At 41.8% G+C, this 288,358-nt stretch overlaps 3 protein-coding genes, 2 long non-coding RNA genes, 1 other non-coding gene and 1 pseudogene across 19 annotated transcripts; 3 read left to right on the plus strand and 4 right to left on the minus strand.

Annotated features, from left to right (window-relative positions):
- Positions 1 to 4,979: 4,979 nt before the first annotated feature.
- On the minus strand, positions 4,980 to 34,437 carry LOC144579783 (uncharacterized). Its single transcript, XR_013528173.1, has 3 exons — positions 34,134 to 34,437; positions 31,315 to 31,417; positions 4,980 to 5,104 (listed from the first exon to the last, which is right to left on the minus strand). It is a non-coding gene; the product is annotated as an uncharacterized LOC144579783 (long non-coding RNA).
- LOC144579784 (uncharacterized) lies at positions 14,935 to 29,410 on the plus strand. Its single transcript, XR_013528174.1, has 2 exons — positions 14,935 to 15,127; positions 26,217 to 29,410. It is a non-coding gene; the product is annotated as an uncharacterized LOC144579784 (long non-coding RNA).
- Positions 34,438 to 38,761: 4,324 nt separating the features above from the next.
- Positions 38,762 to 88,823, minus strand: ATP6V1C1 (ATPase H+ transporting V1 subunit C1). 2 transcript variants are annotated; one of them, XM_002759317.6, is made up of 13 exons: positions 88,659 to 88,823; positions 69,787 to 69,957; positions 68,375 to 68,442; positions 61,817 to 61,902; positions 59,300 to 59,394; positions 57,732 to 57,823; positions 56,583 to 56,681; positions 54,646 to 54,714; positions 48,498 to 48,590; positions 48,316 to 48,409; positions 46,764 to 46,861; positions 44,727 to 44,853; positions 38,762 to 43,083 (listed from the first exon to the last, which is right to left on the minus strand). In XM_002759317.6, exons 2-13 carry the CDS (start codon positions 69,916 to 69,918, stop codon positions 42,988 to 42,990), a joined length of 1,149 nt encoding a protein of 382 aa, XP_002759363.1. In that variant the 5' UTR covers positions 69,919 to 69,957; positions 88,659 to 88,823; the 3' UTR covers positions 38,762 to 42,987. The 2 variants fall into 2 exon arrangements, with proteins under 2 accessions (XP_002759363.1, XP_054102324.1); XM_054246349.2 differs by lacking the exon at positions 54,646 to 54,714.
- Positions 88,824 to 114,156: 25,333 nt separating this feature from the next.
- On the minus strand, positions 114,157 to 225,509 carry LOC118148341 (uncharacterized). 6 transcript variants are annotated; one of them, XR_013528175.1, is made up of 8 exons: positions 222,169 to 225,509; positions 196,758 to 222,040; positions 196,190 to 196,291; positions 194,939 to 195,031; positions 172,371 to 172,451; positions 171,476 to 171,573; positions 168,542 to 168,673; positions 114,157 to 128,877 (listed from the first exon to the last, which is right to left on the minus strand). XR_013528175.1 is itself a non-coding variant. In XM_078353428.1 (6 exons), the coding sequence occupies exons 1-6, from the start codon at positions 175,592 to 175,594 to the stop codon at positions 127,567 to 127,569; spliced, it is 597 nt and encodes a 198-aa protein (XP_078209554.1). In that variant the 5' UTR covers positions 175,595 to 185,748; the 3' UTR covers positions 114,157 to 127,566. The 6 variants fall into 6 exon arrangements, 1 of the variants encoding a protein (XP_078209554.1); XR_013528176.1 differs by having other exon boundaries at positions 114,157 to 127,656; positions 128,269 to 128,877; positions 196,758 to 225,509; XR_013528177.1 differs by lacking the exon at positions 168,542 to 168,673 and adding an exon at positions 146,637 to 146,691 and having other exon boundaries at positions 114,157 to 128,311; positions 196,758 to 225,509.
- Positions 147,277 to 150,473, plus strand: LOC100391173 (mitotic spindle assembly checkpoint protein MAD1 pseudogene; annotated as a pseudogene).
- On the minus strand, positions 219,446 to 219,552 carry LOC118148656 (U6 spliceosomal RNA). Its single transcript, XR_004735576.1, has one exon. It is a non-coding gene; the product is annotated as a U6 spliceosomal RNA (small nuclear RNA).
- A 19,133-nt stretch (positions 225,510 to 244,642) lies between the features above and the next one.
- AZIN1 (antizyme inhibitor 1) lies at positions 244,643 to 282,878 on the plus strand. Of its 8 annotated transcripts, none has more exon segments than NM_001291456.1 (13): positions 244,643 to 245,021; positions 250,418 to 250,555; positions 259,335 to 259,480; positions 265,797 to 265,993; positions 269,057 to 269,230; positions 270,108 to 270,280; positions 273,430 to 273,564; positions 274,975 to 275,056; positions 275,456 to 275,530; positions 276,629 to 276,791; positions 279,322 to 279,437; positions 279,761 to 279,975; positions 280,502 to 282,878. In NM_001291456.1, coding segments are annotated over 10 exon segments (1,347 nt in total). In that variant the 5' UTR covers positions 244,643 to 245,021; positions 250,418 to 250,555; positions 259,335 to 259,480; positions 265,797 to 265,891; the 3' UTR covers positions 280,614 to 282,878.
- The last annotated feature ends 5,480 nt before the right edge of the window (positions 282,879 to 288,358 follow it).

The following is a 288,358-nucleotide window of genomic DNA, read 5'->3' on the forward strand; positions in this document are numbered from 1 at the left end:
ACTGATAAGTCTACAGTAATCTATTGTGCAATTGTTTACCCAGTAGGTTGTGTTTCTATTGTCTTTGGTACCATGTAATTTGTGACTCTCACGACAGTGTAGCCAGTTAGGCCTAGGGTGGCAGGACTTCAGTGCTGCTGAATCATGTATTACTCCACACCTCATTGAAAAGTGATTCATAAACTTTCCAAAACTGTTCAACAGAGAGAGGGTAAGTTGTGCTCTGCCAACAAAGGATTCTGTTGTTGGGTGCCTATCAGCATATTAAAAGCTCAGAGAAAACCAGCAATGCAGAAACTAGAGCAATTTTATTCTCAGAAGATGGTTCTCTTCTGCACATCCATTCATTAACATCTTCTGAAAGAGTTTTCCCTCAACAGAAGTTTGGGGAAGCATTGGGATAAAGTACAGAGGTCCTGAATCCTTCCGGAATTTCTCTGACTCTGACATCAGGATGCAAGCACAGACCTACCACTATCTGCCAGGAACACCACCTATGGGGCTGGTTAACTGTGTTATCCTTTAAGCCTCAGCTCAGATGTCACCTCTTCTGGGAAGCCGTCTCTGATCTGTCCGCCTATAGAAGGGTAAGTGCTCCCATGATACATTGTGTGCACCTCTATTCGTATGAGTGAACTAGGATAGGACCTCCCCTTTGCTAGAGGGTGGCTCCATCTCTAGCATTCCATGCAGGGCCTGACATGCTGTGGACATTCAACACAATATTTGAAGGCAATGAATGGATGAATGCATGCATCATCATACACAGATGAATGCTTGCCTCTGGCACCCCGCCCGCCTCTAAACCCTTTCCCTTCTGGGTGTCTGTTCCATGTTTTCACTCCTTTTCTTCCCTTCCTTACTTCCTGCCTTTCTTTCTTCTTCCCTCTCTCTTTTTTCTTCTTTCTTTTCTTTTCCTCGCCTATCCCCCGATGTCATTAAAACTTTCCAATAGGAAGACATCCTATAAAATCATCCTTAGTAAATGCAGATGGCCAATATGACATAGCATGTCCATCCACCAATGCCACCACCAGTGAGTACTTTAAAAAAGCAAAAAACCAACAAACAGAACATAGTCTTAAACCCAAAGGAATGAAACAATAATATTGGGGTTCAGCATCAGCTAGATCCATATGGCCTTGCTGGTACTGTCTGCTCACCCATCATGCTTCTCTGCTTCTGGAGGACAGGGCAATGGGTGTGTCAGGGGCAGAAGAGATGCAGTTACCCAGCAGAAAAGCAGTGAATACGGGAGCACTGCATGTGGTAGGGATTAGTGGTTGAGTGATCGGGGCTCTAGAGTCCCACTGTCTGGATTGAATTATCAGACTGATTGTTATGTGACATTGGACACATCACTTAACTTCTCTCAGGGTGGATAAAAATGCTTATCTCTGGGATAATCAGAATTAAATAAGGTAATCCCTGCAAAGCATTTAGCATAGTAAGTCACTCATCATCAATACCTGCCAAACAGTAAATATTGCATCCATTAGCCATTGCTACATAACAAATCAGCCCAGAACTTAGTGGCTTCTAACCACTGTTTATTATAACAAATAAAAAAAATTATTATTTATTATTACCTCATGAGGCTAGGAGTTCTCTGCCTCATGCAGTTACAGTCAGATGGTAACTAGGGCTAGAATCCTCTGAAGGGTCCCTGGTGTGTCTGCACCTAGGATGGGAAGCCTCAAATAGCTGGTGGCTGGACCTTCCAGGTTCCTCCAGCAACCCTCTCTATCTCTATGACATTTTGCAAGGAAGACTATCCGGCACAAAGGCAGACGCAATGTCACCTTTGATACTCAGGCATCAGAAGTCTCAGATATGGCTTCCTTCGCGCCCTACCAGGGAAGGCAGTCACAAAAGCCCATCCAGTTTCAAGGGGAGAGGACATAGATTCTCCCTCTTTATGGAGATGTGGCAAGGTTTCAAAAGAATATGTAGGGAAGAAAAGATTGCTAAGACCATTTTTGGAAAATACGATTGGACACGGTATTATTATAGTTACCACTTACTGAGCCACATGCCTTGTGACTGGTTTGTATTATCTTGAAGTATCTTAAAGCACTGGATTGGTTGGTTAAATTACAGATTAGGAGGGTATTTCAGAGCATGGAAATATACATAAGGCATGCAATCTTGATGTCACAGAAAATAAAATCCTTTCTTTTCTACAGAAAGAAGTGCGGGTAGTTGTTGATTATCAAATATACAAGAGTTACACATAACCCCTAATTCAAATTACATGCAATTACTCAAAGCAACATTTAGCAAATTGTATTTCAACTGACCACTTGAGAAAATTAAACTAATTTATCTGTAACCAGCTACAAATAATTTGCTGTATTTCTAACAAATAGCATCTGTGAAACTCGAGGGGTTTTTCTGTTTGTTCTGTTTTGTTTTCACTCCTGAGCTCCTTTAACCTTCCCAGTGGCCCAGATAAGAAGGCGTCAGAGGAAGAAGGAGCATCCAAGCACCCATGTTTCTACATGTGAACAGAGGAGGTGGCTATGTCTACCACATGAAAACCATGGGTTAGGTACTACATCTGAGACTTCCTCCATTTCTCACATTCCACAAAGACCTTTCTAAGAAGTGTGCTCATCTAAGCCAAGGAAGCAGGTTATATGGGAGGGAAATACTAGCTCACATATTAGGAGACTAGTTTATCTCACCAAAACCCATGACCACTTATTGCTACCTATCAGAATGCAGTCCCTAGGGATATGAGTGATGGAATGGAAGGGGCCTAGGATTGGCAGAGAGGCATGGAGCCTGGGACATTGCATAATTGTGGTGGGTATCTGGACATCAAGGCTCTGAAAGCAGTTATCTTGGCTCCAAGAACAAACTTTGTTCTTCACAATTTTTTCCACTGCCAGCTCTACATATGGTAATCAGGGATCTATATCAGTCAATAAAAAGGGATGTAGATCAGTTGGGGCGAGTGAGGAAAATAAAAACCCCAGGAGTTGTATTAACAGAAAATTTAAAACAAGAATTAGAGGACTGAAAATTTCAAAAGAAAAACTGAGATTACGTAGAGATAGTAAATGCAGGAAGCGGCTATCATCCCTAAGGTGGAGGGAACAAAGAAAGGAGTTTGAATTTACCAGAAATTAAACACTTAAAAGACAAACCTGTACAAATGGCACAACCGACCTCTAAGAAGAAGGTCTGCCCAGCAGGTGCCTGTACCTGTAGAGGGAGAGTGTTGGAACAAACTGGAGACCAGACCACTTACAACTGTCAGGGGAGAGGCGACAAGAGAAATGCTAATGGAATGGGAAGCAAAGAGAAAGAAGTCCCCTCTCTGTCCTTCAGTCTTCCAGTCTCCCTCTATTGCCCAAGTGGCAGAACCTAACAAGGAACTAGCTGGCAAAAAAGAAATGCAGTTTGCAGAATATCCACCCAGCATCACAGAGCAGAGAATAGAAGGGTGTTGGAGTGGAGGGACAAGAGATTAATAATGGCTCAAGGTGTGTTTCAGGGTGTGTAGGCGCTGGCTCTCAGAGCCCCTTGCAGAGAATAGAAGGGTATTGGAGTGGAGGGACAAGAGATTAATAAATGGCTCAAGGTGTGTTTCAGGGTGTGTAGGCGCTGGCTCTCAGAGCCCCTTGCAGAGAATAGAAGGGTGTTGAAGTTGGTGTGGAGGGACAAGAGATTAATAAATGGTTCAAGGTGTGTTTCAGGGTGTGTAGGCGCTGGCTCTCAGAGCCCCTTGCAGCGTAATGTCACTACTCTTCAGGTGAGCAACTCAGTTGACAACCCACCTGGTTTCCTCTGTACTTTGGTAGACAGTAAACGTGGGGCTACACTTTGCTAAGTGAAAGTAGCCACCTTCAGATAGGATAAATTTTACTAGACTATCTTTAAAGTCAATTACTTTTCCCTCTTTTCATCTCCATTTTGCTATTAAACCCATTAATGACTTAATTTATTTCAAGTATGTATTTTTTCAAGGCGATAATTGTCATTTGGTTCTTTTCATTCTATTTCTCTGCTGAGATTTCCTCTTTTGTAAGTCATCACAGCATATTTTGTGTCATTTAGCTGAATTGTAATAACTGCCTTGAAAGTTATTTTAAACTTTTATGGGTCTGCTCATTCCAACATCTGGGTCATAATCTGAATCAACCTCACTACCTTTTTTTCTTGAGAATGTGGCACATTTTCCTATTTCTTAGTGTGTTGCGTTATTTAGGATGATATCATGGACATCGTGAGTGCTGGGCTGTGCAGAGTCTGGATTCTGCTATGTTCCTCCAGTGAAGGTTGATTTTCTTCTAACAAGGAATTAACTCGTTGGCTGCAAACTCTGCCTCTTAGGGTGCAGCTCAAATCTCAGTTCGGTTCTCTTGCCCTTCAACAGTTGCTTGAAATCTGCATTATGTATGCATGATTTAATGGTCAGTCAGAGAGCTGGCCAAAATATACAGAAATAGGGGTTCTCTGGCACTTTCCATTTCTGGATTTCCCTCCTTCACTTTCCAGGAGTTGTGGTTGCCCTGAATGTTATCATCTGATTCTTTAGGCCAGAAGGATTGTAGCTTTTCAATTGGCATTTTAGCTATGTGCTATGTGGTACAATGAGGCCTGCCTTTAGCTGAGAAGCCATCAAAACAAAAAACTCACCCCATGCTATTTCCATCTTCCAAGTACTGATTGTCCAGAGTTTATAGGTACAATCTGTGGGAGGCTTGGTCTAATGAGAGCTTATTTTGCCAGTATCAGAAGCAGAACTACAAATAGCCATGCTTAGCCTAGACTCTTTTAGACATTTATCTCCCTGATGCCCTTCTTACTCGGTATTTGCTGGTTTTTGCCCTCATCTTACTATTATAAGATGCCTTGAATCCTCTCCAAATGCAAACAGTATACACGTAATTAATAAACAAATGGATAGGTTGTTAAAAAATTAAACCCTGCTGCTTTGGGGAGAAAACTACACATAAAGTAATTTCTTGTTCTAGGCCAGTAGTTGCATGATTTGGTCTCAGACAGGCAGACTAACTTGGTCGATGCAGAGAACGGTGGCTCATGGTGAAGGGTTGTCACTTCGATTTCAATTCCAGGCAAGAAAGTGCCAACTCTGTGAATAAAGGAAAAAATGGGCTTGTATTGGCTGAGGTAGCACTCTATCCCATCCTCTTCTGCTCATTCCCCTTAGGGACGTTTGCCATTCTGCCAGGTCCTAACAGGACTATAGATCACTGTGCACCAGCCTCCCACTACAGAGATGGCCACGTCACTCAAGCTGGCCAATAAGAGCTACCTATCTCTTGGCCAAAGAGGTTGGTTCAGGGGTGAAATTGTTTCTGAGGTTTAATAGCTCTGTGGACTCTGCCGAAACAAGCCTCCCTTTGACTGTGTTTGCTGAGCTGGGAAGAAGGGAACACGGGAGTCAGAGAGGACCAAGAGACATCTTGCACACCCTAAGAGGAAAGTTCGTTTAAATTAAGGGAAACATAATTAGCAGAGGCGAGACACAGAGAGGCAGCCCTATATTCAGCCATCTCTGAAAGCAAATTCACCCTTAGACTTCCCAGTTATATGAACCAATGTGTTCCTTTTCAGCTCAAGCTAGTTTAAATTGGGTTCCTTTTACTCTTAACCAAAGAAGTTCTGACAAATGCCAACAGCAGTATATATAAGACACAAGCATGAGAATTTGTGGTACTCAGAATACATCAGATTCTTTGGAAACTATACAGCTGTTCTAATAATATTTTATGACTTAATGCATTCCTATTCATTTCAAAGTGACTACAAATTTGTATGATACCTTAATCATAATCTCTTCCAATCATCTCAATTCACCAACCTCATCATGGTAAAGCACAATTTAAGAAGTAGTCTCATTTCCTTCTTTGAAGGCAAATAGAATTTCTTAAGTGGAGACTTGCATTTTTATTGCTAAATCAGGATTCAATCTAAATAAAATTAATGAAGGAGAACAATGGCTTCTAATACTCCATATTTGACAACTGTTTAAAACATTTCCCTTAATTGAATATTCACTGGGCTACACAGTAAGGAGAGTGGGCTCTGTTGATCCTTTTATTTCCGGGAAAGAAGTTTCCAAGGTTAACACTTACCTAACCACAACTTCCTTGTTGAGAGAGTAATATTCAGTAATGTACAAACAGAAAAAGTCTTGACTCTTTCTGAGCTCTACCTCTTTGAGCAACTTCTCTCAAATTGCTTTTCCCTGCCCCTGGATGAATTCTCAGAAAGGTCCCAAAGCTTTTCCAGTCATCCCATTTGTTAATGAATGATCTTCTTTTTCAGATACTGGAAAGTCCAGAATAGGGCAGAATGAGGCCCCATAAAACTATGGGATAATTCAATCTATTATGAGATATTTTGGTCGACTACCAAAGCTATAATCCCACATCCACTTCAAAACTCAGAACCAGTTCGGGCTCAAAAACTCAACATACAGAAGAAGCCTGAGGACTTCTCTCCATTTCCTCACCTTGCTCAAATACTCCACTGGCACCTCCAAATTTGGAGATGTGGATACAGAGCAGAAAGCTCCAGTGCAGTTTTTGATGAATGCAGGTTTTTCTGGAATCAGTGCCCTGGGCATGGCACACCCACATGCTCATTCTCTCCCATGTGGTCTCCTGTTTCCTTGGAGGTCCCCAGTGATGCTCCTCAAGCTATGTCATGTACGACTCCCCCAGCCCCTGGCTTCCGAGGTCCACTCCTCTCTGAGTCACTCTGCTGGGATCACCTTGCCTTGCAGATGGTCTTTTGGGGCAGAGTCCCATTCAAGGTAACACAGTACCTGCTCTTTTCTGTGGGGTCCTCATCTAGCCGTGGGAAGCACCTCCTGTGCCCTGTGGCTGTGAGTGCAGCTCACTGCATGCCCCCTCTCCTCATCCTGCCACCATAGGCCGCTCTAATGAGGCTCGCCCTTTAGGGTTTGAAATGTGGCTCAAGTATGAGTCTCTTTGTTTCTCCAACACCCAAGTGCACCTGTCAAGCTCTCTATGGGGTGTTTCGAAGCCTCAAAATCTTGTGAAGCTTGTTATGGGGGTGGGGGTGGGGACACAAAGGGGGCACAGAGAGATGTTTCTGCCTCATCTCTCCAACAGCTCTCATTCTAAAGAACTCCCCTCTGCCTGTACTCTGCTCTGTCCCCCAAACCTCTTCTTGTGTAGTCACCAAGTAGGTAAGGACCTCAAGGTCTCAAAATGGATTTTATAATCTCTTAGTGTGTCTTGCATAGATAAGCAGCTATTTTTCTTTCCCTTTGGGGTCTCTGCTGAAACTGTGGAGTAATAGAAGTCGCATCTAACATCTTGGTGGAAATGATTCACAATAAGCATCCAAACAGGTTCCCCTGCTCACACCCTGAGAGATGGATGGGCCAAATGTGATCATCCTCCCATGTGACACAGGAGCAAAGCGGCAATACAAGTTACCTGACTAGAAATGAATAGATGGGAAGGCTGAACCCATCCCTCTTGGCTCAATCTGAATGTTCTTTCTGTGGCCAAAGGCCAGTGTGCAGCTTGGAGTATCCCATGGTGGCCATTGAGGGGCAGTGACAGGTATGCTGGCCACAGCAGCCCAGCCAGAGGGGTCATGGAGGCCCTCCCATCTTCTCACTCAGCGCCGCCAGCCACACCAGCCTTCCAATCTTTCTTCACACGCACCAAGCCCTTTCTCATGCCAGCGTTTATGATTAGCATCCTAAGACCACAAACTGGGCACTTCAAACAGAAATCGATCCTCCTAGTTCTGGAGGTATCTGAAACCAACATGTCAGCAGGGTTGGTTACTGCTGAGGGAGAATCTGCTCCATGCCTCTCTCCAGCATCTGGTGACAACAGACAATGCTGGGTGTCCCTTAGCTTGTGGCTGCATCGCTCCAGTCTCTGCTGTCACTCTCACGTGGTGATTTTATCTCTGTGTGTCTTTCTCCCCTTTTTAGGAGGACACCAGCTGTATTGGGTTAAAAGCCTACCTTACTCCAGTATTAAATAAATTCATCTGCAACAATCTTGTTTTTAAATAAGGTCTTATTCTGCAGGGAGTCAGGGGGTTCGAATTTCAACTTATCTTTTGGGGAAGACACATTTCAAATCTTCTCTACTAGCTATTTTGAAATGCATAATACATTGTTGTTAACTATAGTCACCTACTGTGCTTTCAAACATTAGAACATATTCCTCCTATCTCACTGCGTGTTTGTACCTATTCACCAATCCTTCTTCATCCCCCTTCCTTCCCAGCCTCTAGTAACTGTGTTATCTATTTCAAAACACTGGATTACAATTCAGGCCCATGGCCCCCTGCCCAAGCCCTTGTTGTGGGTGGGAAGCCCAGTCACCCCTCAGTGGATGGCATGATGCCCACAGGAGTGATGGGTCACATGACAAAGAGAGAAGCGGGTTTAATCTCCACATCTGATAAACACTGACAAGAGTTAGGTGATTTTCCTACACACGACACTCTCTTGTTCTAAGAAAGGATTTGCCTTAACTAAATACAGGGCCTGACAGCTTTTTCTCTCAAATGAATCAATAGGGAGGAGCTGAAGTGACTTTTAGTTTTTAAAGAAATGAAATATTTAAAGAGAGAGTTTTCTATTTTTCCCCCAGGAGAAGAGAGCCCTTAATATTCCCATCACCGATGACACATGTGAATCACAGCCCTTTCTTTCCTATAAAAGCATCATGATTCATCACAAACCCCGCCAGCTGTGGGCTGCATGTGATTCTCCTGACAGTGCTGGCTTTCCCGGGAGAAGAACTCTGGGAACACACCACTCCCGGCTGCGGGTTATTATGACCAGCTCTCTGCCCACATCTTTTCAGAGGTTGGGGATGGGCTAGGGGTAACCCTTGTGAGTCATGCAGAGGGCTGCAGAAGGGTCACTCTCCTGCCATCTGTGAACCAGGTCACCCTGGCTGAGAAAGCAAACTGCGTTTTGTTTTTTTTAATTTCAAATATTGTGCATAGAACAAAAATGTACAATTGTTTGTTGAATAAGCTTTACAGAAGTATAACTTACATACAATCAACTATGCCCATTGCTGTGGACTAAATATTTGTGTTCTCTGCCAAATATGCATGTTGAAACCTAAGCCCCAGTGTGATGGGATTAGGAGGTGGGGCCTTTGGGAGTTCATTAGATCATGAAGGTGGAGCTTTCATGAATGGAATTAATGCCCTTATAAAAAAGAACCCAGAGAGCTCCCCCATCTATTCCACCATGGGAGGACTTAACAAGAAGTTAAGAGGGCCCTCACCAGAACTCGATCGTGCTGCCGCCCTGATCTTGGACTTTCAGGCACCAGAACTGTGAGAAGTAAATTTCTGTTGTTAACAAGTCACCCAATTTGTGATATTTTGGGAGAGCAGCCTGAACAGACTAACACCCAATTTATGTGCACATTTTGAGTTTGCGCAGATGATACATGTGGGCATCCTCCACCCTAACCAAGAGATAGAACATTTCTGCCATCCCATAAAGTTTTCTTGTGCCCATTTGCAGTCAGTCTCTCTCAGTCCCACCCTGGCCAACAACTGAGCTGCTTCCCCTCACTATAGCTTTGTTCGCCTGTTATAGAATATTACATAAAGGTGCACATGTATAGTCTTTCACATACATGGACTCCCATAGTCTCTTACATACATTTCACATAAACGTGTGCAGTCTTTTGTGTCTGGCCTTTTTTAAGCTCAGCATACTTTTAAAATTCACTGATGTTATTGCATATATGTAGAGCTAGTTTATTTGAGTGGCTGAGTCGTATTCCATGGTATGCATACGCCACAACTGGTTTAGCCACTTGCCTGTTGATAGGTGTTTGGGTTGATTCCAGGTTGGGGCTATCGTGACTAGAACTGCTGTGAATATTAATTAACAGGTCTTTCTGTGGACATATGCTCCCTTCTGTCTTGCACACATATTATACTTAGAAGTGGATCAAATATGATGATACAGAGGAGGAGCAGGGATTTCAGGGAAAGGTGAATATCCAGGTGATAGAAAAGAAAACTATAATGTAATAGAGTGGAAATCCATGTGGCATGGGTTCCTGGAGGGTAGGTGATCAGGCAGCAGGCGCAGAGTGCCTTGCAGTACAGGGATTTAACAATTCCTTGCTCTTCTCCAGATTACGTGAGCTTGGACAAGCCCTTTACCTTCTGGGACCACCACAAAATGAAAATAATAATATCTGATTCTTCACCAAGCTTTAAGATCATCTACTGGGAAATGTTTTGGTCCTTTACTTTAGCCAAGCTGACATATGATGTCAAATACGTTGTAGCCAAGGTGACATACATCGTACTTACAAATGTGGATTGAGTCCGGAAGACCATGCACAGAACAGACATATGTCAAGATCTGTTGGGGAAATATAACCAAAAACAAAATCTTCTCTCAACCCAGAAATCCTCTCCATAAAAGTAATAGAAAACAGAGACACTGAAATTATTGACTAAGCATGAAACCAGAATGTGGTGCACATTGCAGGCAATCTGCTGAGAGATTGCAAAGACAGAAAGAAATCTCGTCCCTTTGTAGAGTCGAAGAGGTATAATCCACACATACAAGTTTTCAACATCAGCAGTAACTAGTCGTCAAGTCAGAGGACTTGACAGAACTATTTGCCACACGTATTCATTCTAACCTTACCTGGTCATTGGAGTGACCATCTGTGTTAGTTAATTGGCTTTACTCAGAGGAAGAACGAATGTCCCTTACCTTTATGAGAGAAAGTGGTTTGCAACTTGGAGCGAGGTGCCCACTGAGGTTAGGCCCCTTGCTTCCCTTGGAAACTGGGACATAGGGATACTACCTCCCTTAATGCTTATATTGCAAAGAGATGGCCTCCTGGTCCTTGAGAAAGACATTCCTAGGTCATAAAGCGGAGAATGCCAATCTAGTCTTCAAAAGGATTTATATACATTTCAAAAAGAGAAGAAAGTATTTACAATGACAAGCTTTCTAAAGTAAATGCTTCAAGAAAAAGGAGGGGAGAGAAGTCTCTTATTTTTAACAGTGAGACTTAAGCCTCTTATTTTTTTAATTTGTGTTTGTCCTTACAGTACACGAGGAATGTTTCTTAAGATGATGCACACAAAATAAATCATGTCTGGTTCCAGTTTTCAATCTGGAGCCTTAGGCTCTGGGACGAGCATAGGTGAGGATGAAATTGAAGGCTCCAACCCCACCTCCCTCCCCGGCAACCTCTGTCCCACAATGGATGCCACTCAGCATTTCTTTTCCTTTCCGATCCAGTCCTTTCTCTCTCCTACTCATTTTTATTCACCAGGAGGCGGCTCCTAGGAAACCACTCTTGTGTCTCCCGCACTGCTAGCTCCAGGGCTTTGATTTTTGTTAGGGTCACTGCACTCCTTCAGAAGCCCTAGCAACTGACCCTTAACTGACCCTTTCCCTCTGGAGGTCCCCTGGGTTTGGGAAGGACACAACACTCTCCACTGCGGTAGGCATTGTTTTGATTCCAGGAGCCAGCCCCCCCACTGGTCACTTATTAGATCCAAACCAGGCCATAACCTGCACCCTCTTTCCTGGGCTCATTCCCTTATCGTTCTGTCTGAAAAAAAGGCATCTGTAAGCTCCCCGGTCCAATTACTGCACTTCCTTTCTAAAATGCTACCCATTTCTAAATATTTTTAACTGAAATTGGGTGGCTTCCCTTTCTAATTAATTCAAGTGGCCTCTTCCTTGATGGTGGTGGCTATAACTATAAGCACTTAACTCCTAGAGGACTGTTTAAAATTTGAGGATGTGCAAGGTTGACTTTTTAAAAATCACCCTTTGTTTACCTGGATTTGGTGTCTGGGGAAGAGACAGCAAATTGCACAATAAATGTCGTATTTTACCCTGTTGCTCAGAGAACTGCATGTGTTGGCTCCATTCATTTCAGCCCTGTGGAGAGTTGGGGCTGGTGAGTGTGTGTGTGGTGATGTGTGACACTGTAGGAGGAGGGAGAGGATGATACTGTCATTATTTAAAATCACTTCCACCCACTGGGCTGAGTCACTGGAACGTCACTGCATGGAGTTTTGCATCAGTCCCCAAAATATACCTCTATGAAGCTTTCTGCTCTCTCTAGCGTACCTTTTCCCTCATCAGACCCTCCTTAAAAGGAAGGCTGCGTACATCTTCTGTATTGAGTGCCTAGGTTCTTTGCCTGCATCGGCCTGATCACAGTGATGCAGCACATTTGTGCAACACTCGATGTGGCCAACCTGAGCTCTGAGAGGAGCAGTGTGAGCACCCCCACATTACATGCAAATAAAACCCCTGAACATTCTAGGAGGCTAGGGATTTGGCCCAAGCTAAGGAGAGAAGCCTGGGCTAGAATCCAGTTCCTGCCTCCTGGCCTCATCCTGAAGCGACAGGAGAGGAAAAAGGACTTTGGGTCTAAAAACATAGACCTCTGGGAAAATGCCCCAGCAGTAGACAAAAACCCACTTTGGCTGAAAAGATTCTACATTCCATTCAATTTCAGATTTCAGAACAAATCAAACCATTTCCTTTTTTTCCCCCTTGTATTTCAGATCATGATACATATTCTCTCTCTGCTCCTCAAAATCCAAAACAAGAGTCTTCCTATAAGGGCTTGGCTGGTTTCCAGAAAACTTATAACTGTGCATAAGGAAAAGGGTGACTTTCCAGGTGTTAGGCAGTATGGCCTGGCCACTGGTTCTAAGAACACAGCTTTGGGGCCAGGCAGGGTCGAGGAAGGTGACTTTGGGCAGGCGACTGTGATGCTGCATCTAGTTTCTTATAGTTGTTACCATCACAGCATTGTTACAACAATTAAATGAGATGAGGACTGTATTAGCTCGGAGCCTGCCACTCAGCAAACCCTCTAGAAATGTGGGTGATAGCAATATTATGAACTTTTAATAATTATCATGCCACATATCTGGTAGATACCGGATACTGTAAGTAATTACTTTGGTCTCACTTTTTAGACAGCTTCTATAACGGCAGTCTTAAGATTTTCTTTGTAAAAGAATTTTAAGCATGTATCTTAAATTCAATGTCTAATCACGCTACCAAAACAAATCGGTAATGGAAACGGTTGCTTTACATTTATCATGTGGGTGACTGGAGCCCCCTGCTGGCAGGGAAGCCATACTACCTGTTTGCGGGAGGTTTGGTTTTGTTGTTTTGTTTTTTAAATCCAATTTCCAGATAAATGCTTGAGCGCCTTCTAGGAAGAGTCCTGGTGAGGTTCGGGGGGATTGATTAACCCATCAGGTCATAACCCAACAGGTCTCACACCACCAAGGACATGAGAAAATCTGCCCACTCCATAGTTACAGGGCATTCCCTCTAACAGCAGGGTAAGTTGGGATTTCCTGACACTTTTTGAGTATTCTAGAGTCCCCCTTCCCAAATAAGAACCTCTAACCTCCTCACAAAGAGATTGGAATCCTCTTACTGCCCTCTGTACAAAATGTATCCGAGGGTTCTTTGCTATGTGGAAAGAACCAGAACAACCATGGCAGGCATGTCACTGTCCCTCTCCTGCCCTGCTCTGAGGAGGGTGGGGCCTGCAAGCCTCCCCCAGCTCCTACCCTTCCCAGGTAAGTGCTAACTTCAGGCTGCAGAGGGATCTAGTCATGTGGTATTGGCAAGGGTTGTAGCAGAGATGTGCCATCTGCCAAAAGGTGGCCTGCATAGGATTCAGCTCAGCAACCCCACTGCTGATGAGCCACTCAGATGAAAAGCCTGGGTCCACCTGTCAGATCATTGGGACCAGTAATCCTCACAGCATAACAATAAACAGACATTTACATTGCACTTACTCGGTGCCAGATATGGTTGTAAGCACATTACATTGATTAACTCTTGAGTTCTGTCCTCAGGCCCCAGAATAGACAGCATCTGAACTCCTTCCAGATGCTGGGGTGAGGAAGCATGCCAAGTAAGAGGAGGTCGGAAGAGAGAGCTTTCTCTGTTCTGGAACATCTGCAGGCTTCAAGCCCTCCCCATCTCCTCGGAGATGTTTCTGCCTCGCCACAATTAAGCTTTTCTGCTACTTCCAAACTCAGGCATCTGCAAAATATTTTTTCCTGCACTGACTGGGATCCCTTCCCAACGTCTTCATCAGACCACCTGGTGGCCCTGGGGTCGCACTTCCCTTCTCTGAGCCTCACTGCTTTTTAGATCATCGTCGCCATCTCTAACCAGAGCTGCCTTCCTAACCTTTGGCCCCAGTAGGACATAAATATCCTCAATCCACAAGGAAAATATCAAAATGGACCTTGGGGCTGGAGGATGAACCATCTTTTGAGTCTTTTCAATGCTGCTAAAGAAAAAAGCCCATGAGCTCCTTAGCATGGAGCTAAAAGGTTACAATATTTTCTTTTCTCTGCGTCTCCTACTGCTCACAAGGACCCCACACCACAGGCGCTCAGTGGGTGTCTACTGAGGAATGACTGACATGATCATCCCACCCGGCACACTCGGATGTCCCCTAGAGAACACCAAGGTTTGGTATGTAGTTGATGAGTAGCTGGTGGGCATTTCCAGCTAGAACACGGTACAAATAATTAAGCAGATGTTAACTGAGCACAGAGATTGTGAAAAACAAAAACGTTGACATGGGGGGATTATTCATTCCTTTGCCCATCTGCCAAGAACACTTGGAGTGACAGGTATGGATGATAAAGGCAGAAACAGGCTGTCCTTCAGAATCGCTGTTTATTCAAAGATTTTATACCAGGTCAAAATTTCAGAGGCACTGCAGATGGGGTCAATAGCAGACAACAGGAGAAGAAATGCGGTTCTATCTGTTGTTGCCATCCAAGCTGCAGAATTCCCCAGCATGGCCTCCTCCCAGCCCTCAACCCCCTTCGGCAGCCAGAGGCCCCTGCTGCACCGTCATACCACCCAGGGGAAAGACCCAGTGTGACAAAAGGCAAAGGGAGAGATGAACCAATGTAGGGAGCAGAAGGGTTTCCTGCTAAATCTGTTCCTCCACAAGAGAAGAAGAAAAATTACCCACAGCGACATCCACATAGATAACAGACATGCCCTATCAACACAGAGCAAAGAGAAGGGGCTACAGAAGCCAAACAAAGTGGTACACTTTTTAAAGGATTGATGGTAAGTGCATACTTTTGATGACATATTATTTTACCAAGATTTTAAAATGCAAACTTTGGTTTCCTTTTATTTGCAACAGCAAATATATACACATATGGCACATATTCAATGTCACTGTTGCCTCTGGAAGGAGAAATATCATGAACAGAAGTGTGCCAGAGGGAAGGGGAGTGGTGGCTGCAACCCCAGCATTTTGGAAGCCTGAGGCAGGAGGATTGCTTGAGCCAGGAGTTCAAGACCGGACTGGGAAGGAAGGAAGGAAGGAAGGAAGGAAGGAAGGAAGGAAGGAAGGAAGGAAGGAAGGAAGGAAGGAAGGAAGGAAGGAAGGAAGGAAGGATAGGCAGAAGGAGAGAGGGAGGGGGAGGGAGGGAAAGAAAGAAAGAAAAAGAGGGAAGGAAGGGAAGGGGAGGGGAGGGGAGGGGAAGGGAGGGGAAGGGAAGGGTTCGAGATCAGCCTGGTTCAACGTGGCGAAACCCCGTCTCTACTAAAAATACAAAAATTAGCTGGGCATGGTGGCAGGTGTCTTTAATCCCAGCTACTTAGGAAGCTGAGGCAGGAGACTCTCTTGAACCCAGGAGGTGGAGGTTCCAGTGAGCCAAGATTGCCCCACTGCACTCCAGCCTGGGCAACAGAGTGAGACTCCATCTCAAATATATATATATATTTATATAATAAAATAAAAATAAATAAAATGGCTAGAGTTTGAAACTGGATACTAGGATTAAAATATTGTTCCTCAACACTGTTTTCTTTCTGTTTTCTTCTCCTTCTCCTTCTTCTTCTTGTTCCTCCTCCTCCTCTTCCTCTTCTTCTATCTGCCACATCCTCTGTCACCACCACCATGACCTTCCCCCACCCCACCCCTCCTCCTCTACAACAGTATACACATCCTCTGGGCTTTCTTGCCATTTAAGCATGTAGAATATTTTGTAAATTGAAAGATGCTATTGTAAGAAACAAAACAAAAAACAAGGTGTCTATTGGGCGGGCGCGGTGGCTCACACCTGTAATCCCAGCAGTTTGGGAGGCTAAGGTGGGGAGATCACCTGAGGTCAGGAATTCAAGACCAGCTTGGCCAACATGGTGAAACCCTGTCTCTACTAAAAATACAAAAATTAGCTGGGCACGGTGGCAGGTGCCTGTAATCCCAGCGACTTGGGAGCTGAGGCAGGAGAATTACTTGAACCTGGAGGCAGAGGTTCCAATGAGCCAAGATTGCCCCACTGCACTCCAGCCTGGGCGACAGAGTGAGACTCCATCTCAAAAAAAAAAAAAAAAATCCTCAAAAGAAGAGTCTATTTTTAGTTCCAAAAGTGTAGGCCCTGAGAAAATTCAGAGCACAGAAAAATTATGAGTATGGGTCAGATTTCTACACCCCCAGAAAATAGAGATTTCTTGGGCTGTTGGAGGTAAGGACTAGGAGGGCAGCAGGGATGAAGGGAGAAAGGGAGAGGTTAATGGAATCCAAGACAAGGGAACCTTATTCCTGAAAGAGCCGTGGGTTCAGGAGCTGACTCAGCAGCCTCACCCTCCATCCTACTAGGCACCGAACACCACCAGAGCAAAGAGCTTTCTGAAGGTCATTCCCACTGACTTCTTGTTACAACGCTTTTGGCTGCAAGTAACACATCTGTCTAAAGACAGCTTAACAGAGACAATTATCTCATAAGGAGTCTTCAGAAAGAGGTCTGAAGGTGGGTTTGGCAGCTTACTGTCATCAAGAACCCAGGCTCTATCTCCCGCTATCTCAGAGGGATGACTTTCTCTTAGGCCGTCATCTCATGGATGCAAGTGGCTGCCACAGCTCCAAGCGTCATGCCCTCGTGTAACTGCATCCATAGACAGAACCACAGAAGGAGGAAGCAGTGCTATTTTTGTGCATCTTTACATTCAGCAAGGAGGAAAATCTTTCCTGGAAACTCTCAACTGACTTCCCCTTATATCTCATTGGTTAGGACTGGGTCACATGTGCCCTCCCCTATCTGTAATAGAGCCTAGGAATATCTGGCATATTCTATCTCTACACGGGGAAGTGAGTGCTACCCACAGGGATGAATGGAAAAGGAATGTGAAACTACTCTGTTTTGGAGAAAACAATCAATATATGCCACGACCCTTCTGATAGGTTGTCTGTCATCCACTAGCCATCCTCCAAGAGTGGCACCTGCCTGTGCCCAAGACTTGGACCCTTTCTGACTTACTTTGGATGTTGCAGGACATGCACAAAGCCTCTTTGAGGAGAAGAGATCCCTAGAACCTCTCGGGGTGATGGCACAGGGAAACAGCTCACACTTGTGTTTGAATAGGGCCAGCTGGAGGATTTGCTCTGGATTCAACTCTTTGCTATCCCTCAAGCCAAGACAGTGGGGCACTCTGCAGCTCCCAACATACAAGCAGACAATCGTAGTAGGATATCAAAGGCCCTACTTCAGGCCCTCTCACCAGGATGATCACTAGCAAAATACCATGTGAAGTGTGAATTCAGAACTAAAGGTTTTTTCCATCACAAGTCTACAGAGAATAGCCCAAGGAATAATGTAGACTGGAAATAGAACTTGATTCTGAGAATGCTGGTGGGTGGGATTTAGTTCAGTAGTAAATAAGGCAAGGCTGGTTGTTGCTTTTCTATTTAAGACTTGCTGTTTCTTAGAGCTAAGTCAGCAGACACACTGCTTCTATAGATAAATATAGATTTAAATAACAGAATCATCTATATATGGTTCCATTTCCTTCTCTATGAGAAGGAAATAGCCTGAACACTTGTTTTAAAATTAAGAGCGGGTAATCAGGCACACTAAATACGAATGTGCTAGATACGTGAAAACAGATTACAAAAAAGGACATTTTAAAAAATCACAACTACGCTATATACACACACACACACACACACACACACTACATGTATACACACATACTACATACATACATAATGCAATGCATTAAAAAAATAACATAATTGTGTGGGTTTATGGATTATTTGAATTGTTAACTAAATTAATTCGGCTTTAGCCATATTGAAGCCAGAGTATCTCAGTGCCTCCTTCACTCCCTGACGCTGAGGCTTCTCCAGCCCTGATTAAGAGCCCTGCACCACAGCACATGTTTCCATGGCTAATGTGGTCCAGCTCCAAGGGAAGATGGGTAAGGTGAGGTGACTGGACCCAGGGAAAGAAGAAGAGAAGACACAGTTACGTTTCCATGTTTAAACTTATGTGGTGTGTTCAGCTCAGAAACTTCTCTTATTAAACATATTCCATGTGATTAATACAATTCACTAGGTTTACATGAATATGTATAACTGATCATTGCACAACAAAGACAAAATATGCCTTATCTTAGACAACATGACTTCAGAAAATCCCTCATCTAGATAATGACTTCTAAGGGTGAGCGGGTGGGAGGGGCATGGATGACGGAAAGGTACTTAGTGGGTACAACGTGCATTATTTGGGAAATGGATACCCTAACAACCCTGACTTGACCACCACACAATTTATGCATGTAACAAAATTGCATTTGTAATCCATATACTTATACAAATAATAAAATAAAATGAAGTCATGCATAAATAAAAATAAAGGATCTGGTTGGAAGTAAGTTTAAATATAAAAGTAAATTTTATTATTATTATTATTATTATTAATATTATTTGGGACAGAGTCTCACCGTGTTGCCCAGGCTGGAGTGCAGAGGTGTGATCTCGGCTCACTGCAACCTCCACCTCCTGGGTTCAAGCAATTCTCATGCCTCAGCTTCCCAAGTAGCTGGGATTACAGGTGTGAGCCGCCATTCCCGGCTAATTTTTTCTATTTTTAATAGAGATGGGGTTTCACTGTGTTGGCCAGGCTGACCTCAAACTCCTGGCTTTAAGTGACTCACCCTCCTGGACCTCCCAAAATGCTGGGATAACAGGCATGAGCCCCCAGATCAAGGAGTAATTTCAACTTTCTAGTCTTAGTATTTAAGAAATAGATTTTGTAAGGCTACAGCTGCCATAGAAAGTGATGAATCTGATGGATCTGGGCCACGTGAATTGAAAACCTTCTGGAAACAATTTAACATGCTAGGTGCCATTAAGAACATTTGTGATTCATGGAAGGAGTTCAAAATACCAGTGCCAGGTGTGGTGGCTCACCCCTGTAATCCCAGCACTTTGGGAGACTGAGGCAGGGGGATCACTTGAGCTCAGGAGTTCAAGACCAACCTAGCCAACATGGTGAAATCCTGTCTTTACAAAAAATACAAAAATTAACTGGACATGATGGCGTGCACCTGTAGTTCCAGCTACTTGTGGGGATGAGGTAGGAGGATGGTTTGAGCCTGGGAGGTGGAGGTTGCAATGAGCTGAAATCACACTCTTGTACTCCAGTCTGGGTGACAGAGTAAGACTCCATCTCAAAACAAAACAAAAAAAATCAAAAATCAACATTAACAGGAGTTCGAAAGAAATTGATTCTAACCCTCATGGATGACTTTAACAGGTTCAAGACTTCAGTGGAGGAAGTAACTATAGATGTGGGAGAAACTGCAAGAGAACTAGCATTAGATAGAAGTGGAGCCTGAAGATGTGGCTGAATTGCTGCAATCTCGTAACAAAACGTGAATCAATGAGGAGTTCCTTCTTACGGTTGAGTAAAAAAAGTGGTTTCTTATGATGGAATCTACTCCTGGTGAAGATGCTGTGAACAGTGTGGAGATGACAACAAAGGATTTAGGATATTAGATAACTTAGTTGATAAAGCAGCGGCAGAGTTCGAAAGTTCCACTACTGAGAATTCCCGGTGCTTTCTTGCTACTTCTTGGCCTCTTTCCACTACCATGAAAGCCTCTAAATTGTGAAGACTGTAATATGACTGCCATTAATGAAATATATAACCCAACTGAGGAGAGAGAATTGCATGTTTTATATGCATCAAGGTAATTGGAGTAACTCAGAGAATTCTTGATAAATTAAGGAAGTATTGTGAAAAGAAAGCTAAATTAATACCTACAAATAAAATTGTAAAATAAATCTTGGCTTAGGTTGAATTGACTGTCACCTGAAAATAGTGGGAATCAGTGAACAAATCCTCCCATAACTGCTCCTATTGATAAAACATCGTGGAAATGTGCTGCGACATAAGTGTTGTGAGGAACAATATCTAGCACTAAGTCAGCTGATTCCATTTCTATGAGGCCTTTGACTGTAAATAAAAAGATAAACCCAAAGGTCATAATATAGGTGGAGATCATTTAATATTACCTCTGCATGGGGTTGTCAGTCACCTGAACCCTAACTCCTGTGGGAATAGCAGTGATTATAGTGGCTGGCGTAAAATATGCTTGAGTGCCAATGTCTATCCCTATTGTAAATATACGATGAACCCATATGATAAAGCCTAGAACACTAATTAATATCATGGCTCACACCATTCCTATATAACCAAATGGTTCTTTTCCCCCAGGATTATAGGTTATAGTATGTGAGATTATTTCAAAGCCAGGGAAGGTAAGAATATACACTTCCAGGTGGCAAAAAAAAAAAGGAAAATAATAAATAAAACATTGATATAAAATAAGATCTCCTCTTGCAGCTAGATTTTTTTAAAAGCAATATTAGGGTTTTAGTCTTTTAGAATATGGTGGGAGAGAAATGACAATACAGCTGTGATTAGCACTGATTAGACAAATAGTGGTGTCTGAGACCGGGACACAACTGGTGGCTTCATGTTAATAATTGTTGTGATAAATCCATAGCTTCCAAGCTTAGTTGATGAGACACCAGCTAGGTGTAATGAGAAAATGGCAAGCTCTACAGAGGCTCCTGCATGCCAGACTTTAGCCTAAAGTTGGCTAATCCTGTGCCAGCACTGGTTTCTACTTCTGAGGAAGCAAGCAGGAGTAGAAATGATGGTGGGAGAAATCAGAAACATACTTATTCAGGGAGATGCCACATCAGGGTCTCTGATTAATAAGGGGACTAATCAGTTGCCAAATCCTCTCATTAAAATAGGCATAAGTATTAAAATGATTATTATGGATATGAGAGCTGATCAAAATGTAAGCATGGAAGTGTAGAAGTTCTTCTATCATAGGTGTTATTGCATCTTGAAAACCTAATTGGAATGGGTATGCCATAAAGATATAGTGCCGGCCGGGCACAGTGGCTCATGCCTGTAATCCCAACACTTTGGGAGGCCAACGGGGGTGGATCACGAGGTCAGGAGATTGAGACCATCCTGGCCAACATGGTGAAACCCTGTCTCTACTAAAATAGAAAAAACAAACAAACAAAAAAAGTAGCCGGGCATGCTGGTGTGCACCTGTAGTCTCAGCTACTCCGGAGGCTGAGGAAGGGGAATCGCTTGAACTTGGGAGGCGGAGGTTGCAGTGAGCTGAGATGACACCACTGCACTCCAGCCTAGCAACAGAGCAAGACTCCGTCTCAAAAAAAAAAAAAAAAAAAAAGATATAGTGCCAACGACATTATAAATTTAATTGTCACTTAGCCAGGTGCAGTGGCTCACACCTGTAATCCCAGCAGTTTGTGAGACTGTGGCGGGTGAATCGTCTGAAATCAGGAGTTCAAGACCATCCTGGCCAACATGGTGAAAACCTGTCTCAACTAAAAATACAAAAATTATCCAGGTGTAGTCATGGCATGCACCTGTAATCCCAGCTACTTGGGAGGCTGAGGCAGGAGACTTGCTTGAGCCCAAGAGGAGGAGGTTGCAGTGAGCCAGGATTGCACCATTGCACTACAGCCTGGGCAGCAGAGAAACTCTGTCTCTAAATAAATAAATAAATAAATAAATAAATAAATAAATAAATAAATAAATAAATTTGATTGCCATTTAATAGGACTCCTTGTTGATCTAATTCTGCTCAGATTACAAGATTTAGGGCAATCCTTACTATTCTGGCTCAAGCACCAAATAGAAAATACAGTGTCCCTATGTTTGTTGCTTGTTGAGAATGATCAAAGGTTAATGAGCATAGGTAGAGGATTAAGTACTGGAGTAAGCACTGACTGTAAATCTAAACACAGAGTTTGAACCCTCTTTTGACCCAGTCTTGAGGTGAATGTTCACACTGAATTGCCAATTCAAAGGAGCAGCTTCAGTTCTGCTGGGTCTTCTGCCTTTTTTCCCTTGACAGGCCAACAAGAGAAGTAGATGGAAGCCAGTTGACTAGGGTGTTTTCACTGTTAACTAAGTTTTTGTGGGGTTGGATCTCACCAATCTAGTAAGGATTTCACTTAATTAACGTGGTTTTCTTTTTGCATTCAATTGATGTAAAAGTCTTGGGATCCTTATGTTTCAAGAATTAAGTATAGGGTTGGTACTTGCTTAGGGCTTTGACGGCTCTTAGTCTATCTAACCCTAACTGCCAGTTAGATGTTGAGAATACTGGTGAAAGTGGGAGGGAAAGAGTTGACAGTAAAACAAGTGATGGGAGAAAGAAGGCTTGTTTTATACATACATATTTTAATTTTTCTGTTAAGACAGGGTCTTACTCTGTCACCCAGGCTGGAGTGCAGTGGCATAATCATGGCTCACCGAAACCTGGATCTCCCGGGATCAAGTGATCCTCCTGCCACAACCTCCTGAGTAGCTGGGATTACAGGCGCATGCCATCATGCCCAGCTAGTTTTTCGGTTTTTGTTTGTTTGTTTTTCAGTAGAGGCAAGGTCTCGCTATGTTGCCCAAGCTGTTTTGTATTTTTCAATTGTCATTTTGTTTTTATGTTGTTCGTTGTTGGAAATATAGTTTTAATGATAAAGGATAATCATACATAAAAATATAAGTTGAGTAACGCTATAATAGCTATGAGGGGGGGCAAGAAAAAAGAAAATAGTTAATGAATGTTGGCATAATAACATTCTTGAATGTTCATTCATTTGGGTAGAAATCCTGTAAGCAGGGGTAGGCCTCCTAAGTTAAAAGATATATATATATGATAGAGAGAGTTACAAGGGTTGCAGAAGTTATTAATAGTAGTTTATTTCATGTGTGCAATAGTGATAGTGTTGTGGTATTTATGTTTAAACTAAATATTATGAATATGATAACCATTAGAATGATAGAACTAGGAAGGTTTATGATTACTGTGGGGATTATAAATAAGGATAGTTATTACTCAGCTTATCTGTGCACTTGATGAATAGGCTAAGAGTGTTCATAGTTGCAATTGATTAAATTCTCCTCATCCTTCTATTAGAATAGATAATATGGCAATTATTTGTATTGTATTTAGATTAATTGATGATGATACTGAAAATATAATTGAACTTGGTCTCATTTTTGTCATGTTAAAGATTATGCTTGATATTGGTGAAATTCTTTGTGTTACTTCTGAGACTCAGAAATGGAATGGGGAGAGTTCAAATTTTATTATTAGTGCTATGGTAACTACTAGGGATGCTGTTTGGTTGGGAATTGTTATGACGGTTAATTGCCCAGAATACAATATGTTAATGATGCTGACTGCCATTAGGGACATAGATACGGTTGCTTGTGTTAAGAAATATTGGGTAGCTGCTTTTGTGGATCATGGATTTGCTTTTTTCATTAAAATGGGAATAATGGCTAATATGTTTATTTCTAATCCCACTTAGATTATTAATCAATATGAGCTAAATATTGTGGTTGGTTTCCTATGAGGAGAGTAAACAGAATGGCAGGAAAAATAAGGGATTAATTAGTATGGAAAGATTATAAACCAAAGCTTTTAGGGATATGAGCCTGGTAGCTTATTTAGCTGACCTTACTGTAGAATATGGTATATTAGGTAGCACAGAGGTTTTTTGAATTTTTTTTTTCTTTTTGATATGGAGTCTCACTCTGTGTCCCAGGCTGGAGTTCAGTGGCTCAATCTTGGCTCACTGCAACCTCCGCCTCCCGGGTTCAAGCAATTCTCCTGCCTCAGCCTCCCTAGTGGCTGGGATTACAGGTATGGGCTACCACACCCAGCTAATTTTTATATTTTTAGTAGAGATGGGTTTCACCATGTTGGCCAGGCTGGTCTTGAACTCCTGACTTCAGGTGATCCACCTGCCTTGGCCTCCCAAAGTGCTGGGATTACAGGCATGAGCCACCATGCCCAGCCGATTTTTGAATTCTTAAGAGTAAGGTTTTTTTACTCTTTTAATTTACTCTTAAGAGTAAATTCCTATCATTCTGGAAATAAGAGGATTTAAATCTCTATCATTTACTCTCTTAAAGGAGCCATTCTATCAGACATATTTCTTATGTGTGGTGGAATATGCAGTGGTAAAACAGGTACTGAGATGTGTCACATGCATAAGGCTAGTTTGAGTGGTTAGAAATTTTTCACAGAAGGTACATGAGTTCATCATACTGGAATCATGGGTATAATGCTCAAAGTCAAGAACTCTAAGATAATAGAAGGGTGTTCATGATGAGGTTGAGTATGTGAATTTCTGGTATGTGAATGGAGTTCTTCTAGGTGATGGATAGTGGTTAGGGCATTTATTATAATGATGTTGGTATACTCTGCTATATATATTTAAAATAGGACAAATGGGCCTGCAGCAGATTGAATGTTAAAGCTTCACACAAGTTCCAACACTTTGTGTCAAGTTGAAAGAGGCTCCATTAGTTTTTGCTACTGCTGAAAAAATCATATTATGGCTAAGGATCATGATGGAAAAATTAGTCATATGTGTTCTCAGGTATGAAAGTTGGCAATGTAAATGATCTGCTTATTAAGAGAACTAATAAGAAGATGATGGCTGGGATAACTTCATATAAATTTGTTTGTGTGATTTCTCATAGGGTACCAATTAATGCATATTTTAAAACTCATGCTCATCCTGATTGAAGGATGGAATACATAAGTAGGCTTCATGTGGTTAAAATGAATGATGTCCTTATATTCATGTTAATTAGTCGGTACCATAAGGTTAGTAGAATTCACATAGTAAGTGCAAGGGCCAGGGCCAGGGTTGGTGCAATGGCTTATGATAGTGTAGAAGATGTTAGTGGTCATAATGGTTCTTTAGTGAATAGTTTTATGGCATTAGTGAAGAGGCGATGTGGCCATAGGGGCATACAATATTAGGTCTTTTATGAAGCTGCATATAACCAAATACTTTTTATTCAGCTGTGAGCAATACTATTGCAAGAGGGGGTGGGGGGGCGAGTAATAAGTAGATTAACTATAAACATGCTATTAAGGGGGTTAAGCTGATTGTAAAGTTTTAAGTTTTATGTAATAACTGGGCTCTGCCATCTTAATAATTCTTGTTCTCAGCAAGGCATTTAATAGTATATTAGGTTGAGATTATATACCATCAGATTGAGGAAGCTTTTTGAAATGGGCTATATTTCTCTTATTCTCTTGTACTAGGAGAAATACTGAATAGGTAGAAATGGATCTGGATTGCTCCAGTCTGAACTCAGACCATATATAGGACTTTAATTATTGAACAAACAAACCATTAATAGTAGTTACACCATTGGAATTTCCAACAACGAGGTTGCAAACCCTGTTGTCGATATGAACTCTAAAATAGGATTGCACTGTTATCCCTCGGGTAACTTGTTCCACTGATCAAATTGCTTAAGTTAATAAGCGATTATGTTAGTCTAGGTTTTAATCACTTGGAGATTGTATTGTGCTCTGAGGTCACCTAAACCAAAATTTTTAGTCTGGTAGATTAGGTGTTATTCCTTTGAATAGTTAGTTAGCTTAAAGTTGTTTTATGTGGACTAACTCATTTAAGTTCCATAGGGTCTTCTTGTTTTATTTTAATATCTCTGCCTTTTTTGCAGGGACAGGAAGGTCAATTTCACTAATTGGAGTAAGGGACACTTGAATGCTCTTATGGCCCTTCATACAAGTCCCTATTTAGGGAACAAATGATTATGCTACCTTTGCACAGTCATGATAGTGCAGCTGCTAAACATGTGTCACCAGGCAGGTGACATACTAGTCTGATACTAGTTGTATGAGAGGTAATGTTTTCGGTAAATAGGCAGGGTTTGTATTTGCTGAGCTCCTTTTAGTTTGTTTAATCTTTCCTTAAGCAGTGCAGCAGTAGTACATGCCTCTGCTGGATTAACGATTGGTCTTTTTTGTTTTTTAGAGACAAGGTCTCACTCTGTCACCCAGAATGGAGTGCAAGTGAGGTGATCATGGTTCACTGCAACCGCCAACTCCTGGGCCCAAGGGATCCTCCTACAGTTTCCCAAGTAGCAAGGACTGCAGGCACATGCCACCACACCTGGAGAATTGGTTTATTTTTTGTAAAGATGGGGTCTGGAACTCCTGGCCTAAGCAATCCTCCCACCTTGGACTCCTAAAACATTGGAATTATAGGTGTGAGCCACTGAACTCTGCAATATTTGTTTAAATGAACAGTTGATTGATTGAATTTATTGAGTTGGTAACTATCAGCTAATATTAGGAATGCTATTTTATCTGGTATAAGCTTATGCAAGGATAAATTTTTTTCTTGTTACTTATATTAACAGAATCGCCTCTATTTATACATAGATTAATCCAGTAAAATATTAGGAGTTTATAAATAGTTGGAATTAAGATATGGATTGTTGAGCTTGAATACTTCCGTAATCAGTGGCTGCTTTTAAGCCCACTATGAGAATGTAATAATTTACATTCTACACAAGGTTTTTTCCTGTTTCTAAAGAGTTGTACCTCTTTAGATGAACACTTGATATTGCGAGTAGATATTTCTTTAGGTAAATTTAAGGTTGAACTGAAATGCAGCTCTTACCACGCTCGATTGACATTTTACCTCTAATCAAGGATCTTCTCACTATTTCACCGCGTGGAGTTTGTTCTTATTACTGTCCATGAGTAGTTCATCTGGTTTCAGGGTTTTTAGCTAAAGTTCTCTTTGTAAAATTGATCTAGCTAATTCATTATGCAAAAGACATAAATGTAAGCTTTGTTTTTTTGCAGTTTATTCTTTCGTCTTTCTCTTACAGTACTTTTTCTATAGCATCTAAATAAATTCCTATCTCCTGTCCTCCCTATTGTAAATTAATGTTTTGGTTAAAATGTGTATGTAGTTGTTAAATTTTGTTAGTTTTGGCTCAAAGTGGTCGGATTGATATGAAATCTTCAAGGTGTAAGCCAGGTGCCTTGAGTTAAACTTCACTTTGTTTTGTCCAAGCACACTTTCCAGTATCCTTTGTTCTGACATCTCTTATAGATGGTGTTAATTATAAACTTGGGTTTATTGAAGTATTTGAGGAAGGTAATGGGCTGGCTATGTGTGCTTCACAGCCTTACTCAATTAAGCTCTCTATTCTCAATTTACTACTGGATCCTCCTTTGGCCTGTGGTTTCATAAGGCTCCTCATGGGTTGGGTGTACTTTAATTAGAAAATGTAAGTCATTTCTTCCCATCTCATAAGCTACACGTTGACCTAATGTGTCATGTAAGTACATGCGCTTATTTTATGACCCTTTTAGGGTTTGCTGAAGACGACAGTATATAGGCTGAATTGACAAGAAATGGTGAAGTGAGGTTTATCATTGTTTATTATGAGCCAGGCTCCTCCCGGGGATGGAAGGCACCATCCCACCAAGTCCTTTGAGTTTTAAGCTGCTGCTGCTAATACTCTGGTGAATAACTTTATTTAGGTTTATGGCTGAACATAGCAGGGTATCTAATCCCAGTTTAGGTCTTAGCTATTGTGTATTCAGAACTTATTAAAGTCATTTTTCTAGTTTCTTTGTATTTTAGCTGTGGCTTTTTGCAGCTTAGTTTAAATTTAGCCCTATTTGTGTATATCTGAAACACAAACGTGCTTCTCAGATTTTATTACTTTGGGTTTACGACCGTGGTGACTGACACAAAATTACCAACCCTAAGGAAAATTAGCATAGTTTAGTCAAACTTTCCGTTTATTGCTTTTTATCCTTGCTGTTTCCTGCAGGGCTGTGGCTGAGCAAGTTGTTATGTGCTACCAGTCAGTGTGCTTGATGCCTGCTCCTTTTGCTCTTTTGTTGATTACACATACAGTGCAGATTCTTGCACATGGAATCTTACTAAGAATTAATAGAAGGGCCAGAACCAAACCTGTGGGTTTATGGAGTTACATAAACTCATCTAGGCATTTTCAGTGCCTTCCTTTAGTGGATTGAGCTATATCTAGAAAACTCTCTCTTGGGGAAAAACTGCTGATTTTAAGTGCTATGTTAGTACTGGGGTCTCTCTTGGTAATCTTAGTAAGAAAAAAACTTTTAGACTAGAAAGCCTAATTTTTCATTTATGTTTGGATTTTTGAAAAATGCTTAAATTAGGAGTTGGGCTAACACTAGATGAACTTTAAATTAAATTTGATAGCAGGTGAGTACGTATGGAGCCTTAGCTAGCAGTCAATAGATACAAGATTTCTTATTGGGGCAAGGTTGGCAAGAATAAAAGACTTATCCAGATACTATAATAGCTTAAGGAGGGGGTTTGCAAAGTTAATCATACATGGCAGGAAGAACTGTGTGTATGTGTCTGTGTCTGTATCTTATTTTTATTATGCCCATTGAGTATGAATCAATTAGCACCATATGGTTTCTATATGAGTAAAGAATATTCCATTTAAGCTCAGCTACAATCAAATTGACTGTGTCAAGGCCTTGATGGCCATGTTGGATCACAGTACCCTCCAAAATTAAAAAATACCAAGTGCAGGACACCACAGTTAGTTGTGATCATGTGCTAGTTAGTCATTAGTCATCAAGATGTCTTTTTGGGGGGGGGGGAGAGAGTCTGGCTCTGTCACCCAGGCTGGAGTACAGTGGCACGTCAGCTCACTGCAACCTCTGCCTCCTAGGTTCAAGCAATTTTCTTGCCTCAGCCTCCCAAGTAGCTGGGACTACAGGTGTGTGCCACCAGGCTGAGCTGATTTTTTGTATTTTTAGTAGAGACAGGGTTTCACCGTGTTAGCCAGGATGGTCTGCATCTCCTGACCTCGTGATCTGCTCACCTTGGCCTCCCAAACTGTTGGGATTACAGGCATGAGCCACTGTGCCTGGCCAAGGTGTCTTATTTAGATGGTTTCATATCTATGCCACTGAAGTAAGAACCAGATGCCAGGTATAGTTTCAAGTCTAGAAGCCCCCAGGTTTTATGGGCCTAAAGCAAGAAGGACATTTCCAGAGCAGGTTGCTGGTTTCTCAAAGCTTGGTAGCAAAGAAATTTTATTGGAGGTGATAAGCATGTTGTTGAGGATTGATTTGACTTAATGTGCCATGTATAATCAATGATATGATATCCTATGTAAAATAAAGGAATTAATGTATTGGACAATATCTATGTGTTGAATCTATTTTGTGTAATCTTACAATATAACATGCTGTGCACTGTAATTAGTGCAATGTACATGTGTATATGCATGGGGAAATGGACCTTAATGCACAATAAAACATTTATGTGCAATGTACAATCAAGCATGAAGCAATAGTACATATTAGCAGGGCAAGGCATGTAATGCAGGTGGAGGGCCTCTTTGGAGATAAAAAGAATAAAGAATGCGGAGGGAAAGGAAAAGATAGGTAATCCCTCAAATAAGAGGGACACAGGGGTCAAATAAAAGGTTTGTCTCTTTTTTTCTTTCTTTCTTTCTTTTTTTTTGGAGACATGGTCTGGTTCTGTTGCCCAGGCTGGAATGCAGTGATGTGATCCCAGCTTACTGCAGCCTCAACCTCGTGGGCTCAAGCCATCCTCCTATCTCAGCCTCTGAGGAGCTGGACTACAGTTATGCACCACTATGCCTAGCTATTTTTTTGGTCTTTTTAAAGAGATGGGGATCTCATTATGTTGCTCAGACTGATCTTGAACTCCTGGGCTCAAGCAATCCTCCCACCTCAGCCTCCCAAAGTACTAAGATTATAGGCATGAGCCATCATGCCTGGTGGGAGAGGTTTTTTTTAAAATGAAAGAAACAGAACTGTGTTTATATAATGAAAATAAAAAGGAGGGAAATAGAAAAGAGAAGAAAATTATAGGAGCAAACAAAGTGCCAAAGGCCTGTGTGCAGGGGTACAGGTGCTGCGTGCAGGGGTACAGGTGCTGGGTAGAAGATTGGAGCAGAGCGTGGCATGCAGAAGGGGCAGGGCATGCCGGCTGGAAAAGGACACACCCTCCCAGCGTGAGGAGGACCCACATGGGGAAGTCTGGGCTGTTTAGCATGTGGCACAGTGCCTAGCACCTAGCATACAACACCCAGCACCCAGCAGGCTCCCACAACTACCAAGACCAGCTGCTTCGAATTAAATCTGTCTTACCATAAAGCAGCTGTGTGACCTTAGCAAGGTAACCAACCTCTCCTAGCTGGGAAGAGCAGACTGTGAAGGGGTTGGAGTTTTGGGAAGGAACCCTGTGAAAAGGGGAAAAGATTTGGAACAATTCTTGTGAGGAATGGGAGGTGGATGACCAGAGACCAGTAAAAAGAATGCGCACAAAATGTGGCAAAAATGGCATCAGAGCAGTATCAATGTAAAAAATAATGCCACAGTTAGGAATTGAGATTCCAGGCCTTTTTCTTTTTCTTTGGGTTTAATTTGTTTATATATCAAACAACAAATAACCCTGAAGCCAGAATTGGAGCCTGTTGTAACTGAGAAAGCAAGAGCTGCCTGAGATGTTCATTTTATGCATCAAGTTAACAGGGCCTTAGGGTGCCCAGCTGGTCAGACAAACATTTTTCTGGGTGTTTATGTGAGGGTGTATTAGACCGTTTTCACACTGCTGATAAAGACATACCCAAGACTAAGCAATTTACAAAAGAAAGAGGTTTAATGAACTCACAGTTTCACATGGCTGGGGAGGCCTCACGATCATCGTGGAAGGTGAAAGGTACATCTCACACAGTAGCAGACAAGAAGAACGAGAGCCAAGTGAAAGGGGTTCCCCTCATAAAGCCATCAAACCTCGTGAGACTTATTCGCTACCACAAGACAGTATGGGGGAACCGCCCTCATGATTCAATTATCTCCCACTGGGTCCCTCCCACAACATGAAGGAATTATGGGACCTACAATTCAAGGTGAGATTTGGATGGCATCACAGCCAAACCATACCAGTGTTTTACATGAGATTCACATTTCATTTAGCTGTCGTGAGTAAAGCAGACACAATGTGGGTGAGCGTCACCCAATCAGCTGAGGCCTGAATAGAACGAAAGACTAACCCTGGTAAGACTGAACTCTCCTACCTGATGCCTTCGCACTGGGACATCGGCTCTTCTGGGTTCTGTAGCAGCTTCCAGCCTTCAGACTTAAACGGGGACATCTGCTGTTGGAAACAGATGCTCCGTGCTGCAAAGAAAAATTAGCAGTAAGACAAAGGATCGCTCAGCAAGGCAATTTTTACTTCCTGCAGGAAGGGGACTCTCACTAGCCATCTTGCCACAAGAGTACAATGAACAAAGGAAAAGCAGACAGATTTATTCCTTACCCACTTGGGGTTGTCCTTACTGCTGTGTCTGAGCTCCATTAGTTGGAGCCAGATCTCACAATTTAAAATAAAACACGATTGGCTAACAACTTAAAACTTTTTTAAACAAGTAAAAAACAGGAAGTCCAAATAAGGGAAGGGCACAGGCTGCGGGAGGGACATGCCTGTGAGCATGTCCGGCACAAATATTTTGGTTAAAGTACAAGGACATAGAATGTACTGCATGCCTGTAAGCATATTTAACAGATACATAGGATAGGGCTTAACAAAGAGTTGTTAACAGAAAGCAGGAAGGATTTATTTCTTTACAAAAAAGAAAACTTTGAAGAGGAACTTTTATACTTCCCACGTCTGCTTAGCAGATTGCGGACTTGCCAGCCTCTGTAATCTTGTGAACAAGTTTCTTATAATAAACCTCTTCATATACTGACTCGTTTCTTTAGAGAACTCAGAACTCTGAACTCCTGTCTTTAGAGAACTAATACACTGCCTCACTGCATGACTTTATCATTTATTTTCCTCAACCTCATACATTATTTGAAATAGCTGCTTAGCTACATTAAGTTTTGGGCAAGTGGGCTTTCTTTAAAACTACAGGAAAAAAACGGCAGGTTAATTGGAAAGGAGTCCTAAAATGAAGCAAGGAAAGGGCAAGAAAGAATAAAAACAGAATTCCCAAGGTTGAAGAGGAACCAAAATGTTAAAAGAAAGATTTTGACCAACCAAAATTAAGAAGCAAAGAACAGGGGGAAACTAGGAAAAGAAAACAAAGGCAAAAAAAAATTCAATGGATAAACAATGACAGCCTGGGCAACATAGTCTCTACACACACAAAAAAATTTTTTTGAGATGGAGTTTCACTCTTGTTGCCCAGGCTGGAGTGCAGTGGCATGATCTCAGCTCACCACAATCTCCACCTCCCAGGTTCAAGTGATTCTCCTGCCCCAGCCTCCCTACAGGGACTATGGGTGCCTGGCTAATTTACAAAAAGCTTTTTAAAATAGCTGAGTGTGACTGTGGTCCCACCTACTCAGGAGGCTGAGGCAGGAGGGCTGTTTGTGCCTGAAAGGTTGAGGCTGTAGTGAGCCATGATGGCACCACTGCACTACATCCTGGGTGACAGAGCAAAACCCGATCTCAGAAAAAAAAAGGGGGGGGGGAGATTAAAAAACTGAGGGATCTAATAAATGTTACTGTCTCCTTGCAGCTGTAATGTGGGATTTATCGAGTGTTCAGAAGCTGCTGAGCAGGGACAACATTGTGTACCACAATGTAGCTGAAGAGTTAACTTTCTTAGGAGGAACTGAAGCTGTGTGTCTGGCTGTGAAGATAAGAGCCATCCAAAACATTTATTTTAGAAAAGAAAGACTGACTCAAGGGCAAGCAGCCAATTAAAATCTGGAAAGCTGTGACTATGGAAAATTTTACATTTCCTTTCAGCGTAAGTACCTAACGGCACAGGCCCCCATTCCAGAACTAACACTAACACTTCTCAAGCAACCAATTCATGTATTCCCATGTTCACGTCTCTCTAAAGTTGCTATATTTCCCCTGGAAGATGAAAGGAATCCGATATAGCTACCCAAACAAATACCTTAAATGACTTAAGAGGCAGGGACAGAGAGAAGTTAGAGCAGCGACATTTCATATGATAGACATACAACGGGGTGGAGATCATCACCTCTTGTCTCTCAGCAAGACTATAACAGTTTTCAAACCGCAAAAAGACAACCCTCCCCTCTAAGAAAAGTGGAAGTGAGAAATATGACATATTGGAAAAAGGAAAAGGAAACCAGAATGGCCCCCACCTCCTCATGCAAAAAACAAAAAAACCCCCAGAAAACCCTGTTGTCACATGTTGGCTATTATCAAAAGACTAATGTGTGACTCATTTGCAGCTGTGGATCAGCCAGTTATGTGTCAAATATTATTTAAAATGCCAATTTGATAAACAGGTAATTGTGAAGAAATCAAGGCAGTTGCAAAAGAATTTAATAAATTTTACAAATTACTAAATTCTGCCTGGATCTTCACAGACATTTGCAGGAAAGCATTCAGTATATTTGCAAAACACTTTTAAAGTGTGAGAAGCTGCAAAGAACTGCCGCGTGCAGAGTCCGGTACAGTCCTGAGTTGAGTACATTCTCCGTGAATTCATCCGTCGGGTTCTGAGCCAGAACCCCGCGCCTGCTATGAACGTGCCAAGCACGACGTAAGAAATTGGGGTTACAGACACACAAGTATAACCACTGCCTGGGTGATCCTTGAAACAGGCAAATGATTCTCTAAAATGGGTTCTCTTTGGTATAAGAAAAACGTCTGAGTTCTTTACCACATTCTGGAAGACCCGGCCTTAGGCGCATTTGCTGCACATCCACGCCCCTCACTCGCTCAGCTGTTGCCATGCTGACCCTCTATTAGCCAACCTCTCTGAGCCAGTTCCTTCCCCTAGGTATTCCCGTGGCTGGCATCTTCTGGCGTACAACTAGACACTCCTCTGAAGCAGCTCTTCCTACCCATTCCCAGCCCAGATCAGTTCTCAACGGCCTCACAGGTGCAGAGGACGAAAAGCCTTACCTTGTTCACCATGTTTATTGCCTATTGTCCACCAGCAGGTAAGCTCCGTGCAGACAGGGTCCCTTGTCTCATTTGGTTGCTCCTGCCCCAGCTTCCAGGTATTCAAAAATTACTAAGTATTCACTAAGTGAATGAGAATTCTACCTTCCGTAAATGGTTGGTGAATGGATAAAAGAACTATGGGCACTTTTACCTAAGCCAGTTGTCAGTGACAGGTACTGAAACAACAGAAAGATATCATCAGACCAGCAGAGTTTCAGGCGGCCAGCCAGCTCTCTTTTCTTCGGGAACTGCTGACATGAGTGACTGCTAATGTGATAACCAGTGAGATGAGCTACTCCGGGACAGATTTGCAACCCAGCCCCCAAGTGGAGGAGGCGACTGCAGACGGCTGCGGCCAAGGCCAGCTGAGGTGCTGAGTGGACGAACGAAAACAACAGAAAAGGCAAACGGACGGCATCGACATCAAGAGCACTGGACGGAGTGAAGCCCCAAAGGGCAAACTCCTTACCACTAGTAAAAGGGAATCCAAATTAACTTTTAAAAACTATATCGATATAAACATACAAGCAAAGCATTAGGAGAATTTGTAGGAAATTTGAGCTAATTCCTAGTAGGTTTTTTAAATTGAGAAATCATACACCATAAAATTCACCTCCTGAAGTACACGTCAGTGGTTTTTTAGTGTATTCATAGAGTTGTGTGATTGTCAGCACTGTCTTACCTCCAGAACATGATCGCCCCTAAAGAAACCCTGTATCCATTAGCAGTCACCACCAAACCCCTTCCCATCCTGCTTCCTGCCAACCACGAATCTTCTTTCTATACCAATTTATTTGCCTATGCCTGACATTTCCTGTAAGTGAAATCACATGTGACCTTTTGTGTCTGGCGTCTTGCACTTGGCACAACATTTTCTAGGTTCATCCATGTTTGTGGCATGGGTCAATACTTCATTTCTTTTTATGGCTGAATAATATTCCATTGTGTGAATAAACCAGATTTTGTTTATACACTCATGCATCAGTTGACGGGCACTTGGGTTGTTTCCAATTTTGGCTACTATGAATAATGCTGTTATGAACTTTCACGTACAGGTTTTTGTGTGAACATACGGTTTCCTGGGTTGTCCTGGCTTTACATGTAGAAGTGAACTTGCTGGTCATGTGATGCCAGCAGGCTTTAAATGGGGAATCTGCCTTCTACACAGATGCAGTTAAAGGGGAACTAATTTCAACTCACATATGATATGAGGCAATAGGCAAAAAAGAAACACAAATCACAGAGCATGGAAAAGGGTAATAGTAACAATAAGAACAGCAGTTAACATGTTGAGCCCCTCCTCTGTGCCATGTACCTTGCTAGAAATGTGGACCTGCAATTTAATCCTCATTCTCACAATAGTCCTATAGTGTTATCCTAATTTTCCGTCTTCTACAGAAGGAATTATTCAGACCCTGGGATACTAGGCTGCCCACGATTACACCCTGAGAGAGCACAGATGTGAAGCTGGCCCATGTGGCCCGCCTGGAGGAGGTAGAAAAGGAGACTACCGGAGCATCCCTAAGGACCATCTATGATCTAAATTCCTCCTCCAAAGAGGCCCCCATCAAATCAACCAACAGTTAACGATATTCTCCTTTCAGAGAACAATTCTAATGGGGAAAAAATCCAGTTGAACACAGACTTTATCCTGAGGGCAACTGAGCAGCTCTCCAGAATTTGTGAGCAGTGACTTGCCAGCCCTCTGGCCCCACAGCCAGGGCGAAGGTGACCAGAGACTGGGAACAAGTGGCCAGTTAGGAGGTTGTCAGAATAGACTAGGAAATAAATATGGCTAGTGGGCAAGGCAAAGGAAGAGCCAGGAGTGCAGGATGGGGAGGGGGAATTCCAGAAAGCTTCACAAGCCTGAAGGCAGAGGGTGGCCAAGTGACAGAAGGAGGTAAAAAGCCATGTCACATGTCACTGATGGAAAACAAGCCTCTGACAGAGGGCTCTCCCTTTCCCATTTGCCTCTTTTTGGGGGCAACTGTGAGTTGCTGGACTTCTCAAACAAGGCCTCAACGCTTCAACGTCTCATGAACCTCTTAAACACAGTCAATAGAGACAAATCATGTCATTCAAAAGCACGTGGTGAGCATCTCCCTGAGGTCTCCCTGTAGAGTCTGGAATAGTGAATGCACTGCACACAATGGATGCTAAGTGAGCACTGATTGACAGAAGAAATTATATTCCCATTAGAACCACACAGCTGTTTTCAATTCTGCTGATTCAATACTTCCCATCAGAAACAGCTTTTGGTCTTTCAGTACGACAACCGGTTTACTCTCACACACATCAATGCACAAAGTACAGGTAGTTCTTTTGTGACCAAAGAGAATGCTGTCCTGGGTAGCAATCTGAGGCACATCAACAATGATTCCAAGAGCAATCCTTTCCTCTCTTTCTCCAGCTTGTGGGGATGTTAAAATCTGGCAAAGTAAACAGAAGCAAGGCTGGCTCTTCCCATCATAGAAACAAACAACAAATCCAAAGGATATGGAATATATTAGAAACTCAAGGTCAAAAAGGCTCATTGGCCAGGTGTGACCAACTAGACCTGTATGCCCAGTGCAGTAACCACCAGCAACATGTAGCTATTTAAGTTAAATAAGATTGGTCAGGTGTGGTGGGTTTTGCCTGTAATCCTAGCACTTTGGGAGGCTGAGGAGGGCCAATCACTCGAGCCTATGAACTCGAGAACAGCCTGGGCAACATGGTGAGGAGTCTCTACCAAAAAAAAAAAAAAAAAAAGGTAGCCGGATATGTGACGTGTGCCTGTGGTCCCACCTACTGGGGAGGCAGAGGAAGGAGGATGGCTTGAGCCCAGAAGGCAGCCTGGGCAACAATGCCAGACCCTGCCTCAGAAAATAAAATTAAGATATAAAAAACGTCTTCAGTCACACGAGCCACAGTTCAAGTGATCTTCAGTCACATGTGACTAGGGGCTAACCACATTGGGTAGCACAGGTATAGAATGTCCATCATCACAGGAAATTCTTTTGGACAGTGCTCAGGCAGACCAACTAAGTGGTCAAACATGAAAAAAAGATGAGTCTATTCTTTAACTCACTGATTGATACCATAGGTTGACTTTCCTGGACAGATACCCTTAAATCAGTATGTTTTCAGACTGTGGATTTCACAGATCAGTAAAATCCTCTTCCTAACTTGGGGCTGCTGGGTTTGTGTTCTGTCCAGTAAAACTGCCACCAGATCACCAGGCTGCATGACCCGTCAAGGCAGGCAGACACTGTGCCCATCTGACTGCTTGCATTAAGTCCCCAGTGAGTAACACAATGCCTGGCTCACAGCACAGACTCAGTAACTGTCTGAAGAATACGTGATTATATATGCACACACACATGCACACACATACATATATCCTTACCTTTTTCATTTGATCTTCAGTGAAAACTATCACTGGCTGGCACTGGCCAGCAGAAAGGTGTGTGAGTTTTATGCACACATACAGAGGCTAGATTGTTACAAAATAAATGAGTTATCTGACATTTTTTGAGAACTTTATATTAATAAACGCTTGTAACAAAATATACCAAACCAGAATGCAGTGGAGCGTAGGCTTCTCTAAACTGACTACATGTCAGAACCCAAAATGCGGGGCAGAGAAACTACCTGTTTGCTTTTCAATAGCAGGAGTGCCCTCTTGTGGCAAAATATGGTACCTGGGTAGTCACAATTTCTATTTTAAAAACAAGTGTCTTTACGCTGCTAACAACGCATAAAACCTGTACTGATCTATAAAGCACTCTAAGAAACAGCCCAAATATGTATCTAAACAGTTTATACAAAATAGGACAAATTTGTCACAGGACTATGTGGTGAGGTCATCCACATACCTAGGAAATAACAAAATACATAAAAGCTGCTCTTGGGATTTGATATGCTAAATACTTCACCTTCTGGTTGAAAAACAAACGACTTTCAAGTTCAAGGTGGCATCATACAGTTTATTCCTTCCTTTGCCCAGCACCAACAATAACCTTTGCCGCTTCCAACTCCTTTTTTCACTTTCATCTTAGCCCCTTCCTTGCGGGGAGGGGGCTTCCTCACAGAAACCATTCTTTCCAAGTCTGTTTTGGTTATTCCTTTTTACACTTCACAAGCAGTGATAAATCATGTCCAGAATGAGTTTTCAATTAGAAGATGAAAGTGTGACCTTGACCATTTTAGAGTTTTTGCGAATTTCAGCTTGATATTCTATAGCTTTTCAAGGGCAAAAGACATCTTTATTGATCAATTTCTGCTGAGACAGAACTCTCCAGTTCTACTGATTTAACAATGTGGAATATTTCCTCAAGTGACAGTAGGAAAAGCCAATTTATTCATGATGATTCTAGTAAGTGTGGTCTCTGTAAACAGAGAAGAATCACTATTTGAATGAGACCTCAAGATGCTTACAAATTCTAAATCAACACCCCAATCTGAGGGTACAGAAGAAGAATCTTTAAAAGGTAGCATCAGACTATAATTGACTAACCCCTAGCCTCTGATTCTCCTGGGTATTTGTTTAAAATGCAGGCGATTCCTCAGATCTATTTAAGACTTTAAACCACATCTCCATGGAGTTTAGTAATGAGCATTTTTATTAAATTCCCCAAGTACAAGCCCCAGTGTACATAATAACCAATTTCAGTTTTGAGCAACTGCCAGGGAAGGAATGTCCCCCTTTGTGTTTGCTGATTGCCTTCTGGTTTGTTTTAAAGCTTTTTCTTCTTGCGTTATCTTGACCATTCCTGGTGTGAAGGATGTTGTCTTGTTTCTCCTCAGTTTCATCTTCCGCAGCAGCAACAAGGCCAGGAGGCAGTCTCTCACTGTTCATGCTTCCATGGCTTTACTCTTCTGCCTTTTTCTCTCACAAGCCATCAGCTCAGATCAAAAAATACTCTAAGGGTAAATCCGTTGGTGAATAAAATGGTTCCAACGTGCCGTAATCCTTTTTTAGAAAGCAAGAATTACCTGCATATATGAATCTAAAGCATCAATTGTTATCTATGCTAGAAAAATAAAGACCATGTTTAAGACTACAATATTGAAATGGGTGAACATCAATTTAGAGACAAGTACTAAATTAGGAAAGCTTTTGCTAGGTTTCCTCTAGAACAAAATACCATTTATAGACCTTCTAGGACAAATCATCTTTTATTGATGTTAACAGAGGAAGATAATCACATTTTTTATAAAGGCAGGCAAGGTTTTCATTGTAAGCTGTTTTATAGTATTTGTATGTGGTTTTTAAATGTGCATAAGCTACTTTGATTTCTTCTTAAAATAAAGGACAGTTGAGAATGAAGGAGAAAAACCTCATATCTAGACCAATGTCTTTTATTTTATTTCCAACATTTGGGACTATTTAAGTTTGAAGTAAGAGCAAACAAAGGTTCACATTTGCTGTGTATTTGTGTACAAGGCATTACTTTAAGGGTACTACTGGATATGTACTCATTCAAAAAGCTGGACTATGTTCCACAAAGATTTTCTGCTGAAGAACAACTTCAGCAGGGTAGTGAGAGGTAGAAAACTCTCCTAGGTTGAATAACTGGGGCTACTGACATTAGCATGCAAACAACTAGACACATTATCTAACCCATCGTAGATGAAGCGTTCTGGACTCCTGGATTCCTACTAAATATAATAGCAACACAGGCCAGGCGCAATGGCTCACGCTTGTTTGTAATTCCAGCACTTTGGGAGGCTGAGGCGGGAGGATCCCTTGAGTTCAGGAGTTCGAGACCAGCCCAGGCAACATATTGAGACCTCATCTGTGCTAAAATTCAAAAGAATTGGCCAGGCATGGTAGCGCACACCTGTAGGCCCAGCTGCTTGGGGGGCTGAGGTGGGGGAATTGCTTGAGCCTGGGAAGTCGAGGCCGAGGCTGCAGTAAGCCCTGATCGTGCCACTGCACTCCACCCTGGGTGACAGAGCGAGACCTTGTCTCAAAAACAAAAACAAAACAAAACAAAAAACAACAGCAACACAAGTTAACATCTGATTCTCCATATCTAGTATCTTTCCTATGCCATTGTCCATCTCGGACTCAGGTTAAGAAATGTGTCTGGCTCATTCACACAATGGTGAGTGTAGGTAGGGAAGCATGACACCCGGAAGTCAGAAACCTTAGGTTCAAATTCTGACTGGCCCAAAACTTGTGACTCAACAAAGAATTCACTTCTTTGACCTTAAGTCTCCATACATTAAAATGGGGACCGCCAGTCCTCCCACCATAACCACACAGGGAGGGGCCGAGAGGATGATGTAGCTGTAAATGGTCCCTGACAGATGCTCAGTAAATGTTTAATGAGTCTGTTATCTGAGCACTATCCTCGAGGAGAACCAGCAGAGTCCTCGGGAAGGCAAGTGGCCTGGGACAGTCCCTTCCCAGGAATGGTGACCGTCACCAACAATATCAATAATCCAGCACAGACTGGAGCTCGGTGACACAAACTGCTCTAATGTTACATTAGACACAATGAATTCCTTCTAACCTTCAGACTCTACAATGATGTGGACCTGGAATTTCCCAAATTAAACACAGTGAAAAGGAACTACATGTGTTCCACAAGAGCTAAGTACCTGCACCAGCCTCTGACCAGGCACCACTCACAGCACTTTCTGGCACGTGGAATCACACTGACTCACCTCAACGTCCCTAATGAGGTGGGCACTCTAATCATGCCCATTTGAGAGGAGGGACTGGAAATCGGAGATCACTCTGCCCAGGACCACACAGCTCATCAGCAGCAGAGCCAGGGCCTGGCCTAGGAACACAAGCTCAGCCACTCTGCTATAATTTCCCTGGTGGAAATCACAGTGAAAGCCCCGTAGTTTCAAACATATGCTGGGATTTTAAACCTTCTGCAGTCTCTACCTATTCTCATGAGAACAACAGTAAAGTCTAAAACCTTAAAAGTCAGTGTGTGGCTGAGCTTCAGGTTAGTGACAAGCTTTTCTTAAAAGTCAATTTATTGTCAAAACATACCTCCCTATGATAGAGAGAGTAGCCCCATGTTACAGATACTAAGACTCAACGCACAAAAAGACGAGAAACCAGAATGTTCTGGTATCAAAATTTTTCACAGCTTCCTCTTGTCCAAGGAAAAACTGAAGATAAATCCACATTCCAAACATGTCTTTAGTTCAGAATTCTGACAGATGACTTGGCAGTGAGTGTCAAAAACTTAAATGTACATAACCTATGACCCTACAAATTCCACTTCTGGGATCTTACAGAAATACTAACACAAGTATATAAAGAAATCTGTGCAAGGATCCTGACTGCAGCAGTGTTCGTTAAGAGCAAAACCTAAAAACAAGCAGACTATCACTCGGCTGATGGCACACACTCGATGGAATACCATGCAGCTGGTTAAAAGAATGAGGTAGCTCTAGCTTCACTGACATAAAAGATTATCTTAAGGATACTATTAAGCAAAAAAAAAGCAAGTGACAGGATGTGTGTAGCATAATCCTATTTTATTAAAAATAAATTCTCTGTGTGTATATGTGTGAGACAGAGAGAGAGAGAGAGATGTAAAGACAGAAAAGGACCTAGAAAAATATATAAACTTCCCTTGGGAGGTGGAAACTGAGGGAGAGGATCTCTCATGTTCTACATTGCAGACATCTGTATTTGTTTGAAGTTATTTATGAAATAATATTAAATGTTGAAATAAAAAATTCCGGAGGCTAATTTTCTAAAGGGAATAGCATAGCTTAGAGATGCCCCTAAATTGAAATGTAAACTTCTTTTTCCCATTTGTAAACCTGTGAGTGCACAGTAAGGGAAGAGCATTGCCACAAAATCCTCTTTTAAAAGCTCTGTCAGGACACTAAGTCATCCATTTCTGACACTAAAGGCCAACAATGTCTCTATTTTCAGACTACGTCATAAATGATATAAATGCCAAAATTATAGATCTTAAGAAGAAAACATGTAAAATATGGATTTAGACAAAACAAATGACTAAAGCTGGATAGTTCTGCTAGACTTTATCCAAAACTGGCCCAACTTCTTAATTACGTGAGAGAACTAAAAGTCTAGTGTTCAAATGTAAATACCCATCGTATACTGAAAAATAATCTTCAAATTTGTGTTCTGACCCGAATTTGGCTCAATGAAATCATACGAAAGTCAGACAACACAAATGGTTACACCTCAGCATATAACAAAATCCTGGAAGCAGCATAGCAAGTTAGCTATGACCTCATTGATTAAACGCTCAAACTGAACTGTAATCGGAAGTTACACACACCACAATACACCTTTGCACAGGTAATTTTATTCTCTCCTGTGGGTGTTGACAGTGCTCACTGATTGAAATTTGAAACATTCAGAAAGCCCATACCTGCATATTGTCACATATTCTTTACATCACGATTCAATAACTATTCAACAGTTATGTCTACTAAACACAGTGAACAAAACAGTATAAATGTTTACACCATTCCCTTGTAAACAAGGCTTTTGTGCACAATAGTAACAAATGGAATTAATGCATACCATGATATCAATAAGGAAAAGAGCTTCTCTTTAAATAAACTATTCTGTTTATAAATAAACTCTGATTTTTTTAGTACACATTTACAGACCTGATCAATAAGAAGAAACAATATATATATATTTTTTTCCTTTAAAAAGAAAACAAGATACAGACCACTCTGTGGGAGAATTCACCTAGGAAAGGGGGTAGGAAGCAAGCAAAGGATTCTAGAGCTAAAAGTACGACCATACTGCAACTTATTTCTGTTAGCACACACCAACACGAGGACAGGACTGTCTGGGAGGAGGCCATTTTTACTTGAATTCCAGCAAGTTACAATCAATCTTGTAGTACACATAGGGGTAGTATTCTTGCTGACTCAGGTTTAAACCTGGAATATCCATAGGAGCCTATGGAAAAATAGACAATTATTCAATTATGTATTTACACAACTCAAAAAAAGAAGGCAAGTATTAACATTTACCTTTTTATTGAACACCTACTCTGGGCTAAATGTATGCACTTAAGGCTAATTTATCTGAGTTAGACATTATTATTCCCATTTTGCAAATGAGAAAACAATCTCCAAAAGACTGACTTGTCCTAGGAAACACAGAGAGTGAGTGGTAAAGCCGGGTTCAAGCATTCCGACTTCAAAGCCTGCATATGTATTCAGGATGATCCCACCAACCTTTTTCATGTATACTGTAAAAACTTACTTTTTAAATCTTGGGCCTAGAATACCGAGTTTATGGAATACAAAGTTTACAAAATGTGGAGTAAAAATAAAGCAAGCATGATTTAAAAGCAACACTTATTCTATAATCTCAGAACTTTTGGGAGGCCAAGGCCTTAAGCTCAGGATGAGTCTGGGCAACATAGTAAGACCCTATCTCTACAAAAAATAAAAATAAAAACATTAACCAGGCGTGGTGGTGAGTACCTATAGTCCCAACTACTTGGGAGGATGAGGTGGGAGGATCACTTGCGCACAAAGGTTGAGGCTGCAGTGAGCCATAATCATGCCACTGCCTTCTAGCTTGAGCAGCAGAGCAAGACCTGATCTCAAAACAAAAAACAGGCAAGGATATAACACTTACTCTATATGCATGTTCCAAGAACTTACTGGTAGAACATTTGTGTATCAAATAGTTAGAACTCTTATTTATCCACAATTCCACAAAAGCGTAGCAAGTCATTTCCTACATTTCCTTCTATCAAGATAAACTGTTTAATGCCTATGTGAGATACTACCATCCACCCTTAACTTTTTAAAGAGAAAAAAAGTCAGCAAGATATTTGAAACCAAAAATATAAAATAAAAGTCCACTACAATTTTAAACAGCAACAACAACAAAAATGCAAGTAACTCAGTTTATATCTCCTTTTGTTTAAAGGTAACACTTTTGTTTAAAAGAAGATATAAACACACACACACACACGTATATATATATATATATATTTTTTTTTTTTTTTTTTTGGTCTGTCTTTTTTTTTCTTTTTTGAGATGGGGTCTTGCTATGTCACCCAGGTTAGTCTTGAAGGCCTGGGCTCAAGCGATCCTCCCGCCTCAGCCTCCTGAGTAGCTGGGACTACAGGCATGTGCCACCACACCCAGCAATACCATTTTAGAAAAATGATACCTACCTTGAAAATACTCATCTATTGACGCTCTCGCTTCTACCAAATAAAATTAAAATGTTTATTTTCTGCCTCTCTGTAATTTATAGTTTTTGTAAATAACTAGTATCCACTGGTTTCTGTTATTTCTGCAGCTATAAACATCTGATACACAGCAAGATAATTATCAGCTTGTAGAAATGCCAAGTAAACACAGCTATAATTAACATAAAACAGGTAAACAATGTAAATTACTATGTTTATATAACAAGTTGAGAACCTCAAAGTAATAAAAAATGATTAAGTATCATATTTACTTTCCCTTTTCTGTCTATCTTCTTTCAATCATTTTTTTCTGAAATTCATTTTAATTCTTATTCTACTGGGCTAATGATATATACTTAATATAAACACTTGATAATATAATACTTACATCAATAATAGCTGCTGCACTGCTGTCTAGATGTTTATATAATTCATGTAATACTTCTCTCAGTTTCTTCATAGTTTTCTTATTGGGCTGAAGGAGCATTGCTTGGAAGTTCACTGGCAAGCCGTACCTTACAAAAGAGCAGAAATAACAGTATGCCACAGAAGCAAACATGTAAAGAGATTTTCTTATCAAAGCAAATATTCTCATACTCTTTAATCATGGTTCACAGGGAGAGAGTATCTCACTTTACTTTTACAAGTTCAACTAATATATATAGAAACTTTAATATACATGTTAATTAAAAAATGTTAATATAAATAGAAACGCAAACCTTTGGTCCTCACGGTCCGCTAGAAATCTCTCTTAAAAATGAGCCGATTACTAGGAATTACTTCAATCACCATTCAATTTTTAAGGTAATATATGAATAGTCTCAGGATATAATTACAGTAAGGTTAGTAAATACTTTTAAGGTAATATATGAATGGTCTCAGGATATACTCACAGTAAGGTTAGTAAATACTTTTAAGGTAATATATGAATAGCCTCAGGATATACTCACAGTAAGGATAGTAAATACTTTTAAGGTAATATATGAATGACCTCAGGATATACTTACAGTAAGGTTAGTAAATACTTTTAAGGTAATATATGACTGGCCTCAGGATATAATCACAGTAAGGTTAGTAAATACTTTTAAGGTAATATATGACTGGCCTCAGGATATAATCACAGTAAGGTTAGTAAATACTTTTAAGGTAATATATGAATGGCCTCAGGGTATACTCACAGTAAGGTTAGTAAATACTTTTAAGGTAATATATGAATAGCCTCAGGATATACTCACAGTAAGGTTAGTAAATACTTTTAAGGTAATATATGAATGACCTCAGGATATACTCACAGTAAGGTTAGTAAATACTTTTAAGGTAATATATGAATGGCCTCAGGATATACTCACAGTAAGGTTAGTAAATACTTTTAAGGTAATATATGAATGGCCTCAGGATACACTCACAGTAAGGTTAGTAAATACTTTTAAGGTAATATATGAATGGCCTCAGGATATACTCACAGTAAGGTTAGTAAATACTTTTAAGGTAATATATGAATGGCCTCAGGATATACTCACAGTAAGGTTAGTAAATACTTTTAAGGTAATATATGAATGGCCTCAGGATATACTCACAGTAAGGTTAGTAAATACTTTTAAGGTAATATATGAATGGCCTCAGGATATACTCACAGTAAGGTTAGTAAATACTTTTAAGGTAATATATGAATAGCCTCAGGATATACTCACAGTAAGGTTAGTAAATACTTTTAAGGTAATATATGAATGGCCTCAGGATATACTCACAGTAAGGTTAGTAAATACTTTTAAGGTAATATATGAATGGCCTCAGGATATACTCACAGTAAGGTTAGTAAATACTTTTAAGGTAATATATGAATAGCCTCAGGATATACTCACAGTAAGGTTAGTAAATACTTTTATGGTAACAGCATGAGCTTACCCACATCTACTTTGAAAATTTGAAGAAACATAAAAATAGTGAGCATAGTTATATGTAAGTTTTGGGTTTTTAAAAACTATTTCTAATATGAGCAACACACACAGGACCAGAATATGATTTTTTAAGGATCTCAATATCAAAATATTTAATATCAAAATATTAAAATAGTTTAGGTTAATACAAAATGATTTCAATAAGTCATTAGTATACTATGTATCCAGTGACAAGTAAAAACATCTGAAAGATCTTTCTTTTAAACAAATACTGGCTAATATTTAATCTACTTTTAAGTAACTACACAAGAGATTAATGCTGAGGATACGGCAGCATTCATCTCTTTTTCTAAACCTGCTGTTAAAGAACAAGACTAATATGCATTTCATAAGCTGTGTGATACTGACAACCTCTGACTCATGATTGGCCCTTTGGTTTCTCCAAACCAATTTCCTATTGCTGGATTGTGTAATGTAAGGAATCTACAAACTCTTAAGTTCCAAGTTTGGCAATTAACTTTCTTTACCTTAAAACAGACTCAACAAAAACCCGTAATGCTTTCACGTGAATCCATGCAATAAACGCTTCACTAAAATTCACTTTCAGCCACCGTACAAGTGGTCCCTATAAAAAGAGAAAAAAATTACCACAAATTTAGTCTTAGAAATAGAAATTAGATAGACCAAATATTTTTTTTAAAGTGACTATCTATTAGGAATCTACAGAAGAATTAAGTCACATAATTCACTTTCTACATGTCTATTATTCTCATTATCTCAGATACTTCACCTTAAATTAGATTATAAGGTTAGTCACTAGTGGCTGATCTCAACAGACACTAAAATGCACTGAACCAATTCACTAGCACAGAAAAAGGCATATATTTTAATCAAAGTAGTTTAAACTGGTACAAAATATAAAAATGCCTTAGGTTTGAACACAAAATATAAAGATCTGAATTACATTTAATACATTTAAAATGAAATTCAACTTACAACTTCTTAGTTACAAAGATAAACAGTTACGTAGGCAAGTCGTTTAACAGCCCTACCTCTTAGTTTTCCCATCTGTAAAAAAAGGGAGTTGGTCTGGATATCTAAAACCTCTTTACATTCTAATTATGTGGTATAAGTTCTTTTTAAACCTCAGATATTTTGCAGGATTAAACGGATTTCAAATGCCTCCTCTTTCCATACTTAAAAGACAGACATGATCAACTCTGTTACCACTTACTTGGATAACATTATGAGGCTCATTAGGGTGTAGCAACCAATTAATCTAAGCAACAAGGATAGCCAAACAAAGTGAAAATCTGTGGTCAAACCATCTATTATTTAAAAGGATTTTAGATTTTCCCTAAAAAGCTGGTTATTCTGGACATTACTTGGTTAGAATTAATTTCCTCCTAGTTGATATACGATATGACTTAAAAAGTACTTGGTACTAATTTTCAATATCTCCCCTTTATTTCCTCTCATATTATTAAGAGAAACACACTTTTACTCATTCTATTTCCCTTTCCCAACAAGCGTTCAGTCTTCACAGTAACCCCACGCTTGAAGATGGCAAGTTAACACCATCGTTCGTTTTCAGAATTCCACTCATTTCCCATTACAGCTAGAATACACCAATTCTCCAACAGTTTCAAATAAACTGCTTCAGTAAGAGATTGAGGCATGAAAAAAATCTGCCTCAACAAAGTGAAAATTCTTACTGAAAAGAACTTTGTTACCTAACTAAAATCGCCCTTCACATACAAGGACATTAACCAGAATACTGCATTTAAAATTAGGTGGAGCAATTTATTTTTTAGTATGCGTTTTAAGATAACTATTCTATCTATTTAAGACAGACCTAGAAGAAGTTTAAGTCTGTCTTAAATAGAAAGAATAATTATCTTTAGAATAGTTAAGCTTTAGAAGAAATTCATTTAAATCAATTTAATCAATTTAAAAAAAAAAACTAAAATCAAATGTCTTAAAACCAAAGCAGAGTTTTACTTTCTTTTAAATCAAAGGAAAGCAATATCACTTTTTCTTCTGCTTAATCGGATAATAGTAAATATTAAAAACACATACAAATTGTTTTTTCTTATCAGTAGAAAGCCTGGTCATTTCTTCTTTATCTGCCTTCATCTCCTCTTCATTATACTGGAAGTCACGAACAATGAATCTAAATTTGGGGAAAAAAAACAAAATTGTTCACGTTGTAAACAGCTGATGTAACAAAGTAAATAAACAAAAAATAATAATCATCTTACTTGTTTTCCCTGGCTTTGTGTCTGAAGTCATCAACTGCCTTCCTAAACAAGGTGACATTACACAGGTAACTATCTTGGTCCTCCGAGAGAACACTATGAGAAAAAAAAGTCCACTTAAAGATTTATACATATTGCTGTCTTTCATATTAAGGGCAAAATTCAGAAACAGGTGGAAGAGAAAAGTGGGGTATAATGCCCTTCCCAATTCACCTCAATGCTTTTCTATCTGGATTGCCTCAAACACTGAGGATACTGAACGTTTATGATATATTTTGCTTAAGCTACCTTAACAGTCTAATTACATTTATTTCTTACTAACCAACAAAATTAGACATTAACTCCAGTAGAGCATCCAAATGGTAAGAATCACACTTTTCAATCACTATCAGCGCCAGGCTGGTGTGTTTCCAATGTCTCCTTGGTAAGTGCGCTCTTCTTTTCTGGAAGCCTAATTAATTCTTCCTTTCTCCAGGCCATCTCAGCCCCACTGAGGCCCAGCCTAGCCTCTCTGCATTACCAGTACCTCAAACCTTGGATCTTTCCTTTGCTCACATGATACCTCTCAATCGAAAACTGACAGGCTGGATGTGGTGGCTCATGCCTATAATCCCAACACTTTAGGAGGCTGAGGCGGGTGATTGCTTGAGCTCAGGACTTTGAGACTGGACTGGGAAATGTGGCAAGACCCTGTCTGTATGAAAAATACAAAAACTACCTGGGCATGAAGGTATCTGCCTGTAGTCCTAGCTACTCGGGAGGCTGATGTGGGAGGATCACTAGAGCTGGGGAGGTTGAGATTGTGCCACTATACTCCAGCCTGGGTGACAGAGTAAGACCCTGTCGAAAAAAAAAAAAGACAAACACAACTGTCTAAATAATGTCTGAATAAATGTATTTGTGTGCACCTCATGGCTCCATTTTAGGCTTTTTCTAAAAGCCCAGTGAGGTCAGAACTTCTATTCAGTCACAGCTCCATGGACATCACTGGAAAGACCTTTCCAGACACAACTGCCAGGAGATTTTAATAGTCATATAAATCTGTAATACCTTGGGGGAAAGTCCACTGTTTGCAAGGTGAATGGTACAGCTTGTGTATAGTGTGGTCCAAATGAGGCTTTGAGGATTCACCTATAGTGCCTCCTGTATAGAAGCCGAGGCTGCACAGCAACTGCGCCACAGTGATAACCTTGGGGCAGCGGGATGTTACCGAGAGGAGCCTCTTCCCCTTTCTATCTTTCACTCATTGGAGGTCTTCTAATATTTAGTTAGTGCTTTTTAAGCAGCTTTACAGAAATATAATTATTATACAAAAAACTGTACTCATTTAATGCCTATAATCCAAAGCGTGGACATACGCATGAAAACATCACCACAATCTAGGCAATAAACATGCCCATCACTACCAGAAGTGTCCTGTGCCCTGTTGTTGGTTGTTTTCTTTGTTTTTTAGCGTTTAGTTTTTATTTACAATGTGTTAATTCTGAAATCAGAAAAAATAAGTTTTACAAAACAGAGGAATGCTTGTGGAATTTAAAGATACTATATTAAAATTTTATAAAAAGCATGTGTAGTTTTTCCTGATGCCTAAGAATTTACTTGGTTAGCCAAGTAAATTCAGGAGGCAACTACAGTGTTTAATCACAGAATGGCTTTAAGTACTGAATCGACCCCACTCCTGGTCAGCCAGCCAGCTGGGCCACCTCCCTAGTGTATGATCAGCACGCACCTCTGGGGGCACTGATCTCTGTAATCGCTGACATGCAGAGAAAACTCACCTACTCTGGATTTAGAACACTGAAACCTCCTGTTAAATTGTGTCTTCTCAAAACATTTACCCTTAGTTCTTGCTCCTGGTGCCCATCAAACCAAATGAAGGGCAGCTACCAAGTGGACAGAGTTTGATCAAAAAAAACTTTTAAGGATCTTCTGCTTTTTCAAGATTTACTCAGGGATGTGTGAACTGCCTGAGATCAAAACAAATCCAAATCTAACTTGACAAGCTATTTCAGAGCCACAAATAATGTTATACCATTATATTAACCTTTTAAACTTATCCAATACTTGACTGTTTTGAAAAACCTTCCAAAAGCATTTGGTGCTTGACATGGCCCTGTGTTGATGAGCAGGTTACCTATTAAGCAGGTTCCTACCTATTGTGCAGATATCTGGGACATAGCAAATTCCTATGGCTTACCCAAAATCCTGATGGTGACAAAGGCCAAGATAAAACTTCCATCTTATCTTATAACTAAATCCTACTATGCCACATTGTTAAGAAAAAATAAATGCCACTTGCTTTCCCTCTTTCCCCTATGGAAAGGTATTTCTTAAAGCTGTATAAAAAATAAATCACAAGTCATTACTGTAATAGACTTTTAATCATTCAATATGTACTGAGGCTCTGTAATGCAAGCACTTGCTAGATATTAGTATAAAACTAAGACAGCATTTCCCAGTCTAAGGAATGGGTTTAGTAAAGGAAACAGACGCAAACAGGTAACTGCGGAACAGAGTTGTAAGTGCTGTAACAGAAAATATATGTGATACACTGGGGAATTAGAAACTTTATCTGAAGGGATTCAAAGGAGTTTCACCAAAGAGGTGATACCAGGTGGAAGTCTGAAAGAAAGGCAAAAAAGAGAAGGATGTTCCAGACAGAACCCCACAGGCAAATAAATACAGAAATGGAATAGCATGGTGCATTTGAGGAATTGCCAAAAATAAGTACAGATGGGCTGGCCATGGTGGTTCACACCTGTAATCCCAGCACTTTGGGAGGCTGAGGTGGGCAGATCACTTGAGGTCTGGAGTTCAAGACCAGCTTGGCCAACATAGTGAAACTCCGTCTCTACTAAAAATACAAAAATTAGCCGAGTGTGGTGGCACATGGCTGTAATCCCAGCTACCTGGAAGGCTGAGGGGACTCACTTGAACCCAGAGGTTATGGTAAATGGAGATCACTCCTCTGCACTCCAGCCTGGAGGGGGAGAGAGAGAGAGAGAGTGTGTGTGTGTGTTTGTGTGTCTGTGTGTGTCTGTGTGCATGTTGAGGGGAGGGACAAGCTGCGTTTTAGACAGGGAAGTAACAGATCTGTAAGTTACAAAGATGAAAACAGCAGCAATGTGGAAGACTGATGAGAGGTGAAAATACCGGAGAAAAGGAGACTGCTAAGGTCAACTACCATGGTCCGGGCAAGGGACAAGGGAGTCAGAGCTGGAACAGTGGCAATAGGTCTGGTGGGAGTGGGAAGAGTAGATTTAACCATATAAAATTGTGGATATTTGACCACAGGCTGATGTTGAATATTTTACAAACAGTTATATTTTGTGAATTTTTACATTCTTTCAGGTTTAAGGACAGTTAGAAGGATAGATTGAAAAATATTAGACTGAATATTACAGTGAATATTTTTCAATTTATTCTACCTCAAAATTCCGCTTTCATCTTCAGTGCTCCCAAGAATAATCACTCAAGTTATCATTCCAAAAAGTAATGTATTACTACTACCTATAATTAATTAACTTAATTGTGTAAAACACGTAGAACAATGACTAACTCATAGTAACCACTCAAAAATGTTGATCGCGATAAGCCAAAAATTCAGCATCAAGTCACTGAGATCTTTCTAAACAGCAGACAAAATTTCAGGCTCGCTCAAAAAGGCCTATCTGCCCCTACATGAACTGCACATACTCTTCATAGCGCTATGTGGGCTAGTGCCATGTTCTCTCTAACTAAATTTAAACAGGTAAGTCTTTGAGTCAGTGATTCCAAATGTACTTTGAACTGAGAAATAGGGAGAACAGATGTTTTCACTGAGCAAGGAAAGGCTAGGAGTTCTCAGAAGGTTAGTGTGCACTTACAAGTCATTTGCAAACAAGTCTTCACTGCATTAAACTGCTCCCTACCTGAAATCTTCCCCATAAACTACTAAAGTGACCATCCAAACATGTACATTTCTGATGGAATATTTAAGTCCTCCTATCAGAGTAAATCTGAGCTTACTTAATAAGCCTACACACCATCCCCCTGGACATCTGGCTTGGCACATGTCCACCTCTGGAGGACATTCTGTATGCACCGGGTCTTCACTCTCCTCCTCCACCTGCCTCCTAGACACAGAGTCAACCTCTATGGCTTTAATGCCCTACAGATCTGTCAGTATCAACAGCCTAAGTGAAAAACTAATATCAAGACACAACTGTAGTCTTCAGTTTACCATGTGAAGAGCTGGTATGAATGAAAGGTATTCCCTCAAATGAAAAAAAAAATTCATGATGAGCACAAGTTTGTTGTTTAGTTCTCAAACGATCAAAATTTGTGAAAATACAGTAACATCATCTTGAATTTTGAATATTCCATTAAGCCTTAAAATAACTTCATAATATATAGAAGGAAGGTGCTATGCTCATTTACTGACAAAGAAAATGAGGCCCAGAGAAGTTAAAAGACTTACCCCAGGTCACACAGCAAGTTGGTAGCAGAACTGAGGCAGGAGAATAGAGTCTGGAGGCAGGGAACCTAAGGCTGTTTCACCCCGACTTCCTAGAACTAAATTGAAAGGAAAACCCTAACTTTCCATGCCTAAGTAACAAAAGGACCAGAACTCCCTTTGACCTTTCCTACATGGCAGATGGGAAATTGGCTGTATGTAACAAATTAGACTGATTGCCAAATGAGTTTTCATTTTCACAGAAGTATAACTTAGTAACTTCACCCTGGCCTCTGATTGGTTTGCACAGGAGTGTGACCTTTGTAACTTCACTTCAGCCTCTGGTTGGCTGCTTTCTGCAACCAATCAGACTGACTGTTGGCTACCACTTCATTTACATGAGGTGAGCATGCAGTGGCCAATGGGAAACTTGTAGGAGTTATTTGGACCCAAGAAGATTCTGTATCTGGGCCCTTGAGCTCGGGTCCGCTCCCACACTGTGGAGTGTACTTTCTTTCATTTTCAGTAAATCTCTGCTTTCGTTCTTTTGTTGCTCCATTTTTTCTTTGCTTTGCTGGGCATTTTGTTCAATTCTTTGTTCAAAACACCAAAAACCTAGACAACCTGCAGTCACAACCCTACCAGTGACAGACTCTGCCAGTAATAGAACCAGCAATAGAACTCAGATCCCTGGGTCCAGAACTCTTTCCATTATACTAAGCTACCTCCCATATGACACAATGACTCTGAAAAAGAAAATATTTCATGTGCCTGACCTTACTAATTCCACTTCTTTATTGCCTCCTATATCTTCCACACTGCTGCCTCCCCTTGAAGCGTGTGTGTGTGTGTGTGTGTGTGTGTGTGTGTGTGTGTGTGTGTATGAGAATCATTTGGGGTAGAGATACATTGTATTTATATTTTCTCAAAGAACACCTGGTGTCACAATGGCAGAAGAAAAAAATGACATGGAATAGTATTAAAAGGGTACAGGATCTGGAACTAAAAGATTTGAGTTCTACCCCTAACTCTGCCACTGGACACTTTACACAGCCATATGCCTCAGGCAACTAAGTAAGCAACTATTTTGATTTCTTCTATTAGAACAAGAATGATAACTGCCCATACTCCACACTTCTTCACAGACTTGTTTTAAATTTCAAATTAGATAATGCATGTTAAATCCATAAATTTACAAAGTGCTTAATAAAACAGGGGTTTTCTGTTTGTTTGTTTTCATAAAAGGAACATACAGATTAGGTAAAATCTAAGCTCAAAGTGATGGTGAACATTTGGAGTTCAACATGGCAGTCCAGAAACCATTCTGATACACTTCCTTTGGCAAGTAAAATGAGGTATTATAGACACATAGTAGGTATGCAAAAGTGAATAAAGCATTTTCAAAAGGCAGCACAGTGTGGCAGAAAAAGTACTACACCAGAGACCTAGGTTCTAGTTCTAGCCCTGCCACGAATGACACGTGTGACTCTGGGTAAACTATTAATACCTCACTGGCCTCAGAATTCTAAGTCTATAAACAGGAGGTTTGTGCCAAGGCTCTTCTAGGTCTAAAATTATTGCAACTAGAGTTCACAGAACTCACTCATGAGGTTAATTTATCCCAAAGGCAAGACAGCAAACGTATTTCCTAAGCCAATATCCAAACTCTAAAAGGAATCGTAGGCAACAAATGGTTTTACAAAGACTACTACTTACTTGCTAGACCTTGGAACTACCATTTCGGCTAGAGTTTCATACTGCTTAATCCAGTCATTGTGGTTTAACCTGCAGAAAAGGTACAGTACACATTGAAAGAGAAAAACGAGACCTACTTCCTGCCATATCCAGGAAGAGAAAAAACTTATGAGATAAATAGGAAATCTGGCTATAGTAAGTATACTTCAACTCCATTTAACAAAAAAAATTCAGGTTTTCTACTGAGAATGATTTTCAAATACACCGAGTAATGCAGGAAATCGGATGTCACCACCCAACATCCAGTAACTATTGCAAAAGAGGCACATCCTAGAACTAGGTTTGGAAAGGAAGTAAAGCAGTGTATAGATTCTAAATTATTTCAGACTACATAGTTTGTGTGTATTGTGCCTCATTTTTTTAAAAAGGTCATGCTGAAATTAATATCATTCATGCTCAGCGGCCATTAGGAAGGACTGAATAAAACTACATTTACGGAAAGCACAGAGTACCATGAGGTAGTAAGTGACAGTAAACCACGTTGCCACAAAGCACTCTGCAACAACCTTCTCTAGAGGCCACTGGCTTCCCAGGATGTGGGGAGAGAGAACTATGTTTGAGAATGAAAACAAAGAATTACAGTGTTTATAGGCCAAGGCAGAAAATAATTCATCATGTAAAGTATCCTAAGTCCTATGTTTCAATTACAAGGTACAGTAAACTATTAAAATTTCTGGTTTTGCACCCAAGTTTCAAATAAAGGTTGAATGAGTCAAATATTTTATCTGGGCAAATGTTATTTTCCTACAAAAGCACGGATACATAGGATTTTGTTATTAACAATCGTGTCTCAGTGTAGCAGAGGAGAGTTCTGAAACTGAAACAGAAAATAAAACTTCTGGAGTGAAACTCTTAGATTTAAGGCCTTCCCCATGTGCAAAGAAAAATTCAAAAGCCAGCATACTGCCATAAAGAGGAAAATGCAGAAGTCAGATAATATTGTAGCCACTGTAAACTCCATGGAGGCATCATTTTCTAGTATTCCCAATCTCTGAACCAGATAAAAATGCAGAGCACAGCAAGGAAGTCTTCATGTAATGATACTCTGAAAAAGACCCAAATCCCTCACCTGAATTTGGATCCCCCAAACATTCCCAGGTAGCAAGACTTCAGTGTGTTAAGTCTAAAGTGAAACCATTAATGGTGCTATACAGATGCACACAGAGTCCAGGTCTTCCTACAGGTACCCAAAGATTTCATTTCACTTCATTCAAGACTAACTATGATCAAATATTAAATAACACAGAAGGCCTAATCCTAAGGAGATTTAAAAGGTTATCTAGTCCAGGGGTTAGCAAACTATGGCCACAGCCAAGCCTGTTTTGTAAATAAAGTGTTATTGAAACAGCCACATCCATTCATTTACATATCATCTATGGCTACTCAGCTATAACCACAAAGTTGACACAGTGGAGCAGTTGTGACAGAGAGCACATCATTTGCAAAGCCTACAATACTTACTATCTAACCCTTTATAGAAAAAAAATTGCTAATCTCTGATCTAATCTATTCTTTGCTTCTTATACGGCTTAATTCATCCTAACCAGTCATAAAGATTTTTTTTCAGAAAAAAATGCAAGACCTTCCTATTTTGAGAAATCTAAAATCTGCATTTTTGAAACAATCGATAATTTACCATTACTTAATGTTTGAATGAGCCAACTCTACCAAGCTACTAAATTTGATTTGGAAACTCAATTTATAATTGAAGTCTCCATTGCCAAGTTATGATCTAATTTCTACTTCATGTGCCACATGAGCAAATGTTGATTGACAGAATGAATGGCAAGGTTATATTCTTTTTACACTTGGATTTTATGGACAACTTCAAATTACAATACTAGATGCTAACATTTTTCTTGTATTTTAACAAGTAAAACCTTTTGTAATAGACTTACTTGGGCACTACTACCAGTAACGTGACAAGATACTCTGAATCAAGAACAAAGTCATCCTTCTTCACAATTTCTGCTAGACTTCTAGTTAGCAAACTTCCTCTGAGGAATTAAAAAAAATCATTAGGCTGATAATTATGTGCTTCTGTAACACAAAGAAACAGCAGGCTAATAATATTCACATATACTATACATTTATCAAGAGAGGGATTAGTCTTAACATTTTTACTTTGTAAGAAGTCATCATTAAGCTGAATACACCCTACCCTTGCAACCAAAGAAATATCTTTTATCAAAATCTGCCTCTAGTGTTTGGTGTTTTCTTTAATTATTATAACTCACCTCTTCTCTTGGGTACATATATAGTATCTTGACTAAAAAAGTGCTATCTACTCATTAGATATCAGTTAAAGTCTATTCCATCATATAATTATGAAATTACGTCATCTAAGCACAACACCTGTTCTTCCCTCTCCTTGTGCATCATTTGATACCAGGCAATTCTGGCAGCTAACCCAATAATTAACTCTTTCAAATCAGTCTTCATTTGTCTTCCAGTAATCGCTTTCCTATAATAAATACGTCTTGCCCTGTTTGTATCACTGATAGTATCCAACCAGCTTTCCCTCTAGGACATGAAGGCACAGCTTGAATACTTCCATGGTTAAAGTAGCACTTGTAGTAGTCATAGTACAAGGGGATCAACCAAAACAATTCAGTCCTATTTTTAAAAATGAGTGAAAAACCTTAACTGAGAAAACAGATGAGAGAATAATTATTACATCATAAAAGGATTCTTCTGTAGTTAAGCAATAGGTAATTGCTATACAGTTATATTATGATTTCATTTAAAACAATTAATTTTAGACTATTTTTCAGTGAAATAGCAAATGGATTAAGGGACAAGCCAGGACCCAGTTCACAAGTATTATCTGTAAAGCAAGTACAATAAATCAGCCTCACATCTATTTTGACTAGTCTGAATTCTATAAACTTATCTTAGTGAATTTTTCTCCATGAAGTGAAAGAAACACCAATTTGATTACAGAAACAACATAAACTGAAACTAACTAAATCCCCACAGTATCTCCTTCAGTGCATGCCAGTGTGTTTCCCCAGTTCTTACTATTCAAATATACTTGATATGCTTACGCATTCTTTCTTTCCAAATTCTGAAGATTTCCTTTCAGGTTATTGTATGCAGATGCTCGAGATTTCAGGTCATTATCAATCTGAGTTACTCCCTTTGAAAAAGAAAAACAGACAAAAATTTCCCAAATCTGCCCCTACTAATACTATCAATGTAGCTAAACTTTAACTTCTACAAAAAAAACCACAAGTTTCTAGTTTCTAGTGTAAGAATATTCTATATTTTAAAAGCATGACTTTAGAAGGTGATGTACAAACAGCCTACTTCATTTTTAATATGTAATTTCCATATGAATATTTTCTACCAAAAGTAATGTTTTAGTCTACATGTATTTTAATTATTATTACTTCTTAAACCATGGAAATGGAACCTAGGCTACTGGTTTTGGAGACTACTAATTCCAAGGCTACAATTCATAAGACTGAAGGGTATTTTCCAAAATATATTACATAAAGAGTTTTGACTGCTGCAAACATCACTATTACACAGAGTATTTTTCTACAAAACTAAAATTATGGTTGAATTTATTCATGTTTCAAAAGCTGTCTTTTTCATAAGAAGACTAAAACTACTAACTACTTAGGAGAAACTGTGAAGTAAACAACATTTGAAGAACTGAGTTTAACATAGCTCTAGCATTATTAGCTGTGTAGCACGAGGGCAAGTCCCTTCACCTCTCTAAGCCTGCTCCCCTGTCTACAACAGCATCAGGAAGCGGACGATCAAATCCTTAAGGATCAGAAAATAAGGCTCAGTCATGGTAAGAACACCACTTTATATTATCAAATAATACTTTCTTAAACTATAGTCATAAAATTATATGATGACTTTAGTTAAAATCTTTCATAGTCTATTTATTTACATTTAACTATATAGCATAGTGCACAACTAAAGTTACTGGGAGCCAAGGAAAGTTTGTCCAATAATTTAAACCACACTTCTTGCCCCAGCCAGGTCAATAAGAATGCTGGCAAACAATTAACAGGTCCTTGTCTATCTGTCTCATTATAGTTCCTGTTAAGACTTTTATTCCACAAACAGATCTTGGGGGGAAAAAACAGACCTTTACATTTCCTCTCAAGTTCAAGGATTTCTCAATATAAAAGGAGCTCTTAACTCGGTGAGTTCATGCATCAGCTTCAAGGTCCAGAGAATCCACAGAGTTTAATGTTTGAACAAGTACTATGTGTACATAAAAATACTTCAGTGACTACTATTACCTACCTGAATGACTAAGAAATCTTAGTAGACTCTAATTTCCTGTTCTACACAATCTCAGGTACCCTTAAAATTTGTATAAATAATAATTACAGAATTTTCACACTTTCTTAAACATTGTTATGTAATATTTAATTGTATAACTAAGTATATAACTTAGATAATCTACACACAGAAGCATTATACTTTTTAACATATTTTAATGTCTAAAGTTGTAGTAAGAATATCTTCTATCTGTGACATATAATTAAGTTGCCTTATCAAAACCTACAAAGTATTTCATAGCAAAATTATAAAATAAGCAAAGCCACTAAAAATCAATGTGTCCTACTTGTCTCAAGTATCATCTTACCTTGGCAATTATTTCAGAAATATTTTTCAGGGACTGCTTGATTGGATATTTGGCCATGTCCCACTGGAACCTTGTTATATAAGTAACCAAGTCCACTAAAATAAAGGAATTAATTAATTACTGAAGAGAAGCCATAGAATTGTTCAGTTTTTTTACACAGCAGTATATTTTAATACCGAAATTGGCATTGAGGAAATAAGCAAAGCTGTTATTTCTGAAGAATCCTGATTAAATATGAACTATACTAAGTAACAGGGATTAATCAAAATTTTACCTTGTAATCTCTTCGTACCCAAAATTTAATACATATTAAGATGCTCCTTCTAATTTGATTACTTTAAAAATGAACTATGTACATATTCCTAATATGCGTCATATGAAGGAGAGAGACACAAAGATTAAGAAACTACTTCAAATTGTCTCCTCAATAAGCAGAATTTGACAAAAGTATGTTCTTTCTTTGATAACTTACCCAAACAAACCGAAAATAAACTTGTCTGTTAAAATCATGTGATGATTGTTTCCAGGAGTCCACACTTTAGTAATTTTCAAAACACGGACCCTTTCATTTTCAAGTGGAAAGAATAAAACATGTAAAGCTAAAGAAATACTCAACAACTTATTCCTTGGAGGTTTAGTAATCAAAGTGACTTCACCTCTAGCAGGATCAAGGTCAGTGAAACAAAATGTTAAGTATGGCAGTGCTAACTGACAAAAGTAATTCATATAAAAATATCTTTCTCTTCTCAATACCTCCTTACATAATACAAGTGAGTCAACAACACAGATGGTATTTCCAAAAGCAACTCTAGAGGCACTGCCCCTCTTGGTCAACCACCACTCCACCTACTAGACTGACTGACCCATTTCATGAAATACACAGAAGATCAGTAAAGGCACCATAAATCTGTTGTTTCTCAAAACACAAATCAATAGACACAGTAAACAATCAGATCAGAATTACTTGATAATAAAGAACAGGAATAAGTTACCATATTTTTAACTGATTAAATATTTATTGAACAGCTATTATTTGCAAGAAAAAAATGAGATTTCAGTAACACTGTATTTAAAATACAGTGACCTTATCGGAGCAGATGATCCCATAGAGAATGAAAGGAAAGGCTCCCAGAGGTTTATTAAGGAATGGAGGAAAAGAAAGGGTTATTTCTTTCTTTTTTAAAAAAAAAAAAAAAGAGAGAGATAGGGTCTTGCTCTGTCACCCATGCTGGAGTGAAGTGGTACAATCATAGCTCATTGCAGCCTTGAACTCCTGCGCTCAAGCAATCCTCCCTCCTCAGCCTCCTGACCAGCTGAGACTATAGGCATATACCACCACAACCAGCTAATTGTTTTTTCTTTCTTTCTGTTTGTTTGTTTGGGTTTTTTAGAGACAGGATCTTCCTATGTTGCCTAGGCTTGTCCTGAACTCCTGCACTCAAGCGATCCTCCTGCCACAGCCTCCCAGTGTGTTGGGATTACAGGCATAAGCCACCATGCCTAGCTCATTATTTCCTATTATAATGACATATCACTAAAGATGGGCTTAATTTTAAATGAAGCAAAATGCTAAAATGACATTTCATAAGAAAACAAGAAGTGCAAGTACAAATGACAACAATGGGGTCAGAACCATCTTTATAAAGTCATTACTACATAGAGCAAACGGTATGTAAATACTGACTTCTAGCTACAGAGAAGTCAGTAGGCTATTTTCTGGGTATTAAGTAAAGAATGCCAAAATGAAATTTGGGTGGACAGGGGCACTATTCTGCAATAAAATTAATAATTTCTATTCTAAGGCTTTCACAGCTATACACTATTAAATACAAAAACCTATATAAGACAGCAGGTATTCAACTGGAACAATGCTGAGATATACAACTTGGAAACTTACTTGTAAATGTGTGAACAAACAGATCCTGGAAAGAACTAAGGCAAATCTTTACAATAGTGCTCCTGCAGGAGACTTGCCATCATCTCATAAGCTATATTATAGATTATGTAAGACTGTCTTCTACAAGATCATGCTTCAGGGGACAGCATGTACCTGGAAGTATCACCAAATTCAGTAATAATAATTGTATTTTAATGGCTTTCTATTGTATTTAGTGTCCTCTTCTATAGACTTTTTTTTTTCTGAGACAGAGTCTTGTTCTGTTACCCAGGCTGGAGTCCAGTGGCACGATCTTGGCCCACTGCAACCTCCGCCTCCTGGGTTCAAGTAATTCTCTTGCCTCGGCCTCCCGAGCAGCTGGAACTACAGGCACCCGCCACTGTGCCCGGTTAATTTCTGTGTTTTTTTTTTAGTAGAGACAGGGTTTCATCATCTTGGCCAGGTTGGTCTCAAACTCCTGGCCTCGTGATCTGCCCGCCTCAGCCTCCCAAAGTGCTGGGATGACAGGCGTGAGGCACCGCACCTGGCCTCTACAGACTTTTGACAATCGTTTTTGTTTCTGTAGCTTAGTCATTCGCTTTATATGAGTTATAATAATTAAATCATGAACATTAGCTTACCTCCATTAGCCAACAGATTCTCTTGAACTTTGTCTTTACTGTCTTCTAATACATCAGCCATGTATTGAGCCACTTTCTTAACCACTCTGGAGAAGAAAAAAATCAACAACCATTTTCAGAATAAAGATCTAAACTCCATTGTAGATGATGAACATATTATATAAAGACATGAATTTGACTATATATGTTCCCATTATGCCTATCCATATAATATATGATAAATGGATCTTATCTTTTAATGTTTTAAGGATAAAATGGACCAAGAGTTTGTTACATGCAAAAATCAACTGAGTAACTGTAGGGTTTTAAGGAGACTACATGCAACATGTCTACTAGTCTAGTAAGAAAGTCGTGGGAAGCTGGTGAGAAACAGTCTGTAAATAGCCATATATTTATATGCCAAGAAACTAGACAATGCAAGGACTGAGAACAAAAGAGGAGGCCGGGAACTAGCATTCACAGTGCTCCTATGACATCGAGACAATGCTCTTCCTTAGGAAGAAAGGGATCTGACAGGCAAAAGAACATAAGCAGTAAGTCATGATGAAAAATTAGGTCCCACATTATAAATTCATTAACTGTTTATTGAGCATCTACTATCTAAAAGGAGCTATGCTACAGAGGAAGCCATGCCAAAACTATTAGGTTCGTGCAAAAGTAATTGCGGTTCTGGCATTACTTCCCAAAAAAGGGGGGGGAAGGGGGGGCAAAAACTGCAAATACTTTTGCACCAACCTAAACCAAGGTACCTACATACGACCTTGTCAATTCTTTCATTTATAAGAAAGAAACTGAAGTATAAAAGAATTAGTGACTTATCCAAAGTCACAAGACCAGTTAATGGCAGAGCCATGACTACCAGAAACACATTGTCTTGACTTTGGAATTCAGCATCCTTTTCCTCATTCCACGTCTGCCTCCATGTCTGCCTCTAGGTCCTGGGTGGGCTTCAAAATCATAGAAGACAAAATCGCTACCTTCATACATTGCTTAAAATCTCTCTGGAAAGATTTAAAATATATATAAATTACTAAATAGAAAGCAATCTGAAGTCAGTGCCAGCTGAGATTGCCAGATTGCAGAGAGAGAGAAGGAAAAGAGATCACTTGCAGCTACTGTAATCAAGAAAGCCCAAGGGCTCATGAGCAGGTGATGAAGGACAGAAATGGGTTTAAAAGAATGATTACATGGGAAGAAAGCATATTCTTGCCATGGGGCATAGTGTGAGTCAAGACAAGAGGTGGCTAAGTAGTAGGCATCCAGAGATGCTTATCCACCCTCCAGAGGTGGATAAGCAGTGAGGAGTCCAGCCTGATGGGAACAGCAGGCTGAGAAGCAGGGGAGCTTAGGCTAGGAAAGTGGGATGCCAGATTGCAGATGCATAGCCTCTGATGCCACACTCTAGACAGGGACCTAACACAGTCAAAACAGGCTTCAGGACAAGTATTCTGATGACTACATATGCTCAATGGCTAGAAGGGGAAACTGGAAGACAAATTAAGAAATTCCTATAACTTTTTCTTTTCTTTTTTTTTTTTTTTTTTTGACATGGAGTTTCGCTCTTGTTACCCAGGCTGGAGTGCAATGGCGCGATCTCGGCTCACCGCAACCTCCGCCTCCTGGGTTCAGGCAATTCTCCTGCCTCAGCCTCCTGAGTAGCTGGGATTACAGGCACGCGCCACCATGCCCAGCTAATTTTTTGTATTTTTAGTAGAGACGGGGTTTCACCATGTTGACCAGGATGGTCTCGATCTCTTGACCTCGTGATCCACCCGCCTCGGCCTCCCAAAGCTAAATACTTTCTTTCTCCCTCTTCTCTGTTATTCTTTATCTTTTTGTCTAGCTGGTAATTTCAAGGTCTCCTTATTCTTCTTATAGGATGGATCATTTCTTCCTTAATTATCATACATTATGGAAGTGTGTGTGTATTTTTTTTTAAGAGAGAGTCTCGCTCTGTCGCTCATGCTGGACTGCAGTGGTGCAACCATAGTGCACTGCAGCTTTGAACTTCTGGGCTCAAGAGAGCCTCTTGCCTTGGTCTCTCGAGTAGGGGGGATTACAGATGTGAGCCACAAAGCCTGACTTGTTAACAGTTTAAACAGGAACCAATAAGGGCCAGGAAAGATGACAGAAGAGCTAAATGGTGGTCTCAAACCTAAAAAGTAGAACAATTTCAGAAATAATGATGTAAGCCATAAGCCTTCAACATGTTTAACTTGAGTTTTATACATTTTGTACATACACTTGCCTATGTCTCCAGAATTCACCCATTCCTTCAAAAGGGAAAAACCATCCTCACAAAATTTGACAAGCATCTTGTAAACAGAACCATTTGCTACGAACATTCTAAAATGCTGCACGTTTACCCCACAGCAGTACTTCAGAGTATAGAATCATGTGTCAAATTTATAAACTTAACATTGAATAACCCAGAATCTTATGATCTCCCTTTGCCTATTTATAAGAGGATCTGTGTCCAGATACACAATGTCACCTCAAAAGTATCTGCTCTAATGACTACATTTTTAAGAAAGTATAAACTATGATTTACCAAATATTTTCCACAATGTTTGGACTTTAAAACTTGGAGCATTTAAGTCATTAAGCTGTCATCTGTCAATACTACCAAAGTCTAACAAAAACATGGCTTTTAAAATCCTCAGATCTTTCAAGAGGACTGAGGAAGATGCACCTGTGGAACAATGTAGAAAAGAATAGCTGGCAAACTGCATAGGTAACTTTAAATTCTGCTCACCAAACTAATTACATTTGCCCTAAATACTTTTCAGATTCCTTCCCTAAAAAATGCGAGCTGGTTGGGCACGGTGACTCACACCTGTAATCTCAGCACTTTGGGACGCTGAAGTGGGAGAATTGCTTAAGGCCAGCAGTTTGAGACGCCTGAGCAACACAGTGAGACCCTGTCTCCACAAAAATAAAAATATAAAAATTAACTGGGTGTGGTGTTGCAAGCCTGTAGTCTTAGCTACTTAGGAAACTGAGGTGAAAGGACAGCTTGAGCCCAGGAGCTCAAGGATACAAAGGGGAGGAAGGCAGCAAGACACACTGCCATGTGTGTACCTATGCAAATGTCTTGCATGTTCTGCACATGTACCCCAAAACCTAAAATGCAATAAATAAATAAATAAATAAAAATAAAAAATAAATAAAATTTAAAATCTGAGCAAAGTTTAAATGCAGGACATCCATTAACAATTTAAAGAAAGAACTATAAAGACATCAAGGTGACTAATAAGGGTACAAATAAATGTTAATAATCATATTCTCAGGAACCTCCTTTCTCAGTGTCTCTTTGGTTGTCATAACTTGTAACTGTAATGAGGTAGATGAGACCTCAGGGAAGACTCACTTCAGGGATGACAACCAAAAAAAGTTTCCTTATTTTCTTCATTAAAAATGTATAAGCAAGAAACCAAAAGACTATTCTTTCCATCAGTTAGTGCTTTGAGTGTATCATAATTATTTCCACTATATTTATAGTAATTCATAGTAATCATTTGCTCTATATTAATATATGGAATTATAATCCTAAAAGTCGCATTTCCTTTCATCTTCTCTTTTCCATTCTAATGGTCAAGTGTGTGGTCCCAGTTGAGCTTTTACTAGCTCTTAACTAATCTACTGTGAAACCGTCTGCTAACTGGCCTTCTTGATTCAAATATTAAAGACCATCAATACATCCTAGATCTGTTCACTTCCTCACTACCTGTTGTTATGTGAAAAGATCTCTCCCTGCAACCCTGATCTCCGTCTGTATTGCCACAGCCATTGCCTTGAAGTGGTTTTATCAATTCAGAAAAGCATTTTAGCAGCAGAAATGAGAAAATCCTCTAAAAATCCTAAGATAAAAGCTTTGTATCCCCAGAGCTGAAGGAACTGTAGATTGATTGTGCCAACTAATTAAAATGCAGTTATGAAAGATTCTATAACCATTTTCAGCTCAAATACACATGTACCTGAATTTCAAAAGTAATAAAAACTGCAGTTTAGAAAAACTCTTCTAACTGAATTTTGAAGAAAAAAGCATAACCATCCTCAAATAAATGGAGTAACATCCCATGTTCATAGATCAAAGACAATAATGCTAGGATGATGCTACTCCCCGAACTGATACACAGATTCAACACTATCCCACCAAAATTCCAGCTACTTACTTGCAGAAATTTGACACTGTTCCTAAAATTCTTACAAAAAGGCAAAGAACCCAGAATAGCCAATCTTGAAAAAAAAAGGTTTGAGAATTCACACTTTCTGATTTTAAAACTGACTACAACGCTACAATCATAAATAATAAATAATACAATAATAAAATAATCAATACAAACCACAATAATCAAGACAATGTGGTACGGGCATAGAAGAGAAACAAAGATAAATGAAACAGAATTGAGAGTCTAGAAATAAACCCTCACATTTATATTCAATCGATTTTCAGTAACGGTAGCAAGACAATTCAATGGGGGAAAAAGTCTTTTCCACAAATGGTGCTGGGACAACTAGATATTCACATCCAAAAGAATCAACTTAGGCCCTTACCTCACAACATACATAAAACTTAACTCAAAATGAATCAAATACCTCAATGTGAAAGCTAAAACTATAGAACTCTTAGAGGAAAACACAGACATAAAACGGTATGACCCTGGATTATGGTGTCTTAGATATGATGCCAAAAATACAAGCGACAAAAGAAAAAAATTAATTGTACTTCATCAAAATGTAAAACTTTCATTCTTCACAGACACAATCAAGAAAACGAAGACATGGCCAGGCACAGCAGCTCACACCTATAATCCCAGCACTTTTGGAGGCTGAGACGGGTGGATCACCTGATGTCAGGAGTTCGAGACCAGCCTGTCCAGCATGGTAAAACCCCATCTCTACTAAAAAATACAAAAATTAGCTAAGCATTGCAGCAAGTGCCTGTAATCCCCACTACATGGAAGGCTGAGGCAGGAGAATCACTTGAACCCAGGAGGCGGAGGTTGCAGTGAGCCGAGATCTCACTTCAGCCTGGGCGACAGAGTAAGACTCTGTCTCAAGAAAAAAAAAAATGAAGACTACTCACAGGATAGGAGAAAATATTTGCAAGTTACTTCTGATAGGGGATTTATATCTTGCATATTCTGTACAAATAACTCTTACAACTCAACAATAAAAAGACAAGCCAATTAAAAATGAGCAAAGGATCTGAACAGACATTTCTCCAAGGAAGAAAAACAAATGGCCAAAAAACACATGAAAAGATACTCAGCACATCACATCACATCAGCCAACAGGGAAATGCAAATTTTTTTAATGAGATATTATTTCATAACCCCCAGGATGGCTATAACCAAAAAGACAAATAACAAGTGTTGGCAAGGATGTGGAGAAATGAAAATCTTCACATACTGCTGGTGGGAATGTTAAATGGTGCAGTCACTCTGGGAAAAAATTGTCAGTTCCTCAAAGTTAAACATAGAGTTACCATATGACCCAGAAATTCCACTTTTAGGTACATACCCAAGAAAAATGAAAACGTATAAGAACACATACTTGTACACAAATGTACACAGCAGCATTATTCTTATAAGCCAAAAAGTGGAAACCAACTAAATGCCCACCAACTGATGAATGGGTTAATGTGATATGTGTGTGTATACATATATAGTGGATTATCATTTAGTATTAAAAAGAAATGGGGCCGGGTGCGGTGGCTCACGCCTGTAATCCCAACACTTTGGGAAGCCAAAGTGGGTGGATCACTTGAGGTCGGGAGTTTGAGACCAGCCTGACCAACATAGAGAAACTCCATCTCTAATTTAAAAAATACAGAATTAGCCAGGTGTGGTGGTGCATGCCTGTAATCCCAGCTACTCAGGAGGATGAGGCAGAAGAATCACTTGAACCCTGGAGACAGAGGTTGTAGTGAGTGGAGATCGCACCACTGCACTCCAGCCTGGGCAACAAGAGCAAAACTCTGTCACCAAAAAAAAAAAAAGAAATATTGATATATGCAACAGCTTGGATGAACTATAAAGCATTATGCTAAGCAAAAGATGTCAGTCACAAAAGACCATGTATTATATTACATTTACAAGAAATGTCCAGACCAGGCAAATCTACAGTGGCAGAACAATTTGTGGGGCTGGGGGGGCGGAGAGGGAGGCGGGGAGCGACAGGAAGTGACTGCTAATGTAACTAGAAATAGAGGATGATGAAATATTTAAAACTGATTGTGGCAATGGTTACATAACTCTGAATACACTAAGAATCACTGAATTGTACACTTGAAATAGGCGAAATGCATGGCATGTAAACTATATCTTAATAAAGACAGTAAAAAGATAATCAGTATTTTCATATTTCAAACAGGTGTATTTTATTTTATGTAAATTGTACCTTCATAAAATTGATATACAAAAGGAAAAAAGCCATTGTTTCTAAAACCATTCCAATAAGCAGAGTACACATGTGATAATAGACCCAATGTCCAGGTAGCCTGATAATAAGTGTCTCCCATTTTGCTCTACTCCATGCATGTAAGTACATTACCCTTCTACAAATGCATCCAGTTTAGCCAGTTCATCTGACAAGCCAACCAAGACATCCAGTGTGCCAACCTAAAAGGAAAATATATTCTGTTATTTAGGCGGCACCCTTTTTTTAAAAAAAAAGATATGTCTTGATTGAAAGTTCTCACGAATCTTAAATTCTCCCTATTTTATTTCATAATGTGTAAGTGTAGTTAAAAGATATTTGCCAGACATTTCAAAGCTATTTATATGTACCAGATAATCCTTTAATTCACAGGTATATAAGCACCACTTAAGACTTGAAGACTCCTCAAAGACAAGTCTGTGCTTGTACTGTTCAATGACACTGGATCATGTGAAGTCTTAGTTTACAACACCGGCTCTTAGGTAGGAGGTCCATGAATGTGCACTAGAGGATCTGTAATTAAATGCTGCATGCAAAACTGTGCATAAGTGAGCACATATAGGAGGAAACGTCCTGTCTCAGAGGTATCTGTAATTCCAAAAAGATTAAGAATTGGTCATTTTATTGTATTTGTTTATATTTTTGAGATGGAGTCTCACTCTGCCGCCCAGGCTGGAGTGCAGTGGTGTGATCTTGGCTCACTGCAACCTCTGCCTCTCGGGTTCAAGAGATTCTCCTGCCCCAGACTCCTGAGTAGCTGGGATTACAGGTGCCCGCCACCAGGCCCACCTATGTTTAGTAGAGACAGGGTTTCACCATGTTGGGCAAGCTGGTCTCAAACTCCTGACCTCAGGTGATCCACCCACCTCAGCCTCCCAAAGTGCTGGGTTTACAGGCATGAGCCACCACACCCTGCCAAGAATCAGTAATTTTGAATATTTCTTAAATGAATGCTGCCTATGACTGCCCTCACTCAGTTAACCAGCAAAATGTCAGTATCATGATCTTTTCCATTCTTTACAAATGTTCTATCAACTGATTACTGGACACCTGCTTCACTTTGAGGCTGCTAGATTACTGATCTTTAATACAGTAATCTTAAATAGATGAACTAGATTAAATAACTGGGTTAGATTTGCCAAGTGTGATTAAGTAGGTGCTATGGTAACACATTTACAATGTAAGTCAGCATAATATAAATTTAGTAACAAAAACTTCACTACAATATTTAAGAAAATATATTACTAAGAGTTTTCATTTCTGAAAATCACATTTGTGAATGTAATACATCAAATACTTTCATAAGATTTTTCATTGCAATTTAGAAAAGCACAAAAAGCCTAAGTAGAGAGACGTTATTCATTTTGGTAGTTTACTTCTAAAATTTCAAAGATACATTTTAAATCATGCCAATGGCTGGAGAGGTTTCCTTTGGAAGGAATCTGGGTATCTCATTTCCACTAAAGGAGAGAAGTGGCCCTCCCCTAGATGATGAACTCATGCAACTTTGCACAGTGCAGCTTCACCTTTAAGTCAGGAATATTGAACTTGGAAGAGACAGCAAGATTATTGTTCTTTGAAGTTGCCGCGTGCAATTTCTCCCATGTTTGCTGACAGGTTTTCTCCCCAGGAGCAGATATAAGCCAGAACTCAGTCATGTTTGTTACCGGGTATTTCCTCAAAAATCAAGAGAGATTCTGAAATGCAAAACAAAACAAAACAAAAAGACATTTAATATCATTTGTTTCTAAAGTATTTCAGAGTCACAGGAGAAGCTATAACAAATAACCTATTTTAAAACTAATCTAATACTGGTATACGATCTCAAGCAAAGTGAAATTTACCGACCTAGAAGTAAATCTATATAAATGGTGAAAAGATGATTTATTTATGATACTAGAAAAGTGATAAAAACCTTATATGCAAAGTACCTACTTTTTTCATTATCAAACATCCTTAATGTGAAATAGTCAAGTGAGATTACCCAAAATACCAGCCACCAATAGTTTCCTTCAACCAACAAAGTTGAAGAGTTACAAATTTATAGGTTTATCTTAAATTTTTTTTTTTTAAACAATGTCTCACTGTCACCGAGGCTGGAGTGCAGTGGCATGGTCTCTGCTCATAGCAACCTCTGTCTCCCAGGTTCAAGCAATTCTTGTGCCTCAGCCTCCTGAGTAGCTAGAATTATAGGCATGTGCCACCATGCCCAGCTAACTGTATTTTTAGTAGAGACAGGTTCTTGCCATATTGGCCAGGCCGGCCTTAAAATCCTAGCCTCAAGTGATCCACTGCACCCAATCTATCTTAAACTTTTAAAGCATATAACCAAAATAGGGAATTTTTTTTAAACCATAATTTTAATCTTGAAGAAAGAATTTAATTGAATCAATGCATTTATAAACAGCAGTCACCAAATAAATTTGTCACACTGGCTTAGTAAATCCTACAAGGCTAGACAATTTGGTGGTTAATTCTAATCCATAGTCAACCTAGAGAAATCTCCTCAAATCTTTGATGAATACACTTAGTTGCCATTAAGCATTTACAAATTTGCAATAACAACAACAAAAAATCTTGCCAATCTGCTTGGCTATTTTAAAATATAGGGAGTTGGGAGAGTGGCATTAACGTGACATTTTTGGATCTGAGAGGCAGGTTGCAGATCTCCCCTTTCAAAGAGTCCCATTAAGATTCATCTAACCCTCTTCTATAATTTCTTTTCCTCCTCCTCCTCCCCCTTCCCAAACACACAGAAGTGGGGGTGGGGAAATACAGAGACAAATCTAATCAGAATCTAAGTGGGTAAAGCACATAAACACAAGTGATAAAAATCAAAGTATTACAGTACCATTAATTCCACTTTAATGTGCCTTCATGAGAACCAACACAAGCCTTCTGCTAACACTGCTTATTTAGCCTCTCCCGAAACCAATACTCAATGTCTCTAAATTGAATGTAACTATCTCACAAAGTTGTCCTGAGAACAAAATCAGATAATGAATGTGAAAAAAGTCTGTAAATGTAAATTTTCTTTAAAATGTAAAATGTTATAATCATAATGGACTTTCATAATTGCCGTAGCCCATTTTAATTAAAGTACCTACTTAAATTACCTATAATGAGTAGGTAATTAATCCCACCTACTCATTATAATACCATCGAAAGTGAACTTAACATAGATGCCATCCTATATACTTGTTAATTTTTTAACTACTGTTTATAGAGGGTCTACCATATAAAAAGTACTGGTCTAAAGCATTATTATCTAAATTAATCTTCCCAACACCTCTATGAGATAAACATCATGATTCCCATTTACAAGTGGTAAATAATGGTAGTATATTATCATAGCCTTAAAGTTCAGTATTTGAAGTTTCTCGGGTAGGCTAATGAGGATTTTGCTTTTGCTTCTGTTTTGCTTTTGCTTCTGTTACTCCATTTCAGATAAGAAATGGAGGTTAAACTGGTACAGATGTAGATGGTGGTATTAAATGAATATAAGAAACAATAGAGAAAATTTTTTTAAAAAAGCAACTGTACTGTACGAGGACTTTTCTAATATTACTGATGAAGTCAAACCTTTGTCAGCTTTACCTATACTTTCTGAAATGAAACAGCTACACTTTCCCAAATGGCGAAACAAGCTGAACACAAGCTTTTTAGTGATGGCCAGTCAGGCCAGAGAACAGCACAGCTTAACTGGCCATCCAAGGATGGATGCTCACGAGCACCACACTCTAATGAGGGCATCCAAAGATAAGATTTGATTTCAAAACACAAGCAAAAGCAAAATCCTCATTAGCCTACCCAAGAAACTTCAAATACTGAACTTTAAGGCTATGATAATATACTACCATATTCTTTTCCAACCTGATTTTTTCATTCGACCTATTTTTAGAATTATCCAGTGATCATTAATTTTAATTGATATACAGTATTCTCTTATATGAATAAACTAAAATTTACTATTCACTTTTTCCTGGAATGACTGTTAAATTGTTTTTATGTCTTTGCTACAATAAACAATTCTGCTATGAACAACGTGTACATGTCTATATCTGTGAAAGAGCTTCTCTGGGATAGACAAAATAGCTGAATTACAGGATATGTCTTCAAAGATAGAGGTGGCATGTCTTTCCAAGCTCCTATGCAGTGCGACTTTGCCTGTCCTTCTATCAGAAGGTGGAGCTGGCCTTGCGACTTGGCTTGACCAACGAAACACGTGGAAGCCACACTGTGAGTTCAGGGCTCAGGCCTCAAGAGGTCGTGCAACTTCCACTTCTGTTTCTTGGACCACTGCCCTCAGACTACCACATACGGAAGTCAGTCTAGCCTATTGCAAGTAACAAGGCCTCATGAGAACCAACAACCAGCATGAACTACCGGACATGTGACTGAGGCCATTTTGAGCCCTCCAGCCCAGTGAATCTCCCAGCTGAATGCAACTGTATCAATGAGCCCAGGCAAAATAAGCAGAGAGACCACCCCAGCAACTCACAGAATTAGGAGAAAGAAGAAATCACTGTTTTAAGCCACCAAGCTTTGGGGTGGATTATTGCGCAGCAGGAGACAACTGACACAGACCACTGCCAACTCTTTCGGGTATTGCCAAAGCGTTCTCCAAAGCCCCTACCAACTTAAGTTCCTACCAGCAGAGTAAGAGTTTCTATTTCCGCAACTGAAAAAACACACGACAGTATATATTGTTCATAGTTACATATACTTACAGAAAATACTAAAACAAGCATAGATAGGAGCTTTAGTTTTGTATGTAAGATTTCATTAAATAAATCTGGGGCAAATATAGCAAAATGTTAATACTTACTAAGTCAGCACGGATGTCGTCAACTGGCAATATTTAAAATTTTTCTGTATATCCAAAATACTTCAAAACTAAATATTTTTTAAATTTGTTAAAATAATCTATTTAATTTACAAATTAAAACATAACATTGCATAGCAAATTTATTAAAAATAAAATTTCGGTGAACTTTCAAATGGAATATTCAGAGAATAATCTAGATAGCAAATTAATCCTGAAAGTACAACCTTTCTGTTTTACACCTAGTAGAAATGCTTACCAGTCTGTTTATATCTTCTTATGACCAAGTATAATACATTGTAGACAATGCTTTTGGAGTCTGGGATTTGTTTTAAAAGTATTTTTGGATCCTGAGGCAGGAGGATCACTTGAGCTCAGGAGTTCAAGATCAATATATTTTTATTTTTTTAAAATAAATTTAAAAAAGTATTTGGGGGTCAATATGTTCAACAATCTAATTGTATAATGTTGCAAGGGTAGGAGCTCAGGTTACACCTGTACTAACTCCAGAACCTGTCTCAAGAAGTTGCTTTTTAAAATAAACTCCTGCTGAATGTCGTGGGCCTCTCTCCTGGCCCCTTGTCATCCTGTCCCTGTTCTTCGCAACACATGGATCACCTGCCCTGAGCTGCTCCAAAACTGGCTACCCTCTTCCCTTTCCTGTGGCCGCTTAGATCTTCGCTGTTTCCCTATCTCTGGCTTCTTCCAGTTTACACTCCTGCACTTACCGAATCAGCTTTTTTGGCACAAACATCCCTCACAGGACTACCCTGAGCTTTTAACATTTTCAGTTATTAGAAAATCTAATAGCATCTTTAAACCTCCTTTAGTAATCTAGATCTTCTAAGTGATGGTGGTTTCTGGAAAGCTGAGGTTGTATTATAATAATCTTACGCAAGTGGTTGTTGGTTAAAGTATATTTAATGATACATTTTTATACCTCCTCTCCCCCGAAAACAGCAAATGATAAAATCAAGTGTTAAATTCTTCCTGAGAGTGCTAAATTATCTAAAGTGCAGCTTCTTCAAAGATTGTAATCCTATGAGCCATTACAGTAGATGTCACTATCATACTACTTAGAGTTCTTTTCTAAGAAAAGAAAAGAAAATCTTTTCTTCTAGCAGGCTTCCAAAGGATTTCAAGGAATAGGAAAGAGGACCCCATTTCTCATCTATAAATAATAGTGCCCTGTCTACTTCACTGAGCTTTTATCAGGATCAGAGGAAATAATGTCATGATAAATTCTAAACAAAACGTCTAGGAATATGGTAGAAGTATTCCAATTTAGCTTTTTTAAAAATTGTATTTTTTGTAGAGATGGAGTCTTGACATGTTGCTCAGGTTGATCTCAAACTTCCAGCCTTAAGTAATCCTCCTGCCTTAGCCTCCCAAAATGTTGAGATTACAAGAGTCACTGTGCTCATAATTCTAGCTTTTAACTGAGCCCTCCCTTGAGCCTAGTTATTAGAAGATGAAGAGGAAAGGAAAAGGTGCCTAAGTCTGATGTTGTGCTCTTCACTTCTCATACATCTCATTTTAGTCTATTCTCACTGCAACCCATGAGATAGGTAGTAATACATAAGAGAGGTTAGTAGTCTACCCAAGGTCGCACAAGTGGCCGACGGGGTTCAAACTTGGTCTTTCTTTGACTCTAAAGACCACATCGTTGTTGTGTCACACTACAAGAAAAAAATGTTCTGTGCTCTGGTGCACCTGGGCTCTCATGTTTGAAGAGAGATCCACATGTAACATTCAACACCTTCACCCTATGTTCCAGGCTCAGAGCACCCTGTTGGCCAGGGAATTCTGAAGTCTGATAAACGGATCCAAGCTTCCTTTCCTTGTTCTCTTCATCCAGGATCATCACAATTTCTAAAGCAGCATCACCCAGCATCTAAAACTATCCTACCTCCTAGAAGAACAAATTCCTCCAAACGAAAAGCACACATACAAAAGTCAAGATTCAAAGTATACTTTGAGATTAGAGATCAGATATTAGAGATTCGATGGACCTGCCAGATCATGGAGGATGGAACACAAACTTTGGAGTCTTGCAACAGTTAAAACTCTGACTTTACCACCTTACTAGTTTCCTCATCTGTAAAGTGGAAATACAACACATCTCTTCACACAGCTGTTAGAAAGAATGAATAAAATAATGTACCTAGACCTTCCCCTTTCCATGTGGCTGCATTTCCGGGGGATGACTGTATTAGCTGCTGCCCCACCCCATCCTACCTCCCAGGACTCTCCCCCGTAACCCAGATGGGAAATATCCTTTGCTCATTTTTACTTTACAAATGCCCCTACTATGCACTCATCATAGTCTCCCTCATTTTTATAACATATTTTCATCTACACCTTACTGAGAAATCCTGAAAGGCTAGAATCATATCTTCTCTGTGAAATCCTGAGAGCCAGCATACACTAAATTCCTGGCAACAGCAAGGACTTAATAAATGCCTGTTGAATAAATAAAATGCAAATATAACAATGACGGAACCAATCAAAAAGTCTCATTAGAGATAAAACAAAGGCAAGAAATACAGTCATGTTTTTTAAAAGTGTTTTAATTTTATAGCAAAAATTAAAAATTGGTAAAGTTGCAGGTTCCTAAGTAAGCCTCTGTCTTTTATGTCAATAAAGTCAAAAATATAAAAAAGAGGGCTTCATAAAGAACTTATCTGTGCTTGAGGCAAAGCCATGGCCTCAGTTCTTCTACCACTAGTCAAAGCAAACTAACCTTAAGTAAAGAGCCTAATAGGAAAGACAAGCTACTTAAGTACCTAAGGAAGAATGTAAGAACCTCCTATGACAGTAACATCATAAGTATTTTGCAAAATCTGTTTTTCCCATTTTTAAACAACGTCCACTGTCAACTTGTCACTTAGACAAGTCATGTAAAAAAATTTATCCTTGAGACCAGGCACAGTGGCTCACACCTGTAATCCCAGCACTTTGGGAGACCAAGGCAGGTGGATCACCTGAGATCAGGAGTTCAAGACCTGCCTGGCCAACATGGTGAAACCATATCTCTACTAAACATACAAAAGAAAAAACTAGCCGGGCATGATGGTGCACGCCTGTAGTCCCAGCTACTTGGGAGGATGAGGCAAGAGAATCACTTGAATCCAGGAGGTGAAGGTTGCAGTAAGCCAAGATTGAGCCACTGCACTCCAGCCTGGGGGACAGAGCGAGACTTCATCTCCAAAAAAATTCTCCTTTAAATTTAAGAACAATCTAAGTTTAGTTTCAAACAAAATTTTTCTTTGCAGATGAATATGTATGCTTTTATTCATCGGAAAATGGAATCCAAGTTGCTAAACATATTTCCCTTTTTCTCTCAACTGCAAGGAAACAAATTGTCAAAACTGGTGGCCACTTGTTACCAACTCACCAAGAAGCTGACACCACCTCCTTCACTGCTTGTTTTTATTCCTAATTATCTCCCTTTATTTTATCTTGAATATGAAGGAAGCCAGGCATAACTGTAGCAAATCATATGCTAAACAGAGGAGATGATGATCAGAAAGGCACACTGATTAAAAGGTAGAGTTCCTCAGGGCTCAGAGCCAGGTCTATGTCCTTTTCGTGTGTGTGTGTGTGTGTGTTAATGCGTGTGTGTCAACACATGTGTGTCAATGTGTGTGTGTTAATGTTGTGTACAGCACCGTTCTTGATGATCTCTACACTTGAGGCAATTCTAGTCTAGATGCTGGACACTTTCTGAAATGTATGTCTCCAGCACAGGGCCCTCTGCAGCATCTAGAGTTGTATCCGACCAGTATCCACATCTGACTACAAGACGTTTTCCACTTGGATGTTTCAAAAGCAGCTAAAACCCAACACTTCTAGTCAAACTCATCATCTCTTCCCCCATATGTAGTCCTGCTCCAGTGTTCCCTTAGTACAGGTGTACCCCTGCAACGTTAGACGACTAGGACTGTCAAATGTTTGTAGCGGCCAACACTCAGTGGGTGCTTCCTACCTACTGGCACCAGCCAAACCACTTCCCATGTGTAACTCATTTAGTAGCTGGAGAAACCGCGTTAGAGAGGTGGTAGTTACAGAGAAACTGGGGCACGTAAAGCGCCTTATATATTACACAAGATATATTATGTAGTATGTGTCACATCATATATGAGAGCATATACTATATGCTAAGGATGAATGTACTATATGCTCTCATAGCACCTTCTTTGCAGAATTTCCCTGGGAGGAACGTTTTACTAATGTTTGTCTTTCAAATAAACTGCCCAGGAGGGTAAATAAAAATCATGATAGTTTTTGCTCACCACTTTCTACTCAGTACTGGCACAGAGACCAGCATGGTAGAATCTCAAAAGGTATTTGCTGAATATTCTTGAATAAATAAAAACTACCGTGAGGACTAAATGAGATAACATCAAGCACCTGGCTTATAGTTGGTTAGCTTCCCTCACTTCCCATTTTTTCTATAATAAAATCAACTTTATTAAAATATAATTTTACAGAATTAAATGCACCCATTACAAGAGTTTGATGAGTTTTTGACAAATGTATACACACACCTGTGTGAGCTCCATCAAAAGCAAGATTAAGGACACTTCTATCATCCCCAAACCCTCCCTCACACTCAGGCCAGTCAATCACTGCCAGCCCTGGGCAAATGCTGGTCTGCTTTCTGTCACTATAGATTAGTTTTGCCTGATCTAGAATTTCCTTGTAAATGGAAGCGTACGTTACATACTCTTTTGCACCTGGCTTTTGCTCGGAAAGTCTTCGGTATCTGTCCATGTTGTGTGTATTAGCAGTACAATCTGTTTATTACTTAGTACTCCACTGCATACATCTACTGTAGTCTGTTCATACATTCACCAGTTGATGAACATTTGGATTGTTACTACTGGTTTGGGACCATTAAGAATAGAGATTCTATGAACATTTCTCTACAAAGCTTTTTGTGAAGGTATGTTTTTCTCTTGGATAAAAAATTCTAAAAGCAGATTTTCTAAGTTGAATGATTAATGTATACTTAACTTTAAAAAAAATTGGCCAGGTGTGGTGGGTCCCACCTATAATCCCAACACTTTGGGAGGCCAAGGCAGGTGGATCACTTGAGGCCGGCAGTTCAAGACCAGTCTAGCCAATATGGTGAAACCCTGTCTCCACTAAAAATACAAAAATGAGGCTGGGCACAGTAGCTCACGCCTGTAATCCCAGCACTTTGGGAGGCCGACATGGGCAGATCATGAGGTCAGGAGTTTGAGATCAGCCTGGCCAACATGGTGAAACCGTGTCTGCTAAATATACAAAAAATTAGCCCAGCATGGTGGTGAGCACCTGTAATCCCAGCTCCTTGGGAGGCTAAGGCAGGAGAATCGCTTAAACCCAGGAGATGTCAGCAGTGAGCTGAGATTGCGCCACTGCACTCCAGCCTGGGTGACAGAACGACACTCCCTCTCAAAAAAAAAAAAAAAATTGAGTTCACTTATTGAGTTGCACAAAATTTTTATATGACCTTGACACAATTTCCTTGTGAAATATATATATTTTCTCTCAATCTGTGGCTTGACTTTTCTTAATGATGTTTTGAATAAAAATTTGCAATTCTGCCAATGTTTATCAATTTTTTTAAATATATGCTTTCTGTGGCATGTGAAAAATCTTTCTACCCCAAGGTCACAAGTATTTACTCTGCCCGGAATTTGTTGAAGTTGTTGGATCCATTCATAGTTTTCATCAAATTTGAAATGTCTTCAGCCTTTGTTTTTCCTCGCTTTTTTTTTCCTCCCTCGTCCTTCTTTTGAAACAAGATAACATGTATGTTAAACCACTTGATACTGCTCCACGGGCACTGAGCTTTCAATCATTTTTCTCAGTTGTTTTTCTCACTGTGTTTTAGTTTGGATAGTGATATAGTTTGGATGTCTATCCTCCCCAGATCTCATGTTGAAATGTAAACCCCAATGTTGGAGCTGGGGCCTTGGGGAAGGTATCCGGCTCAGTGGGGCAGATCCCTCACAAATGGCTTGATGCTCTCCCTGTAGTAAGCTATCTTGAAATCTGATTGTTGAAAAGACAGTGCCCTCCCCATAGTAAGAAGTTACCATGAGATCTGTTACCTTTCCCCTGGCTCTTGCTCCTTCTCTCACCATGTGACATTCCTGCTCCCCTTCCCCTCTGCCATGACTCAAGAGCTTCCCAAAGCCTCACCAGAAGCTGAGACCTGGGTGCCATGCTTGCACAGCCTATAGAACTGAGAGCCAAAAAAAAAAAAAAAAAAAAAAAAAAACTCTTTTCTTTACAAATTACCCAGCCTCACAGATTCCTTTATGGCAACAAATAAGACTAACACAGCCTCTTGCTATATCTTCTAGTTTGCCAACCTTTTCTTTAGAGTATCTAATCTGTTACTCTTCACACCACTGAATATTTTACTTCTTGTGTATTTTTCTGCTTTAAGCTCCATTTTTAAAATATCTTCCACTTCTTTCCTCAATATGTTCGTGCTTTCTGTTAAAACACCGAGCATATCTGTAAAAATGTTACACTGTTTGTCACTGGACTTTGCTGTCTTCCTTTGAAGAGTGTTGTACTTTGTTCTAGCGGGCAGGTAACTTAGGGGAAGATCAGCTTGATCCACCCAAGGCCTCAAACATTCTTGAGATAGATCTAAGGCCTTACTCTAGGGCTAACTTAGTTTCTAATACCAAGGTCTGACCTTTTGGGGACTCTACTGAATGTCCCAGGTATTCAGTAAGGTCTCTCCTCCATATCTGGTCAGAACCCAAATGCTTCCCAGGACCATAAGCTCTGGCAACTGTTCAGTTGAAAGCTCTCTGGTCATTCTTTGATAGAGCTCCTATAAGTTTCTGGTATTTATTTCTCTGCCTAGCTCACTCTCTTTGTCAATCCCACCTGCTAATTCCAGGCAGATAAACCTTCTCCAAGTCCAGTCTCCTCTATTCAGCAGGACCAAGATGCTCTGCTCGGGTGTTCCCTTCCTAAAACATGGTGTAGAGAGCGTCTACAGAGAAAAGCAGGAGAAAGTACACAGCTCCTTTCTTTTTCTCTGCTCCTGTGCTGCCTGTTGTCCAACGTCTGGAAGCAGTTTTTAATATATCTTCTCCAGATTTGTAACTGATAATGGTGGGAAAGCAAATACGGTACCAGTTACTCCCTCCCAGACAACAACTGACGTCTCATCTATTTTTGTTGTATGTATTATTCACAAGTTTTCGGTTTTGCTAATTGTTGTCTGTTTCTATGCAGGGATTCAGCCACTACTTCCCAGCCTCTCTCAGCTGCATGTTTTAACATTTAACAGAAAACAGGACTGACAAAAATTTAACAAGTCTAGGCTAAAAGACGGGAGTACTACTCTGTTTGTGAAAAGTGAAACACAATGAACATGTATTGCTTTTGTATGAACAAGGAAAGTGTTCATTTTTGTTTTTAAAAAATGAAAGAGCTGCAGCTTGAATAAATGTCTCCAACATTCACTTAGGTGCCACTAATTTGCAAATGTATGGCGTGCCATCTTGACAGGTAAAATATAAATTTACTTAAAAGCATTAATAGGCCAGGTGTGGTGGCTTACACCTTTAATCCCAGAACTTTGGGAGGCCAGAACAGGCTTGACTCAGGAGTTCAAGACCAGCCATGGCCAACATGATAAAACCCTGTCTCTACTAAAAATACAAAAATGGTCGGGCGTGGTGACTCACGCCTGTAATCCCAGCACTTTGGGAGGCCGAGGTGGGTGGAAATAAGAATACATATAGGTATAAACATTAAATTTTTTTTAAATTATTAATAATTACCTCCTGGGAATGATTATGAATGTTTGGTTTCATCCTTTCTGTATATTCCTTTTTCCTAATTTTTTAATAATAAATTATTAACACCGAAAAAAAAAAAACCCCACCACATCTTTATTAGGGCAGTATCCTCATATTTCAAAACAATGAGAAGTTAAGAGAACATTAAATGGCATTATAACAAACAGCCCTGGAGTTAATACAAAAGAGAAGGGCAAAGCTGGTTAATTGTAGCTACATCTGAAGATGTGATCAAAGTTGGTAAATGGTCCTTTCACCTCACCAGGAATCATAGCCAGAGAAAACCCAAATGCCAACTTCAGGAAGCACAAGGTAATGGCCAGAGCACTGCTCTGAGGATATGAAGGCTTTGAATCTAATCCCAGTTCTACATATAACTGTCTGCATAAGTATCTTCACTTGTAAAATGAGAGGACTGGATTACAATATCCAGGAACCTCTTCTGCTCCTATACTCATTACCTGAACCTATACTAGGTGAGGCTCAGGATTCTTTTTCTCTATTTTCTTATTAAGTTCCTCAGGTAATTCACCCAAATTTCAGAACTACTGTACTAAAACAGGCATTTCTATGATTACATAGTATATTTAATGTTACAAGAAATGTCAATACTCTTGAAGGCTACAGATAGAATGCTGAATAACTCCCAAAAACACACACCCCTAGTTCTGCTTCTTTCTTGGAAACAAAACTCAAATCTGCCAGTCTTCACCGTCGTCACTAGTATCCCTGAGTGTTTCCACCTTAACCTCACAGTCCTCCTGAGCCCTCTTTATCCATCTTGACCTCAGGTGTCCCCTAGTTCTCTTTGCTACTCTGCCTTTGCTTGTTTCACACAAAACAAACTTTTCTCTTCCAGTTTAAGCCAACCCAAGCCTCCCTTAACAAAATGATTTTCCCAACTAAGTCCATCCATGCACCAAACCTGTTAATATAATTCCACTACTTCTCCCACAGGTCCACTTACACTCATGTCGTTAACTGCATCAGGCACACATCTCATCTGACTGTAACTGTTCCCAATTTAAGCTCTTATTCATCTCACCAAACGTTCTGAGTGTTTAAGTTCCCAAAACTGTGGTAGGCTCTGAGAAGCAAAACAAATAAAATGTAGGCCCTGTCCTCAAGGAGCTTACAATCTCAGGTGGGAGAGGGTGGCAGGTCTGTGTGTGTGCAGGGAGGGGTGTGAGGAAGACTTCATATAGATGCCAAGACTGAAAAAGACACTGAAGAATACAGGAAGGCACAAGGGAAACACTAGTCAATTTTGTAGACACCTCTATTTTGTCTAACTGCAGTAAGTGTGCTGCTTAAGGAAAAAAAAAGTAGTAACTATTTTTCAATATGGAAGGGAAAAAAGTGTGAGAAAACGGGGGAAAAAAACTGTATCCAAAGCTCTGGGAATATTAACTTCATTTACTTTATCTCCCCTTTCTGGGAGTTTGAAGGCTGTGGATTATTTTCCTACCACACGTGATTTGCATATAAAATAAAGACAATAAAACAATAACTATTACCACATAAAAAGTGGGGGGTTATAAGCCTCAACAAGACATCTGCTAGCACTGCTGTGTGAATGGAAGGTATGGGATTGACCCAAGATAGGGGCAACCACAGAAAACGGCACGGCACTCCACGAAGTGCTCCCATACGTAACTGATTTTAACGCGTTCAAGAAACCCAAACCGTAGTCTCTGAAATGCAATCAACTTTCATAGTAAATTAAATTTCACAATCAATTAAGCCTAGAAGGTGGTCTCCATGTAAAACACAGTACCTGAAAATATCAAGTTTACTGGAGCAGCTTATTTTAAGAAGCAAAAGAAGGCATACCTGAGACATCAGTGAACTATCACATAGCCTTCCAAATGTGCACATCGGTTTTTAACACAATTGATCTGTGCAAAACATTTACCACAATCCACTCAGTTAAAAAGTTGCCACATCCTACCCTAGAAATCATTAACACCATACAAAAAAAAGTAAAAATAACTGTTTCCTCTTTGAATGCAAAAATTCTATCCTTCGAAACAGAAGCATCTTAATTGGGACGGTGGGAGGGGCTTGCTCATAATACAACTTATTTAAACATTTCCAGTAACTAAAAGGGGGATTTTTACCTTTCAAGGAATACTTCCGTGATTCATATGAACTGAGATTGTAAAACTGTCAGAAGATATGCCTTTCTTAAATCTCAAATATTCCATGTTTTGTTTTCAATGGAAACAATACCTATAAATGCTCTATAATCCTATCAAGACTATTTCTCACCATAGATATACTTAAATATGAAAGACAATTTAATTTTTATTAGATATATTTTATCAACAACTATCTTTTTTTTTTATTTGAGACGGAGTCTCTGTTGCCCAGGTTTGGAGTACAATGGCTTGACCCCGGCTCACTGAAACCTCTGCCTCCTAGGTTCAAATGATTCTCCTGCCTCAGCCTCCTGAGTAGCTGGGACTACAGGCGCATAGAAATTAATCCAAAAGCAAAGCCTTACTTTCATACAGATGCCTATCACAAAAACGAAACACAGGCTGGGCGCGGTGGCTCACGCCTGTAATCCCAGCACTTTGGGAGGCCAAGGCGGGTGGATCACGAGGTCAAGAGATCGAGACCATCCTGGTCAACATGGTGAAACCCCATCTCTACTAAAAATACAAAAAATTAGCTGGGCACGGTGGCGCGTGCCTGTAATCCCAGCTACTCAGGAGGCTGAGGCAGGAGAATTGTCTGAACCCAGGAGGCGGAGGTTGCGGTGAGCCGAGATCGCGCCATTGCACTCCAGCCTGGGTAAGGAGTGAAACTCCGTCTCAAAAAAAAAAAAAAAACGAAACACATTGTGGAGTGGGGGTTGGAGATGTAACAAATAATACAATGTTGGAAAATTTCTGGTAACTTCTGGTAAAGCTGCTGAATTGGCAGACTTGGCCAGGAGGGCCCTGTCGTACACCTGTTACTGCACGTAATCACCAAAACCTTCTCAACTTCTAGAGACTCCTCCTCTGCACAGGCAACTCAGCAGTGACCCAGAAGGCAAATCATTCCTTCCATGCCAGGGGATTCCCTCAATCTACACTCGTGGCTCCCAAAACAGTACTTCCCTTTTCTTCAGGGCAGTTAGTTTGTAACAGTGACTGGACCACAGAACCACATTGTGCTAGAAGGTGCTGATATCTCCAACACAATGTATACTGGCCTGAAACTCAAGACTTTAGGATAAGTTCGTTTTCTCCAATTCATGACTCTAAGTAAGCTTGAGATTCTATTTACTGGTAATGACAACTACTAAATATGTAACATGTGTTGCGCCCAGTGATAAGCACTTCCATCCACTAAAGCAATTCTGTACTTAATTCCTTCAAAATAGATGTTATCACCACCCCCACTTGCAAATGAGGGAACAGCTGGTGAAATTAGTTGCCCACAGTCAGTGACTACATTTTATTGGGATTGAGGGAAATCTATTTGAGTTATTCATGCAGTTTTACAAAAGACAAGTGCCTCAAAGACATATCAGGATATAGTTTTAGCAGTTTTATACTAAAGGAGTCACATTAAAATATCAAAAATTGGATTTTAAATTACTTAAATTCAATTATATGCAGTTTATTAAAATATTACTTTTAACCTCCGTATCCCCAACAACTTAATGTTTGTCCAACAAATAAACAGTGACACCATATGCATGTTTTGCAACCAACCAAATAAATGGTGCCTCTTTCCTCCAGGAGGAGTTTGGAAATACATGGGAGCATTCTGGGTTGTCCCAGTGTGGAGACTGCTAATCAGGATTTAGTGGGGAGGGGGAAACAAACCTCCAAACTGCCAACAGCACCCACACAGAAACCCTAAACTATGGGCTGATTCAAAAGCAAAATCTTCCATGGTAAAGTTAAACCACCTGTTCACACACCTAAATTTACAACTTCCTATTCATTAATGGTCTGTTTAAAATACCTTAAAACATACATTGATCTCTTTCTATAAAACACCACTTACCTAGCATTTTATTTTCAAATACACACACATACTTGCACACAGACACACACATTTTAGATGTACAGTTAATACTCTTATCCCCTGATAAAACCAAAGCACTTCTCCTCCACTGCCTACTTGGCTCATTTTTTAACTCAATAAATGCATAGCACAGTTGCACATGGTATAATGTTAGAAGTAGATGTCCTGCTGGAAAAGAATTTTGTTTCAGCATCAAAAACATAGTTTAAAATTTCTAGTTCCAAGAATCATTCATGTCAACAGGAAATTTTAGACTGCTCTTATTCATTGACTGAACTTCTCAAGGGCACTATGCTAATGTTTATACCGTGTGTCTTAAGAACTTGATGAAAAACAGAAATCTAACATGAATTAATTTATAAATAAAATGATATATAATTCCCCATCCAAAGAGTGAAAAAGATGTATCCTGTAGATAGATTTAAATGCATACAAGAGCAAAATTTAAGTACCCCAAGCAGAATCAAGTTCAAAACACAGCTTACTGCTTAGGGATCAGTAAACTACACGGAGACCTTTGGCAAAGGTTTACTTTGACATTCCAGTTTTGTTCTTTGGCCAATGGTATTAACTCATGAGTTGTGGAAATAATCACAAAATCAGATTTTTGAAGCCCTAAAGTTTCTTTTTCGGTTGTAAAAACTAAGGTACATGAGGCTCCTAAGGCCAGTATACCAAAAAATAAAAATAAGTATTTTGTGCTGAGTTTTAAAAGCTGACTTCACTATCCAGCTCTCAGCATTTAGTTAGATCCTGTGTACTGTTTCTTTAGATTTTATCTAGTCCCTGCAAGGTATACCAAAAGAGAAAAAAATCCAGGACACAACCCTGAAGCTCAGTCTTCAGCATAATTTGAGATTCACTTGTTGCCAAAGAACTGTGATTGACAACTTGAGCACTTTCAGTTCACCTTGCTGTTCCTTATCTCCTCCAGACAAACTGTAAATTGAACAGCTCTACCCAACACTATAGATAAGACGCAGCCCACCACTGCCAATTCCTCTGAAGCTGTTCTACTAGAAAAAGTTCAGCAAAAGTGCTGAATCTTCAGGAAGAAGTTTGCAAAAAAAAAAAAAAAAAGTGCTGAATCAAAGACTACTGTGCACTTCCAAAAATTCACCCTTTTCTCTAGATGCAACAGTGGTTAGTACTGTGTAGATAATCAGCAGGAATACATCAGCAGTCAGAAAACTGTGGAAGTCACTCCAGACTCAGACAAATCACTTTACCTGTTTCCAGTTCCAGGGGTCAACAGATTCCCATCTATACAATGAATAGCATTTTCATCTACTGTCTTTCAAAGAACTGTGAGAACAAAATAAACATGAAAGTGACCCTCCCTGCAACTAATTATATTTCAATAAACGATATTCTGAAATAGATGACCTTTAAAAAAGATAAATCTGAAAAGCTCAAACAAACTTTCGCGAAGGAGCCTCCCCTATGTAGGTCAGGACTGCCTCGAGGTTGGTTATAACCACCCGGTGAAGGGTGCAAGTAAAATCTGATCATTCTTTCCCTTCCCCAACTCCTGAACTCTCTAAAAGTGAGTACAGTTAAACATTCTCCTGAAGTCCTCAGTGGAGAAAGAAGGCATCCCGCCTTCAAATCCTTCAGTGGATTACAACAGTGTTCCCCTGAGCAGGTCTACATTCATTCACTTTTGCCACCTTCCACGTTACTCCCAAAATTATCTTTTCAAAAGCCACAGTCTGACTCACGCCACTGCCTGTAATCTTCACTGGCTTCCCTCTTTTTTAGGATAAAAGCTCTGGTCGGGCTGACCCCAGCTTTCTCCACCTGCCTCTCCCCCTCCCCATTTCAGCCATGCTAGCCTTTCAAAAACTCTCAAAAGCCTTTTTCCTCTTCACATTTCAAGGCCTTGACATATGCTGTTCCTTCAGCCTGAAATGTTCCTTTTTTTGTTTTTCAGAGACAGGGTCTAGCTCTGTTTCCCAGGAGAGAATGCAGTGGTGTGATCAAGGCTCACTGCAGCCTCGAACTACTGGACTCAAATGATCCTCTTGCCTCGGTGTCCCAAGCAGCGAGCAGCTAGGACTAGAGGCATGCACCACCATTCCCAGCTAGTTATTTTTTCATTTTTAGTGGAGATGGGGGTCTCACTATGTTGCCCAGGCTGGTCCTGAACTCCTGGCCTCAAGCAATCCTCCCACCTGAGCCTCCCAAATGTTGGGATTACAATCATGAGCCACTCTGCGAGGCCTGGAATGTTCTTTTCATTCATCCCTTCACATCCCCTTCCCAGTCTCTTTTCAGATCTCAGGTCAAAAGTCATATCCTCTCAGAGGGAAAGGGTATGAAGAAAATAAATAAAATGTTTTTAATTTTTAAAAAGTCATATTCTCAGTAACACCTTTTTTAAATCTTCCATAATACCCATGTCCCTAGTATCCTGTTTCACATCACTGTTATTCCTTCAAAGCACGTTTCATGCTTGCTTTTTAAAATCCATCCCCTACCTGCCTGTAAGCTCTACAAACACAGAGACAATTTTCTAAACCCTGCCATCAGCACTGTACCTGCATACAGCATGTATTCAACACACATTATTTCCATGAGTAAATGAATACCATTCAAAAGTCCTCGTTATCTGATCCCCAACTTTCTTTCCCACTTCTCCTCAGTGCAATCCACTATAAAGCTAGACTTCTACTCCCCCAGAAGCATTCCCCACCCCCCATCTTCAGGTTTTCCTGTGGCTTTCCCTGCCTGTAAAATGATCTCCATTTCTCTCAACCTATTCAAATCCTATGGGCTTGCCCAGACTCAAGTTTTCTTTCCTCCAGAATATTTTTCCATAGTGCCAGTTTATACACATGTCCTTTCTCCAACACTTTCAAAGAACTCCGCATTCTCTTTTTGGTAATTATATATAAACTGCATAGTCCTGTGTGTGACTTTTCAACATTAGTGTGAACTCCTAAGGATGGACTGTTACATCCCACCCCTCCACTCTCTGAGCAGTGCTAAATACTGGGCTCTCAATGATTTTCCCCTACATACCAGAATTTTCCTTAGTAAAGAATACTAGGTCCCCCCTCACTCCTCTTGTTTCTCAGGTGATTCAATATGCCTTATGTGACTTTCCCCAAGTTCTCTTCTAGGGTTTTGTTTTTTCGCCTGCCCTTCCCCCATTCTACTAACACATTGTTGAATTCTCTGGATTCCTGTTCTTTCCCATTCCTAGACGGACCCTGTTACTCCGTGAGGGTTCCGTGCCTGCAATGAGGGGCTCCTAGGCCTTTAAACTGTCATTCCACCACCCCCGGAAACCCCCCCCCACCCCACACACGCGCGCACACACACCCAGAGAAGGCACTTGCGCTAGCTGCGATCTCACACACACCACCCCATAGCCTCACCTGAGCCTCTCTGTCACTTCATCCCCCTCAATCAGGCGGCATACATTCTGTGACCCCTACCCAAGAAGAAAGGTCCCAGATCGCTGTCTCTCTCCTTTCTGCCTCTGTCATTAAGTACTCACAAGAGCTCTTTCTCCCTCCTCTTCCCTAGAGACGGAACCTAGGCCCAAGACGGTGAACTGGCTCCGAGAAAGCAGGCACAGCCACCCCGCCAGCTCCAGCTCCAACGCCACGGTCTCTGCCCCCGCACCCACCCCCATCCCTCCCAGGCGGCGACCGCAGCGCAAGCTTTGGCCTGGCCAGGACTCCCCATCCGGGGACAGTCATCGCTCACTGACCCAGGAAGGTGTCAAACGAGGAAGTGGCAGCAGTAACAGGTACGGAGGCAGGCAGCCAGGCAGACGCTAACGGCTCAGCGCTCCATCCCTTCCCGACCTCAGCTCAAGACACCGCTTCCCCGACCCCAGCGCCAACAGAGCAAGTCACGTGCCAGCCGAGTAGTCAGTCAGCTGACCGCGGCGCGCGCCGCTCCGCCCTCGGGCGCCCCACTGCGCAGTCGCCGCCGCTCCGCCCTCGGGCGCCCCACTGCGCAGCCGCAGCTGCCGCCACTGCTTGGGCCTCGGGAGAGGGGCAGGACGGGGAGACTACGGGGCGCCACGGGGACCCCAGAGTCGGGGCAGATCGTTGTTGTTTCGGAGTAGGTGGGGTTTTCTGCTTCTTCCGGTGTCGCGGGCGGCGTTTTGTCCACCGCTTGTAAACCTTGCCGCCACCAGGCCTAACGGCACCCCACTTCAGGTTTCTGCGGATCAGAAGTCGTCTCCAGCCCCCTACACGGGCTTCTCCACCTTGTTCGTCAGCCCGATTTTCTACCTTATATCCTGGCTAATAGTTCATTTCAGCAGACTGACACTTCCCTTGAGGTCCACTTGGACTTAATGTCATAAATGATCCATGGAGCATTTACTGTGCGCTGAGCACTGCGCTCGTTCTTAGGATTCCTCCTGGAGAGAATCACTCCTTGCCACGAGAGCGCCTCATAAATTGCTGAAACCACACTAGATAGTGAGAAACCAAAGAAGGTTTTAGGACAGAGGCATAGAAAGGGGAAAGCATGTCCTTTGGAGAAAAATAGGTAGCAAGCTGCTCTTTGGAACTCTGCATGTTTCATTAGCTTGGGAAGATAACGGTAATGTCCTAAGTTAGAACACAGAGTTTTAGAAACAGTAGAAAAAATGTAATCCTTTCAGATTTACAGATGAGGAAAGTGAAGAATCAGCGGACACAGAGTTGTTTAGCACAAGGGAACAGACGCCAGGTGTTAAATCCAGGCTCTCCTACTTACTAGCTGTGTGACCTTACACCTCTGAACTTCAGCCTATTCACCTGCTAAGTGGTGGTAATAAACCTTACTGTGGTATTGTGAGGATTGAATGAAGCATGTAGTTAGCACAGTGCCTGGTACACAGGAAACAACCAGTTAATGCTCATCATTATTCCTTTATACTGTAGGACCCAGGTTTTCTGACCTATCCTGTACCTTTTTGCTGTGTCTGTCTGCAGAAATTGGCCACAGAATTGCTTAGAGCCTCAGTATTAGGGTGAACAGACAGTAGCAACCACCAGACTATCCCCAACCTGATGCTTTCACCAGTTTTGGATGAAGTTCACACAATTACAATAACCAGTTCTGTAACATGGCTTCAGAAACTTGTCAGAATTCAAGAGGCTTTTATCTGCAATCACAAAATAAGCCTAAAGACAACTTTTTTTGTTAGATCCACTAAAACTTTCTGCCATGATGCAAATATTATCCTGTGCTGTCTGTACAGTGCCCATTAGCTACATGGAGCCGTTGAGCATTTGAAATATGGCTAGTGTGACTTAGAAACTGAATTTTAAAATTTATCTCACTTTAATTGAAATTAAAATAGCCGCAGAAGGCCAGTGACAACAGCTTTAGACACTGCGGTTTTAAGGTCGATGCTTGAAATATCTTGATTTCTTCGTGCTTGTGTGTGGTCCTGAAGCAGACTTTTTGTCTCGGATTCTTAATTCCAAAACTGAAATATACCTCGCACAATTTTCCAATGTCTTTGGGGTTTTTGTTATGTTTTGTTTTTGTTTTTTTGAGATAGAATCTTTGCCCTGTCACTGGAGAGCAGTGGTGCGATCTCAGCTCACTGAAATCTCCGCCTTTTAGGTTCAAGCTATTCTTGTGCCTCACCCTCCTGAGTAGCTGGGACTACAGGCATGCACCACCACACCCGACTAATTTTTGTATTTTTAGTAGAGATGGGGTTTCCCATGTTAGCCAAGCTGGTCTCCAAGTCCTGAGATCAAGTGATCTGCCCACTTGGACCTCCCAAAGTGCTGGGATTGCAGGGGTGAGCTACTGTGCCTGGCCTCCAGTGTTTTAATTACCATGTTATACTTGGGGGGCAGTATAACAGAGTCCTTAGCAAATGTTAGCTCTTATTTTTATGAGGTTTAGTGTATCTCACTTTAAAATCTAGCAAACATAGTTGGGCATGGTGGTGCATGCATGAAGTCCTAGCTACTCCGGAGGCTGAGGTGGGAGGACCCCTTGAGCCCAGGAGTTTAAGGCTTCAGTGAGCTATGATTTCACCATACACTCCAGCCTGGGCAAGAGAGCAAGAGCGAATCTCAAAAAAGTCAAATAAAAAATCTAGCAAAGATGTTTAATATAAGCAGGGCATGATTTCTTTCCAATGGTATCCAATAGTAAAGTAACATGTTTTTACAGAGAAGCAACTCACTTTTCTGTACTGTACTATGCATAGGAGCATGCTAAGTATCTATGGGCATGCCACACCTTTTCCTCCATTTCCACCTAGCTAAACACTACTCATCTAGAAACATCTTCTAAGTTTAAAGCACTCCTGAGATGCATAGGAAAAGATTTATTTTTTCTTACAACTTTTTCAAGGGAAAAAATTTATTTTTTCCTTTATTAAAATATTGAGCTTATTTCACTTGAATATTTTTGTCTTCCCACCATTTCCATTTGCCTGACCATGGCTCTACTATATCCTGTCATGATATGGCATACATACATAAAAACATAAAACCAAACAAAGAGCCAGGCATGGTGGCTCACGCCTGTAATCCCAGCACTTTGGGAGGCTGAGGTGGGCAGATCACTTGAGACCCGAAGTTTGACACCAGCCTGACCAACATGGTGAAACCCCATCTCTACTAAAACTACAAAAATTAGCTGGATGTGGTGGCACACACCTGTAATCCCAGCTACATGGGAGGCTGAGGTAGGAGAATCATTTGAGCCCAAGAGCCAGAGGCTGCAGTGAGTCAAGATCATGCCACTGCCCTCCAGCCTAAGTGATAGAGCGAGACTCTGTCTCAAAAAAAAAAAAAAAAAAAAAAAGAAAGAAAAGAAAAGAAACAAGTGAAGGATGGAGTTTTATCTTTAAAAGCTAAAGGGACATTGGGACGACACAGTTTTGGCAATGGAACCTGATGATATTTATCCAACATGGTAGGGAGCTTCTCTGCATTATAAAAAGGACAGTTAGATATCAACTGTTATAGAAATGAAATGACAGATAATTTTTGCCTCTAAAAGAACCACTGGGTTAAAAGACTTAAAAAAGAAAAGAAAAAAAAGATAGAAAATTTTAACAAGCTGTTTAAACTCTTTTCTTAAAGAGACTTCTTCTACTGCCAGAGATCATGAATAGCCTCCTGGTCAGTCATCTAGAAGCAACTCTTCACGTAAGTGATGCACTTAGCTTTGGAAGAGAACCAACTTTTTCTATACTTGCTTCCATTTTTGCTTCTAGTGTCTTCTGCAAAACTAGGTCCTTTTGGTGTTTTAAGAGGTTTTTTTCCTCTGCTTTTGAAGGATTCTTGACCTTTTGGTCTTAATCTTCATCGTTCTGAGTCTTTTTTATTTTGGTTTGATTTTTGTGCATTTTTTGGATGGAGCATCTTGTAGAGATTTCATCACTAGAGCTTTGTCTTCAGTTTCCCCCTCATCAAAATCTTCCTCTTCATCATCATCATCATGATTTCCATTGGCAAGAAGTTTTATTTTTTCCTGTGGAAATGCTCCCACTTCCAGGGACGGATCACTTTCCAGATATACTGAAGTCTTACATCTCCCTCTTCTCCACCTCCCACTTTGCATCTTCCTTCACACCTATTAAGTGCTGTCCACTCATATGCACAGGCCCTGAAATACACTGTGATTGTAAGGCCACAGGTGATGTTATTTCAAAGCCCCCAAGATAAACCATTGACTATACATACATGTTTAAAGTTGCTGGTATTACTATTAAAGTAATGAAGTCTGCCTTTGTAACTTATTACTTCTGCTTCAGCAATATGCAATTCAGCCACTAAACTGACCATTCTTAAAGATAACTTGGCTCATTTTCATCATTATCCACCTTAAGGGGATCATCTTTGTTGGACTCTAGTTCACAACCAAAAACACAGTTCTGGGGCCTTAGGAGGCTCATGTCCGTGTCCATCAGATCTTCCCTAGAGTGGAGGCACGGACACTTAGGTAGGAGAGAAGCCAGGCAGAGGTAAAGAACCACACTCCAGAGCACAGCTGTGCAGGGTGGAATTATACCAGCAATCAATTATTTTATTTTTTGATTACTGTTTTTTTTTAATTTTTAAAATATTTTTTAACTTTTAAGTTCAAGGGTACATGTGCAGGTTTGTTACATAGGCAAACTTGTGTCACAGAGGTTTGTTGTACAGATTATTTCATCACCCAGGTATTAAGCCTAGTACCCAGTAGTTAAGCAAAGTGGAGAAAGTATTTGAAACAAATAGGGCAACAGGATTCAGAACTCTTTTTCACTCCAGTATAATAGAAAAGCTATCTTGAAAGTTGTTACAGGCATTTCTCTTAGGAAACTACGTGTCCTTGTTTAAAAAAATACCTTGATAAATGAATATTCTCCACTAGGCTGGAAGGCAAACTGAGAGTATGGGTAAATAGAGGCAAAGACCAAAGAAATAACTAAGCTAGTTTCCACTGAAAAGCAACAGAAATTGGGGAATGAAAAGGTGGGAGGGGGCATAGGGAAGAGAGGAAAGAGAAAAGGAAAAGACAAATGACAAAGCACTTAGAAAAAGAGGAGTTTTTTATTTTTTTTATTTTTATTTATTTATATATTTTTTGAGATGAAGTCTCGCTCTGTTGACAGGCTGGAGTGCAATGGCGCGATCTTGACTCACTGCAACCTCCTCGCCTCCCAGGTTAAAGCGATTCTCCTGCCTCAGCCTCCCAAGTAGCTGGGATACAGGCACGTGACACCATGTCCAGCTAATTTTTGTATTTTTAGTAGAGATGGGGTTTCACCATATTGGTCAGGCTGGTCTCAAACTCCTGACCTCGTGATCCACCTGCCTTGGCCTCCCAAAGTCCTGGGATTATAGGCATGAGCCACGACACCTGGCCTAAGGGGAGTGTTTAGAACTCAATTTGAGCTTCCTTCAGTTGCTGTGATGTAAATCCTTTGCCATTTTCCCAGAGCTTTAATAAAGTCTAAGCTCAAATGCCTTTATGCAAACTATTTTTTTTGTAGAAATATATGCTATCCAGGTTACAATATACAAAGAGCTTGAACAGGCGGGCCTGGTGGCTCACGCCTGTAATCCCAGCACTTTGGGAGGCTGAGGCGGGTGGATCACCTGAGGTCAGGAGTTCGAGACCATCCTGGCCAACATGGTAAAACCCTGTCTCTATTTAAAATAAATTTACAAAGAGCTTGAACAAATTGATAAAAAAAAAAAAAAAAAAAACAGTACTAAGGTCCAAGTGTGGTGGCTCATGGCTGTAATCCCAGCACTTCAGGAGTCCAAGGCGGACAGATCACTTGAGACTAGGAGTGCAAGACCAGCCTGGTCAACATGGTGAAACCTTGTCTCTACTGAAAAATACAAAAATTAGCCAGATGTGGTGGTGCATGCCTGTAATCCCAGCTATTCAGGAGGCTGAGAGTTGAAGCACAAAATAGTTGAGAAAATAAGTGCCACTGACTATAACATACGGGGAATATTCACTCTTACTTGTACTTAAAAATATAAATAAGAACAATATGAATTTTTATAAACAAATAACAAAATAAATAGAAATAAGAACTCACATTAGCAAAGATAGAAATGTACACATAATAGCTGATGCTGGTAAGGGTGCTGTAAGATAGACTCTTACACTGCTAGTAGAAATGTAAATTGGTCCAACTCTTTGGTCAGTGATGAACGGTATGAATGAGAAGCCTTCGAAATGATTGTTCCATTTGACTGTCATTAGAATGGAAATGATGCAAAAGATAGAAAGATATTTATGGAAAATATGTTTATTACATCATTATTTATGTTCGTTTTCATCATCAACAACATTTATTAAAGATTTAATTAAGTACTAAGTCCCTGTGAAGGTGAAGTGTTGAAAATGGTATGAGGTTTATATCTTGAATTTTTGGAGTTCATTGCTCAAGGTTAATGAATAGAATATACTAGACTCACAATTTTCAACCCAAGGACATTTGGCAGTGTCTGGAGACATTTTTGGTTGTCACAACCTAGGGGTAGGGATGTTCCTAGTACCTAACGGGTAAAAGCCAGGGATGATGCTAAACATCCTACAGTGCACAGCCCCCAAACAGAATTATCTGATCCAAAATGTCAACCATGCTGAGGCTGAGAAAACTGGTACTTGACCTATAACACTTTCAGATTTCCAAATTCATGACTTACCCCACAATGTATAGTACCCTCGGTTTTTTAATCTGTAAAGGTGAGACAATAATATCTACCTCTATTGTTTTGAGAATAAAATTGAATCACACAACAAATTATAGTTGCATTGGCACTTTGAGATGTCAGCTCTGTTTGATGCAGGGCAGGCAAGCCCCAAAGTGGAGCTTAGCCCATGAGGGTTCTTGGCTTTTCCCAGGAAAGAATTCAAGGGCAAGCCAGAGGTCGAAGAAAACTTTATTGAAGAGGCAGTGTTGCAGTTTGGTGACTGCTCCTGCAGAGCGAGGCTACCCTGTAGGCAGAATAGGGCAGTTTTGGTCATATTTATAGCTACTTTTAATGACATTCAGATAAAGGAATGGTTTATGAGGAAATTTTTAGGGAAGGGGTAGTAACTTTTGGGTCATTAGGGTCACTGCCATAGAAAGAGGCGTTAACTCCCAGCTGTTGCCATGGCAGCGGTAAATTGACAGAGCACACAGTGGGGGTGTCTGATTGAAAGCTGCTTTTGCCCTGTCCTGGTTTAGCTAGTCCTCCATCCAATTCTGTGTCTGAGCCCTGCCTCTGGAACCGAGTCCCGCCTTCTGCCTCAGGTTCACTCATTAGCTAGGAGATCTCAGCTCCTGTATGACAACCTCGTAGTAAATTTCTGACTCTACATAGTCACGCATTTCTATAGATTATGTCCCTTGTCAAGAAGATTAGAAACAGGAATTGATATATCAATAAATGTCAAGTATTTAGTGAATACCAGCTTTTTTTGTTTTGTCTTGTTTTGGAAATGGAGTCTCGCTCTATCACCCAGGCTGGAGTCCAGTGGTGCTATCTTGGCTCACTGCAACCTCCCCCAGCAGAGTTCAAGCCGTGAACACCAGCTTTTGAAACCATGTTTTTCTTTATTCTCATTATAACAATTAAAACTTACTGTTTAATAATAGGAAGGTATAGACAAGCAAAAAGAAGAAATAAACATCACCCATTATTCCACCACTCAGTGAAAATTACTTGGATACATCCTTCTAGAACTTCTTTTTCTTTTTTCTGAGATGGAGTCTCACGCTGTCATCCAGGCTGGAGTGCAGTGGTGCCATCTTGGCTCACTGCAACCTCCGCCACCCAGGCTCAAGCAATTCTTCTGTCTCAGCCTCTTGAGTAGCTGAGACTATGGGCACACACCACCACATCTGGCTAATTTTGTATTTTTAGTAGAGACAGGGTGTCACCATACTGGTCAGGGCGGTCTCAAACTCCTGACTTCAGGTGATCCACCCACCTCAGCCTCCCAAAGTGTTGAGATTACAGGTGTGAGTCGCCACACCCAGCCTCTTCTAGAATATTTCTATTCACGTTCAGGCACATATGCAACCTGCACCATGGGTTCGGTACATTAGTAAGTGGCAGTTATGAATTGTAAACCAAGGGCTGTCTGGCCCCTTGGTCCATGCTTTGACATGAACCCATGTCCTCTGCAGTCTAAAGCCTCTTCTCACTTCTTCCTTTTTTTTTTTTTTTTCTTTTTTGTATTTTTAGTAGAGATGGGGTTTCACCAAGTTAGCCAGGCTGGTCTTGAACTCCTGACATCAAGTGATTCACCCACCTTGGCCTCTCAAAGTGCTGGAATTACAGGTATGACCATGCCCGATCTCCTTTTTTTTCTTTTTATTATTTATTCATTTATTTATTTTATTGTCTCTTAGACATACTCCTTTTATACTCTGAATTCTCATGGCACTTTTTGGCATTTAGCTAATTCCACTTGACCTGTATTTTATCAGCATTACCAAGGCCACCTTGTACCAGAGAGTCTTGAATATGCATTGTACATGGTAAGCATTAGGTAATGGTGGCTGAATAGATCTCACAACCAAATGAAAGACCAGGTTTCAAATATTTTATGACAGAGGATGGGGAAGGGAAGAGGTCCTGTGTTGTCTGAGTAGTTAAACCTGCCCATCCCTTTCCTCTGGTCCTCCTTGTCTTGGTCCTTGAACTAATAGAAATCATCATCTTTGTTATTACCTCCTTAGAAATGGTCTGAAATCTTAGGAGCAGCAAATGTTGATAGAAATAGGAAGATATTTTCTTAAAAAATTACTTCTGTCCTCCCACCTTCATTTCAGGAATTTGTTCCCTTTATTACTACTTTTTACTTTGCCTATATGACACAGTGGGAAGGATTTTATACTATGCTGTGCTAAGAAGTGATCGCCTCTGGACTAAATCTATCTAATTTTCATCTTATTTACACCAAATAGTCTAAAAGTGACAGAACTGGAAGTTAGTGTCCAGTAGTTAGTTATACCAATCTGATTTTTAAAAAAGAGAGAGAAAAACTGTCAGGGCAAGATGGTTCATGCCTGTTATCCCAGCACTTTGGGAGAACAAAATAGGAAGATTGTTTGAGCCCAAGAGTTTGAGGCCAGCCTGGGAAACATAGCAAGACCTTGTCTCTACCAAGATTTAAAAATTAGCCAGACACAGGGGTGCACACTTGTAGCTTCAGCTACTACAGAGTCTGAAGTAGGAGGATCACTTAAGCCAGGAGGTGGGGAGTGCAGTGAGTTATGATTGCACCACTGAGCTCCAGCCTGGGTGACAGAGTAAGACCCTGTCTCTAGAAAAAAACACAAAACACTGATACATTGTATTTAATGATTATAAGCAGCATCCCTTTAGTACCCTATATGTTCTTACACCTGATTCCTGAATTTACAAACAGATGTCTTGCTAAATAGTTAACAATACATAGGGCAACTGATTTACTATGATTTAATAATACATAGGGCAACTGAAGTATAGAGTATGGTTAAAAAATTATTGGGCGCAGTGGTTCACGCCTGTAATAGCAGCACTTTGGGAGGCTGAGGTGGGTGGATCACGAGGTCAGGAGTTAAGAATAGCCTGGCCAAGATGGTGAAAACCCCATCTCTACTAAAAATACAAAAAATTAGCTGGGTATGGTGGCACGCGCCTGTAATCCTAGCTACTCCGGAGGCTGAGGCAGAGAATTGCTTAAACCCAGGAGGCAGAGGTTGCAGTGAGCTGAGATTGTGCCCATGGCCGAGGTGGGTGACATGAACCCACTGGTGACATGAACAAACAGGAGAGTTTGGGCTGACTGCCCTCAGGCAGTTCCTCCATTAAAAAGGACTAGATTCAATTATTCAAAGTGACCTGAGAACTCTTGATTTAACAGCTGACCTGGAGGTCACGTTGGTGATACTGTCAATCTGCGCCCACTGAATGGTGTAAGTCTCATTTGTGGGATCCTAACAATTGTAAACATCACTTTCTTTTTTTATTTTAATTTTTTTTAGCAATGGGGTCTCACTCTGTCAGCCACGCTGGAGTGCGTGAGTGCCATCATAGCTCACTGCAGCCTTGAACTCCTGTGCTCAAGGGGTCCTCTGCCCTGAGCCACCTGAGTAGCTATGGCTTGCACCACCACACCTGGTTGATTTTTTTTTTTTTTTGGTAGAGATGGGGTGTCACTATGTTGCCCATGCTGGTCTCAAACTCCTGGCCTCAAGCAAACCTCCCACATGGCTTCCCAAAGTGCTGGAATTACAGGCATGAGCCACCATGCCTCACCCTGTAAACAACACTTTGTTCCCAGAGCTGACATGTGCATCCCAGGACTGTATGGAAGGCAGGCATCATCTTGACCATCTCCCCAAAACGTGGTGACTCATACCTTACAAGTCATCATAAAAAACCTTCAAGTGTACACCACTAGTAGATCACATAGCCCTCAAATGACTGTAGAGATTACTCCAAAATGAAGCTTCCTTTGATTACCTGGAGAAACTCCCCAAAGTGATAACAGGCGTATTATTTACGCACTATCAGTGGCCACTTGTTGCTACAATGGAAGTCATCCCATTAGAAAAAGCAGAACAAAATTTGTCCCTGACTTCAGCTGAAGTGATCAATAATACCAGCCATCTTTGCCCTTGAAGGCATGCGCATTTGCCTCAACTGAGTGGCCAGGTGTGTTATACATAATATAGTTGCTTTCAATTTCTTCCTTGTGGATCAAGGCGGGGGAGTCTGTACAATTATTAATACAGCCTTTCGTGCCTGCATTAATGCCTTGGGCTGAGGGAAAAGGTCAGCATGGAAACTTAAGGAGCGATCCCACTCCCTGATTCTTCTTAAATGAAACTCAGGTGGTTTATTAAATTTGCTCAAGGAATTGATTCTGAGACCCTGAGAGGCATATTTGATTTGGTCCCAGTCTTTGTCAGCTAGGTTAATCGGAGAACGCCAGTGGCTTATCTATGGGAAACTTCACCAGAAGCAAGACAGTGTAAAAAGGAGGGTGAGCTGCTGCGCCTGGCCAGTTTTCTTTCAATAAAATAAAAAATTGGCAATCCAGGAGGATTAGTCAATAGTCTCTCTCTACAGCTATAAGGTTGTTGGCTACTATAAACTGTAAAGAAATCCAATGGAATAAATTGATGTTAGGGAAGAATAAATATGAGAAAATGTTTTCCATTTGTTATCAAAGAGCAACTTGATAAAAAAAAAAAAAGAGAGAAAAACTGGCAGGGATTGTATTCTAAAGTAAATACCTTCAACCCTGAAAACATTGTTCCATTATTAAGACATAATTCACCTTTTCATCAGTCAGTAAGTATTTAGGCCCAGAAGGAAAGAGTTGCACAATCCTTTGTACATATGGTTATTTGATAAGAAATATTAAACACAGGCCAGGCGCAGTGACTCACTCCTGGGAGGCAGTGGTGGGTGGATCACCTAAGGTTAGGAGTTTGAGACCAGCCTGGCCAACATGGCGAAACCCTGTCTCTACTAAAAATTCAAAAATTAGCTGGGCATGATGGTGGACACCTGTAATCTCAGATACTTGGGAGGCTGAGGTGGGAATATTGCTTGAACCAAGGAGACGGAGGTTGCAGTGAAGTGAGCCGAGATTGCTCCACTGCACTCCAGCCTGGGCGACAGAGTGAGACTCCATCTCAAAACAAAACAAAACAAAACAAAAAACTATCAAACACTGTGTTTTGGATCTTAGCAATCACTTTACAAATATCACAAGGTAAACACCTAGGTCTTTAATTTGATGATTCATTACATGATTTTGGGAATGGGAAAACAACACCTATTTATCCTAACCACACCCTGCAACCACCTTCCCTAATGATAATTGAGGTTGTACTGAAATTCTTGTTAAATCTGCAGCACATGAGAACACTTAATCCAAGTTTTGGAGGTTATGGAATGAGTATCTGCATTGTCACAGGACCTCACAAAATTTGATGAATCATTGCACTAGAACTTTTTTTTTTTTTGAGACAGAGTTTTGCTCTTGTTGCCAAGTCTGTAGTGCAATGGTGCCATCTCGGCTCACCTCCACCTCCACATCCACGTCCTGGGTTCAAGCAATTATCCTGCCTCAGCCTCCCGAGTAGCTGGGATTACAGGCATGAACCACCATGCCTGGCCTATTTTGCAATTTTAGTCAAGATGGGGTTTCTCCATGTTGGGCAGGCTAGTCTCAAACTCCCAACCTCGGGTGATCCACTTGCCTCGGCCTCCCAAAGTGCTGGGATTACAGGCGTGAGCCACCGCATCCAGCCATGCACTAGAACTTCTTGAGTAGTCAAGGCTCTTCTGAGCCTCTGTGGCATAGCTGTGTTATTTACTTAGCACCCAAGGTGTAATATTAGTATGTGTTCATTCATTCAGTGAATACTTTTAGGTGCCTACTGTGTGTTTAGAACCTTACTAAACATTCTGTTGTCATTTTTTGGTGTGCCTACCCACAACTAGATTAAAAGCCTCCTTCAAATAGAGACCCTAAGTAAACAGGTCTTTATAGTCTCAGAAACTGACAAGCGGTATACCCTCCACCCAGGGTCCCACCCAGAGTCCAATTCCCTCTTCTTCCTTTCTAACAGAACCACGGTTTTGTTTTGTGGGAACCCCTTGACTTTATAAATGGTTGGTTATGTAGCCAAGGGCATTCTAAAGTTAACCTGAAAAACTAGTTCAGGCCATGATGCGAAGAGAGAGTTAAACTTGCCTCATTATATACCATCCTCCCTTTTGGAATTCAGACATGGCTGACTAGCATTAACATTAAAACAGATCTTAAGACTGACAAAACAGACTCTTCGTAGCGATAAGACATCCTGACTATACCATAGCATCACATGACAAATAGTAGGCCCTGAAAGAAATTGAAGTATTTTACCCCCAAAATTATATTTTTTGACATATTTTGAAAAGGCCTTGTAAAGCTGCCTCTTGTGAGGAAAAATCTACATTTTGTAGAGAATCCCCATTCCTTCTTTTTCCTTATCCAGGAGAGAATCAACTCAACTCTGATAAGAAACATTTATGATCTGTTCCCTCTGAAGCCTGCTACCTACAGGCTTCCTCTGCATAATGGCCATATCAGTCTCCAAACCCCTATCATAACCCAGACATTCCCTTCTATTGATTCTAGGTGTTTAGATGATAACTTAACCCTTTCAACCAATTGCCAATCAGAAAATCTTTGAATCTACCTATGACCTGGAGCCCTCCCCACTTCTCCCCGAATTCAAGTTGTCCCACCTTTCCAGACCGAACCAATGTACATCTTGCATGTATTGATGGATCTCTTATTTCTCCCTAAAATGCGTAAAACCAAGCTGTAGTCTGATCATCTTGGGCACATATTCTCAAGATCTCCTGGGGCTATGTCACAGGCCATTGGTCATTCATATTTGGCTCATAATAAATCTCTTCCAATATTTTACAGAGTTTGACCCTTTTCATCAACAGAAATACAGGTGGCCCAGACTTTTGACTGGCATCTAAAGTGGGAATGAGCCCTTAAACTGTGGGTCTGTGCTAACTCCTGGTAATTAGTATCAGAATCGAATTAAATGGTGGGACATCCAGCTGGTGTCTGGAGAGTTGAAGAATTGGTTGGTGTTGGGGGAATACACCACACACCTATCTGGTATCAAAATTAGTGTGGTGTTATTAAAATGTATTCTAGAAGTAGTACCTTCTGATAAACCATCCAGAAGCAGGGAGGTCAGGAGAAGATAAGTGTCCCCCACAGATGTCTACTGCCCCAAGTGTTCCTCTTCATTTTTGATCACTCCCCATCCCCTGGCTTGAATCTGTCTCCTCTCTTAACTTATGTGATGCTACTCTCTATGTCACTTCTCTTCCCACATATCAAGCCTCTCCTCCTTCTCCTTCAATGGCTCCCTTCCTCCTTGTCTTTCCACACAATGGATTCTCCATTCTTCTGTTCTCCTAGAGTTTACACTATTTACCCATCCTCCACTTGCAATTGCTTAGTAGACGGTTTCACTGAGATGGTCCACTCTAATCAAAATCAATGTGTTCAAAGTCAGGTCTATCAATTCGTATCTAAAAACCATCTCCCTTTTCTAGAAATGATACTACCATACTTTCAAGATTAAGACCTTGATACCCTCTTTGATTTCTCCATCTTCATAATTTTCACCTGATATCAAGTCCTAACAATCCTCTTCCTTAATTTTGTTCACACATACCCCTTCCTCTCTGTTGCTATAGCTGATATCCTGGTTCAGCCTGACTCTATAACTTTTAACCTGAAATAACTGCAGTATTGCTAAAACGCATTCCTCTCCTTGTTCTCCTCCCACCCCGATCCTTCCTGCATACTCCAGAACAGCTCCCCATTCAGAAACATTAACGTGAGTTCCCACTGTCTTTAAATTCATGTCCAAGCTCGCTGGCCTAGCAAGCCTCCAAAATTAGACCCAAAGTAATCTTGTTAGGCATGACTCCAAATAAGCCTGCTATATACAAACTCTTCATTTCAGACAAGCTACTTTACTCCTAATCACCAACACACTCCTAGAGCCTCCTTTCTTCAACCTTGGGTTTATCTAAGGTCACTCTTTGCCTCCTTGTACCTCCATCTGCTAAAATTGAACCTGTTTTCCAAGGCCCGAGTCAAAAATCTGAAAGTTTCCCATCAACTCACATGGAAGTTATTTATAAAAGTAATAATGATGATTAAAAACAATAGCTACCATTCTTTGGGCATTTACTCTGTGCCAGCCAGGGTAAAATCCCATTCTAGAAAATGTGGAAGAATCAATGAGCCCATGTACATAAAGGGCTGAGCCCAGACCTGGGGGTATGTGGAGGGTGCCCAACAAAAATTGGCTGGATTGTCACCAGTTGTGCCATTGAAATGTAACAATGACATTTGCTAGCAGTCAAAAATGCCATATCTTGTCCACCTGAAAGAGAATGAGCACTGAGGAAGTGGTTTGGAAAAGGAGCCAGCCAATTCCTCCCAGCATCACCTGGCATGACTTTCTGAGCCTTAGGCAAATAAAAATATCTTTTTTTTTTTAATTACATCTATCGTCGGGTGGTATGCTTGTCTTTTACATTTCTATTACGTGTGTCTCTTACGTATCCCTTCACTTCCCTGTTCTGGCACTAAAATGCAGAACTCAGACAGCATTAGTAAAAAGAGAAGTTGTTTCCAATGTGATCTATGGTACACAGTCATGTGGGAGACTCAAGAGAAAGCTCTTTCCTTGTGGGCAGAGATGCTCCATAAATTCTTATTCCCTTTGAAATCAACAACAAAGTTCCCCACTAGTGCTGAATTTGTTACTGCTGGTTCTCAAACCAAAATGCAATTTAAGAGAGGGTTATTACATGGGAATGTTAAATACATGGCTTTCATGCTAAATCTGTGACAATCTTTCCCCACATTCCAGTGCCAGGAAATTAGCAATTTAAATATCTCTTTGAACTGTACTGTGGATTCACTCCTCAGAGCTCCTAAAAAATACAAAAAACTGTATTCAGTTATACTAATGTTAGAATCTTGTGATTTACATAATAAGTATCAATTAATAAGTAAATATCTTACTTTTATAAGACAGAGATGGGAAACATAGAGCTCAGACCTATTTTAAAAGATTCCTCTAATCCCAGGAAAGCCCCAATCTACAGCTTTGAAAAACATGGCAGCATACATTAATGAATCACACAGGAATTAAAATTCCTGGGGGTGGACGGTCCACCTGCCCCAGCAGGGAGCTGGATTATAACCCCGCAAGGCTTGCAATCATCATTTCTTGGAAAGTTAGATACAAATTAGCATGTCAAAGGCAGCTGAGGTTTTCCCTGGAAAACGACAGCATTTTCTTCTATCCCAACATTCTCATATAAGCAAGATCCTCTACTTAGGCTTTATCCCCAAATCACCCAGGTGCTTGTTAAAAATACAGATTCCCAGGCCAGGTGAAGTGGATCATAACTGTAATCCCAGGATTTTGGGAGGCCAAGGTGGGCAGATCACCTGAGGTCATGAGTTTGAGAACAGCCTGACCCACATGGAGAAACCCTATCTCTACTAAAATACAAAATTAGCCTAGCGTGGTGGCACATGCCTGTGATCCCAGCTGCTTGGGAGGCCGAGGCAGGAGAATCATTTGAAACTGGGAGGCACAGTTTTTGATAAGCTGGGATCGCACCACTGCACTCCAGCATGAACAACAAGAGCAAAACTCCATCTCAAAAAAAAAAAAAAAAAAATTGATTCCCACACTTTACATCCCATTTCACCTACTCCATTTGTGCCCCCAGGCCATCCCCCGCCCATCACCATCCTCTTATTGTAAAATCTTCAGCTGCTCTGAGGACTTCAGTGGACCAGGCCCCCCTTTCCCTTCGATATACCAGCTTGACGCTCCAGCTTGTGCCTGGTTCACTCCTTCCACTTCAGTTTATTCTTCCCTCTGTGTCCCAAAAATACTGCTATCCCCTCGGGGAGCTTACCTGGTTATAGTCACCAGTCTGTGCCCAACAGACCATGACCAACAGATGCTTACAAAACCCTTCAGTGGTCTAATCCCAGGAGGGATACAGAAAATCACTATTTCTCTTGCCCCAGTGATCAGAAAGCATGCAAATAATTTACTTGTTCCTTAGCCACAGGTGTCAGTGATAGACACTTTAGAAAGTTATTTAGCTGCAACCCCACTGTGCCAAGGCCACGGCCCAGCCCACTGTCTGACTGAGTGCCCTCAACACTCATCCACATAAAATATGTTCTTACTATCCTTTAGAGAAATTATTTTCCATGTTTTACAAAGAAACTTAGATATAAGAGGCTCAATAACATGTCCAAAGTCAAACCATGAATCAGTAGCAGATCCAGGATTTTAACCAAGGTTTTCTGACACCCAGATCCATACGGTAAGGGCTCAAGAAGGGGTGGTTGATAGAAAGGGGAGGGCTTATACACTGTTGGTGGGAATGGCAAGTAGAACAGCCACTATGAAAAACAGGATGGAGGTTCCTCAAAAAATTAAAAATAGAACCACCATATGATCCAGCAATCCCACTACTGGGTATATATCTGAAGGAAAGGAAATCAGTTTGTCAAAGACATCTCTGCACTCCCAGGTTTACTGCAGCAGTAGGCACAATAGCCAAGATATGGAATCAACCTAAGTGCCCAGTGATGCGTGAATGAATAAAGTGGGATATGTAAGCCATGGAATAGTATTCAGTCATTTAAAAAGGAAATCCTGCTATTTGCAGCAACATAGGTAAAACTGGAGGCCATTATGTTAAGTGCAATAAGCCAGGCACAGAAAGACTAATATTGCATGTTCTCACTCACATGTGGGAGCTAAAAAAGTGGAGACAGAGAGTAGAATCGTAGTTACAAGAGGCTGAGAAGGGAAGGAGGAAGAAGGTGAAGAGAAGCTGGTTAAGGGGTACAAACATATGGTTAAATAGAGTAAGTTCAGGGGAACGATCCAAGATGGCTGATCGCTAACATCTCGGGATTGCAGCTCTCAGTGAAAGCGCAGAGAACTAGAGGACGTCACACTTTCAGACAAATTCTGGTCACTCACGGAGCAGAAGATCCCCAGTGGAGGAGCCACACGGGTCACCAGCGTGACTCTTGTGGCTGGCGCAGCGGTTTTGCCAGCACCTCGACGCGGCAGCTCTCAGAGCAGAGTAAACAGAGCTGGCTCCCCTTCTGACCGAGGTTTGGAGGACCCACATGTGTCCCCAGCACGACTCCTGAGGCCGGTGCAGCGGTTGTGACGGCACCTTGGCATGGCAGCTCTCAGCGCAGAGTAAACGAGACTGGTTCCTCTTCTGACCAAGGTTTGGAGCCCTGGGAAGGCAGAGTCGCCTATTACAGACACAAGAAGGAAGCCAAACAGGAGAATCCTGGGCAGAAAAGCACCATCAATTTTAACAGCGCTGTTCTGGCCCTGGGAACTAACAACTTGGACATCCACTCAAGAGACCTAATCTGAAAGTAGGTAATTTCAAAGATGACAGGAGGATAAATTTACAATGATGGGAAGAAACCAGCGTAAAAAAGCTGAGAATACTCAAAATCAGAACGCCTCTCCCTCTAAAGATGATCACAGCTCCACATCAACAATGGAACAAGGCTTGATGGAGAACGAGCGCATCCCAATAACAGAATCACGCTTCAGGGAATGGATAATAAGAAACTTCTGTGAGTTAAAAGAACACGTTGCAGCCCAACGTAAAGAAACTAAGAACTTTGAAAAAAGGTTTGACGAAATCCTGTTGAAAATAGACAACTTAGAGAGGAATATAAGTGAATTAATGGAACTGAAGAATACAATACGGGAACTCCAAGAAGTATGCACAGGTTTAAACACTCAAATTGTTCAAGCAGAAGAAAGGATATCAGAGGTCAAAGTCCAACTTAATGAAATAAAACGAGAAGACGAGATTAGAGAAAAAAGGATAAAAAGGAATGAGCAAAGTCTTCAAGAAATGTGGGACTATGTGAAAAGACCTAATTTACATTTGATAGGTGTACCTGAATGCGACAGAGAGAATGAATCCAAGCTGGAAAATACCCTTCAGGATATTATTCAGGAAAATTTTCCTAAACTAGCAAAGCAGGTCAATATTCAACCCCAGGTAATACAGAGAACACCACAAAGATATTCCTCAAGAAGAGCAACCCCAAGGCACATAATCCTTAGATTCACCAGGGTTGAAACGAAGGAGAAAATACTAAGGGCAGCCAGAGAGAAAGGTCAGGTTACCCACAAAGGGAAGCCTATCAGACTTACAGCAGATCTCTCAGCAGAAACTCTACAAGCCAGAAGAGAGTGGGGGTCAATATTCAACATCCTCAAAGAACAGAACCTTCAGCCCAGAATTTCATATCCAGCCTAACTAAGCTTCACAACTGAAGGAAAAATAAAATCTTTTATGAACAAGCAAGTACTCAGAGATTTTATTACCACTAGGCGTGCTTTACAAGAGCTTCTGAAAGAAGCATTACACACAGAAAGAAACAACCAGTATTAGCCTTTCTAAAAATATACCAAAAAGTAAAGAGCACCAACATAAAGAAGAATTTACATTAATGAATGGATAAAACAGCCAGTTAACATCAAATGGCAGTAACCCTAAATTTAAATCGACTAAATCCCCCAATCAAAAGACACAGCCAAAACCCAATGGCATGTTACATCCAGACCTGTTTCACATGCAAGGATACACAAAGACCCAAAACAAAGGGATGGAGAAAGATTTACCAACCAAATAGAGAGCAAAAATAAATAAATAAATAAATAAATAAATAAATAAATAAATAAATAAAAAGCAGGAGTTGCAATTCTCATATCGGATAAAATAGATTTTAAAGCAACAAAGATATAGTGGTAAAAGGATCAATGCAACAACAAGAGCTAAAGATCCTAACACCCAAATACATAGAGACTTAGATTCAATGAGACAGAAAATTAATAAGGATATCAAGGACTCGAACTCAGATCCAGAACAAGTAAACTTAATAAATATTTATAGAGCTCTCCACTTCAAATACACAAAATATACATTCTTGTCAATACCACATCACACCTACTCATAGGTTTAAATGAAACATTGATTGGCCATTATTAATACCCATTTTTTTTTCAGAATAAAGCAATATTTCCATTCACCCTCCCTCTTTCTCTTCCTCTTTCTTCCTCTCCTTTACTCATTTTTTTTTCTTTCCTTCTCTCAAAAAAACAAAAAAAGAAATCAACTTGTAAACCTCTAGATCCAGGTCGGCAATGTCCTCTCATTGCTTGATTTCCTTCCTTCCCTTCCCTCCCTCCCTCCCTCCCTCTACCCTTCCTCCCTTCCTTTCTTCCTTCATCCCTTCCTTCCTCCCTCCCTTCCTCCTTCCCTCCCTTCCTGCCTTCCTCCCAAGAAAAAAAAAAATAGAATAAGTTCTAGTATTTGATAGTATAGCAGGGAAATTATAGTTAACAATCATTTATTGTACAGTTCAAAATAGCTAGAAGATTTGGAATGTTCCCAGCACAAAGAAATGATAAATGTTGGAGGTGATGGATATCCCAGTTACCCTGCTTTTATCATGACACATTGTATACCTGTATCAAAATATCACCTGTACCCCACAAATACGTACAACCATGATATTGCAATTTTTAAAAATTAAATTAAAAAGAAACATGGTTGTAATAATAATAACTCCAGAGTTGGTGGTGATTTCTTTCATTTGGATTCCTACAAACAGATTCTGAGACAAAGAAAATGCATATGAAAGTGGTTTAAATAAAGAACATTGTCAGGAAAAATCATTAGGTGAATAAGAAAATGGAGCCGCGAAGGGAAGAGGCCAAATGAAGGACTGGGGTGACAGCAAGCAGAGCTGTCTCAGGGATGACGCAGGTCTCATCTCAGAGTTGTCCCCTCAGAGGAAAAGGAACAGGACATTTTTGTGTGTGAGGGAGTCTCTCCCTCTGTCACCTAGGCTAGAGTGCAATGGCGAGATCTCAGCTCACTGCAACGCCTGCCTCCTGGGTTCAAGAGATTCTCCCACCTCAGCCTCCCGAGTAGCTGGGATTACAGACACCAGCCATCAGGCCCGACTAATTTTTGTATTTTTTGTAAAGACAGGGTTTCACCATGTTGGCCAGGCTGATCTTGAACTACTGACCTCAGGTGATCTGCTCCCCTCAACCTCCCAAAGTGCTGGGATTACAGAGGTGAGCCACTGTGCCCATCCCAGGAATTGAAATATTTCTATTCCATACCTGTCAGTCATTGACTCCGGGCTGCTTTAGGGGATGGGAAGAGGGATAATCCCCAGGCACATGGGGCTCCGTTATGATCACAGGTAATGGGGGCTCTGGGAGAGAAGGGTCAGGGTGGGAGGAAGGCACGCTCAGAGCCAGTGCATGCTGATGGCATCCGCTACAGTGATCTTGAAACTGGAGTAGCACCATGAAAAGAAGCAAAGCTGTTATCTTGCTTTTTTTTTTAACCAGAAAATAAACACCAACTTTATTAATATAATAGCAACAGAAAAGGTTTCCACTTTCTTTCTTTTTTTTTTTTTTTGAGACGGAGTTTCGCTCTTGTTACCCAGGCTGGAGTGCAATGGCGCAATCTCGGCTCATCACAACTTCCACCCCCTGGGTTCAGGCAATTCTCCTGCCTCAGCCTCCCGAGTAGCTGGGATCACAGGCACGCGCCACCATGCCCAGCTAATTTTTTGTAATTTTTAGTAGAGACGGGGTTTCACCATGTTGACCAGGATGGTCTCGATCTCTTGACCTCGTGATCCTCCCGCCTCGGCCTCCCAAAGTGCTGGGATTACAGGCTTGAGCCACCGCGCCCGGCCCAAGGTTTCCACTTTCTAAGAAGGAAATAACATAACACCAGCACAAGTGTTTAAAGAGTAAATGCCTACATTTCTTGTTCTGATAGCTGCCCACCACACACCAAAGGTTCCTCAAGGACAGTTGCCACCAGAGCTGCTGCAGGAACATGTCTTTCACTGGGCATAGCTTCACAGTCAACTCCTCAAGCAGAAGACTAAAATATTATTTCTTTTTAGAAGATCCTGGTTGTGGAAGAACATATCAATATGGAGAGAAGATCTTTGCTTCTCAAATTCAAGATACGCTACTAATGTATCAATTTTTCTCCGATACCGTGTGCCAGAGTGCTCTGTGAAGAATCCTTCTCCATCCATACCACATGTCTGGGTGAGAGGAGAGTGGCAAGCTGCCAGTACACTAGCAGACACTCCTGGTGATGCATTGTGCTCTGCTCCCTTTCTGCTGATAGTAGTAGGCATCTTTTCTGGTAGCTGCAGCAGCTTGATGTGGAGGGAAAGAAGTGACCAATCACCTCTTCTTGAAGCCATATTTTTTGCATTCACAGAAGAGATCTGTCTTAGAGCTCCCCAAACTAACAATCTTTCTGCAGCCATCTCTATCCTTCTACTGGATGGTACACTCCTTACAATAATAGGCACCAGAGACCCCAGGGCCTCCACAGATCACACAGCGCCCCTGGTAAGATCCATAGTTACACTCATCACATATGCATACCAGAGTGCAGGGACACACAGAGGAGTCACAAATCACACACTTGCCATCACATTTTTCACACAGTCTTGCAATGGCAACACCAGACTGCTTGTGGCAAAAGATCAAATCAGGATGACGTTTAGCCATAGTTCCCAACGAAGCCAGCCGCCGGACATCTTGCTTTGTTTTATAGCCTGAAGTATACCACACACACCATTCAGCGCTGAAGAGAAACCTGAAGGGAGAAACAAGCACCATCCTGTGTCAGGAGGGCTGGGTTCTGGCCCCAGTTTTGCCAGAAATGAGCAACATGCTGGGGGAGGCATTTAGTCCTGTGGTCTTCAGCCTTCCCTCAGGACCACTGGAGCCTCAGAGGCAATGCTGAAGACACTAAGTAAACACTTGGTGGACCGAAAACATTTTATTATTTCAGCATGTTCGGAATTCAGGCCGTGGTTAACCTCCGAGCTCCTCTCCTGCTGGGTCTCTAACCATGAGCCTTCCTCTCATTTTTCAAGTTTCTATTATTCTCCTAGGGGAGTTTGCTTTTGTAGATATGATTCAGCTCTGCAGAGGGAACCTATGACAGTCATGTGAGATGTGTTTAATTTTGTTCAGTTTAATTGCATGTTACTAAGAGAGTTTACTAGATGACTCTGCTTTTCCAGTGATACTGGAAAGGAAAAATCATTCCGTTTTTTTTTTTTAATTAAACTTTTTTTTTTTTGAGACAGAGTTTCACTCTGTCACTCAGGCTGGAGTGCAGTAGTGTGATCTTGGCTCACTGCAACCTCTGCCTCCCAGGTTCAAGTAATTCCCCTGCCTCAGCCTCCTGAGTAGCTGGGATTACAGGTGCACATCATCATGCCTGGCTACTTTTTTTTTTTTTTGTATTTTTAGTAGAGACAGGGTCTTGCCATGTTGCCCTGTCTGGTCTCGAACTCCTGAGCTCAGGCAATCTACTGGCCTTAGCCTCCCAAAGTGCTAGGATTACAGAAGTGATCCACCAAGCTCAGCACTTTTTTCTAGAAGATTCAAAAGAGGAAAATATACATGACTATTCTTTGTGGGTATCCATGTTATAATAAAGACATAGGAAAAGCTTTATTTTCAAAAATACGTGAATAAATGACCCTTTCTTTTCCACTTAGGATGAGATTTATGCTGCTAGACTTATACTGCGGTTTTATATTATTCTACAGTTGGTTTGCAACTAGAATGAATTTTTGTCAATGTCTCTATTTGAGGCAGAGCTGGGTGTGAGGAATGTGACCCCCAAAATATGGTAGACATAAAGTTGTGTCATCCAAGTCCTTCAAGCAGGGGCATGCTGCTCATCTGTGTGAGTGTGGTCAGCAAACAGCTTTCAGCTGTCAGCTCTGTCAAGGTCAGCCCCAGCTGTGTGAGCCACTTCATCTGAGGTCACATCCAGGACAGCCCAAAGCCCACGACTGAGGGAAGTGCCAGTGTAAAGGCATAGCCATTTTGACCTAACTGGGGAGGATCTGAAAAGCTATACCCGCTCCAGACTTTTCTGCTGGGTCGGCCAAAGGCTTTGCGGGGCTGACATCGTGGTCATCTTCTCTGTTTATCTTTTTCAGCACAATCCTGCTTCCTTTCACATTTTTTATAGGTATTGATCTCTAATAAATATAACCCGAATTTCCAGTGACTCTAACCTGAAACAGTTGATATCAAGAGTGGTCCAAGAAAACAGGCAATAAGATGATTTTGGAAGTGGATCACACACCACTGGGTTGGCTGTGAGGACCCCGTCACTGGTGGCAGGTAGAGCTCAGGCACCATTGACACAGTGGCCATTCAGTTGTTAAATTTTTCATCATAACGACTTGGAACTTAATGCACTAGCAGGTAGAATAAATGTATCAGGCATCTGAGACTTTGAAGGGAAAGGTGGACATAAGGATAATGGGATTGGATGGATATTGCTAAGTGACACTGATGCTTCACAGAAAGATGGAGCAGCTAAGGGTGAAAGCCAGGTGTGAAATTCAGGTGTGAAGGCCAGACTTGGTGGATGCATGCAAAGCTCCTTCAGCCCCACGATGGCAGCACAGAAAAAGTGTAGGGTTAATAGTCCAGTGGCTGAACTTCAAAAAAATATAGGCAGGTCGGGGCCCAGGTTAGAAAAACCCTAACAGATGGAATGGAGACATGTTGGTAGATATCCCCAAGGATTTTAATATCTCAGTCTCTGACCTTCCTAAGCCATCGGCTGCCTTAGGACTGGCATGGTGAAGGCATAAGTGGACTCACCACAGTGACAGAAATGGAGGCAGCAAATACTTCCAAGAGCATGTAAAAGCAGTCCTTGGCTGGGCGTGGTGGCTCACACCTGTAATCTCAGCACTCTGGGAGGCTGAGGTGGGCGGATCACAAGGTCAGGAGTTCAAGACCAGCCTGGCCAAAATAGTGAAATCCCATCTCAACTAATAATACAAAAATTAGTCAGGCATGGTGGCACACGCCTGTAGTCCCAGCTACTCAGGAGGCTAAGGCAGGAGACTCACTTGAACCTGGGAGGTGGAAGTTGTGGTGAGCTGAGATAGAGCCACTGCCCTTCAGCCTGGGTGACAGAGCAAGCTTCAGTCTCAAAAAAAAAAAAAAAAAGCAGTCTTCACTTGCATAGTAGTGTGGGATGGTAAAAATGATTGTGCAACCTAAAATCATGCAAAAAACTTTTTTAATGCAAATTTTTTTAAGTTTTTTTATTTTTATTTTTATTTGAGATGGAGACTTACTCTGTCGCCCAAGTTGAACTGCAATGGCATGATCTTGGTTCACTGCAACCTCCACCTTCCAGGTTCAAGCAATTCTCCTGCTTCAGCCTCCCAAGTAGCTGGGATTACAGGCACCTGCCACCACACCCAGCTAATTTTTTTGTATTTTTAGTAGAAATGGGGTTTCACTGTGTTGGCCAGTCTGTTTCAAACTCCTGACCTTGTGATCCACCTGCCTTGGCCTCCCAGAGTGCTAGGATTACAGGCATAAGCCACTGTGTCTGGCCTTAAAAATTTATTTTTAATGGACAAATAAAAATTAGATTTATCTATGGCAGTGGTCCCCAACCTTTTTGGTACCAGGGACTGGTTTCATGGAAGATGATTTTCCATGGACCAGAGAGGGGATGGTTTCGGGATGATTCAAGTGCGTTACATTTATGGCACACTTTATTTCTATTAATATTACATTGTGATATGTAATGAAATACTTATACAACTCACCATAATGTAGAATCAGCAGGAGCCCTGAACTTGATTTTCTGCACTAGACAGTGCCATCTCGGGGTAATGGGAGATAGTGTCAGATCATCAGGCATTAGATTCTCATAAGGAGCGTACAGCCTAGATCCCTCGCATGCACAGTTCACGATAGGGTTTGTGCTCCCGTAAGGATCTAATGCTGCTGTTGATCGACAGGGGCAGAACTCAGGCGGTAATGTGAGCGAGGGGAGCGGCTGTAAGCACAGATGAAGCTTTGTTTGCTTGCCCGCTGCTCACCTCCTGCTGTGCAGCCTGGTTCCGAACAGGCCTCGGACTGGCACCGGTCCATGGCCTGGCACTTGGGGACCCCTGATCTATGGAACACAACATGATGATTTGATATGTGCATACCTTGGGGAATGTCTAAATCAAGCTCACACACCTACTATCTCACTTTTTTTGTGGTGAAAATATTTAAAATCTACTATCTTAGCAATTTTTAAGTATACGATATATTGGCATTGACTACAGTCACAATGTTGTATAGTAGATCTCCTGAACCTTTTCCTCCTCACTAAAATTTTATTTTTTTTATTTTTTTTATTTTTTGAGACAGTTTCACTCTGTCATCCAGACTGGAGTGCAGTGGTGCAATCATGGCTCACTGCAGCCTCAAGCTCCTGGGCTCAGGTGATCCTCCCATCTAAGACTCTCAAGTATTATGTTGATGCAAAAGTTATTGCAGGTTTGCCATTAAAACATTAGCAAAAATCGCAAGAACTTTTGCACCAAGCCAAAAGCTGGGACCACAGGAATGCACCACAATGCTGGCTAACTTATTTATTTATTTTTTGTAGAGATGGGGTCTCCCTATGTTGCCCAGACTGGTCTCGAACTCCTGGGCTCAAGCTTCCTACTGCCTCAGCTTCCCAAAGTGTTGAGATTATAGGCGTAAGCCACTGTGCTCAGCCCTGACTAAAATGTTATACTCTTTAACCAACATCTCCCCAATCCAACTCTCATTCCCCAGACTCTGGTAACCACCACTCTACTCTTCGTCTCTATTAATGAGTTTAACTCTATTATAGATTCCACATGTAAGTGAAATCATGCAGAATTTTTTTTTCTTTATTTTCTTTTTCCACATTTGAAAGAATTTCTCTTTCTGTGCCTGGCTTACTTCACTTGTGTGTCCTATAGGTTCATCCATGTTTGTCACAAATGACAGGATTTCCTTCTCTTTCACAATGGAATGCTGTAGAATATTCCATCGTGTGTATACACCACATTTTTAAAATCTATTCACTTGTTGACGGTTACAGGTTGATTCCATATCTTGACTATTGTGAATAGTGCAAAACAATCTTAATAATCAGTGGGAAGAATTATGATTGTTCTGCAAGTTTCAAAAAGTTTTGTCAAAATATTAAAAACTGTCTTTCTGACAGTTACAAAAAAAGAAATTACAAATCATAGTGAAACTAATATTTACTTAGTATACTCTTTTTTTTTTTTTTTGAGATGGACTCTCACCTTGTTACCCAGGCTGGAGTGCAGTGGGACGATCTCACTGCAACCTCTGTCTCACAGGTTCAAGTGATTCTTCTGTCTCAGCCTCCCAAGTAGCTGGGATTACAGGTGCCCACCATCACACCCTGCTAATTTTTGTATTTTTACTAGAGATGGGTTTTCACTATGTTGGCCAGGCTGGTCTCGAACTCTAACCTCAAGTGATCCGCCTGCCTCGGCCTCCCAAATTGCTGGGATTACAGGCTCGAGCCACCATGTCCAGCCTACTTAGTAAACTCTTATTAATTGTTTTTTAAAAAATCATAATAAGGAGAGCATTAAACAGAGACAGGCCAGTATTTTAGCTTCTAGGTAAACAGAGCCCACTGTAAAACAGTAAAACAAAACTAACACCAACTGACCTCTGGCCAGGGCCTTCCCACACTAAACCCATCAGGTACATTTTCATTGTCTCCCCTCCTTGTAAAAGCTCACAGCTCATGCTGTTGCAGCCAAGAACTCCCAATCTCTTTTGATTCTGAGTGCCACCTAAATTGTGAATTGTTCTTTGTTTAAAATAAACTCTATTATGTTTATTTTATCTAAAGCTTTTATTTTTAACAGATGTGGTGCCAGAAATGGGATCCAAAGGTGTTTCTCTGGCAGCCCCAGGAATACAGAGCTACCAGGAGAGGTACCCACAGACCCCACTGTGCTCACGGCTCTCTTGTTTGTAACTGGAGGCTGTTAATTTCCTCTCAGACTGAGCTCCATGAATTATATTTTGAGCTCTCTAGACTTTCATTTGAACAAACAGAGCCCAGGATCAAACTGAATTTGATAATTAACCAGATTGGATCCAGATACAGTTCTTGGCTAGGTACCTGTTGACAGTGGGTTCATCTGAATCAAAAGGAGTCTGGCACTCTGTCTTCTGGAACTCCAGCAAATTTTATTTATAAGAATTATGGACCCAGGACTTGCACATTTTTGGAAAAATGAGTTAATCTTACAAAGATAACTTAGATTTAAAGTGGCCACTACGGGGAAGTTTTAACCCAGATAAAATCGTTCACTTGTGAGGCACATTGGAAAAGAAAAGAAATGCAATGGGATGTAATTTGTAATCGGTGCAGAGAAACACCTAGAAGATAAAGTTAATAAAAAATTGCCTCCCTAAAAAATTTCTTACAGAAGGCAAAGGAAAATCTTAAGCAAAAACTCAGGATGTTAAAAAAAAAGAACTGTACCTTGACTGAATTAACCCTGACGGTTCCTTCTCTTTATCTGTCCTTACCTTTTGCCTAGCTACCCTTTCACTCTGAAGACAATGAAAAAAGGAAAGTTGGGTAAATGCTTGCAAAATGAGACCCTCTGATTAGGCAGGCACGCCTGCCATAATCAACTCTACTCCATGGTCTAAAATTGAGCTTAGAGACATTGTAAATGACTTCCCTAACCCCAAGAAAACTCCCTGGAAATGTACCAAGGAATTCAGAAACCTTATTGGAGCATTTAATCCAGGACTCCCTGATTTTTACCAGTTTATTCAGATGCTACTGGGACTTGGTAAGGCTTGAAGATGGATAGCAGCAGTGGAATGGGACCAACCATGGGAGGATGTGAAAGACTCTCCAAAACCTCCTGAAAAGAAGGCAGAAAGAAGCTGAAAGAATTGCCGAAGACCTTTCAAATTCAGTTCCTAAGATATTTCCACAGAAAGTTGATTGGTCTATCATACAATCTTATAGACAAAAAAAGATGAACCAATTTCAAATTACAGAGCCCATTTAGAAACACTATTTATAAAACATGCTGGATTTGAAATACCACAAGGGGTGCTTCCTGCAGAGACTGAAATGGCATTAGCTTCTCTGTTTGCAAATGGACTTCATCCTAAATTTAGTAGTTTAATTAGAAAACATCCACCAGGATGGAAAGTTATAGATATGATTGAATTGGTGGCCCTAGTTGAACATTCTGAGAGGATTCTAAAGCAAGAGAAATATCAAAAGGCAAATAAAGGGCTGTTAACACAGAGAGACCCCCATCTCTACAAAAATAAATGAAAAAATCAACCAGGCATGGTGGCATGTGCCTGTAGTCCCAGCTACTAGGAGGCTGAGGTGGGAGGATCACTTGAGCCAGGAGGTTGAGGTTGCAGTGAGCCATGACTGTGCCACTGCACTCTAACCTCAGTGACAGAGCAAGACCTTGTCTCAAAAAAAAAAAAAAAAAAGAAGAAGATAAATAAACCCATGTCCTTATGTTACCAAAATGCCAGGGGTTTGGTTTAGGTCCTGCTGCTCACTGCACAGAAAGCCAGTCACTGAGACAGTGAGTATTCCCAGGGAAGAAGGCTTTTATCGGGTGCCACAGCCAAGAAGATGGGAAATTAGTCTCAAATCCATCTCCCTGACCAAGTACAATTAGACGTAAATTAGAGGTTTATGTAGCAGGGAAGAAATGTAGCCATGTGTGGATAAACAGGAAGTAGGAAGGGGTAAGGAAGATAAGTTGGTCAATAGGAAGCAGGTGGTCAGTTAAGCCAGCAGTCCCCAACCTTTTTGGCACCAAGGACAAGTTTCATGGAAGACAATCCTTCCACACACAGTGGTGAGGGTGGGGTGTGGGGGATGGTTTCAGGATGAAACTGTTCCACCTCAGATCATCAGGCATTAGATTCTCATAACACACAGGCAATCCAGATCCCTTGCATGCACAGTACACAACAGGGTTCCTGATCCTAAGAGAATCTAATGGTGGTGCTGATCTGGCTCAGGAGGTAATGTTCACTCACCCTCCACTCAGTTCCTGATGTGCAGCCTAGTTCTTAATAGGCCATGGATTACAGTTCATGGCCTGGGGGATTGGGGACCCCTGAGTAGGCAATCGTGATAGGTGAAGGGTCTGGCATTTCATAGCCCAGATGTGGTTATCTGGTAAGCTTCAGTTCCTTGCTACTATCTGGGAGCCCTGATGGTTGGTTTCCTGAGAAAGGAACAAATGTAACTTTCTCAAGTTTCAAGACTGGGAGGGTCAATTTCTTTTTCCTTTTTCTTTTTTTTTTATTCCTTTCTTTCTTTCCTTTTTTTTTTTTTTTTTTTTGAGATGGAGTCTCACTCAGTTGCCCAGGCTGGAGTGCAGTGGCATGATCTCGATTCACTGCAACCTCCACCTCCCAGGTTCAAGCAGTTCTCATGCCTCAGCCTCCCAAGTAGCTGAGATTACAGGTGCACACCACCATGCCCAGGTAACTTTTTTTTGGTATTTTTAGTAAAGACAAGGTTTTGCCATGTTGGCCAGGCTGGTCTCAAACTCCTGGCCTCAAGTGATCTGCCCACCTCAGCCTCCCAAAGTGCTGGAATTACAAGCCACCACGCTTGGCCTGGGAGGGTCAATTTCCATGTTTATTCAGAAGAAACCAATAACATCAGTTCTATGGTTTAAGTAATAGTACAACAGCTACAGTAAAAGCAGACATCTTGAGGCACAAGTTTCTTTAGTTTGGGACCTCTTCGTATTGATTTAAAATATATAGATAAACAGGAGGAAGAGGACCAAAGAAACTTGTGCCTCGAGATGTCCTCCTTCATTATAAATAGGTCACTGGAATCAAAATTGTCCAGTCTTTTTTTTTGAGATAGAGCCTCATTCTGTTGCCCAAGCTGGAGTGCAGTGGTGCAGTCTCGGCTCACTGCAACCTCTACCTCCCTGGTTCAAGTGATTCTCTTGCCTCAGCCTCCTGAGTAGCGGGACTATAAGCACAAACCACCATGCCCATCTAATTTTTGTATTTTTAGTAGAGATGGGGTTTCTCCATGTTGGCCATGGTGGTCTTGAACTCCTGACCTCAGGTGATCCACCCGCCTCAGCCTCCCAAAGTGCTGGGATCAGAGGCATGAGCCACCACACCTAGCCAAAATTGTCCCGTCTTGTACCAGCTGTGTAATGAACCCATTTCTTTTGACCCAGACATGTTTCCCTCCAGATGAAGCCCCTGTAGCTTTGACACCTGGAATAAAAATCAACACTAATGAGGCTCCAAAGGGTTCTTCCCATAATACTTATAAATGAACAAGGGAAAAACAAAAATAATAATAAGTAAAATAAAATAAAAAGATTAATGGGAAAAAGCCAGGCAGGGTGATGCATGCCTGTAATCCCAACTATTTGGGAAGCTGAGATGGAAAGATCACTCAAACCCATGACTTTTAGACTGACTGAATCACTACACTTGAGCCTGGGTGACAGAGGGAGACTCTGTCTCAAAAGGAAAAAAAAGAAGTAGATAAAGTGGCTCCAGTATTTACCAAACCTGTATACAATTTCCAATTAATCTTTTTTTTTTTTTTTTAAGAGACAGGATCTCACTCTGTCACCCAGGCTGGAATACAGTGGCGTGATCACAGCTCACTGCAATCTTGACCTCCTGGGCTCTAGGGATCCTCCCACCTCAGCCTCTCAAGTAGCTAGGACTACAGGTGCATGCCACTGTGCCTGGATAATTTTTTTTTTTTAACTTTTTTGTAGAGATGGAGTCCTGCTATGTTGCCCAAGATGATCTCAAACTCCTGGCTTCAAGAGATCCTCCCTGCCTTGGCCTCTCAAAGTGCAATGATTACAGGTGTGAGCCACTGTGCTCGACCACCTTATGTACTTCTTAAAAAAAATTTTTTTTTGAGATGGAGTCTCACTCTGTTGCCCAGACTAAAGTACAGTGTTGTAATCTCAGCTCGCTGCTACCTCTGTCTCCCAGATTCAAGCGATTCTCCTGCTTAAGTCTCTGAGTAGCTTAGACTACAGGCACACATCATCATACCAGCTAATTTTTGTATTTTTAGTAGAGACAGGGTTTCACATGTTGTTCAGACTGGTCTCCAACTCCTGACCTCAAAGTGACCTGCCTGCCTTGGCCTCTCAAAGTACTGGGATTACAGGCTTGAGCTACTGTGTCTGGCCTGCCTAGGTACTCTAAACCCTTGCAATAAAAAGAACAGTCTCATGGTGGAGGTTTCAAATCAAGTCTAAAATGTCTCCATGTCTAAACCTGTCCGAATGATACTTGAACCATTTTCAGAAAAATATGCCTTCTTACTTTGTGATGCTGCTCAGTGAATCCATGGGGACAAGACTTGCTCTCTGAATTAAAAATTTACAGAACATTATCTTCAGAAGGAGAGATAATCTTATAATTTCCTGACTCTCCTGAACTTGAACTGCTCTATTACCTACTGGCAGAAGCTGATAACACCAAAATGCAAATTATAAAAACCTGTTCTTTTTGAAGAACCTTTGTGGGCTTCCTCCTTAAATGACATAGAACATATTTAAAGTGCTAAACCCGCAAAAATAAAAACGGAAAAAAAATCCCAATAGATCATTCTAAGCTGCCACCTAAATTACCTCAATATCCACTAAAACCAGATGTATTCAGGGGCTGTTACCAATGGTACCGAAATTAATTATACAAAGACTTCTCATTTTTTGCACTGGTCCTTGTGACACCCCAATCTACCACTTTAAAAACCCAGTGGACAAGGTTGGAGATTTGTTCAAGACCTACATGCAACAAATAAGATTGTAATACTAAAGTTGCCAGTAGTTTCAAATTCAAATACTTTGTTGTATAATGTACCCAAAATTTAAAATGGTTCACAGTGATGAAACACAGTATTCCAGCTGGTAAAATGAGTTGATACTTACTTGCTTTTCATTGGAAAAAATCAACAATGTAATTGTACTGTAATGACAAAGGGATTTACCAAGACCTCTCTTATTTTTCTCAGACTCTGCATCAGGTTTTGCCAAATTTGGGATTTCCTAAGAATTCTGCTCTTATTTAATATGTTGATAACCTACTGCTATGTTGTTTCTCATACTAAGGAAGAGTCAGAAATAGATTCAACTTCTCTCTCTCTCTCTCTCTCTCTGTGTGTGTGTGTGTGTGTGTGTGTGTGTGTGTGTGTGTGTGTGTGTGTTGGAGTCTTGCTCTGTTGCCCAGGCTGGAGTGCAGTGGTATGATCGTGGTTCACTGCAACCTCCACCTCCCAGGCTCAAGTGATTCTTGTACCTCAGCCTCCTGAGTAGCTGAGACTACAGGTGCGAGCCACCACACCCAGTTAATTTTTGTAGTTTTCGTAGAAAAGGGGTTTCACTGCATTGACCAGGCTGGTTTTGAACTCCTGACCTTAAGTGATCCACGTGCCTTGGCCTCCCAAATTGCTGGGATTACAGGCATGAGCTCTGGCACCCGACACCTCAATCTACTTCTTATAACAATTAGCTTACAAAAGCCATAGACTTCCATGGAAAGATCAGTTTTGCTGAGGAAAGGTCCATTATGCCTGCAGAAGAAACTTTCCTCTCACCTGAAAGAATGAAAATTATTCAAAGTTTCTCTTGCTCCATGTCTAAAAGGCAAGAGGTTCCCTTGAATTTGCAGGATGTTACAGGTCTTAGGTCCCAAATTTTTCCGTGTTGGCATCTCCCTTGTATGACCTTGTACAAACACTGATCCAGAGCCTTTAGCTTGGGAGGATAATTATGAACAGACTTCAGCCAACCAAAACTGGCCCTACCACAATCTCCAGCCTCAGGACTCCCAAATTATAGCAAGCAGGTATCACTTTCACCTCATTCATTCATGAACACAACAACAAGGCTTTAGGAGTTCTTACTCAAGAATGTGGAGGAAAACAGGTCTATCACTTAACAGACTGCAATTAGACGTAGTAGCTAAGGTGTATCTCAGTTGTTCAAAGGCAGTAGCAGCAGCGGCCAGATTGGTTGATGTTTTGTCTGAGCTGATTTTATGAAATGAATTTTATTTGCAAGCTCCACATGCTGTGGAGCTCTATTAAATTCCAGTCAAACTCAACATTTCTCAGCAAGTAGACTAACATGAAATTCTTCTCCTGTCTTCTTCTAATCTCATATCAAATCTTGGCTGGGCATGGTGGCTCATGCCTATAATCCCAGCAGTTTGGGAGGCCGAGGCAGATGGATCACTTGGGGTGAGGAGTTGGAGACCTTCCTGGCCAACATGGTGAAACCCCATCTCCACTAAAAAATAAAAAAATTTAGCCAGGCATGGTGGCAGGTGCCTGTAATCCCAGCTACTTGGGAGGCTGAGGCAGAAGAATGGCTTGAACCCAGGAGGCAGAGGTTGCGGTGAGCCGAGATCACACCACTGCATTCCAGCTTGGGTGACAGAGAGACACTCGTCTCAAAATAAAATAAAATAATAAATAAATAAATAAATAAAATAATGCTGCAATCTACTTTACCCTTCTACCCTTACCTGACAAAGGTGAGGACCACAACTATGTAAATCTCGTATCACAGCTATTGATTTATAACATGGCCATTAGATACCTTGAGATACTACGTTTTGTTGATGGATTTTATGCTAAAAATACAGAAGCAAAATACCAAGCAGAACATGCCAGGACTACCCAGAATGAATTATCAGAAAAGGGAGCTCTTCCCCAGTTGAAGTCAACCCAACCAGCAGAGTTACATTCTCTCACTCAGACCTGTCAAACATCTCAGGGCAAATCAGACAACATTTATACTGACTGTAGGTAAGCCTTTGGGGTAGTCCATTATTTTGGCATGTTTTAGAAGCAAAGAGCGTTCCTCACTTCTAGTGTGTCCACCACTGAAAATGGGCCCCAGGCAAATGAGCTTCTTTCGGCTCTTTTGCTGCCCTCATAAGTTGCTATTATTAAAATTGAAGCTCACTTGTAAAATGCACCTGAATATCAAGAAAATGCTTAGTGAACTTCCACACTAAGGTAGCTGGCAATAAATGTGTTAGGATATGCAATTTGTTTGAACTCCATAAGATTAATTCAGATCAAATAACCTATGACAATTTGTTCAATAAATGATTCTATGTACCTGAATTAGAAAAACAAAATGGGCACTTAAAAGGATGCAAATACTAAACGTGAACTCAGCGAGGGCCCTAACAGCCACCTAGTCCTCCCCAAGTCCTGAAAACTACCAGTATTAAGACTCTACACTCCACAGCTCACCATAGTGTAGACAAAGTGGTTCAAATTATGAAAAAGGATTGGTGACGTAATTGTTCTAAAGTTGCAACAATGGTTTATAACCAATGTCTGATTTATCAGATTCATAATTCTGTGAAAAACATTAACGTTTCAAGCAGTACATCTCTACCACCGGCTGGACCATGCGAACACGTACAAAAGAACTTCATTTAGTTGCCACCCTCAGTGGCCGTCAGTATGTTCTTGTAACTGTATGCCTGTTCTCAGGGCGGACTGAGGCCTTGCCATGCAGGAAGGCTGATGCCACAACAGTAGCAAAAAAAAAAAAAAAAAACCGACCAAAAATAAAAAAAAGAGAATGTGTTTCCTTTATGGGATATCCCTAGAAAGATTTCCAGTGACAGGGGAACTCATTTTACTGGGTAAATAATGAAATCATAATAATAATTATTATTATTATTGAGACAGAGTCTCACTCTGTTGTCCAGGCTGGGGTCCAGCGGCATGATCTCGGCTCACTGCAACCTCCGCCTCCTGGGTTCAAGTGATTCTCCTGCCTCAGGCTCCCAAGTAACTGTAATTACAGGCATGCACCACCACACCCAGCTGATTTTTGTATTTTTAGTAGAGACGAGATTTCACCATGTTGGCCAAGCTGGTCTCAAACTCCTGACCTCAGGTGAGCCACCTGCCTCAGCCTCCCAAAGTGTTGGAATTACAGTTATGAAATACCGCACCCAGCCTACTGGACAAATTATTAAACAATTTTTTAAAGTTTTCATACAAAATAGCATGATCGTTGTCCTTATCCTTAGTTTTCAGGAAAGGCTGAATGGACAAATTGTATCTTAAAATTGGCCAAAATGATGGAATCTACTGGATTTCCTGGCCAAAAGTTTTAACACTAGGTTTAATGGCAATTATATGTACCCATACTGCAAAGCTCAAGATGGTGCCTTATGAAATAGTACTGGAAGACCTATGCCCTTAATAATAGAGCTCCATATTTGTAACCTGTGGTATGACTCAATATAGCCAGACCTTGATAAATTATGCTGAAGCATACAATAAGTCTCCACAACATCATTGATCAGCTCTTGGAAAGTGTGACTTTAAGCAAAACAATGCATAATAAAACAAATTTTATTTTTCTTAAAATGAAACACATTATTCAAGGAAGATTGTTTTGCTTAATACCACTGTTTCCAAAAAACTATCGATGACAACATTGATTGAGGACTTACTGTATTTCCATCGGGCAATAGTAGCTATTGGTGATGGAAATACACTGCCACTGATTGATGATCAGAAGTCAATGGTCTAAAACGTGGAAACTGCGTCTTTTGGAATTGATACCAAAGAATGTCTGCCCTGGAGTCTCACTGGAAGGGACCACACCAACTTCTCACCACTTACACTGCAGTAAAGCCTTGAGTTTTGGACCAAAGTTTCTCAACTCAAGAGAGCCCTTCCAGACTCTTGGAACTGAACACCAGTTAGGACCACCTAAAGTTGACCAGGAACATCTCGCCCAAGAAGCAGATGGCATTTTAAATGTAGACAGCTTTCCCAAGATCAGAGATCAAGAACCTTCTCTTCCTGTCATGGAACCCCTGTTCTCTTTTTCTCTCCTGCCTCGTACTCTTCCTTTCTATCTGTGTATGGCATGATAACGCCATAATTAGAATCTCACAGTCTATAGCTTCTGCAGAAAGTTTAGGTAGATTCCAGATTGTCCATGCTAAGTCAAAACACTTGCATGAATTTTTAGAGCCCTTTTAGTCTATCTTGTGACTGAATTTGCCAGAATCCCAAATGCACCAATCTGTTTAGGTTATACTGTTGGTCCCTTCTATAGAGTTAAACTTCTAGACCCCTTTCCTCTTACTTCTTGTTTAACCCAACCATGGAATAGGATGGCCAGGTCTGCTGACCATATTGCAAGGAGGCTCCTGTTAACAAAAAGGAGAATGTTAACAGACCTATTTGCAAGAATGCCTATCGACACGGGCATTTGGCAGCCTTCTAGTACATCATAAGTCAGTATCAGTCTCTTGGTTAGAAACTGCTGATGCCAACTAATTACTCCATAACCGAATTCTCCCAAGGAGGAATCTTGTTCACCCTATATACATCTTCTCCCCCGTCCCCCCAAACAAGCCCCAGGCTTTCAGGAATGTCCTAGGTACATCTTTATCAGCTGAGAATTTAACTGTCAGCCATATGCTTGGGGCACCCCATACCTTGACAGATAGAGAATGAAAGGCCAATGGGGACTAGGGATTTTAATGGTGCCGTTGTCACTACATAACCAGTCAGAAGCTAAATATTGGTCCACCCCTCTAAATCCACAGTATAGATTAAAAAGAAACTGACCAGAAGATGGTAATCCTGCCACAGGGGCATCGTATGCTAGGTCCATTTTCCCACGGCTTGGGATGACTACAAATGAATAATGATCAAAAAGTTTTCTTTGACATTAGTTACTATTGCACATTCTACAGCTAAGGCTATACCTATCCAACAAAAAATACCTGAATTATCTTACTCAAGTAGTTTTAGATAATAGGCTTGCATTGGACTATTGGCTGAACACTGAAGAGTCTATGCAATAAGCCCATTTTATCCTGTTTCTCCTATTGTGTGCCTGGATAAATACCTCTGGTATTAGAAATTCAATCACAAGAAATTAACAAATAGGCCACCTGGTTAAAACATGTTGGGTCATTCTCTGGGTCATTTCTTGATTTATTTGATTTTAGCTGTTTTGATTCATGAGGACCTTGGCTAAGGAGCACATTCCAGTCTCTTGGTATTACCCTCCTGATGGTCATCATTGGAATCTCCCTGGTTTGCTGTATTCTGTCTTAAAGGCATGCTTTAATGGTATCAATGGTACCTGAGATGCTCTCACCTTGATCAGAGTGCAGTAATGATGTAAACGACAAAAGGAATCTTTCTTCAATGGGCCTGACATCATGACTCGTGAGTTCCCCAGAGACAAAGGCAACTTACCTGTGATAGTGACAGGGAGGGGTGCCTATGCCTAAGTATTGTTCAGTCTTTTGTAAGAGGCTGACCAAAAGCAGAGAATAATTGTTCTTAACAAAAATTCCAACAGGGAGGGCATTAGACTGTTAAAGCAAACTAAATATGGCCTGAGAAGGACTTTGTACTTCTTTCTAGATTTGAGTCCTCGTGGACAAACTATAACCTAGCCTAGTAGGCAGACAAGATTGAAAACCTAACTTAGGAGTGTATGCACCTATAACAATAGCTGAGTCTCAGCCAATCCCAGCAGCAGCCATATTTCAACCCCTTATAGACAGTGTTCGAACTGTGTCCAAATAAGGCAAACACCAACCTGTAACCAATCCAGCTGTTTCTGTACCTCACTGCTGATTTCTGTACGTCACTTCCCTTTTTTTGTTTATAAATTTATTCTAGCCACAAGGCATCCCTGGAGTCTTTCTGAATCTGCTGTGATTCTGAGGGCTGCCCAATTTGCAAATTGTTCATTGCTCAATTAAACTCCTTGAAATTTAATTCAGCTGGAGTTTTTCTTTTAACAAGACAGAGGCAACCCTAGTGCTTTCTGGTAAGCAGACCAGAACCCAACATAAAGAGTAAAAACAAACTAAAGACTACCAATAAGAAAACACCAGCTAACCTCTAACTAGGGTCTTTGCACCTAACCCAGAGAAGTACACTTTCATCTTCCCTTTACATGAAAGCTCACTGCCCACGCTGCTGCAACAAAGCATTCTGAATTTCTTTTGATTCTGAGAGCTACCAATTCGTGTATTGTTCTTTGCTCAAATTAAACTCTTAAATGTATATTATCTAAGGTTTTTAAACATTGGTAAACATTAGAAACATTAAATTTCTACGTAAATAAACAACATACAGAATAAATAGCAAGAGTAGGCCAGGCATGGTGGCTCATGCCTGTAATTCTAGCACTTTGGGAGGCTGAGGCAGGCAGATCACCTGAGGTCAGGAGTTTGAGACCAGCTGGGCCAACATGGTGAAACCTCATCTCTACTAAAAGTACAAAAATTAGCTAGGCATGGTGGTGCACACCTGTAATCCCAGCTACTCCGGAGGCTGAGGCAGGAGAATTGCTTGAACCTGGAAGTGGAGTTTGCAGTGAGTCGAGATAGTGCCACTGAACTCCAGCCTGGGTGACAGAGTGAGACTCCATCTCAAAAAAAAAAAAAAAAAGAAAAGAAAAGAAATAGAGTAAATAAATTGTAAATAAAACAGCAAGAGTCACATGGATAGTGCTTACCTTCTTGTTGTGTAACTTACGACATGGAGAGGGCATCTTTTCTCAGACATGATGAATTATTCTAAGACTGGATCTGCTTGCAACATTTTATCCTTTGTGATTTCAGTGTCATGAAAATCTCCAAGAGTTGCTTCAATGTGAAGTTTCTGCCAATGTGAAGTGAATGTGGTCTTCACTTCCTCTGAGAAGGCATGCTTTTCGCCACACTTCCTTCCTCAATTAAGTTTGCCTTTTTAAGTTCCTCTGGCTGCATATCTAGGGTCTCTTGAATGATGCAGCATCCACATTCTCACAGTGAACTGTTTTCTGTAACTGATTCAAGTTCACTTCCAGTGTTATCACTTTTTGGACTTTTTGCTGCACTTTCATCTTGGTTGGCCAATTTCCTCTTTTGAGTAGCTATTACTGTAAACCAAGATGTGGCCTCATTCATAGGGAAACCAGCAACCCAACTACACGCTTTGCCTTCTGTGTATGAACTGAACATATGTGCAGTGGCCAATCATCAGTGGACTTTGAAAGGAGTGGTGTGACTGGTTACCGATCGTGATATGCATCTGTTATTTGCATAGTGGTCTGTGGGCTGAAGAGCTGACAGTGAGGTTGTACTTGGTGTAATTGTGCACAGTTAATAACATTGTTGTAACTGAAATTTGAACCATGTTGTTGGGGTTCTGGTGTGATTTAACTAAACAGTCAAAGGTTTGTGCAAATTGGGACCATGCAAAGTGAGGTCTAACTATACTTCCAACACTCACCAAGACTGATCCAGCAGCTGCCATTGTCAAAGGTCCGATATATCTGCAACAGAGACCGACACTGAGCCCTGATGTGGCACATTCCTCAATGAGACCAACGGGCCACTTGATGGAAGTTGACTACCTGAGGTCTCTTCTGTCCTGGAAGGGTCAGTGGTTTGATCCCACAGGATATATTCAGGTTATGAGTTTTCCTATATTAATATAAATATCTAAATATAATCCATCACTGAATAGAAAGATTCAGAATATATATATAATGATATTATTTAGGAAAACATTTAGATAATATAAAACAGTATTAAATATTGATATATATATATAGAACTTTTAAATTAATTTTTAATATATTGACTAGATACACACTACACTCTCTGCAAGGTTTCAAGTGGTAGAGAGTAAAGGCAGTGAAGATCTCTTGCTTTGCAGAAATATTTCTTGGATTTCATATACTTTTAAGGCTGTATTGGAAGCTGGCAAAGATCCCACTGAGTCCCGGTTGGTAAGTAAACACAGCTTTTTAGCTTCCAGCTCTTTGCAGAGAACCATGATCCTCCTTTTCCTTTCTCCAGGCCTAACCCACTTCTTCCTACGCTCAGATTTCTGATTCTGGAATACAAAACATACACTGTGAAAGCCTGAGGGAAAGGAATGCCCTCCCATCCCCACCCCAGCCCTCCTAACCCCGTAGCCCCCATGCCTGTCACAATTTAGCATAGTGGCCGTGAGCACTAGGACCCAGCACTTGACTATTCTAGTGACCCTCTGTCTGCAAGTGGGTGAAGACCCACTGAATCTTTCTTGTTTTTTTTTTTTCTTTTTTTTTAAGAGACTAGTGTCTTGCAATGTTGCCCAAGCTGGAGTGCATGGCACAATAATCCCTCACTGCAGCCTCAAATTCCCTGGTTCAGGCAGTACTCGTGCAGCAGCCTCCTTTGTAGCTGGGACTACAGGCTGTGCCACAGTGCCTGGCTGAATCTTGTGGAAAGGAGCTTAGTCAGAACCGGAGGCGTACTGAAAACCACTCTAGTGAGTGAGGCACCGGCATACTAATTGTGCTCCACTATCACCCAGCATCCCAGCATCAGGACTGTGATGGTATCCTTCTACCCTGTTAGGTGTGGGATGAACACTGAGCTCAGGGAGGGGCAAGAAGGCACAAGGACTTCATGTTTTCCAGTCTGGGCAAGGAAAGGGCAGACTGTCTCAATGCCTTCTTTGGAAAGGGAGAGTTTGGCCCTCCCTTTTTGCATAAACTGCTGAGACATGCAACACTGTAAGAATACCCAGAATTTATTGCAAACTCTCCAAGATTTGGTTCAATCTGATTTATCACTTTCAAATTCCATTTAATAGTGTGTATTTCTTCCTGATTTTATCTTATTTTATTTATTACCTTTTCCTAACCAGAATGCTTTTGAGTTTCCCCTGGTGGTTTTTTTTTTCTTTCTCATAGGTTGAAATTATCAAGGAGTTTGAGATCTTCCTACCTGTAAGAGTTTGCAACCCAGCCAATGAAGGGAGCAAAAAAAATATTATGTCAAAATATTTTACATGCTGAATTTCAAAAAGCAATTATTTGAGATTTTGAGACACTAATGTATTCTTTATACCAACTTCAACCAAAGCAATGGCAAAAAGCAGGGAAGATTGTTTCATTATTGAGGATAAAGATCGATTCTATTTTATGAGACTGGGATCTTTGAGAATTAAGTAAGACAAGGTTTGCAAAGCACTTGGTAGTTTGCCTGGCACATAGCTCAGCTGCATAATAGCTCAGCTGTCATTATGTTTTACATGTACCACATTAACTCTATAGTGCAGTTTAGGAAGACTCTCGCTCGCTCTAAACCAGCCCTTCTCAAATGTGTAAATTACCTGGAGTTTTGTTACATTGAAGATTCTGATTCAGTGTGTCTGGGCTGAGGCCTGAAAGATGCATTTCTTTTTTTTTTTTATTTTTTGAGACAGGGTCTCATTCTGTTGCCCAGGTTGCAGTGCAATGGCGTGATCACAGCTCACTGCAGCCTCAACATCCCAGGCTCAATTGATCCTCCTGCCTCAGCCTCCCAAGCAGCTGGGACTACAGGTATGTGCCACTAGACATGGCTAAGTTTTTGTATTTTTTGCATAGACAGGGTCTCATTATATTGCCCAGGAGGGTCTCAAACTCCTGGGCTCAAGCAATCCTTCTGCCTCAGCCTCCCAAAGTGCTGGGATTACAGGGGTGAGCCACAGCACTCAGAAAGATGTATTCTTTTTAACTTTTAGGTTCAGGGGTAAATGTGCAGGTTACATAAATAAATTTGTGTCATGAGGATTTGTTGTACAGATTATTTCATCACCCAAGTATTAAGCCTAGTACCCATTCGTTATTTTGTCTGATCCTCTCCCGCCTCTCACACAACATGCAGTTCTACAGGCTCCCAGGTGTTGCTGATACTGCTGGAATGAGATCCACACTCAGAGTTATAAGGGTTCTTCCTCGTAGGTGGAAGTGATCGTTCCTGCTCATTTCTACCCTTACAGCTGTATGTCGTTTGTTTCATCTCACGCGCCTTGCTTTTACCCCCAACCACCTGTTCAGATCCCACATAACATTCACGATGCAGCTCATGCTCCACTCTCTTGATTAAACCTTTCTGCCAAATTATTATCATCTTAAGTGATCAGTATTGCCTCTAAAACCCCGAATCAAATTTAACTGGATTCCTCTTAGCAGAACAGGTAAGAGATTGGTTATTTAACCCAAAAAGTTGGTTAAGGCAGGCAAATCATAATTTAAACACACTTACTTTAAACATGTCATAACACTTAAATATGCATTTCTTGGCCAATTTTTTGATATGGGGCCTAGTCCTTTGGTTTGAGTAGGTCTCCCTTGAGAAATGTTCTGCCTCTTGTTTCTTACACAAGCCATCCCTATTTATATTGTTTAATCCTCTTGAGTTGTACATTATTTTCTAAAACTTTCAAAGATTTCCTGGCCACACCTAATTTGACCACTTTTTTTCTGAGATCGTGTCTTACTTTGTTGTCCAGGCTGGACTTGAATACGAACGATCCTTCCTCCTCAGACTCCTGAGTAGCCGGAACTACAGGCACATGCCAAAATACCCCATGTGACCGTATTTATTTAGTGGCTTACCTTAGTTCATTTTCTTTGTTTACCATACACACTACAAGTCTTTCATTTTGCCCTCAGATTTCATTGGTTTCTTCATTTTTAAAATTAGTTACAAAAACAAACACGAATCAAGTCCAGAAACAAACCCAGCCAACCATTCTTAGGCATACAGCTCAACTGTGGGAGGAGAAGACGGGAATAGTATCTGTGGTGGGTACCTCAAAGATGTTCATGTCCTAATTCCAGAAACTTTTTTTTTTTTTTTGAGATGCAGTTTCACTCTTGTTACCCAGGCTGGAGTGCAATGGCATGATCTCAGCTCACCACAACCTCCGTTTCCTGGGTTCAAGCAATTCTCCTGCCTCAGCCTCCCAAGTAGCTGGGACTACAGGCACATGCCACCATGCCCAGCTAATTTTTGTATTTTTAATAGAGACAGGGTTTCACCATGTTGACCAGGATAGTCTCAATCTCTTGACCTTGTGATCCACCCGCCTCGGCCTCCCAAAGTGCTGGGATTATAGGTGTGAGCCACTGTGCCCGGCCCTAATTCCAGAAACTTATAAATGTTTCTTATATGGCAAAAGGGATTTTTCAGAGTGTGATTAAGTTAAGGATCTTTCCTGAATTCTCTGGATGGTCCCCATGTACTTCCAAGAGTCTTTGTAAGAGGTAGGCAGGAGTGTCAGTAAGTAGTAGGAGATGTGACTATCTTCACCTTTTTGTGTTACTATAAAGGTATACCCGGACAGGGCCCAGTGGCTCACACCTGTAATGCCAGCATGAGGCGGTGGAGGCCAAGGCGGGTGGATCACCTGAGGTCAGGAGTTCAAGACCAGCCTGGCCAACGTGGTGAAACTCTGTCTCTACTAAAAATGCAAACAATTAGCTGAGTGTGGTAGCAGGCACCTGTAATGCCAGCTACTCGGGAGGCTGAGGTAGGAGAATTGCTTGAACCTGGGAGGCAGAGGTTGTAGTGAGCCAAGATCGTGCCATTGCACTCCAACCTGGGCAACAGAGCAAGATTCTGTCTCAAAACAAACAAACAAAAAAGGCTAGATAATTTATAAAGAAGAAGATATTTAATTATTCTAAGTGAAGTATCTCAGGAATAGAAAGCCAAATAGCATATGTTCTCACTTATGAGAGGGTGCTAATCTATGAGGATGCAAATGTGTAATAATGATAATAATGGACTTTGGGGACTTGGGGGGAAGGGTAGGAAGGAAGTGAAGAATAAAAGACACACATCGGATACAGTGTATACTGTTCGGGTGACAGGTACACCAAAATCTCAGAAATCACCGCTAGCGAACTTATCTATATAACCAAAAACCACCTGTTCCCCCAAAACTATTGAAATGATATTTTTTAAAAAGAGGTTTATTTGGCTCACAATTCAAATGGTTAGAAAGTTCACAATTGGACATCTGCATCTGGTGAGGGTCTCAGGCTGCTTCTTTTCACAGTGGGAAGTAAAGGGGAGCTGGCCTGTGCAGAGATCCCACGGTGAGAAAGGAAGGGGAAGAGTCGAGGAGGTGCTGGGATCTTTTTTTTTTTTTTGAGACGGAGTTCGCTCTTGTTACCCAGGCTCGAGTGCAATGGCGCAATCTCGGCTCACCGCAACCTCCGCCTCCTGGGTTCAGGCAATTCTCCTGCCTCAGCCTCCTGAGTAGCTGGGATTACAGGCATGCGCCACCATGCCCAGCTAACTTTTTGTATTTTTAGTAGAGATGGGGTTTCACCATGTTGACCAGGATGGTCTCAATCTCTTGACCTCGTGATCCACCCGCCTCGGCCTCCCAAAGTGCTGGAATTACAGGCGTGAGCCACCGCGCCCGGCCTTTTTTTTTTTTTTTTTTTTTTTAAGACAGGGTCTTGCTCTGTTGCTGAGGCTAGAGTGCAGCGGCGCCATCACAGCTCACTGCAATCTCAAGCACCTGGACTCAAGTGATCCTCCTGCCTCAGCCTCCCAAGTAGGTGGGACTACCGGTGCATGCCACCATGCCTGGCTATCCAGGCCCTTTTTAAACAACCAGCTCTGATGGGAATTAAGAGTAAGAACTCACTTGCCCCTGAGGGAGGGCATTAATGTATTCATGAGGGATCCAGCTTCATGACCCGAACACCTCCCATTAGGCCTCACCTCCAACACTGGGGATTAAATTCAACATGAGATTTGGATGGGACAAATATCCAAACCATAGCAATGAAGATAGAAGCAAGAGGTTGGAGTGACCCAAGAAGGAGCCATGAGCCAAGGAATGCTGGCAGCGTCTTGAAGCTGAAAAAGGCAAGGAAACCAATTTTTCCTTCAGACCTCCAGAAAGAAGCAGCCTGGCAAGACTGGCCTGAATTTAGCCCACTGAGCCTTATTTTTGACTTCTGAGCTGCAGAACTGTAATGTGACAAGTGTGTGTTTTAAGCTATCATGTTTGTGATAATTTGGTACAGCAGCCAAAGGAAACTTAATACAGTACCCAAATGTCCTGCTCTCCAGAGGCACTCAGAGTGCAGTGTAGTACTGAGGGAATGTGTCCATCTGCCTGGCAGCTGCAGTAAGTGAAGGGTAATCGAAAGCACTTTTGCAATTAACTGGGACTGTATTTTTGTTCACTAGTTCTTTCATATGTCTGACCAGACAGATGGCAAGTTCTTCGAGGGCATCAACATGATCTTTTGCTGACTTTGCATTTTGAGAGATAGCATGTTAAGAGGGCAACTGATCACCTGAGGTATTTATAATTTAAAAATAGTCTGTGTAGAGCCAGGCACTTGCCTGGAGTTCTTGTAGTCCCAGCTCCTCAGGAGGCTGAGGTGGAAAGATTGTTACAGCCAGGAGTTTGAGTCTACCCTGGGCAACATAGTAAGCCCCTCATCTCGAATAAATAAATAAATAAATTGGAGTCGAATTTTTGTAACTTAATCTTTAGTGTGTATTTAAGGTTTTACTTCCTCCCTCTCAAGACAATTGGATTCTCTGCTGTGCTTTAAAAACATCCTTTAATCGGGCCAGGCACGGTGGCTCACACCTGTAATCACAGCACTTTGGGAGGCTGAGGCGGGTGGATCACCTGAGGTCAACAGTTTCAGACCAGCCTGACCAACATGGTGAAACCCTATCTCTACTAAAAATACAAAAATTAGCCAGGCATGGTGGCAGGTGCCTATGATCCCAGCTGCTTAGGAGACTGAGGCAGGAGAATCACTTGAACCGGGGAGGCAGAAGTTACAGAGAGCTGAGATTGCACCACTGCACTCCAGCCTGGGCAGCAGAGTAAGACCCCATCTCAAGAAAAAGAAATCCTCTAATCCATAAGATGTGAGATGGAGAAAACATAGCAAAGGTTTTAGAGTCACACTGGCCTGCTTTCTGCTCTCACCAACTCTGTGGACTTGGATTTATTAGGAAACTTCCCTGACTTTAATTTCTTCGCATGTAAAATGGGAATTATAATAGTATGGTCTTAATTTGTTCAGGCTGTTATAATAAAATATCATAAACTGGGTAGCTTATAAGAGAGATTTATGTCTCACAGTACCAGATGCTGGGAAGTCTGAGATCAAGGTACCAACAGATTCAGCCTGGTGAGGGCTTTCTGGTTCGTAGATGGTGCCTTCTCGCTGTGTCCTTACATTGTGAATTGGGTGAAGGAGCTTTCCAGGTCTCTTTTAGAAGAGCACTAGATCCACCCTCATGACCTAATCACCTCCCGAAAGCTCCACCTTCTAATACCATTAACACAGGTATTAGGATTTCAATACTTGAATTTGGCAGGGGACACAAACATTCAGACCACAGCAAGTACCTACTGATAGGTTTTTCGGGAGGAATGAATAAAGTCCAAAAAAAAAAAAATGCTTGGCCCATAGTCACCTAAAAATAATAGTGATTTTTTTTTTTTTTTTTTGAGTCTCGCTCTGTTGCCCAGGCTGGAGTGCAATGGCGCAATCTCAGCTCACTGCAACCTCCGTCTTCCAAGTTCAAGCAATTTTCCTGCCTTAGCCTCCTGAGTAGCTGGGATTACAGACACCCACCATCACACCCAGCTAAGTTTTGTATTTTTAGTAGAGACAGGGTTTCACCATGTTGGCCAGGCTGGTCTCAAACTCCTGACCTCAGGTGATCCACCTGTCTTGGCCTCTCAAAGTGCTGGAATTACAGGTGTGAGCCACTGCGCTGGTCACCATTGTATTATTGATAGGGGCAATGCCCTAGGATGGTATAAAGGAGTGAAAGGACACTGATCACAACAATGAAGATCATCAGACTTTATAGATTTTAAAACTAAAAGGACTCTCCAAGACTACCTATTAATAGAATAGAGGTTGGCAAACTAGAGCCCACAGGCTAAATCTGACCTGCCTTTTGTTTTTATAAATAAAGTTTTATTGAGACACAGCCATGCCCATTTGTTTAGCTATTGCCCATGGCCGCTTTTGCACTTCAATGGCAGAATTGAATAGTGATGCCAGAGTTTATGGCCACAGAGCCCAAAATACTTACTATTTATCCTTTTACAGAAAAAGTTTGACAACCCCTGCTCTGGAACACCTAATTTTATAGATAAGGAAAAAGACCCAAATAAGGTAGGTGACTTTTTCCACAGTCATATGGCTAGTTAAGGACAGAACCAGAATAAAAACTTGCATGCCTTGACTCCCAGTTCAAAGACTGAATGAGATAGAAGAGATGACAGTTTTCCTCTGAGTCCAGTTCAAAATGGGGTGCTTGGCAGAGTTTGGCTCTGATCTTGGCTTCTAGGAAAGAGCTGCCACGTGCCTTCCCCAAACACCCCTAGGTTGGTTTCCACCTCCTTGTCCTGACATGTGCAACTGGTAGACCTACTCTACAAGCAATGCTGAAGGAAGTCCTTTAGGTGGAAATGAAAAGGCACTGACAGTAGCTTGAAACCATGTGAGGAAATAAAGAGCACTGGCAAATGTAATTACCTAGGTAAACACAAAGCCAGTGTTATTGTACTTCTGCTTTGTAACTCCTTTTCTTCCCTGTATGATTTCAAACATAAATAATAAGTATAGGTCTACATGAAGGGGCACATAATATCTAAATATGTAATTTGTGACAATATTAATAACATAAAAAGGGGATGGAGCAGTCAGGTGTGGTGGCTCATGCCTGTAATTCCAGCATTTTGGGAGGCCGAGGCAGGCAGATCACCTGAGACTGGGAGTTCAAAACCAGCTTGACCAACATGGAGAAACCTCTTCTCCACTAAATATACAAAATTAGCCAGGCATGGTGGTGCATGCCTGTAATCCTCGCTATTTGGGAGGTTGAGGCAGGAGAATTGCTTGAACCTGGGAGGTGGAGGTTGCAGTGAGCCAAGATTGTACCATTGCACTCCAGCCTGGGCAACAAGAGTGAAACTCCATCTCAAAAAAAAGATGGGGTGGGGATGGAGCTATAGGAGCAGAGTTTTTATATGTGATTGAAGCTAAATGATGTGAATTCAAAATAGATTGTTGTATGTTTAAGAGTTGAATTGCGGCTGGGCGCGGTGACTCAAGCCTGTAATCCCAGCACTTTAGGAGGCCGAGGCGGGTGAATCACGAGGTCAAGAGATCGAGACCATCCTGGTCAACATGGTGAAACCCCGTCTCTACTAAAAATACAAAAAATTAGCTGGGCATGGTGGCGCGTACCTGTAATCCCAGCTACTCAGGAGGCTGAGCCAGGAGAATTTCCTGAACCCAGGAGGTGGAGGTTGCCATGAGACGAAATAGCACCATTGCACTCCAGCCTGGGTAACAAGAGAGAAACTCTGTCTCAAAAAAAAAAAAAAAAAAAAAAAAAAAGAGTTGAATCATAACCTCCAGGATACTCACTAAAAATATAACTAACAAAATACAGAAAAGAAAATAAGAAAATAATCAAAAGAGTACACTACAGAAAAATAATTAAACACAAAACAATAATGAAGGAATAGAGGAACACTGTTTTTTGCTTTGCTTTGTTTTGTTTTTGAGATGGAGTTCAGCTCTGTAGCTCAGGCTGCAGTGCAGTGATATAATCTTGGCTCGCTGCACCCTCTGCCTCCTGGATCCAAGTAATTCCTGTGCCTCAGCCCCCCAAGCAGCTGGGAAAGCAGGCGTATGCCACCATGCCCAGCTAATTTTTGTATTTTTAGTGGAAACAGGGTTTCACCATGTTGGCCAGGCTGGTCTCAAACTCCTGACCTCAGTGATCTGCCTGCCTCTGTCTCTTTCCAAAGTGTTGGGATACAGGCCTGAGCCACTACACCTAGCCAAGGAACATTGATTTTTTTCCCCCCGGGTTCTACTCTTGACTTAGCCTCTATCAGGCTAATGACTGCAAAATAAGATGAAATGAGATGCTCCTTATTTAAGAATATTTGGAAACGCTTCTCAAGTGACTGAGTATCACAAGACAGCAGCCATCATTGGTTCCCCTTTGGCTTTCAAGGGTCTTTCGGTGGGCTCCCAGGTTGCTTGTTCCTTATAGTGGTTCCGTAGAGCAAAACCAACACTGATTTAATTCATTTCTTCAGGTTTTATTGTGCTGTTGACAGATTTTTGAGCCTTTTTTGTGTTTTTTTTACCATCTTCTTACACATACATTGATAAAAGATTCAAAATACCCAAAGAAGCTCAGATAGACCCTCAGTGAATAAAGAGAAACTGGCTTGTTACATCAGAATGTAGCAATATGAACATTTTAGATTATTGTGTCCTTTTTAATAAAATTAGCTGTTATTACAACAAAATCTGGGAAATTAGGGTTCCTTCTCCATGTGACAGAAACCCAACCTAAGTTAAGCCAAGAAGAAAGCCTGATGGTTTAAGAACTGAAGTCTGGGCTGGGTGCGGTGGCTCACACCTGCTATCCCAGTACTTCGGGAGGCCAAGGCAGGAGGATCACTTGAGCACATTGGTACTAGGCCCAACATTTAGCTTTTTCTTCCCTAGAATAATCCAACATGCAACAGACCCCACCAAAAATAAGCCTTGGTAAGACCTTCATCGATAAGTTGGCTGCTCACCTGGCCTTTTCACTCTGGTCTTCAGTCTGGACTACAATTTGTAGGTGTGGTGACTTCTACACTGTGGGTATCTAAAGAGGTTTTTGGACTTAGAGTTTTTCTATGTAAGCAATGCAACAAACTCTATGCAATAGTCACCAGCAAACTGGTAAAAATCCTGGGCGACATAATAAAACCCATCTCTACAAAAAATTTTAAAATTTGCCAGGCATGGTGGTGCACCTTGTAGTCCCAGCTACTTGGGAGGCTGAGGCAGGAGGATCTTCTGAGCCCAGGGAGGATAACCCTACAGTGAGCCATGATCGAGCCACTGTACTCCAGCCTGGTTGACAGAGTGGGACCCTGTCTCAAAGACAAACCAAAACACCTGAAAAGTCCAAGGCTTCAGGCATTCAAATTATGTCATCGAATCTGTCTATGTTTCTCCAGCTCTTGGCTTTATGGCTCCTTTCTGAGACAGACATTCACTCTCCTTTTGTGATAAGATGACTGTGGCACAACTAGCGTCACAGCCTTCCAGCTGCAAGTGGAAAGGCGGTCTCTTCCTGGGAGAGCAGAAGTTTTGGGATTCACTTTGATTGGGCCTGTCATGGGTCCTGGGCTGGAGTCTGAGTCAGAGCTCCCCCACCCCAAGCACATGGACAGAGAGTGCATTCCCCTAAAGGAACGCAGAGTGCCATTACACTAGAAGGGAGCCTGGCTGCTGAGTGGTCTCTATACTCCTTCCCCACACAGAATGCCAGATGGCAAGATGACCACCAATGTTCATACACTTTTCACTCAGATGGCTTTAAGTGGAAAGGTGGCAGGGGGGGAAGAGAGATCAAGAAGGGGGTCAGAGCCCCAGAATGTTTGCAGTAGCCACATCCTCAGGCATCCTCTAGTCCACTGTGCAACTGGAGAAACTGAATCCAGAGAAATTAGTGACTTCCACAAGATTGCAGCCTTTTTACTAACACTATGGGGAAAAAGATTTAGACATCCTGATCCCTCACTGCAGACCACTCCACTAAGAAACCCTAGTAGGAAGGGGTAATTAGTAGAACTTCCTAAGGACTTAGATCAAAAATCCTTCTCAGAAATTGACAAATATTATAACTTACATTTTCGCTACATCCCCATATAACCAATAAGATTCAGGCATATATAACACACACATATGTTGATAACATTAATATGTATGTGTATATAGGTATGTATATAAATATAGGTATATGTGTACAGATACATATGTGTAGATATATACTGAGAAAGAGAGAGAGGTTGATTGCATTTTAGACTCAGGACTGACTAGAAACGCTTAAGAAGAAACATTTTTTTTTCCTTCAAAATGTGAATTACAGGATAATTATTGTTCAACGCCGGGGAGAAGGAACTGATTATCTTCACATTCCCCTGCAGTTTGTGCTATCTTTATTGATTTGTCTAAAGCTCATTTTCCAACATCTGAGTAAATACAGAAAATAAATCTCTTAAGTCATTACTATTGTCGCTGGTGCTGGAAGCCAGGCCCTTGCCTCTGTGAGTTTTCCCACATGCATCAACAAAGCGCCAAATGAACAGATGGATTGTGTGCTCTGCTGAAACATCTGGCAAGCCTGAATGTGTTTGGTTAGATTCATGCATGTGGCTGGGTGCTGCATTACACCAGAGGCCAGTCTCGGCACAGCTTCATTGGACTTTATCATTCTGGGACAGAGCTAAAGACCCAGAACCCAAAGCATGAACACAGAAATCTCACCCTTGAGACAGAGGAATTTTTTTTTTCCTCTCCTTTAAGCAGCACCAAATGAATCTAATCCAATAAACATTGTTACTAGGCCCAACATTTAGCTTTTTCTTCCCTAGAATAATCCAACGTGCAACAGAGCCCACCAAAAATAAGCCTTGGTAAGACCTTCATCGATAAGTTGGCCGCTCACCTGGCCTTTTCACTCTGGTCTTCAGTCTGGACTACAATTTGTAGGTGTGGTGACTTCTACACTGTGGGTGTCTAAAGAGGTTTTTGGACTTAGAGCTTTTTCAGTGTAAGCAATACAGCGAACTCTATGCAATAGTCACCAGCAAACTGGTAAAAATCCTCAGACACTGTCATCCAGAAGGCTGTTGTCCAGCTCAGCTCCTTTCCTTCTGTGGTCCAGCAAACCTTTTCTGCCTCTCAAGAGTTTCTGCTGTCTGGTTTTTCACCCCAATTACGGAAAATTCTCAGTCTCTCCACTTAGACATACACCAAGTTCATTCTGAGTTCAGCGTCTCTTTGTCAATAATATTCATGTACGTTGGTTATGGTGGGAATTCATATAATGCTAGAATTTAAGAAATGGGCTGGGCATGGTGGCTCACACCTGTAATCCTAGCCCTATGGGAGGCTGAGATGAGAGAATCACTTGAGCCCAGGAGTTCAAGACCAGCCTGGGCAACATAGTGAGACCCTGGCTCTACAAAAAAATTAGAAAAGATTAGCAGGGTGTGGTGGCATGAGGCTATAATCTCAGCTACTCAGAAGGCTGAGATGGGAGGATTGCTTGAGCCCAGGAAGTTGAGGCTGCATTGAGCCATGATCATGCCATTGCTTTCCAGCCTGGGCAACAAAGCAAGACACTGTCTTAAAAAAAATTTAAAGAAATGTCTTCTTTTTCAATACCTATTTTTCACAGCTCAGGCTTCTACGAGGTGTCCTGTCCTCCCCTTTGCCTGGAAACACAGGTCTCCACTGTCCACCTGAACCGCAGGAGAGTATTAAAAGGGTTTTCACAATCACACACTCTTAAGGAAGTGAAGAACTTCCAAGTTGAGTTCCAAGTACTTTCATTACCTGGAAGAGTTTCCTCTGTTGCTCAGAAGTTCTTGGACTCTATGAAACTTCCTGTTCAATACCATTAGCTGTTTCTTCTGAATCTGACATTCCCCTTGACTCCCCAAATTGCCATAATTCTCTTCCCTACTTACTACCTGGAGTCTGGAATTCCTAGCATTAAATACTTTGGTTAGCCCTCTAAACAGCAAGTACATGGTCCTGGGGGTGGGTAACTGAGAGAAGCTCAACGTGTCTCCTTAGGAGCCTTCCAGGAGACTTGTTGGGCCTTATGCCAATCCCACTTCCTTCCCTGACCTGCTCAACTGGACAGACTGCCTGAGTCCCAGCTCAAGGCCACTAGCCGTAGGTCAGTAATTATTTCTATTCCTTTCTGCATTTTAAAGAAAATGCTTTGCTGGGCGCAGTGGCTCATGCCTGTAATCTCAACACTTTGGGAGGCCAACGTGGGCTGAACACTTTGGGAGGCCAATGTTATCCTGACCAGTCTGGCTAACATGGTGAAACCCCGTCTCTACTAAAAACACAAAAATTAGCTGGGTGTGGTTGCTCACACCTGTAATCCCAGCTACTTGGGAGGCGGAGGCAGGAGAATCGCTTAAACCTGGGAGGCAGATGCTGCAGCGAGCCAAGATCGCACCATTGCAATCCAGCCTCGGCAACAAGAGTGAAACTCCGTCTCAAAAAAGGAAAATGTTTTAACAGTCATACTTTAATGTCAAGAGCACCATTTTGAAAACTGCATAAAGATGAGTTTTAGATGGCAGATTTGGGTTGAGCTAAGTGATTTTCAGCTTCTGCTCTAGCAAATTATCTGAAGGCTGCTGCTTTTAAAATTCACTCTTCATCATTGCTAGGACTTCATTAGGGCAGCTGGCTACGGTTGGCCAAGTTTATTATTTATTGGCTATAGATGAAATATTCAAATGATTATCCAGTACATGCGACTATTTGCTACCAACCTTGGTGTCTGCAGGTGGTGGAAAGGATGAATAATATGGGTGTATTGCACACTATGGAATCTTGTGCAGTGACAAAAACAACCAATGAAATGCATGCACAGCAAGAACTTTAGTGCTTTAAATACACTACTGAGAAAAAATAGCAAGAAATAAAATTTATAGTGCATACACTAAAACAGTAAAAAGACAAAGGCATATTTAAGAAAATATGGCCAGGCGCAGTGGCTCACACCTGTAATCTCAGCACTTTGGGAGGCCGAGGCGACCAGATCACCTGAGGTCAGGAGTTCGAGACCAGCCTGGCCAACATGGTGAAACCCTGTCTCTACTAAAAATACAAAAATTAGCCAGGCGTGGTGGCACACACCTGTAGTTCCAGCTACTCAGGAGGCTGAGGCAAGAGAATCACTTGAACCTGGGATGTGGAGGTTGCAGTAAGCCAAGATTGCATCACTGCACTCCAGCCTGGGTGACAGAGGGAGATTCAGACTCAAATAAATAAATTCCATATTTCAGGACCAGTACTATGCTAAGTTCCTCCTCTACTTCACAGGTTTAAAAGAGTGGTCACCTAGTCCGGGCATCATAGCAAGACCTCATCTCTACTAAAAATAAAAAAAAAGGTAGCTAGGTATGGCGGCATATGCCTGGGTGTCTGAGGTGGGAGGGTCACTTGAGCCTGGGAAATCAAGCCTGCAGGGAGCTGTGATCACACCACTGCACACCAGCCTGGATGACAGAGTGAGACTGTCTCAAAAAAAAAAATAGTGGTCACTGAAAAGCCCCTTTTACCAACATGCCTTTCTCTCATGGCTTCCACAGACCTAAAATTTTCATCTTTATACATCTGTTCCTACAGTCTCCTTTACATCTGTAAAAACTCCAGAAGTATTACACTGTTAATACCTTGGTATGAATGGGTTTATTGTAGTTTTTTCTTGCCACCCATCAGATGACCTTGGGAAAATGTTCAGCATTCCTTATGGTGTAAGGGGTGCTCTCTGGGAGGATAGAGACAGATGAAACAAAGCAATGTAGTTTTTCCTCCTAGTTCCTGCTTAATTAAACACTGACATTCACTAAGAACCCACTATTAAGAAGATACCTTGAAGGCATGTAGGGTTTTAAAGATTAATATAGATTGCAATCTTTGCTCTTAGAACTTAGCAGAGAGACAATCACAGATACTTACAATATGATGCAACCACTTTAATAGAGGTTTGAGAATTATGTATGTAAAGCACCCAGCCCAGATGCTTAACACAAAGGAATTGCCTTTTCCCTGTTCCTCTGCGGTAGTCTGAGAAAGCTTCACAGAGAAGCACTCTGTCTTGGAGGATAAGTAGGAATCTTTCAAGCAAAGAGCTGGAGATGAAAATGGTGTGCTGGTGAATGTTCAACTGGCATTCAGTTGAACAGGAGGGGGACAAAGCTGTGATGTGTATCATTTGCCAATTTCCATGGTGTAAATACTCCTACTGCAGATCTCAAGCTACCAACATGATGTGATTGAATACTGAGTTGGGACTAGATGTGCATGAACTAGTGAGAGCAGCTCCAGCACACCATAAGGAGACCAGATAAGAGAACAGCCCATCCAAAGGCATGGAGGACTGAAAACATCTGGCAATAAATTGGCTATTGTTCCACATAGTGTGTGAGAGGTGCTGGAAGAGACGAAAATAGAGAAGCATGCACAGTCTAAACCAGATATCCACGAGGAGAAAAGCAGGCATAGCCTGTGATGGAAGAAACAGGTTATGTAAGACGCATTTGGAAAACGGTTTGGAAATAGATCACAAAAGGCATTGAACTTTTGTAATTTTATGTTCTATGCAACTGATTACAATCTAAACAATCCGTGTTTTAAAAAAGTAACTCTAGGCCAAGCATAGTGCCTCATGCCTGTAGTCTCAGCACTTTGGGAGACCAAGGTGGGAGGATCGCCTGAGCCCAGGAGTTTGAGACCAGCCTGGGCAACATGGTGAAACCCCCGTCTCTACAAAAGACAAAAATTAAAGTCTAGCCAGACATGGTGGTGCCCACCTGTAGTCCCAGCTACCGGGGAGACTGAGGTGGGCGGATCACCTGAGCCAGGGAGGTTGAGGCTGCAGTGAGCCAAGATTTTGCCACTGCACTCAGCCTGGGTGACAGAGTGAGACCCTGTCTCACAAAAGAAAAGAAATATACTCTAGTGGCAGTATAGAGGATTAATTAAAAGGCAGAGAGACTGGGAGTAAAATGACTAGTTAATAAATTTTCAGGCTGGGTGTGGTGGTTCATGCCAGGAATCCCAGCACTTTGGGAGGCTGAGGCAGGTGGATCACTTGAGGCCAGGAGTTCAAGACCAGCCTGACCAACATGGAAAAACCCCATCTTTACTAAAAAAAAATACAAAATTATCCAGGCATGGTGGTGCATGCCTCTGATGCCAGCTACTCAGGAGGCAGAGGCAGGAGAACCACTTGAACTTGGAAGGTGGAGGTTGCAGTGAGCTGAGATCACACCACTGTATTCCAGCCTAGGTTACTGAGAGAGACTCTGTCTCAAAATTAGGTAAATAGAGCCGGGTGTGGCAGTTCATACTTGTAATCCCAGCACTTCGGAGGCTGAGGCAGCTGGATCACAAGGTCAGGAGTTCAAGACTCCAGACTGGCCAATATTGTGAAACCCTGTCTCTACCAAAAATACAAAAAAATTAGCTGTGCATCGTAGTGCATGCCTGTAATCCCAGCTGCTTGAGAGGCTGAGGCAGGAGAATCGCTTGAACCTGGGAGGTGGAGGTTGTAGTGAGCCAAGATCAGCCACTGCACTCCATCCTGGGCAACCGAGTGAGACTGTCTCAAAAAATACATTCATACATAAATTTTCAAATAAAGATCTAGGCTGACAATGCTTGGCATCTTTGGGACACAACTCAGCACTTCACAGGGTGTGTATATCAGATTCTTTCACTCAAGCCTTTAGAAAATAAAGAAAAACAATAAAAATAACTCTTAAAAATACTAGTAAATATAAACTATACAATGCACTGCATAGCTTTGTCAGGCATGAATGTGTATGCGTACCTTTTTATGCTGTGAATTCTTTAATGAATCCCTGTTCCTCCACAACAGGGAATATTTCTCTGCTTCTGCTTCTTATTGCTAATTCTTCTTGCTTGTTCCTGAGTAGAACACTCGTCTCATTAAGCTCTCAGATATGTTCTGTTTTTGCTTGATGTTCAATTATATAAGTGCTCACCCCCTTTAACCACAGGAAGGTTTGTTTCTGCAGCTGCAGTGCCCTGCTGCTTGCTATGCCAAGCCAGATTTCCACACCGAAGCGTTGGAGCTGAAGGCAACATTTACCTTGGAGGTGCCAGTTTCTCAGGTCTCCTGCTTCTGTATTCGACACTGGCTGCACAGCCACATGGTTGATGGGCCCTGGGTCTACATTAGCTGACTGGTCTAAAGGCTCCCAGACCTTGTTCTAGTTCTCTTGCTAATAGCAACCCACAAGATGGTCACATAACTGCAGCTGCTGTGGTTTTGCTACAGATTTCTGTGATCATTTTGTAGGTATAGGCATCTACCCCTGCGGGAGGTCCTGCGATTTATACAGAAAGATGTACATGTGCTAGTGTTTGCAGATCCCATACTGACTCATTTTTTCCTGTTTTCCTCTTCCTTCTGTTCTTGGCGTCAGAACCAAGCACTTATTACTAAAGGTTGGGACTGCGTAGCCCAGGGCCTTTAACTCTTTTACCACCAGCCTGTGGGGTAGCAGCACCAAGAAAGCAGGGGAAAGCAGGGGAGGAGACGGGAAGAGAGAGCAGGGGAGGGGAGGGAAGGAGAGAAGAAGGGAGGGGGAGGGAGGGGAGAGCAGGGGAAGGGAAGGGTGGGAAGGGGAGGGGAAGAGAGGGGAAGGGAGGAGAGGGGAAGAGAGTGGAAGGAAGGGAAAGGGAGGGGAGGAGAAGGGAGGGGAAGAGAGGGAAAGGGAGGGGAAGGGAGGGGAAGGGTCCACTACTGCTCAGGCCTCCTGGATCTAAGCTGAAATCCTAGGAGCCAAGGTCCTCTTACTTCCTCCCACACATGCCGGCATTAGTGCTGACACTTCATCTCCAGCCAATCTCCAATGCAGTGGTTACGAGTGTGGGCCCTGGGTCAGAGCACCTGATTCAACCCTCGATTTGCAGGGTAACCCTGGTAAGACTGCCAAATTTAGCAAAGACAAACAAATGCAAACTGGATACCTTTTTAAATCTGAATGGCAGATAAACAATGAATTTAATATGAGTACATCCCATACAGTATTTCTACTAAGATATTATTTGTTACTTAGTACATTTATCTGGGTGTCTAGTATTTTATCTGGCAACCCAGACCTCAGGCAAGCTACTTTACCCCTCTAGGCCCACACTTCCTTATCCAGAACTTGAAAATAATCGCACTGCTTACCTGAAAGGGTGGCCTTGAGGATTAAAGGAGACAATGTAGAACGCTAGGGAAGCGCCTGCAGACACACATTTAGTGAGTGTTAAGTAGACATTCAACATAATGTGGCGAATACTCAGTATTGTGGTAGTATAGTACATGTATAGCCTTGGGAGGCATACAGACCAGGTTCAAACCCTTCCTCTGTCACTTATGTGCACTGTGACCTTGAGCAAATTATCTAACTTCTCTGTGCCTCAGTAATCATCATTTACAGAATGGGGATAATTGTAGTTTTTACCTTATGTTGTTGAGTGGAGTAAATAAGACAATATATGGAAATCAGACAGTGCCTGGTAAAAGTATCAAATAGTATTCTATGTATTAAATAGCGATAAGGACATTATATAAATTATTTGTCTCCTCCAGGACCCTCCTTCCCCCCTCCATCCATCATCTTTTTTGGGAAGCTTCTCTGTCCTATTCCAGCCGGCACCAATTTTTCCTTCCTCTGAATTTCTGCAGTCCTTGCTGATTTTACCAACACAGAGCCCTTGATTATACTCTACCCTGCCCCTCGGACTGAGAATTACACCACTGGCCCCCCTGGGCTCCAGCTTGCAGACAGCCAGTGTGGGACAGTCTCCTAATCGCGAAAGCAACCATGGAAAACCTGCGGGAAAACACCACCATTATATCCACCCTGCAAGCTTTGAACAACTTCATCTCTCAGCGTGTGGAGGGAGGGTCTGGACTGGATCATTCCCACCTCGGCCCCAGGTTCTCTGCAGATGCAGTACTAGCAGAGCGAGCAGCACGAAGTCCACCACAGCCAGGAGCTCCTGACGCGCAGCCTGCAGCTTCAGGAGCGGGAGGCCCAGGCGGAGGTTAAAAGATGCAGGAGCAGCTGGAGCCAACAGGCAGTGTCAGTATAGCCTGGGCATCACGAGCAAGAGGCTGCTCGAGAAAGAGGACAGCCTGGCCCAGGCTGGCAAGACTATCAATGCGCTGAAGGGGAGGATCTCGGAATTGCAGTGGAGCATGATGGACCAGGAGATGCAGGTGAAGTGCCTGGAGTTAGAGAAACAGTAGCTGCAGGAGCAGCTGGACCTGGAGCACAAAAAATGGCAGGAAGCTGGCCAGAAAATCCAGGAACTCCAGGCCAACCAGGAAGTGAGAGCAGACCACAAGCAGCGGATTAAGGGTCTGGAGCAGAAGCTGTCCCTGCAAGAGCAGGATGCTGCAGTTGTAAAGTCTGAGCCGGTGTGACTCCCTAGGCTGGAACAGCTGCAGGAGGAGAGCAGGTGCCTGCAGTCAGATGAGAGAGACCAATGGGCTGCTCCAGGAGGAGCCGGAAGGGCTGCAGAGGAAGCTGGGGTGCCAGGAGAAGATGCAGGGGACACTGGTTGGCTTCGAGCAGGAGAATGAGAGGCTGCTGGCCAAGCTGTAAAACTGAGAGAGACTGGACCAGACCACAGGCCTGAGAGTCAGGACTCCAGACCTTTCTAGATGCATGGTGGAGCTGCAACAGAGGAAGCTTGCCTTGCAGAACAAGAACAGCACCATCACAGGCAATGCCTGGGGGCTGGAGAAGGCCAGGCAGCAGCTGCAGGAGGAAAGGAAGAAGTGCAAGACCCATGAAACACTGGCCTAGAGGCTCCAGAAATGGGTCCTGCTGCTCACTAAAGAACGGGACGGCATTCGGGCCATCCTGGGCTTCTATGACAGCGAGCTGACTCCGGGCAAGTACTTGCCCTAGCTGACCCGGCACATGCATGCGGGAGGCCAAGGACATGGTGCAGAAGGTGCACAGCCACAGCGCTGAGATGGAGGCTCAGCTGTCGCAGGCCCTGGAGGAGCTGGGAGGCCAGGAACAAAGAACAGACATGCTGGAGACGGAGCTGAAGATGCTAAAGTCTTAGTCCAGCTCTCCAGAGCTTCCTGTTTTCCAGGGAGGAGATGGACACGCTCAGGTTGAAGGTCAAGGAGCTGGAGGGAGAGTGGAGTTGGCTAGAGGAGAAAAAGAGGACGTTGGAGGCACAGCTGGATAGGTGCACGCTGTGGGGCCACTACGACCAGAGCAAGACCAAACTGCTGCACATGAGCCTGAACCCTGCCAGTGTGGCCAGACAGCACCTGCGCGAGGACCACAACCAGCTGCAGGCGGAGTGCAAGTGACTGTGCGGGAGGCACCGTCCCAGCTAAACTTAACGCCGCTGCCAGGAGTCTGCCGTCATCTGAGCCTGTGACAGAGCTGATGAAGCAGGTGGAGAGCGTCGAACTGAAGAACCAGCAGCTCAAGGAGGTTTTCCAGACCAAGATCCATGAGTTTTGCAAGGCCTGCTGCAAGCTCACTGGCTACGAGATCGACATCACTACGGAGAACCAGTACCTGGCCTCGCTGTATGCCGAGCACCAGGGCAACTGCCTTACCTTCAAGGCCACCAGCCCCTTGGGTTCCAAGACGAAGCTGCTGGAGACAGAGTTATCGTGTACAGTGGGCAAGTTCATCGAGGTGCACCTGCAGCACCAGGACAGCATCCCCACCTTCCTCAGCTGGCTTATCCTAGAGCTCTTCAGTCTCCAGACCATGGCCTAGTCTGCAGCCTCGGGAGTGCAGCCACTGTGCTTGGCCTGCCCTGCAGGTCTCCTGCCCTACAGCCATAGGCTGGGTGCACGTCCTGCCTCTCCAGGCCAGCGGCACAACTGACAGACATGCTGGGACCAACACACATCGGACATCCTGCTGGGTAGCCGCACCCTCCCACACGCAAACCCCCTACATCCCAGAGCCTGGTGAGTGTGGGTCCACCGCTGGCCCTGGCTTCACACCTTGTGAAATAAACTCTTACCTTGCAGACAAAAATAAATAAATAAATAAAAATAAAAAATAAATAAAGGAGAGGACTCAAGATGGCACTGTGAGAACAACCCAGGATTGAAGCTCTCGCTGGATGCGCGGAGAGGGTGAGTCGGGGACGCATTTCCAGACGGATCTTAGTTGCCCACAGTACGGGGAAATTCCCAGGTATAAAAGAGACGCAGGACGCCAGGCAGAGGTTTTGGCTGGTGTAGCCGGCAGCCAGTGAAACTGCGGCCCACACCGGAGCGCAGAGGCGCTCCACAGTGCTCCATACAAAAGCCCACTGTTACAGGTGCCCTGTTGAACCGGCAAACTGAGACCTGAGAGGGCTGAACTTGAGACTGAACGGGACTTGGACAGTGAGCCAGCCCAGAAAATCCCAGGGACACAGCGTTTGGGGTAGCACGGTACGACAAACAAAACAGCAATTCCAAATGCTCCTGGTGAGGAGGTTCCCTTAAAGCACAACTCAGTGGGGGAGGGGCATATGCCATTACCGAGGCAATCAGCCCCTACTGAGGTACACGCCCATTGCTGATGCAGCCTGCCGTTGCCAAGGCAACCCGGTACAATAGAGAGACTCCGCCGCAGGGCGTAGCACGTGGCAGCAGGGCAGAGACCGCAGCAGAAGGGCAGAGCCTGCAGCAACAGGGCGAACCTCACACTAGCAGGGCAGAGCCTTGGCAGGCAAATAGTGACTAGACTGCCTCCTACCTGGGCAGGACAGCACAGCAGACACTCAAAATTAAAGCCCAACCCTTTAAGAAAGAGCAGCTGGGAAAAAAAAAGGTTTTTTTTAATGAGTTCTGTTGCAGAAGAATTAAACATAGCAGCCTAACAGCCCTGAATGAACAATAGAGCTCACAGCTCAGCAATTGAGCTCCTATAAAGTACAGACTGTCTCCTCAAGCAGCTCCCTGACCCCTCTATATCCAAAAGACTGACATTTGGCAGGCATCATTCTAGGACAAAGATAGCAGAAAAAGAAACTGGTAGCATCCCTCACTGTGCCACAGCTGCTAGAGGTGCACCCCAGACAAGCAGGGCCTGGAGTGGACCTCTGCAGTCATACAGTGAAGGGGCTAGACTGGTAGAAGGAAAACCAAGTAACAGAAATACTTCATCATCAACAACCTGGGTGTCCATTCAGAGACCCAATCGAAAAGTCAGCAACTACACAGACGACAGGTGGATAAATCCACAAAGATGGGAAGAAACCAGCGCAAAAAGGAGGAAAACACCCGAAACCAGAACACCTCGCCTCCTAGAAAGGACCAAAACTCCTCACCAGCAAGGGAACAAAGCTGGACGGAGAATGACTGTGAGGAAATGACGGAATTAGACTTCAGAAGGTGGATAATGAGAAACTTTTGTGAGCTAAAAGAACATGTTTTAAATCAATGCAAAGAAACTAAGAACCTTGAAAAAAGATATGAAAAAAGATTCAAGGAAATGATAACAAGAATGGATAACTTAGAGAGGAATATGAATGAATTAAAGGAGCTGAAAAACACAATATGAGAACTTCGCGAAGCATGCACAAGTTTCAATAGCCGAACTGACCAAGCAGAAGAAAGAATATCAGAAGTCGAAGATCAACTCAATGAAATAAAACGAGAAACCAAGATCAGAGAAAAAAGCGCAAAAAGAAATGAACAAAGTCTCCAAGAAATGTGGGACTATGTGAAGAGACCTAACCTACGTTTGATAGGCGTACCAGAATGTGACAAAGAGAATGAATCCCAGCTGAAAAATACTCTTCAGGACATTATCCAGGAAAATTTTCCCCACCTAGCAAGACAGGCCAAGACTCAATTACAGGAAATACAGAGAACAACACAAAGATATTCCACAAGAAGAGCAACCCCAAGGCACATAATCGTCAGATTCAACAAGGTTGAAATAAAGGAGAAAATACTAAGGGCAGCCAGAGAGAAAGGTCGGGTCACCCACAAAGGGAAGCCCATCAGACTCACAGCAGATCTCTCGGCAGAAACTCTACAAGCCAGAAGAGAGTGGGGGCCAATATTCAACATCCTTAAAGAAAAGAATTTTCAACCCAGAATTTCATATCCAGCCAAACTGAGCTTCAGAAGTGAAGGAAAAATAAAATCCTTTGCGAACAAGCAAGTACTCGGAGATTTTGTCACCACCAGGCCTGCTTTACAAGAGCTCCTGAAAGAGGCACTACACATAGAAAGGAATAACCAGTACCAGCCATTCCAAAATCACACTAAACGCTAAAGAGCATCAACATAATGAAGAATCTACAACAACTAACGGGCAAAACAGCCAGCTAGCATCAAAATGGCAGTATCAAATTCACACATAACAATATTAACCCTAAATGTAAATGGACTAAATGCACCAATCAAAAGACACAGACTGGCAAATTGGATAAAAATCCAAAACCCATCAGTGTGCTGTATCCAGGAAACCCATCTCACATGCAACGATACACAAAGGCTCAAAATAAAGGGATGGAGGAAGATTTACCAAGCAAATGGAGAGAAAAAAAAAAGCAGGAGTTGCAATTCTCATCTCTGATAAAATAGACTTTAAAGCAACAAAGATCAAAAGAGACAAAGAAGGCCATTACATAATGGTAAAAGGATCGATACAACAAGAAGAGCTAACGATCCTAAACATATATGGACCCAATACAGGAGCACCCAGATACATAAGGCAAGTTCTTAACGACTTACAAAAGGACTTAGACTCCCACACAATAATAGTGGGAGACTTTAACACTCCACTGTCAATATTAGACAGATCAACCAGACAGAAAATCAACAAGGATATCCATGGCTTGAACTCAGACCTGGAACAAGCAAACCTGATAGACATTTACAGAACTCTCCACCCCAAATCCACAGAATATACATTCTTCTCAGCACCACATCACACCTACTCTAAAATTGACCACATAATTGGAAGTAAAGCACTGCTCAGCAAATGCAAAACAACTGAAATCATAACAAACAGCCTCTCAGACCATAGTGCAATCAAGTTAGAACTCAGAATTCAGAAACCAACCCAGAACCGCACAGCTTCATGGAAACTGAACAACTGGCTCTTGAATGTTGACTGGATAAACAATGAAATGAAGGCAGAAATAAAGAAGTTCTTCGAAACCAATGAGAACAAAGACACAACATGCCAGAATCTTTGGGACACATTTAAAGCAGTCTCTAGAGGAAAGTATATAGCAATAAGTGCCCATATGAGAAGAATGGAGAGATCCAAAATTGACACCCTATCATCGAAATTGAAAGAGCTAGAGGAGTAAGATCAAAAAAACTCAAAACCTAGCAGAAGACAAGAAATAACTAAGATCAGAGCTGAACTGAAGGAGATTGAGACACGAAAAACCCTTCAAAAAATCAATAAATCCAAGAGCTGGTTTTTTGAAAAGATCAACAAAATAGACAGACCACTAGCCAGATTGATTAAAAAGAAAAGAGAGAACAACCAAATAGATGCAATAAAAAATGATAAAGGGGAAATCACCACAGATTCCACAGACATTCAAACCATCATCAGAGAATATTACAAACAACTCTATGCACATAAACTAGTAAACCTGGAAGAAATGGATAAGTTCCTGGACTCCTGTGTCCTCCCAAGCCTAAACCAGGAGGAAGCTGAAACTATGAATAGACCAATAACAAGGGCAGAAGTTGAGGCAGCAATTAAGAGCCTACCACACAAAAAAAGCCCAGGTCCAGAGGGGTTCACAGCCGAATTCTACCAGACACACAAAGAGGAGCTGGTACCATTTCTTCTGAAACTATTCCAAATAATCCAAAAAGAAGGAATCCTTCCCAAATCATTCTATGAAACCAATATCATCCTGATACCAAAACCAGGCAGAGACCTAACAAGAAAAGAAAACTTCAGGCCAATATCCATGATGAACATAGATGCAAAAATCTTCAATAAAATATTGGCAAGCCGATTGCAACAGCAAATCAAAAAACTTATTCATCATGATCAAGTAGGATTCATCCGGGGGATGCAAGGCTGGTTCAACATACGCAAGTCTATGAATGTAATTCACCACATAAACAGAACCAAAAACAAAAACCACATGATTATCTCAATTGACGCAGAGAAGCCCTTTGACAAAATTCAACAGCCCTTTATGCTAAAAACCCTCAATAAACTCGGTATCGATGGAACATATCTCAAAGTAATAAAAGCTATTTATGACAAACCAACAGCCAATATCATACGGAATGGGCAAAAACTGAAAGCATTCCCTTTGAAATCCGGCACTAGACAAGGATGCCCTCTGTCACCACTCCTATTCAATATAGTACTGGAAGTTCTAGCCAGCAATCAGGCAAGAAAAAGAAATAAAGGGTATTCAAATAGGAAAGGTGGAAGCCAAATTGTCTCTATTTGCAGATGACATGATAGTATACCTAGAAGACCCCATCGCCTCAGCCCAAAAACTCCTGAAACTGATAAACAACTTCAGCAAAGTCTCAGAATATAAAATCAATGTGCAAAAATCACAAGCCTTCCTCTACACCAATAACAGACTGAAAGAGAGCCAAATCAAGAATGAACTGCCATTCACAATTGCTACAAAAAGAATAAAATACCTTGGAATACAACTCACAAGGAACGTAAGAGACCTCTTCAAGGAAAACTACAAACCACTGCTCAATGAAATCAGAGAGGACACAAACAGATGGAGAAACATTCCATGTTCATGGTTAGGAAGAATTGATATCGTAAAAATGGCTATACTGCCCAAAGTAATTTACAGAATCAATGCTATCCCCATCAAGCTACCATTGACTTTCTTCACAGAACTGGAAAAAACAACCATGAACTTCATATGGAACCAAAAGAGAGCCCGCATAGCCAAGTCAATTCTAAGCAAAAAGAACACAGCAGGGGGCATCACACTACCGGATTTCAAACTATACTACAAGGCTACAGTAATCGAAACAGCATGGTACTGGTACCAAAACAGAGATATAGACCAATGGAACAGAACAGAGGCATCGGAGGCAACACAACATATCTACAACCATACAATCTTTGATAAACCTGACAAAAACAAGCAATGGGGAAAGGATTCCCTGTTCAACAAATGGTGCTGGGAAAACTGGCTAGCCATGTGCAGAAAGCAGAAACTGGACCCCTTCCTGACACCTTACACCAAAATTAACTCCAGATGGATTAAAGACTTAAACATAAGACCTGGCACCATAAAAACCCTAGAAGGAAATCTAAGCAAAACCATCCAGGACATAGGAGTAGGCAAGGACTTCATGAACAAAACACCAAAAGCATTGGCAACAAAAGCATTGGCAACAAAAGCCAAAATAGACAAATGGGACCTAATGAAACTCCACAGCTTCTGCACAGCAAAAGAAACAGTCTCTAGAGTGAATTGGCAACCAACAGAATGGGAAAAATTTTTGCAGTTTACCCATCTGACAAAGGGCTGATTTCCAGAATTTACAAAGAACTCAAACAGATTTACAGGAAAAAAACAAACAAGCCCATTCAAAAATGGGCAAAGGATAAGACCAGACACTTTACGAAAGAAGACATATATGAGGCCAACAATCATATGAAAAAATGCTCATCATCACTGGTCATCAGAGAGATGCAAATCAAAACCACATTGAGATACCATCTCACGCCAGTTAGAATGGCGATCATTAAAAAATCTGGAGACAACAGATGCTGGAGACGATGTGGAGAAAAAGGAACACTTATACACTGTTGGTGGGAGTGTAAATTAGTTCAACCATTGTGGAAGACAGTGTGGCGATTCCTCAAGGCATTAGAAATAGAAATTCCATTTGACCCAGCAATCCCATTACTGGGTATATTTCCAAAGGACTATAAATCGTTCTACTATAAGGACACATGCACATGAATGTTCATTGCAGCACTGTTTACAATAGCAAAGACCTGGAATCAACCCACATGCCCATTGATGATAGACTGGATTGGGAAAATGTGGCACATATACACCATGGAATATTATGCAGCAATCAGAAATGATGAGTTTGTGTCGTTTGTAGGGACATGGATGAATCTGGAGAACGTCATCCTCAGCAAACTGACACAAGAACAGAAAATGAAACACCGCATATTCTCACTCATAGGCGGGTGATGAAAAATGAGAACACATGGACACAGAGAGGGGAGTACTAAACACTGGGATCTATTGGGGGGAAAAGGGCCAGTGGGAGGGGGTGGTGGGGAGGGATAGCCTGGGGAGAAATGCCAAATGTGGGTGAAGGGGAGAAAGCAAACAAAACACACTGCCATGTGTGTACCTATGCAACTGTATTGCATGCTCTGCACATGTACCCCAAAACCTAAAATGCAATCAAAAATTAAAATTAAAATTAAAATAAATAAATAAATAAATAATTAGAATCACCTTGGGAGCTTAAAAAACTACCAAGATGCTGATTGATTTGGCCTGTGTTGGGGGCCTACACATCAGAATTTTTAAAATCTTCCCAGGCGATTTTCATGAGCAGCTTCTCTGCAGTATGACCGCTTTAAATGTAAACTGGATGGCTTGCCTGACTTGTGGTTTTTGCAAAGTACAGAATGTTTCAGAATCGGCTGTAGGTTAAGACCTCAATATCTTTTTTTTTTTTTTTTTGCTTCTGGACTGTAGGTAAAACAACTCTAACATGACTTGATGTTCTTCCAAATTACTGTGTAATTAACTATCACTGAACGAACTTCTTATAAGACTTTGCAATGGTATATTCCAATATCCTGTTCAGCCACAAACTGAGAGCCAATTTTCCAGTGTGGGGTAAACCTTGGTTCATGGAAACTGATTACTACAATCACCTGGTGGCCCAGGAAGGAAGGAACAGAGGTCACAAAACTACTCTGTTAGAGAGAACGGGAAGCTTGGAGCAGAGCTTTCCAAATTTTAATGTGGACATGAATCAGCTGGTGGTGGGCAGGGGTCTTGTTAAAACCCAGATGCTGATTCAGTGGGTCTGGGGAAGGGCCTGAGAGGCTGCAGTTTTACAAGCTCCCAGGTGGAGCCAATTCTGCTGGTCCAGGGACCACATTGGGATAGCAAAGCCTTGGAGAAATCTGGCTTACACAGCTTTTAAAAATTTGCAATGCCTAAGCCCCACCCTGGTCAAGTGAATTAGAATCTCTGGAAGTAGGGCTTGAGCATTGGTGTCTTTTCAGAGTTCTCTGACCAATTCTTATGTGTAGCCAAGACTGAGAAACCCATCTAGCAGATGAGGAAACTGAGAGTCAGGTGAAAAAGCAAAAGAGCCAGCTGCAAGTTGGTCCCCACGAAACCAGCACCCAAGCTTCTGGCCACAAAAATCTTCTTCCTCAATTCTATAGAGACATAAAGCATGAACCCAGGAGATGGAGGCTACAGTGAGCAGAGATCATGCCACACTGTACTCCAGCCTGGCTGACAGAGTGAGACTCCATCTCAAAAAAAAAAAAAAAAAAGGCTGATACCTGATTGGACATGCACTAATCCAGGAGTGTTTCCAGCTGAGTGTCCTTAGCCCTTTAAAGCCACCCCACTCTCCATATACCATTAACTACTATGGTTTTGTGACCTCCTGGGACCTCCATTCTGTATGGGCTTTCAGCTGCAGGGTGAAATTTGGGGTAGAGTTACCAGCTTTCAGTCACTGTCAGATTACTCAAATCTCAAAGGTAGACACCCTACACTTAAGAGAAGAAGACTTTTCTCCTATGCAAATTAGGGCTACAATAAGATTATTTCCTTGAGATGACTTTTCACCTTCTATTTCCAGGGACAAGGAAATAGGAAGTAAAACTTTTTTCCATAGAACCCATTAGTATCATTTTAACATATTTAAGGTCCATGCATATTTTTATTCAATAGAAGATTAAATATCAATATTATATATTATGTAATATAATATATGGCAAAATATATCAATATAAGTCTTATATTTATTATTGGGATCTGCCTAATCTTATATAAGATTTTATATACACAGCTTTAAAAAACTTGCAATTCCTAAGCCCCACCCAGATCAATTGAATGAGAATCTCTGGGAATAGGGCCTGAGCATCAGTGTTTTTTCAAAGTTCCCTGACTGATTCTTATGTGCAGTCACATAATCTTATATAAAATTAGGCAGAGCCCAGTAATAAATATTAGAGAGCTTTCAAAAATTCTAGTGTTGGCCAGGTGCAGTGGCTCAGCCTGTAATCCCAGCACTTTGGGAGGCCCAGGAGGGCAGATCAAAAGGTTAAGAGATCGAGACCATCCTGGCCAACATGGTGAAACCCTGTCTCTACTAAAAGTACAAAAATTAACTGGGTGTGGTGGCGCATGCCTATAGTCCCAGCTACTTGGGAGGCTGAAGCAGAAGAATCCCTTGAACCTGGGAGTTGGAGGTTGCAGTGAGCCAAGATAGTGTCACTGCACTCTAGCCTGGCAACAGAGACTCTGTTTCAAAAAAAAAAAAAAAAAAAATCCAGCCAGGCACGGTTGCCCAGCACTTTGGGAGGCCAAGGCGGGCAGATCATGAGATCAAGAGATTGAGACCCACCTGGCCAACATGGTGAAACCTCATCTCTACTAAAATTCAAAAAAAATTGGCTGGGCGTGGTGGCGCACACCTGTAGCCCCAGCTACTCAGGAGGCTGAGGCAGGAAAATCGATTGAGCCTGGGAGGCAGAGGTTGCAGTGAGCCGAGATCGCACCACTGCACTCTGGCCTGGTGACAGGGTGAGACTCCAGCTCAAAAAAAAATCCTAGTGTTTAGACCAAGTAATCATAATCTCTGAGACCAGGCATCAGGGTAACATCAGTACTTTTTAAAGTTTTTCTTTTTTAAAAAAAAAATTTTACTTTAAGTTCTTTTTCTTAAGTTTAAGATTTTATATGAGATCAGGCAGATCTCAATAATAAGTAAGTTTAGAGTGATAAACACTTGGCAACCTGCAGGTAATTGGCAGATGAAAGTATTTAAAAGTCAAACATATTTTTAATATTTCATCCTAACTGAAATAGGTGAAGACATTATTAATCTAATAGCAAAAAGTGGAGAAGTGGCCAGGTGCAGTGGCCCACACCTGTAATACCAGCATTTTGGGAGGCTGAGATGGGCAGATCGCTTGAGGTCAGGTTGAGATGAGCCTGGCCAACATAGCAAAACCCTGTCTCTACTAAAAATACAAAAATTAACCAGGTGTGGTAGTGTGTGCCTGTAATCCCCAGCTACTCGGGAGGCTGAGGCAGGAGAATCACTTGAACATGGGAGACAGAGGTTGCAGGCAGAGGTTATAGTGAGCCTAGATTACACTACTGCACTCTAGCCTGGGTGACAGAGTGAAACTCCATCTCAAAATATAAAATAAAAAGGTGGAGAAGTTAGGGATAAAATGTCAGCATGGGCTCTGGTTGTGTGTTTCCCTTTTCAGTTTTACCCAAAAGGGGTTTCAGAAGACTCAGGCTGACAGATTCCAGAGCATTCCTCACCTACCTGGAAAGACAGTCTATCCCTTCAAGTTAATTCCTGGGGTGCAACGTGAGCCAATCAGGAGAGCATTTCCCGTCTCTGGACTCAGACTAATTGTTAATCCACACACAATTTCAAGGCCGTTAACCAACAGAGGTTATACACTCTCCTCAAAAACTGTCTCCAAGAAATGGAAATGTGAAAGGAGAAAGCTGTAATTATTCTTTCATTGCTTCAGTGAACACAGAAAGTCTTAACAGATTGATGTTAAGGCAGGTATTCAAAACCATTTGTTTTCCTGGAGAGTGATTTCCAGTCCACTGAGGTTGCTTAAGAAGTCCAGATAAGAGCCACATTGGTTCTGTGACATCTTTGATCTGTTTGTAAGAGAAATCAAAGACACAGGAACAAGATTTTTCCCTGTCTGTTTCTGGGACAGGCTAGGATAGATCCTTCTCATCCAAAGTGTGGTCCATGGACCAGACACCTGGCACCACCAGCTTATTAAAAATGCAGAATTAGCCAGGCATGGTGGCTCACATCTGTAATCCCAGCATTTTGGGAGACTGAGGTGGGCAGATCACTTGAGGTCAGGAGTCTCCTATGTGCTTGTGATTTTTGAATGATTTAAATCAGATGTGTATTGCTTAGCATTTCCTGTTGTTGTAAGATTTAGACTTGCCACATGCTGTCACTGTCCCCAGCATGCTCCATCCATCATCTGCCAAGCTGGGAGGGGCACAACATCCCCTCACCCCATTCCCCATCCTGTAGGGGGCCTTAGCACCTTTTAAATTTCCTTTTAACCCTTTTCTGATTACTTCGAGAAGGAAGTCTCTGTTACATACTATTTTGCCTTTAAGATTTCTCACTTGCTACTCTTTTTTTTTCTGATGAGAAAAATTTTAATTAAAACAATGTAAACAAAAAGCAATAACCATAACAATAAGCTGGTTGACAAATATTGAAAACCCCAGCTATCAAAACAAGGAATCTGAAGCTAAGCTTTTACAATTAAGCCATTATTCATTCAACAACAAAAGCAGAAACATAAAGCAACTGTTTATTAAATATTGCCTCAGATTAATCATGAATTTAATAAGAGTTATTATGTTTTTTCCTTAACAAAATACAGTCTTGGGCTCAAGGCCTATAGTTGGCACTGTTATCTAGTTGAAATTTAATGGCATTCTTTGTCTTTATTGTACTACTGATCTTTATAGTTAGCAGGAAATGTGTTATCCACTTAAAGTGGTGACAGTTTCCTTTCCAAAACAAATGCATTTTACATTAATAAAATGCAAGTGACATGAAGTGATATAATAAAGACACAGGTGTATTTAGGTTTCTAAAAGTCAACTTATTTAAATAAAAACATTAGGTAAACATTTACTGTCTATGTGCAGAAGATACACACATATTTTAAATTGACGCAATATGAGAAGAACTGAAACAAACAGAAATCATCCTCAGAAGAAGGAACAGCCAGATATTGTAGCCAAAGGATGAACAGGTGATAGAAGCCCAGGCACAGACAGCTTTTTAAGAGAGGTGGTAGGAAGATGAAGATGAAGAAGGAGGGATGGAGATGGCTAGGCAGGTTGAGAGGTCAGTACTGTCATCCCTCCAATCCAATTAAAAGGCTGCAAAATTTAACTCTTTAATTCCCTACAAAAAATATTAAGATTTGGCCAGGGATGGTGGCTCATGCCTGTAACCCCAGCACTTTGGGAGGCCAAGGCAGAAGGATCACTTGAGGTCAGGAGTTCAAGACTAGCCTGAGCAACATAGTGACACCCCATCTCTACTAAAAATACAAAAATTAGCCAGGCGTTGTGGTGTGTGCCTGTAATCCCAGCTACTCGGGAGGCTGAGGTGGGAGGATCACCTGAGCCTAGGAGGTGGAGGCTGCAGTGAACTGAGATCATGACAATGCAGTCCAACCTGGGAGACAGAGTGAGATTCTGTCCAAAATAAATAAATAAATAATTTGTAATTTTGTTTTGTTTTGTTTTTTTGAGATAGAATCTCGCTCTGTGGCCAGGCTAGAGTGCAATGGTGCGATCTCTGCTCACTGCAACCTTTACCTCCCAGGATCAAGCAATTCTCCTGCCTCAGCCTTCTGAGTAGCTGGGATTACAGGCACCAACCACCACACCTGGCTAATTTTTGTATTATTAGTAGAGATGGGATTTCGCCACGTTGACCAGGCTGGTCTCGAACTCCTGACCTCGGATGATCTGCCCACCTCGGCCTCCCAAAAGCTGGGATTACAGGTGAGAGCCACTGTGCCCAGCCATAACTTGTAATTTTTATAATTAATTGTTAAGTACATATTAAGAGATTAATAACATCTCTTAAATATATAAGGAACTCAAACAACTCAAATGCATGAAAACAACTTGATTAAAAAATGGACAAAGAACCTGAATAGACATTTCTCAAAAGAAGACATACAAATGGCTAACAGATATATGAAAAAAATGCTCAATATCACTAATCATCAGGGATGTGTAATTAAAACCAAAATGAGGCCAGGCACAGTGGCTCACACCTGTAATCCCAGCACTTTGGGAGGCTGAGGCAGATGGATCACTTGAGGACAGGAGTGATCCAAAATGTTGAAACCCCATCTCTACTAAAAATCCAAACATTAGCTAGGCAGATGGTGCACACCTGTAGTCCCAGCTACTCAGGAGGCTGAGGCAGAAGAATCACTTGAACCTGGGAAAGAGAAGTTGCAGTGAGCTGAGATCACGCCGTTGTACCCCAGCCTGGACGTCGCAGCGAGACTTGGTCTCAACAAAACAAAACAAAACGAAGCTGGGCACAGTGTCTCATGAAAAGTGTAATCTCAGCATTCTGGAAGCCAAGAAGGGTGGATCACTTGAGGTCAAGAGTTCAAGACCAGCCTTGCCAATGTGGTGAAACCCTGTCTCTACTAAAAATACAAAAATTAGCCAGGCATGGTGGTACATGTCTGTAGTCCCAGCTACTCTGGATGCTGAGGTGGGAGGATCACTTCACTTGGCGGTGGTGGTTGCAGTGAGCCAAGATAGCTCCACTGCACTCTAGCCTGGGTGACAGAGTAAGATCCTGTCTGAGAAAAAAAATACACATATATTATTCATTCAAGTTTTAGTTTATTCAGATTTCCTTAGTTTCTACCTAATTTCTTTTTTCTGTTCCAGGATCCCATCTAGGATCTCACGTTTAACCATCATGTGTCCTCATCCTCCTCTGTCACGGTTTCTCAGTCTTTCCTTGTTTTTGATGACCTTAACAATTTTGAGGCATTCTGGTCAGGTATGTTGTAAGCACCCCTCTGTTGGAAGTTGTTTGATGTGATTCTTACATATATACTGGGGATATGGATTTTTGGGAAGATCACAGAGGCAAAGCACCATTTTTACCACATCATATCAAGGGTATATGCCATCAACATGATTTCTGACTGTTGATATTGACACTGATCACCTGGCTGAAGTAGTGTTTGTCAAGTTTCTTCACTGTACAGTTACTTTCCTCTCCTTTCTATGTTGTACTCATGGAACAAAGTCATGAAGCACAGTCTTCCTTTAGGATAGAATATGCACATAAATTATTTGAAATTCAGCACAGGACGTTTATAATGGAATTTTAAGTGTGGAGGTGATAACTGCATTAGGCAAAGTTTGTAATTAAATTTCATCCACTTTTTGCTCCAGGGAAAGAAAGAAAAGGATCAGAGGCTGGGTGCAGTGACTCATGTCTGTAATTCAAGCACTTGGGGAGCCCAAGCAGGCAGATCACCTGAGGTCAGGAGTTTGAGACCAGCCAACATGGTAAAACACTGTCTCTACTAAAAATCCAAAAAAAATTTAGGCAGGTGTGGTGGCAGGTACCTGTAATCCCAGCTACTCAGGAGGCTAAGGCAGGAGAATCTCATGAACCCAGGAGGTGGAGGTCTCAGTGAGCTGAGATCATGCCACTGCACTCCAGCCTATGCAAGAGTGAGATTCCATTTCAAAAAGAAAGAAAGAGAGAGAGAGAGAGAGAGAGGATCAAAACACCTCTCTCCCCTCTTTGAATGAGTAACTACAAAATTTAGTAGTTAGGACCAGCCACTTTAATCAAATCGTGAGTGAATAATGGCTGCTTGGAGCTCAGAGATGCTTTGTCTATTGGTCCATTTGTGGAAGATTCCTGCCTTTGGGCAGGGCATTGAAAAATCCTGTGTGTGAAGTCTTAAAAGTGTTCTAACCCTGGCATTTAATAGGGAGTAAATGGCTTGGGTAACTTGGATTGTCTTTTGTCTCTTGAGGATCTGATCAAAGTGTGGGATTATCCAAAAGGAGATATTTTTAAATTTAGTATTCCTTAAAAGACAGTGACGAAACAAAGGGATATTTTTGCCTGGTTTCTCCAACTGGGTTGGAGGAGAGAGAGACTGGAGGCCACTGAGTTACTCCAAGCATAAGGGGATAAGGGTCTCAGGGAGTATGGTGGCCATGAAAATAAAAAGCAGTAATTTCATGTTAGAATTTAGTGACTAATGAAATATGAGGGAAGGGAGGAAGACATGGTATTTCTTTTCTGAAACTTTGTTGAATGAAAGAACATGATTCCTAGAATATAGGAACAGAAAGAGTGCTAGTAGATGTGAAGTTTAGTAGCACGTATCTACTCAGAAATGTTTATCAGAACATTGAGAAAAAAGGGTTGGCTCACACAAGCTAAGGGTATAGCTTTTGATTTATCTATAAAAGGCAGAAGGAATTGACGGATTCTTCAAGAACGTAATATATGTAGAGAAGAACTGAAGGCTACAGTGGAAGTATGTGATGCTTGATGAAGAGCAGAGATGCCTTCCACAGCAACTCAAAAACCAGAGAATGGTGGGATAAAGGATGAATAGGTTTTCTTGTTTGAAGGCCAAATACAAGCCTGTTTTTGTTTTCTTTTGGTTTATATTTTGAGACAGGGTCTTACTCTGTGGTTCAGACTGGAAGGCAATAACTCAATCATGGCTTACTGCAGCCTCGACCTCCCAGGCTCAAGCAATCCTCCCTCAGCCTCCTGAGTAACTGAGACCACAGGTATGTGCCACCTTGCTAATTTTTAAATTTTTATTTATTTATTTATTAAGAGGCAGAGTCCCTCTATGTTGCCCAAGCTGGTCTTGAACTCCTGGGCTCAAGCAATCGTCCTACTCTGGCCTCCCAAAGTTTTGGGATTTAGAGCCCAGAACCACTGCACCAGGCCCAAGCCCATTTTTTAAAAAAATATATACATTTTAATTTCTTTATAAAAATAGAGATGAGGTCTCACTACATTGCCCAGGTTGGTCTCAAACTCCTGGGCTCAAGTGATTCACCCAGCACTTTGGCCTCCCAAAGTGCTGGGATTATAGGCGTTAGCCACTGCTCCTGGGCCAAGGCTGGTTTTAATGACTGATTCAGGTTTAGGGGGATAGAAAGGTGGCCGACTCATAGAAACTCTAGAAGGGCATGATTAGCAGAGTTCATTGGCATTGAGAAGAAACTGGAAGCTTAAGCAGGAGCAGCCTGTGGTGTTCAGGTACTACTATGCTTCCAGTGTAGTCATTACAAAGTTCCTATCAGAGTTTTCTATTGGAATTTAAATGGGGAAGGGGAAGGGAGAGGGTCAGGGACTGTGTATTTAACTCACTTCTTGCTGTGCCAAAGCGTCCTGGTCACATGAACACCTGCCACTGTTTGAAATCTGATACAGCTGGGCTGATAATTTATTAAGAGTAGCAGAGAAAGACATGTAGGGTATGTTCTAGAAAAAAATGTTCTTAAATCTCCTTTAATATGTTTACTATTGAAACTAGATAGGTGTCCATGCTTGTCTTTTAAATAATGAAGTTTGTTTGATTTTGTAAAAATAACTGCAATAATCTTTTAGGACTTAGATGCCTAAATGTTTTGTCTTAAAACTCAAGTATTGTTAATCCTTATTCTAAACTCTTCATCTGTTCATTTTTGAAAACCAAAATCCTCAATGGCTTAGAAGGCCTTCCTCAATTTACCCCCTCCTCTCACCCTCCATTTCCATTACCTCTCTAACTTGACCACCCACAACTCTCACCTTTACTCTTTGTTTCTCTTCTTTTCTTTCTTTTTTTTTTTTTTTTTTTTTGAGACAGTGTCTTGTTCTGTTGCTCAGGCTAAAGTCCAGTGGCTTTAGCTCACTGCAGCCTCATAATTTTGGGCTCAAGTGATCCTCCTGCCTCAGTTTCCTCAGTAGCTAGGACTACCGGTGCTCACCAGCATGCCCGGCTAATTTTATCTTCAGACTCTTCTATCCAGCCCAGTGGCCCCCTTGCTGTTCTGTAAGGATGCCTGGCACACCCTCAACTCAGGGCCTTTGTGCCTGCTGTTCTGCTCAGAGGGTCTTCCTCCCAGCTCCCACTGTGGCCATTTCACTTTTGAGAGGCTGTTGGTCAAATACCATCTTTTCAAAAAGACTTTCTCTGACTGTACTATTTAAATGGTGACCCAGCCGGGCACGGTGTCTCATGCCTGTAATCCCAGCACTTTGGGAGGCCAAGGCAGGTGAATCACCTGAGGTCAGGAGTTCGAGACCAGCCTGGCCAACATGGTGAAACCCCAGCTCTACTAAAAATACAAAAATTAGCAGGCATGGTGGCACGCACCTGTAATCCCAGATACCTGGGAGGCTGAGGAAGGGAAATCGCTTGAACCTGGGAGCCCAAAGTTGCGGTGAGCCAAGATCATGTCTCTGCACTCCAGCCTGAATGACAGAGTAAGTAAGACTCCATCTCAAAGAAAAGAACCAGGATTTAGGAACAGAGAAGCCCATGCATCATCTAATTTATCCCTAGCAGCCCTTTAACCAATGTGGAAACTAAGGCAGGGGAAATGAGCGACTGGTTTCAGATTACCACTGACACACGGTATTGGAGAATTGAAACCCTGATCAGAACACTGACCTTGTTGACTCTGGGCTGTCACAGCTGGCCACCAGAGTCTTATTTGCATGAGAGGCCCCCCTCTCCCCAGGGAGAAAGAGGTAGGGGGTGCTCATAATAGATGCTGAGGTTTAAAGAAAAGGAGGAAATAAAAGAGGAGACTGATCAGGGCACCTTGGAAGTAATTTTTAACTCTTGTCAAAGGTTGCTGAGAAACTCATCTACCAAAATTGCCTTCCATTTGGGACAGAAAAATGATGCCTCTTTGCAGCTGTGGGAGAAGCTGTGGGTAGGAGGTGGTTGGGATTGCAGGCTCACATGGCCAGACTCCAGGGAACCCTTTCCCCCTAACCACTTCAGCTTCAGCACTACCAGGCTCTCCCCACACTCCCACGCAGCCCTCACTCCAGCAGGACCATTACCTGCTGTTTCCTGAGCACAGCAAGCTCTTTGAGGCCTTTGTCCAAGGCACGGGCTGTTCCCTCTACTGCAGGACAGGGAGCAGGGTTCCTCCCAAACCTTTACCTGCTGGCAACACCTCCTTCGCCTTTAACACTTCGCTCTAAAATTAGCTTCGTTGTGAAGTCTTCCCCCCTCCCAGGCAGTATTAGTCACCTTTCTGTGTTTCCAAAATGTTCTGTTGAGACGTGTATTATGGACTTCACTATCCCTGTTTTTCAGGCAGGGAAAATCTGAGTCTATTGGCAACTGAACTTGGAGAAAAAGTTGTAGGACTGGCAGTGAGCCCTAGAAAATTCTGTATCATAGGAGCCAGATGGGGCAAGAGAGTTCCTGATGAACTCTCAGAAACCCCTGCAGACCTGACCTGGTGAGGACAGGGGATCCAGGAAAGATGGCAGTGAAAGCAGAAGGGAAGGCACATTTGAGAGGCTACGTGGGTCATTTAACTCTACTTCTAAAACTTTTTCCTACTGAGATTCACAAATTAAAATTCTTTTTTTTTCTTTTTGAGATGGAGTTTCACTCTTGTTGCCCAGGCTGCAGTGCAATGGTGTAATCTCAGCTCACTGCAGCCTCCATATCCCGGATTCAAAAAATTCTCCTGCCTCAGCCTCCCGAGTAGCTGGGACTACAGGCACATGCCACTACGCCCGGCTAAGTTTTTGTGTTTTAGTAGAGACAGGGTTTCACCATGTTGCCCAGGGTGGTCTCAAACTCCTGAACTCAGGCAATCCAACCACCTCAGTCTCCCAAAGTGCTAGGATTACAGGTGTAAGCCACCGCGCCTGGTCTAAAATTATTATTTGATTAGTCTTTTCTCTGGAACAAGTAAGAGGGACCGTGGCCATGAATAACTGACTCCATTTGTCTGCTTTACTTATGAAAATCCTCAGTGTGGCACCACCAGCGTACCCTGAATTGGTCTTGTGTGTCTGCACATGACACTATGTGAACCAAGCTAAAGAGAACAATTCCCTGCCTACAGCTTCACTGGGTTCCTATTAAGGTTGCATCAACAGCAACTCCCATTTTTGTAGCACTTTACAATTCACAAACTACCTACTGTTTCAGTTGAATTTTCACACTGCAGGGCCCAGGGGAGAAATTCCCCTCTGCCCTCTAAAGGTTAGCTGAAAGTCACTGACAAGAGGCAAATTAATAGGAGAAAAGGCACACAAATGTATCTGATCACAGTTGTATGTGACATGGGAGGCTTCAGGATGAAGACTCAAAGCTACAGGGGACGCTATCCATTGTTATGATCAGGTTCAAAGTAGTGCGCAGTGTAGAAACGTGATTGGACAAAAAGGGATGATCTAATGCTCATCGACTGGGGAAACTGAGCCAGGCCTCTCTAGATTCTTCTTGGCCTCTCCGTGCAGCATTCCTTCCTTCTGGTATGGGGCAGGGCCCTCTCTGGAATGAGGATCTAATGACCTACCATTAAATAAGACAGGTCAGATAATTTATTTAAGGCCAGTTTTTACACAAGAAAGCCTGGTGCGGGTAGGGAGGTAGGGTTAGAGTAATGTTTTTAGGTGTTATGGCAGGCTTTGGGAGAAAGGGGTTCTGGTTTCTATGATCTGTCTTGGAGAGGAGAGCTTCTAGTTTCTTTTTTGTTGTTGGTGTTAAGACAAGTCTCACTCTGTTGCCCAGGCTGGAGTGTAGTGGCACAATCTCAGCTCACCGCAACCTCTGCCTCTCTGATTCAAGCGATTCTTGTGTCTCAGCCTCCTGAGTAGCTGTGATTACAGGCATGTGCCACCATGCCCACCTAATTTTTGTATTTTTAATAGAGACGGGGTTTCATCATGTTAGCCAGGCTGGTCTCAAGCTCCCAACCTCAAGTGATCCATCAGCCTTGGTCTCCAAAGTGCATGCATGAGCCACCATGCCTGGCCAGAGATTCTAGTTTCTATTGCTAGCCTCGTGGGAGAATAAGGCACCAGGGACAGAACAGGATAAGATCAGAGAAAAACTTTTGCTTCTGAGGCCTTCATTTTGGGGTAAACTCTTCTGAGATCTAACAACACAACATCAGAATAATGCTACTGTACAACCATGTGATAGATGAGGATATTGAGGCTCAGAGAAGTAAGGTGTCTAGCCTGGCAAGCACCCTGACAGGAAGTAGGAAGTAGCAGAGCCAAGACTTCACCTATGCTTCACCAATTTTAAGTCCAGTACTTACCTAAGAACTTCCAACAGATGCTCCCCTGAGGCAAGACTGGTTTCCAGGATTCACTCTTCTACAAGCCTGAGAAAATTCTAATTGCTTGACCTTCAGAACTCAGGAAGACCTTTATTGACTGTGGTTTGTGTCCTGGCCAAAAAAAGCATTATTACAGGGGCAGTTTGGAGCATGCCCTAACCAAACCAGGAAGACCTCCATCACAGGTTGATAAATAACCCTGCTTCCATGAAGGTGAGATGATTCCAAAGAAAATAAACACATAGCAAATTGCTCCTTGTAGTAGGAAAGTTCCAGTGTATGGGCATAAGAAGAAGTGTTTCCTAAGGAAGGAAGAAAATGGTGTTGGGAGATAGGAATAGAAGGTATTATGAAAAATAACTAATAAGAAACATGGAAGGCACAACAATCAGGATGAAATCATTTGCAAAAAGAAAAAGTCGAATGTGGTCCAAGGGAAAGGCTGTTCAATTCAGAAATAAATGTTTATTTAACAATACAAAGGTAAAAATGAAGAAATTTGTGATTCTGAAATGAATTAATGTGCATTGAATCCCATGGGGCGATTATGCCATGGGAGACACCAGTGACAAGAGAGGAAAGTGGTCATTATAGCCAAGTTTATTAATTCTTGCTATGTGCCCTGTGCTTTCCTGTGACTTTAAAGATATAATCCCATTAAATGTGCACAATGACACTCTTAGCATTTTGCAAATTGTACAAATGAGAAGCTAGGGCACAGACAATTTAAGTATCTTTTGCAAGGTCACTTAGCTATTTGGTGATGAAGGTAGGATTTGAACCCAAGGCTCTTGAGCTGAAAATCTTTAACCCTATCTTTTATCACTTCATGGAGAGTTGCCTGCTTCAATGACTTAAAGTTTACATCTTTAGTATTCAGATTGCTGCTTAAATCCAATGAATTCTACAGTGATCCTAGCAAATGTACATGGAGTTGGGGCGAGGGTGTACGGGAGGATTCTCTGGATGAGAAGTGACAGAAACACAACTTAAACTTTAGCTTATGCTTAAGCTAAAAGGGAATTTTTGTTTTATTTTTTGAGATCAGGGTCTCACTATATTGCCCAGGTTGGTCTCAAACTCTTAAGTTCAAGAGATCCTCCCACCCTGGCCTCCCATGTAGCTGGGATTACAGGCATGAACCACTGCACCCACCTTAAAAGGAAGATTGTTGGTAGCAGGCTGAGGTGGCTTCCAGAATGAAGGGTGAATTTGACAGCTAAGCCTTGGGAGGTCAGGAAACAGAGAGTCTCTGAGGTTTTAGCTCCTGGAATCAGGAATTTGAAAGCTCTCAAGACCCTCCACTTCTCACCCTGTTTCTCTCCTTGGGTGGACTTCTTCTATTGCAGGAGGGTTCCTTCATGGGGTAAAGGATGGCCTCTGATAGCTCTGGACTTCCAGCCAAGCAAGCAACTCCACAGAGGGCGGGGGTGGGGGTGGAGGGGAGGTGGGGGGAAGCCCTCTTCTTTTCCAGCTTCGTTTCCTCTTTTTCCCAAGTAAAACCTTTCCGAGGGAAGAACCATGCTTGGTCCATCTTGGGTCATGTGCCCAACCACGGGCCAATCACTGTGGTTCTGGGGACAAGGTTCTATGATGTCACCCTCCCCACACACTAGGGTCACATGCAGTTTTAATGGAGCCTTTCCCAGAGGAAGCTGCTATTCTGAATAGTCAAAATTATAAGTGTCCATGAGAAATTGGACTACCAGCAAGAAAATTACAAATATCAGAAGAGATGCAAAAAGAGGCAAGATCAAACAGTTTGGTAGAGGAACAAAATGCTCAGTAGACTTTGGAAACTCTATGTCATGAAAACAGGATTTGGGCATGAGGAAAGGAGATTTATTTAACAATGTAGGGGGTATAAAAAGCCATATAAGAGATGAATTAGGATGCCAGCTCTGAAACCTCTAAGTAGTTCTATTATGAAGGGAGATGTGTTCTTGGAAAGTTTACTAATACAGGGTTCATGCTCCTGGTTTGTGCCTAGTAAATATTAATTCATTTTGATAGCAGGTTTTATTAAGAATTATTGCTTACACCACTTACATATTTATAACATTTTTAGCAGAGTAATTTTCATATGTAAAGCTCTGCATAAATGCAAATGACAATAACGACAGTGTTGTTGGGCTTATATTTACTCTTTCAGACATGCATCTATTCATTCATCTCTTGTCTGCTAACTGAGTAGATACTCTATTCCAGGCACTCTGTTGGACATTCCTGGCTTCTGCCCTCAAGAGTATCTTAGTTTGCTCAGGCTGCTGTCCTGAAATACCATGGATTTGGTGTTTTAAACAATAGACATTTATTTCTCACAGGCCTGGAGTCTGGGAAGTCTAAGATCCAGGTGCTAGCAAATTCAGTGTCTGATCCTATCACGGGGATACCATACTTGATATGGTTTGGCCCTGTGTCCCCACCCCAACCTTATCTTGAATTGTAATCCCCACGTGTCAAGGGAAAGACCTGTAATTTTCATGTGTCGAGGGAGGGAGGTGATTGAATAATGGTGGTGTTTCCTCCATGCTGTTCTCATGGCAATGAGTGAGTTCCCATCAGATCTGATGGTTGTATAAGGGGCTCCTCCCACTTCACACACAGGCTCTCTCTCCTTCTGCCTTGTGAAGAAGGTGCCTGCTTCCCCTTCTGCCATAATTGTAAGTTTCTTGATGCCTCCCCAGCCATGCAGAACTGTGAGTCAATTAAACCTCTTTCCTTTATAAATTATCCAGTCTCATCGGTGCGGGGGTCAGGGGACAGTGGCTCACACCTGTAATCCCAGCACTCTAGGAGAGGGAGACAGGCAAATCAACTTGAGGCCAGGAGTTCAAGACCAGCTTGGTCAACATGGTGAAACCCCATCTCTACTAAAAATACAAAAACTTATCCAGGCATGGTGGTACATACCTGTAATCCCAGCTACTCGGGAGGCTGAGGCATGAGAATTGCTTGAGCCTGGCAGGCAGAGGTTAAAGTGAGCTGAGATTGTACGACTGTACTCCAGCCTGGGCAATAGAGGAAAAACAAAATTTTATTTTATTCATTTATTAAAAATAAATAAATTATCCAGTCTCAGGTTTTTCTTTATAGCAGAGTGAAAATGGCCTAATATAACCCTCATGACCTAATTACCTCCCAAAGGCCTCACCTCCAAATACCATTACATTGGAGATTAGGACTTCATCATATGAATTTTGAGAGGATACAAACATTCAGTCCAGAGCAAGGTACTTAGAGTACAGTGAGGGAGACAGAGCTATGAACATATTATGTCCAGATAGGTCTAGAGTAGTGCACTGCCCAGATCACCACTTTGGGATGAGACACTCTTCCTCCCTATGCAGACTTGCCCATTAAAGACTCACAAATGAGTCCATCCACAGGTATTGCCCTTGGCTGAAGGGAGCTGCCTTCCCCAAGGTTACTGCCCCTTCCTGGGATTGGGGCAGTCTGCATCCAATGACTGGCCAATGACTGGTCATTGAGGGAATACAAAGGCCAGTCTCCTTGCCTCAGCTGGAATAAACACTGAAGGACTACCCTGTCAGCTGAGGCCTCTGCTGTAATTTCACTACAGGTCAACTCTTCCTTTACCCATTTCTGTTTCTCTCACTCCCTTATAGATGTTGTTCCTGTGAACGCACTCTAAAAAAAACCATCTGGATATAAATCCCCATCTCTGAGTCCATTTTACAGGGAACCCCACCTAAGACATAGTGCAGCTTAGAAAATTCTTATTAGGAAAAGCCATCCTATTCACAGGTTGCCAGAACCTACTTTCCCAATAGAAAACACTAGTTACCTTGGAAGAAGTCTTTGGAGAAGAATCACCAGGATGGCCTCTTTACATTGTAGAAATGTAGGGAAGAAGGCACCCATTGCCCTGTAGAAACAGAGAACAGAGTATTTGTAGTGTGAGAAAACCTGGTCCTTTCAATTGTCGCAGTATTCAAAGCTGGTCTGTTGAGAATGTGGATAATTTTGCATAAAGGACCAGAAGCTTCCTGGGAGGGGAAGAATGGAGACCTGGAACCCTCTCTCTTTGAGGTTTATATAACTCCTCTGATAAATGGGACAGTCTCAAATGAAGTCCCCTGGTGAGAAAAGAGAAAAAGTCTCCAGAGAGGAACTCACTAGGAGCAAAGGGGAAGTCCCTGGGAAGCCCCCTCATGTCCCAGTCACCCTGGTGTGAAAAGTGGGCTTTGGAAAAAAGAATGATCATAAGATTGCAAGTTAAAGGGACCAAGAGGGAAAGATTTCTAACAGGACAACACTGAGGCCACGGGATTATCTTCCCTCTGAGGACCTCTTGGCCAGTGAGGAATATTAACTTGCAAGACTCTCATCTCAGAGACAAGCACATACTGGATTCCAAAACCGACTTTTAACATGAGCACTGTAGAGTAGTAACAGAATCAACCACAGTGGAAAATAAGGGCCTCCTGGAAACTGGTGAGAATTCCCAGTTCTATTTCTCAAATGTGAGCTACAGGAGTTTCTACAAAGTGGCGAAGGGAGGTTGTTACCAATTTATTTAACCCTCAAAAGGAATGTAGTTTTATTTGTACTTTACTCTGGTGAAGGGGATCATTGGTTACAAGTAATTCTGAAACAAAGTGAATAGTACATTAGGAAGAGGAATGGCTGGGCACAGTGGCTCATGCCTATTATCCTAGCAATTTAGAAGGCTGAGGGAGGAGGACTGCTTGAGGCTAGGACTTTAAGATCAGACTAGGCAACAGAGCAAGACCATGTCTCTAAAAAATATTTTTATAAAAATTAGTTGGGTGTAATGGTGCACACCTATGGTCCCAGCTACTCAGAAGGCTGAGGCGGGAGGATTGCTTGAGCCCAGGAGTTGAAGGCTGCAATGAGCTGTACTTGGGCCACTGCACTCCAGCCTCAGCAACATGGTGAGAGCCTTTCTCAAAAAAAAAAAAAGGAGAGGCATGACTATTGTCAAGGAGGAAATCTTCCCAGAGAATATGAACCAAGCTAAGTCCTAAAGGCTTAAGAGGAGTCCCCGGCGGAGGGGATGAGGTGTGGCCATTCATCAGATGGGCATCCTAGACTTTCCAGGACCAAAGCACAGAGGTGAGAAGAAACACTGTCTCCTGTAAATAATCTACATGGGGCCAGGTGTGGTGGCTCAGGCCTGTAATCCCAGCACTTTGGGATGCCGATTATGAGGTCAGGAGATCAAGACCATCCTGGCCAACATGGTGAAATCCTGTCTCTACTAAAAAAAAATACAAAAATTAGGTGGGTGTGGTGGCACATGCCTGTAATCCCAGCTACACAGGAGGCTGAGGCAGGAGAATCGTTTGAATCAGAGAGTCAGAGGTTGCAGCGAGCCGAGATTGAGCCACTACACTCCAGCCTGGTGACAGAGCGAGACTCCATCTCAAAAAAAAGAAAATCTACATGGATCAAGAGGCATTGCAGGCAGGATGAGATCATGGAAGGCCCTGGCAACCGCGATCAGATGTGTAAACTTGATTTCCTTGACGATGGAGTCCAAGGCCTGAAGGATAAGTAAGGGAATGAATTAAAAAAAAATTTTTTTTAATAAAGAAAAGAAAAAAAATTATAAATAAACAAATAAAAGATAAGTAAGGGAATGAAGAAGGCCCCGCTGGGATTGAGGCAAATCTGTCAAACTGTCTGTTCCCAACGAAAGGAAGGAACTGTCCCCAGGCTTCTGCCAGTTGTTGCCATGGAGGTGGGCAGGCCTGGAGTTAGCAAATCTTCAAAGTTGTCGAGAAAAGCTGGAATTCCCAATATTTATAAGACAGACCCAGATTTTCTAAGTTGGCAGTTATTCCAAATTAAAAACAAACAAACAAAACACTGTGGGGACTAAACAAAACACCTTTAGATGCAGTCAGGGCCTCCAGTTCACCACCTCTGCCGGACTGAAGGGAGCACTCAGACAGAGAAGTGGACAGATTTGCATTTCAAAAGTCACTCTTGGGCAGTATGAGTAGAGAGAGTAAGAGGCTAGCGACAGGCAGACTGGTTAATTCAACAACAGACTTTTTGAGACCTCTGTATGTGACAAGAGCTGGAGTCACAATAGTGAGGTTTTGGAACCTCAAGCCTGGTGTGGGAGACCAGCTTAATGAGCAGTCCCACAAATGTGTGATCACGTACTATGCGTATACTCCGGGGAAGAAAAGAGGAAGGCCCAAATTGTGGGGGAATATGGAAAAGAACAAATGAAAGAGCTATTTGGGAAGTTTGGCAATGACTTAGATGGGGGAGAAAAGAAAGGGCATTTCAAGGTCTTACGCAGGTGAGTGGGTAGATGCTGTTGAGGAAAGAAGCAGAAAAAACACCATGGGGAAACCCTGTCACTATTGAGAGTTACATAAACCAAGGAAAATGTGGTTTAAACAGATGATGGAAAGGAATCAGTGAAGTCCTACATTTTCATTTTTGTCCTCTTATGGAGGCTTCCAAGCTGCCATAACTTGCTTCTTTCTGAAGATAAACCTGCCCTGCCCATCTCACAAGGCACTTGTATTAGTCAAGATTCTCCACAGAATCAAAACAAGTAGGATCTATGTTCATATCTATGTCTATATTTATTTGGTGTAAGGAATTAGCCCACATGATTATGAAGGTTGATGAATCCTTAAATCTGTAGTCAGCAAGCTGGAGACCCAGGAGAGCCAAAAGTGGGACGCTGGCAGGTTGAAGACTCAGGACAAGCCAGCATTTCAATTCAAGTCTGAAAACAAGAAGAAAAGCCACTGGCACAGCTTGAAGACAGGCAGGAGGAGTTCTCTCTTACCAGTGGGAGAGCAGCCTTTGTGTTCTATTTGGACCTTTAGCTAATTGGATAACATCCATCCTTATTGGTGAGGGGCAGTCTGCTTTACTCCATCTACCAATTGCAATGTTCATCCCAGGCCAGGCGTGGTGGCTCACTCCTGTAATCCTAGCACTTTGGGAGGCCAAGGCAGGCGCATCACTTGAGCTCAGGAGTTTAACACCACCCTGGTCAACAGGGTGAAACCCCATCTCTACAAAAAATACAAAAATTAGCCAGGCATGGTGGTGTCGCTGTAATCTCTGCTACTCAGGAGGCTGAGGCAGGAGGATCACTTGAACACAGCAGCAGAGGTGGCAGTGAGCCAAGATCATGTCACTGCACTCCAGTCCGGGCGACAGAGCCAGACCTTGTCTCAAAAAAAACAAAACACCAGTTAATTTCCACCCAAAACACCCTCACATACACCCCCAGAATACTTGACCAGATGTCTGGGCCATCATATTTTCTCTCCTGGGCTACTGCCATGGCCTCCTAACTTGACATGATGCTATCTGTGCTGGTGATTTATCTGTGATCTCCAAGATATCCTTCTATGCTCTTCTCTGTAATCCTGGGGTTGGGATGATGCAAACTAAATCTCTTCACCTCTCAGCTAGCTGGCTTCCTGTTAGGTTGTCCATTGTGAGGCATTAGGAATTAGGAAAGCAGAAGGAAAGAGGGGACTTCTACCTTGTTTTCACTTCCTGTTTTTCATTGCTACTTCAGTAGCAGCATGTTAAGTGGCCCTAGCTCCACCTCCTGAGTATTCTCAGTACCAACCTTGCTGTGCCTCTCCTCAACTCCCCGCCTCATGCCACACCCCCTCACCTGCTGGGCTGCACCTGAGGGAGGTCTGAGCACCTGCAGAGCCACATCCCTTCAGTGGAAGCACCAGCCAGACAGCCAACCCCTCATCAGAGGTCTGAGCAGGGCAGAGCCACACTCAGAAATCCAAGCACCAGCCCTGTGGGACCCCTCCTCCAAGCTCCTCCATACAGGCAACTCTGCCTGTTCTCTCCTGTTCCTCAGGCTTGGGAGTGAGAGCTCCTTCCTACAGTTATGGGTCCCTGGGTTACCTAACCTTTTCCTTTCTCCTTTTACTCTTTCAGCCTCCTAATGCCTGCAAAACCAATTCTTCATATTTACTGAAGTACCTCCAGTGTCTTCTGCTTCTGACTGGCCAATGGCTGATAACCCTTTTAATCCATTTTCCATTTAGAAGCCTTTTGAAATCCATTTTCCATTTACCAATTATATTTTGATAATGTGGCTCACTCCCCCGATATCCTAGTCAAGGTGCTGGGTTTCAAACAACAACTTCTGGCTAATGTTTAAACAGAAGAGGGATTTATTGAAAGTGACTAGGGAGCTCAGAGAATCAAGGGGAAGACTGGAGAACAAGGCACCAAGGAAGGCTGCTGCAGCAAAGCTCCCAGCATGATTTGCTATGCCACTGATACCATACCCCAGGAAACATATGGGCAGCCAGGTGACAGCGGACATCTGTTGCCACACGCTGGACTCTGCTGCCCCAGCACACTCCTGGTTCCACCACAGCCAACCTACTAATTTCTAACTGACCTTATATCTTGGAAGACAACCTCATGATTCAAAGTCCCAGGAGCATCTGATTGACGTTGTTCTAAGTGCCAGGGGAAGGGGAGAGAAACTATCTTTTCTATTCCCTTCTAAGTTGTGGCTTCAATAGTGGAACTGGTGCCTGATGTCCCATAAGTTTTGTGATTCCCCAAAATGAGACCCAGGGTGATAATTATCCAGTATGTTGCCTAAAGCCATCCAATAGCTTCCCTCTCACTTAAAGTCCCGAAAACTGGACTTAATGTCTGGTATGATCTGGCACCACCTAACTTTCTGACCTCATCTCATGCCAATCTTCTGTGCTCATGTTTCTGTCACATGGGGTTTCTGTTTGTCCCTTGAGCATGCCAAGCTCATTCTGACCCCAGGGAATCACTATTCCCTCATTCTGGAAGATCATTCCTTCTTGCCTTCAAGCATCGGCTCAAATATCTTCTACTCAGTGAAACCTTCCCAAGGAAGCCTCTACCATATTTGTCTTTTCTTCGTAGCACTTTTTTGCATGTGATCTTTTCTTGTGTGTCGATTTGTTACTTACCTGCCTCCCCTGTCTGGAATGTCAATTCTGTGATGTCTATCCATTGCTCCTGTGTCCCAGAACCTAGGAGAGTGGCTGGCTCTGGGCAGGTACTTACTGTTTGTTAAATGAACAGATGGCTAGATGGCTCAATTCTGTTTATTAAAGAGCCCTACTTGACAAAAGAAAAGCAAACTGTTATAATGAAAACAATGGCAAATGAGATTCCAGGGATGCTGTTTAAAATGATTAACTTTTTAGAATGCACACATGACATTGTTTTGGAGGTTTCACTCAGAGTTAGGGCTTTAAGATGGACCCCAAAGAGGCTGTTTAAATCTTCTGGAGAGACCATGGTTTTCTTCTGGCCACCAGCTAGGAGTCTTTCATTTTATAAATTAAAGCAGAAAGTAAGGTTTCGTTAAGGAAAGCCACAAAGCATACCACATTGGCTTTTTGGTTTTTGGTGTGTTTTAAAACCGAGTCTCACTCTGTTGTCCAGGCTGGAGTGCAGTGGTGCGATCTCAGCTCACTGTAACCTCTGCCTCCTGGGTTCAAGCCATTCTCTTGCCTCAGCCTCCCAAGTAGCTGGGATTACAGGCATGCATCCCCCCGACACCTAGCTAAGTTTTTAATATTTTTTTGGTAGAGATGGGGTTTCACCAAGTTGGCCAGGCTGGTCTTGAACTCCTAACCTCAAGTGATCCACCAACCTCAGCTTCCCAAAGTGCTGGGATTGCAGGTGTGAGCCACCGCACCAAACCTCATACTGAGTATGTAAGAGGCCGTATAGCATAATTATTGTCAGCATCAATCTGGGTATTTGGAGGCACCAAGGTTGGTACTGAGAATACTCAGACACTGGAGCTAGGGCCAGTTATGTGCTACCACCGAAGTCTTTTTTTTTTGAGATGGAGTCTCACTCAGTAGTCCAGGCTGGAGTGCAGTGGCGTGATCTCGGCTCACTGCAACTTCCACCTCCCAGTTTAAAGCGACTTTCCTGCCTCATCCTTCCAAGTAGCTGGGATTACGGGTGTGCACCAACATGCCCAACTAATCTGCTTATTTTTAAACAGGGACAGGGTCTTGCCACATTGGCCAGGCTGGTTTTGAACTACTAACCTCGGGTAATCTGCTTGCCTCAGCCTCCCAAAGTGCTGGGATTACAGGCATGAGCCACTGTTCCTGATCTGAAGTCTTATTAGCTAGTTCTTGGCTCTGCCACTTCTCCCTGTGTGACCTTAGGCAAGCCATATATCCTCTCTTTGCTTCAATTTCCCATTTGCAAAATGGGAATAATAACTGCATGTACACAGAAGGCTGTTATGGGAAGTGGATGAGTCAGTATACAGAAACCACAAGAAAAGTGAGCAGCATATAGTTACCTTAGATAAAATATAAGTAATATAACCATAAGCCAGTATTATGGTTTGGATCATATATGTCTGTTCATAAGAGCAACTTCAACAAGATAAAAGTTTATATATCTTTCAGGGGCTCATGCCTATAATCCCAGCACTTTGGAGGCAGAGGTGGGCGGATCACCTGAGGTCAGGAGTTCGAGACCAGCCTGGCCAACATGGTGAAATCCTGTCTATTAAAAATACAAAATTAGCCAGGCGTGGTGGCATGAACCTGTAGTCCCAGCTACTTGGGAGGCTGCAGCAGAGAACTGCTTGAACCTGGAAGGCGGAGGTTGCAGTGAGCCAAGATCGCGCCATTGTTCTCCAGCCTGGGCAAAAAGAGTAAAACTCTGTCTCAAAAACAAACAAAAAGTTTATATATCTTTCAAATAAAAGAAGTCAGAGACAGGAAGCCCAGGGCTGGTATAGCAGCTCTTGGTCACTGGGGGCAGAAGCGCCATCTTCCACCACCCCTCCATCACCATTGAATGCATGCTTTATATCCTCAAAGCCCAAGATGGCTGCTGAAGCTCACATCTGCATTGCAGGCACCAGAAAGTAGGATGGGAGAAGGGTAAATAGGGACATACCTCTTGGCCAAATCAATACCCTATAAGAAACCTCTGACAGGGCCCAGATAGTCCTTTCATTTGCATGTCTTTGGCTACAACTTAGTCACACAGCCACACATAGCTGCCAGGGCTACAGGGCAATGTATTTTCACTGGATGTGTACACTCCAAATAAAACTGGAATTCCATTATGAAAGAAGAAAGAAAAAAATGGATATGGGCCTTGTGCAAGTTATTTAACTTCCGCAAATTTTAGTTTTTTCCTTTTAAAATGGGGACAATAGTCCATGCCTCATACTGTCTGGAAGTTTACATGAAAAACTGCTAGCACAGCCATGACACACACTAAGTAAACATTAGCTCTTATCACAAGAAGGAAAAAATTTACCTCTGCATGCTTTTAAAAACAAGATTCACAAAACCAAACAGAACAAGAAGAAAAAATATTCCCACACAAAACAGTGAACAACTTCAGAGAGAAACCTACTCTCTCTGTGCGTTTCTTCCACCTGTTTGTTGCTTTGGCCTTCTTTATCTCAACTGACTCTCAGCTGACAAAGTTCCAGTTTTAAATATCACATTGCCCTGCTTCGCTGCTTACAAAGGGCCTCTGTGTCCGGGCAGGCCGTCTCAGACTCACTGTTCCGAATCTTTCCAGTCTTGCTCCCCACCCAACTGCTGTCCAACTGTGCCCAGTGTTCTCACCCAGTGGTTCATAAACCTGGCTGACCTTAAGACTCACTTACCTGAAGAGTTCTGTAAAAATACAGACTCCAAGTTCCCACCCCAGGAATCAGCCCGAAACATTCCCCTAAGACCGCCTCAGCTGTATCAAACTGCCTTGGGCTTTTCTGGGACGAAGTGACTCAGCAACTTGAATGTTTATAGGGTACAGGTGAATATATCTTGTAACACAAACTGTTACTAGGAGTAAGGCACTGTTCTAAAGCACTTTACATGGACTAACTCATTTAATTTCTATTATTCCCCTTTAAATAGATCAGGACACCAAGGCACAGAGAGGATAAGCAACTGCTCAAGGTCACACAGCAAATGGGGAACTGGGAGCTGAGATTTAAGCCTCGGCAGTCCGATTTCTGAGAGATCGGAAAGTACACTTCACCTGTATGTTTTACCACCCTTCAGTCTATATTAAACAGTTAAGCCACTCCAACACAAATTACAAAAAAAAAAAAAAAAAAAATTAACAGACGTCCTCCTAGCATTTATTAAGTAAACTGACAAATATTCATATGTATTTGAGAGGGAGTCTTGCTCTGTTGCCCAGGCTGGAGTGCAGTGGCACAATCTCAGCTCGCTGCAACCTTCACCTCCCGGGTTCAATGGATTCTCCTGCCTCAACCTCCCGAGCAGCTGGGACTACGGGCGCGTGCCACCACGCCTGGTTGATTTTTGTATTTTTAGAAGAAACAGGGTTTTAGTATGTTAGCCCAGGTGGTCTCGATCTCCTGACCTCATGATCTGCCCGCCTTGGCCTCCCAAAGTTCTGGAATTATAGGTGTGAGTCACCATGCCAGGCCAATATATTCTTAACGATTATTTGTCTTCCCAAGAACTGTGGCACAGACAAGTCTGTTATAAAAGCATTTCAGGCAGCCATCAAAATGGTGTTAAAATTATATATATATATTTTTTAAATTATATTTTTATGTGTGCATGGGTACACGATAATGCTCTTTATGTAAAGAAATATATCTGCAGAAACATACATACACGTACACACTATTTATGCCTATAGAACTTCTCAGGGGAAACACAGAGAAGTGTGACAGTTAATTATGGGTGGTAAGATTTTGGTGGACATTTCTTTCCCTCTTTAAATTTATTTGAAATAAACATTTGAATTTTGTGCCTTTCCCGCCCCCCAGCACTGCTGGGCCTGCAGGTCTGTTGAGCAGCAGATGCAGGTCTCTGTTCCACAGGATGGGGTTTGTTAAAGTTAAGAATAAGTCCTACTTTAAGAGATACCAAGTGGAATTTAGAAGACAATGAGAGGATAAAATTGATTACTGTGCTCAGAAATGCTGGGTGATACAGGATAAAAATAAATACAACACACTTCAATACAGGATGATAGTTCATGTAACAGAGATATCATTTGTCAGATTGTTCGTGCCTGTATAGAAGGGGATGTGATAGTCTGCAGCACATGCACGCAAACTGCCAAAATATGGTGTGAAGGTCGGCCTGATAAATGACACTGCAGCGTATTGTATTGGCCTGCTGCTGGCCCACAGGCTTCTCAGTAGGTTTGGCACAGACAAGATCTATGAAGGCCAAGTGGTGGTGACTGGTGACGAATACAGTGTGTAAAGCACTGATGGTCAGCCAGGCACCGTTACCTGCTATTTGGATGCAGGCCTTGCCAGAACTACCACTGGCAATAACGTTTTCGGTGCCCTGAGTGGGCTATGGATGGAGGCTTGTCTATCCCTCCCAGTACCAAACGATTCCCTGGTTACGACTCTGAAAGCAAGGAATTTAATGCAGAAATACACCAGAAGCACATCATGGGCCAGAACATTGCAGTACACATGCTACTTAATGGAGGAAGATGAAAAAGCTTATAAGAAACAGTTCTCTCAATACATAAAGAACAGCGTAACTCCAGACGTGACAGAGGAGATGCATAAGAAAGTTAATGATGCTATAGAAGAGAATACAGTATATGAGAAGCCCAAGAGAGAAGTTAAAAAGAAGAGGTGGAGTTGCGAGGACAGTGGCTCATGCCTGTAATCCCAGCACTTTGGGAGGCTAAGGCGGGTGGATAACAAGGTCAGGAGATCAAGATTATCCTGGCTAACATGGTGAAACCTCATCTCTACTAAAAATACAAAAAATTAGACAGGCGTGGTGGCATGTGCCTATAGTCCCAGCTACTAGAGAGACTGAGGCAGGAGAACCACTTGAACCTAGGAGTCAGAGGTTGCAGTGAGCTGAGATCATGCCACTGCACTCCAGCCTGGGCGACAGAGCGAGACTGTCTCAAAGAAAAAAGGTCGAACCGTCCCAAAATGTCTTTTGCTCAGAAGGAAGATCAAGTAGCTCAACAGAGGGCAAGCTTCTTCAGAGCTCAGGAGCGGGCTGCTGAGAGGTAAACCAAACAACTTTCTGTAAGGATTTTTCAGATAAAGACAATAAACTTCTTGACAGCAAAAACAAAAACAACCCCCCAAATTTTGAATTTTGTTTAATAAATAATTTCTAAATTTAAAAAATAAGATATTTTATGTATTTTGAAGCAAAGCTTTGTAAAACAATAAATAATGCCTGTCTGTTTTCTTGGAGACCCTTGCAAACCCTTCATTTAAAATTTCTCAGCCTCTGCAATATAGTGAGACCTTGTTTCTACAAAAATAAAAATAAAAAAATTAGGGGCAGGGCACAGTGGCTCACGCCTGTAATACTAGCACTTTGGGAGGCCGAGGTGGGTGGATCACAAGGTCAGGAGTTCGAGACCAGTCTGGGCAATATGGTGAAATCCTGTCTCTACTAAAAATAGAAAAAAAATTTCCGGACATGGTGGTGCATGCCTGTAATCCGAGCAACTCAGGAGGCTGAGGCAGGAGGATCTCTTGAACCTGGGAATCAGAGGTGGCAGTGAGCTGAGATCATGTCACTGCACTCCAGCCTGGGTGCCAGAGCAAGACTCTGTCTCAAAAAAAAAAAAAATTAGTCAGGTATGGTGGTGTGCCCCTGTAGTCCCCGCTACTTGGGAGGCTGAGGTGGGAGTATTGCTTGAGCCCTGAAGGCGGAGGTTGCAGTGAGCCAAGATCCTGCCACTGCACTTCAGCCTGGGAAGCAGAGCAAAACCCTCTCTCAAAAGAAAGTAAAATTTCTCCTTTAAGACAGATTAGAATGAAATTTGATGGACATACTAGATTACAGGTGTGCTTGCACAGTGCTGAGGCTATTGGTTTTAGAGTCTAACAGATGTGGGTTTAGATTCTGGCTGTGAAACTTTCTGAGTGACAGACTTCCAACAGGTCACTGAAACCCCCCAGCCTCACTCACACACTGTCTGTGTACAGATTCAAGGACCTGGATGTTTAGCAGGGTTGAACACGTGTATCTCAGTATCTCAGTAAGTGATACAAGCTTAACCATATGGTTAGCAAGAGTCTGTCCTCATCAGAACATAACTCCATGTTATTAAATGCCAATCACAAAACTGGCACTTATTTGGATAATAATAAAAGTTATAAATAATAATTTACTATTGAAAGCTCAGTCTCCACTCTTTCAAAGACATTTGAGAAATGGAAAACGTCAGCCTGACCTCAGGGATCAAGTTGAAGTTGGTTTAAGAAATCGTTTCTAGCCTGAGTGCAGTGGCTCATGCTTGTAATCCCAGCACTTTGGGAGGCTGAGGCAGGCGGATCACTTGAGGTTAGGAGTTCGAGACCAGCCTGGCCAACACGGTGAAACCCCATCTCCACTAAAAATACAAAAATTAGACAGGTGTGGTGATGCTCACCTGTAATCCCCGCTACTCGGGAGACTGAGGCAAGAGAATCACTTGAACCAAGGAGGTGGCATTTGATGTGAGTTGAGATTGTGCCACTGCACTCCAGCCTGAGCGACAGAATGAGACCCTGTCTCAAAAAAGAAAGAAATCATTTCTGGTTCAATGCATGTATGTTATTAGGAGAGGGCGAAAGTCTGTCCTCTTCTGAACTTTCTGTTTTCCAAAACAGATTTATTATCTGCAGTCATACATGACCCTGTCTCCCTGTGATGCTTCATTTTAGATATAAACTTAGCTGGGTCATAGGGCAACCAGATAGATATTTGATTAACCATCATCATTCTGGGTGTGTCTGTGAGTATGTTCCTGGATGAAATCAACATTTATAAAGCAGAGCAAAGATCCAGAGGGGGAAAAAGGGTGGGAAAAGAAAGTAATCTTGGAACTAGTAGACTGAATACAGCTCATTGTCCTCCCTAATATGGGTTGGCCTTATCCAATCAACCAAAGGCCTGCATGGAACAGAAAGGCTAACTCCCCTGCAGCAAGTAAATGGAAACTCCTCCTGCCAAACTGTCTTCCAGCTGGGATGATGGATTTTTTTCCTGCCTTTGAACTCATTCTGAAACATCAACCCTTCTTAGGTCTCAAGCCTGCTAACATTGAGAACTGAAACTACATTATCAGTCCTTCCAGGTCTCCAGCTTGCCAACTGCAGACCTTAGGACTTGCCAGCCTCTATAACCACTCAGACCAATTTCTTAGAATAAATTTCTCTCTCTATCTCTCCTTCTCTCCATAAACACTCTCTCTCTCTCTCTCTCTCTCTCTCTCTCTCTCTCTCTCTCTCTCTCTCTCTCCCCTGTATTTTTCTGGGGAACCCTGACTAATGCACTCGCTTTCTGCTGTCTCTGGATGGGGCTGCCTCCATTCTACCCTCAGGCATTGCCATCCCTTGTGCTTTCATGGAGAGCACTTGCTCTCCTCATTCTGCTTTATCTGGCTTCCTCCCCAAATGCTGCTGAAACTGCTATCTGGGAGGTCACCAGTGACTTTCTTATTGCCAAATCCAGGGCTCAGTCTTACCTTCCTGAACCTTGCTCTGTCAGACATTGCCTCTGTCAGGCACCTTTCTTTTTGTCTATAAATGTGTTACAATCTCCAGTAGCCTTGAGTCACTCTCCAATGGCCACATTTCTGGAATCCCAGCTTCTTACTGGTCAGGAGTTTGGTTTCTTAATCTCTCAGTTCTGCCACTTCTACGTGCGTGGCCTTTGGCAAGTTGCTTAACCTTTCTGTGCCTCAGTTTCCTCATCTGTAAAATAAGGCTGTGGATAATGTCTACCTCTCAGGTTGTTGTGATAAATAAATGCGATAACACAGAACTTTGTCATACAGAAAGCGGTCTGTAAATGTTAACTCTTACCTGAGTGCATTCTCATCTCCCTTTCACTCCTCAGTATACCAGGTCCTGTCTCAGGCCCTATCACTCCTGAGAAACTACTTCATCGAGGTTCCCCATGACCTATTACTTACCAGTATCTTCGGCCCTGTGTTTCTGCCCCTCTGTTGCACTTGACATTCTCAATAACCTCCCCCTTCCCTCATTCGCTGCCATGTCCTGCTGCACACATCACATCCTAGTTAAACATAATGAACACACACACCCCTGGTTTTTTCTCTTACCTCCACTCATCCCTGTCACCCCACCTTCTCTGGTTAACTTCCACTTGTCCTTTAAGATTTTCCTCACGCCTTGCTTCCCCAGGAATCCCTTCCTATTCCCTCTCCCACCAAAGCTGGGTTAGGTGGCCCTTTCTGCTGCTCACATAGCACCCACGTACTTCCCACACCGTACTGTATTTCTGTCTCTCCAAAATAACTGTAAGCGCCTTAAATTCAGAATAATTTCTTATTCCTTTCTGAGTTTCTAGCATTGACATGGTGCCAGACACATACTGGGGACTCAGTAAATGTATATGGAATGAAGTAATCAATTAATAATATCAACACCTATTTAGGACAACTAGACTTTCAGGGAGTTAGAGGATTAGAAACGAACCAGAAGGAAGGGGAGAAAAAACCTGCATACCATTTTGCAAAGTGTAATAAGGAAGCTGGAGACTGGTAGGGTTTGGCAGGATGATAAGAGGGCTTCCCATACAGAGAAACTCTTGAAACAGAAAGCAGTGCCCATTCGAAGGCCGGCTTCACATTCCTCTAAGCTGTGTAAGTTCTCTCACAAAATAGAAGGCAGAAGAAACGTGAAGAAAGTGTATCTACTCTCCCTCTTGCTTCTTTCCCAAAAAAGCACAGTTAAATCCATATGGCTCAAAAAGATTCTTCCAAATGCATGTTAACTATGCATTTTTATGCTAGAAAAAAAGAAAAAAAATTTTGTTTTCAAAAACTTGGGAGAAATTCAGAACATTCTCTGCCAGTTGATATAGATTCCCATGGGCATAATCAGGTTATTATCTCCTTGTGAACAACTGCCGTGCAAGCCAACAATTACATCATCAAGCACAGAACCCAAAGAACGCCTGGGTTTTTAGTGCCTTTGTTATCACTGCTGTTGTATTTGACATTAGTTGTTATTGAGAGAGATTTACTATTCACCATTCCTAGAACCAATAATCACCTAACAGGTAAGAAGCATTGAACATTCGTTCTCATAGTTAAGTTTTTAAAAATTGAAATCACCTTTTTTTAAAACAGATAATACATTCACATGGTTCAAAATTCAAGAACTATAAAAGAATGTACAATAAAAACTTCTCTACTCTGTCCTTTCAGAGGTCTTCTGGTCATACAAAAAGACACGTGCATACAGTTATACATTTTTTCCCACAGCCTGCTTTCTGTTATATTCTGCTATATATACAATCCTGCACCTTGCATTTTTCTTTTCTTTTCTTTTTTTTTTTTTTTGAGATGGAGTCTTGCTCTGTCACCCAGGCTGGGGTGCAGTGACATGATCTCAACTCACTGCAACCTCTGCCTTCCAGGTTCATTCTCCTGCCTCAGCCTCCTGAGTAGCTGGGATTACAGGCCTGTGCCACCACGCCCAGATAATTTTTTGTATTTTTAGTAGAGCTGGGGTTTCACCATGTTGGTCAGGCTGGTCTCGAACTCCTGACTTCGTGATCCACCCACCTTGGCCTCCCAAAGTGCTGGGATTGCAGGCGTGAACCACTACACCTGGCCACATTTTTCATGTAACAATCAATTTGGGAAAGTGTTCACATCAGTATACAAAGGAAGTTTTTCATTTTATTTGTTACATTATTAAATAGACCATGATTTATTTCACCGTTTCCCTACTCCTGGACATTTAGGGTGCTTCCAATATGTTGTTAAGCAAATACTGCTGAAATGAATAACCTATACCTACATTATTTTGCATATGTGCCAGCTATCTGTAGCATAAAATCCTAGAAGTGGACTGGCTGGGCCAAAGGGCATGTTTATTTGTAATTTTCTTAGCTGTTGCAAAGTTCTCTCCATAGAGGTGGCTGTACCCATTTACCCTCCCACCAGCTTCTCTGTGTTCCACCAACAGTGTCAGCCAACTTCTTGGCTCTGCCAATTTGGAAGATGAAGAATGACATTTTGATGCACTTCTAGATTGAATTTCTCTTATTATTGTATATGGCTGTGCTTCCCCACCCCCTCCCCCCGGACCCCCAAGATAAAGTCTGGCTCTATCACCCAGGCTGCAGTGCAGTGGCATGATCCTGGCTAACTGTAACCTCCGCCTCCCAGGCTCAAGCTATCCTCTCACCTCAACTCAGCCTTCCAACTAGCCAGGACTACTGGTGCATACCACCATGCCTGGCTAATTTTTGTGCTTTTTGTGGAGCTGGGGTTTCACTGTCTTGCCCAGCTGGTCTCGAACTCCTAAGCTCGAGCAATTTGCCTGCCTCCACAGTCTTGAAAAAGGCTAGGATCACAGGAGTTAGCCACCACACCAGGCCTTTTTTTCTTTTGTTTTTTTGAGTCTTCAGTGCTAGTCACCCTGCTCTCTCTCTCTCTCAGTATAAAATAATAACAATAATTGCTGACTCTCAGCGGCTTGCCATTTGTCAGATATGTTGTAGGTATCTCATTTAGCCTGTCAACAGTCCTGTGTTGTAGGTACTGTTCTCACCCCTGGTATACACATGAGGACATTGAGGCTAACTGTATTTAAGTGACTTTCCCAAGGCTTCATAGCAATAAGCGGCAGAGCCAGGGCTTAAACCCAGGCTTCTATGACCACAAAGACAATTTTCTTAAAAATTAGGCAACTTTGGCAGGCGCAGTGGCTCATGCCTGTAATCCCAGCACTTTGGGAGGCTGAGGCAGGTGGATCACTTGAGATCAGGAGTTTGAGACCAGCCTGGCCAACATGGTGAAACCTCATCTTTACTCAAAATACAAAAGTAAGCCAGGCATGATGGCATATGCCTATAATCTCAGCTACTCGGGAGGCTGAGGCTGGAGAATTACTTGAACCTGGGAGGTGGAGTTTGTAGTGAGCTGAGATTACACCACTGCACCCCAGCCTGAGTGACAGAGTGAAACTCTGCCTCAAAGAAAAAAAAATTAGGCAACCTTGTCTACTACTCAACAACAACAAAACTAGAGGCCCTCAGGCATAATTCACAGATTCTCTCCCCAAACTTCTAAGAAAGTGATCCACTAATGTCCTTTCCCACTCCTGCCGTCTTTTCAGGGTAATGTCTTCTCACATTCCTGCCTCCTTTTGAGATGTGCTCTAAGGGGACTGCATTAATATGGGGACCCAGGCCTCTGAGATGAGACTCACACAGACTGGAGGCTTCCAGAAATGCAGCCATGTTAAGGTAGTGAGTAGGCATTTGAGCGAACACTAGTTCATGAATCTTTCCTTCTTTCTTTCTTTCTTTTTTATTGCATTTTAGGTTTTGGGGTACATGTGAAGAACATGCAAGATAGTTGCATAGGTACACACGTGGCAGTGTGATTTGCTGCCTTCCTCCCCTTCACCTATATCTGGCATTTCTCCCCATGCTATCTCTCCCCAACTCCCCATCCCCCGCTGTCCCTCCCCAATTCCCCTCAACAGACCCCAGTGTGTAGTGCTCCCTTCCCTGTGTCCATGTGTTCTCATTGTTCAACACCCACCTATGAGTGAGAACATGCGGTATTTCATTTTCTGTTCTTGTGTCAGTTTGTTGAGAATGATGTTCTCCAGGTTCATCCATGTCCCTACAAAGGACACAAACTCATTGTTTTTGATTGCTGCATAATATTCCATGGTGTATATGTGCCACATTTTCCCTGTCCAGTCTATCATCGATGGGCATTTGGGTTGATTCCAGGTCTTTGCTATTGTAAACAGTGCTGCAATGAGCATTTGTGTGCATGTGTCCTTATAGTAGAACAATTTATAATCCTTTGGATATATACCCAGTAATGGGATTGCTGGGTCAAATGGAATTTCTATTTCTAGGTCCTTGAGAAATTGCCACACTGTCTTCCACAATGGTTGAACTAATTTACACTCCCACCAGCAGTGTAAAAGTGTTCCTATTTCACCACATCCTCTCCAGCATCTGTTGTCTCCAGATTTTTTAATGATCACCATTCTAACTGGCGTGAGATGGTATCTCAATGTAGTTTTGATTTGCATTTCTCTAATGACCAGTGATGATGAGCATTTTTTCATATGTTTGTTGGCCTCATGTATGTCTTCTTTTGTAAAGTGTCTGTTCATATCCTTTGCCCACTTTTGAATGGGCTTGTTTTTTTCTTGTAAATCTGTTTGAGTTCTTTGTAAATTCTGGATATCAGCCCTTTGTCAGATGGATAAACTGCAAAAATTTTTTCCCATTCTGTTGGTTCACTCTAATGACTGCTTCTTTTACCGTGCAGAAGCTGTGGAGTTTGATTAGGTCCCATTTGTCTATTTTGGCTTTTGTTGCCAATGCTCTTGGTGTTTTGGTCATGAAATCCTTACCTACTCCTATGTCCTGGATGGTTTTGCCCAGATTTTCTTCTAGGGTTTTTATGGTGCCAGGTCTTATAAACATAAGACCTAACACCATAAGTCTTTAATCCACCTGGAGTTAATTTTAGTGTAAGGTGTCAGGAAGGGGTCCAGTTTCTGCTTTCTGCACATAGCTAGCCAGCTTTCCCAACACCATTTATTAAACAGGGAATCCTTTCCCCATTGCTTTTCTCTCTTTCTTTCTCTCTCTCTTTCTTTCTTTCTTTTCTCTCTTTCATCTCTTTCCTCTCTTTCTCTCTTTCTTTCTCTCGCTCTGTCACCCAGGCTGGGGTGCAGTGGCACAGTCTCGGCTCACTGCAATCTCTGCCTCCCAGGTTCAAGTGATTCTCCTGCCTCAGCCTCCTGAGTAGCTGGGACTACAGGTTCGTGCCACCACACCCAACTAATTTTTTTGTATTATTAGTAGAGATGTGTTTAGCCATGTTGCCCAGGCTGGTCTCAAATTCCTGAACTCAGGCAGTCCACCCACCTCAGCCTCTCAAAGTGCTAGGATTACAGGCGTGAACCACTGCACCCAGCCTGAATTATTATTTCTTAATAGCAACTTCAAGCCTACAATTAAGGAAGAAGTTCATTCATTCATTCAACAAATATTTAGGGAGCTGTTCAAGCATTTGGACACAGCAATGAACAAGACAAACTAGGTCTCATACAAGTTACATTAATGGCCAGACATGGTGGCTCAGGAGGCTGAGGTGGGAGGATCACCTGAGCCCAGAGAAGCCGAGGCTGCAATGAGCCATGATCACACACTGCACTTGAGCCTGAGCAACAGAGTGAGACACTGTCTCAAAAACAGAAAAATAAAAAATAAAACCAAAGACCAAAAATATTACATCAGACATTAAAGAAGAAAATTTGTAAAAATTGATAGTAGTAAGTGCTATGCATATTTTGTAAAAAGGAGCTTCTTCGGATTTGTTCATTGACATAAGGCCTCTCTAAAGGGGATGCCAGTTACACTGAGAAGAAAATGGCATGAGGAAACAGCGACTGAAGTTCAAGGGAAGAGCATTTCAGGCAGAGGGCACTGCCAGTGCAAAAGTCCCAAGTCAGGAACAAGCTGATGCACCGTGGGAGAAAGCCTGCCGAGCTACGGCGCAGAGGAAGGGGAAAGGGAGGTTTTGGCAGAGGCTCGAGTGGTAGGTGTGGTCAGATCTCACCTCGGGACTCTGTGGGTTAGGAAGGAGACCTTGGATTGTGTTATGTCCAAGGGAAGCCATGGGAGATCTTAAACTGAACAACAGAGGGTATACATGTGATATAATCTGATATTTTTTTAAAAAACAATCACTCTGGCTGTAGGGGGAGAACAGATTCTAGGTGAATAAGTAAGGAGAGCAGTAGCAGGCTATTGCAGTGGTGTGGACTGGAGATTATGAAGGCATGAATCAGAGTAGTGCTTCTCAAACCTGAGCGGGCATCAGAATTCTCTGAGGGGTGCCATCCCCAGAATCAGTTTCTAATTCTGGATGGAAAGGACCTCAAAATTTTGCATTGCTATCAAGTTCCTGGTGATGCTGATGTGGCTGGTCTGCAAATCCAACCTTGAATAACATTGCAGCGGACTGGAGATGCAAGAAGTGGACTGACTGCAAAGCATTTTATAGGCAGACTCAGTAGAATTTACTGATAGATTGCATTTGCAGGAGAGAAGAATCAAGGCTGACCTTGAGTTTTCGATCCAGCAACTGAGGGAATGCCAGTATATCTGAGAGTGGAAAAGCAGAAGGAGGTGCAGATTGAGGAGGGAAAAAAAATCAAGAGTTCTGTTTTGGGCATGTGAAGTCTGAGATACCCTGTGAGACATCCAAATGGAAATGTCAGTCACGCAGTGGGGAGTGCTGGTGTTGGAGCAGGAGGTCAAGACATCTCACTGTAGAGATGAAATTTAAAGTGATAGACTAGACACCGTGGTCTTCTGAGAGCATGTACCTGGGGAAGGGAAGGCGCGTGGGGAAGAGTCCTGGTATCCAACCTCTGGAGAGCAGGCAAGGAGGGGACACAGTGGACAGGAGGAAACCTGGAGAAGAATGTCATAATGCTCAGAGGAGAAAGACTGTCAGGAAGAGGGACGTCCAGCAATGTGGAATAACTGGAAGCAAGGTCAATATGAGAGAGCCAGGGAACAAAGGAGAGAACCCTCTGAGAAGGGGAAGAAAGAATGAACAAGAATGACTGAAGACCTTGTGAGAATCCACAGATCTTTGTAGCTGCAGCTGAATTCTTCATGCATTGTGATTAGCCATTTGCTAGAAACAGAAAGAGGCCCTATGCTTTTCCTCTGGGACAGTGAACGAGGTGGAAACCTCAGCTGTCCCATCTCATTCTCCAGCTAGCCTCAAGTCTTGGGGCGGAGGCAGCATTCAAGAGGGGAACAAAACAGATTGAGTCCTGGGAAGTGGGATGTAGGCAGGAGGCTGTCATGGGAATCAGAAATGACCCTCGGTGGCTTCTCAGACAGGCCTGCATCATTCTGGAAACTTCTTCACTTTGGCCTCAAAGAAACAAGCATCCCTCATCCCATCTAAGAGCAGTTCCTCACCCAGTGTTTGTGAGCCCTGGGCCGCCTGCTGGAGCAGAGTTCTGGCTCCACTGCCTGTCTCCTCCCTCTTCTGTGTTTTTGATGGCTTCCTCTAGCCTGGCTCCTTCCCCTCAGACTACAATAATGCCACTCCAGCCTAAAATAAAGCTCTGCCCTCCACCCTTCCTTTTCTGTGCTACTGCTTTCATTGCTTTTTCCCCAAACTTCCTATGTCAATGCTTGTGCTTCCTCACTTTCTTTTTCATCTGCACCCACTGGAATTGGGCTTCCACCCATGCCACTGTCTGAAAAGCCACAGACCTCTCCTAATCATCAAGTGAGGGCCCTGCTCCTGTTAGTCTTCATCTCCAGCCATCTCTCTGCTGCTCTTCACACAGTGGCCACCCACTCCTTCTGGAAACTCTTGCCTCCTTCTTTCATGCCCTCACCATCCCACACAAAGACTTTCCTCCCCAGTGCCCCCAGGGTCCTGGGTCCATGATTCCCCATGTTCATCACCCTCTCAGCTCCTCTCTACCCTCTCCTGGTGATCTCATCCACCCTCTTTCACGGTCAGCTGCTTATGAATTGGTGAGTTCCAATTGCTCTGGTATTTTCAGGTGCCTACATGACATTTCCATGTCTCACAAGCATATTAAAAATGTCCAAAACAAAATCTCAACCCACAGTTTGCACTTAATATGTGTGTGTATGCATGAAAGTATGCATGTATTAAGATGGAGTCTCACTCTGTTGCCCAGGTTGGAGTGCAGTGGCATGATCTCAGCTCACTCAAGACTCCACCTCCCTCCCAGGTTCTGGTGATTCTCCTGCTTCAGCCTCCCTGGTAGCTGGGATTATAGGCACACACCACCACACAAGGCTAATTTTTGTATTTTTAGTAGAGACGGGGTTTCACCATGTTGGTCAGGCTGGTCCCAAACTCCTGACTTCAGGTGATCCACCTACCTTGGACTCCTGAAGTGCTAGGATTATAGGCATGAGCCATCTCGCCTGGCCAATACATGTACTTTAAGTTGAGGGAAGCAACTGTATATGTTTGTTGAATGTATTATTTTCTCCTTGCCCACTCCTGCCTTTTACATAGTGAAGAAAAAGTAGCAAGCAATAAACAAAACACAAATGCCCCCTCCTCTTTGGGACCAGCTCACACTGTTTTCCCTCACTACATGTAATTGGTTGCTTGGTATGACTGATTCCATCACCAGAGTGTTCTGAATCTTTCCTTTCCTCTTTTCTTCTTTCTTTTTTTTTTTTTTTTATTTTTTTAAATTTTTTATTGCATTATAGGTTTGGGGGTACATGTGCAGAACATGCAAGACAGTTGCATAGGTACACACATGGCAGTGTGTTTTGCTTTCTTTCTCCCCTTCACCCACATTTGGCATTTCTCCCCAGGCTATCCCTCCCCACCTCCCCCTCCCACTGGCCCTCCACAGAGAGAAGAGTACTAAACACTGGGGTCTACTGGGGGGAAATGGGGAGGGCCTCTTTTCTTCTTTCTATGCGTCTTCTGCTCGTCTCCTCTCTCCAGGTGGCTAACATTGGTGGCAGCCAAATGGTTCTCAGCACTGGCTATACATTAGAATCCCCAGAATATGTAAAAAGCCTGATGCTCTACCTGACCCTGACCAACGGAATCAGAATATGTGAGGGTAAAGCTGGGGTCAGCAGGGTTTCTAAGAATCTCTACAGGTAATTATAATATACAGTCAGATTTGAGAACCAGCTGGGTGCAGCAGCTCATGCCTGTAATCCCAGCACTTTGGGAGACCAAGGTGGGAGAGTCACCTGAGGTCAGAAGATCAAGACCAGCCTGGGCAATGTGGCAAAATCCCGTCTCTACTAAAAATACAAAAATTACCTGGCCATGGTGGTGGATGCCTATAATCCCAGCTGCTCCGGAGGCTAAGGCAGGAGAATCGCTTGAAACTGGAAGGCAGAGATTGCAGTGAGCCAAGATTGTGCCACTGCACTCCAGCCTGGGCAAGAGTGAGACACTCTCAAAAAAAAAAAAAGAAAGCAAACTTCAGATGAGAGCACAGAGCAGTTTTAGGACAGTGAAACTACTCTGTATGATACTATAATGACGGGTATGCGTCATTATTGATGTGTCCAAACCCATAGAATGTACAATACTAAGGACAAACCCTAAGGTAAACCATGGACTTGGGTGATTATGATTCCTCAGTGTGGGCTCACCAGTTGTAACAAATGTACCATTCTGGTAGGGGACATTGATATCATCAGGGAAATTATACATGCATAGGGGTGGGGAGTATAAGGTAAATCTCTGTATCTTCTTAATTTTGCTGTGAACCTAAATCTGCTCTAAAAAAAATTAAGTTAAAAAATTTTTGAGAATATTCCTTATATCTTACAGCAGGACTCTTACCTTGGAATCCAGTTTCAGGCGATAATGTGAATCCCTTAAATTCTATACAAAATAGTGTGTATGAGGAGAGGATTCATTCATTCTCAAAGGAATCTAATTCAAAAAAGATAAGGAAATATTACTGGATGGTAGTTAATAGTCAGCACTTACTATGTGCTAGGCACTGTACTAAGCACTTTATATACACCAGCTTATTAACATTCAAAACTAACCCAGAAGGATGAGTATGACTTCTATTTTACAGATGATGATTAAGTAACTCACCCAAGTCAGCAAGTTCTTGGAATTTGGATTCACACCTAACTAGATCTGCTCTTTACTACGCCTCTGGTTTGCAGAACTAATTCAAGTCTTTTTCTAAATTTTTTTTTGAGACAGAGTCTCGCTCTGTCGCCAGACTGGAATACAGTGGTGTGATCTCGGCTCACTGCAACTTCCACCTCCCAGGTTCAAGCAATTCTTCTGCCTCAATCTCCCAAATAGCTGGGACTACAGGTCGCGCCACCATGCCCAGCTAATTTTTGTATTTTTAGTAGAGATGGGGTTTCACCACGTTGGCCAGGATGGTCTCAATCTCTTAATCTCATTTTCTGCCTGCCTCAGCCTCCCAAAGTGCTGGGATTACAGGCATGAGCCACTGCACCTGGCCAATTCAAGCTTTTCAGCACAGCAAGCAAGTCTTTCCACCATCTGCTAATGAAATCTCCTTCTCCCTCTCATTCTCTGAAGAAATCATTTAGTCCAAGCCTCTTTCCCCTTTACATGCTGCACCCATTCCCTGGAATGTCCTCCCTTCACTTCCCTGCCAGGCAGAATCCTATTCATACTGCAAGGGTCTGCACACACATCCTCTGAAGCTCTCTGAAACCTTCTCTCCTCTCCCTCATTTTCCCAGAAGACATTGATTATGGCACTTTTAGCATCTGATAACAGTGGTGTTCATGTCTCTCTGCTGACAGATGGAGTTGAGGGAAGCAACTGTGTCTTGTTCATCTGTAGCTCTCTAAAGTCTTGCAATGCCCACTGGCCCACAGGCAGGGCTCAATAGACATTTGTTGAAAATAATATAATTTAGCTGGGCACGGTGGCTCAAGCCTATAATCCCAGCATTTTGGGAGGCTGAGGCAAGCAGATTCCCTGAGGTCAGGGGTTCAAGACCAGCCTGACCAACATAGTGAAACCCAGTCTCTACTAAAAATACAAAAAATTAGCCAGGCATGGTGATAGGCACCTGTAATCCCATTTACTTACTAGGGAGGCTGAGGCAGGAGAATCACTTGAACATGGGAGGTGGAGGTTGCAGTGAGCCGAGATCAACCATTGCACTCCAATCTGGGCAAAAAGAGCGAAACTCTGTCTCAAAAAGAAAAAGAAAATAACATAATTTAAGTGTGCCTTCTACTTATTAGGGAGTACCTAGGTTTTACACTGGGAAAAATAGACCTTTGTCTTATGAGAATGACATTTAATATTTTCTTGTGTTGCCAGGATATCCCTACTGATCTCAAAAGGTTATTGTTAAGATTATTTAAATAATTATTTAAAAGCACTTTGCATTGTTAAACACTAAGAAAAAGAAGGCTTGATTATTAACCAACTCTGCTCACATCCAGCGGCTTAGGGACCATTATGCATGCTGGTGGCTGTTAAATCTGCCAATCAGGAAATGCAGATTTAGCAGCCACCAGCTATATGCCTTCAAAAAGTCTGTCATCACATTGGCATCTCCTGCTTGGAAACAAACAGTTTCCTCATTGCTCTGGCATTCTGCACAGCTGAGAGGGCCACACCGGGAAAGCCCAAATGAATGAATACTCACTTCAAACTGCTTTTGTAGAACATGTCTGCAGTCTTGAGAGGTTCAAACAAAACTGCCCTTATAGAGGTGAGAGAAGAGAGAGGTACCTGAGTGCAGTTGTACATGCATGAATCATGAAACTTCCCAATTTTGATAGCATTCTACTATGTCAGCCCTAAAATACAACATGTGGGAACAAATGACATTAAATTGTCTTTTAATGAAAATAATCAATTTGTGGCAAAATCACGATGTTTGATGTATGCTAATTTTAAATGTTCTCCTATTTTCTATGTATTCTTTTAAAAAAATAAAAGAAACAAATGTTATTTTGTATATTTAAGGTACACAGCATGATGTTATGAGATGCATCTAAGCAGTAAAATGGTAACTATAGTGAGGCAAATAAACATATCCATCATCACACAGTTACCCCCCTTTTGGTAGCAAGAGCAGCTATAATATAACCATTTAGCAAAAATCCCAAATGCCATGCACTATTGTGAACTCATGCTGCACATCGGATCTCCAGACTCACTCATCCTACTTGTCTGCTGCTTGTATTCTTTGACCTGCAGCTCCCCTCTTTGCCCCTCTACCTGTCCCTGGTAACCACTGTTTTATTCTCTTTTACTGTAGTTTGACTTTTTTCTTTAAAGTCCACATATAAGTGAGACTTCATAATATTTTTCTTTATATGTCTGACTAACTTCACTTAGCTTAATGGCCTCTAGTTTCATCCATGTTGTGGCAAGTGGCAGAATCTCCTCCGTTTCTGAGGTTGAATCACATTTCATTGTATATATGCACCACAGTTTGTTAATCCATTCATCCACTAATGGGCACCTAGTTAGCTTCCATATCTTGGCTATTTTGAATAACATCACAAAGAACATAGGAGCGCAGATATCTTTACAAGGTGGTGATTTCATTTCCTTTGGGTATAAACTCAGGGATTGTTGGATCCTACAGTGGTTCTATTCTTAATTTCCTTGGGAACCTCCATATTGTTTCCCACAATGGCTACACCAACCTACATTCACACCAATATCATAAGGTTCCCTTGTCTCCACACCCTGGCCAACACATATCCTTAGCTATCCATGGGTGTGAGGTGACATTTGATAGGGGTTTTGATGTTAAGAATCTTTTTGTATACCTGTTGGCCATTTTTATGTCTTCTTTGAAGAAATATCTATTCAGGTCCTTTGACCATTTTTTAAATTGGGTTATATGTTTTCTTGTTATTGAGTTATATGAGTTCTTTGTAAGTTTTGTATAGCAAGCACTTAACAGATATATGGTTTGTAAATATTTATTTCCCAGTCTGTAGGTTGCCTTTTCGTTGTGGGGATTGTTTCCTTTGCTGTGCAGAAGCTTTTTAGTGTGATGTAGTCCCACTTATTTTTACTTTTGTAGCCTGAGCTTTTGGTATGATATGCCAGAAAAATCATTGCCAAGGCCAATGTCAAGGAGCTTTTCCCCTGTGTTTTTTTCTAGGACTTTTATTGTTTCTGGTCTTATGCTTAGGTCTTCTATGCATTTTGAGTTGATTTTTGCATGTGGTATAAGATAAGGATCTAATTTTATTCTTTTTTTTTTTTTTTTTTTTTTTTTTTTTGACAGAGTCTAGCTTTGTTGCCCAGCCTAGAGTGCAGTGGCATGATCTTGGCTCACCACAACCTCCGCCTCCCAGGTTCAAGTGATTTTCCTGCCTCAGCCTACTGAGTAGCTGGGACTACAGGTGAGTGACATACACCTGGCTAATTTTTGTATTTTTAGTAGAAACAGGGTTTCCCCATGTTGGTCAGGCTGTTCTTTAACTCCTGACCTCATGATCTGCCTGCCTTGGCCTCCCAAAGTGCTGGGATAACAGGTGTGAACCACCATTACTGGCCCATAATTGTATTCTTTTACCTGTGGAAATCCAGTTTTCTCATACCATTTATTAAAAGACACTGTTGTTTTCCCAGGTGTCTTCTTGTTGCCTTTGTCAAAAATTAATTGACCATATGTTTGGGTTTATTTCTGGGCTTCTAAGTATTCTTAAAGGTTACCCTGGCCAGGCATGGTGGCTCACACCTGTAATCCCAGCACTTTGTAGGGGATGAGGCAGGTGGTTCATGAGGTCAGGAGTTCAAGAGCAGCTTGGCCAACGTGGTGAAACCCTGTCTTACTAAAGATACAAAAATTAGCTGGGCATGGCGGTGCATGCCTGTAATCCCAGCTATTCGAGAAGCTGAGGCAGGAGAATCACTTGAACCCAGAAGGCAGAGGTTGCAGCCAGCTGAGATCACATCACTGCACTCCAGACTGGGTGACAGGGAGAGACTATGTCTCAAACAAAAAAAAGAAAGAAAGAAAAAGAACAAAATGTTACCCTGGTTTGCCCCACTTGCTAATGAAAGAAGAGAAAGTTTCATTGATGGGGAGTTATTTCCAAGCCCAACTCTATAATCTGATGCAGAAAAAAAATCATAAAACTGATGATAGCATAATATACCAAGCATCATAAAGCATGAGGCATGAGGAGGAAGGAGAGAAGAATAAAGAGAAGAAAAAGAAAGGCATACACACAAAAAAATACTAAAAATTGAAAGTCTAGAAGGAGAGAATGAAAGGCAGTGGCTTATGTCTGTAATCCTAGCAGTTTGGGAAGGAAAGCAGGAGGATCACTTGAGCCCAGGAGTTTGAGACCAGCCTGGGTAACATAGTAAGAGACCCCCACCTCTACAAATCAATTTTTTTAAATTGATTTCTATTTTTTGACTACACCTGTAGTCCCAGCTACTCAGAAGGGTGGGGTGGGAGCATCTCTTGAGTCCAGCAGGTCAAGACTGCAATGAGCCAGGATTGTACCAGTGCATTCCAGCCTAGGTGACAGAGTAAAACCCTGTCATAAGGCAAAAAAAAAAAAAAAAAAAAAAGGAAACATTACTTGATTCCCCATCAATATCGAGCAACTTTCACAGTAAGAGTTGTAATATTGTGGCAAGGGCAGCTACAATCTATCCCTTTAGTAAAAATGTATGTGCATACATGTGTTCATGTGCTCAAAGTAGATTATTAAAAGAAGTATCAAACTGTAGAGAAAGACCTTACCAACTGTGGACTTCATTTAATTCTTCTAGAAAACAGCATAATGAAGATTATGGTTAAGAGTTCTGCCTTCTGGGGAGATAAAGGCCCCTAAAAAAAAGAGCGTTCTGGCTTTGAAGTCAAAGTGTTGGGTTTGAATCCCAGTTCTACTTCTGACTGTGACAGAGATTCCTATTTGTTTTCCAGTATCCATTCTCCCTCTCTTCCCTGAAGTTTAGCTGTATGAGTGGCCTTCTGGTCAGACTACATTTCCCAGATTCTTTTGCAACTGGGTATGGCCATGGGACCATGTTCTGGCCAGTGAAATATGAGCCCAACTTCACGGTTATGCCCTTAAAGGGGAAGGGTGTGTCTTCTACTTCCTCTCATTCCTCCCACTGGAATGCAGAGGTGGCATTGCTCCACCTTTAACAAGGTGGACTAGGGTATTGGAGCAACAAGAAAGAAGGAACCTGGGTCCCCAACAAGACTCAGCTGTCTTATCAGCCCTGGACTACTCATGATGAGACTACCATGAGAGACAAACTCTTTCTATCTTGCCTAAGCCATTGTGACATTATGCCTTAGTAGTCAAATTGATTTCCTTAAAAGTAACAGTGATTAAAAGTAAGTTACTTGATCTCTATGGGTCTCTGTTTTTTTTTCTTTTATTATTTTATTTTATTTTAATTTTTTGAGACAGGGTCTCACTCTGTCACCCAGGCTGGAATGCAGTGGTGCAATCACAGCTCACTGCAACCTGGACCTCCCAGGCACAGGTGATCCTCCCACCTCAGTCTCCTGAGTAGCTGGGACTACAGGCATGCACCACCAGGCCTGGCTAATTTTTGTATTTTTGTAGAGATGGGGTTTTGCCATGTTGCCTGGGCAAGTCTCAAATTCCTGGTCAAACCCAACCTTATTATATTTTTTGTAGAGATGGGGTCTTGCTTTGTTGCCCAGACTAGTCTCAAATTCCTTTCAGCCCTCCTCCTTTATTCAATCCACTTTACTCACCAAAAAGAGCTCAGCCCCGATCATGTGAGATGAAGACCCTATCTGTGTCCCCAAGACCTCTGGGCTAAGATGCTGTTGGTATATGAAGTGTGCTGCCACTCCTCCCAAAGCCACCTATGTTTGCAAGAGACAAAAGAAGCTTCTGGAAGGAAGCAGTGAGACCTAGAGTCTCTCCTTTTATTTCAAAGTAATGTAATATCTGCGGTACTCAGAGGGTGCAGACTTGGGTGGGTTGGGCTGAGACCGGCTGGCAAGAAAGAAGAGCAATGCTTCTGAAGAGGCCCAAGGTTGAGGACTGTCCTGGAGAGCGAACTCCAGGAGCAGCATGCAGCTGGTCCCTTATGCCCAGCCCTCTTCCCCCATGGCTGCACCTGAGGAAAGTGGCTCAATGTAATGGAAGAATCATCCCTGAGAATGTAGGCCCTCTTGGCTGTGGAGTCCCATACTAGCACAGCACAGGCACTCTATCCTCAGTGATGCCTGCATTTTCACTGCGTTCAGGGGTCTCACCCACACTGCCTGGTGCAAGCCAGCATGGGTGCCTCAGTTACTTCAGTAGGTCCAGGAGTAGATGGGGGCCTTGGCATTGTGGGGCCTCCTGAGGCAATCAGGCCTTGCCCCACTGAAAGGCTTTTTGTTTGGGGCCCTTATATTGCAAGGTATTGCAGAGGAAAAGGGCTCAGTAATGGACAATAGTAACCAGGACTGACTCCTTAGGTCTGAAAGAATTCCATTGGGGCTCCCTAAACTTATCTTAAGCAGGACCCATGCTCCCAAGAAGGAATAGAAATAAAAGGGGGAAAAGAAGAACATAAAATCACATTTGCTTGACGATAGGCTTACACAAATCCCTGGAAGAATACATAAGAAACTAGTAACAGTTGGGTGCAGTGGCTTACACCTATAATCCCAGCACTTTGGGAGGCCGAGGTAGGTGGATCACAGGGTTAGGAGTGCAAGACCAGCCTGGTCAAGACGGTGAAACCTCGTCTCTACTTTTTAAAATACACAAATTAGTCTGGCATGGTAGCTGTAATCCCAGTTACTCGGGAGACTGAGGCAGAGAATTGCTTGAACCCGAGAGGAGGAGGCTGCAGTGAGCCAAGATGGCACACTGCACTCCAGCCTGGGCGATAGAGCAAGACTCCATCTCAAAAAAAAAAAAAAAAAAAAGAAGAAAAGAAAAGAAAAAGAAAAAGAAAAAAGAAACTAGTAACAGATCTGCCCACCTCAGTCTCCCAAGTATCTGGGACTACAGGCATGTACCACCATGTCCAGCTAATTTGGGTATTTTTGTAGAGATGGAGTTTCCATATGTTACCCAGGTTGGTCTTGAATTCCTGGGCTAAAGTGATCTGCTCATCTTGCCTCTCAAGATGCTAGGATTACAGGTGTGAGCCACCAGGCCCAGCCAGTGGTTACGTTTTGCAGGTTGGGGTGGGAAATGGGTGGGTGCAGAGTGGGTGAGAGGAACATTCTTTACTATCTTATACTTTCCTGGTTTTTGAAGTATTCATAAAACTGAGACAAAAAATAAAATAAAAATAAAATGGCAGTAAATTAAAAGGCCAAGTTTTCAAATGGTTTAGGAAGGCTGAGTAAGGTGCCCTAGAGAAGAGGAAGGAGAGAGAGAAAGCAGCCACAGGCCCCATTCGTATGACAAGGCTGAGGCTCCTGCGGCTCGGCCACAAGAAGTGGGTACAGGGGGAACCACCTGCCCTTCAGCTCTCTGAGCTTCACCTTGCTATAATTCCAAGGTGAAAGAACAGTGACCTCATTTTGAACTTCAATCTAGTAAAATAGTTAGAATTCTTGTCTCTGCTGCCTCTGAAATAGCTCTTGAATCTTGAATCTGGGCTTTCTTCACCTCTCACCTGGATTGCTCTGACAATCTTCCAACTGGTCTCCTTGTCCCAAGCTTCAAATCCATCCACCAGACTTTAAATTTCTTTCTCAAAATGGAAACCTGATCATGCCCCTCCAGGTCCCTTGCACACTTAAAACCCTTCAGCAGTTGCCCATTGAGCTGAGACAAAATCTCAGTTCTTTCTAAGACCTTTCAGGGTCTGCCACTCTCCTACTTGCCTTTGCTCCACCCACACGCAGCTGCTCGTGGTTTTCTGCGTGTCCCATCCTGCCATGCTTTGAGGCTTTGCATATGCAGTTCCTTCTACATAAAGTCCATTTTGTGTTTTGACATCCAGGAAATCTCCATTCTTCCTTCAGGATGTGACTCAAATGCCATTTCATCTCTGCGACCTTGCCCCTGACCCTGAGCCCAACGCACTTTGAACATGTGCTGATTCAAACTTACTGTACCCTATTCACATTATTTCTACTCTATTCGACTTTCAGCCTCATGACAGACAGTAGGACTTATGCCTTATCCACCTTTATATTTCCAGTTTACAGAGAAAACCTGGGTTGTTATAAATGGATGACCATTTTGCTCTGAATTAAATCCTCAGGATCAGCCACATAGAACACTGCTAAGGTACCCTGAGGTTAAGCTTGCCTTCCAGAATTCTGTAAACTTGGCTCTGTCCCTGTCTAAATAATAATGCCATTTAAACACTACAATTGGCTCTGTCCCTGACTAAATAATGATTGAAGTTTAAACTTTAGCCAAATAAATCCTTTGCTCACTTTTTTTTTAATGCGGAAGTACTTGAAGATGTGGCCTTATAACAAGGAGCACAAAAGTGGTATTATTCACTGTGTAAATGCTTTGAAAGTCAGAACGTGTCCCACTCCTTAGTAACACAGCACGGTGATACTGTAGCAACAGGTAGGTTCCAATAGCAACCATGTGTGGGCAAATTCAGTTTGGGGAAACTCCAAGGAGTAGAGTAATGGTAGTTTGTAGTTCCAGCTCAGAAAGCCAAGTGTGGTGTTCACATAGTGTGCCTCTCTGTAGGGTAGCCATGGCAAACGTGAATGGACTTATGAACTGCTAAAAGATTACCCCACAGAACTTTTTAACTTTCTACGTGACATTTTTTGGTGATTTTTAAAACTATAGTGAAATGTTCATAATTTATCATTTTCATCAGTTTTAAAGTGTACAATCCATTGGCATTAAGTATATTCACAACTTTGCGCAACCACTATCCATTTCCAAAATGTGTTCATTTTCCCTGACAGACTCTATGCCCATTTCCAAAATGTGTTCATTCTCCCTGACAGACTCTATGCCCATTAAACCGTAACTTCCCATTTCTCCTTTCCCTCCGGTCCTGGGTGTCTGTTCTACTTTCTGTCTTTACGAATGTGCCTCTTCTAGGTACCTCATACAAGTGGAATCATGCAAAACTTGTCTTTCTGTGGCTGCCTTATTTTGCTTTAGCATGTTTTTGACGTTCATCCATGTTGTTGCATGTATCAGTACTTCATTCATGTTTAGGGCCAAATAATATTCCGTTCCATGTGTATAGCACACTTGGTCAATCCATTTATCTATTGATGGACATTTGGGTTGTTTCCCAATAATCTTGAGGCTATTGTGAATAATGTTGCTATGAACACAGATGTACAATTTCTGAATACTGGCTTTCTTTTCTGTTGAGATGAAGTTTCACTTTTGTTTCCCAGGCTGGAGTGCAATGATGTGATCTCAGCTCACCACAACCTCTGCCTCCCAGGTTCAAGGAATTCTCCTGCCTCAGCCTCCTGAGTAGCTGGGATTAAGGGCACGCATCACCACGTCTGGCTAATTTTGTATTTTTAGTACAGTTGGGGTTTCTCCATGTTGGTTGGGCTGGTCTTGAACTCCCAGACTCAGGCGATCCATCCACCTCAGCCTCCCAAAGTGCTGGGATTACAGGCATGAACCACTGTACCTGGCCACCTGCTTTCAGTGCTTTTGGATATATATCTAGAAGCGGAATTGCTGAAGCATATGGTAATTCTGTTTACCTTTTTGAAGAACAGCCAAACTGTTTCCCCCAGTGGCTGTAGCAGGGGGCATTTGCACCAGCAATGCACAGGGTTTCCCTTTCTCCACATCTGTGCCAATACTTGTTATTTTTTGATAACATTCATCCTAATGGATTTTGCAGTTTTGATTTGCACTTCCCTGGTGACTAGCGATGTTAAACATCTTTTCATGTGCTTTTTGGCCATTTGTATATCTTCTTTGAAGAAATGTCTATTAAAATTCTTTGCCCATTTTTTTTTGTCAGAGATGGGGTCTTACTTTGTCCCCCAGGGTGGAGTGCAATGGCATGATCATAGATCACTACAACCTTGAATTCCTGGGCTCAAGTGATCCTCCCACCTTGGCCTCCCGAGCAGCTGGGACTACAGGCATATGCCACCACACCCTTTTTTAAAAATTTCCATCTTCTATTTTAAGTTCAGGGGTAAGTGTGCAGGATACGTTGCCCATTTTTTAATCAGATTTTTTGTTGTTGAGTTGTAGTTCCTCATGCATTATGTATTATGAATAGCAATCCCTTATCAGATACAATATTTGCAAATATCTTTGCATAACTTTTTTTGACATGGAGTCTCACTGTCTTCCCCAGGCTGGAGTGCAGTGGCATGATCTCAGCTCACTGCAACCTCTGCCTCTCAGGTTCAAGCGATTCTCCTGCCTCAGCTTCCCGAGTAGCTGGGATTACAGGCGCCCGCCACTACACCCAGCTAATTTTTTGTATTTTTAGTAGAGACAGGGTTTTGCCATGTTGCCCAGGCTAGTATTGACATCAGGTGATCCACCCGCCTCTGTCTCCCAAAGTGCTGGGATTACAGTCATGAGCCACTGCGCCTGGCCGTGCCTGACCTCTGCATAACTTTTTAAACTTCATCCAAAAGAAAGTAGTAATGTTATAATTAACAGCAATCAGAGTGGTGATGTCCAGTTTCTTGGATGCTAAAATGAAACCTATGCTGTTGAGAGACACCCTTCCTGTCAGTGTCTTAGAAATGGGGGTGAGCAACCAGCAGCAACAGGTGGCAAGAAGGAGAGTCCAGTAGGGTCAGTGTGGGAGCCAAAGGATGAACAGGGCTGAAATCTTGTTTCCAGAACAAGAAGATCAAGCAACAGACCCTGGATTCTCCTTCTGCCATGAATGTTGACTGTGGCTATTCCTGCTTCTTTCTCTCAGTGATCAGTTAGTCATCAGTTACTGAATTACAACCTGGTCAGATCCTGCCCCTACCCTCTTTCCTCCCAACCTTGTTCCCTAATTGGGACTCAGCAGTTGTTTCAGGCCAGGTTTTCTTTTCACTTTGTTTCTAAGGGCTCCTTCAAGGCTGAAAGTGATATGGCAATAAGACAGCTGAAAGTTCTCATCTCCCTGAAATAAAGCACAGGGAAGGACATGGGTTCAGCTGTCAGTTGTAGCACCATGTTTGAGCTCAGTCTTTGAAGCTGCTGGCTGTGTTGGAATCCTGGATCTCCTGTTTATGAGCCTTATGATTGTGGGAAATCATGTCCCCTCTCTGTGCCTCATTTTCTTCATCTGCCAACGGGGGATAATAATAGGATCTGCATCAGCTGGTTGAGGGGAGGATTAAATGAGGTAGTTCCCAGAATGTGCTTAGACCAGAGATGGCATATTGTAAGGGCTTATGATTATCGTCACTCCCTCCATGGTCCCTCTTAAGCTCTAGAATTGGCATGTTCCTATGGGGTCATTTGGGGAGTGACCCCAAATACTGCTCCTCTTACGGTGTTCTGCTGTGTCCCTTTCCAGGAGGGCTGACTGCATGTTCTATGAATAGGCAATGACACCACCAAAGGTATCTAGCACTCGTAGTTGATAACCTTAGAAACTGAGTCACAGTGCCCAGATACAAAGCAAGTGAAAAAGGTGTCCCAGAGAAAGGTGAATCGCTCAGAGTCACCCTATGGAGAACATCAACAGCACTCTGCGATGTTGTCCTTGACCACCTAAAATAGCAACATGCTCACCTGAGAACCTGATATAATTTCAGAGTTGCAGCCAAAAGCCAGTTACAGCAGTGGCAACCCAGTCATGGCTAGGGCCAGCATGCCCGGGAAGAGATGTTTGAATGAACATTTGGACTCATGCTAGCACCACTACAGCAGAGAAGCGAAGGATTAAGCAGCCTAGATTTCTACTTATCAGCTGCATAACATGGGCAAGTACTTAACTTCTGTGGGCCCCAATTTTTACCATCTATAAATGGAGATAGCAGTACTACCCACTTTGTGCCATTTGATGAGGACAAAAGAGTTAAGACGTGCACGGGACTTAGAACAATGCCTGGCATATAGTAAGTGCTCCCTTAAAAATGTATGTAATTTATGCCGGGCGCAGTGGCTCAAGCCTGTAATCCCAGCACTTTGGGAGGCCAAGGCTGGTCGATCATGAGATCAAGAGATTGAAACCATCCTGGTCAACATGGTGAAACCCCGTCTCTACTAAAAATACAAAAAATTAGCTGGGCATGGTGGCGCGTGCCTGTAATCCCAGTTACTCAGGAGGCTGAGGCAGGAGAATTGCCTGAACCCAGGAGGCGGAGGTTGCGGTGAGCCGAGATCGCGCCATTGCACTCCAGCCTGGGTAACAAGAGTGAAACTCCGTCTCAAAAAAAAAAAAAAAAAAAAATGTATGTAATTTTCATCTACCCATTCAGATCAAAGAGAAAAAGATAAATTTTTTAAAAAATGTATGTAATGCTCCGGGTTCATCCACTGCCAAACACACAGTGATGGAAGAGAAATGTAACTATCAGGGAGAGACAGATGGAGAGGGTGACCCCAAACCCACCAAGCAGCCCGCCTGGCTGTGTGGTGAGGAAGAAGATAGCTTGGTGCCATGTCTTGGTGTTGGTGCTTAATCACAGTGGTTTGCCTCACTATCATCCAGAGACACGCAGGTCTCAGCAGCAGTGTAGGAAGCTGAGTGAGGAAGGATAAAGAAGCCTTACTGGGGCTCGTTTGGGTGTAGGTATTGGGAGGTAACCAGGGGAAGGGCATTCATTCTATTCCAAACATCTTGAAAGAAGACCAGTTTACATTTACATATAACTTAAGCAATATCAGCTTTTTTATCAAGCAGGCTTCAGCACAGAAATTATATTAGAATAAATTCTAAAACCTATCCATGGCTCTCCACACCTCTGCAATTTTCAAACAGTTCATGTCAGGCAATGGCCAAGGGTGCTATCTTTTTATGCTCTAAGTAAGCATGCAGAGTTCGCTATTAGTGACACATCTCAGTGTCCCATGAACACTTCCACACAGCCCGTGGTTTTGTGGTAGTGGACTGCCAACTCTCAGGTTTCAACCCCTTTTAGTTTTGCATTTTGGCAGTTGTTCCCTTCCTGTCTCACTGGCATTTCCTGGTACCCACTCTTGCTAAATTCATCAGCTTGAAGCAGCAGTACAGCATGAGGATGAAAAGCGCAGTGCTTGAGAATCAGAAGGAAGTTCAGACCTGCTTTCAGTGCTTACTGGCTTTGTGAGTTTAGGCAAATTCCTCCATCTCTTATCATCAAAATAGGAATCACCTGCAGCTTCCAGAGCTGTCACCCTGATTAGAGGCGACAAAAGAGAAGTGCTTAGCACATACCTGGCAGAGTGAGTGCTGGCTAAAACGGGAGTTATTATTAGCAGACAGGGGACAGCAGATCTGAGCCCTGCAGCTGCTCTTTTGAATCCCCACCCCTCTTCTCTCCTTCCTCCCAATTGCCAGGTTTTAGGAGTAGGATAATTACTAATGAGTGGAATCTGGGTGGGGCACAGGTATATTTAAAATGACAAACCATCTGTGACTAACCATTTCAGCTGTGCAGACTGCAAAGCACCATGTGTCCTAGGAACAAATTCTTGCTACGTGGTGAAGAAATTTGGGTTGGGGACTGGAAAGGAGAAAGTCCTAACAGAGGGGATCCCTCCATGGCAGAGTCTCAGACACTGTGTGTGATCTGGGAAAGAACTCTATCAGCACCCACCCAGGGGAAGGGGAAGTCCGTTGCTCTGTTCTCTGTGTTCCAAATGGATCACTTGAGATGGCTGGGGACAGTTGAGCCAGCAACAGGAGGTACTAGGATTTGCTTTTGGCACCAGGGAAATCGGACTCTAAACTGAACATCATCCGCTCCTGCAAAATAAAAACAATGAACAGCAAGAAGCAGAAAACAACCCCAGGTGTCTTTGGTCATTACTAAATGGTATGTTTTCTTCCAGTGAAGCAAGTTCACAGAAACAGTTGCTACAACAAGACTGCAGGGGATTTGGTGACCTTTGACAGAACTGGAATGAGCTCTATTTGTCTTCCAGGCAGAAACAAAACAGAAAGATCTTTGGGTTCTCTAGTTCTAAAGAAAATAGTCCTTATCACTTTGAGGTCACCCTTCTCCCTTCCTGTCTAGCTATGTCCAAATGAAGGACACAAAAGGGTCAAATGTGCCCATGCTTATCTCTTAGCCAAATCCCAACTTTCTTCGTTGAAAGCGAGTTTTTAGCACAGGTGCTTTCCACCAGTCTCAGGTGAAGCAGATCTTTCTCCCTGGAGTTCCCTGGGACAGCCATCCAAGAATCTCACCCCACAAAGTCCTTCTCACCAGAAGTGTTAAGTTCCATCTGCCTGGCTATGAAAGTTAATGTAATACGGCTGTGTTGTACTTCTTGTGTTGCATTTGTCTAAACCAAACTGAAGCTTTCTCTTGAACGGGAGTGGGCAGAGTGAAAGGGAAATTGGGGAACTCAAAAAAAGCAAAAAGCAAAATTCCCTGTGGCATTTCTTTCTCTTTTTTTTTTTAAGGCAGAGTTTCACTCTTGTTGCCCAGGATTGAGTGCAATGGTGCAATCTCAGCTCACTGTAACCTCTGTCTCTCGAGTTCAAATGATTCTCCTGCCTCAACCTCTCAAGTAGCTGGGATTACAGGTGCACACCATCATGCCTGGCTAGTTTTGTATTTTTAGTAAGGATGACATTTTGCTATGTTGGCTAGGTTGGTCTGGAACTCCTGACCTCAGGTGATCCACCTCCCTTGGCCTCTCAAAGTGCTGGGATTACAGGTGTGAGCCACTGTGCCCAGCCCCCTGTGGCATTTCTAAGTGAGGCTGTAATACACACACACACACAAACACACACACACACACACACAGATACATTTTCTGCTCTAAAAACAAAACTTGTGATTTTTTTTTTAAATTCAGATCAACCTTCCTTGGAAAATTTCGTAACCTGTTTCTTTGGTATTGGCTTTCCCTTCTTTTATTTCCCTTTCCCTTCATTGTTCCTAAGTCTTCTTTGCTCTTCTCCATGGACATTTTTGGAGGAAGGCAAACCCGTTCTACTTGTCAATTGCAAAGCCCGAATATGGGAGTAAAGAAGGTCAGACGACCAAACCGTGCCACAGCTTCAAATCTTGCGGAGTATTCTCTCTGACAGCTAATGCCTCTGAACAGAGATGTCGGGGAACATCAAGAGAAGTCTTGAGCCACTGGCTTGTGAACTCTTTTCATTGCTTTAATCCTCAAGCCTATAGAGCCAGGACAATACTAAAGGGAGGGAGTAGGTCTGCAGTTTGGAAGAGCTGCTGTGCCCAGACTCTAGTAGAGCCAGCTCCCTGCAGGTCTCCTGGGGTGTTCCTGGAAGCCATCCACTTGACCCAGCCCCCTCTGCTGTAACCCTCCATCAGTGGTCCTGGAATGCTGACATCCAGACTAGAGCAATTAAAACACGGTCGGTAAATGTAAGTAGATACGGTCCGTGGGCCTGCAGCTGACCAGGCAACATGCATCTGAGTGTAATGGGACTGGAAAAGGAATAAAGAAAGGAGTCCCAGAGCCTCCCCACGCATAGGTTCCAGGTTGGAAATCTACCATGCGCATTCTTCGTGAGTAGCAGCTTCTCCCCACCAAGTGACTGGGTGCATCCTTGACAATTTCTACCTTGAGGGGAGATTCGAGAATTCCCTTGGTATACAGGGAGCAAATTTCCCTGGAGCTTCTCTTGGGTAACTGAGCTTTGGAATTGGAGGGGAATTGGAGCTTTAGAACAGGATATTGGAATCATTCTCCCTCACCTGCCCTCCACCAACACCACACAGATCTAACCCTGCCCAAGAAGGAAAACTCTTTCCTTTTCTTACATATGGGAGCCTTGTACAGAGAACTGGTTTTAGTTCATCTGGTTTTGTTTTGTGTTGTTTTTCCATGTGTACACAAGAACCAAAAAGATAAAAAAAAAAAAAAAAAAACCCAGGAGGTTCACTTTGTTGTTATTGCTATAGAGTTGTTTATTCTATAGTTAAATAAACACATAAAGGAACTTTTCTAAACTTTTTGCTCAGAGGACCAAACTTGAACTTCAATCGGTGAAGGAATTCTGGAATACTGTTCAGGGGAGCAGGGTATCCCCACTCATATCCTCTCTCTTGCCCCTCTCCCCTAAGGGTTTTGATCTTTGCTGCCCACTGTTCTCTACGTACACGATAAATTGACAGTGTGTCCCAACCCAAGAAGCTGAAAGTCTTGTGAAGTTCAATCAGAAAATTGTCTTAATAGGCCAGGCGCAGTGGCTCACACCTTTAATCCCAGCACTTTCAGAGACTGTACAGGTACATCACTTGAGGTCAGGAGTTTGAGACCAGCCTGGCCAACATGGTGAAATCCAGTCTCTATGAAAAATACAAAAATTAGCCAGGTGTGGTATCAGGCACCTGTAATCCCAGCTAGTCAGGAGGCTGAGGCAGGAGAATTCCTTGAACCTGGGAGGCAGAGGTTATAGTCAGCTGGGATTGTGCCACTGCACTCCAGCCTGAGCAACAGAATGAGACTGTATCTCAAAAAAAATTTAAAAAGAAAGAAAATTGTCTGAAGGCTGCTGAGAAGAAACAGAGAGTAGCAAGGCCTCGGAGAGGCCAGAACTAGTCAAACTGACAGTAGCTCCCACTGTTTTGCATGCAGCCACCGTGCCAGTGCTGTAAAGGGATTATCCTACTTGAATATGGCAACACCCTAGGGAGGAGGTGCTACATGTATTCCCCCTTTTACAACTCAACGAAACAGGCAGTGTAGGATAAGGATCCAGTGCTCAGTTTCCAGCCTCACACAGCCAGGTGCAGGTCCTGACCTTGGCAGACCAACTCTCTATCTTGGGCCTCAGTTTTCTTCTCTAGAAATTGAGGCTAGCAATAGTACCAAGAGTTTCTGCAAAGAGCAAGTGAGATAAGAAACACAAAGTGCTTAGGGCAGTGCTGGGTATACAGTACATTACATTTTATCATCATAACCTCATTGACTCAGTTGGGAGGCCATGGAACCAGGATTAGAACAGCATCTGGCCACCAAGACCTCTGGCTCCTGGTTGTACAGCTGGATTCCAGGAAGCAAGGAGCCTCTGACAAAGCCCAGGAGGCATGACCTTGCTTCTCTTGTAGCAGGTACCTGCTGCTTACGCAGGTCTGGGTTTTCCCTTCACATGAAGGCTGGGCCAAGGTTTGGGTGCCTTCTGACATGAATCCATCAGCAGTGAACCACAAACACACAGAAAAAAATCTGTGAGTTCCCAACTGTATTTGCAGTGGCCAATCTGTGATGCAAATCCGTACTCTGAGAAGCGATTCTGGGAGGCCTCTGCTGTACCTTTCAGCCCTGGTGTCCTGCCAAGCGCTGTGCTGGAGGCAGCCTCATTCTTGAGCACTGGTCTTTTGGGCACCACTCTTTTCTATGAACAATTCAAAGAGCTCTTTCTTCAGCCCAGCCATGCATCAGCGAGGCACGACATGGGCTTGGCTCAGCATTCCCAATCAGTGGGACTGCTGGACTCCAATCACCAGTGAGGCTGGCCCTCCTCCCACTGGCGGCTCTTTCTGGGGTATTCCCCTGGCTGGTGAGCTCACCCTGGTAACAATTCCCAAGGGATCTCTGTGATCGTTGCTAGAGTAACCATCCCCCACCCACACAGCCCACTGTCAGGCAGTGCCTCCCTGAGCTTAGGGAAAGTAGGCCCTGGATTTAAGCCCATGTCACTGCTTAGTGGAGAGGATTGAGGGACACCAAGGAACTACTGCCCCCAATGTTTTCCCCACTGGTTAGCATTCAGCCTGAGTCTTTTCATTACAAGCCTCTCTTTACGTTATACTTAACTTAAACCTATGTTCCAGGTTGCCAGGACACACCGAGTTGATACCTGTTGTCCTGGAATAATTGTTAATAGGGCCCTTTCAGTCTCAAAAGTGTCTCCATTTTTTCGAAATAAACCACATGGTTCTCCCAGCTTCAGTACGTGTTGTCTCTAGGAGGGTCCAGTTAAGATTCACATGGTCCTTGAGCATTGGCATTTACTCTCTACCCTATGCTATCTAGTTTAAATAACTGAGGCAGAAAAGTACTTATGGAGATTTGGAGGAATTGCTCTAGGTTTGTTAGTCATGTGTGAGGGTTAGAGAAGGAAGGGGACAGACTTCAGATTAACTAGGTTTAAGAAAAGACCTGAGGCTTCTGATATGATTTGGCCATGTCCACACCCAAAATCTCACCTTGAATTGTAATCCCATTAACACCCATAATCCCCACATGTTAAGGGTGGGACCAGGTGGCAGTTTCCCCATGCTGTTCTGACAGTCGCACAACATCTGATTTAGATGCTGTCATTGCTGCTAGTTATTCAATCACCCTAAAAGCAGCCCCACTGAAACAAAGCCAGGGGACTGGAACTGAACCTTTTAGAGAGTGTTGCCATCTATATTTTTCCTTCTGCAAGCTGCCTCTGAGGTTCCATGTCAATGAGGTTTATCTCCATGGAGCTGTTGGAATGGGAGAGAAGGCATACAAAGTGATGTGTCCCCAAAGTCACTCACGTTCATGAGTTCTTAGAAAATAAGGCCGAGCATGGTGGCTCACACCTGCAATCCCAGTACTTTGGGAAGCTGAGGCAGGTAGATCACTTGAGCTCAACACAAGCCTGGGCAACATGGCAACATGGAAAAACCCTGTTTCTGCAAAAAATTAGCTGGGCATGGTGGTGTGTGCCTATAGTCCCAGCTACTCAGGAGGCTGAGGTGGGAGGATCACTTGAGCCCAGGAGGCAGAGATTGCAGTGGTCTGAGATTGTGCAACTGTACTCCAGCCTGAGTGACAGAGTGAGATCCCACCTGTAAATAAATAAATAAATAAATAGAAAATAAGGTAAACAAATTACATGAGTGGGAGGATGCATTAGGTGTTTGGGAGGGGCTTATAATACAATTGGTTGCAGAAAGTGGGGCTGGGTGGAGGGGTGACAGAGCAAATATGAAAAATGGGAAGAAAGTTCCAAGTGCACCTTCATATGCTTTGCAGAATTCCAGGCCCAAGATGATAGCTACATTCCCTATATAATCCTTTTAATGTCCTATGAGATGGGGTGTTACCCCTATTTTCATCTGAGAATACTGTGAGGATGGTGGCTAGATAACTTACCTAGGGGTCTATAGCTGTTGAGAAGCAGCAAGATTCACCCTGGGTCTATCCCAATTAGACCTTATACACACTCTTCCCATAGCACCACCTTGGGACCGGGAAAGCAAAAAGATTCTGGGATGGGGTAGCTGATTTCCATCTCCTGACCCAAGCTATAAGAAGTGAGACACCACTAGGCTCACCCTCAGCATAGGCCCTCGCCCACAGTAGGTGCCCAGCAAACATCAAATGACCAGTGGGAGTAGGGCAGACAAGTGCCAAAACTGGAAGTATCATTTGTATTGTTTAGGAATGCTCGTTATTTTGCTTCTTCCACAGAGATCTTGAATCAGGAACTCAGAGAGAAATGTGATTTATGTATTTTGCCGGATAACCATTACTTTTCATTTTATTTATTTATTTCATTATTATTTTTTGTGCCCTGGACCACCTCCCCCTTCATTTTATTTATTTATTTTAAACAAGAAAGATTAAAAGTGCCCATTTGATGCTTATAAAACATAGAGTTGGCCTAAAAGACATGCATATAATTTGCAATTCCTGCTTTATCACTTTTCTTTTACTTTAAGACATTTTAAAATGAGAATTTATACTTACAGGTATAATATTTTGGATATGGAAAGGACCTTCGCATTCATCTGATCACTCTGTTTTTCAGGGGAGAAAGCTGGGAGACATTGTTTTGTGGCTTGTTGAAGGCCAGACTCTATAGAGTGACAGAGGCTGGGATACAGTTATTAGGCTGGTGCAAAAGCAATAGCCATTTAATGGCAAAACCGCAATTACTTTTGCACCAGCCTAATGGAGAGCTAAGACACACCAGGCCACAAGTTTTCAAACTGTGGAGAACAAGCCATTAATGAATAGTAAAGTCAGTTTTAAGTAGGCTAAAACCAACTTTGTTTTTTACTTTTAAAAATATTTGTGCTGAGTGCGGTGGCTCATGCCTGTAATCCCAGCAGGCAAATCATGAGGTCAAGAGATTGAGACCATCCTGGTCAACATGGTGAAACCCTGTCTCTACTAAAAACACAAAAATTAGTTGGGCATAGTGGCCCACGCCTATAGTCCCAACCACTTGGGAGGCTGAGGCAGAAGAATTGCTTCAACCTGGGAGGTAGAGGTTGCAGTGAGCCAAGATTGTACCACTGCACTCCAGCCTGGGCAACAAGAGCAAAACTCTGTCTCAAAAAAATATATATATACATTTGTAATATACTCTAGAACATTTTAGGTTAACACAAAAGTTGCACAGAAAGTATAGTTGGTACAATTAATGAACAAATATTGATATACTATCACTACCAAAGTCCACAGTTTGGCTAGGCATTGTGGGTGGCTCACACCTATAATCCCAGCACTTTGGGAGGCTGAGGTGGGCAGATCAAGAGTTCAAGATCAGTCTGGGTAACATGGCAAAACGCTGTCTCTACTAAAAATACAAAAATTAGACTGGCATGGTAGCATGCACCTGTAACCCCAGCTACTCAGGAGACTGAGGCATGAGAATCACTTAAATACAGGAGGTGGAGGTTGTAGTGAGCCAAGATCATGCCACTGCACTGCAGCCTGGGTAACAGAGTGGAGACCTTGTCTTAAAAAATAATAATAGGCAGGGTGCAGTGGCTCACGCCTATAACCCCAGCATTTTGGAAGGCCGAGGCGGGTGGATCACGAGGTCAGGAGTTTGAGACCAGCCTGGCCAACATGGTGAAACCCCGTCTCTACCAAAAAAAAATATAAAAATTAGCCAGGCATGGTGGTGGGGGCCTGTAATCCCAGCTATTCAGGAGGCTGAGGCAGGAGAATCACTCAAACCAGAGAGATAGAAGTTGCAGTGAGCCAAGATTGCACTCCAGCCTGGGTAACAAAAGCAAGACTCTGTCTCAAAAAAGGAAAAATAATAAGAAGAAGAAAAAGAGGAAGTCCACAGTTTACATTAGGATTCACTTTTGTTGTACAGTTCTGTGGGGTTTGATAAATGTATAATGTCATACATCTATCACTGCCCTAAAAGTGCCCTGTGTTCTACCTATTCATCCCTTCCCTGCTCCAGCTGTACCACTGTCCCAACTTTTATGTATATAAAGTGGAATAGAATTTTTTTTTTTTTTTAATAAAAAGATGGGGTTTCACCATCATGGCCAGGCTGGTCTTGAACTCCTGACCGCAGGTCATCCACCCACCTCGGCCTCCCAAAGTGCTAGGGTTACAGGCATGAGCCACCGCGCCCGGCCAAAGTGGAATAGAATTTTTAAAAACCATAGTGCATACCTCATTGCAGGGGTATTATTTCATGAAACTTACTTTAGATATATACGTAAATACATGTGTATTTAGGTTAACATGTAAAATATATTTCTTATTGTGGGTTGGAGTTAAAAAAAAGTTTCAGAGACATTCTTACTTAAAATTGCCAGGAATAAATGTAGAAAATGAATACACAGATGGAACATTTCATATATGAAACCAAAACAAGAGAAAAACATAAGACACATTAAGAAAATAAACAAGCATACAAGAATTCTCTGAAGAGTACAAAGAGGTCAGAAAGTAAACGTTTTTTCCCCAGGTCAGTTTTGATTTTAGCTTCCTCATTGGGACTGCAAATCATTTGAAGGCTTTAAGGTTCTCAGAGGACTAGATACGGAAAGTTTGGGCCCCGGTGGGGAAGAATGAGGGTTTCATCCTTACAGACTGATTCTGTTCAAAGTTTCAAACAAATGTTGTCTGTGGATGGTAATCAACAAACGAAAAATTCTCTTCTGGAGATTTTAAAAAATGTTTGGCTCTGTGGCTTCTTATTTCTTACTTTTTCATCAGAAGTATCATGGAATTAAGGGGGGCTCTATTGTATTTAACTTCATGTTATGCTAAGTGTATGAAGATTTCTAAAGGATCTGAATTTATTCTCTCTCTCTTTTTTTTTAAAGACAGTCTTGCTCTGTCGCCCAGGCTAGAGTGCAGTGGCACAATCTCAGCTCACTGCAACTTCCACCTCCCAGGTTAAAGCAATTCTTGTGCCTCAGCCTCCTGAGTAGCTGAAACTACAGGCATGTGCCACCATGCCTGGCTAATTTTTATATTTTTAGTAGAGACAGAGTTTCACCATGTTTGCCAGGCTGATCTAGAACTCCCGACCTCAGGTGATCCTTCCACCTCAGCCTCCCAAAGTGATTGGATTACAGGCGTGAGCCACCATACCCTGCCTTGAATTTATTCTTGAGTTAGATTCCTCAATTTAAAAAAAATCTCCCTTCTGTATACAGCGGCTCTCCATCTGTCCAAGAGACGTACGGCATATAGATACACCAAAGTTTTCAGAGAAATCCAGACTTCAAACTTTGAATCACATTGGACAATCACGTGACAATTTCTGCTTTGATGCAGTAGGAAGATGGCAGGTAAGCTAATGCTCCAAGTCCAAGCTTTTGCCACTGATCACTCTGTGACCCTGGGAAGAGGTTCTCCCTTTGAATCCTTTTTCAAGAATGTATGTACAAATTCCATATTAAATTAGGCTTTTATTGTTGTTGTTTTTTTTGAGACAGAGGCTTTCTGTAGCCCAGGCTGGAGTGGGCATGATCTTGGCTCACTGCAACCTCCACCTCCCAGGCTCAAGAGATCCTCCCACCTCATCCTCCCACTCCTGAGTAGCTGGGACTATAGGCATGCACCACCACACCTGGCTAATTTTTGTATTTTTTGTGGAGATGGGGTTTTGCCATGTTGCCAGGTTGGTCTCGAATTCCTGAGTTCAGTTGATTCACCTGCCTCAGCCTCCCAAAGGGTTGGGATTGCAGACATGAGCCAGAAGCCTGGCTGAGGAGCTTCTCCTTATATGAATACCGTGCTGGGCTAAGCCCTTTGCATGTGTTTCTAGTCCTATCGACAATCCTGACATAGCAATTATTGTACTCCTTTAACAGTTTAATAAACTGAGGCTCAGAAAGCTTAACAAGCATGCTCAAAGTTACCCAGAAAAAAAAATAGTGGTTAAACCAGATTAGAACCCATGTCTGAAAGGCCATTCACTCTTCTAAGTATCCCCAGGGCCTAACATAGTGCTGGGTTCATAGTACATGCTCAATAAACACTTCCTGAAGGAATAACTCACTGAAGAGCAAAGGTTTGGCAAATGATTCATAATGGTTGCGAAGACAAATGAGATAATAATGCTATGATTATCTGTTATTTATTGAGCATTTACTTTGTGTCAGGCACTATGTTAAAGGGTTTACATGTATTATATACACAGCATACATAAAAGATTAACACACAGTATGGCATATATTAAGACTTCAGTGTTACTAATATTATTGCATATCATTATAATGGTAGCTATCATCAGTATACTAAGATAGTTTAATGTTAATGGTCTTTTCCAGCCATACCCTTGGTGCTTCTCTCAGACTTACTACACAGATCAGACTGAGGGTGAGCCCTTGCAGCAGTGAATCAGCTCCAAACCTGATTTCTCCTTCTGTTTCTTTTTCACATAGGCACAATTGCAACATGATGTGTTAATCTCTAAATTACACAAGGAGCCCCCAGTGTGCTTCTCTGTGTGAGTGAGGAGGGGAGTTGTGCTCTTGTGCTTGCACCTAGTTTGCATAATGTACTCTTCTCTTTCAGGGTGAATTGAGAAAGAAGCCATGTGGTCTGGTGGCAGCAGCTGGAGGAAGGCATAGTGACTCAGCAGGGCTCTGCATGGAAGAGTATAAGCTGGTTCTGGGGAGCAGCAAAGACCAGCCACCCCAAGGCTCTCAGGGAGCTGCACTCGGGCTCTGAGCAGAATCAGGCTGAGCCCTGGCCTGGAGGAAGGAGGGGAAGAGAGCTGCCAGTGGCGAGACCTGCTGAGGCTGTGTGAGTGGCCATGTAGACACTGGGAAGAAGTTCTGGGGAACTGGACCATGTGGTGCTATCCTAGCACTCAAAGTTCCTTGTGACCTGAGCTATCACACTTTACAGTGGGGAAGTACCAGGTACTGCCCATGAGGATAACATCTTGAGCCCTAAACTTTACACAATTAAACTTTCAGATAGTAACTGGAATTCTTCATGAAGCCCATGACATAGGCAAGTATTATACATATTTTTAGAAATAGAGTACTTTATTATAACGACAGATTCCACCCTAGTGGTCCTATCATGGAATTCATTATCTATGTATCTATCTACATTTTTAAAAAATTTTGACTTTTTAATAACTTTTTTCTTATTTTTTAAAAATAATTTTCAAAATGAATTTGTGTGTCATCCTTGCTCAGGGGCCATGCTAATCTTCTCTGTATCGTTCCAATTTTTTAGTATACGTGCTGCTGAAGTGAGCACACTATCTACATTTTTTTGAGATGGAGTCTCACTCTGTCACCCAGGCTGGAGTACAATGGCATAATCTCAGCTCACTGCAACCTTTGCCTCCCGGATTCAAGTGATTCTCCTGCCACAGCCTCCCGAGTAGCTGGGATTACAGGCATGCACCACCATGCACAGCAATTTTTTGTATTTTTGGTAGAGATGGGGTTTCACCATGTTGGCCAGGCTGGTCTCAAACTCCTGACCTCAGGTGATCTGCTCACCTTGGCCTCCCAAAGTGTTGGATTACAGGCATGAGCCACCATGTCCAGTCACATTATCAATATATTTTGAAACAGGATTCATACAAATAATGTGGAGTCACTGGTATGTCTGATGACTTCAAAGTCTTTCACCAAAAACTCTCGAGAAGGGGATCTTAATCAATCTGCAAAGACTTACCATTGAAAAAAATTTTTTATATTCCATGACATAGAGTTGATGACCACCTGAGTAGACAGAAGTGAGACAGGTGTTTGAGTCTCACTTCTCCCCATTTCACTAATACTTAATTGTGAGATCTTGGGAAAGTTCCTCGGTTTGTAAAATGTGGGAAAAAAGTTCTTCGCCTGTATCACAAGAACTTTTAAAAAATTCACATGAGATAATGTATGGAAAGTGAAAAAGCATCATATGAAATTATTTCGGCCGGGCACAGTGGCTCAGGCCTGTAATCCCAGCACTTTGGGAGGCCGAGGCGGGTGGATCACAAGGTCAAGAGATCGAGACCATCCTGGTCAACATGGTGAAACCCCGTCTCTATTAAAAATACAAAAAATTAGCTGGGCATGGTGGCGCGTGCCTGTAATCCCAGCTACTCAGGAGGCTGAGGCAGGAGAATTGCCTGAGCCCAGGAGGCGGAGGTTGCGGTGATCCGAGATCGCGCCATTGCACTCCAGCCTGGGTAACAAGAGCGAAACTCTGTCTCAAAAAAAAAAAGAAATTGTTTCAATTTACCTACTAAAGAAGCTGAGACACAGAGTAAAACAGTTTGAGTCTGGGTTCCCACCCAAATCTCATCTTGAATTGTAATCTCCACATGTCAAGGGAGGGTTCTGGTGGGAGGTGGTTTCCCCATGCCATCTCTTGACAGTGAGTTCTCATAAGATCAGCGTGTTTGACAAGTGTCTGGCACTTCCCCCTTTCTCTCCCTTTTGCCTATTGCCCTGTAAGATGTGTCCTGCTTCCCCTTTACCTTCAACAATGATTGTAAGTTTCCCGAGCCCTCTCCAACCATCAGAAACTGTGAGTCAATTAAACTTCTTTTGTTTATAAAGTACCCAGTCTCAAGGGATATCTTTATAGCAGTGTGAAAATACACAGAGTGAACAACAATTTGCCCAAAGTCATAATTAGCATAAGAAGAGTCAAGGATGGGTCAGGCTCGGTGGTTCACGCCTGTAATCCCAGCACTTTGGGAGGCGGAGGTGGGTGGTTCACTTGTCACTTAAACAGGTGGTTTAAGACCAGCCTGACCAACCTGGAGAAACCCCATCTCTACTAAAAAAAAAAAAAAAATTAGCCAGGTGTGGTGGCTCATGCCTGTAATCCCAGCTACTTGGGAGGCTGAGGCAGGAGAATTGCTTGAACCTGGTAGGCAGGGGTTGTGGTGAGCTGAGATTGTGCCATTGCACTCCAGCCTGGACAACAAGAGCAAAACTCCGTCACAAAAAAAAAAAAAAGGAAGAAGAGTCAAGGATGGGCTGGGCACAGTGGCTCATACCTGTAATCCCAGCACTTTGGGAGGCTGAGATGGGTGGATCACAAGGTCAGGAGATGGAAACCATCCTGGCCAACATGGTGAAACCCTGTCTCTACTAAAATGCAAAAAATAGCAGGGCGTGGTGGTACATGCCTATAGCCCCAGCTACTTAGGAGGCTGAGGTGGGGGAATCGCTTGAACCCAGGAAGCAGAAATTGCAGTGAGCCAAGATCATGCCACTGTACCCCAGTCTGGTGACAGAGCAAGACTCCATCTCGAAAAATAAAAAAAAAAAAGAAAGAAAGATGAAATATTAATTCAAGTGACTGGGCATGGTACAGGCCAGAGTTGATTCAGATAAGCAATTTGTTTTGTTGAAGTCAGGATGCATGTGACTAAAAAGCATTAGTCCACTGAGGTAAAAAGGAGCATTTACTGAGTATATAGAGAGACCTCACAATATTGAAGAATGGAACACAAAGAGTTGCTGGGTTTCATTCAAATTGGCCAGAAAACTGGGGAATTCTCAGGGACAGGGTGGTTTGTCTCTCTGCGTCCCCCTTGTCTTTGCTTCTGAGTCAACTCCAGCCTCTCCCACATTCTGTCTCTCTTCCTCTGCTCCTTCATCCTGTGTGAGGCACAACATGGCTGCTCTTCCTGGATCTAGATCAGGAAGACCACTGAGCTCCAGTACTCACAATCAATTGGCAATATACACTAAACAACTTCTTCATGAACCAGCCTGGCTTCTCTTGAGACAACCTGGGCAATACAAGTCATTTTTTAGCAAATAATCTGCTCCACCTGGGTCAGGCATGTTCGCTGATGGTCCAAGCAGTGACAGGCTTCCCCACACCACCACCATCACCCATCCCTAGAAGTCACATTACCTCATGTTATCTTGTACAGCTGTATCTTCCAGAGAGCCGTGGGTGGCAAGGATGCTATATTGCCACGCTGGGTGTTATCACATAAAGAGAGGAATTATTTATAGAGAGAGTGTGCTTTGGATGATTTCATTATGTGCTTCAGTTATGAGATTTAAGATCCAAATTTCCTGGTCAACAAAATCAACTCAGTGGCCGGGCGCAGTGGCTCACACCTGTAATCCTAGTATTTTGGGAGGCCGATGTGGGTGGATCACCTGAGGTCAGGAGTTCAAGACGAGTCTGGTCATCATGGTGAAAACCCATGTTGAAAAAAAAAATCAACTCAGTTTAATTAATACTGTGTTGGGCTCTTAAGAAACATATATATGTCCACAAGTTATGTCCACAAATCACTATAATATAAGATAATCTATGCAAGTTTCTTAGAAATAGTCATAAAATTACATGAAAGCATAAAAAAAGAGGTAAGGACTCCTGGAGGAGTCAGAAAGCTTTTACTAAGTGCAATTTGAGACTTGTCTTGAAGCATTCGTTTAATTTTTATAGAGAGAGGTGGAAGACGGGGAAGACACACACGAAGCAGCGGGGAAAGCATGAGCAAAAATTGGAGAAGTGAAATTACACGTACACTCCGAAAGGGTGAACCGTATAGTGCACTGAAGTTTTGTTTTGTTTTGTTTTTGAGACAAAGTCTCACTCGCTCACCCAGGCTGGAGTGCAGTGATGCCATCTTGGCTCACTGCAACCTCTAACTTCAATCTCCTGGGTTCAAGATATTCTCCTGCCTCAGCCTCCTGAGTAGCTGGGATTACAAGCACATGCCACCACACCCGGGTAACTTTTGTATTTTTAGTAGACTCCAGGTTTCACCGTTTTGGCCAGGCTGGTCTCAAACTCCTGAGCTCAAGTGATCTGCCCACCTCTGCCTCCCACAGAGCTGGGATTACAGGCATGAGCCACCACACCTGGCCTCATTTAATCCTTTCAACAATCCTTGAGGTAGTCTCTACTGTCTCTGTTTTGCCAAGGTACATAAAGACTGAAGCCACTCCTTCACTGTACCATGTGGGGGCTGAGGGTGAGAACAGATGGAAGGAAGGTCTGCCTACCATCTAAGGAGTTCACACCAGATTCTGAAGGCACTGTGAGGTCACACAAGATTTCTAAACAAGGAACAGCACAATCAGATCTGAATCTTAGAAAAATAATGCTGGTGGTAATATAGGGATTAGACAGACTATTATTTCTCTGTCATTCATTTAATTTTAAAATTATTGAAAACTTACTGTGGGTCAAAATCTTGTTACAAGGCACTGTGGGAAAAAATGTTACATAAGCCAGATGTGGCCCCTAATCTCATGAAGCTTATAAATGTCTTCCTCAACATACATATTCTATAAATGATGCTCAATTTACAATGGAATTACATCCTAATAAACCCATTGTAAATGGAAAACAGTATAAGTCAAAAATGTATTTACAGCCAGGCGCAGTGGCTCATGCCTATAATCCCAGCACTTTGGGAGGCTGAGGCGGGTGGATCATGAGATCAAGAGATCGAGACCATCCTGGTCAATGTGGTGAAACCCCATCGCTACTAAAAATACAAAAATTAGCTGGGCATGGTGGTGTGCGCCTGTAGTCCCAGCTACTCAGGAGGCTGAGGCAGGAGAACTGCTTGAAACCAGGAGGAGGAGGTTGCGGTGAGCCGAGATTGTGCCATCGCACTCCAGCCTGGATAACAAGAGCGAAACTCTGTCTCAAAAAAAAGAAAAGACTGGGCGTGGTGGCTCATGCCTGTAATCCCAGCACTTTGGAGGCCTAGGCAGGTGGATCATGAGGTCAAGAGATCAAGACCATTCTGGTCAACATGGTGAAACCCCGTCTCTATTAAAAATACAGAAAATTAGCTGGGCATGGTGGTACATGCCTGTAGTCCCAGCTACTCAGGAGGCTGAGGCAGGAGAATTGCCTGAACCCAGAAGGCGGAGGTTGAGGTGAACCGAGATCACACCATTGCACTTCAGCCTGGGTAAGAAGAGCGAAACTCTGTCTCAAAAAAAAAAAAAAAAAAGAAAAAGAAAAAAGAAAATGCATTTACTACCCTAATAAACTCATCATAAAGTTGAAAAATGTCAAACCATCATAAGTTGGTCTATCTGTATGTGCACATACACACATATACAAATGCATAGAGAGAAAAAGAGAGAGTAAACTTCTAAATTTTAATTATCTTGTACCTCACAAGAATAGTATATTTTTGTTTTAAAAAGTAATTTATGGCCAGGCGTGGTGGCTCAAGCCTGTAATCCCAGCACTTTGGGAGGCTGAAGTGGGTGGATCACGAGGTCAAGAGATCGAGACCATCCTGGTCAACATGGTGAAACCCCGCCTCTACTAAAAATACAAAAAATTAGCTGGGCATGGTGGCACGTGCCTGTAATCTCAGCTACTCAGGAGGCTGAGGCAGGAGAATTGCCTGAGCCCAGGAGGCGGAGGTTGCGGTGAGTCGAGATCGTGCCATTGCACTCCAGCCTGGGTAACGAGCGAAACTCCGTCTCAAAAAAAAAAAAAAAAAGTAATTTATATATTCTGGAAATATCCCAAACATATCCCTTATCAGATATATGATTTGCAGATATTTTCTCCCATTATATAAGTTGTCTTTTTACCCTGCTGATAGTGTCTTTTGATGCACAAAAATTTTTAGTTTTCATGGGGTCGACTGTTTGTTTTTTCCGTTGCTACCTGTCTTTGGTATCATAGCCAATAAATTGTTACCAAATCCAATGTCATATTTTCTCCTGCGTTTTCTTCTAAGAGTGGGTCTTATGTTTAGATCTTTGTTCCATTTTGAGTTAATTTTCATATACTGTGTAAGGTAAGAATCCAACTTCATTCTTTTGCATATGGCTATGCAGTTTTCCCAGCACCATTTATTACAAAGACTGCCCTGAGGGGAGGACTCAAGATGGCGCTGTGAGAACAACCCAGGACTGAGGCTCTCGCTGGATATGCAGAGTAGGTGAGTCAGGGACGCATTTCCAGACGGACCTTTGTTGCCCACAGAACGGGGAAATTCCCAGATATAAAACAAACGCGGGACGCCAGCCAGAGATCTTGACTGGTGTAGCCAGCAGCCGGTGCGGCTGTGGCCCGCGCCGGAGCGCAGAGGCACTCCACAGAGTTCCGCACAAAAGCACACTGTTCCGGGCGCCCTGTTGAACTGGCAACCTGAGACCTGAGAGGGCTGAACTTGAGACTGAACGGGACTTGAACAGTGAGCCAGCCCAGGACAAAGCGTTAGGGGTAGCGCAGTGCGACAAACAAAACGGGATTCCAAACGCTCGCTGCTAGGAGGTTCCCTTAAAGCGCAGCTCCGTGCGGGAGGGGCGTCCGCCATTACCGAGGCAATCAGCCCCTACTGAAATACACGCCCATTGCTGACTCAGCCTGCCGTTGCCGAGGCAACCCGGTACAACAGAGAGACTCCGCCGCAGGGCGGAGCCCGCAGCAGAAGGGTAGAGTCTGCAGAAACAGGGCGAAACTCACACCAGCAGGGCGGAGTCTCGGCAGGACAAGACTGCCTCCTAGCTGGGCGGGACAACCCGGCGGACACTCAAAAATAAAGCCCCAACCCCTTCAGAAAGAGCAGCTGAGAAAAAAAGGGCTTTTTTATGAGTTGTGTTGCAGCAGAATTAAACACAGCAACCTAACAGCCCTAAATGAACATCAGAGCTCACAGCTCAGCACTTGAGCTCCTATAAAGTACAGACTGTCTCCTCAAGCAGCTCACTGACCCCTCTATATCCAAAAGACTGACATTTGGCAGGCATCATTCTGGGACAAAGATAGCAGAAAAAGAAACTGGTAGCATCCCTACTGTTCTGCAGCTGCAATAGGTGCACCCCAGACAAGCAGGGCCTGGAGTGGACCTCTGCAGTAGTACAGCGAAGGCGCTAGACTGGTAGAAGGAAAACCAAGTAACAGAAATACTTCATCATCAACAATCTGGGTGTCCACTCAGAGACCCAATCAAAAAGTCAGCAACTACACAGACGACAGGTGGATAAATCCACAAAGATGGGAAGAAACCATTGCAAAAAGGAGGAAAACACCCGAAACCAGAACACCTCGCCTCCTAGAAAGGACCAAAACTCCTCACCAGCAAGGGAACAAAGCTGGATGGAGAATGACTGTGACGAAATGACAAAATCAGACTTCAGAAGGTGGATAATGAGAAACTTTTGTGAGCTAAAAGAACAGGTTTCAAATCAATGCAAAGAAACTAAGAACCTTGAAAAAAGATTCGAGGAAATGATAACAAGAATGGATAACTTAGAGAGGCATATGAATGAATTAAAGGAGATGAAAAACACAATACGAGAACTTCGCGAAGCATGCCCAAGTTTCAATAGCCGAATTGACCAAGCAGAAGAAAGAATATCAGAAGTCGAAGATCAACTCAATGAAATAAAATGAGAAACCAAGATCAGAGAAAAAAGTGCAAAAAGGAATGAACAAAGTCTCCAAGAAATGTGGGACTATGTGAAGAGACCTAACCTACATTTGATAGGCGTACCAGAATGTGACAAAGAGAATGAATCCCAGCTGGAAAACACTCTTCAGGACATTATCCAGGAAAATTTCCCCCACCTAGCAAGACAGGCTAACACTCAAATACAGGAAATACAGAGAACACCACAAAGATATTCCGCAAGAAGAGCAACCCCAAGGCACATAATCGTCAGATTCAACAAGGTTGAAATAAAGGAGAAAATACTAAGGGCAGCCAGAGAGAAAGGTCGGGTCACCCACAAAGGAAGCCCATCAGACTCACAGCAGATCTCTCGGCAGAAACTCTGCAAGCCAGAAGAGAGTGGGGGCCAATATTCAACATCCTTAAAGAAAAGAACTTTCAACCCAGAATTTCATATCCAGCCAAACTGAGCTTCAGAAGTGAAGGAAAAATAAAATCCTTTGTGAACACGCCAGTACTCAGAGATTTTGTCACCACCAGGCCTGCTTTACAAGAGCTCCTGAAAGAGGCACTACACATAGAAAGGAACAACCAGTACCAGCCATTCCAAAATCACACTAATTGCTAAAGAGCATCAACATAATGAAGAATCTACAACAACTAATGGGCAAAACAGCCAGCTAGCATCAAAATGGCAGTATCAAATTCACACATAACAATATTAACCCTAAATGTAAATGGACTAAATGCACCAATCAAAAGACACAGACTGGCAAATTGGATAAAAATCCGAAACCCATCAGTGTGCTGTATCCAGGAAACCCATCTCACATGCAAGGATACACAAAGGCTCAAAATAAAGGGATGGAGGAAGATTTACCAAGCAAATGGAGAGCAAAAAAAAGCAGGAGTTGCAATTCTCATCTCTGATAAAATAGACTTTAAAGCAACAAAGATCAAAAGAGACAAAGAAGGCCATTACATAATGGTAAAAGGATCGATACAACAAGAAGAGCTAACGATCCTAAACATATATGGACCCAACACAGGAGCACCCAGATACATAAGGCAAGTTCTTAACGACTTACAAAGAGACTTAAACTCCCACACAATTATAGTGGGAGACTTTAACACCCCACTGTCAATATTAGACAGATCAAACAGACAGAAAATCAACAAGGATATCCAGGGCTTGAACTCAGACCTGGAGCAAGCAAACCTGATAGACATCTACAGAACTCTCCACCCCGAATCCACAGAATATACATTCTTCTCAGCACCACATCACACCTACTCTAAAATTGACCACATAATTGGTAGTAAAGCACTGCTCAGCAAATGCAAAACAACCGAAATCATAACAAACAGCTTCTCAGACCATAGTGCAATCAAGTTAGAACTCAGAATTCAGAAACCAACCCAGAACTGCACAGCTTCATGGAAACTGAACAACTGGCTCTTGAATGTTGACTCGATAAACAATGAAATGAAGGCAGAAATAAAGAAGTTCTTCGAAACCAACGAGAACGAAGACACAACATGCCAGAATCTCTGGGACACATTTAAAGCAGTCTCTAGAGGAAAGTATATAGCAATAAGTGCCCATATGAGAAGAATGGAGAGATCCAAAATTGACACCCTGTCGTCAAAATTGAAAGAGCTAGAGGAGCAAGATCAAAAAAACTCAAAACCCAGCAGAAGACAAGAAATAATTAGGATCAGAGCTGAACTGAAGGAGATTGAGACACGAAAAACCCACCAAAAAATCAATGAATCCAAGAGCTGGTTTTTTGAAAAGATCAACAAAATAGACAGACCACTAGCTAGACTGATAAAAAAGAAAAGAGAGAACAACCAAATAGATGCAATAAAAAATGATAAAGGGGAAATCACCACAGATTCCACAGAAATTCAAACCATCATAAGAGAATATTACAAACAACTCTACACACATAAGCTAGTAAACCTGGAAGAAATGGATAAATTCCTGGACTCCTGTGTCCTCCCAAGCCTAAACCAGGAGGAAGCTGAAACTATGAATAGACCAATAACAAGGGCAGAAGTCGAGGCAGCAATTAAGAGCCTACCACACAAAAAAAGCCCAGGTCCAGACGGGTTCACAGCCAAATTCTACCAGACACACAAAGAGGAGCTGGTACCATTCCTTCTGAAACTATTCCAAATAATCCAAAAAGAAGGAATCCTTCCCAAATCATTCTATGACACCAATATCATCCTGATACCAAAACCTGGCAGAGACCCAACAAGAAAACTTCAGGCCAATATCCATGATGAACATAGATGCAAAAATCTTCAATAAAATATTGGCAAGCCGATTGCAACAGCAAATCAAGAAACTTATTCATCATGATCAAGTAGGATTCATCCCAGGGATGCAAGGCTGGTTCAACATACGCAAGTCTATCAACGTAATTCACCACATAAACAGAACCATAAACAAAAACCACATGATTATCTCAATTGACACAGAGAAGGCATTTGACAAAATTCAACAGCCCTTTATGCTAAAAACCCTCAATAAACTCGGTATCGATGGAACGTATCTCAAAGTAATAAAAGCTATTTATGACAAACCAACAGCCAATATCATACTGAATGGGCAAAAACTGGAAGCATTCCCTTTGAAATCCGGCACTAGACAAGGATGCCCTCTTTCACCACTCCTATTCAATATAGTACTGGAAGTTCTAGCCAGAGCAATCAGGCAAGAAAAAGAAATAAAGGGTATTCAAATAGGAAAGGTGGAAGCCAAATTGTCTCTATTTGCAGACGACATGATAATATACCTAGAAGACCCCATCGCCTCAGCCCAAAAACTCCTGAAACTGATAAACAACTTCAGCAAAGTCTCAGGATATAAAACCAATGTGCAAAAATCACAAGCCTTTCTCTACACCAATAATAGACTTAAAGAAAGCCAAATCAAGAACAAACTGCCATTCACAATTGCTACAAAAAGAATAAAATACCTTGGAATACAACTCACAAGGAATGTAAGGGAACTCTTCAAGGAAAAGTACAAACCACTGCTCAACGAAATCAGAGAGGACACAAACAGATGGAGAAACATTCCATGTTCATGGTTAGGAAGAATTAATATCATAAAAATGGCTATACTGCCCAAAGTAATTTACAGAATCAATGCTATCCCCATCAAGCTACCATTGACTTTCTTCACAGAACTGGAGAAAACCACCATGAACTTCATATGGAACCAAAAGAGAGCCCGCATAGCCAAGTCAATTCTAAGCAAAAAGAACACAGCGGGGGGCATCACACTACCAGATTTCAAACTATACTACAAGGCTACAGTAATCAAAACAGCATGGTACTGGTACCAAAACAGAGATATAGACCAATGGAACAGAACAGAGGCAACACAACATATCTACAACCATACAATCTTTGATAAACCTGTCAAAAACAAGCAATGGGGAATGGATTCCCTGTTCAACAAATGGTGTTGGGAAAACTGGCTAGCCATGTGTAGAAAGCAGAAATCGGACCCCTTCCTGACACCTTACACTAAAATTAACTCCAGATGGATTAAAGATTTAAACATAAGACCTGGCACAATAAAAACCCTAGAAGGAAATCTAGGCAAAACCATCCAGGACATAGGAGTAGGCAAGGACTTCATGAACAAAACTCCAAAAGCATTGGCAACAAAAGCCAAAATAGACAAATGGGACCTAATGAAACTCCACAGCTTCTGCACGGCAAAAGAAACAGTCACTAGAGTGAATCGGCAACCAACAGTATGGGAAAACATTTTTGCAGTTTACCCATCTGACAAAGGGCTGATATCCAGAATTTACAAAGAACTCAAACAGATTTACAGGAAAAAAACAAACAAGCCCATTCAAAAGTGGACAAAGGATATGAACAGACACTTTATGAAAGAAGACATATATGAGGCCAACAATCATATGAAAAAATGCTCATCGTCACTGGTCATCAGAGAGATGCAAATCAAAACCACATTGAGATACCATCTCACGCCAGTTAGAATGGCGATCATCAAAAAATCTGGAGACAACAGATGCTGGAGAGGATGTGGAGAAAAAGGAACACTTTTACACTGTTGGTGGGAGTGTAAATTAGTTCAACCATTGTGGAAGACAGTGTGGCGATTCCTCAAGGCCTTAGAAATAGAAATTCCATTTGACCCAGCAATCCCATTACTGGGTATATATCCAAAAGACTATAAGTCGTTCTACTATAAGGACACATGTACACGAATGTTCATTGCAGCACTGTTTACAATAGCAAAGACCTGGAATCAACCCAAATGCCCATTGATGATAGACTGGATTGGAAAAATGTGGCACATATACACCATGGAATATTATGCAGCAATCAGAAATGATGAGTTTGTGTCGTTTGTAGGGACATGGATGAATCTGGAGAACATCATCCTCAGCAAACTGACACAAGAACAGAAAACGAAACACCGCATATTCTCACTCATAGGTGGGTGATAAAAAATGAGAACACATGGACACAGAGAGAAGAGTACTAAACACTGAGGTCTATTGGGGGGAAATGGGGAGGGCCAGTGAGAGGGGGAGGTGGGGAGGGATAGCCTGGGGAGAAATGCCAAATGTGGGTGAAGGGGAGAAAGGAAGCAAAACACACTGCCATGTGTGTACCTATGCAACTGTCTTGCATGTTCTGCACATGTACCCCCAAACCTAAAATGCAATAAAAAATTAAAAAAAAAAAAAAAAAAAAAAACAAAGACTGTCCTTTCCCCATTGAATGGTCTTGGCACCCTTCTTGAAAATCAATTGACCATATGTGTGAGGGTTTATTTTTGCGCTCTCCATTCTATTCCATTGTTCTATATGTCCTTACACCAGTACCATACTGTTTTGACTACTGCAGATTTGTAGTAAGTTTTGAAATCAGAAAGTGTGAACCCTCTAACTTTTTTCATCAGTTGTTTTTGCTATTCAGGGTCCCTTAAGATTTCTTTTTTTTGTAGAGATGGGGTTTCACCATGTTAGCCAGGATGCTCTCGATCTCCTGACCTTGTGATCTGCCCGCCTCAGCCTCCCAAAGTACTGGGATTACAGGCATGAGCCACTGTGCCCGGCCGAGATTTCATATAAATTTTAGGATGGGTTTTTCTATTTCTGAAAAAAAAATGAGATTTTCATAGGGATTGCATTGAATCCATAGACTGGGTAGTATAGTATTTACACAGCACTTGGAATACACTAAATGTCACTGAAGTGTATACTTTAAAATGGTTAATTGTATGTTATGTGAATTTCAGCTTAATTAAAAAGAAAAGATTGGGTAATTACATCTCAAAATCCGGTGTGTGGACAGCATGAAGCAACTAGAAGGGAAAGGAGGTTGTAGTTAAGAGGGAGGAAGGCTAGAGTTTAAGACCTCTAACAGAGAATAGCTTGGGGCAGGTGAAGGTCCCTGGAGTAGAGCAGATAAAAGTGCAGGAAGGGTAGGGTGCTCTAAAGGTAATCCACAAAGACAATGACTTCTAAAGTAGATTCAAGACTGCAGTTTCGAAAGTGTACACACCAAGCCGTGCATGCCGGTCATCACTGGAGTAGGGTGTGGATAGATACAATTAGAGAGGGATTTTATTATAGTACTTTTTTGTTTTTTGAGATGGAGTCTTGCTCTGTCACCCAGGCTAGAGTACAATGGTACGATCTTGGCTCACTGCAACCTCTGCCTCCTGGGTTCAAACAATTCTCCTCCCTCAGCCTCCCGAGTAGCTGAGATTACAGGTACCTGCCACTATGCCCAGCTATTTTTTTTTGTTTTTAGTAAAAACTGGGTTTCACCATGTTGGTCAGGCTGGTCTCAAACTCCTGACCTCATGATCTGCCCATCTCAGCCTCCCAAAGTGCTGGGATTACAGGTGTGAGCCCCCATGCCGAGCCCTATAGTACTTTTGTTAAGATAGTTTCAAAAAAAAAAAAAAAAAAAAAGATAGTTTCACTCTGTTGTCCAGGATGAAGTGTAGTGGCTATTTACAGATGTGATCATAACTCACTGCAGCCTCGAACTGGGCTCAAGGGATCCTCCCACTTTAGCCTCCCTTGTAGCTGGGACTCCAAACATGTGCCATCCTGCAAGGCTAATTTTTTTAGTATTTATTTTTTCGTAGATTTGGGGTCTCACTATGTTGTCTAGGCTCATCTCAAACTCCTGGCCTCAAGCAATCTCCTGCTTCAGCCCTTCAGTGCACTGGGATTACAGGTGTGAGCCACCCTGCATGGCCTATTATAGTATATATTTAAGGAGAAATAATAATAAAAAATATTGTTTTAAAGCTGTAATTTAGGATCTTTAATCTAGGAGAGAAAGATTATAAACCAGGTGCCTTAAAAAAAAAAAATCATCGTAGGAGTGACAGGAAGGTGTTAGATGATACAGGCATGGACGGATTGGGGGCGGGCATGCCAGCTGGCTTAATCTCTTATTTATTTTCAGAGCAATGGTGTAGCAGTAGCATTGCGAAGTTGGGCGAAGGCCAACCCTGCTCCCAACCCTGCAGTATATGAAGACTGGTAAAGTAAACACCCCTCAATTCAAGACAGCAGCAGGGGAAGCTATGTTCTTGTAAGATAGCCAAGTTTCAGTTAAGGCAAGGAGTGGGAGACAGGCTGGGGATATAGGATGGTTTGCTCTCCATAAAATGGGGGTTACAGAGAGTACAGCAGAAAGGTGTGAGGAGGGATGAAGCAGTGGGGGAATGAGTTTAGGGAGGCACAAGCTGGTCTGGGGACCAGTGTACAGGAAAAGATGGATGAGTGGCGACACTTACATTTTAGGTACTTGTATGGGAAAGGAATAGGGAAGTTTAATGGGGAAGAGTAGCCCTTATGGGCCTAGAAAGACCTATGAAACAGGCCTCTAGGGATCTGAGCAGGATGTTGGATTTAGCTGGGATGCTATGGATGGCAGAATTTTGGTAAACAACAATCCAAAGACAATACGAAGTCCCAGAGGCAGACAGTAGCATGGATAACTCAAGGGCCCAAGAGCAAGCCAGACAGACTGAAGCAGGAGGTTTGTGTTGGGGATTAGAAGGCTGGCTCCCAAGGGTGGTGCCGGCTTAGCTCCCGGGAAAGGAGTGGGACACGATTTATAAGAAACAGGGGCTTGTTATGGTTTTTGGAGGAATTGATGAAAATAGCATTTGAAGAACATTAGTGTGAGAGGCATCCATGCAAAGTGGATTGGGTTAGGAAAAATTGGACACTCTGTAGGTTTTCAACTATCCAAACATGATATGGTGAACTAGGGAGCAGAAAAAGATGATTTCAAGATAAAACCATACAGAACTCATTTTATATATGTGGGGTAGAAGAAAAGAGGGTGTTAAAATTTTCAAAATGTTGAGCCTGGCTGATTAGAGAGTTAATCAAGAACATGGGCAGGGGAGAAAAAAGAAACAAAGGAAAATAAGAAAGAAAGAAAGAAAAAAACATGGGCAGGGAGCCTGAAAGAAGAGGATCAAAAAAAGAAGAAAAAAAAAGAAAGTAGAGGATCAGTGTAGGGAGAAGGAGGGGACAATGAGGAACTTAGTTTGGGACCTAAATTCATTAGACTCATAGCTAAATGACACTTTGTATCTGGCCATGTGGAACAACTATCACATTTTATAGATGAAAAAATCTTGAGTTTGAGAGACAGGAATTTTGGCTCTGCTATTGGCTAGCTATACAAAGTTGACAATTTACTGACCTCTAGGTCTCAGGCTGTAGTCATATCAAGGCTTGAGTGAGGGGGGATCTGCTTCCAAGCTCATTCACAAGGCCTGCAGTTCTTGCTGGCTGCTGGCCGGAAACATCGGTTCCTTGCCATGCAGGCCCCTCCAGAGGGCACTCCCAATATGGCAACTGGCTTCCTTCACAGTGAGAGTATGTGTGAGAGAGAGAAGGTGCTCAAGAGAAAGCCCTAGCTGGTTTATAACCTAATCTCAAAAGTGACATTCCATCACCTTTGCCAAATTTTATTCATTAGAAACAAGTCAACAAGTCCAGCCCATATTCAAGGAGAAAACTTTGTACACCAAAAGGCAGAATCACTGGGGACCATGGTAGAGGATGCCTGCCACAGTATGTAACAGTTATATTCTTAGATATCTTAGTCTATTTTTTGTTGCTTTAACAACACCTGAAACTGGATTGCTTATTTATTTCTTTATTTATTTAGTGATAGGGTCTTGCTGTCTCACCCAGGCTGGAGTGCAGTGGCACAATCATAGCAAACTGCAGCCTCAAACTCCTGTGCTCAAGTAATCCTCTGCCTCAGTCTCATGAGTAGCTGGGACTACGGGTGCACAACACCACATCTAAGCTACTTTAAAATTGTTAATTTTTGTTTTGTAGAGACAGAGTCTTGCTATGTTGACTAGGCTGGTTTCTAACTCCTCCCAGCCTCAAGCAATACTCCTGCCTTAGCCTCCCAAAGTGTTGGGATTATAAGAGTGAGCCACCGTACCTGGCCTGAAACTGGGTAATTTATAAGAAGTGAAATTTAATCCTCACAGCTTTGGAAGCTGGGAAGTCTAAGGTTGAGAGGCCACATCTAGTGAGAGCTTTCTTTCTGGTGACTCGGCAGTGTTCTGAGGTAGTGCAGGGCATCACATGGTGAGGTGGGGAGCGTGCTCTCACATGCTAGCTAGGTCTCTTTTCTTCTTGTTATAAAATCATGAGTTTCTCTCCCTTGAGAATCTATTAATCCATTAATCAATGAATTTATTAATCCTCTTAAAGGCCCTACCTCTCAATACTGCCACATGAGGGGTTAAGTTTCAGCATGAGTTTGGAATGGGACATTCAAACCATAGCAATACCCATGTCTTCGTTTTTGTAATTAGTTCACCCATGCTGGGAAATTCAATAAATACTGAATCCACTGAGCTAGGACAGACAGAATTTGGGCACAAGGAAGGCAAAAATAACTTTACCTATGGGAAAAATTCATGGAAATTTCCATAGAGAAAAATTATGCTTATGCTGATTTTTAAAGAATAAACAGCAGGTTATCAGGAGACAAGACAGGAAAGTTTAAAGGTTATCCAATGATTATAATTTGGATTGATTTTGTACTGATTTTTAAGGCTGAGTGAATATACTGCAGACATGAAGAAAATATTTCATAATTTGAAAAATTTCCAATCTTATTAAAATGTAAAATATTGAGCAACTCCTAGGATTTTATAATTTGATTTCAAATACATCTTTAGAAATCCTAATAATCTAACTCAGTGTACTGCATCGTTTTTTTCTTTTTGAAAAAGGGTCTCACTCTGTCAACCAGGCTGGAGTGCAATAGTGCAATCACAACACATTCTCAACCTCCTGGGCTCAGTTGATCCTCCCAGTTCAGCCTCCCTGGCAGCTGGGACTAAAGGTGTGTACCAACATGCCCAGCTAATTTTTATTTTTTTCGTGGAGATGGGAGTCTCACTATGTTGTCCAAGCTGGTCTTGAACTCCTGGGCTTAAGCAAGCAATCCTCCCTCCTCGGCCTCCCAAAAAGCTGGGATTACAGGCATGAGCCATGGCACCCAGCAGTCTGCCAGATCTTGACAGCCATTTCACTAAATCAGTACTCCTAAATTTCATCTGATTTCTTTTTCTTTATTTGAGATGGAGTTTCACTCTTGTTGCCCAGGCTGGAATGCAATGATGTGATCTCGGCTCACTGCAACCTCTGCCTCACTGAATTCAAGCAATTCTCCTGCATCAGTCTACTGAGTAGGTGGGATTAGAGGCACCTGCCACCACACCTTGCTAATTTTTATATTTTTAGTAGAGATGGGGTTTCACCATGTTGGCCAGGCTGGTCTCAAACTCCTGACTTCACGTGATCCGCCTGTCTGGGTCTCCCAAAGTGCTGGAATTACACACACGAGACACCATGCCTGGCCGTTTCATGTTTTCCAAAAATATTTTTATGAGCCCAATGACCAGCTAAAAACTTAAATGTAATAGTTCAGAAATTTCTTTAACAGTACAATTTAGAATGCATCTAGGAAAAACACACAGGCTATTCTTCCATTTTCATGGCTATTAGGATAAAGCGGAAATTCTAGTTGTATTTTTTATTGTTAATTTTATTAATCCTGTGAGCTTTGAAGGCCCCCATATTTGCCACACATTCTAGTACCTTCCTGATTTCCTCACATTTTGATTTGGTATTCTAGAAGCTTGAAATGAAGAAGAATCTGAATGAACTTCAAATAAGCAGGTTTGGCAGTTTTCCAAAGAGGTAAAAATGACAGAACATGAAGGTTTCCCAACAGCTTCTCTCCTAATAGTAAGGCCATTGCTATAGAATATGTTGTCCCATATTCTCCCCTGCAAATCTGGCTTGCTCACTGAGGCTGTCAGATTACACAGACTTTGACCCATCTAACGAGGCTCCCCAAGATCTAAGCAACCAGAAGGCAGGAGTAAGCAGCAGTGGAGACCCCAAGTAATGTCAGCTCATACCATCTGGAAGAACATTGATTTTGCTTTTCCAACCATTGTTCTCTAATAATTAAAAGGTTTAGTTCATGATTTTATGGCACTATGAGCAGTAGGATGTTGGATCCAAGTGCTCAACAGACCTGTAGCTCTGCTGCCAGTGGTTTCAGTGCCTGGGAAGCAGGAGGCATGCTGCAATTGACTTGCTCGCAGTAAATCGCCTCCCACTCAAGGGTGGCTGCTGGCAGCTGGAAATTTGATTTAGGAACCAATATATTGTTAAGCACCATTGTTTTGTGGACAAAGAACAATTCTGAGACTGTTTTTTTAAGCATTCTTGATGTTATACTATTATAGTGTCTCCCATTTTCTATTCATTCACTTTCTTTGAATAGCACTCTTGTCTTAGTAACTAGGAACAAAAATAAATATAAAACATTCCATTTTTGACAGTTCATTTCTCTCAAGTTTATATAATTTTATAAATTATATAAATTTGTGAGAAATGTATATAATTTTAAGTTTTTAGTCTTAAAAACTTAAAATTATATACATTTCTCTCAAATTAGGCATGTTTTGTTTGTTTTGAGACAGAGTCTCAAATAAAACAGCTCTGTCACCCAAGACCAAGTACAAGTGGCATGATCTCAGCTCATTGCAACCTCACCTTCCTGGGTTCAAGCAATTCTCCTGCCTCAGCCTCCCCAGTAGCTGGGATTACAGGCATGTGCCACCATGCCTAGCGCCCCCCCTCCTTTTTTTTTTTTTTTTTTTGAGACAAGGTCTCACTATGTTGCCCAGGCTAGAGTGCAGTGGAACGATTATAGCTCACTATAGCCTTGACCTCTTGGGCTCAAGTGATCCTTCTATCTCAGCCTCCCAAGAAGCTGGGACCACAGGCATACCCCACCACTCCTGGCTAATTTCTGTATTTTTGATAGAGACAGGGTTTCGTCCTGTTGCCCAGGCTGGTCTTGAACTCCTGAGCTCAAGCTATCCATCTGTCTTGGCCTCCCAAAGTGCTGGGATTACAGGTGTGAGCCATCGTGTCTAGTCCATACAAGCATTTTCTTATTTTCTTTCTTTCTTTTCTTTTCTTTTTTTCGTCTTTTCTTTCGTTTTGAGAGACAAGAGAGTCTCATTCTGCTGTCCAGGCTATAGTACAGTGGCACGATCTCAGCTCACTGCAACCTCTGCCTCCCAGTTTCAAGTGATTCTTTTGCCTCAGCCTCCTGAGTACCTGGGACTATAGGCACACACCACCATGCTCAGCTAATTTTTCTGTATTTTGTAGAGATGGGGTTTCATCATGTTGGCCAGGCTGGTCTTCAACATCTGATCTCAGGTAATCTGCCCACCTCAGCCTCCCAAAATGCTGGGATTACAGGTGTGAGCCACTGCACCTGGCAATTTTCATATTTTTTAAGTAGAGAAGGGTTTCGGCATGTTGGCTAGGCTGGTCTCGAACTGGCCTCAAGTGATCCACCTGCCTTGGCTTCCCAGTATGCTGGAATTACAGGTCTAAGCCACTGTGCCCAGCCATAGGCTTTTTTTTTTTTTTTTCTATTGTAGGCTGGTGATTTCCTACAGCCTCCTCCCACAGGAGAGGAGGAGAAATCAATAAAATGGCCAACACTGATTTAAAAGTATCCTAATTTTAGTACAGATAAGCAAGGCATTATAAAGAAACACAACTTCTTTATATATGAATATGCAATCATCATATTTAAAATTAAAGCTTATTACAGTTTTAAAAATGTAGTATGGAATGAACACTGGGGTTAAGGAAGTAAAGTGTTTAAGGATTTCCTCTGGTCCAGCATTCAATGTAGACATTCCCTCTGTATCTCTGAACAAATCTAGTGACATAATAGCTTTCTGCTCCATGAGACATTCCATTCCGTTGTCAGTTAGTTATCCAATGGTCAGGAAGTCACTGGAAGTCTGTGTACAAGGCACTGTATTGAGTGTTCTGTGAGATTAAAAAAAAAAAAAAAAATAGAAGCCAGGCGCGGTGGCTCACACCTGTAATCCTAGCACTTTGGGAGGCTGAGGTGGGTGGATCACCTGAGGTCAGGAGTTCAAGACCAGCCTGACCATCATGGTGAAACCCCATCTTTATTTATTTAAAAAAAAAAAAAAGAAAAGAAAGCAAAATAATATAACAACATCAGACAAGAAATTCAAAGGGCATGCTGTGACAGGATGTTTTAGACTGGATAAAAACAAAAAACAAAAAGAAAGAAAGTAGAAAGAAATTCAAAGGGCATTAGAAAGGCACCAAACAAACCTCATGGAAACTCAGAGGGAGAGACAAGATAGCCTGTCTGGCTGAGGGAACCACTGGTCCTCCTATCTGTGTCTGCACTGATGCTAATTTATTTCATGTACCTGTCAGAGCTTGATATATTCTTCAGTGAAAGTTAACCAAAGAGGTGGTATATAAAGGGCTTGGCTTTCAGCATTAGACATGTTTAGATATGAATGTGGACCCTCTCTGTCTAGCCAGGTGACCTTGAGCAAATTACATAACCTCACTGTACTTACGTTTTCTCATCTGTAAAATGGGCATAGTAAGACCTACCTGCATGAGCAGTTTACTGAGGATTAAATAACAATATAAAATGCGTGAGCACAGTGCCTGGTACTTGGTGTTTAAAGATGGTAGCTTTTGCTTTTAGTTTTTTCCATTTCCCTTGTGATTTTTCACCAATCTTTCTCTAGAATTTTTATCATTACTAATAATGCGTTTTTTCCCCTAAATCTCCTCACCTTTATGGCTATCCTCCTCCAAACCATCTAGTTTTCATTCTCCTGTACAATGTGCTATCTAGAACGTTACAACAACACAACTTTTCTCCAAAACAGAAAAGCTACAGCAAGGATCTGACCAAATATAGTAAATGAAACTGATACCTCCCTGCTGACCTATTCTTTTACTATTTCAATCCAAATTGGATTCAAGTTTTGTTTTGTTTTAAGCAATTCTGTACCTTCATTGGTCATGGCAGGCTTGTGGTTAACTAATATTTCTAGGTAGTATGTAAACTGTCAACAATCAAGATTCTTGTGTCTTATATTTGAGCAACTGATTTTTTGAAACTAAATATCTTTTTGTTTCTCTCTCTCATATACACCAGGACTTTTGGTTGCAAGTGACAGAAAGCTAGCTAGACTTACCTTAGATAAAAAAGAAAAATTTCTTTGTGTGGATAACTGAAGAGCAAGAAAAATGGGACAACTGGAATGCTGACCCACCCCTTATGATGACAAGTGGTGGGTTCATCATCTCACATCAGTTTCTTCTGAGACCCCAGTTACCGGCAACTCCTGACTCATATTGTCATAAGTTGAGCCAGAGAAGAAATGAGTCCCTCTTCAAGTCCTCCTTCCTGCAACCATGTATTAATAGAAAAATCCCAGGGAAAGAATGGTTTGAATCAAACATGTGCCAATCATTATTGAGCTGCACGGACTCCCAAGATTGGGCAAGATAAGAAGTTGTCAGCCCTTATACCCAATTACTTAGTCTGGTTGGCCCAGGTTATGATGACAGCTCACAACAGAATTCAGGGTATAGCAGGGGGAAAGTACTTCCAGAGGAATAGAAAATACATTTTCTGAAAGCAATGGAGGTGGTTTACAGTTAAGTCACTTAGCCACGTAGAGCTAGGACTGACTGAGGTCTTTATCTGCTGTTATACTACAGGTGACTGGATCATCTTTTTTTTTTTTTTTTTTTGAGACAAGGTATTTCTCTCTCAACTACCAGGCTAGAGTACAATAGCACCATCTCAGTTCACTGCAACTTCCACCTTCTGGCTTCAAACAATTCTCGTGCCTCAACCTCCCAAGTAGCTGGGATTACAGGCAAATGCCACCATGTCCAGCTATTTTTTATTTTTATTTTGTGGTAAAGATGGAGTTTCACAATATTGGCCAGGCTGCTCTTGAATTCTCAGTGCTTCGATTACAGATGTGAGCCACTGCACCTGGCCTGATAATCTTTTTGAGGCCTATACAAAAATACTATTTTTGTGAAAAAAGTTGTTTATGTTTCTTCTCCCTATTTTAATAAAGAACTAATCTTTTTATTGTCTTTATTGCAGGGATTTTTCTCTCTCCAGTTACAAAGAAGGCAAATTTAGATGATAAAAAAGGTCAACAAGCAAACTTGCAAAACATCAAATTAAATGACAAAGTAATCTTAAAAGTCTCATTCAATAAAATGCAGCCTGCAGTTACCATTAGCAACCCTCATTTAGGAAGCAGAATTAGCTCATGTGACAACATCCCGGCTACATTACTAAAGAATATAGAGTAAACCACAATTCAAACCCAACAAGACTCAACTTCACAGCTCCCATTTTCTAAGCTGTTAACCAAAATTTTAGGCTGGCCACCAGGTAGCTATTTTGAGATAGAGAGATAAAAACCTATCTTACAATATATTATCCAATAAATAATACACTTGCATCAGAAAATGCAAGTAAAAATGAAATTAATGTCATAAGAATTTACTAACTTCTACAGCAAGCTCATGGATCTGTCCATTGTTTATTCTAATCATCTGTGGTGTTATATACATTGATTTTTTTTTTTTTTTTTTCGAGACGGAGTTTCGCTCTTTGTTACCCAGGCTGGAGTGCAATGGCGCGATCTCAGCTCACTGCAACCTCCGCCTCCTGGGTTCAGGCAATTCTCCTGGCTCAGCCTCCTGAGTAGCTGGGATTACAGGCACGCACCACCATGCCCAGCTAATTTTTTGTATTTTTAGTAGAGATGGGGTTTCACCATGTTGACCAGGATGGTCTCGATCTCTTGACCTCATGATCCACCCGCCTCGGCCTCCCAAAGTGCTGGGATTACAGGCATGAGCCACCGCGCCTGGCCATTTTTTTTTTTTTTTTTAAGATGGGTTTCACCATGTTGGTCAGGCTGGTCTTGAACTCCCTACCTCAGGTGATCCACCCACCTTGGCCTCCAAAGTGCTTGGATTACAGGTGTGGGCGTGAGCCACCGCACCCAGCCTGGACCATTTTTACGTGGCTATTTCTTTCTTTTTCCTTTCCCTTTTTTTTTTTGAGATAGAGTCTCACTCTGTTGCCGGGCTGGAGTGCAGTGGCGTGATCTCAGTTCACTGCAATCTCTGCCTACCAGGTTCAAGTGATTCTCCTGCCTCAGTCTCCCGGGTAGCTGGGACTACAGGTATGTGCCACCATGCCTGGCTAATTTTTGTATTTGTAGTAGAGACAGTGTTTTACCATGTTGGCCAGGATGGTCTCGATCTCTTGACCTCATGATCCACCCATCTTGGCCTCCCAAAGTGTTGGGATTATAGGCTTAAGCCACAGCATGCAGCCGATCCTTAATATTTCTCCAACAGCTCAAACTTTGTATCAGAGCAGCCTCCGGCCTGGTGTGGTGGCTCATGTCTATAATCCCAGCGTTTTCCAAGGCAAAGGTGGGTGGAATACTTGAGTACAGAAGTTTAAAACCAATCTGGGCAACATGGCAAGATGGCACCTTCTCTCATCTGTTTCCCTTGCCTGGAACACTGGCACATCTGCTCTCAAAATCACCTAACAGGCCAGTTTAGTGAAACAGGAAACACCTTTGCAATGGCTTTTCTCAAAATCACTCTGTACCTTTCCCCAGCAGCCTTTCTCTCACTTAGCTGCAATCATCTCTTCCTTCCACTAGGTCTTTGCAACATTTTATTTGTATCTGTCAACAATTTAGTTATTTTGTATCGCTGTCTTATTTCCCCTGCTAGATTATAAGCAAGGTTTCAAACGTTGTATTCATTGCTATTTTCCCTCTTCCACCAGAGAGGGTCTAGTGAAATTGCTGTGCTTTTAAATGTTCTGGATAGAAGAGAACTTTCTTTTCTTTCTTTCTTTCTTTCTTTCTTTCTTTTTTTTTTTGAGATGGAGTCTCACACTGTCACCCAGGCTGTAGTGCAGTGGCAGGTTCTCGGCTTATTGTAATCTCCGCCTCCTGGGTTCAAGCAATTCTCCTGCCTCAGTCTTCCGAGTAGCTGGAACTACAGGCACGCGCCACCACGCTCAGCTGATTTTTTTGTATTTTTAGTAGAGACGGGGTTTCACCATGTTGGCCAGGATGGTCTCGATCTCCTGACCTCGTGATCCGCCCACCTCGGACTCCCAAAGTGCTGGAATTACAGGCGTGAGCCACCGCGCCCGGCCCTGAATAGAACATTTTCAAGAAATGAAAGACAGAGCCAAGATACAGCTGAGCAAAATAAGGAAAATCAAAATCAGGAATGCGTCCACAGCTCTTGATTTCTACCGAATACTCTCATCTGAGAGACTACAGTTCAGTCTCGCAAGATATCCTGCCTTTCCACTTAGGAAGGCGGCTTTCTTCCTTTCATATTTGATGATTTATTAATCAACCACAGGGCTGCTCAAAGTACACAGAGGGTTCAGAAGAATGAAGGGGGGGAAAAGCCTCCTAATATCAAAGACCTTAACTTTGCAGGGATGTGCCAATTCAAATTCCATTTGTGCTATGTGTCTGGGTTGCAAAGCGTAGCAAGAGAGAACTCGGGGTCTCTGATCACGATCACCAGTGCTAAGGCATCTAAAAACGATGGAAATAAATTAAAAGCTATGTAGATCTTCGACCCCCTAATAAAAAAGTCTGTTGTGGAGTAGAAAAATTAAAACGATCGCAAAAATGACACCTAGAAGATTGAAATAATGCGCGCTTCTAACATCTGTAATCCCCTTTCCAACTCTGGTCCTGTTGGGGACTGACTGCACCAATCCTTTTTAAAAATGAAGACAAAAGCCCCATTCCTTTAAAAAATTTCCACTGCACCATATTGCAACGTATGAGCACCGAAGACATTTTCACAACCCCTTTTAACACTCGAACACTGAGCAGGTCCCTTCTGGCCACGAGGAACTCGCTTCCCTACAGGAGCACCGCATCCCCGAGTGCTGGCGCCTCAGCCTGGGAGGGCTGTCCCCAGGGTGGATTACAGGCCTCACAAAGCCAAGGGAGCTCGACGGGAAGGCTCGGACGCGCCCACAGGCTTCCCCCACGGCCACCGTAGGCCGCAGAGGGGTCGCGTCACCTCAGGCCCAGGACAGATCTCAAACGCGGCCAGCGTGGAGCCCGACTCCGCTCACCATGCTCTAGGCCCCGCAGCGTGAGCGTAGGCGCCCGAAAGGCGGGCGCAGGGGTGGGGGAAGGTCGGGCTGACGGCGCGCCCTGGCCCAGCCGCCTCCCTCCCCCGGCCCACACCCGCGCGACCGCCCTCCGCCTGCCCGGGATCTGCGGGTGGCGGGAGGGCGGGAAGCGGCCGGCCAGTCTGCACCTGCATGACCCGGTCGCGCGCTGCCCCCTCCCCTTTCCCTCCCGGGTTCAGTCCTCCTGCCTCTTCCGCCCCCTCCCTTCTCTCGGGGCGACAGCCTGGCTCCGCCCCGCTCGCGCGGCTGTCCGGCCGGCTGTGATGTCACCAGGCCACGCCCCCTGCTGTAAATACTGGCGTCGGCGGCACCGCCTTCTCACATTCTCAGGCTCCCGTCGCGGCCGCCGGTTTACCTTCTTTTCTCTTGTCGTCGCCTTTTCTGCCTCTTCTCATCCTTTCTCTCGCTGCAGTTCTGCGGTGTGACGAGTCCGAATCCTTTCCCCACCCAGCCCGCGCCTTTCTTTTGCTCGCGCTGTTCTATTTCTCTTTCGGCCGCCGCCGCCACTGCTGCACAGCTGGTGTCGGTGCCGCGCTTTTACCCCTACGTCGTTCCCGCAGCCTATGGCCCAGGCCGCCTTGGGTATTTCTGCTCAAGGTAACCACATCCCTCTTTAAAAATTCCGCCAAAAAAGAGAAGACGCTTTACCCGACTCTTTGGGCCGTTATCTCACGTGAGTACCGAGCCAAGGGGTGCGGGAGGGTCTGGGACGCGGGGTCGACCTCGGGGGGCTCCGGCTGGGCCCCGCCGCCCACAGGCGTCCCCGCAGTGCCCCGCGGCCGGCCGCCTAGAACATGGCGGCGGCGGTATGTGTGGCGGCTGTCGGTGCCCCCGGCGGCGGCGGGCCGAGCCTCGGGACCTTCGGGCGGCCGCCGGACGCTTGGCGGACCCGGAGCCACCGCGATTGGGGCGAGGGGGCGTGTACGAGTGGGGCCGCGCGCGGGGGTCTCACCGCCGGGGGTCGTCGTCCCTTCCTGGCGGCGTGCGGCCCCCACCCCTCTCCCGTGGTGCATTGCTGTTTCCGGGGAGGGGGCCCGGCCGAAGCCCTTAGGGGCCGGGGTCCCGCAGCCCCTACTGCGCGCTGCGCCGCTGCCGCCTTGGTCTCCCGGAGCCCGGCTGGCGGGCGGGCGGCGCCGTGGGCTGCAACGGCTGGGGTCCTGGTTATGAATGGAGCGGGGCGGGCCCCGCGCCGGCCTCTGGTGACAGCTGCAGAGGAAGTCGTATTTCCTGGGGGGTGTGGGGAGCGCGGTCCCCCTCTGGTGGAGGAAACTTGACGACACTCGGGGCCTGGCGGCGGGGAAGCCCCGGTGTCAGGTAGCGAGCAAGAGGCCTTTGGCCCCTTCTGGAAGCCTCGGGCTGCTGCTCCGCCCCTGCGGCGCTCCTGATTGGGTCAAGTCGCTTTCACTCACCCCAGTCACCTCCTGGGGCCTGAGGATTAGTCACCATGGCTTGGTTTTTCCGTCCGCGCCACGATTCCTGGGCTGAAAGAGGGAGATTGGTAGATGAGTGGCTTATCAAGTACTGTCTTGATTGCCAGCAGTTATTGGTGTTGACGTGTCCTAACCCTTAACACTGTATCTATTCTGAACGTGTGTTTCATAGACTTAAGTTGCTGATTCGGAAACCCAAAACGGTCCGGAATACAGTTTACTGTCCCAAGATGTTTCAGCACATTTAACTGGATTTTGTGGTGGCATCTTGGTTATATCCGTTCTGTGTTCCGTCGTGTTTCTATCTTGATTTCCCAGACTGGGTGGTAATCTTAAAGACTCCAAGGAGGGAGAATTGGTGTGTGCTCAGCGAAGGTTGTTGTAGAAATACATCAAAGCACATCAGACACAGCAAGGGTTGGCAGAAGTATGGCTCTTGATTGTCTAGAAAGGCCCTCATAATTCACTAATTTCTTTTACATATATGAGAGCGTGCATATGCTGATCATGAAGAGAAAGCCCAAGGAGTTTAAGTAGGAAAGATAGACTCCAAAAGAAAATGATTATCAGTGGTGATAAGTGAAGTCAAGTAGTCAGTGCCTTTCTCCCCCAAGGTTTCATTACTTACATTTCCAAACAAGGTAAGAATGATACCTCCACCTAGTTTCTGCAGTTAACATTTTGCCTTATTTGTTGATGCATTTCAGAGTAAGTTGGAGACACCAGAACACTTCACCCCTCCAACTTTAGTATGTGCGTGTTAAATAGGGCTCAGTACCGCTTATGTTTTAGATCCTAGAGGGTAAAGTTCACATCAGTATGAATCCACAGTCTTAAGTATGCGATTTGATAAGCTTTGACAAAAATACAGCTATGTAACCTAAATCTCTTACCAAGATGTAGAACGTCGCCAACACCTATAAAAGTTTTGTTTTTTCAGATCGTATCCCACTAACCACAGAGCCAACGATCTTGACTTAAAAAAAAAACCAGACTCTTTTTGCTTGTTCTAGAATTTCTATATGAATGGACTCCTACAGTATGCATTCTTTGGTGTAAAAGGCCTCTAACTCAGCACATTTTTAATATTCCTGTTGCCTTTATCAGTAGATTATTTGTGTTGCTGAGTAGTAGTCCATTGACTATCCCATGCTTTTTTTCTTTTAAATAAACTTTATTGTGGCATATTTTAGTTGCACAGCAGTTGCAAAGATAGTTTCTGTATACTTTCCACCCAGTTATTTTATTAGTAACATTTTACATTATTATAGTACATTTGTTAAAACTAAGAAACTAGGCTGGCTGAGGTGGCTCACACCTGTAATCCCAGCACTTTGGGAGGCCCTGGCAGGCAGATCACAGGTCACCAGTTCGAGACCAGCCTGGCCAATGTGATGAAACCCCGTCCTTACTAAAAATACAAAAACTATCTGGGCATGCTGGTGGGCGCCTGTAATCCCAGCTACTCCGAGGCTGAGGCAGGAGAATTGCTTGAACCTGGGAGGCAGAGGTTGCAGTGAGCAGAGATTGGGTCATTGCACTCCAGCCTGGGCAACAGAGCTAGACTCCCGTGTCAAAAAAAAAAAAGAAAGAAACAGACATTGGCACTATTAACTATATTCCAGACTTGCCAGTTTTTCTTTAATGTCTTTTCTGTTCCAGAATCCAAGTTACCACATTATATTTAGTTGCCATGTCTTCCCCAGTTTTCTTTGGTCTGTGACAATTTCTCAATCTTCCCTTGTTTTTTATTACCATCACAGTCTAGAAAAAAGTGCTGCCAGGTATCTGGTAGCATACTCCCCTCCCCTAAACTTGGGTTAACCCGATGTTTTTCTCATGATTAGACTGGGGTTTAGGGTTTTTATAAAGAATACCACAGAACAATTTAAAAATCACTGTTGAAGGCATTGTTTTTTCAGAGGCATGCCCATAATTTTGAGATACTAAGTTTGGAATACGAAGTTTTTTGTAGTTGAGCACGGTGGCTTGCACCTGTAATCCTAGCTCTTTGAGAGGCTCAAGATCTCTTGAGCTCAGGAATTTAGACCAGCTTGAGAAACATGGCGATAACCCTGTCTCTAACTTTTAAGAAAGCAAAAATAAGTAATTGCATAAAATACTTCTTGTATGTTACTGACCAACTGAGCTCTCTATGTGCTTGCTGTTCTTTAAGGTGTTGTTTGAGAATTTGCAGGGCTTACATACACCATTCTAAATGAAAATAATTTATCTTTTTCCATACTGCCTTTTTTACATTTAACAACTCATTCTTGCTTTATTTATTTATTTATTTTTGAGACAGAGTCTTTCTCTGTTGCCCAGGCTGGAGTCCAGTGGTGCAATCTTGGCTCACTGCAACCTTCACCTCTCAGATTCAAGTCTCCTGCCTCAGCCTCCTGAATAGGTGGGACTATAGGTACATGCCACTATACCTGGCTAATTTTTTGTATTTTAGTACAGACGGGGTTTCACCATGTTAGCCAGGATGGTCTCCATCTCCTGACCTTGTGATCCACCTGCCTGGGCCTCCCAAAGTGCTGGGATTATAGGCATGAGCCGCTGCACTGGCCATGCTTTATTACCTTAACTGTCCAGATAAACATTCTATCTATCCTGTATGTAAGTGCTTACAAGAAGTGTTTATCTGTGGGGTGCGCCTGTAATCCCAGCACTTAGGGAGGCCCCAGTGGGCAGATCAGAGGTCAAGAGATAAAGACCCTCCTGACCAATGTGGTGAAGCCCCATCTCTACTAAAAATGCAAAAATTAGCTGGGCATAGTGGCATGCACCTGTAGTCCAGCTACTTGTGAGACTGAGGAAAGAGAATCGCTTGAACCTGGGAGGCAGAGGTTACAGTGAGCTAAGATCCCGCCACTGCACTCCAGCCTGTTGATAGAGCAAGATTGCCTCAAAAAAAAAGTGTTTGATTATCCTGTAGGTAACTGCTTATAAGAAGTGCTTATCCTATGTGCTTTTTCAATATACAGGGTCTTGTTGTGTTGCTCAGGCTGGACTTAATTCATAGGCTCAAGCAGTCCTCCTGCCTTAGCCTCCTCAGTAGCTGAAATTACAGATATGTGCATCCTGCCACACCTGGCTCCTTTCTTTTCTTCCCTTTCTTTCCCTCCCTCCTTTCCCCTCTCTCTTTCTCTTTTCTTTCGTCTCCCTCTGTTGCCTGGGCTGGAGTACAGTGGCACAATCTCTGCTCACTGCAACCTCTGCCTCCTGGGTTCAAGCAATTCTCATGCCTCAGCCTCCCAAGTAGCTGAGATCACAGGTGTGCTCCACCACACCCAGCTAATTTTTGTACTTTTAGTAGAAGACGGGATTTCACCGTGTTGGCCAGATTGATCTTGAACTCTGGCCTGAATTGATCTGCTGTCTTGGAGCCCCTGTATCCAGCCTTATATTTTCTATGCCTGACCCAGGGTATCTTATCCTATTCTTTAGGATAATTGAGAATGATCTGTTCCCAGCATGACTCCACTTTTTATTTATTTTAAAAATTATGTGAAAGAATCAGAATGTTATGGAGTAGATTAGATTAGTGGAGCAGATTAGTAGATTTAGATTTGGAATCTAATGTAGGATTATTATCATTGCATGTTTGTAGGAGTTCATTCCTCATCACCCATAAGTGTTATTCATTGAGCATGTGATCAGTTTCTCCTTCTAGACAGATGGAACATTTTACCTCCACCAGGAATGCCTCGATCCTAGTGAGATGCACGTTAGGTATGCCTACAATGCTTTTGAAATCCCTCCAGCTCTTAAACTTATAGTTTCTGATTTTCTGGCTTCCTTCTTACCACCCCTTTCTAGGAAATACTATGAGATTATATTACCTTAAAACAGTAACCATTGAATTTTAAATAGAAACATAGGTATATCATTTTAACTTAGTAGAGGTGATGAGTGGTAACAATGTCTAAAGCTCATCTAGCATGTTGCATAGTGTGTTGTGCACTTATCACATTTATTTGCTGCTGGTGATAATAAAATGAGTTATGTCTAAGGAAGTTAGGTATGAGGAAATAAACCATAAGAGAATACTTACTTAATATTGTAAGGTAGTTCTCAAGTTATTTTTTTCAAAAGTTAGGTACATTTATAATGCATTAGCTAAGTTATAAAGTCTTCTTTTGGTATTGTGGTGGAATTTTACACTTAAAATATAAAAAGCAAAGAAGTATTTGAGGAGTAAGAGTGTTCTGGGTGGTTCCAAACTATTAGGTCATGCTAGTACATCATTCATATAAAGGCTTGCCTGTTCACTAGGTTGGTGAGGGTACTTGGAATTTTAAAATTCTGGTCAACTTAAAAATGTGGAGTTTCATAGGACAAATGAAAGCAAAAATGAAGTTTTTTTTTTTTTTTTTAATTTTCAAAAATGAAGGCTGGAAACTCATGAGTAAGCAGACAAAACAATTTGGGAAGATGGCCATGACCTCAGCTTCTGTGAATTTTATGGTACAGCAGCTTGGAAATGTTTACTACATAAAGTACTTGGTACTTTGGTAAACTCTTTGAAAACATCATTTGTGTAATGTGACTTTAATGAAACATTGTTAAGTTAGCCTAAATGTTTGTTTTTAACATAGGACTGTCTTCTGCTACTTCTATTTCCTTCATTTAGGGCGAACTTTCTGACCAAGTATACAACTACCCAGAGGGCCTAGGAGAAGTGCTGTATAGAGAGCAGTTCGACTTCAACGCTGAGCCACCTTGGGAACCTAGCTGATGATAGGGGGGTTCCATCTCCCAACTTGTCCATGTAAGTATTTGCACTTTTGTTGGGGGCGAAGGGTCTTAAAAATTGAAGGAAGAGTGCTCCATTGGTTAGTATTTTTCAGAATTTGAAATTGTATTTATCTCTTAAAGTGCAGTGACTTTTAAATTTCTAAAATAGAGATATGACAGTTCCCAGTTACAGACTTGACTGATTAGTTGTGTGTATTGTTTACCAATGACTGGATCATTAAAAACATTATCTTGAATGCATAACTTAGAAAATACAAGTTGAAGAGGGGTTTGGGGATTTAAGTTGTAGTTTATCACATCATTCAACCACTTAATAGTGAAATGATTTTTAATACTCAGCTAGTAGGAAAAATGGATTGTTTTTTGTGGACTTATTGAAAGATGATATATGTATGTCTCCCAACATGCCACCTTCCAAACAGATTTTCAAGGATGGTTTTTGACTGTACCTGGTTTTCTATGTGTGGATTTGACTTTAGAATTAAGCCCCTGTGCAAAATGTAATTACACAGTAAACTGAATTTGAGCTGCTAGATTTGTGTGGGTTCATTAAAAAATTTTGTAGTATGTCGACTTATTATGGAAATTTGGATTTTGGTATTAAAATTTAAGTGTTTCTGAGTTCGGTCAGAAACTTGGAGGAATAATAGCATTTGAAGTTTTCAAGAAAGCTGAGGGTATCAGTTTTAGTGTTCCTTTAATCTGATCTTGTTAAACAGATCCCTATTGGATAAAAATGTTTGCTCTAATTAGAGTATGTTAAACATTTGATGGTAATGCTAATTAGAATTTTAGACTCAGATTTTTAAGGTTAAAGAGAAGGAAACACAGTTTAAATAGTAAGATTTCTTGAAGGCTTTGATGTAGAATGCTGATGAGAAGGTTTCCCATATGGGCTTTCTTCTACCTGTGTAAATTTGAGCAAATATGAGTGTTTTGAGTCCCAGCTATAACATAATGTTGTCCTGGTGTAGTTTCTTTTTTGAGTGCATTACTATGTTTAGTTATGCTGTATAGTCTTCAGATGAATTGCATTAGCATCCTCACCCATCATAAATACAGAATCTCAGCCTCACCCATACCTGAATCAGAAACCTATATCCAGGTGGCTTTTGTGCATATTAAAGAGAGGCAGGGTCATTGCCATTTCAATACTAGGTCGGTTGCCTAATTTTTGTTAGTCCATTTGTTCTATTTGCAGCATACCTGATGTTTTTGTCCCAAGTTGGCATGAAATTTAAAACCTTTTTGGGTGGTAGGATCTATTACAGTAATGTTACCATCATAGTCACAAATAGATTCTAAGGCAGTAATTTAAGAACAAGCTTCATTTTTGTTGGGAAGACCATAATAGAGCATAATCCTTCTGTTCAAGTTTCTTGCTTTAAAGAAAACTTACTTTGCATTATGTTTAGTATTTCTACTGGTGTTTCCTCTTAGAAACTTTGAGACTGTTGTCAGTGAGCCGAATGAGTCTGCAAAATCAGGGAAAAGTCTTTAGATTAATAACATAGAATTCAAAAAGCCTGTAGTGTCTCCCTCCTTTTGAGTAGGTGGGAATGGGAGCAGGTAGAAGCTAAAGATTATTCTGCAGGTTCTGGCAGCCAGAGTGACTGGCTTTTAACTTTATTATGCCCAAGTACAATGTATATTATGTCAAACAAATATAACTTGTTTAAATATTCACGTTTAGTTTTCTAATTTTGCATGTCTGGTATTTGATGCTTTGCTATAAAGCTACAGGTCCACAATACCTTTTTCATAAAATTGTGAAATCCAAAAAGTCCTAACAAATTTTTTTTATAACTTCCTTGATGTGACCTGAACTGAAGGGGGTGGGGTGGAACTTGACCTGAATATGTGCTGATTTGAGGCTATTTTTGTCTTTACTTATCCCATTTAGTGTTAATATTCCTAAATTTTGCAGCAGAAATATTGTGGTTGCAGGGTGCTGACTCATTCTCCAGAAGAGTATTACATAACATATGTAAAGTATGTGTACTACATTATTGTTCAAAAATCTGAAGAACTCTGAATTCAAAAAGGTACCTGGTCCCAAAGGTTTCTTGACTAGAATTAGTAAAATTGACAAAAGAAAATTCTGCATTCCAGAAATGTGTTTGTCTTTATATATTAATAAGTTTGCTCTATTGGACACTGAAATCCTGGGGTTAATTTTCTGTAGATCAGCAATGTTATTTGGAAAGCATTAAAAGGAGTAAAAACCGCCTTCATGGGAATTATATGGCCCATAGCATTGAGAAGAGTATAGCTATGTGAACTCCACTCTAACTGGTCCACTAGGATTTCTGTGCAGGTGGTCAGAGATTCAGAATTGGCTTCGGGTTGGGTTTTTTTTTCTTTGGTATTTCTGCTAAATCAAGCATTCAGAACCAGGTTAGGTATTACTTTTTTGTCTAGAACCGGTTTTAAAGCAACCACCTGAATTTTGAGATAGTTTATACCATTAAGTATCTGGAAACTTGGAAGTGGCTTACATAATCATTTTCTTTCATAACTTAGCATATGTGTATGATTTAGTGTGTGAACACAACAAAAGAATATTTTGAGGTCAATATCAAAGATAAATGTAATGGGCTCCTAATGAAGAAGTTTTTGCATGCCTTTTAAGAAATCCCCTGGGACTTGACGCTGGAGTAAAGGTTTTCTAGTAGGCTAGTTTTCTATTTGTTTTGGATATACCTTCAATTATGATTAATGAATTAGTCTAACGGAAAATATTTTAAAACTTGCAAAGCTTAGTTTGCTTCTAATAGTGGATCCAGTGATGACGTCAGATTGAATTAACCATTATCAGATACCCTTTAATGTTGTACAATATGGAAAAGGGATTCAGTTAATTGATTTGCTTAATGTATTCCTTAGAAGTTTGCTTAAAAAAATTTTTTTTGCCTTGTCATTAGTTGAATCTATATGTACATGTGGGAACTTTAGAAGAACATCAGCATTTTAAATATTCCCTTTTTGTCTTCTAGTCTTTAGTATTTACATATTCCCTAGTAGGACCTGTCCTACCTAATTAGGATTATTTTAACTAGGAAAGATGTTTTAAATTTTACTTTTTGAGATGGAGTATTTCTCTGTCGCCCAGGCTGGAGTGCAATGGCATGATCTCAGCTCACTGCAGGTTCTGCCTCCCTGGTTCAGGTGATTCTCCTGCCTCAGCCTCCTGAGTAGCTGGGACTACAGGCACCCGCCATCACGCCCGACTACTAATTTTTGTATTTTTGTAGAGACAGGGTTTCACAATGTTGGCCAGGCTGGTCTTGAAATCCAGACCTCAGGTGATCCACTTGCCTCAACCTCCCAAAATGCTGAGATTACAGACGTGAGCCACTGTGCTGGGCTGGAAAGATAGTACTCCTCCTCATGTTTCACTGTTACTTGTCAGTAGAAGAGAGGTTGTTACCGGGTACGGTGGCTTGTGCCTGTAACCCAACACTTTGGGAGGCCCAGGGGGGCATATCACCTGACGTCAGGAGTTTAAGACCAATATGGCAAAACCCTGTCTCTACTAAAAGTATTAAAATTTGCTGGATGTGGTGGTGCATGCCTGTAATCCCAGCTACTAGGGAGGCTGAGGCAGGAGAATAGCTTAAACTCAGGAAGTGGAGGTTGCAGTGAGCCAAGATGGTGCCACTGCACTGCAGCCTAGGAGACAGCAAGACTGAGTCTGTCTCAAAGAAAAGGGAGGTTGTTGACCCTGACTACAGAGAAAGGAGAAAATTTTAGTTTTGATGTACAGTACTTATGTTTTTCTTTTCTCCTCCCCCTTGTCCCAGATTTAATTCCTCACAGATATTTGGTACTTTAAAGATACTGTGATTCAAGCTTTTTTTTTTTTTTTTTTTTTAGATGCAAGCATATTAACAGAACATTCATGAACAGTGTAGATTCTCTTTGACCAAAAAATGAGTAAAACCACTATCGTTGAAATAGTCTGTATATCTCCTTGGCATGCATAAAGTAGTAGTCAATGGCATGTCAATGCTTGTGTAAAGTAGCAGAAAAATATTCTGTAAAAGCACAATGTGAATGATAGCATATTAGTGGATAAACAAGGTTTTAGAGACGTGGTATTTCTTGCTTTGAGCAAATTTAGCATTTTTTTCTAGGAAGGCCAAAACGATTGGAAAGAAATGTAGACCAGTTTTTTTTCGCTCCTTGTTTGAGACGGAGATTCGTTCTTGTTGCCCAGGCTGGATGCAGTGGTGTGATTTTGGCTCATTGCAACCTCCACCTCCTGAGTTCAAGTGATTCTCCTATGTCAGCCTCCCAGATAGCTGGGATTATAGGCATGTGCCACCACCCTTGGCTAATACCCTATTTTAGTAGAGGGGGGGTTTCACCATGTTGGTCAGACTTGTGTTGGAACTCCTGACCTCAGGTGATCCACCTTCCTCCGCCTCCCAAAGTGCTGGGATTACAGGCCTGAGCCATTGCACCCAACCGTAGACCAGTTTTTAAAGGGGATAAATGGCTTTTGCATTTATGAAAGGTTGCTTGAGCTGAGAAAATTAATAGTGACTACCAATCTGTGTGTTCCATCGCAGTCTTCACCTAGTCTGGTCTTATTTCAGAGTCCTCCAGTTTGGGTCCTCCCCCAACCCAGGTAAACCAATCTCTCTTGGGGCATTTAACTTCCATCAGGATAAACGAGATATTGCATATAGGAAAGGCTTGTATACTGTAAAGTCTAATATATGGTAGGCTACTGTTCTAGACTGGCCGTTGTTCAGGTAAGCCTAAGGAGACTCTTCCAAGTGAAGGGGTTAGGTACTGGTAAGGCCTAGGGAGCACAGATATTTTGTCCTTCCTTTATTCCAGGGTCATCCATGCCCACCCAAATCAAGCAATTTGTCATGTTAACTAAAGTAGGTATTTAGCTATCCTTTTTGTTAATCCACTGTTCTTTACATTTTGCATGAGTAAAAAATGCAGTATAGCATACTGGGTTAAGGGATTAGGATAGTCAAGTTCAACCTGCCCAGGCCATACCCAGCCATCATGAGATTTAAAATGCCTTTAACTTACTTGCAGCAAGAGCCAAGACAAACCTTTTAAACTTTAAATTTTTGCTTTGTTTTATGTAAGCACATATTTCAAGTCTCTGTTCAGGACGTGATAAGGAGTCTGTAACATACTGTCTTTTTCAACTTGTGAATTGTTATTTGTTAGTTTAAGCAAAGTCGTTTTAGGGACAAACATGTATTTTATTTTACGTTATTTATTTTTATTTTCGAGACGAGTCTCGCTCTGTCACCCAGGCTGGAGTGCAGTGACGCAATCTCGGCTCACTCTGCATCCCGGGTTCAAGCAGTTCTTCTGTCTCAGCCTCCAAGTAGCTGGGACTACAGGCAAGTGCCACCACACCCAGCTAATTTTTGTATTTTTAGTAGAGACAGGGTTTCACCACATTGGCCAGGCTGATCTCGACTCCTGATCTCATGATCTGCCCACCAGGGCCTCCCAAAGTGCTGGGATTGCAGGTGTGAGCCACCATATCCAGCCCAAATACTTTTTAAAAGATGGGGTTTCACCATGTTGGTCAGGCTGGTCTTGAACTCCCGATCTCAGGTGATCCACCTGCCTTGGTATCCAAAGTGCTTGGATTACAGGCATGAGCCACCGCGCCCAGGCAGTACTTTTTAATTTGTGATGTTTGTGGACTTGATCTTAGTAGTTTGAACTTAGGAAACAGTAACCTCTAAAACTGCTCTGTTAAGAACAGTAGCCATTAGACAGGTGGCTATTCCCATTTACTAAATTAAAACTAAATAAAATTAGGAATCAGTTCCTCCGCTGTATGAGCTCCACATTTCAAAATGTTTGGGAGCTATATGTGGTTAGTGGTTATTTAAGCATCACAGGGAGTTCTATTGGACAACACTGCTCTAGGATAATAGAAAAGCATTAGCTATAATAATCTTAAAACATACATGAATGAGAACTGTATAAGTCACAAATGCTTTGTTCTTTCTCTTTAGTTATGTCTTATAAAAACTTAATTGTAACGGCTTTTTGGTTTTATATTCTAGTTGAATTCTTTAGTTGCTTAGCATGTTCTTAGGATATAGCTCTTACAGTGACTCTGCTCGTATAGACCAAAATTAATTTTAGCCCCCCTACCCACCCATTTTTTGTTTTGAAATGGAGTCTCTGTTGCCCAGGCTGGAGTGCAGCGGTGCCATCTTGGCGCACTGCAACCTCCACCTCCCAGATTCAAGCAATTCTCCCTGCTTCAGCCTCCCAAACAGCTGGGATTACAGGCACCCGCAATCATGCCTGGCTAATTTTGTATTTTTAGTAGAGACAGAGTTTTGTCATGTTGATCAGGCTGGTCTCCTGACCTCAGGTGATCTGCCTTCTTTGGCCTCCCAAAGTGCTGGGATTACAGGCGTGAGCCCCGTGCCTGGCAATATATGAGCTTTATGTTGACTTCAAATAACTATTTTTTGAGATGGAGTTTTGCTGTTGTTGCCCAGGCTGGAGTACAATGACGCAGTCTCGGCTCACCGCAACCTCCACCTCCCAAGTTCAAGCAATTCTCCTGCCTCAGCCTCCCGAGTAGCACACACCACCATCTCAGCTAATTTTGTGTTTTTAGTAGAGAAGGGGTTTCTCCATGTTGGTCAGGCTGGTCTCAATCTCCCAACCTGAGGAAATCTGCCCACCTCGTCCTCCCAAAGTGCTGGGATTACAGGCCTGAGCCACCGTGCCCAGCGCAGATTACTTTTTGTCTACTTCTTGATCTTTACTGAAAGGATCCCTTGATGCCCAGCTTGCTATATTTGGCATAACCAAAGGTAGGATGGCGTTACTCTGGTATGTTCAACATGGAAACTACGACTAAAAAAAATGCCCCCCCCCCCCAAATAATCTTCCTAATGAGAGGTTTGCTATCCTAAATTCATAAAGAGCTCCTACAGATAAATAAAAGGCAAAATCAAGAAAATGGGCAGAAGACTTGAAAACTGTTTCGCATTAACAGCCTAGCAGTTCCAGTCCCAGGTATGTGTTCTAGACTATGTGCTACTTAAACTGCCAGTCAATGGAATGTAAAGTACCACAGCACCCAACACTGTTTCAGGGTCACACAGAGAATTTAAAAATTAAGTAACAAAGGAATGATGATTAGAGATGGTCTGAACAAATTTTAAGGGATATGTACCCATCACCACCTGGGAGAGATGTACAGGGGCCTCTGAGGTATTGCAGCTTATTTTATTTTTTTGAGATGGAGTTTCATTCTTGTTGCCCAAGCTGGACTACTACAATGGTGTGATCTCGGCTCACTGTAACCTCCGCCTCCCAGATTCAAGCAACTCTTCTGCCGCACCCATCCGAGTAGCTGGGATTATAGGCGCACACCACCACGCCCAGCTAATTTTGTGTATTTTTACTGGAAACGGAGTTTCACCATGTTAGACAGGCTGGTCTTGAACTCCTGACCTCAGGTGATCCACCCACTTTGGCCTCCCAAAGTGCTGGGATTTCAGGTGTGAGCCACTGCACCTGGCTGTATCTTATTTCTTAATAACCTACTTAACCTGGTCTTCTTCATAATTACTGTATTGCACATGTATTACTATGTTTTCCTTGGTAGGCAGGGGATAAGCAGACAATGAGCTCTGCCCTAAGGTAACCAATATAGTGCCTCTCTTTAAAGGATTATTCTCTATGCTTGATTGAAACCAGGAAAGCTAGAAAACTTGAAATTAATGATTATGTACTTCATGTTGTATTGTAATAGTCATCTTTAATGTTATTAAATTGCCAAAAGGGATGTAAATATTTCACTTGTGTGCACATAAGCACACGCTTTAGTACACACAAATTTTCTGCAGAAAAGAACAAGTCTACACATTTAATAGTCAAGACAACATTTTTAAGGGAGTCTAATTGTGTTGATTCCATAGGCAAAAGTAATATTGCTGTGAGAATTCTGTATTTTAATATGTATAGTGAGACAGTGTGTTGGGCAGTCTTTACACAAGCAGGCTTAGCCTGTTAGGCATGTTCCCTTTAGGATTTTTCACCCCCTTACATATTTTCTATTCATTCTTGTTATTCTCCTTTAAAACAATTACTTAGCAGTCACCTTTTTTTCCTCCTGTAGGGTTACTTAGTTTTTTGCAACCTTATCGCCTGAAAAATAATTTTAGGGGTATGCATTGTGATTACTGACTTTCTTATTGAAGCAAGCCTTGTCCTTTGAGTACTCGATGTAGGCTGTTGTTATTGTCTGTCACTTATTTCAGGGTCCAGAGTAGTAGAAGTTTATCTGATCTTAGGATCACCCAATTTATAGGGATTTTCTTCCAGTTTCATTATGTAGCTTCACTCTTTCCTAGTGATTCAGACCTACTCAAGGCTTCACAACAATAGTACCAGAGTCATTGTTTAGAAGCTTCTAGTGTTCTTCTAGTCAATTACTTTTAAAGTTATTCTGTGCGGTAAGTAACATTATTTCCTGTTGTGGGTAGAATACAGAGGGACTTAAGCAACATTGTGTATTTTTAAAAGCAACATTGTTTTTAAAGCTGTGAACTGAGTGCCAAATCATCAATGCCTATGAAAAATAAAAGTAGAAATGTGCTTAGGCATCTTCAGAGTAACAGTAATAGTGTAAATTTCAGAATATCTTTTCTCATTTTTAATGAGCAAAAATCCTTTTAGAAAAATAATTGATGTATTAAGGTTGGGTTTCCTGCTTAGGTATCTCTGAAACAGTATTCTCAACCTTTCAGCTCTCCCTGTTCTACTTCCAGGGAGGTCTTCACTTCAGAAATCCAAGACTCATATTCATCCAGCTTGGTGTCAAGTGGGCTGTTGCTGCCAGAATTATCTTGTGATTATTTGAGAGATGTATCAGTTTCTTCTGAAGTACAATCAACTGTAGAAGCCTTTGTAGCAGGTGTGTAACAAGGCAAGTGCCCAGCTGCTGCAGCCACTACTCTTGGAGCTACCCTCTCGATGAACATGAGGACTCAGCGGCCTCATGAAAGGCTCCAGGGAGCAGTGTGTGGTTCTTTGGAGCCTTTTGTTTCTTTTGGCAGCTCTTCATGAAAAATGTATTAACAAAAAACACCAATATGAAGGTGTGAATAAGGAATGTTACATATTTTTTCTTCTCAGTTATGAGTCTAAGAGGAAATTATTAATAAAAGTAGTATTGTGGTTATAGCTACTGTGTTAAAGTAACCTGAGCTTTCTCAACCGTATGTTAACAAGGTGGTTGAAATAGCTTAAAAGTGCTTGTGAGTAGAGAATACTTTCTAGTGTCTGTTGATATTACTAGACATCAGAGCTCTTATGAAAAACAGATTTGCTGGCCAGGCACGGTAGCTCACGCCTGTAATCCCAGCACTCTGGGAGGCCGAGGCAGGCAGATCATGAGGTCAGGAGTTGGAGACCAGCCTGGCCAACATAGTGAAACCCCGTCTCTACTAAAAATATAAAAAAAGAAAAAGATGGGCCTGGTGGCAGGCACCTGTAGTCCCAACTACTTGGGAGGCTGAGCAGGGGAATCGCTTGAACCCAAGAGGCAGAGGTTGCAGTGAGCTGATACACCACTGCACTCCAGCCTGGGTGATGGAGTGAGGCTCTGTCTCCCAAAAAAAAAAGCTGTTCAGTTCTAATGAAGAGAAACTAAGATTTACATGGAGAAGATTTTTTTCCCCCAAGTTTAACTAATTCAAGGTCCAATAGCACCAGAATATGTTTGAGCCAGTAAATAGCCCTGTTTCTGATGTGTAAGCCAGAAGTGGTACAGTTTCTTCTGGGAATTATTTTCATCCAGAATTTTAGGGAGGAGGTTTGGTATATCACCTTGGTTTGAGTCTGCATTCTTAGTGGAGAGTATGGAGATGTCCTGGAAAGAGTCCCTGTGGTGTTTTGTTTTTGGAGATGGATCTCAGTCTGTTGTCCACACTGGAGTGCAGTAGTACCATGTTGGCTCACTGTAACCTCTGCCTCCCAGGTTCAAGTGATTCCCCTGCTTCAGCCTCTGGAATAGCTGGGACTACCGGCGTGCTCCACCACACCCAGCTAATATTTGTATTTTTAGTAGAGATGGGGTTTCATCATATTGGCCAGGATGGGTCCTGATCTCCTGACCTTGTGATTCTCCTGCCTCAGCCTCTCAAAGTGCTGGGATTACAGGCATGAGCCACTGTGTCCTGCCCCCTGTGGTGTTTAAGATTGAGGTAGATTCACTTAGTGAATCTGGTGTAAGGTATAAACTGCTCACCCCGATACATGCACACTTATTTTCATGCTTGCATCCTAGAACATGCTGTGTCTGTGACTCTTGGTTTAACATATTGTCACCAGTTAACTTTAATACCTCCTGAAACATTTTAGCAAAATATTTCTTCACTTAGTGCTTTTAGTAAGGCATAAATGTCAGAACGTAAAGCTTTCTTTTTGTAACAATGGAATTGTAAACTATTTTTGCTAATATATTAAGAAAACTGCAAGCAGTGATCCCAGAGGTATGATTTGAGAGAGATTGGGGCACCATATATAGGAAAGACTTGAGCAGCCTACCTCACGCACCTACTTATCCCTTTTCAATTTTTGGAAATATTGGGCTTCCAAGTGGCATTTTACTGGGACAAAGTTTGTTGCCTCAAGATGTAATAGAAAATTTAACCAGGCATAGTGACTCATACTGGTAATATCAGCACTTAGAGAGGCAGAGGCAGTAGGATAGCTTGAGCCCAAGAATTAGAGACTAGCCTGGCCAATGTAGTGAGACCCTATTATCCACAAAGAGGAAAAAAAATCACCTGTTGTTGAAGGTATTTGTGTTTTACAGATTCTTTTGAGGGAATTGGCTTTTTCTTGGCCTTTTCGTCTTTTTTTTTTTCATTGGTTCTTTGGAATGGCCAGTCCTACAGGCCTTTTAGTCTTTAATAGTAGCTGATAGTTGAGCTTTGCATTCACAGGCATCTGTAGCTTAATGACAGATACATTCTGAGAAATGTGTCATTATGTGACATTGTAGTTGTTTGAGCATCATAATGTATGTATAGAAACCTAGATAGTACAGCCTACAACACACCTAGGCTGTATGGTGTAGCTTACTGCTCCTAGGCTGCCGTCCTGTATAGCGAATTACTGTACTGAATACTGTAGACAGTAGTAACACAGTGGTATTTGTGTATATCTAAACACAGAAAAGTCACAGTAAAAATATGGTATTGTGGGACCACTTTCATACATTTGATCTGTCCTTGTCAACATTGTTATGCAACACATGACTACATCTGGATTGCTTGCATATCAAGGAAAATAAAAAATGAGTTGGACATGGTGGCATGTGACAGTAGTCCCAGCTGCAGGGACTGACTGAGCTGAGGTAGGACTGAAGGCTGTGGTGGGAGGATCACCTGAGCAGGTTGAGACTTCAGTGGGCTGTGATCATGCCACGGCCCTCTAGTCTGGGTGACAGAGTGACACCTTTTCTCAAGAAAAAAGAATAGACCTACTATTTTAGTACATTTCCTGGGATTTTATTACCAACACCCCTAAGTTTAAGAACTTCCCACTCTTCGTTGTGACTTCTTTCGTCCATTTGTTTCAGAGTACCTACTCTGGGCTAGGAATTTACAGTAATCCCAAAGCCTTCCAGAGAACATCAAAGAAAATAAACCTCCCTTAGAGCTTTATCGGTCTTGGTTTTTGTGATGTTTTTTCTTTTAGAGATGGAGTCTCCCTGTGTTGCTCAGATTGATCTCAAACTTCTGGCCTCATAAAATCCTCCTGCCTCAAATTCCAAAGCATTGGGTTCAGTCAACTATTTTATTGTAGTTTTCTGTATAGTGAAAGAAAACAAATGTTACTATACTGCATTTGTGGATTCAGGTGATCCTTAATCCATTTTGTCAAGTACTGCCAATATAGCAAATGAATTTTATTTCATTTTTCCAACAGAATGATTTTGTCACTCAGCTGGGACTTGGTTAACAATTCTGCTGTTACTTCTGAGGTGACAGTTCCATTTCAAAGATGAATAACCAAGTCGACAAGCACTGTATCTTTCCTTTAGAGGAGGTCATGTTTTTCACTATATTTATATTGATAATGCCACTGTATATGTTAGCTATTTTGGTTTAGCCTTCAGTTGATGTTTACAATTATTTAGCTTTTATTTTTAAAAGTCTAATTTATGGTGACAAAAAGCTGGTCAGTGGTTGCCTGGGGTGGAGTTGGGGACGTGCTGCAAAAGGGACATCATATGAAGAAAGGCTATGAATAGGCATGATACTGTCTTTATACCAGTGTGAATAAACTTAGCATTTTTCTACAAGTATGAGTGAGTATTCATGTGTCCGAAACGGGTTGATTATGTGGAGATGATAAAGTCCTTTTAAAGAGACTGAAAACTGTGTTGGATTTCCAAAAAAAGGAGTCCTATGTTTTAACAGGGATGGGATCTGGGGAAGCTGAGTTTTCATCTTGTTTTAAACATGGCTTGATCATTAGTGTCTCTAGAGCTAACCTACTTAATTACTCCATTCCTCAGTATATAAATGGGGCTAATACTGTCATTGTGGTGGTAAGGGTTAAAATAATACTGAATAGATGAAATAGAACAGCTGGGAGACTGCTATAAATACATTTACTATTAGATTTAAGCTAGCTTAGCAGGCAGTAAGAGTTGAACCTATGAAATTACATGGTTTGAAAATATTTGAGAAAAAAAAATCTTTATCCATATCATCATACTACTGTGGAAGAAGCTCTGAAGAATATAGGTAGTCAGCAAGAAAGACTTGATCCAGTGGGCCTGATGTCTTTGTAAGTACTGAGGATCCTGAATGTTACAGGAAAATTGCTCTTCCTAAGAATACTGTGGCTAGGAAACAAAGGCTTATCTTATACCCTGACTTTGAAAGCTAGACCTTCTGTATTTGGCAGCAGTTGCCTGTGATGGTCTATAATCAATAACCAAAGGTTTTCATGTAAATACCAAATACTACATATGTATTAGACTTAGGAACTGAGATACAGTTAAGTCCTCACTGAACATCGTCAATTAGTTCTTGGAAACTGCGACTTAAAGCAAAAAGACATACAGCAAGCCCTCAAATAACATTTCATTATAGTGTCAAGAAAAAGATGGTTTTGTTTTACCTCATTTGCTTAAAAGACACAGTTTGCAAGAAGCTATTGACATAAAGTGAGGACACAATTTACTTATTTTTTTTCCATTTCAAAGTATTTTATTTAGGCCAAAAGTCTTGATTATGTATTTTAAAAAATCTATTAATAGTAGAATAAGTGAAAACTGGCTGCTATGCCAAAAAGATTAGTGATGCTAACCCTAACAGGAAGTTTCTACCTTACTTTCTTACATTTATCTCTTTAAATGAGTGACCTTTATTTTTTTTTATTGTTCTTAGTGCCCAGCTAAGTATCCTCCAAAAATTGGTGGTTTAAATTGCTTAAAATACACAGGTATTCTCAGCCTAAAATGTCTATTTTCTGGGCACAGATTTACAGCAGTCTTGTTACAGCAATATTTTGAGGATGTGCAGACCGTGATTTGACTTCACTGCATAAATACTAGATCTATTCAGATAGGCCTCAATTAACTTGATAAAAACATCCTCAACTTTTCAGTCCATGCAATAGCATGAAAGAGATCTGATGAGTTGAACTCAATGCAGTTGGCTTATTGGAAATGAAGCTGTTAGTATTTTAAGGTTAAAACTAAGCATTTGTATTTCATGAAGTTTGACTAATACAGCTTGTTAAGGACTGTTTAAAAATTTCTAAAAAATGCTAACACTTTTAAGAACCATCGAAATGGAGTATACTTTCAGTACAGTGGCCGTCAACCAAGGGTGAACTCTAGCTTGGGGCATTGGAGGGGGTGAAAGGGGATGGTGGGAGGGAATCAAGGACACAGGAAAGGCTGTGCAGGTTTTAAAATAGGCTGCCAAGACAGCTGGACTATGCCCATTATTAATGTGGCAATCAGAAGTTAGTACCAAATAATGAGTAGTATTCTGTCTGGTGGACTTGTTTTATCTCATTTATGTCGAAGTTATTTCCTAAAGTAACCTAAGGACCAGTGAAGTTCAACAAAGAAGATAAACCTATATGTCAGTATGTGCTTGCCCCAGGAGAATGAGTGCTCTGTGGGAGTGGGCAGGCTTATTTTACTGATTTCATTGAAGAGGGTTAGGATTTAGCTTAAAGCTTTTTTTAAAAATCAGATTTCTTGGTAACTGGCTTAGGATGTACAGATACGTAGCTTATAAGCCTAGTTTCTAATTAGGTTGTTTTGCATTTCTGACAACTGACAACTTAGTTTTAGCTCAATTATATCTAGCTAGCACATAAACATGTTTTTAATTCATATGCTTTATGGGTTTTTTTTTTTTTTTTTTTTTTACAACAACCTATGGAAGAAATAAGATAGTTAACTGAGGTTTGGAGACATTGATGTAGATACTACGAAATTATGCAACCAGGATGAGGTCTTCTGACTCCTAGTCCAGTGATTTCACCAAAGCAACTCACCTTATAACATTGCTAACTTGATGTAGCTAGTACTATTTTAGCTTGAAGTAAGGCTTAGGCAGTCTGTATATCAAAGATTCAGATTGTTCCCTAAAGCCATCCTCCACCATCACCCATTTTTATTGCTTTCACCTACTTGGGAACTTTTTTAGGAGAGACAGGGTCTTGCTGCATTGTCCAGGCTGGTCTCAAACTCCTGGGCTCAAGCAATCCAGCCTGGGCTTCCCAAAGTGCTGGGATTGCAGGCGTGGGCTACCATGCCCATCCAGGAATTTCTGCAATTACCTGGCAGTGCTGTTAATGTGGCTGACAGTATATTAAAAGTTTAGACTGGTATTTTGGTTTCTTGGCTGCAGATATTTCACTAGCTTTCTTTACTTTTAAAATGGGTAAAATTATGTGTTATAGGAGCACAAAATAATATTATACAGATTGGGTCTGCAGCTCTGTAAATAAGGTGATAATATAGGCTGTATTTTATTGTGTATATATGTGACTTACTCCTTCAAATTATATTGACCTTTTTGGATAAATGTATAAAGCATTAATGTATTTGCTTTTTTAAGTGAGTGTTAAAGGATAATAATCAGGTGTTTCTGAAATTGTTAAATGATTGCATACATTTCTCACTAAATTAGGCACTTAGAACACTTTCATACATAATACAGACTTTTATATAACTTCTATTTTGACAGTTTGTTGCATATTCTAAGGACCCAGACATAGGCTTGGTGGCCCGTCTCTTGTTTTTCCTGGTTTATGACTTTCGGCTTTGTGGAATACGGCTGAGATGAAAGGATTTATTGATGATGCAAACTACTCCGTTGGCCTGTTGGATGAAGGAACAAACCTTGGAAATGTTATTGATAACTATGTTTATGAACATACCCTGGTGAGTGCCATTTCTCAAATACAGCGTTTGTCATTTTCTAAGCTCTAAAACATCAGTGCTTTTTAATTTCCAAGATGGTAATCGATCAAAAGTAGTTGGTTCAGATGTTAACTTTTCCAGGTTGATTTAACTTGACCTTCCTCGCCAACACCCATTCCCCTTGGTGATCCATTTTTCTTTCTTGTACACATTTAAAAATCCTCCCTATGGCCCTTTCCCTGCTATGCCTTTTAGCATCTGACACTCACGTGTGTTATGTTTATTGATGTGATACCAGCCAACCTTTTCTAATCAGTACATGGCTAGTTACTCATTTTTCTCAATTTGTTTTCTTTTTTTGGAGACAAAGCCTCACTGTGCCATCCAAGCTGGAATGCAGTGGCGTTATCTTGGCTCACGTGCAACCCTTACCTCCTGAGCTCAAGCAATTCTCCTGCCTCAGCCTCCTGAGTAGCTAGAATTACAGGTGCATGCCACCACGCCTGGCTAATTTTTGTATTCCACCCCCGCCAACCAGAGACGGAGCCTTGCTCTGTCACCCAGGCTGGAGTGCAGTGGCGCAGTCTTGGCTCACTGCAACCTCCATCTCCCGGGTTCAAGCGATTTCCCCTGCCTCAGCCACCACCACATGTATTTTTAGTAGAGACAGGTTTCACCATGTTGGCCAGTCTGGTCTCAAACTCCCGACCTTGCGATCTGCCTGCCTTGTCCTCCCAAGTGCTGGGATTACAGGCGGCAGCTGCTGGGCCTGGTCTTAATTGTATTCTTCAGTGGATATAAGTTTACTTTCAGATAATGTTGGTTGTGTACTACATTCATTGAAAGTTTGATAATTTATCCTGAATGCTTTCTCTCTATTCCTCTGAGTCAACTTCTACAGAATCATATACTCAATGCTACTTAAGGTTTTTTTTCTTTTTTATTGATGAAATTTTGCTCTTGTTGCCCAGGCTGGAGCACAGTGGTGGAATCTCAGCTCACTGCAACCTCAGCCTCCCTGGTTCAAGCAATTCTCGTGCCTCAGCCTCCCGAGTAGCTGGGGTTACAGGTGCCTGCTGTTAGGCCTGGCTAATGTTTGTATTTTTAGTGGAGACAGGGTTTCACCATGTTGACTAGGCTGGTCTTAAACTCCTGACCTCAGGTGATCCACCTGTCTTGGCGTCCCAGAGTGCTGAGATTGCAGGTGTGAGCCACCATGCCCAGCCTAGTCATTTTTTTTTTTATATTAGACTTAACTGATATAATTTCTTTTTTTATTGGAGAAAATTTTTATATTCCCCCAAACTTGTTAGAGAATTGTTTTCATGTTACTGGTGTTCAGTAATATCCAAAAATCATCTCTCCTTCTCTTGACCTTCATTCTACAGACATGTTCATCTTCCCCTTGTCCATCCAAAAATCTCTCCGTCTTCCTCTGCCATTCAGCTTCTTGAAACTTGACATATTAGTCATGAAATTTGTCATATTGGCCAACCAATTTCTGCCAAGCCATTCTTCAGTTAATTGCCACTGGGAAGCTCCTTGTCAAATTTTGATGATCTTTCTCTTAGTCAGTTAACTATTATTTTGACTTTTTGTAACACTTTTCAGGGGTCAGATAATCTTTGAAATATTCCTTTCATCCATTCTTGTTCCACATCTAAATTGTCCCACATTAGTAACATTCAGTGAGGATTAGTCCTCAACTCTATTATGTCCTGGCTCTGTCATTCAGTCTACCTTTTGTTTCTCCTGTCTCACTTAACCTTGGTCTTGCCTCCGTAATGTTCTTGATGAATACAAGGGGAACCTCCTCCATTCCCATTATTTATAGTTTTTGCAGGTGTCCTTATAGTGACCTCCTAACTTACCTCCCTTTTCATTGTCCTCTTGTTTGCCAGAGCTTGCTTAAATACAAGGCTTCCCTGCTCCCTAAATTTGTTTTTCATTGCCTGCTGATCCAGACTCAAATCATGCCGAGGATAAGAAAAGAAGCTGAATACCTTGTTGTTTCATCCCATTTCTCTTGGCGGTACCCATAAATACCTTTTTTCCCCCATCAAGTTAAATACAAACTTTGTGTCTCCATAATACTATAGATATCAGGTCTTGTGAGGATGGTTAACTTAATGCAACTGTTAAAATTCTGTTGCACATAGCATAATTTGCATTTATATCAATTGGGCACTATATTCCAATAATGGAGAATTTCAATGCTGTGAATTAAAGAGTTGAAAACAAAAAATTGTTTTCATGGCTTCTCAAACAGCATTTGGATGTTCTATGTCCTAAATAAGATTTCTTTGCCTGCCATCTAACACTGAGTAATATAAGTTCTGTTAACTCATAAGTCATCACTCTAGTCCTAGAATAGCCACAACTGTAGGAAAATTATTCTTATTTAGGCTTATCTGATATTCGGTGGACTTTCATACTTTTAAAATCTAATTTTGACATCTCCATGTGCAAACTAACCTGGTCTTTTTAAAAACTATTTCCTGGTTAGGCATGGTGGCTCACACCTTTAATCCCAGCATTTTGGAAGGCCAAGGTGGGAGGATTGCTTGAGCTCCAGGAGTTGGAGGCTGTAGTAAGCTATGATTGCACCACTGCCCTCCAGTCTGGGCTACAGTGACCACTCGACTCTGAAAAACTGATAAAATAAGAGGTTTGCCATGTTGTCTTAAGGTGCAGTTTTAATGGTGATTAGGAAATTGCATCCTGAACTGCCAAAGTATTTTAAACAGTGGGGGAAGCATGTGAGAAAATTGGTTTCCTTCCTTCAGCTATCAAAAAGTAAAATCAAGGAAATTCACTGACTTCTGTCACTGCAATCGATAATACTATGCTAGTGGAGCACAAGGAAAAGTAATCAAATATAAGAAAGAACAAATGTGTTTAGAGTCTCTTAATGTTTACTAAATCTAGTTAAATCACACTTAACAAGCTTTAAATGTACTACTATATGTAAATATGTCTTGGCCCATGTTTTTGTGGAGGAAAAGAGGTATTCTTTCCTGTTTTGATACTTGAGTTTCAATGTTTTTTTTGTTCATGTTTGTCTTTTTTTCATAACCATAATAGACAGGGAAAAAGGCATTTTTTGTGGGAGATCTTGGAAAGATTGTGAAGAAACACAGTCAATGGCAGAATGTAGTGGCTCAGATAAAGCCATTCTACACAGTGAAGTGCAACTCTGCTCCAGCCGTGCTTGAGATTTTGGCAGCTCTTGGAACTGGATTTGCTTGCTCCAGTAAAGTAAGTGTTTTACATTTTTTTTGAAAGCAAACGGAAACATTTAATAATTTAACATTATAGTTACAGCAGTTGGAGAACAAATGCAAAGAAGTTTGACTTTTTGGATGAAGTTTTAAAATAATTGTTTAAATCTACAGCCTCATGTTGGAAAATTACAAGCTCTTCAAGTGCACCAGTGAAAGGGAAGTTTCTGTGTGATGAGTCTTTGAAACATTGTATCTTTATTAATCGAAAACTTTAATTTGTATCTCCTTCTTAATCAAGAGCTACTTCTAGACCAAACTACTACTGACTACAGCAAATATCTAAACTCAGATTTCTCTGGTGCTTCATTTTAACAATTTTTAGGCCAGGAACAATGGCTAACACCTGTAATTCCACCACTTTGAGAGGCTGAGGTGAGAGTTGCTTGAGCCAGGAGTTCAGGACCAGCCTCTGCAACAAAGTGAGACCTCATCTCACTATTTATTTATTGAGACAGAGTCTCGCTCTGTTGCCAGGCTGGAGTGCAGTGGTGTCATCTCAGTTCACTGCAACCTCCACCTTTCAGGTTCAAGTGATTCTTCTGCTTCAGCCTCCTGAGTAGCTGGGACTACAGGCATGTGCCTAATTTAAAAATTAGTTTGTCCAGGCACGGTGACTCACACCTGTACTCGTAGCACTTTGGGAGGCTGAGGTAGGAGGATCACTTGAGCAGCTCAGGAGATGGAAGCTGCGTTGAGCTATGATTGTGCCACTGCACTTTAGCCTGGGAGACAGAGTGAGACTCTGGCTTTAAAAGGGCTGGGGGTGGTGGGATTAATAGAGTAGTAGAGGAAACATTACCAGAATATGAACTGTGGCATTATGTATTCTTAATTTAACCTCGTTTTCACAGAATGAAATGGCTTTAGTGCAAGAGTTGGGTGTATCTCCAGAAAATATTATTTACATAAGTCCTTGCAAGCAAGTGTCTCAGATAAAGTATGCAGCAAAAGTTGGAGTGAATATCATGACATGTGACAATGAAATTGAATTGAAGAAAATTGCACGTAATCACCCAAATGCCAAGTAAGTATAAAGCTAAGTACTTGAAAATGTTATCTTACCACTTAGAGGATTGGGTCTGTCTTTTTTCTGGGAAGAAGGAGCATTAGAGCAATAGTGTGTATCATATTTATAACTTAAAGGGTCCTCTATGGGAAAGCCTAGTAGCATTTTATTGGCTCTCTACTTCTGACCCTTCATGTGGAACTGGGATTAAAAATAATAAGGGGCTGGGCACAGTGGCTCGTGCCTGTAATCTCAGCACTTTTGGAGGCCGAGGCAGGTAGATCACCTGTGGTCAGGAGTTCTAGATTAGCCTGACCAATATGATGAAACATCATTTCTACTAAAAATATGTAAATTAGCCAGGCGTTGTGGAGCACACCTGTAAATCTCAGCTACTTTGGAGGCTGAGACAGGAGAATCACTTCAACCCAGGAGGTAAAAGTTGCAATGAGCCAAGATTACGCCATTGTACTCCAGCCTGGGCAATGAGCAAAACTCCATCTCAAAAAAAAAAAAAAAAATGGCATGGCAGTTTGGGGATATGATCTTGTAATCTTCAAGGAATCCTTGATAGTTGATTGGTGTGATATTCAAATTAGGGCCATGGCTATATTTTCATTATTGCAATAACTGAGTTTGAAAATGTGTTCTAAATAGGATATATTTTGGTCAGCTTTTTTTTTCTGTTTAGCTGAGGGTCTAATCTACCCTAGGCCATAGTTCCTGAATGCTCATCTTTACTGACAGTGTCTTAGAAGCCTAGTCCATAGATTTGGGGGGTTTTGTTTTTAAGGCTTATACTTTTCTTTTTGAACATGAATTTTATTTTTTTACTTGCATTTTCATGCATCCAGGGAATTTTTTTTTTAATTTAAAAAGTTTACTTTTTTAAGGCTGGGTTAGGTGCTTTACACCTATAATCCCAACACTTTAGGAGGAGGCCAAGGAGGTTGTATCATTTGAGGTCAGGGTGGCCTGTGTCTGTAAACCCAGCTACTTGGGAAGCTGAGGCAGGAGAATCCCTTGAACCCAGGAGTCAGAGTCTGCAATGAGCCCAAATTGTGCCATTGCACTCCAGTCTGGGCAACAGAGCAAGACTCCCTCAAAAAATAAAAAGAAAAAAGGTTTACTTTTTTAAAAGCAGAAGGTTTTAAGGCCAAGATTTATGTTTTCACAAAGTGGTATGTCAAGAGGACTTAAGAATATACCAAAACCATATTGAATTATGCAGTTGTTGGCTTTTTTTTTTTTTTTTTTTTTTTTTTGGAGACAGAGTTTTGCTCTTGTTACCCAGGCTGGAGTGCAATGGCGTGATCTCGGCTCACCGCAACCTCTGCCTCCTGGGTTTGGGCAATTCTCCTGCCTCAGCCTCCTGAGTAGCTGGGATTACAGGCACGCACCACCATGCCCAGCCAATTTTTGTATTTTTAGTAGAGACGGGATTTCACCATGTTGACCAGGATGGTCTCAATCTCCTGACCTCATGATCCACCCGCCTCGGCCTCCCAAATTGCTGGGATTACAGGCCTGAGCCACTGCGCCCGGCCGTTGTTGGCTTTTTTAATGAGTTATGACATATCTGTATTTTCTTTGTATGTCCATAATTTTTGTACTGATTCAGTGGTGTACTTATGCTATCCTGACAGCATTGATTACTTTGGAAAATCTTTGTGGATAAAAGCCGTGTTGGGAAAATTTTAGGGAACCACCTGTTTTCCTGAAAAATCTTGTTCTGTGATCCTGTGAAGACAAGCTGTGATTTTTTGATGTTTAGTATGTTAGACTGGGGACTGGCACATTCTTGGTGAAGCTGATTCTAACCTTAGAATAATTTTTGCTTTTATCAGTCTTGCCCTCTGATTATCAAATTAGGGCCATAGCTATATTTTCATGGTCGCATGATTAACCTTCTTAGTTTATGTAATTAAGACATCCATGGGAAAACAGCTATACAGAAAGAATTTGTTTATTTGGAACTTCCAGTAGTTTGTAATTTGCTTAGCTTCTTAAAATAGAGAAATCTGGTCAGTCTTGATAATCTTGCCTTGGTTGTCATGGTTTGGAAGGAAATAACAAGTAGGTTTGAATCAGTAGACTAGAAGGCTGCTGCTTAAACACATAATTTTTTTTTTTTTTTTTTTTTAAAGACAGGGTTTCACCATGTTCGTCAGGCTGGTCTTGAACTCCTGACCTCAGGTGATCCACCCGCCTAGGCCTCCAAAGTGCTGGGATTACAGGCGTGAGCCACTACGCCCAGCCAAGATAATTTTTTTTTAAAAAAAGCTTTCTAGGTTGGGCGCAGTGGCTCACGCCTGTAATCCCAGCACTTTGGGAGGCCAAGGCAGGTAGATCACTTGAGGTCAGGAGTTTGAGAGCAACCTGGCCAACATGGGGAAACCCTGTCTCCACTAAAAATACAAAAATTAGCTGGGCATGGTGGCTTCTGCCTATAATCTCAGCTACTCAAGAGGCTGAGGCAGGAGAAATTGCTTGAGTCCAGGGTTGCAGAGAGTTGAAATTGTGCCACTGCACTGCGACCTGGGTGACAGAGCAATAAACTCCCATTTCAATAAATAAATAAATAAATAAATAAATAAAAATATAAATATAAATAATACAAATTAAAAATAAATAAATAAATAAAAATAGTTTTAAAATTTTAAAAGAAGCTTTCTAATTTTCTTCAGTTAGAAACCTGCTGGGATTTAGCAGTGTTGGTAGGAAGAATGTTTGCAGTAAGCAGTGGAGGTTTAGTTAGCACAATCAAAGAAATTTGGAGATATTTAAAGCCCCAATATCCTTATTGAAAGACAATGATGGCATTGCTATTCAATTTAGTCTTTCTAGGTGGCTTTATGGACTGATGGACTTCATTTGAAAGTAATGTCGTCTTTGATTACAGAGCCCAACCGACTCTTGATGCTACAACAGAGTCTTAACTTGCTGCATTATCCAAAATCCCATCCTTGTAAGCTTCATGCTTTAGGCCCTAATTGCTAGTTTTTTCTCTATACAGGATTGTTTTTCATTAGGTTCACTTGATTCATCCGTCGCTGGATTTGGGCGCACTGGCAACATAGTCAACATACTTCCTACAATCTTCAGGCTTCACATGTGCTGATGATGATGTAAACCAACTCTGCCCCAATCATCTCCCCTTCTCTTAGGGTCTTACTACATATTGCAACAGAAGATAATATTGGAGGTGAAGAGGGTAACATGAAGTTTGGCACTACCCTGAAGAACTGTAGGCATCTCTTGGAATGTGCTAAGGAACTTGATGTCCAAATAATTGGGGTTAAGTGAGTATTTGTTTTACACTTTTAAAGCTGTGAACATTTACAGTGATAGCCTTTCTGGTTGATTTGATATCTTATTTGCCTGAAATCTAAGATTTAATTTTTCTTTCCTTTTTGAGACGGAGTTTTTGCTGTTGTTACCCAGGCTGGAGTGCAATGGCGTGATCTCGGCTCACCGCGACCTCCGCCTCCTGGGTTCAAGCAATTCTCCTGCCTCAGCCTCCCGAGTAGCTGGGATTACAGGTGCACGCCACCATGCCCAGCTAACTTTTTGTATTTTTAGTAGAGACGGGGTTTCACCATGTTGACCAGAATGGTCTCAATCTCTTGACCTCGTGATCCTCCCGCTTTGGCCTCCCAAAATGCTGGGGTTATAGGCGTGAGCCACCGCACCCGGCCCTAATTCTTCTTTTTTACCACACGTTTTGCAACTGTAGGTTCTTCTCCCCAATAAAAAGAATAGTAAATAATATTTTAATTAGGTTAGTGCAGAGTAACTTAAATTGCCACCTTTTAAATTGGATGGAGGGGATTTGCTAGAACTCTTACGAAAATAGTATCATTTAACTTCTAATTTGTGGGTATCATTCTATTTTGTCTTCTATCTGAAGACTTTCTCCTCCTTTAATTCCTCTAGGGCACTTCAAAACAAAGAATTGGAGCATGCTGTGCCCTACACAATAGATAAAATTCCATGTCAGTCTAGTTTTAATCTACCTTAGGTGACAGTATTGACACATTTGAGAGTTTTGTTCATATTTCAACAAGTTTTAATTTTTTAAGTTAACAGAAAAATTAATGAAGTACTATCTCGAATAAAGGGAAAAAAGAAAGACTGAATTTTTCATTTTTCTGAAACTTTACAGTGTTCAGTTCTATGGATTTTAACATTTGTGTAACCACTGCCACAATCATAGGTACTTTATTCTGAAATTTTAATCACTAGTAATACTAGTGACCAATAGTCAGCTTGATTAATATTCATTTGTATTTATTTCACAAGAGACACATTTTGTATTTGGTTGAGTAAAAGTGAATGTTCAATTTTAGCTCAACTGAATGTGATACAGTTTGATTGGTACTGCTTGTTACTTCACTATATAAACATAAAAGCCACACATACATGAAAGTACACCCTATTTTATAGGGTGGAACCGTACTAATGATTGACTTATTGTTAAGAATTTGTTTATAGAATTACACTTTAATGTTAGCATTGCCTTTTCTTTAAAGCTGGTACTATAACTTTTGGGTAATTAGGGGCTAATGCTTTATTTGGTAAACTTTAAATATTTAGTAAGGTTAATGTGGATACTTAATGGTGTCAGTATGATGAATGACAGTTGAAATAAATTACAGGAAATGCCTCTAAAACTTTCTGCTCTTTTAAATTTATTATTCTGTGTGTTTCAGATTTCATGTTTCGAGTGCTTGCAAAGAATCTCAAGTATATGTACATGCTCTATCTGATGCTCGATGTGTGTTTGACATGGCTGTAAGTTCTTTTTTAAAATTATTTGGCATTTTATTTAAGCCATGATCTGCTTGTGTGAATTACTCTGCCTGTGTGAGTTACTCTGACTACATCCAAATGACACACACCTCATTTTAATTATCATAAAAGCTTTCAGAGCTCTATACAGTCACGACTTTAAAATGGGTAAAGGAGTGAAATTGTAATTGACTTGTGTAAGTCTAGAAGAATCAAATAAAATCAAAGAGGCTGCATACCTAACATTGAATCAATCTGTTTCTATTAGTAAAAAAAAACAAGAACTTGTTGTACTAAAGGTCAGAACAGATAATTTACCTCCCTAGGAGGAGGCTTTAAAAATGTTCTCATATCCATTACAATTTGGAAAAACATTTGAATATATTTTTTTTCCTTCTCCAGGGAGAAATTGGCTTTACGATGAACATGTTAGACATTGGTGGAGGATTCACGGGAACTGAATTTCAATTGGAAGAGGTAAACTTTTCAGTAGATGACATGTCAGAGTAATTGCTTTCTTTGCTACTTACGTGATGGTAGAGTAGGATTTTTATGATGGCAGAAACTGACTGCTATAACATCTCTTTAAAATTTTATTCTTAGGAAATGAACAGAAAGGCAGTAGACCTAGCTAACTTTGAAAAGTTTGATAGAATTCTTCGAATATTATCATAAAACATTTTCTAGTTCAGCTATGTTTCTGTACTTAATGGCACAAATGATTTAATGGCTTAAAAAACTTTACCACGTTTTATTTTATTATTTTTTAGTTTTTGGGGCATTAACCTTGATGTAATCATTCAGTTTGTTTGTTTTTAAAGAGACAGCGTTTCACCTTAGTCAGGGTGGTTTTGAACTCCTGACCTCAGGTGATCCACCCACCTCGGCCTCCCAAAGTACTGGGATTACAGGCATGAGCCACCATGCCCAGGCTGGAGTGGAGTGGTACAATCATAGCTCACTACAGCCTCCAACTTGTGGGCCCTCTTACCTCAGCCTCCCAAGTAGAAAGACTTATTTTTTTTTAGTAATATAGAATTCTTATTATTTAAAAAAATAATAGTTTTTCTATATTGCTCAGGCTGGTCTTGGAACTCCTGGCCTCAAGTGATCCTCCTGCCTCAGCCTCCCCAAAACTTTGGGGTTACAGGCATGAGCCACCACTCCCAGCCAGTTTTAGCACTTAGGCCAGATGCATGTCACACCTGTTTCTCACCTTCCTGCTCTGCCCTCTTTACTTCCTTTTGTAATATCTAGAAACTATGATTTGAAAATTTTGCTTCTGTTACTAGTGATCAAGTATAGAAAAATGACTTTAAAAAAACAAATACCAGTCAGTAGGTATTTGTTATTAGAGCTATATATTTTTTAAATTAGTGCCATTCTGATAGTTAGAAAATAAACTGACTTGAAAGCATGCCTAATTAATTGCTTGGAAATAATTGCAGAGTAGCTAAGTTTCATGGTCTGTAATTGGAACTGCTCCATCTTCCTAGAAAATTAATATCAATCTCTGAATATTGCGAATTATCTAATTCAATATTGAAACCATAATGCGGCATTTAAAATCCATAGGTTAATCATGTTATCAGTCCTCTGTTGGATATCTACTTTCCTGAAGGATCTGGTGTTAAGATAATTTCAGAACCCGGAAGCTACTATGTGTCTTCTGCATTTACACTTGCAGTTAATATCATAGCAAAGAAAGTCGTTGAAAATGATAAATTTTCCTCTGGAGGTAAGTTATGAAGTTTATATATGGTTTTATTTTTGTTGGTTGATCACTGCAGTTAGTCTGGAAATGAACAGATGGTCATGAAATTGTAGGTGGTTTTCAGCTTTTAAAAATCTTAAAGTCAAGGTCCCATTCCATAAGACTTCTGAATCCAACTTTCTTGGTACCGATGTTTAGATATGGCTATTTTAGGTAAATGTCTACCAGATGACTAATTCTCATCCATTGTTCAGAACTACTTTTATTGTGATATCTTCTGTTCTCTGTACCTCACATGGGTCACAAGAAGGCTCTATTTTCATACTTTCTTTCATAAGGGCGGCAAAGAGTTCTTGTGATCATCTAACTCAAGTCAAACCAACAGAAAGCCCCTAGACAGTCTGTCTTGTTGGCTAGTATTACTGTAGGAAATAACTGTTTTACATTAACAAGACTTTTTGCGGGGGGCGGGGGGCTGTGGATTAGTCCTTAAGAAAGTGGTTCCTTTTCCCAATATTGTCTTTTACAGCTTTGTTTTTCTTTGTTTAGAATCCACTCCAGGACCACATTGAATTTGTCATTTCTTCTTTAATCTAGATAAAGTTTCTCAGTTCATTACTTTGTATTTCTTAACTTCAATGTTTTCAAAGAGTGGAAGTTTCATTACTAATTATTAATTTGGGTTTGTTTGATGCTTCCTCATGATTACCTTTTTTAGGCTATGCTTTTAGGGCATGAAGTTCACCAAAGTGTCAGTCTGTTCTCGCTGCCTCATATTAGGAGGCACGTGATAGTGGTCAGTTCTAATATTGACGATGCTAGTTGTTTTTTTCTTGTTTTGTCGGCCGGTTTAGAGTACGGTGGCTCCATTAGGGCTCATTACAGGCTCAACCTCCTGGCTCAAGCCAGTCCTCCCACCTTCATTCAGCCTCTTCCATAGCTGGGACTACACCTGGCTAGGTTTCCTATTCTTACTTCGTAGAGGGTTTCGCCATGTTTCCCAGGCTGGTTTAAACTGAGCTCAAGTGATCCACCTGCCTCAGCCTCCCAAAGTGCTAGGATTACAGGCTTGAGCCAATACGCCTGGCCTTGTGGAGTTTGTGTGACTTTTTGTTTTTTCTCTAAGACAGAGAGTTTTGCTCTTATTGCTCAGGCTGGAGTGCAGTGACACAATCTTGACTCAAACTGGGTGCCACCGCACCTGGCTAGATGATTCGATTTTTTTTTTTTTGGCTAGTTTTGAGCACTTGTTTAAGGTTACGTCATGCAGGTTTCTCTCCACTGTGAAATGGCAAGTTAGGGACTAAATAAACTTGCTAACCACACTTTTACCTCATTAGTTTTTAGCATCTATTGATGAATTTCTAACTCAATTATTGTTTATATTAGTTGGACGTTTAAAGAATCTTTTTCTTCCTCCTGTTTGTTTCTATTAGTTTAGACTCATAGGTCTTTATTCAGTAGGCTTATATAATCTGTTACTCTTCATTTTTCTCTTGACATGTCTCTGTTATTCTCTCAACACTTCATTTGTTGGTATTTCAAGATCTCTCATGCTCATTTTAACCCTTTTCTGCCTCAGTCCTATAATCAGTTGTTTCTCCAAGGAGCCTTGACTTGTTTTTATGGAAAGCAATATTTTAAAAACTTAAAAATGAGTATTGGCATGCTAAGAGTAGAATAGTGATGTGTTCTAGAATGAGTGTTTTCAAAGGTTTCAAAGTGTGAGGTGAGAGGATCTATTGATCCCTGAAGCTTGAGGCTGCAGTGAGCTGTGATCATACTGCTGCACTCTAACCTGAGCAACAGTGAGACCCTGTCTCAAAACACACAGACACACACGCAGATTCCCACTGGCAGTGTACACATGTGAACTCTGGTGGCTCCTCATACTCACTGATGTTTGGTATTGTTAAGTCTTTAAATTGGTCCAGTGAGTAGGAGTGTGGTGGTAATAGAACACTATTTTCTTTTCCTTCCCAACCCCCCCCCTTTTTTTTTGAGACAGGGTTTTTACTCTGTCACACCAGCTGGAGTGCAGTGGCACAATCTCAACTTTTATTTTTAATTCCACATTCAAACACGTATTTAATTCCTTGAGCATATATATTGCCTTCCTTTTCCTGATGTGAAAAGAAACTAAAAATTGTTTTTCCTTGCTGCTTGATCTTTTTTGAAACAGCAACTACCAGAAAGGCTTCTAGAGTCTTAATACCTTTTTTCTTTCTCTCTCTCTCTCTTTTTTTTTTTTTTTTGAGACAGGGTCTTACTCACCCAGGCTGGAGTACAGTGGCTCACTGTACCTTCTGCCTTCAGATTCAAGGAATTCTGGTGCTCTAGCCTCGCAAGTAGCTGTGATTACAGACATGTAATACCACACTTGGCTAATTCTTGTGTTTTTAGTAAAGACAGGTTTTGCCATGTCTTGTTCAGGCTGGTCTTGAACTCCTGGCCTCAAGTTTAAATATTTTGAGAAATGTGAAAATTACATTAATTTGTTTTATATTAGCCATCTAACTAAAGATTCATTTTCTCCTTTCTTGTTTTATTCCAGTAGAAAAAACCGGAAGTGATGAACCAGCCTTCATGTATTATGTGAATGATGGTGTTTATGGCTCTTTTGCAAGTAAACTTTCTGAGGACTTAAATGCCATTCCAGAGGTTCACAAGGCAAGTTTTATCAGAAATACCAAAACCCGTTTGGCAGTTTATAAACTGAGCTGTTGCTTTCAAGATGCTTCTCAATTTTTTGAAAAACATTTTAGAATGGGGGAAAATGCCCTTTTTGAGGATTTGTGTTCTTCTGGTGGTGTCTTTACATAGAGTTAATAGTACCATTGAGGCTTAAGGAGGACTGTGCCCTTGGCTCTAGGCCTTTTTTCCATGAGCACATTGGATCTGAGACAGTGAAAAATACTTAATCTACTCACAAATTCAATACCTGCTTAGGTATGAATAAAAACTAAATTGGTAAAACTATTCCTTTCCTACAGAAATACAAGGAAGATGAGCCTCTGTTTACAAGCAGCCTTTGGGGTCCATCCTGTGATGAGCTTGATCAAATTGTGGAAAGCTGTCTTCTTCCTGAGCTGAATGTGGGAGATTGGCTTATCTTTGATAACATGGGAGCAGATTCTTTCCATGAACCATCTGCTTTTAATGATTTTCAGAGGCCAGCCATTTATTACATGATGTCTTTCAGTGATTGGTAAGGTGATTTAAAGCAGATGGGGTATTTGACTGCTATAATAAGCGTTAATTCTGTAATGAATGCTGAACTTAGAAATACAGTTATGGATTGCTTATAAAGGATAGTTGCTTAATGATGGGATTTTTTTCTGACAAATGCAGCATTAGGTAACTTTATGATGGCATAGCCTACTGCATTCCTAGGCTCCTAGGCTATAAACCTGTACAGCATGTTACTCTGGTACTGTTGGCAGTTATAACACAGTGAGATTTGTGTATCTAAAGATACTTAAACATAGACAGGATAATACATTGATTGCTGCCATGTAACGACGTGATAGGAATTTAACTCCACTGTAATCTTAAGGCATACCCCTTCATATATTAGTCTTTAACCAAAACATCACTCTGCAATGCATGACTATAATAGAAAAATGACAGGTTTTTTTGAAGACTAGTTTTGGTCCTATTTCATTATCCATTTGTTATGTGATTGTGTGGTCTTGGGCTTAAATTCAGAATTTAGCTTATTTTTTTTTTTGTAGGTATGAGATGCAAGATGCTGGAATTACTTCCGATGCAATGATGAAGAACTTCTTCTTTGTGCCTTCTTGCATTCAGCTGACCCAAGAAGACAGCTTTTCCACTGAAGCTTAAACAGGCATTAACGCTTCTTTAGATCTGAAGTTGCAGGTTAAGCTTGTCTGGTCAACATTCCAGTGTGGAAAAATAATTTAAACGATCTTATTCTCTTAATTATTTGGCAACAAAATCTATTAGTAATAGCTATTTGGGACCAGACAAAATCAGCTTTCATCTATAATTCATTGGGGATAATGGGAGATTTAGGTAATGTATCCAGATTTAAACTTACCAGTTTGTCCTACCCCTTAAGCGTTTAAAATATGCAACAAAATGGATGACTTAGTGGAGATGGAAGCCCATTAATTGGGTTCCCCATTAAATCGTTTACATACAAGAACACAGTTTTTATACTAAGGATTTGTGTTTAAAAGTCTTGTAAAGTTCATGTCTTTCACCCAGATATATCAAATGTTAGCAGAAGACCAGTGTGACTTCATTAGATAACGTTTAGTGTATTTAGAATGTGTAAATTTGTGCTTTGAACTGTAGTTAAATAAATGTAAAATTGCATCATAGTATTTGTTGTATTTGACCTAATGTAACCCTTGTATGATTGCAATAAAATTTTGTGTAGATTTTACTGTCTTTTCAGGCTAAAACTTTGGGAAAGGGGCTAGCTAGCAAAGGTAGTTTTGAAATAGATGTGTATATGGACTGTTTGAAGGGGTTTTTTTTTTTTTTTTTAAATAGCCCAGTTAAGTTTTGTTTGGCTCAGTGCATTTTTCAGTTATTTAATTAGTAATTTAAGTGTTTGGTAAATCATTGTGAAGTTCAGACTCATTATGGAGAGTTGCTGTGCAGTAAGCATGATGTTTAACAATTTTAACACCCAAAATGTCAATCCTGCATAAATCAATTGTAATAATAAATAGGTGTTTCTGTATAGATAGACTGCATAGAGTACCTTAGTAAATCTTTGAATCACAATCTTCTAGCTGAAATGGAAGATTCTGTTAAATACTTTGAATAAACTTAGGGGGAGGGAAATAAAATTGCAGAAAACTGCAGAGCACTAAAACTTAAAGAAGGGCTACATCTTTATCCAGATACCTGTTGCTCTTTTGCACGGAATGTTTAAATTCAGAGTTGGGATGGGGTTGGGGTAAAGCACACTTATTTTCTTCAATTGCAGTGATTTCAAATTTAGGAATTTTTATTGATGGTTTGAGCTGTTCCCTTAGCTTCTTGTTATTCCCGATTTGTTCTGCTTTAGTCATTACTTTTAATTCTTTTCTTACTAAAATTTTATGGTGATTGGGAAAGGGAGTTAGCATCACTAACCTGACAGTTGTTGCCAGGAATTTGCTTTGTTTACTGCTAGTATATTAGTAATCCTAGATCTCAGAATCACAATAGTAATAAATAACAGGGGTCATTTTTTCCTAACTTACTCTATGTCCAGGTGCAGAATTTCTGTCTCCCAAGAGGAAATGTGACTTCACTTTGGTGCCAATGGACAGAAAATTCTACCTGTACTACATAGGAGAAGTTTGGAATGCACTTAATAGCTGGTTTTTACACGTTGATTTTGAGGTGGAAAGAAATTGATCATGAATCTCTAATAAATTCTCTTAAACCAGTAGGTGCTTAATATTTTTTGATTTGATTAATGCCCATTTGAATTTCGTGGGTTCTATTAATTAAAAAAAAGTAGGACCCCCAATTTATCACCATCAAACTGCCCTTGGACTTTTCCAAGGTATAGTATGGAGTTTTATGCAAAATTCCAAGCTACCTTGTAGATTTTTTTAACCATATCAAGGAGGGGAAACTGTTTCCTACCTTCTTTACATGTTGTGCATTGTCGTGGTCCAGAAATGCCAAACCTTTTTAAAGATGGTGCAACTTTGAGTCCTTGGCTTGGCTATACTGGCTTTGAACTTCATGGCATATCAACTTTGCCGTATCTGTAGGAGAGTTGTCTGTGTGAAACAGCTCAGAGTTGCAAATACCACTTGTGAATGATAGGGTAATTTTAAGAAATGTCTGTATTGTATTTGAAGACTGTTTGCCATAAATCTGGAATTTGAACCTATGTATTTCAATTTGGTATGCTAAAAAGTTCTGAATTAATGTAAAGTTTTTGTTATAATATTGTAATCTCAGTTCAAAGGTTAACTGAAAATATAAAACCCAAGTGATTTCTATATAGTAAATTGAACTGTAAAGGTAACTTGTGTGTGATTCTGAATGCATAGATAAATGTTTTTATTCCTCATGTTTTGCTTTGGCTTCTATCCGAAATAGAGGTAAAATTTTACATTACATATCAGCTTTATGTCTATTAACAGACTTGCTTTATCGGAAAGTAGATTGATTCTGCTTTAAAAAAAAAAATGTTGGTAGTACATATAGAACAATGAAATTTTGATAAAGTCCAGTATATATGTGAGTACTGTTTCCAGGACAGCCTTTTCTAAACACTTCAGTTCACTAGCCTCCTAACAGTTTTAAACTTGGACTAAATGAATAGACTGATAAAAATTAAGCGAGATTTATTCCAAGTAAAATGGACATTAATACCATTAAATGGAAATACTGGGTTAGAAAAGCCACACATTGCTTAATTCCTTTTTTCTTCCTTGTTTTTTATAGTTTTAGTTGCTAACCTGTCTTGGCCTTAAGAAGTCTTCTGAACTCCGCTGAAATGAAAAGCAGCATCTCTGTTCTTTTGAGCACTTTAGTTAACTGGGTGACTTTCAGGGTGACTTAAAGATTTGCAGTACAGTAGTATTGAGAGGTAAAGGTGTAGACCTTGCTTCCAGTCTGCTTCACTCAAATCTTGCCTCTTCCATTTACTGTCTGAACATATGCTAGTCACCAAACCCTTTTGTGCTTCAGTTTTCCCAGCTGAAAAATGGTGGTAAGGCAAGGCACACAGTGGCTTATGCCTGTAAATCCCAGCACTTTGGAAGGTCGAGGTGAGAGGATTGCATGAGCTCAGGAGTTTGACCAGCGTGGGCAAACAGGGAGCACCCCTGTCTCCACACAAAAAAATGTAAAATTAGCCGGGTGTGATGCGTGCCTATAGTCCCAGTACTCAAAAGGCTAAGGTGGAAGGATTGCTTGGGCCCAGGAGGTGGAGGCTCCACTCCAACCTGGGCGACAAAGTAAGACCCTATCTCTAGTAAGAAAGAAAATGATGGTAATAAAAGTAGCAGCTTCATAATAAGGTTGTAAGGATGTAAACAGCTGTAAGGTGCTGCTATAAACAACTTTTTTTTTGTTCCTTTTTTCCCTCTTTGATGCCTGGGAAAAACAACTTTTTTTTTATTACATTTTAGGTTTTGGGGTACATGTGAAGAACATAAAACAACTTTTTTTTGAGACGGAGTTTCACTCTTGTTACCCAGGCTGGAGTGCAATGGCGCGATCTCGGCTCACCGCAACCTCCGCCTCCTGGGTTCAGGCAATTCTCCTGCCTCAGCCTCCTGAGCAGCTGGGATTACAGGCACGCACCACCACGCCCAGCTAATTTTTTGTATTTTTAGTTTTATCATGTTGACCAGGATGAGCCACTGAGCCCGGCTATAAAACAACCCTTATTACCTGTTTCATTATGTTGATTTAGACAAGTTGCTCTGGGCCTTGGTTTTCTGCTGTAGGATGAAGGCACTAGAACTTTACCAAGCCTTGAAAGTGCCTGGTGCATGGAAGCAAATGGCAGATAGTGCTTGTGGTTGATGCTTGGGTGTTAAGATCTCTCTAGCATGTACTTGACCATTTTCCTTTGTCCTTATAAGTTGGATTTTTGGTTGGGCATCAGAAGAAGGTTTTGTATTGCTGATTGTTACTTAAATTAGTTGATTTAACTATAACTTTACAGTATTATCTGCAAGTACAGGCTGGGCACAGTGGCTCACACCTATAATCCCAGCACTTTGGGAGGCCGAGGCAAGCAGATCGCCTGTGGTCAGGAGTTTGAGACCAGCCTGGCCAACATGGTGAAACCCCATCTCTACTAAAAATACAAAAATTAGCTAGGTATGTTGGCACACACTTGTAATTCTAGCTACTTGAGCCTGAGGCAGGAGAATTGCTTGAACCTGGCAGAGATTATGCCACTGTATTCCAGTCTGGGTGACAGCAAGACTCCATTAAAAAAAAAAAAAACGCACAATAATAGTAGAAACAAATTGGCAGGAGTCAGTCAAAATATAAAACAAAAATTTAGTCTTCCACATTTTAATTGTCAAATTCTATGAATCGCATCCATCCTGAGAGGAAAAAGGTGTGGTGCAAGTAATTGCAGAAGCAGGCTTTCATAATGAGGAGAAGCCTGGCCTAGGAACAAGAAATGAGCTAGTTCTGGTCTTGGCTGGCATTTGCATTGTTAAAGCTAACCTGAAAAGTCTCAGTTCCTACTCAGACATACCGAGGAATTGTTTTTTTCTTTGCAATACGGATGGCCTGTACTACACGTATCTTCTAAATCACACTGCATGTCCTCACCCAGAAAGGAGTATACATAGAGGAACACAAAGCACCTAGTAGGGCTCAAAAAGCAATGTGACTTTAGTGCTACACCCTTTAGGATTTTGTTTTGGGAACAGACTAAAAAGTTTTATAACAATAATTTGTAGAAAGGTTAAGCTATACAACATGCTCCTTTTTTGTGGTCTTGGAGTACTAAATAGAAGAACATCTTTATACTCCTGAGTTCCTTGACCTATATGTGTAACTGGCATCAGCTTTAAAGCAATTCCACTGTTAAGTGGTCTTTTAAACCCTGATTCTACCATGATACTGCTTATGTCTGTCAAAACCCTTCACAGTTGATTTGCTGATGGCCTAATGGGAAGATAAGCACTGGATCAGTTATGGGCAATTAAAGAGTTAAGTATCTGCTATTGAGTGGCAGATGAAGTGATCCCGCATTGGCATTAGAGCAAGAGGGGTTGTGTAGGAAAATACTGCAATATCTTTTTAAGATTATTTTTAACCCCCGAGTCTCCTGACTTCATCTGGTGTGCACCTGTGCCTACAACTTTGTCCCTATTCAATTTTTAGCAATATGCAGAGGAGGAGACACTTGGCTGAAGTTTAAGAATTTTAGTTCTGTGAGTTTATTGGTTTTCTCCAATCTATTCTCTGTTTCTCAAATTGCTCTGCTTTCCATGGGGGGTCTTGAGCTCCTGGCCTGAAGTGATAACAGGCGTGCACCCTATGTTGTAGTGCTGAGTGATACCATGCAGATTTACCTCATGATTGAAACCTAACCTTCCATATTGTTAAGTTCTCAACGAAAATGAAGTGAGAGCATTTTTTAATTCTATGGTTCTGCTGGAGGCAAGAATGTAAACAACACTTTAAAAGCTTACTAGAGGAGGGAAGAGAACTTCAGTGGTCCCCAAAGAAAGACATTTTAAAATAAGAACGGGTTTAGGTAGGCCAGGCACCATGGCTCGTGCCTATAATCCTAACTTGGGGAGACTGGGATAGGTGGATCACAAGGTCAGGAGTTCAACACCAGCCTGGCCAAGATGTTGAAACCCATCTACTAAAAATACAAAAATTAGCCATGCACCATGGCAGGCACTTGTAGTCCCAGCTACTCAGCAGGCTGAGGCAGAAGAATTGCTTGAACCTGGGGGTGGGGGTGGGGGCAAAAGTTGCAGTGAACCAAGATCATACCACTGCACTCCAACCTTGGCGACAGAGCGAGACTCCGCCTCAAAGAAAAAAGTTTAGGTAACATTAGCTGCTTATTGCCCCGTATGACTGAGGATTTGGGACCAATGTATAGGAGGTCAGGGAAGGGAATAATAGTGCAGAGCTTATGAGAAGTCTACACTGAGGAGGGAAATGGTGCTCTCCTTTGCAATTGGTATGATGCTACCACTCCCTCCCGTTTATGCATTGCTGTAACTTGACATGCTTTCCTAAAAATCATGAAATTGTACAATAGAAAAACTGGAGTTCAGGCACAGCACTCAAACTTTGTCAGCACAACATTACAAAACTCAAACTAAAATGTACTGCAGTTAGCACTCGTTAAATGGTAAAGAAGTACACAAATATTACAATCTTTTAGGAAAAGCATTATGGGCCCTTCTTGAAGGTAAAGTACTACAGGAGTGAGATAGTAGGTGTGGCAAGGTTACTCATGTCAAGCCTTTCAGGGGGTAAAATAGCAAGCGTCTCTCATCTATATGACCCAAATCTTTAGGTATTTCAAGGTTTGATCTTAAATCCATGTTCTTACACTTAGGCCATAAGGCCAGGATGGGTAATGGGTGATAAGAAAACTGAACTGATGTTGACCTCTTTAAAAAGCTGAGGACTGTAAGCCCTGTGCTATACGGTGGCACCAATGAGAAGACCAACATTACTGTAGTTGTAATAGCAGCAAGGGAGTTCCATTGCCCAGCTAGGGGACTGCAGGATCAGGCAATCATTGCAACACTGCTTCTCCCGTTTAGTTTTCTAAATGAACTTCAGAGCCATCCTATGAGAGATACTCATGGCCCCATTTTTCAGAACTTAAGTTCATACAGACCAGGCGGGGTGGCTCACACCTTACAATCCCAGCATTTTGGGAGCCCGAGGTGGGCAGGTCACTTGAGCCCAGGAATTTGAGACGGCCTGGGCAACATGGTGAAACCCATTTCTATGTTAAATAAAAATATTTAAAATGTTTTTTTTAATTATTATTTTTTTGAGATGAAGTTTTGATCTTGTTGACCAGGCTAGAGTGCAGCAGCGCAACCTCGGCTCTGCAGCCTCTGCCTCCCAGGTTCAAGTGATTCTCCTTCCTCAACCTCCCAAGTAACTGGGATTACAGATGTAGGCCACCTCGTCTGACTAATTTTTGTAATTTAAGTAGAGACAGGATTTCACTGTGTTGGTCAGGCTGGTCTTGAATTCTTGACCTCAGGTGATCCACCCACCTTGGCCTTCCTGCTGGGATTACAGGTGTGAGCCACCATGCCTGGCTGTAAAATATTATAAACTTTAAAAAATTTGTTTAAAGAAGGTCATATAGATAGCTAGGAGTAAGCAGTAGAGTTAGGATTGTAGCCTGGCAGGCTGGCGCTGGATCTGGTCTCTTCCCCATCACCCTACAGCATGCCACTCAGACTTCATCCACATTTTGAATTGCCTATAGGAAGTTCCATTCAGATAGAAAAGCCAGACACAAAACATTCCGTGAAGCTGTGTATCTTAAGTATTTTAAAAATTATTGTTAACTGTTATTTTCAAATTTAAAAACCCTGCAAACCTTAAAAGAGTGATCACTCCACGGTCATCACTCATATAGTACTACTGAAGCTGTCATTTTTGTCACTGCCTCAAGAACTATTGGTTTAAATGGGAGCTTTAAGGTTCATATGGGAGTTCTGGAGCTGGGATGGTCCTCCAGAGCAGAACCAAATTGAGACAGGACAGCTGGGACTTTATGCCGGCATTAGCCAGTCATTGGCTACAGGCCACTCCTTTCAAGGAGGGATAACCTTGGATAAGCAGTCCCTGTGGCAGAGGCTAGTTCCCAGTGATGGACACAGTAATGTGCTGATTCCCAGTGAAGAATCCTGCCCTGACCTACAACTGCAAGTCAGCAGCAGCTGACAGTGCTGGTAGCAGGGGAATGGGTGCACAGGCAACCATGGTGCCATTTTTCAGTCATTGAAAGAAAAAAGCTAGGGAGCTGGGTGCCTATAATCCCAGCACTTTGAGAGGCTGAGGTGGGAGGAACACGAGCCCAGGAGTTCAAGGCTGCAGTGAGCTATGCAGCCTTACACTACAGCCACTGCACT

The sequence above is a fragment of the Callithrix jacchus genome, chromosome 16, assembly GCF_049354715.1.
Source record: "Callithrix jacchus isolate 240 chromosome 16, calJac240_pri, whole genome shotgun sequence".
In the NCBI taxonomy this organism is placed as follows: domain Eukaryota; kingdom Metazoa; phylum Chordata; class Mammalia; order Primates; family Cebidae; genus Callithrix; species Callithrix jacchus.

Bases quoted from the DNA above. Each gene is read 5' to 3' on its own strand.
- ATP6V1C1 (XM_002759317.6), bottom strand. From the start codon at position 69,918: ATGACTGAGTTCTGGCTTATATCTGCTCCTGGGGAGAAAACCTGTCAG. The intron at 68,443-69,786 runs GTGAAGCTGCAC...TTTTCCTTTTAG, and splicing joins TCAATATTCCTGACTTAAAG to GTTGGCACACTGGATGTCTT. The intron at 59,395-61,816 runs GTAAGCTAATGT...CCTTTATTTTAG, and splicing joins GAATCTGTTGGCTAATGGAG to TGGACTTGGTTACTTATATA.
- LOC118148341 (XM_078353428.1), bottom strand. From the start codon at position 175,594: ATGGGGTTTCACCCTGTTGACCAGGGTGGTGTTAAACTCCTGAGCTCA. The intron at 171,574-172,370 runs GTAACTAGTGTT...TCTATTGCCCAG, and splicing joins CTCCAAAGACTTCTTCCAAG to GCTGGAGTACAGTCGTACAA. The intron at 128,312-146,636 runs GTAAGCAGTGCG...TCTCTGTTGCAG, and splicing joins CCTCAAGGCCACCCTTTCAG to ATATATCGGACCTTTGACAA.
- AZIN1 (XM_035276315.3), top strand. From the start codon at position 265,892: ATGAAAGGATTTATTGATGATGCAAACTACTCCGTTGGCCTGTTGGAT. The intron at 273,565-274,974 runs GTGAGTATTTGT...TGTGTGTTTCAG, and splicing joins GTCCAAATAATTGGGGTTAA to ATTTCATGTTTCGAGTGCTT. The intron at 275,531-276,628 runs GTAAACTTTTCA...TAAAATCCATAG, and splicing joins CTGAATTTCAATTGGAAGAG to GTTAATCATGTTATCAGTCC.